The sequence below is a fragment of the Antechinus flavipes genome, chromosome 1, assembly GCF_016432865.1.
Source record: "Antechinus flavipes isolate AdamAnt ecotype Samford, QLD, Australia chromosome 1, AdamAnt_v2, whole genome shotgun sequence".
NCBI lineage: Eukaryota > Metazoa > Chordata > Mammalia > Dasyuromorphia > Dasyuridae > Antechinus > Antechinus flavipes.
The window spans coordinates 343131183-343419540 of NC_067398.1; the positions used below are offsets into that span (position 1 = coordinate 343131183).

Here is a 288358-nt window from a genome sequence, read left to right on the forward strand (position 1 = left end):
TCTCTGGGGAAGGAGTTGGGGAGGAAGGAGAGGAAAAAACATTTACAATACAAGGTTTTGCAAGGGTGAATATTGAAAACTATGCGTGTGTTTGAAAATAAAAAGCTTTATTAAAATGTTTTAAAAACTATTTTCACTTTTAAAAAAATAGAGTGCTGGGCCTCAGGAGTCAGGAGTTAGGAGCCAGGAAGACCTGAGTTCAAATTTGACCTGAGACACCTACCAGCTCTGTCAATAGACTTAATCTTTGTTTACTTTAATCCACTGAAGAAGGAAATGGCAAATGACTCCAGTAATTTTGACAAGAAAATCCTTTGGACATTATAGTCCTTAAGAATAATAACAACAAAGTGTTAGAGAAAGCAGGACAGCCTCTGTTCTGAAGGATTAGGAAGGTTTCAGTTCCAAGTCGGACAAAGAAGTCCCCTAGTCTTTAGAGTATAGTTACAAAAACTATTTTAATACTTTTTCTTTAATGTCATTTCTACTGATAAAATCCTATCAGTTGAACCATTTGATAATGACAAGGGCTTTGACAGCCAGAACTTTCTTTTCTAGCCCTTTAGCAGCTGTGGCTGTAACCCCCGCAGGGGCATTTACCAGCCTGCATTTCCACTGCTTCCCAGGAAGATGATTGTGGATCCTATTTTCAAGGCATTTGAATTAGGAGTCCTGGCCTGTCTTTAAAAGCTAGTATTTCGGCGGCATGTTACCCCTTCCCTCCTCTTCCCCAGAGTAATAGCTGCTCTGTGTGTGACACTTGGTTGGCCAGAGAAGATTGCTGGCCCCTTCTCCATAACCATGAGGGCAGTTAATCTGACATCTACTTCAATTATCTGGTTATCTTTATGCCAAAAAGGCATAACATTAAATAATTTCTTGACTTGCTTTAATGACAATTACATCCTTCAAAAGGCAGAGAAAACAAGAGGAAATTCTATCCTAGATTTGAGATTGGGCTAAAGAGATTGATGTGAACATACAGGGAATCGCCAATTAAGTTCACTTTTAGAAAAGGGAAACAAGATCAGATAACAAAAGACCAAGATACAAATGCATGACTGGGCTGTATGAAAATGTCAGTTATGGTAAAGCTCAGAATGGTCCAGGAGCAGTTGGGATGGGAAGGGTGGGAGCTGGCCACCGAGAGAAAACACATTTTTATTTCTGTAATGCCTGCCTTGATAGGGGGACCTTTCCTGGGCATTCCCATTTCCCACTAGGACCAGAGCACCCCAAAGAGCAGTAAAGGATGGGAAGAAGTTCATTTTTCAATTCTAGGACCAACATGGAATTAGAGCTCAGAATGAACAATTCCAATCTAAGAGTTAGTGGGACCCTGAGGCATGACTGGAGAGATGCCACAGAGATTGAATGAGCCTGGCATTGTGCCAGGGGGAGATACTTTTGCTGGAGACCCTTGAACTCCTCTCTCTTACTTCCCTGATCATGCCTGAGTCAGAGTTTGCCTAAGAATTACTCTGCTGCCCTTTGGACAGGAAAGCTCCCCCTGAGCCACAGGTGGGCTGTTGTACCTACGGTAAGAGTTCAGGAACTCTTGGTACAAAAGCCATAATGGTTGTTGGTGAAATGCTCTCATCCTCTTAGTTTCCCCCCTCCCCCTAACCCCACTCTTGACATAGACTTTGGAGCATAGAAAGTGACTCAAAACTACTAATTGGGCTGACAGTTTTGGAGTTGTCCAGAAGATGGCAGACATTCTTATCCCAGCAGCTCTTTGAAGAGTCTCAATACAGTATTTTGTTTGGTTTCTATTTCTTCTTCTTCTTTTTAATTAAAGCTTTTTATTTTCAAAACATATGCATGGATGATTTTTAACATTAACTCTTTTTTTTATTATAGCTTTTTATTTACAAGTTCTATGCATGGGTAATTTTACAGCATTGACAACTGCCAAATATTTTGCTCCAATTTTTCCCCTCCTTTCCCCCACTCCCTCCTCTAGATGGCAGGTTTACCAATACATGTTTAACATTAACTCTTGCAAAATCTTGTGTTCCAATTTTTCTCCCCTTTTCCCCACCCCCTCCCCTAGATGTCATGCAATCCAATAAATATATGTTAAACATGGTAAAACTATATATTAAATCCAATATATGAATACATATTTATATAATTATCTTGATGCACAAGAAAAATCAAATCAAAAAGGAAAAAAAATTAGAAAATAAAATGCAAGCAAACAACAAAAACAGTGAAAATGCTATGTTGTGGTCCATACTCAGTTCCCACAGTTCTCTCTCTGGATGTAGATGGCTCTCTTCATCACAAGACCATTGGAATTGGTTTGAATCATTTCAGTGTTGAAAAGAGCCACGTCCAACAGAGCTGATCATCACATAATTTTGCTATTGCTATATACAATGATCTCCTGGTTCTGCTCATGTCTCTCCAGACTTTTCTGAAATAATCCTGCTGGTCATTTCTTACAGAACAATGATATTCCATAACATTCATATACCATAATTTATTCAGCCATTCTCCAATGGATGGGTATCCACTCTATTTCCAGTTTCTGGCCACTACAAAAAGGACTGCTACATTTTTGCATATGTGGATCCCTCTCTCTTCTTTAAGATCTCTTTGAGATATAAGTCCAGTAAAACACTGCTGGCTCAGGGTAGGCAGTTTGATAACCCTTTGGGCATAGTTCCAAATTGCTCTCCAGAATGGTTGGATTAATTCACAAGTCCACCAACACTGGTTTCTATTTCTTGCAATACACCTAAACTCTTTTGTGAATTTTCTTTTGAGTCACTTGAAATTAAGAAAAAAGAGAATTTAAAGGAAAATGATACAAGAACTATATTTTTAGATTTTTTTTTTTGGTGCTTTTAAGAGTTTTTTTTTTTTTAATTGTTTCTGTTAAATGTTGGCTATGAGCAAAAATTATGATACATTTTTGAAATATATATTTAATCCCTAGACCAAGTTAAGTGTGTACTGGGACAAAGCAGAGGGACAAGTATTTCTGCATCAACCAAAAGAAAAGTTCCTCACATGTTAGGACAATTTATTCCATTAAGGCACACAAAACTACACCCAAACCACCAAACCTTAACCTGTGTCACATGGTGAGGTTCTCTCTACCCTATGTAGCATCACATTTAAAACCAAAACACCATCAATGCCCTTCTGTTTCACTACCATGGAAAGTTTTATTTGGGATAGAAAAGCCATAACAAAAGCTATCATTAGAGAGTTAAATTCAAAATTGGTAAGAAAGCTTTGGTTGTTCTTAACGAATTTACATTATCTGGTTTTGATAAAACCGATACTGAAAAACGGGATTGCCCAGTTTATCTCTGAAAAAGACTATTATCTCTGAAAGACCATTAGGATATGCTTCAGATATATTTGAAAAAAAAAAAAAAAGGCATCAAGTCCCCTGGAATCTCCTTTTCACTTAGTTAAACACCAGCAATCCTTTTATCCTCCAGTTACAATCCTGTAATTCACCAACCGAATTGTCATTCTCTGGAGTCTTTCTAATTCACCAGTGTCTTTAGGAATAGCTTCAAGCTACATTCCTAATGCTATTGAACCTGAGCCTTAGGGGTAATGTGAATTCCTTACTCTTCTTTCCCAGTTCCAGGAGATTGCTTAATGATCTGCAGCCAGTAGTTTTACTGGGTTGCTTTGTCAGTTTCCTAGTTTCAGAGCTGTAATCTTAGAACTTTAATCCAATCTTCTCATTTTGCAGGAAACAGGTTTAGATTATGTGATTATCTAAAGTCAGATAGATTATAATGAGTTGAGCAAGGATTCCAATTCAAGACCCCTGATTTAAAAGAAAAAAAGGTTATAGGAATGATACTGCAAAATTGGAAAAAGGCAATTCCATTCCCTACAAAATTCTAGTACATATTTTTAAGATAGCAAAACGAATCTCTCTGTTGATAGACAGTCTGAGGTAACTTTTTTTCAAATATTTATGATTTAATTGGCAAAGCTAGTATTTGCATATCAAACCAGATCATTTAATTCCTCATATGTCAGAGACAAGGAATGACTTAAAATAGAAAAGAGGGGAAAATATTACAGAAAGTTGTTTTAAATGTAATTCTGAGGTAACATTTATTAGAATCTTTTGAAATAGCCCAGGCAATAAAATTCAAGATAGCCGCAATGAGGAAGATTTAGAATTTACTTGGTACCGAGCTCCGGATGGAATTCTGATCGAATTCCGTACCTTACAGAACTAAAGACAGCCTTATAAGCATTTCTGTCCGGCTTGTTACATTTTAACAAGAGAACCCCACCTGAGCAGATTTTTTTTTTGTTTGTTTGTTTGTTTGTTTTTTTATTTTAATTTTATTTTATTTAATAATAATTTTGTATTGACAGAATCAATGCCAGGGTAATTTTTTACAACATTATCCCTTGCACTCGCTTATGTTTCGTTTTTTCCCCTCCCTCCCTCCACCCCCCCCCCCAAGATGGCAAGCAGTCCTATATATGTTAAATATGTTGCAGTATATCCTAGATACAATACATATTTGCAGAACCGAACAGTTCTCCTGTTGCACAGGGAGAATTGGATTCAGAAGGTAAAAATAATTCGGGAAGAAAATCAAAAATGCAAATGGTTCACATTCGTTTCCCATTGTTCCTTCTTTGGGTGTAGCTGTTTCTGTCCATCATTTATCCATTGAAACTCAGTTAGGTCTGAGCAGATGTTTTAACATAGATAGTTTCAGCTACCATCTTCCCCCACCCTTAAGAGCATTGTTGAAATGCAAAAGAAGTCCCCCAATCTAGCTGAGCAAACTTTCTTCTGCTGGCCCGAGGAGGAAAGGAGGGGAAAGGAGGGCTATTTGTCCATTTCACTTTAAAAAAACATAATAATGTGAAAAGACAATTTGTGGTTAATATTCCTAAATACTCACTACTTAGTTTCTTCCTGGACTATGGTCATTAAAAATTGAGAATTCCTTTCTGTAATCAGTATCTTTGAATATAAAATCAGACATATCTTAGGGTGTTTAATGGGGCCAATTACCATTTTCTTTCTTCCTTTCTCTTTTCTCTTCCCAGTTTTTATCTCAGCCTCTCTCTTTTCTACTAGTCTTAAATGGGTACACTAATAAAGCTCCTCCCCTTGCCCAAATCCTTAGCCTAATCTCAATGAATTCCACAGTAAATGGTCAACAAAACAAAACAAAACAAAAACAAACCTTTTATTAATATCTGTGCTGGGACTGGAAGGAAAAGAAACAGGTTATTAAGGTTTTGACAAAAAAAAGTTATTTAAGCAGAATATTCAATAAAGCTTTATTTTTTTAGTATTACATAATTTGCATGTAAGTAATAGACTCTCTTTCCTTCACTTTAGTTTAAATTTATTTAATTAGCTCCTTTTGTAGGGCAGGGCCGGACAGCCTTCACTGAAACTAGAAACTCCCTATAACAATACATTATACAGTATCTGGCATGACTATTAAAAAAAAAATGTAGAAGCCTAAAGTCACACTAGAAAACTTTAAGGATGTTTGTCTCCAGACTGCTCATCACTTCATTGTTCCAGTTTTTAAATGTTGAGCCAAATGCCCAAAAAACCAAAAAAAACAAAGCCATGCCCAATCTCATTATTATTATTATTTTTTGAGCAATTATCACATCACACCCTTTGGCTAAAGACAAAAACAAAAAACCCTCAGTCTATTTAGAAACATTTATTGTGAACAATGAAGGGCTGAGATTTATCCTGCATTCTGATCCACATGATTGGGATTCTAGTGTCAGTCAGACAGTTGTGAAAATCCCCTTTTGGCTGGCACAGGTTCGTGGTGAAAGAATTCATGAACCTGAAGAGTTTTAGGTGGCAAAAATGGAAATTTACTGTTGGATGAGAAGTCAGCTTTCTAAGAGACTGACTTTTGTTTAGGGCAAAGTCCTATTAGGGAAATGGAGGTTGGCACTGAGAAGAGAATGTCTTCTCAGCGGGTAGGATCCTGACCCGCAGCTATACCAAAGGACAAGGCATAGTCCTGCTTTGGACATTCTGCAAATAAGTGAATTTAGAAATATCCTTTAATAGGAAATCTTGAGGCTCTAGTTTCAGTTTGAAAAGAATGCCAAAGTCCCCAGGCCTAGATCTCCAACTGAATGGAAATCACTTTTTGAAAGTTTCAGGAATTTGGAATTTCCTGAAAAGGGTCTGCATCCCCAAAAGGACCAATGGGGTGATTTGCCTTAGAAAAGGCCAGCCTGAGAAACAGACTCCATGGAGCCTGGGAGACCCTGATCTCTCAGATCAAAAGGGGACACAATTTCAAAGGGATAATTTTACTGATTAAAGGGTACACAATTTCATATCCTCCTCGAACATACCCTGGATGGAGGACTTGTGTTCCAGGTGGGACAATGATCTTGATTGTCATTTTGCTGAGGATCAAGGTCTGTGATCTCCTCCTGCATCCTATATCTGAGTACATGGTATTGCCACCAAACAGACACACTTCATGATTATGAGGTGAAGGCAGTGATGGGTCCCCAGAATTACTTCTCCCTCAGAATCAACTCTAAGTCTAGCTGATGACTATGAAGCAATAAAAACTACATATTTATCTAAGGAATGTGGAGCAATTAAAACCTCTTATCTATTGCTACTTGTTTCCTATACAACCCTATCCTTACTCTTTCTGTAAAAGTTCTTGATTATTTCCCTCCCTAAATTATGATCTTCCTTATCTATCTTTTATCACTTAAAGCTCTCACTTGTTTCCTTCGCTAAATAACAATCTTCCTTATATTTCTTTTATCATTTACAACCTAGTACGCAGTTAGCCCGCTAATCACACCCCAAATTTCCTCATATAAATCCTTCCCAAACGATTTCTAATTTGCTACCCTTCCTTTAGAGACTAGTCCATCAGCTATGGTGTAAAGAAACACTTTTGAGACTTTAAGAGAATCTCTTTGAATTCTTTCAAACTGTGAACCATGGAAGTGGCGCCAGGGATGCCGCAGGATTCCTTAGCTAAGAAAGATGGTTAGAACAGAGCATCTGACCCTCTCGTGGCCAGTAGTAACTTGACCTAAGGACTCCGCTTTTCCAGAGCAGGCCGAGATGCGTTAAGAGGATTATAAATACAGTCTCATTTGATCTTCCCGGCTGCAAAAAACTAAAGCAAACAGTGACCTGGAGGCAGGATTTGAACTCGGGTCTTTCCGACTCTAAATCCAGCGCCACTCAGGGTCTGAGAGGCACTGCAGGCTGAGGGCAGGGGGAGAAGTGGTTGGAGGGAAGAGGCCAGGGGGGAGGTGAGGTCAGCCCCCGTCCCGCGCACCCAAAGCGGTTCCGAGAGAGAAGGCTCGGGCCCAAACAGCCATTCCCTCTCTACCGCTTCCCTGGAACGTCCAAGTTCATCCTCCCAACTCCGCCCCTTCCCCTCTGGCCCTGCCCCGTACCTCGCCCCGCCCCCGTAGTGCTCTTCCTTTTTTTTTTTCTCCCACCCGGCCCGGCTCGTTGTTATGACGACACGGTCGTAAATCCGCCATCTTCCTGCGGCGCGTTGCGACATGGAGGGCGCAATGGCCGTGCGGGTGGCGGCAGCTCATACGGCAGGAGCCGGGGCCGGGGCCGGGCGGGAGCGGAGTGAGCCAGGAGGCGCAGCGGCGGCAGCGACCTCAGCTCCCGGCGGCTTCCTGGGCCTTACGACGCCATTCAGCGAAGAAGGTAAAGAGAGGAATCCGAGGCTGGTCGGCCAGGAGACTGCGGTCCCTGACTAACCCCTGACCTCGGACTGACGTGACCTCATGGGTGCCCCTCCCCCTCGTTGCCCCTCCCCCCCAGGGCACCCCGCCTTCCCCCCCATCTCGCGCCTCTCTCTAGGCTGGGCCGGAGCCAAGGCTCTCTAGCCTTCTTGCTTCCTGCCCAGCAATGCAACCCCTTCCCCCACTGACCTCAGCTGGGTCTGGGGAGGGGGATTGTGCCGGGAGGCGGGGCCGCCTCCACTCCTGGGCCCTGGGTCCTGCCTCTGGGTCTCTTTCCCTGCTCTTCCTGAGCCGATATTGTTAACCAGACCTGGAGCGAAATGGGGCGAGGGTTTGCAGGAAGGAGCTCCGGGTCTGCAGTCCTGAGGGTGAGGCCCGGAGCTGCCGCGGGCTTGCTGTGTAATGGAAGTTTCTCTAGGCCTCCGTTTTCTATCAATAATAATATTTATTTATATAACACTTACCGTGTGCCAAGTACTCTTTACTATCTCATTTGAACTTGCCAATAACCCTGAGAAGTAGGGACTATTTTAGAAAGGAGGAAACTCCAGCCGAGGTGCAGTGACTTGACTAATCACACACAGCTGGTAGCTCCGGCCAGATTGAATCTTCCTGACTGCAGAAGCAGGGGATTGACTAGATGGTTTCTAAAGTCTTTTTCAGCTCTGGATTTTCTGCAAATCTGAAATGGGACAACCCACGGAGTAAGGAGTCCTGTTGTCTCACGGGGTATTTCGCAGTTTTCCCGGTTCTCCCCATTTTATTGTTCTAGAAAGCAGCTAGCTCTGTGACTGATTGTGCCTGCTGCAATTTCTTCGACTGCCAAATGGGATTGTGAGAATTAAATGAGAGAATAACTAAATCGCTTAGCGCAGTGCTGCCCATAGTAATCATTATAGAAATACTAGTTCTTGTTATTATAGAACTACCGCCTTGGTCCTCTGAAATCAGGGACGGAGGAGAGAGGGAGAATGAACCTTTTTTCTGGAACCAGGGAATGAGGCGGCTGTGGAGGAGAGGGAAGAAGAGAGATTGGTACTGAGAATTACCTTCACTAGGTCTTAGTCTCTCCCACTAGGAAATGGGCACTCTGGAAGTGCAATGTAGTCTGCGTGAAGCCATCTGGTTGTGGAAGCTGGGAGAGCCTCCAATTGTTTGTGATGCAAGGAGCTAATTTCCTGTGGTTTTTCTGATGTAGTTCTGCGTTATATGTACACATTAAACCTAACTAGAGGGCTGGACAGGAGTCCTTCCGCCGTGACTGAGTTCCTGCCTTTGAGAAGTTGTGAGTCAGGAAGAGACATCTACTTCAGAGCCCTTAGGCATAACCTCTAGTATTATTGTATGTCTGTGACCTAGTCTGGTTACAGTCTAAGATCTACCCTTTGATCCAGATTGCACTTTTCAACTGAGTTCTCTACCTTGCCTTGCTTCTGTAGAACATTGATTGTTTAAATCTGTTGTCATCTTTTCAAGTTTGCTGATTATTGAGTGAATTCTCAGAATTGTTGATTTACATTTTATTAATGATTTGGAGCAATTTAATAGTTTTCAGGAGTCTTGAGAATTATATTCTTTTACTGCTGAGAAATAGCTCATTATGTATAATCAAATCCTAATCAAAGATACTTGTAAAGAACAAAAATTTTGTCCCCAGTTGATTCATAAGAGATGAATTTCAACAATTCAGACTGTGGAAATGATTTTTATTTCTTCTATTCCATTTACTTCATATTTGCTTTCGACTTCTGACCTCATTGTTTATCTGAAACTACTCTGAAAGATTGCTAATGATCTTTTAATTGTGAAATCCTACTCCTAATTTTCATCATCTTCAGCTTTCAATAACACTTGACAATGTTGACTGCCACCTTTTTTTCTCTGAGTTTCCATGATGCTGTTCTGTCCTGATTCGTTTATCTTTTTGACCCTCTTAGTCTCTCTTGTTGGATCATCATTATCTTCCATGCCCTGCTCCCTAACTGTGGGCAAGTTCTCCCAAATTGTCTTGAGCCATCATCTTTTGTCTACACCTACTCTCTTGGTAATCTCATTTACTACCATGCATTCACTTGTAATTTCTCTATCAAAGACTAACAGATCTATATATTCAACTTATCTCTCATGACTGAGTTCTGGTCTGGTAGAAAACATCTGGTACCAGATGTTTTCAACTGCCTGTCTCATAGAGATCTCAAATTCAGTTATGTCCAAAATAAGAATTCAGTATCTCCCCCCCCCCAAAAAAAAAAAAAAATCCATCACTCTTTTAGTCTTCCCACCATTGGCGCCACCATTTTTCAGTCATTGAGGTTTACAAGTTTGCTGTCAATTTCAACTTTTCCTTCTCTCTCTTATCCCATATCTAATGCCTTTCTAAGGTTGTCTCCTTTGACAACATTTGCTCAACCCTTACTGCAGTTCACTTGCCTCATGCCTGACTAGTATAACCACCTTCCCTTTATACTTCTGGTATTCTTTCTCTCACCTGATCTTGTACACAGCTGCTAAAATGCCTTTCTCAAGTACAGATATCTTGAGAACTCTCAGTGCCCCTCTGCTTTCTCCAGGATAAAGTATCAGTTCTTTAGCTTTGCATTTTAATCAAATGTCACAATTTGATGTATTGATATAGCAGCCAACCTTTCCAGGGTTATGGGACATTATTCTACTTCTTGCATTCTGCAGTCTAGCCAAGTCTACTTGCTTTTTCCTTTAACTCGGCAATCCTCCTGCCTCCCTGATAGTCTGTCCTCTGGGTCCTCCTCCTATTCTTTAAAACCCTTAGCCTTCTTTACACTGAAGCTCATAAGCCATTTTCCACAGAGGGCCTTCTCCACTTTTTGGCTATCTGGACCAAGCCTGTGGACCTCTTCTCAGAATAATGTTTTATAAATGCATAGGTAATTCAGTGGATAGAGTGCTGGGCCTGGAGGTAGAAAGTTCAAATCTGGTCTCAGATGCTTTTTAGCTGTGAGACTTTGGGCAAGTCATTTAATCCTGCTTACCTCAGTTTCCTTATCTATAAAATGAGCTGGAGAATTCAATGAATGGCAAACTACTTCAGGAACTCTGCCACAAAAAGCCCCAAATAGAGTCATGAAGAATCAGACACAACTGAAAAACCACTGAATAAAATAAAATACATAAAATTAGAAAGGAAAACCATTATATTACTACAAAAAAAAAATTTTTTTTAACTCTTGTCTTCCTGGAAGGTCATTCTTGTCCCTTTCAGTATTTAGTGAACTTTTTTTTCCTCTCAAATGTTCTTTTTGATGATTAGCTGAACCTTGGCTCCTTTCTCTGCTTGTGTCCCTCCTCCAAGTAGAAGTATTCTCCTAGACAGGGATGCAAGGATTGTTTTACCTTGTGCCTTTGTGTCCTCATTTCCCATACACACATACTCACTTTCACATTCTTAATAAGTGCTTATTGGATTAGATTGGAGATGATGGACCCTTTCAGAATAATCAAAAGTAGGAGTGGATGACACAAGATCAGAAAGTGATGAATGTCAGGATTCTTTTCCTTCTTTAGTCAGTTAATCTGGAAAATGGAAGAATTATTGCTGAATTCTCCTAATCCTTTGCAAAGGACCTTGACTTGTTTAACTGAAAGCAAATTTTATAAAATCTTTGATCTTGGGCTTTTGTGCTCTCACTGTGTTTCCAAGTTTGGTCTAGGGCTGTTGCTGACTCTGCTAGGCAGCCCAGAACTTTATGCAGTTCCAGGTAGCCTGCATCTTTTGAGGACAGAATATTTATTTACATTTCAGCAAATAGGAGTAGGATAAGGAAGCTGGAAAAAGAACTTGAGCCTTGCTTGCTTTTCTTGGTCCTGTCATAGGCAGATGGATCTGACCTGTACCAAGTTTGTTTTTAGTTCTTACTTGCTTACCTTGTCCTAGTCCTTTGCAGGGACTAGGTTTCTAAGGGTAGACCTATGGCAGATTTTAGGTACTGGTTCTGCCAATAACAAGAACTCTATTAAGGGTTTCTTGGTAACTTGGAGAGATTTGAGAAGTTTGTCCTCCACATGTGCAAAAGTTTGTGGCAGTCCTTTTTGTAGTGGCTAGAAACTGGAAACTGAATGGATTCTCATTAATTGGAGAATGGCTGAATAAAATATGGCATATGAATGTTATGGAATATTACATTTCTGTAAGAAATGACCAACAGGATGATTTAAGAGAGGTCTGGGGAGACTTACATGAACTGGTGCTAAGTGAAATGAGCAAAACCAGGAGATCATTATACACAGCAATAACAAGACTATACGAAGATCAACTCTGATAGATAATGGCTTTCTTCAATAATCAGATGATTCAAACCAGTTCCAATTGTCCAGTAATGAAGAGTCATCTATACCCAGAGAGAGAACTATGGGAAATGAGTGTGGACCACAACACAGCATTCTCACTCTTTCTGTTATTGTTTCCTTGCATTTTTGTTTTCCTTCTCAGGTTTTTTCTTTCTTTCTAGTTCTGGTTTTTCTTGTGCAACAAGATAACTGTATAACCATGTATACCTATATTGGATTTAACATATATTAAAAAAAAAGAAGAAAAAGAAGAAGTTTGTCCTGCTTCTTATTCTGAAAAGTGAGGATGGTGCCCAGAGCCCAGGACATCCTGGAGACCTTTCCCCTCTTTAGATAGTTGTGCGTGTCTACTTTGGCAGGGCAGATATTTGGATGAGGCACAGGTGTAAATCTTTAAAACTCGATTTCTTGATATTTGAGCTGCCTTTTATTTCATACAGCTTGAGGAGTCTTCAAATATTGAATTAGTTATTTTCAAGATATAGCATGCTTGAGATGTTTGCAAGGCCTCCAGTCTCCTCCAAGTGAGTTTTGATTAACTAGCTCTGCTCCTCAATATCCTTCCAAAATGTGTGGCTACAAAGTGAACATGATAATGCAGAAGAGAGCACAGGGGAGCTGTCACTTCATTTGCTTTTTGCTTTAAACATCTTTTAATATTGCTTAAGATTGGCTTAGCTATTGTGACAGCCTTATTGCAATATTGATTCATATTGATTTTGCAGTCCATGAAAACTCCCAGATTTTCACTTTATGGTGGCATTTTCACTTAAATTTGCTTACCCACAGCTTTCACTTTCTTTGTACAGTCTTTTTTTTTTTTTTTTTTTTTTAAATACAAGTGTAGCATTCTCCTCATTAAATTTCAGGTTCATTATTTTAGCCTGGTAAAATCTTTTAAATTCCAGTTTTGTCCTCTAACGTATTAGCTAATCCCTGCAGCTTTATGTAGGCCATAACTCTAGATGGGGTAATATTAGTTTTCCTGACAAGCCAGGGCCAGTATGAGCCCGCAGTGTTTGAATTGCCCTCAGGAACAATGCCCAGAAATGGATTCTATTAGCCTAAATCAGAAAGTGGAAAGAGCACCAACTGATATTGAAGGAAAGAAACTTTCTAGGATGACCAGCTTCCAGATAATCTTTTTTTGAATGTCCTTTGTGAAAAGGATCTGGGGCCTTGATCGCCATCATTTTAAGAAACTGAGGCTATTTAACATAGAGAAGAAAAGAGTAGGGGGAAGAGGGAGAATGATTTATAATTGTTGCCTTCAACTATCTGAAAGGTTGTTAAGCAGAAATTATTTTAACTCCTAAGAATAGTTAGGACTAGCAAGTGAAAGTTATAAGAAGACAGTTTAGTTTAACATAGGAAGATGCTGAAAACTTATTTTCGATCAGAACTCTTATCACCTAACTGAATTAATTGATTTCCCTCCTCTCCTTTTCCAGTCTATGCTCTACACAACTGCCAAAGTGCTATTCCTAAAATATATCTGTGAGCATATCACTTCCCTACTCAATAAACAAATTAGCATCAGTAGTTCCCTATTGCTGGATTTTAAAGCCTTTTATAACCTGGTTTTTAACTACTTTCTTAGCCTTATTATACCTTCTTACTCTCTGTGGACTAGCCAGAATGGCCTTTCATTTCTCATACAGGGCACTCCGTGTCTAATCTCATTATTTTGACATTTACCATACCCAGGTCGGGAATGCCTTTCTCTCTCAACCCTTAGAATCTGTTGTTTCTTTCAAAACTCAATTCTTTCAAGAAAGAAACCTTTTTTGATCGCCAGCGACTAGTTCTTCCTTCTCAAGTTATCTTGGATATAATTACAAATTTGTATGTTATCTTCCCCAATAAAATATCAGCTTTTTTAGGCAAGCAATTGTTTTATTTTTGTGTCTATACCCTAGCACTAGTGATGCTTGGCACATAAAATAGTAGGTTTTTAATAAATGTTCATTGGTTAATTTTTAAAATAGAAGGAAGTATCTGAGAAGTGATTATGATCTTGAAGTGTTCAAGCAGTGGCTGGATAGTTACATATCATAGATGTTGTAGCCAAAATTCTTTCTTAAGTGGAGGTTGACTTAGATCACCTACTGGCCTTTTCAGTTCAGAGATAATAGGAACTGCCATGTTCATTTATTCAGTGCTACCATTTACATTTCAGATGAAGATGATGTACATAAGTGTGGCCGTTGCCAGTCTGAGTTCACCACTCTGGAAGACTTTGTGCAACACAAAATACAGAAGGCATGTCAGCGCACACCCCAGGAAGCTACAACAGCAACAGCAGCAGCCCTGCTTGGCCAGGAGGTGAGGACATTTCCCTGGTGGGATCTCTAGGGGCTATACCCTACCTTGGGGAGCTTAAAGGGCTAACAATAACATACTTCCCTGTAACTCTGTCTCTCTTCCATGGAGGTAGGCTGCAAAGGCTCTTTACTTGCCCTTCCTCCTTAGGTACTTGCCCTTCTTGCATCCAAGTCTGCCTGCTTGGAACTTGTGAAATGGACACAATTTGGTGTTTGGGAATGGGGAGTCAGTCTATAGCTAGAGAGATGGAAAGATTCGTCCTCTTCTGGCAGTTCTCTCCCTGAATAATGCTTCTCTCAGTTTTCTTTTTAAAGGAAAGTAATTATTATTTAAAAAAAAAAAAAAAGAAAGAAAGAGTTATCAGAATCTTTCTTTGAGTCTTGTATTTCCTGACTTTTCTCCTCCATGCAATCCTTCTTGTATTACAGCAGGTGGTCCCATCTGGGGAGGAGTCCATTACAGTGGCTCACATTGTTGTGGAGACATCTTCGCTCTCAGAGGATGTCAGCAATGCTCCGGACATCATTGGTAAGTGGGGCTCTGGACCATCGGGATGTTGCTGTCTCCAGGATGAGTGAGAATGCACTTTGGCGATGGGAAGAGCTCTGTATTTGGAGTGAGAGGACCCATGTTGGAGTTCTGCTTTTCCTATGTACTCTCTCTATACCTCTAAACCTAATAAGCAAGGCAATGAATTTCTCTGGGTCTCAGGTTCTTCAGATGAAAAAGTGGGGTTGGAGTGATGTTTCTGGGAGCTTTACCAGCTCTAATTCCTAATATCCCATAGTCTTATATCTATCTATATCCTGGAGCTGTGTATTCTAGGAGTAGCATAAAACTCTTTACCTTGAAAATCTCACTTGCTAGCTGATGCCCGAAATTCCTTTAACAAGGAACAGGACCTTTCATTCCAAAGAGAGAGCTTAACATGGAAATTGAAGTTTCCCTAGAGCAGGGTTTCTTAATCTTTTTTCTGAGAAATTTTCATTCAACCACTGTCTTGAATCAGAGCTGAAGTATTTCTGGCCACATTTGTGCATGTACAAAATGCCCGTCTTGTGGGTTCAGAACGAAGCTGCAACTTCACTGCATTTGAATTAATTTTTGGTTGCTGCTTGAAGAAATCTTTTAGCATTGCCACATTTTTCACAACCTCCCCATTCAGTTATGTCACTGATATGGGGTCATGACTCACAATTTAAGGAGCTTTGTTCTGGAAGATAGAATTTAGTCATTATTGGTAAATCAACAAGCATTTTTTAAAGAGCAATCCAGGTGCTAGGTGCTGCACTAGGCAATCAATATCTGATTTTGAGGTGCTTATGTTCTCCTGGGGAAACAGATGTACATATATGGACATTTGCAAAACATATACCAAGTAGATACAAGATTTTTTTTGGAGGGAGGAAGAAGTACCAGCATCTTTGGAGTTTAGAAAAGATTTCATGTAGAAGTTGGTACTGGAGCTGGGTATAAGAGGAAGCAGGAATCTTAAGAGATTCAAGTAAGGAAGGAATGCCTTCCAGCCAGGACAATTCACACAGAAGATGAATTGTCTTATATGAAAGACAGCAGAGTCATACTGGTGTATTCATTCAGTAATATACTTTTTTTATATACCTACTTTAAGATGTTATGCTAGAAGCTGTTTCAGTGTGTCTAGGACAGGTATCAGAACCTTTTCTGAAAGTAGATTTCAAAAGAGAATACTAAAGATAGAGGCCTAGAGGAGGGGCAGGGTATGGAGTGGGGAGATTGTGAATTTGGGACTGGACTATGGAGTACCAAAAACAATGTGTACACTGTTGGTGAAAGTCCCCTTTGAACTTCCACAGTTTGGTAGTCACTTGACTTGCATCCTAAGCATATCTAAGGCAACTGCCACATATTTTCTCTCCCACTCATCTACCCATTTCTTTTCTTATCTACCCCACTCCGAGTCCATTTTTTTCCCCTCTTATTTTCCTTTTTTCCTTATTGGCCAGTGCCTTAGCTAGTATCCTAGTAACTCTGGGATCTCTTTTACGTAGAGTTTGCTTAAGATCCTAATCTGAGTAGAAAGAGGATAGAAGTTCATCAGCTACCCAGATTGACATACATGAGGAAGATCTGGGCACAGCATGGTCTAGTGGAATGGTAGAATTCTATGTGCTCTTAAACAGTTTGCCTCTTATCTTTATCTCAGCCTCAATTTCTTTTTTTTTTTTTTAAATTTTATTTTATTTAATAATAACTTTATATTGACAGAATCCATGCCAGGGTAATTTTTTACAACATTATCCCTTGCACTCACTTCTGTTTTGATTTTTCCCCTCCCTCCCTCCACCCCCTCCCCTAGATGGCAAGCAGTCCTATATATGTTAGATATGTTGCAGTATATCCTAGATACAATATATGTTTGCAGAACCGAACAGTTCTCCTGTTGCACAGGGAGAATTGGATTCAGAAGGTAAAAATAACTTGGGAAGAAAATCAAAAATGCAAATAGTTCATATTTGTTTCCCAGTGTTCTTTCTTTGGGTGTAGCTGTTTCTGTCCATCATTTATCCATTGAAACTCAGTTAGATGTCTTTGTCAAAGAAATCCACTTCCATCAGAATACATCCTCATACAATATCGTTGTCGAAGTGTTTAATGATCTCCTGGTTCTGTTCATTTCACTTAGCATCAGTTCATGTAGGTCTCTCCAAGCCTCTCTGTATTCATCCTGCTGGTCATTCCTTACAGAACAATAATATTCCATAACATTCATATACCATAATTTACTCAGCCATTCTCCAATTGATGGGCATCCATTCATTTTCCAGTTTCTAGCCACTACAAACAAGTCAGCCTCAATTTCTTTTCTTTCTTCTTCTTCTTTTTTTTTTTTTGGAGCCATTAGAGGTTATGGAGTAGGAGAAGAGTGTGGTCAGATGCACTTTAGGAAGATTTTTTTTTAATAATAGCTTTTTTTTTTTTTTAAAGGTTTGTCATACTTCTTCTTCTTCTTCTTTTTTTTTTAAATAACTTGTTATTTACAAGACAAATGCATGGGTAATTTTTCAGCATTGACCCTTGCAAAATCTTCTATTCCAACTTTTCCTCTCCTTCTCCCCACCCCCTCCCCTGAATGGCAGGTAGACCAATACATGTTAAATATGTTAAAGTATAGGTTAAATACAATATATGTATACATATTTATACACAGTTATCTTGCTGCACAAGAAAAATCGGATTTAGAAATAAGGTAAAAATAATTTGAGGAGGAAAACAAAAATGCAGGTGTTTAAAACCAGGAGTGTAAATGCTATGTTGTGGTCCATACTCATTTCCCATATTTTTCAAAATACCTGCAAAGATAGTTTTCAACATTCATCCCTACAAAGTCTTGTGTTTCATGTTTTTCTCCCTCCTCACCACCTCTCCCCTCTTTTAGAGAGTAAGTAATCCAATATAGGTTAAACATGTGCAATTCTTCTAAACATATTTCCACACTTATCATTCAACCTCAGTTTGTTTCTCTGAAAATTGAAGATAATAATCCTGTCAAATCCTACCCACCTCATAGGGATATCATTATGAGTAAATGAATTAATGTCAAAATGTTTTGAAAGTTAAAGGAATTGCACAAATATAAGATAATTACTACAGTTCAAAGACAGAGAAGGTACTATAGATACATGGAGTGACATGGAGAACTGAATCAAGGAATTGGTTACTGCAAGGGAATTAGTTGGAAGTTAGGATTATTCTTTTTTTGTATAAGAAGTCTTCTCAGAGGAGGCTGGTGCTCAATGCATCTTTGAAGGGTAGAAATATAAATGGCTTCTTGAATATGAAGAGAAAGATCCTCCTTTGGATGAGATTCTGAGCATACACAGATTTAGGGCAGAAAATGGTGGGAAGAGTTATCTGCCAAAAGCTAAAGTCAATCAGCACATTACAGGTCTCTGAGGGATTGTGATATAAAATGGAAGGCTTTAAAAAAAGCTGGTTATTTATCAGCCTTTTAATATAACCAGAATGAAGGGGGAGGGGAAGAGGAGAAGACCTGACTGGGGAAAAGAAAGTGATGGGGCAAATCAGGAGGGGAGGCAGATATATCCAGAAACAGTAGCAGTATACCTTAAGATTAAAAAGTGAATCTCTTTGACACCTTCTCCACAGTGTTAAGAGTGCCTGTCTTTTACTTTCCTTTAAATTCTTGGAATATTCATACAGTTAAAGAATTTTCATCCATAGGCAGCAGCACCCCACTATGTAACTCCACAAGGTTAATAATTGGGCTTTTATTTGAGATTCCTGTTTCAGGGAAGGTATTATTTGGAAAACCAGTTCTTTTTGGCCCACAGTCAGACGCCCACTCTGTTCTTGAAAGTCTGCTTTGATCCTGCTACTTATGTGGATCACAATGGTGCCAGCCATGTAATTAGGTACACAAGGCACAGGCTCCCAGCTGTAGCCTTCTCTAGCTCCTTGGCTACCTGGCCCCCATTCCTCATCCTGTTTTTTTTTCTAGTTTCCCATTGTGTTACCCATAGTTTTTCCTGAATCTTTCCCCTTTTCCCTCTCCTAATTTTCCCTTCCCCCTCTAGATATCCTAAAATACATCAGTGCCCTCCCTGCCCCTGCCCCTCCTTCCAGCTTCCTGGGCTGGCCTGACAGGCTTGGCTGGTTAAATCTCACCACTAATGAGTCCAGGGCTGTGACCCAGTTAACATCACATGAGAAAACATATTCCCTGCTCATCAGTTGTCTCAGAAATAGGTGCATTTGATGTACAATATATTTCTTAATAATGATAATAATGGGATTATATTTCTTAATGAGAGGCAGCGTAGCATATTGGCTAAATAGCTGATTTAAAAATCTGGAAGGCATAGGTTGTAACTATTGATATATACTGACTTTGTGACCCTGTATTTTCTTAGTTCTCAGGCATATCTCTTAAGGCAGGGATTCTTCTTTTTTTGTGTATCCTGGACCCTTTTCATAGCCTAAGAACCTCAATAAAATGTTTTTAAGTATATAAAATATATATAGGATTACAAATGAAACCAATCACAGTCAAATATAGTCAACAAAATATTAAAAGCAACAATTTCAACTATCTCTACTTTGAGACTTTTAAGATGTAGAGAAGGGGCCAGTCCACAGTAGAAGCAGTCCCCTGCTCTGACAAGCTGGGCACGGGACTGATCAAAAAATTTTATTCCTCACATTAATAAATATTTCTCTAAGACTGTCTAGAAACTCTGTAAGATCCTGGAATAGGAATATAAGAATTATTTTCCCTAATTTATGAATAAGGAAACTGAGGTATAAAAGGTAAAAATGACTTTGCCCAAGATCAGATGTCTGGTAAATGTTAGAAGTGGAATTTGAACCCATTCCTTTGGCTCAAAATTTGGCATTCTTTCCACTATATCTTAATGCCTACCTAACATCTTTACAGTAGTGAAGTGTAAGAGGTAATTTGGAAGCATGTTGTGAATAGCTAAAGAGTTTAACTTTCATTCGTTTTCTCCTTCTGCACAGTTTTTATTTAAAGAAAGAGAAACAGGAAAAATTGATCACCACAGTAGTAAGATGTGTGCCAGTGAGACAAGCTAATGGAAAGGTCAGGAAAGTAATCATTATATCCACAGAATGAGATCACCAGCCACCTCTCTTGGAGCAGAGTGAACAGACATCTTTGTTTAGTTCTCAGTGTTTGAGACAAAGATTACATGGGCTTTGTATTTTGGGTTCTGTTCTGGGCTTAGCAATTACTGCTGCTGCTAAAAGGTCATAGTAGTGGGGAAGAAAGATGACATACATGTGGTTTTCTAGGCTCTGGGAATCTCTTCTCACTGGTTCCTTTATCCAGGGATTTGCACTATAAAGTCTGATTCCAGAGCAGGAAAAATTAACTATGTGTTAGTTTGCTGATTGTCTCTAAGATCCAATCTCGTATATTTCACAGACATTGTTTTATGAGATTAATTTTTGCTCAGATTTTTTGACAGGGTGTGAAGCTTCAACTTTCTTTCCAGTCTGACTAGCTGAATCCTACCAACTCCAAGTTCTCTTATGGCCCAGTCCTGGGCAGTTTCCTTTATGGCCCCTCCTGGATGAAGAATGATAGCACTGTCCCTGATATTTTAAAATTCCAGAACCAGAATCAGAACTTGCTTCTTCAAGAAAAGGCAGTGGATCGAGATAGGCCAAATTACTTCTAGCTGTGTCTGTGCTATAGGTTTGTGTGTCCTGTCCTGAGAAAAATTGGGCCATTTCAGGGCCAGAGGAGGCTTTGTTATTTTAGTTGTCCTGGAGCTCAGCTTTGCTATAATTTGAGGAATTTTTGACAGCAGTTTCAGAAGGACAAAGCTTGTGGCTCCTATTAAGTCCAAGATTGAGTAGTCCTATCCTTTAAACTGACTTTTGGAAAGATGGTCCAGTTCTTTCCTTAGATCTCTATTGACTGCAAATCCTTGGACTGAATGACAGTTCTTGTGTTCCTCCATAAAGATCCAGGAAACATCCAAGGCCATGTGAAATTGAGCCGGCACCAAGTCCCCTAACAATTTCCCACTTTCCTGCTGTCAGGCATTTTCTTTGGCAAGAATTAAATGTGATGGCAAGATTTTCCTTCCCCAGGCAATGGTCATATCAAAGAAGTTATTGTTGCAGCAACAGACCACGTCTTTGAAAACCCCAGTGGGCCTGGGGACAGTGAGGTTGTAGAAGGTCCTGTTAGTCCTGATGACACTGAGCAAGATGTTTCCACTGAACTACTGAAGGTGAAACTGCTTGTCAACAAGGAAGGACGCTATGTGTGTGAGCTGTGTCACAAGACTTTTAAAACGGTGAGCTGGGCTGGCCTGGGACAGAGTCCCTTCATGATATTTGACAGTGGAGCTTTTCTTGTACATTGAGTAGAGGCCAGCCAGAATGGGCTATAGCTGTTCTGAAACAATGTTCCTTGAAAATGGCCATATTTGCTGCTCACTTTCTTGACTCCAGTCATCCCCTTTTTTTGCCTTCAAGCATTTTTATCCTCATTTCTCAGTGACTTGTGTTGTTTTTTTGTTTTGTTTGGGGGATGGGCAGTATTCCATTTTACAGACAATCATCCTTCCTCCTTTCTAGGCCAGCATCCTCAAAGCCCACATGATCACACACAGCAGCAAGAAGGACTATGAGTGTAAGTTATGTGGAACTTCCTTTAGGACCAAGGGTTCTCTCATCCGGCATCACCGGCGGCACACAGGTAAGATGAGAACTGGATTTGTAGTTGCTTGGGTTCCGAACCCTTTGAACAGCATTAGTGGTTCCACTTTCTGTATAGAAATGATTGGGGCAGAGTTGGGATCCCAGCCTTGTTCTAGTCCAGGATAGTGTTGACTGAAGCTCTGAACAGCCACATTCTAGGTGAGAAGAGCTGCCTCTGTGACTGAATGAATAGTTCTTGGGTGACTGTTAACTGGGAAAGAAATTTTTTTCCCCTAGGGTTTGTTTTCTGTTAATCATCTTCTCTATAACTATTGGCTCGGTTCTCTCACCAGATGAGCGTCCTTACAAGTGCAAGAACTGTGGAAAGAGCTTTAGAGAGTCTGGAGCTCTCACCCGACACCTGAAATCCTTAACTCCCTGTACAGAAAAAATCCGATTTAACATGAACAAAGAAATAGTTGTCAGCAAAGAAGACATTCCCCCAGGTTTGTAAATTCTCTAAATGAGCCCAGGACATAGTAAGTAGCTGTCCTCCTACCTAGAAATTTACTGGCCTGCCAGACACAGAAGAACTAATTATGGGTGATTTCATGTTCAGGGGCATCATAACAGGTGACCTCTCAGGTTAGAAAGAAACCTGCATTGGTCATATGGGATTACAGAATGATGGATCTGTTATTGTCTGTGACCTTGTCATCTTTGGGTTGTTCCTGGAAATAGGAAGGAGCGCAGAAGCCCCTACCTTGCATTTTGTCAACTCAGTCAATCTTGGGTCGTTTCTTCTTGAATATACCATGGGGAATGATAGTGTTAGGCAGGATAGAGAAGGCAGAAAGGAAGCACTGACCACAAGAAATCTGAGGTAAAGGGAAGAAGATTCTACCCCTTTAGATACTATTTTCTTTCCCTGTGGGCACCCAGTGGGAGGGTCAATGATTTTCTTATGGTTTTGGTTTTTTCCCTTTTGCTTTAAGGAGCCAATGATTCAAACAACGAAACAATCACAGCCATCACAAGTGAATCCATTGAGACAACCCCACCAGTAATTCACCTTGTCACTGATGATAAGGGAACTGTCATCCATGAGGTCCACGTCCAGATGCAGGAGCTTCCTGTGGACATGAAAACCTTAGCTCAGGAAGTAGGTGAAGCTCATGAGTAGATTGGAAAGGGCTTTGTGCTAAATTGGGCTTGATTAGGTTTCTATCTGAATAAAAAGTATTAGATTTTCCTTCACTGAAGGAGTGAGAATGGTGTCTTCTGCCATTTCACCAGAAGGAAGATGAACAACCTTATCTTGGATATGTTCCTTGGCACTAACCCTTTATGGACAGGGAAAATCCCACTTGTATTTCTCTGTATTTGGGATAAGTTGAATGCAGTATCTTTATGAACTGGACACATTTACTAACTATTGAGTTCTGGTGGGGGACAGCTAGTTCTCTTCTTTTCTGTTCTTGATTCTCCCCAAGAGTTGTGGGATTATGAAGAGTCCTAGTACCAAGAAAAGTTCTGGCCCTTGTTTTAAAGCCTAGACTTTGTAGACCCAATCCTTAGAAGAGTCCCATATTTTCTTAATGCTTGTAGAGGGTAGGTGAGCCCTTGATAATCTCAGGGCTACCATGTGAGGGGAGGAGAAAAGAGGAAGGATAGGCCTCTTCATTGGCGTGAACAGGACTGAGCTCCTTGTGGACCACAATGGATGCTTTTGGAGCTGGTAGAAAACATCATATGTCCTATTGAGGGCCAGAGTCAGCTTCTCTTCTTCTTGTCCCCCAGGACTCTTCTCAGGGTAAAATTGACCTCTGTGGGCTTTTCTAGATCAGTACTCACATGATCCCTCTAACAGTAGCCAGAATGTGGATAATCTTTTTTTTTTTTTTAATGATTTTTCTTTGCAGAGTTTAATATTAGGTACTGAATAGCATTTCTTGATATTCCTTGTTCTCTGTAGACTTCAATCCCTGAAAAGGTACCATCTGAAGGGGAGGTGAGCAGTGAGAATTTGCTGAGACAAGCCATGCAAAATTCGGGTCTCGTGATTGAGAGAGTTGCAGTAGAAGAGGGGCCCATGCCAGCTGAGCCTTGTGTTGGCACTGCCCAGGAGCCAGGGCCTGAGGGGGTGAGGACAGGAGAACAGCACTTTGTGGCTGTGGAAGAAGTGCAAACAGTAGGTGCCTATACTGTGCTCCTCTCCAGCTTGGGGATAAACTGGGGAGTGGTGGTGTCTGCCTTCTGGAGGAGATCTTGGGAAAGCCCCATTAGTATGACTGCTCAGAGGGGCTTACATGCCCTTTACTCCATAACTGTGCAGATCGGGGCTCCTTGTTCCAGATTGAATTAAAGAGTCCCCTTTATCCTTTTTCATAACGGAACTATCTGCACAAGCATGGCAGAGTGTGTGTGTGCAGATGTCTAGGGCAGAACACTCCCATCAGTCAGAAGTATTCTAGGAACTGGAAAGGTGGTAGGGGGCCAGGTGGAAAAGGGCTTTAATGCCAGATGGGATTTTGTATTTGAGCCTGGAGGTGATAAGGAGCCATTGGAGTTGGAGTTTATTGACTAGGGATATGAGCAGGAGCAGATGGGGTTTTAAGAGGGATTGCTTGTACAGCAGAGTGGAGAATAAACTGAGTCATGGTTGTGTTCTGTATGTGTACGTGTATGTTGGGGTAAAGTCGCACTGTGTTTCTGTCTGTATTGTGGGGGCTCAGTGGGGGCTCAGTCTTAGGAGATAATTGTCTCTCCCTACAGGCGGACCCGGCATCTCAGAGCGGATACACACAGTACTCCTGTCCTCAGTGCGTAGAGGTCTTCAGGTCAGCCCCGGCACTGGAGGTGCATGCCAAAGTTCACCTTGGTAGGTCTGGTCTCTGATGCTCTTGTCCATCTTTGTGCCTAGGCCTCCCTCATAGCTGAGAAGGCCTTGGGAAAGGGAGGGTGCGAGGTAACAGGAGGGGGAAGGAGAAGGGATGTCAGCTTGTAGAGCAGACTTCCCTGGCAAGGGTCAGGAAGGGAGCTCGGCTGTTGCTCCCAGCCTGACACAAAGTGGCTGTGATCCGAGAGCCCTGTGTCTGTGTGTCAGCCTCATTGCCCATCCCTACTTCTGTCTGTGCTTTGGTACGATGCTGGCTGTGTGTGTGTGTGTGTGTGTGTGTGTGTGTGTGTGTGTGTGTCTGTCTGTGCGTGTGCACTTGGGGATGAATTCAGTGTGGGCCCTGGGGGCTGGTCTCCCTTCGTCTGCAGGACAACAGCTGTTCAGGTGTGAGCAGTGTGGGAAGGAGTTTCCTAAGGCCTATCTGTTGAAGAAGCACCAGGAGGTACATGTCAGAGAGCGGCGCTTCCGGTGTGGCGAGTGTGGGAAACTCTATAAGACCATCGCCCATGTGAAGGGGCACCGCCGTGTGCACTCTGATGAGCGTCCATATGCCTGTCCCAAGTGTGGGAAACGTTATAAGACCAAGGTGGGGTATTTCTCCCTTTCATTAGAAAGGAAATCCAGGTATGGGTGGGAAAGGGTCATGCCCACGGGAGCCAGGAATGGGAAACTGTTGCTGCTGACCCTCTCTGTGTCCTGCCTTGTCACTCGCCGGGGCTTTGGTGTTTGGCCTACCTAAACAGGCTACTCCTCTGTGCCTCCATTGGCCAAGCCACAGCTGACCTTCCTACAAGGAACCTGCCTGCCCCAGGCTCCCTTGGGTGAGCTTTTTTGACCTGGGGCCTCCACCAGCTGGTATAGGAGGTGCAAGAGAAGGTGGGGGGGATTGTACCGACTCCCCTAGGTAGAGTTCGTCATGGTGACCCCGCTTTGTCTCCCAGAATGCCCAGCAGGTGCACTTCCGGATACACCTGGAGGAAAAGCCACACGTGTGTCAGTTCTGCAGCCGGGGCTTTCGGGAGAAGGGCTCTCTAGTACGGCATGTGCGACATCACACTGGGGAGAAGCCTTTCAAGTGCTACAAGTGTGGCCGTGGCTTTGCCGAGCACGGTACTCTCAACCGGCATCTGCGGACCAAAGGTTAGCCTAGTGAACCTGACAAACCCAGCACGGGGAGGTGACTCTCTTAGCTGAGTGGGCTGGCTTCCCGGGTGGGATGGAAACACGCAACTCAGATGCCAGCAGAGCCAAACCTTGATTTGGGGTGGTTGCATGTGCAGTGTCTCCCTGTGTTGTGGGAGTGGGGTGGGGGCTGGCTTTTCCGTTGGGCAGTCCCTGTTCTCACTGGCCATGGGTCTGTCCAGGAGGCTGCTTGCTGGAGGTGGAAGAAGTGGTGGTGTCCAGGGCCAGCCCGTCTGCTCCGACCTTGTCTGAGGATGCCCACACAGTGCTGGTGGAGTTCTCCTCAGTGGTGGCCGACACTCAGGAGTACATCATTGAGGTGCGGGGCAGCCTCACAGAGTCTTGGGGAGGGGGGGAGGTAATGGCCCAGCTGGGCCAGTTTTCTAGGCTGACAGGAGCCCCCTCCCTGTTGTTATTTTCCTTCCCAAGGCCACCACAGAAGACACTGAGACCAGCGAAGCCACGGAAATCATTGAGGGCACCCAGGCCGAGGTGGGGTAGGGGTAGAAGGGGAGGTAGGAGCTGGGGCTTGGGGCCTGGGGTGAAGCCTGCTTGGGGGTGGGCTGGGGCCCCTTAGAGCCCAAGGACAGAGTACAGCAGTCAGGCTGTGTCCTGGTGTGGACCAAGGCCTCCCCCCCATCCTGAACCCTGTAGCTGAGCTGCCTCTCCCTCCCCAGGTGGACAGCCATATCATGAAGGTAGTGCAGCAGATTGTGCACCAGGCGGGCTCTGGTCACCAAATCATTGTCCAGAATGTCACGGTGGATGAAGATGAGGGAATGGCTGCTGGTGCGGCAGCTGCATCTGATACCATCACCATCGCCACCCCCGAAAGCCTCACGGAGCAAGTGGCCATGACCCTGGCCTCAGCCATAGGAGAGGGTGCTGTGTTGACTACCCGGGCAGGAATTGAGGCTGACCAGGCCACAGTCACTATGGTAGCTTCTGAGGACATAGAGATCCTGGAGCATGCTGGGGAATTTGTGATCTCCTCACAAGAGGGTGAATTGGAGGTACAGACAGTCATTGTGTAGGGACTTCCCGGCCTGGAAGGATTGGGGTTGGGCCTGGCCCACCACCAGGAGCAGATATGTGTTCATCAGGGTCATCGTGTGGTCTGGAAGCCAAGGATGGAGCCAGCAAGGATCTGAGCGAGCCCAGAAATTTGTGACAATGCCAAGGTCTTGGAAAGGCTGCCTTGAATTATGCAGATGATGAACAGAGGTGGTCTTTGGGGGGGCCAAGGTGTCTGGAGTGCTAGAAGAGGGGCTGATGTTGGGATCTGGAGCTTCCCCGATGGGCACTTAAGGCCATTAGAGCCTATCAGCTGCCCCCTCGCACTGCCAGGACCCTTCCTGAGCAAGCCAGGGAGGCAAGAAAGCCATATTGTACATTTCAAACCACAGAGCAATTTAAGACAAAAACAGAATTCCAAATGACATATTTGGGACTGTGAATAAAACGATTTTTCTTTTGTTTACAATAAAATATTAAGCCTACAAGAGTGTGTCCTCTGAGATTTCAGCTTCCAGCTGCCTTGCCACAGGCCTCCCCATGCTCCCTGGCTCCCTAGAAGTGCTCAGAGAGCTGCTTTTTAGGGCAGTGAGCCCTCTGAGCATAGTGGCTCTGTGGCTGGAGGTGGGCAGTGGGCAGTGGGTTGGCATTTGTAGGTATGGATGTGTGGCTGGCTGATTGGCAGTGTCTTTCCTATGGGGTAGAGAAGTGGGCAATGCTAGAGCCTGAGCCGGGGCCACACCCTTACCGGCCATTCTGTACTCTGCGGGCTCCATCCCTAGGCTTACATCACCAGCTTTCCTAACTCGGGTCCAGTGACTTATGTGTGTGCCCTGGGCCTTCTAGTACAGACTCCAACCACCAAAGACTGGGACCTTCTAAGAGGGGGGAAAGAGGGAAATAGATCCATCCCATTCTAGTTAGAGAGGGACTTGGACCAAGATGTTTGGTGTTCCACCTCCTTCGGCCTAAAGTCTTGCTCATCCCGCTTTTACTCCTTCCATCTTTTCTAAGCGAATTCTGGCTTGAGCCAATTTCTCCCCACTCGCAGGCTTGCCCGTTTTTGGGGGTGGAAGGGGTAGGATCGGAGCCGGTGGATGCCCAGCACCTCCCTCTCCAGCTCCCGCGGCTTCGCGTCGGAGTCCGTCTCTGTCAGAGGGGGCGGGGCCGCTCCTGGTACCGGCTGAGAAGGACATCCCCAGGAGCAGATGCTCAAATACGGGGGCGCAGCACTGAAGTCTCCTAGTCCGAGTCTGGCCCGGACGGCTGCCGGCCCCGAAGTGATCCCAGAGACACCCCGGATCTCCGTCTGACCTACGTGCCTGAACTAGCAGGCACCCTAGCAACTTGGACTGGCTGAGGGTCTCGTGAAGCCCAGGGCGAACAGGAACCAGAACCAGGAGCTTCGGCGTTCCCTAGACGGATAGTCTGCACCTCCTATGCAGAGCGGCCCTTGTTCCCTATTCGCGTGAGTCCCATTCCCCCGCTCGCTGGATGTCCACGGGAACAGAGGTCAGGAGGGGGCGCGGAGAGAGCCACAGGCTCCTCCCGTCCGTCCCACTCCCCACTCTGAGGCTGGGGAATGGGTGTGGGGAAAGGGGACCGGGACGGAGACATTACACACTTGAGTGGGGGTGCATGTAGATAAATGCGAGGACAAGCGGGTGTACACCCGCGGATGTGTAGGACTGCAAAGGATTGGGTGGGAAAATGTATCGGCCAGAGTGGGGAAGCGCGCTGACGCGCTCGCTCCCCGCACCCCCAGCCGGCTTAGGGCGCGGACCATGCGCTTGCTCCGGGCGCTGCCGGCCGCGCCGCTGCTCCTGCTCTGCCTCCTGACCCGGGCCCCGGCGGCCGCAGCCTCGCGCGCAGCCCCGTTTCGCGTGGGCGCCTTCAACATCCGCAGTTTCGGGGACAACAAAGTGGCGGATCCCGCCTGCAGCAGCTTCATCGCCCAGGTGCCGGAGGGGCGGAACGCAGGCGCAGGAGCGGACGGGTGGGGTAGGTGGGGAGGGGCTTAAAGGCCTGGGGTCCCTGACAGGGTGGCTGGGGGCCGAAACCCCGGGTTGTCCCTCTCGGGTGACCCCTTTGCCTCCTCGAAGATCCTGGCGGAGTATGATGTGACCCTGGTTCAAGAGGTCAGAGATCCGGACCTCAGCGCCGTGTCCGCGCTCCTGGAGGAGATCAACAGGTGCTTTCTGGTGACACGGACACGTAGGGACACGCCCGAAGCGGGGAGGGAAGGGAAAGAAAAGGAGAGGGAGAGAGACAGAGACGGGGAAAAGGAGAGAAGAGTCCTAGCAAGTCCAATCCTCCACGGCCATGAGAGTGCCGGGGAACCCAGCATCGGAGCTTTGTCCCCCGCATCCGTCTCTCAAACGCCGCTGGGCCGTAGCGGGGGTGCGTCTCCCTAACCCCTCCCTCTGCGCTATTCCTGGGTGGGATGAGTCACTGGGTTCGGAATGGTGTTTGGTGCCACGGGGGCGGAGGTCGGGGCCGGGGCTTCGGGTCGAACAAGAAAAGGTTGTCGGACCGCCCAGGGGAAGGGGGACTCCGGGGGCGAGCGCCGGGGCAGTGCGTGATGATCCGGGGCTTGGGGGCTCCTGGGCACCCTCCCTGGGCTCCTACTGGGGCTCGGGCGGGGGGGGCAGCTTTGGATGGGGAGGCTCCCGGAATCTGAGGCCTTGCCTCCCCCCGGGAGTGTGCGACTCCCTACCTCTCCTCTCTCCCCAGTATATCAGAGTACACTTACAGCTATGTGACCAGCGAGCCGCTGGGACGGGACAACTACAAAGAAATGTACCTGTTTGTGTACAGGTTAGAGGGCACGGAGGGATGGAACGGGGCAGGATTGGGCTCCATGGGACAGGGCCTCAGACCCAAGAGAAAGCCAAGGACGGGGCTGGGGCTGGGGATGCAACTGGCGGGCAACTTCAGAGCGGGGACTTGAGGACCAGAAGGCGGACTTCAGCCGGGATGTTCAGTCCGCCGTCAATGGTCATTTATTAAGGTACAGTGCTGGGCTACCAAGGAAGGCAAGACAGGATCTCTGTCTCTGTATCTATAAAGTGTATATATATATGAGGTAACGCCTTAGTGTTAGAAGGCATTAGCATTTAGAGAGAGATTAGGAAAACTTTTTTTTAGAAGATGGAATCAGTAGAGATCTGAAGGAAGCCAGAGAAGGGGGAGATGAGGTCTGAGTATTCCAGGCATAAGTGTCAGCCAAGGAAAATGCCAGGAGTCTGGAAGCGGGATCTAGTTTTAGGAAGAGCCAGGAGGCTGTCATGGGACTTCAGGGCATGTGGTGGGTGTCAAGGGAAGCAAGGTGTAAAAAGCCTGGAGACAGGAGAGACTACCCCATGACTGAGGTTCCCCTGCTCCACTTCCCCTAGGACAGAGAGACTCTCGGTGATGGATAGTTACTGCTACCCAGACCCCCAGGACGTTTTCAGCAGAGAGCCCTTCATTGTCAAGTTTTCATCTCCGAACACAGGTGGGGCAGGTTGACACCCTCTGACTACCTTCTTGCTCTGTTTCGACACTCTGAATTAACTCCTCCCTCTGCACTGCTCCTACAGCCGTGAAGGAATTTGTCCTAGTGCCCCTGCATTCAGCCCCACACAATGCTGTGGCAGAGATTGATGCCCTGTACGATGTCTACTTGCATGTGATTGACAAGTGGGGGACTGATGTAAGACTGATCTCACCTACCTCCCACTCACCCCCAACCTCCTTCCCCATTCTCACCTCCTTACCTAACTCTTCCCCCACTCCTGCCCCTGCATCTTCCTCCTAAGAGCCTGAGAAGAGGGTCAAGGAATCAGGGAGGAGGGGAGGAAGGAAGGAGTTGTGTACCAGTGCCAGGGCTATCCATACACCCTTTTTTATTACTGTTGATCACTCTTTGCAGGACATCCTTTTCCTAGGAGATTTCAATGCAGACTGTAACTACGTCAAACAGCACGACTGGGCCAACATCAGGCTTCGGACTAGTGAAATTTTTAAATGGCTTATACCAGATGGAGCTGACACTACCGTGGGGAATTCTGACTGTGCTTATGACAGGTGAGAGGGGCTGATGCACTGGAGGATGTGGGAGGAAGGGTCCCTCCTCGCCCAAGGGAGAGGAGGGCCAATAGTCACTGTCCCATCCGTGTACAGGATTGTGGTCTGTGGCTCTCGACTGAGAAAGTGCATCGCACCCAACTCGGCGACAGTCAACAACTTTCAGAAGTCCTTTGGCCTGGACCAGACTGCAGTAAGTGCTGGAAAGAAGCCTGTTTTTCTGTTACTACTCACTTTTAAAAGGAGGGGTCCATCCCTTGTCCCTGCGAGTGTTTTCACACAATCACCGAGGTAATTTTGTCAATTGTCTGAGGACTTGGCTATATCTAACCAAATTCCATTAGAATTTATGAAGCCTTAAGTGATCGACCAGACCATCCTCTTGCTTTCATCTCAGCTTCATCTCTGGTCACAGTTTCTCTATTGCCTAACCCTGACTGAAAAACACTCAAGTGCAAGGCTTGATGGTAGTGTGGTGGGGGGGTACACACATGAATTTCCTCCTAACTCCAAACCCTCCTCTGCAGTTCTGCCCTTTTCCTGTGGCTAAGATTTCGTTGGAAACAGTGTTTAGAAAGTAAGTGCATTATATTCAGGGCACGATCCAAGAAGCCTGCTGGGCCATTATATGCTGAAAAATTATTTTTCTTGGCCACAGACTAATCTGCTCCTGGCCAAAACTGAGACCTATGTTATCTAAACCACTGTTTCAGTATTCATTTTGCAAATGCTTACCACAGGGAAGATTAGGCAACGGTATAGATGGATTAATGTAAGTAATTTTCATTAATCAAGATTTGTTTAGAGTATTGAGGGAAAATCAAACCAACTGCTCTCTGAGGTGATGAATCTTCTCTTTCATAAGGAAAATTCTCTCTAGTATTAAAAAAAACCTAATATTATTATTACCTCTTGGCTGGAGGGCTTGCAAAAAGACTAAAGGCTAAAAGCCACAGATTCAAGACAAGTCATTCAACTTTGTTTATTGGTTCCTGGATAACCATACAAGTGCCTGAGTGCATATCAGAATATGACTTCTAGTGCATATCTTTGTAAAGATAAAAAATAAAAAGGCTAGAACAATCTCACTCTCTCTTCTTCCTTTCTTCCAGGCTTTAGCCATTAGTGACCATTTCCCTGTAGAAGTGACACTGAAAACTCACTGACGCTCCTTAAAGTCTGTGTGGGATGCTCTTCTTCAGCCTCTTTTGTCACAACAAACAGCCCCACTGGACAACAATGTGGGAAAATATTCCTGGACTCCTGAGGAGGTAGAGTCAGTGCCAGAGATATTTTTCTTTTTCAAGACTGAAGGTTTTCAGGACCTAACACTTGAAATTGGTTTAATCCCTGGGTGCTGAGCTCCTGAAACAGTTCTAGTGGCCTTGAAGTACATATTCTCAACCTCCAACAACAGGAGCCTGCTCTTCCTGAAGCCCACCAAATGCTTTCTGCTGGAAACTTTCACTCAGGCTAATGAATTGGAATTCAGTCCAAGTCTCAAACACAAAATTTTTCAGGGGTTTTCTATGGATTTTGCTAAATCACAAGAACCATGGACAAAATAATTAAATGAGGATGAGAAAATCCAGATACAGTACAAAGTCAATGATTGATTCTTGGATGCATTAATGAATTTTATCTCCTAGTTTTATGTCCCTTAGGCTTATATTCTGCAATGGCTCCTCAGAGCCTATAGGGCTGGCAGGGGAGACTGCTGCTACCTGCATCTGTTTGCATTTCATTGGTCAGACCAGCAACTAATTCTTCTTCAGTTTACCTGTAGAATATGAAGAATATGAAAAATTTGTCTTCAATGTTTAGTAAAAGCCCACTTTGGAGAAAATTTTCTGATCGTTTTGTCTATTTGAAAAACAGAAAGCTGTCACTTTTAACTGATGTTCTGTCCACAAAATGCTACTTACAGATACTATAAATTTGGCTTCCCACTGAGCCAGGGGAGGCCCAAGATGCTACATCGTCACCATTTGATTACTCCTAGTTCAGTTTTTAAATAACAAATCTTGTATTTTATACTTTGTTATTTTTCACATCCATGATTTCACTTGTTATAAAAGTCATGTGAGTTATGTAGGAGAGGGATCATTCTTTCTATCTGATAAAGAAACTGAGGTCCAGAAGTTAAGGGGCTCACTTCCAAATAATTCTCCCTTGCATTCTTCTAGTCCTTTTCCATTTGTGCTTTGATTTCATTAGATTTTTCTAAAAAAGACCTTTTCTGAAGATTTTCACAATTAAGTTGGTACTATGTCTTGAAGAGGCAATCGGAAAGACTGGGGTCCTCAAGTGATACATAGCCACTGTGTGGACTCAGGTAAGTCATTTCACCCATAACAGCCCCAAGAACTTTTTCTTGCATATCTGGGTGGAGGAAGTATTTATACCACAGGTTTGGCTCTTTCCTTTTAACCCCTCCAAAATTAACTTCCATTCAAAAACCTAATTATATTACTCAAAGAATAAGAATGACAATCTCAATGTTTGGTGATTTAGACAAACTATCTAGTGTCGGGAAGGAATTTTCTGCACAATTAATGACATCAAAGTTTGGATTTGTTCCTGAAATGTCAACCTTTGACACCCCCATGAGTAGGATTTGGAAAGGGCAATGAAGAATACATAAACGGCTCTTCCAGGAGAAGACAGGTTTTGGAAAGTAAAGCTCTTTGAGAATAAATTAACAGAAGCATTTCTAAATCATGCAAGAAATCGGTATTGTGAAGATACCATCATCTCCTCTTCTCTTCCCCATTCCTATTCTCTGCAACACTCATTCCAATGATAAAGGAATAAACAAGAATCCTGAAAAGCTATTTATTTGAAAAGTTCCATTCTGAGTATATATAAGGGAAGTGGTAAGTGGTGAAGTGCTCTTTGCAGCTCACTAATTACTTGTAGAATGCCTCTCATCACTTGGGCAACCAGGTCACCAGCCCTGAGGCTGGAGAGCAAAAAAATCTTCGGACTTTTATTCACAATTCTCTTTGAGCAAAGGTGGTTTTATTTCCAAGTTCAGTAAGGCTACTACTCATGATTCCCAGGTAAAATGCTACTCAAGAACTAAAGGCTTCCTTTCCACATTATCCACCAAGTCTCCTAAGCATCTTCTAGATTTATGTGGAGTGGGCTAGAGACAAAATACACCGATGGGAAGAAAGAAAAGATACCTTGGGGAAGTCAGAATAAGGGGACAAGATCTTCTGAAAAAATTAACAAACTAAGAACAAATAATTACATTTACTTTTATCTTGAAAAATATCTTCTTTTAGAAAACCTACAGCTATCCAAAGAAAGGCTTGTAAGGTCTGTACATGACTTTGTTTCGATGAACCCCACCCCACAACCTGGCTCAGGAGCCTCAACTTTTACCCTTTTCGTTCTTTAAGTGCTTTTAAATACATATGAAGAGATTTCTGGATGCCATCTCTGGAGATGAATCTGACAAAGTTGTTGATATCCGCTTCTCGCTGTTTCAGCAGCAGATCGGCAGTAGGTTTTCTCATCATGGTTTTGGTAAGCTGGCGAGCGTGGTCTAAAGACAGGGTTAACAAGTCATTAATTTCTAGGTCACCAAGAGTCAAACCAATTAAGTCATAACCTGGTTTCATAGAAATGCATTCCCACAAGCATAACCTACCTTATGATGCTTTAATCAACTTTTATTTTGTAATCTCAGTAAGCCCTAGCCTAATGACAACATAAAGTCCTATTCCATACCCCAACACCACTGAATGACCAGCTTAGCTGCTGCTCCCCAATGAACTCCCTACTCCAGGAATGATCCTAACTTCTGCCACTTTTTATTTTCCCAGACTTTCCTGGGAAGTCTAGATTCTCTTTCCCAATCCCTCACACCTCAGTCTGATTCCTCTCTTGTCTATGCTCATTTAGTGGTTCTGATCTTCCCTCTTTCCAATTAGTTATGTCTGTGGAAATTCTCGCATAATATTGTTTTCTTTAAATGCATTTTTCTGGAACAAATCAATAAGGTTAGACTAGGATGCTGGTAGAATGAAATGTGTACATCACTTTGGAAACTCAAAGTTTCAAATGTATAATCCAATACCTTTCTCCTTACAACAGTTTCCTCCTTTATGACAGAGTTTTTAACAAAGGAGGAAAAAAAGAGTAGAGGAACAGATCAGTGGGGCAGCCTCCAGTCCCAGCTCAGAAGGCAAATTCTGGGAAGCTAGGCTGTTTCCTGGAAAAAGCAGGGAATGCTACTCCTGCAAAAGGAAGGGGCTCTGTGCTCAGAGCCAAAACTCAGAGCTGCATAAGAAGCTTGAGACAGCGTCCCCTTTATCCCAGAAGCAGAGCTTGACCATACAAGGAAAAAAAAAAAAGGAAATATCAAAAGAAAATGAGCAAGAAACAGAAATGAACTTTGACCACAGGAAGCTACTATAGTGACAGGAAAGACCAAAATGCCAACACAGATGAGGACAAAATATTCACTGAGGAAATCTCAAAGAGTGATATAAATATGTCTCAAGCCCAAAAAGGATTCTTGGAAGTGCTTATAAAAGACTTTAAAAGACAAAGAAGAGTGGTAGAAGAAAAAAAATGGGAAAAAAAAAGTGAGATAAGCAAGAGAGAATCAACAGCTTGAAAAGGAAGGCAATTTCTTAAAAAATACAATTAACCAACTGCAAAAAAAAAAAAAAAAATTCACTGAAGAAAACACTTTTCAAAGAGCCTGGCTAGCATTCTACAAGAGATCATTAAGGAAAACTGTAGAAACAGAGGAGAAAATACTCATTGAAAGAATCCACCCATCACCTTTGGAAAGAGATCCCACAAGGAAAACCCCAAGGAACATTGTTCCAAAATTCCAATTTCAAGGAAAAATAATACTTCAGCTAGATAAAAACAATTCAAATATCAAGGAACAACACTCAGGATTACCCAGGATCTGGCAGTTTATAATAAAGGATCAAAGGGCCTGGAATACCATATTCTGGAAGACAAAGGACCTGAGATTACAATCAAGAATAACTACAAAGTGAGATACAGCATCATCTTTCAGGAGAGGCAATGGATCTTCAATGAAATAAGAGACTTTCAATCATTTCTATTGAAAAAAAAACAACTAAAAAAAAAATAGTAATCTACAAACACAGGATTCAAAAGAAACATAAAATGGTAAATGGGGAAAAGATATATTGTTTAAAGGTTAAACTGTTTACATCCCTAGATGGGAAAATTATATCTGTAACTCTTAAGAACTTTATCTGTTATTAGGGCGGTTACTGAGAATGTGTTTGTGAATGGATTCTGATGTGGTGACATCAAAAACAAGACATTAAGGGATGGGAAAAGGTCTGGTTGGAAGAAAAAGAAAGGGGACAATTAGTTCACATGAAGAGGTGCAAAAGACATATTACAATTGAGGGAAAGAAGGGGGGTAAATAAGCATTGTCTGAAACTTGACCTCATCAGTTTTGGTTCTAAGAGGGAATAACTTAATCATTCAGTTGGGTATAGAAATTTATCTAACCTTAAAAAGAAGTAGGAGGAGAAAGCCAAAAGAAAAGGAAGGGGTTGGATAGAAGGGCAGAAACAATAAGAGAAAGGGGTTAGAGAAAGGGGGAGGGTGATAGGAGATAATGGGTGGGGTGGGTCAAAAAAGAATACTACTAAGGACAGGGTGGAAAAAAGAAAAGAAAAATATATACAGGGGAGAAAATAGGATGGAGAGAAATACAGAGCTAGTAATCATAACTGTGAATGTGAATGGAAAGAATTCTCCCATAAAAAGGAAGAGAATTAGCAGAGTGGATTAAAAAAAAAAAACCCAAACACCAAAACTAACCCCAAAACAAACCTCCACCACCAACAACAAAAGGCAGGGAAAAAAGTCAAATGTCCCCAGCAGAAATAGTCCCTTAGTGACCAGTCCCCAACAGAAAGGCATCTTCTCACCTGGAATCTTCAGCCACTGAGACATCACACTGAGAGCTGTGCTCTGCATCTTGTCTTCTGGCACTGTCTGATCCACAAGGCCTATTCTGAGGGCTTCTGCAGGAGGGAAGAGCAAGCCCAGCTGAAGGGCCTTCTCGGAAGCTCTGTTCCCAATCGTGTTTACAAGGCTGTCTTTAAACCTAGAATTAACAACACACACGCACGGCCCTCACTTAACTCTGTGTGGAAGGACTGAGCACAGATCAGCATTTAAAAAAAGAGAAGCATCTAGTTCTGACACTGAGATGACAGATTCCCAAAAAAGAAAAGCAAAAGCTTCTTTCTGAAATCATGTTCCAACAAGTGCAGCAGAGATGGGCCCGCCTTATGGCAGGGTCGGCCTTACCAGAAGGGCGCTACGATGCCCAGCAGGGTTTCGTTCAGACCAATGGTGTACTTCGGGTTGTCGGCCATGATTCGGTAGTCACTTGTTAAGGCAAGCAGGCAGCCTCCGGCGGGGCTGGATCCCTAGAAGCAAAGCCAGATGTTGACTCTGGGCAGGCCTGCTATCCCATCCAGCTGTGGCATCTAGATACTCAAAGTGAATGTACAGATCAGATTTAGTCCTGGAAGAATCTGCTGCCATTTGTAAAAGGGGGAAAAGAACACGACATGACTCCGGTTTTGTTCTTAGCCTCCTGACAGTCAAGAGGGTGTGCAAAGTTCTGAGAATGGGTCAGCTGAATCCCCGTTAGGAAGGAAGCATGCCTGGGGCTTTATAAAATGTCACATCTGTTTTAAAGCCATTTGTAACTGGTCTAAATGGTCATACATTAGAGGCAGCCACAATGCAGTAGGAGGAGTCTTAGATTTGAAGGTTAGAGGACATAGACTCAACCCTGAGCTTTGCTATTTAACCTACTGTACTGAGTTTGGGCAATTTTCTTCCTGTCTCTGGGTCTCAGTTTCCTGAACTTTTAAATGAGGGAGATTAGTTACATTTCCTTCTAGATCGAAATTCTGTGATCCCTGAACTCTCAACGGAACCAGCAAGGGGCCAACCAAACTCTTAACTAAGAACATGGCCAAAATAGCAAGAACACAATGTTTCTCTTTAAGACCTAAGATGAATATATAACCTATATCAGATTGCTTGCTGTCTTGGGGAAGGGGCAACTAAGAGAGGAAAGGAGAAAAATTTGGAACACAAATCTTACAAAAATGAATGCTGAAAAGTATCTTTATGTGTATTTGGAAAAATATCATTGAGGAAAAAAAAATAACCCAAGTTGAAGTAGCAAACACAAACTTCTTCCATCTATAGTTTTTATTATTGTTATTGTTCAATTGTTCTAGTCATGTCTGGCTGTGACCCCAATTTAAGAGTTTTTGTTGGAGTGATCTGCCTTTTTCTTCCCAAACTCCTTTAGAGATGAGGAAACTGAGGCAAATAAGGTGAAGTGCCTTGCCCAGGGTTACTAGCCACAGCTAATAAATGCCTGAAGCCAGGTTTTATCTCAGAAAGATGGGCCTTCCTAACTCCAGGCCTAGAAGCCTATCCACTGTGATACCTGTCCTACCCTATCTTAAAGGAAAGCCAGTTTCCTTTGAAATCAGACAAAAAGGCAACTTGCATTGATTGCTGCTATCACCACCATGTTGGACATGTACAGCTTCAGCCACAACTCTTGTACTGCTTTCCAGTACTCAGTATAGTGTGCTGCATTCTTTCCACACATTTCGGTAATATCCAGGCCAGCAGAGAAGATTTTGGGGTAGTTCTGAAATAATAAGAAACAAGAAGTCAATTAACATGCATTTATTAAGCACTTACTATAGGCAAGGCATTCAAAATATGACAAAAATGAAATTCTATCAGCCTATGAGAAGTCAATGGTATATATCAAAAATACATAAAACATACACAAAGTTATGTCAAATAATTTTAATGTTTAATTAATTAATTAATTAATGTGTTTTTTGCTGAGGCAACTGGGGTTAAGTGATTTGCCTAGGATCACACAACTAGGAAATGTTAAGTGTCTGAGGTCACATTTGAACTTGGGTCCTCCTGATTCCAGGGCTGATGCTCTATGCACTGTACCGCCTAGCTGCCCCTAATTTATTTAATATTTTCCCCAATTACATTTAAAACAATTTTTTTTACATTTGTTTTTAAAACTTTTGAGTTCCAGGTTCTTTCCCTTATCATCCCCCAGTTAAGAAACTACATGTGAAGTTATATCAAATAATTTTGGGGAAAAGAGTAACTGGGAAGGAATCTAGGAATTCCAAGGGGTATCAGAAGTGAGGAGGGGGAAAAGCCCTGAGAATAAACTTGGGATGCATCATGGATTGTGTGAAGGAGGCATAAAGTGCAATAATCCACTTTGGATCCAAGGGCTTAAATGCCAGACAAAGGATTTTACATTTGATTTTGGAGATAACAAGAATTTAAAGAGCAAAGGGATGACTTGATCAGACCTGTGCTTTGGGAATAACCAAGGGCAAAAATGTAGAGGAAGGATAGAAAAAGGAGAGACATGATGCAGGGAAAACAATTAAGAGGTTATTTCAGTAATGTAGGAGAGAGATGTTAAAGGCCTGGTGACTGTGTAAATGGAAGGAGAAGCTAGATTGGAGAGGTATAATGGGGTGTAATTAACAATGCTTTATAATAAATGGACTCCTATAGCATGAACAATCAATATTTTCCAAGAACCATTCATTCTTTAAATATCTTATTTTTTTCTTTTAAAGACAACTGTGAGTAAGTGACTTGACCAGGATCACACAGATAATAAGTATCACATTAGAACTTGGATCCTCCTGACTGCAGGGCCAGTGCTCTATCCAATATCTTTTTTTTTTTTTCCCAAATGTACACAGGTGATAACCGGTATTTTTTATATTTCAAGATAAGTAAGTAAATTCTGTCATTTTAAATGTATTTGACCAATTGTAATTCATTTTCACTCAAATGAGTAAAAATAAAGATTTTTTGTTTTGTTTTTGCAAAAGCCTTCATTAGTTTATCATGTCCTTGTTTTTCTAGCTTTTCCAACTTGGAGATTAATTCTTAAGTTGTAAAGGACAGAACAAATAAAGTTAAGAGGTAAACAAATCTATGTGCTTTTATCTTTCCAAAAGTGATTTCAAGTCTCCTAGGCTCGAATGAAACCAGTTACCCCACAGTGCTGTTCAAATGTCCCCAAGTTACTGAAACAAACAAATTTTTATATGTGATTGTTTAACTTCTATCAGTGATCTCCGAGGAATAGCCTAAGAGTGTGGGAGAAATACAAGACTGGATATGGGCAAATGTTTTCCTTTTTATTGATTACTGAGAATAGCTGGGTCCTGGAAGCCATAGACAGGTAAGAATCTTGTTGACATGCCTCAAAATTCGAAAAAGGATTACTGGGTAGATGAACATGAGAGAGGGAAAGTAAAGTACAATTATAAGGAGGCATCACAGAAGCAGGCCAAAATAAACTTCTTTTATGACAGCTATTTGTGTAATAAGTACTTCAATATTTGAAGTATAAACAATCAGTTCAACAATTCCAATCACAAATGTTCTGTACTTTAGAAGATAATCTTTGAGAAATTTGATGGCTAAAAAAAAATCATCCTAAACTTGTGATAAGCCTTTATCATTAGTAATGCTGGTCTTCCGACAAGAAACATGGCTCATTGCTGGGTTTAGGATCTGTTGGAGCTGGTGATTGTTATGGCCCATTCCTAAGTGTGAAGGGACAGGTCGATTCTTCCAGAGCCCCCACAGCTGTGAATCATAACACCCCTGAAGGAACTGCAAATCAGCCTTTACTGACACAGATGTTGCTTGTGGATTGGGAATGAAATAAATCAGAGGGAAGAGGGACAGGAGAGAAGTCAAAGAATGCAACTGCCTCTCAGTTTCCTTATATCATTATCATCTTCTCACATGAAGGGATCTGTTCCACTGGTCAGAATTAGATCCCCAGCAGCCACTAGCAGGTAGCTCCTGTAACAAGTGATCTGGTAGAACTTTCTAGAACTAGGAGGCATGTGTACACCATAAAATCCAGAGCAGAATTTCAATGAAAGTGTCTAATTATAGGGAGATACTGTAGCAAAGTGGATCAAAAAATGTCAGCATGGTGCTTGACAAACTGACTGATAACCTTGTGGGACAAGAGGAAGAGATAAGTTTGTGAATTATCTCAGCTATTTTCCCTCTCTTTCTCCATCCTCTTGGGTGCATTCTCATCTGTTCACTACAAGCTGGAAGTTACAGCTCCCACTACTATAAAATAAATTCTATGATAACAAGATAGTTTGATTTATATGATTGAACAACCATATCCAGAGTATTGCTTTAAAGATTGCTGGTAACCTAGAGGGAGGCTTCTAGAAGTATGTTGAGCAGCTCTACTTGGATCTATCTTGTTTTATGTTTTATATCAAAGGCTTAATAATTTGGTACACTGCACAGGCCTGGAATGCTGCGGATGACTCAGACACAAAGAGTTTTAGAACTGGAAGGGAGCTTGAAGGTCAGTTAGATGGATAAGAGTTTTATCCATCCATTAATTCTACCCCTCCCCTCAGAAAACGGTCCTTCTAACCAGTGCTTAGACTCTTAGAGTTACTTATGTTAAAGCAATACCTGACTACTTGTTAATTCTAAAAGTCTGCCCTAGTTCTGTTACCTGTAACTGGTAATAGGCCCGAGTCAGAGCGGCATCTAATTCTTCTTTAACAAGACAGTTATTTAAGTATTTGAAGTCAACTATCAGATCTTCCTCCCTTTTCTTGCTTCAAATCTTCTCTTTTCAAAGGAGAGATTTTATTTGTTGGTATGTAGCCAAAGCTTCAGGAGTTGCAAATCCTTCCCCATCAAAACTTAATTCATTGATATACTTTTGGTGAATGCATTTTTTAATAATTTAAAAGCAAATACAGTAACAAATGAATTTGAGAATAATAAAGAAAACAAACATATTAATTCTAGGTTAATTACCAGTGAACTGTGAAACAAGTTCTTAAAAGGTTATTATACAAAACTAAGAGGATAGCTGACATGTTACACTGACACAATGATTGGCTGGTACCATGTACCAACCAGTGTTGATAAAACACTGTAAACAAAATGTAACCGAGTGTAGTCACACATTTAAGATTAAAAACAGATTACACAATTAGAGTATAGGCAAGACTTGGCTTTAAAAGTAGTTCTACTGCTCTTTTCACTATTTCTCATGGGAGAGGAGTATGACAATATCACTATTATAAAGACCTATAGTCTTGTGTCTTCTATAGAGACCTAATTAATAAAGTGGACATTTGGCCTTGTAATGTCGTTTACTTATTATGGGTTTTTCTGAAACCTTCTGTGAGTCAGGGAATATCCAAAATCTAACTAATATGTTTTTTACAGAGTAATGCCATAAAAAAATTTGTGGCAGCCTGTATGGATGTTAGAACAAAAGAGAGAGAAGGAATAAGAGTGCTACTCTCAGGCCTATTTGCTAAGGTCACCCAAGTGTCTAGATCTCATGCGCTAACAGAGAACTCTTTTATTGACTTTCTGCATGGGTATTTTTGCAAGATGGTGTCATGACGGATCGGAATATCTGGTCTCTTTAGCAGTCATATTTATCACTGTCAGTGAGACTGGCATGTATTCATCAATCTTGTGAGCTGGGTGGTATGAATTAGGTCTTCCTCATCACGCCCCGTAGGTGACCCTGGGTCTGCAAAGCTTAGATTGAGGCTCCAAGAGTTGCAGAGCAGGCATTCCAAAGAGCATAGTGAGAGAGAGCTTTAAAGTGGGAAATTGGCAGATGAGTTGAAGATATAAGAATAATTGAGCACTCATTGTGTGACAGGGAAAGCCTTTCTCCAAAGGTGTTAGCAAGGTAAGGGCATAATTGGAGAGGAGGATGTTAATCATTGTAGAATGAATTCAGGAAAGTAATCATTGCCCTGAAGGGCTGAGTGTCTTAGCTAGTTATACCAGGGTGGTAGGTACCAGAATTATTTTTCTCTTTAACTTTCTTCCCCCATATTTTTCATAATCAATTGCTTCACAAATAAGAAAACTTGCATTTTTTTTTTTTTTTTGAGACAATTGGGGTTAAGTGACTTGCCCAGGGTCACACAGGTGTTAAGTGTTAAGTGTCTGAGGGCAAATTTGAACTCAGGTCCTCCTGACTTCAGAGCTGGTGCTCTATCCACTGGGCCATCTAGCTGCCCCTTGCATATGTTCTTAAGTATCTTTTTTTACATTTGTCCTTTATTCTGTCCATTTTGCCAATCTTCCCCATTGGATTACTAGTTCATTAAGGACAATAGTTATATATCTTCTACTTCTTTCTACCTTCCTACAATGAATCTAATACACTCACACTCAGCATGGTAGATGAATAAACAGATCTTGTGCTTTACTGATGATTTTGTTAAAATTTTTCTACACATCTTGGCTACAAGTTACCAACTCAGGAAAATTAGTAACTGCCTATTAGTAAAATTAGTAATAGCCAGGCACTGTGCTTAGCCCTGGGATTCCAAGACAGAATTAAGTCTAGAATCTGATCTCACGGAGATTATATTCTACTTAGGGGAAAGTGACATTCACCATCTGTGAAGTCAACAGAAATATTTTCAGGAGCTCTTGAGGCTAAATTTCAAGAATATTTCCCTCTTCTCATTCGCTCTACCACTCTAAAATTTCTGATAAAATGGATCACTCCTCTATTATGACTCTTAGGCAATTAAAATTAGCATGTCTCTAGTATTTCTGGCTGTTCTCGAGTGGTTACCAAGCCTACAGTAAGATGGCAGATTTACTCTTCTCATTATCCTCAGCAGGATTCTTCTAGATTTCATTATTACCATGACAGCAATCTCCTTGTTTTCCTATGTAGAGAATTTTGTTTTTTGACTCTTGGATAAATGATAGATTTGCATGTTACCCATGAGCTTTAAGGAAAGTTAAATCAGTAGTAAATAAATGAAATATAATACATACGGATGTTAAGATGACACCTTTGCAACTTTTATCATTTTCTAGTTTCTCCCAGCTTATTAAAAATTCTGTTAGTAATTCCAGGCTTAAGCTGTTCACTGGAGGATTCTTCATCTTGATTGTAGCAACCCCTAGTTTATAAATGTAAAATAAAAAAGTTACCACTCTGAAAGGAAAAGAGTCAAAAACAAATCTGCCAAAACAATATAAGCATGAGAAACTAAAATACTCTTTACAATATTACAATATAATACAATACAAAGTCCTTATAAGGTCTCATCAAAAACATCACTCAAAAGTCAAAAGACTTTTAGTGAAAAGACTAAATTTTTAGTCTTAAGTATAGACTGGGAAAAAGGTTATTTAGGGGGAAAAAAGCTATTTACTCTTGGATAAATATGGAATCAGTCAATAAGTATTTATTAATTATTGAATTCATATCTTGAAAAATGTTCAATACTTTGGCAATTCAAGTTCCCATCCTGAGTCTATAGTTACTGAAAAATCTACTTTTGCATGAAGCCATTTCATTTTGATCTTTACTGACCATCAAATATGTAGTGACTCAGCAAAAACTTTTCACAGACAGAATAAGCATTATATATTAGATATATGAACTATTTCCTCCTAAAAATTATTATACAGTATAACTGTTAATCAAAAAAAAAAAAAACTCCATCAAAACAAAATAAGGAGTAAAATATTACCTAAAACCTTTAGCATTCAAAAAAGTAGAAGCAACTGAAACAACTATGCAAGACAAACTTTTGTTTTGAATTTCTTTCTAGTTTTCTTATTTTTTAAAATATAGTAGTGACATGTCCAAAGGGCTATAAAACTGTGTATACCCTTTGATTCAGCAGAGCCACTAGTGGGTCTGTATCCCAAAGAAATCATAAAGAGAGAAAAAGACCCATATATGCAAATGTTTGTAGCAGCTCTTTTTGTAGTGGCAAGGAAATTGAATGGATGTCTATTAGTTGGGGAATAGCTGAATAAGTTATGGTTTACGACATGAATGTAATAGAACATTATTTCTTCTATAAGAAATGATGAGCGACAAAAAATTATCAAACCCTTTGATCCAGCAGTGTTTCTACTGAGCTTATACCCCAAAGAGATACTAAAGAAGGGAAAGATACCTGTATGGTCAAGAATGTTTGTGGCAGGTCTCTCTGTAGTGACCAGAAACTGGAAACTGAGTGGATGCCCATCAATTGGAGAATGGCTGAATAAATTATGGTATATGAATATTATGGAATATTATTGTTCTGTAAGAAATGACCAGCAGAATGATTTCAGAAAGGCCTGGAGAGACTTACACAAACTGATGCTGAGTGAAATGAGTAGGGCCAGGAGATCATTATATATTTCAACAACAATACTATATGATGATCAATTCTAATGGATATGGCCCTCTTCAGCAATAAGATGAACCAAATCAGTTCCAATAGAGCAGTAATGAATTGAACCAGCTACTCCCAGTGAAAGAACTCTGGGAAATGACCAAGAACCATTACATAAAATTCCCAATCCCTATATTTTTGTCCGCCTACATTTTTGATTTCCTTTACAGGCTAACATAGACTATTTCAAAGTCCGATTCTTTTTGTACAGCAAAGTAACTGTTTGGACATGTATACTTATATTGTATTTAATTTATACTGGCAGGAGTTTTGCCAAAGCTCTCCCCTCAATTCTGGAGTCCAGAATCTCCACCTTTCTCCTCCTCATCCTGCTGCCAAGTGACTCTGACCTGTCTCACTCCTCCCTCTAATCCTTGTCTGCGATTATCTTAACTTTGAGCCAGCACCCAAAGTGAGAAGAGCCATTTTTTCCAAACATATGCTAATAGTCATTATCTCATAGCAAATAGGTAATTAGCCTTAAGTGCTCAGGTTTCTGATTCAAGTATACCTTTTCATAGTTTCAGCCCTTTACAATCTTTCCTGAAGCAAAGAGAATTCCCTTTGGTACTTATACTCAACTGTTTCACAGCAAAAATAACTATTGATATATCAAGTTTTGCCTCTTGTCATTCTAAGTCACTTAAGTCTTTTTGGCCTCAGTTTCCTCATTTGTAAAATGAGCTGGAGAAAGATATTGCAAACCACTTCAGGATCTTTACCAAAAAACTTCCAAATAATCACAGAGAGTTGGAAACAACTGAACAACCACAAAATTTCTGTCAGTTTTTCTTGATTCTTGTAGATAATATAAAGGCATGAAATTCACAAATAAAGAACTGGAGCAGGAAGAGATCTCAGTCCAATTCATACATATTATAGATAGGAGAAACTGAGGCACCAGGAGTTAAGTGAACTTTGCCTGGGTCACACAGGTAGTAAGTATTATATGGATGTGAACCCTATTTCTCCAACTCAAGAGTAGTACTGTGGACTGGACTGCCAATTTATAATAACTGATTTAAAATTATCTTTTATCCTATTACTTCACTATAATAATATTATTTACATTATAATGTTATAATGGAATAATCATAAAAACTATGGTACTAGAAAAACATAAGTAAATAGAAAAATGGAACAGAATTTCAAAATCTAGAAATAATATAGTGTATGTATACGCACATATATGCATATATCTAAATGCACGTGTGTGTATATATATATATATAGATGTGTCTATGTGTATGTGTATACTTAGTGTTTGCTTCAAAAACCCTGGAAAATAGAATCCTCATTTAATAAAAATTGTAGGAAAAACTGTATAATTTTATGTCAAGTATGAACTTAGGCTCATACTTTATGCCAGTCACAACACTCAATGGATTTAGCAATCTAAACATATATAGATATTTTAAATCATAAAAATCTGAAAGGAAAAAGAATACTGTGATTTACATCAACTACAAAGAGGGGTATTTTTGTTAAATATATTTTTTACTGGGACTGTCTTGGGTTTTCTAGGAAAACAGAACTTTTTTTTTATACTTTCTTAAAGAGGTTCCTATAATTTTTTTTTCATGCTTAACTGCTATATTACTAAGATTTCTAAGATAGCTTGATAGGAATGTGAAAACTGGACATTTCTAGCAGATGGGTTTTTTTTTGTGTGTGTTGAAGCAATTGGGGTTAAATAATTTAACCAGGGTCACACAGCTAAGAAGTGTTAAGTGTTTGAGGCCAAATTTGAACTCAGATCCTACTGATTTTAGGGCTGGTGCTCTATCCACTGAACCACCTAGCTGTCCCTTTTTTTTTTTTTTTTTTTTTTTTAGCTTCCTTCAAATATATTCTTAAAAGTTACCTCATGCTTCTCTTTTTATATATTTTCATATTATGCACTACTGCATTATTTAACTGAAGGATTTCTCTAAGTCTAATGATGTTAAAATAGTCTTTTGGTGTTTCTTCTGATATTATTTATTATATTGACTGCTTTCTTAGAATTAAATCATGCTTACATTCCATTTAGAAATCCTTAGTTATTATCTCTTTTTTTGGGGGGGGGACTGCTACATTCTATTTGTGAATATTTAATATTTTCACAACCAAATTCATTAAAAATGCCTCATCTTAATTTTGAGGTACCCCTGGATTCTTGAAGGCTATGCTAGTGGAAAGTAAGCTCTGTCAGGTCCACTAGAAGCTGGAGAGGCTTCTAATGTTGTCCTAGCAGCAGACTACATCTTCTAGCTAAGATTAGAGGAGTTTATCATCTCTAGGTTGTCCACTAGGGTGAATTCTTTGACCATGGTAATATATGAAACCATAGAAAAATAAAGTATGGAAGTGGCCCCTTTTACTTTTATAATCTAGTGGGGGGGAGGGGGAAAGCCAGAATAGAGAGAGAAGATGCTAAAATAAGTTTTTAAGATTCCTATAAATATTAACTACAGATATTCTAAATGGGGATTTTTGTTAAATGATGATTGAAGTGACAGGAAAATAAAGTATAGAAGTGGCTCTCTTTTATAACCTGGTGAGGAAAAAAGTGGGAATAGAGGTAGAAGGTGCTAAAATAATTTTTTTAAAGGTTTCTAATATTAACTACAGTTATTCTAAATGTGGGGTCTTTAATATTAATAGTGACATATTCTCATAACAAATAAGTAAAAGTCACCATTAAATGAAAGACTTACTACTACTTCTTGGAGAGGTAACAGAAAGATGATTGAATACTTGGTTTCACAATTTGCCCAAAGGCTACAATATGCTATTTTATGTGATATGTATTTAGTTATGTTGGCTTGTAGTGTATTGGGTATAAGCAAAAAAGATTACCATGAAGATAACTGTAGTTCACACACCAATATAAATGTACAATGTGTCCTGAGAAGTAGAATCTCAGATTCTAATCCAGAAAAACAAAGGTGAGAAGGGGAACAGAAAAGGAACAAGTAAAATACCAAGGCAAGCTGTACAAAAGAGGCCATACAATGTTTAAGGTATTAAAGAATCACTTATAAGAGACCATAAGTACCTACTATGCCATATGCAGTTTCCTTTGTATATAATCTTCAGGAACAGCGTACATGTGAATTGAAGACATATGTGGTAGGAGTAATCTCCTAATCTTCTCTTCCCCTCAACTCCCCCTCATCCTCGTTCCCATGGCAGGTTTGGTTAATGTTTTTCTCACAAGGCAGGGAAACATTACTCGAGAATGTCTGCTTGGGAAACTAAGGGCTCAGGCTGCAGTTAATTCCTTATTGCCTGAGTACTAAGCACAAGAACTCCTATATCATCTCTGACTCTTGGCCGGTGGCAAAGATATGTCAAGTATCCTCAGGATGGCTCGCCTTTCCCCAACAATAGCCTTCTGCTGGTATGGCTAACTAAGAAACCTTTTTTTTTGTTGAATGTTGAATGACTCACTAATGCTCAAGCTATTCCAATACTGAAGCTAAATGACTAGGGAACTGGCCTCAGACTCAGCCCCAAAAAGTCCTCAAGAAGAAAACATGAAATGAACTGGCAGTTTTCTGCAAATAGTTCTCAAATCAGACTACATATTCAGAGTCATGGAACTTAATGAAAAGTTGAGAGATTCCACTATTTGCCCGTGTTTATTGTTAGATGGTAAGGAAACATGTGGCTGAGTAAGATGAAATGCAGTGCCTTCAACATTTTCTTCCAGGAGGTTCCTTATACATATTTTAGGATCATAAAAATTTCTGATCAATGCGATCATAGAGATAACTGTCAGATGATGCACAAATGAGTAAGACATATTGAGCAAAGGTGTTTACAATTGTGAAAGAGAATGTCTTGTCCCAAGTTTGCATGGAAGAAAAGTATTTCTATTTTATTTAAGAGATCTATGCAGATTTCTTTGCCTTGAATTTTCATTTCTATAAATGATAGGAACTTCATTTCAGGGTTATTCTAACTTCCCCCCAGATAATTTTTTTGGAGGGGAGGAAAAACTTAGCATAGTGCCTGGCACATAATAAATACTTGTTGAACGATTCTGCATCTCTAGCTTTTTTTCCTTATTTCTGAGACACATAGTGATTCAGCTGATACAACTCTGAGACTTCTCACATTTTGTAAGCAACTGGATTTTCTTAGTTTGAGAAATATGAATTATTTTCAATACTTTAAAATTTTCTCCTTCAATAGTTTATTATTAACTATTAAATAATATTAATTAAGTATTTAATATTAACTATTACATATTTTTTTCATTTGTGCCAACTGTTAAGTTTAAAGAGAAATCTCAGAGTTGTTTTGATTTGCTGATGATCTCTTTTTTTTCACACAATGATTAATTACTTTAAATATCAATACAACTTGTTTATATCCAGTAAGTACTTGCCCATCATGGAATGAATCTTTGTCTTAGACATTTTAAAATTCCATTTACATTGTAGACATTAGACCTTTACTTGAGATGTTTTTCTAATAGACAGCTTCCTTTCCTAACCTAGCTGCATTAATTTTATTCATACAAAATCTTTTCAATTTCATGTTAATTGAAATAATTTTTGTCTTTTGTGATTTTCTCTATTCCCTGATAGCTATAGAATATAGCTATAGAAGCTATATCATTCCCTAATTTCTTATTTTCTTTACATTTTTATATTTTTTAGTACTCATGGTCTCTATCCAATTTGAAATTACTGTGATGGATGGTAAAGATGTTGATCTAAATTTAATTTCTATTAAATTGCTTTCTACTTTTTCCATCAGTTCAGTTTCTAGCAGCTCTATCCCATGTAATTTATGTTTTCAGATGTATTGAACACACGATTATTAAGTTTTTTTTTCAATATAGTTTGTTGCAATAATATGGTTTTCTATTTTTTGCCTAATAGACTATTTTATTTAATTGCTTTACAACATAAGATGAGATATAGTCACTCCAACTTTTTCCCCATTATTTTCCTTAAGCTTAGTTATTATTTTGTCTAACTCCATAAAGTAGCCCATTGATAGTTTGATCAATATAACATTAAATTTGTAAATTAATTAAAATGTAATCTAATCCATTGTTTTAATTAAATTAGTACAGCCCTATCATGATCAGTGAGAATCTTTACAGTTATATTTTATAACTTTAAAGAGTGACTGTAATGTATCTTATCATAAAATAGTACTTAGCTTGGTACATTGACTCCTTGATATTTTTACATTTTGTAGTTGTTTTGAATGGGATTTCCCTTTCTGGCATATTCTCCTAGATTTTGTCATTACTGTAAATATATGTCATTGTTTTGTGGTTTTACCTTGTACTGAAGCTATTTTCCCAATTATTTTGCTACTTCTTAGGGTAGTCAGCAAATAGGATACCTTTGCCTCTTCTTTGCAATTTTTATATCTTTAATTTTATCTTATTGCTATTGGTAACATTTCTATAATTATATCAAATAACAGTGAGGGAAGGAAGGATGTCTGTATTATTTTTATATTTATTGCAAGATATCAGTATTGCGAATAATGCTAGTTTTTAGTCTTAAATATATACTTAACACATTAAAATGGACATTTTAATCCTACACAAATTTTTTAGCCTGAGTGTTATACTGGCAAAAATATTTCCATTATATCAATTGATATGATAACATGGTTTTGCAAATTCTAGCTTTAATAGCATTATGCTAATTGCATTCTTAATGTTGGCTTATCCCTGGTATAATATCCAATTTAATCAAAGTGAATCATTTTTAAAGATGTTTGTGCTAGAATTTTACTTAAAATTTTTACATCAATATTCATTACATAATATCGTTCTAAGGTTCTCTTTGTTTTAGCCTTCTCCACTTAGATATTAGAACTATATGTCACAAAATGTGTTTGGTAGTGTTTTCTTTCTCAATTTATTTTATTTTTTGCTGAGGCAATTAGGGTTAAGCCCAGAGTCACACAGCTAGGAAGTGTTAAGTGTCTGAGATCACATTTGAACTCAGGTCCTCTTGATTTCAGGGCTGGTGCCGTATCCATTGCGCCACCTAGCTGCCACTCTTTCTCAATTTTTAAGAATAATTTGTGTTAGCATAAGTTTTAATTATTTTCTAAATGTTTTCATCTATAAGTTTGTGTAGATCAGATTTTTTTTTCCTGATAGTTCCTTTAAGGTCAGTTCAATTTTATTTTCTGAGAATGGATTCTTTTTGATTTCAATTTTATGTTCTTTTAATATAAGTATTTTATATTTTTGTAGGTTATCCTGCTTGTTTTAAATTCTTAGATTTGCTGCTCTATAAATGTGCATGGTAAACACTGATAATTCTTTTTATATATTCTGTTTATTGTAACTTCACCTTGTTCATTTTAAATTTTGATAATTTAATCTCTCCATTTTTATTTAACCACAGATGCAAAAGGGTTTAAAGGATTCAGTATTGTACTGCCAAAATGTACAACCAATTTCTTTCAACAATTTTTTTTAAACCTTTATGGTAACTGAGTAAGGATAAAAAACAAGGATTTCCAGAGCAAGGAACACATCACTTTTCTCTTGACTCTTTCCCATTATTATCCTAAGTTCCATGCTCATGCCCTAAAAGTTTATGGGTACATTTCCTTTTTACCTGGGAAATGATAAGGATTAATGATAAAAATATATTAACCAAAAAAAGACAACTTTATTTCTCTCTGATTATTGCTTAGAAAGATTTAATTTTCAAATGGCCAGTTTTGGAAGATGTAAATACAGATTGAATACTATCTGCTCAAATGTTCAAAAACTAGATGCTGATTTTATGACAGCTTAAATGTTGCTTGATCATTCATTCATGTTTTGGAACAGGGGAGAATGTGAAAAGAAATGAAGAAGCACAACTATTAACTTTTGTTGTTGTTCTTTTTAAGGTTAAAATCAGTTGTGAAAACAAGAGGGCCTAGAACTTCTTTCTTCTTTTAGAATAACAGAAATTCAGAACCTCCTCAACACATTTTCTGGGAAAAAACATGAAAGGTGAGAATCATGTCCACTCTCTGTCCTTTGACAGATTCTCCCTTCATGCAGCTGAGGAGCATGGAACATGGAAATTTTTTTTTTTTAATTTTTCAACAGTTTGTTTTGTGACCTATGAGGTATGCTAAGGCAACAATATTATCAATGTGTTCTAATCCTTTTCCCTTGCCATCTTTGGAGATCTTAGCCTCTGGAAAGCAAAATTTACTTTATATTTATCTAAGCAATGTGTTACCTTTAGAGAAAAGCATTTTAAGACAAGAGGCCAAATGTGGAAAATTTATGTGAGAAGCAGTCTCCTGGGCATGCAGAAACCTAAGGAAGAGGAAAAAGCCTATGGGAATCTTCTCTGTTTAGGACTACTGGTATTTTTGTGTTGCTTCCCCTTGTGATGTTTCCTGTTTTTGTTTGTTTGTGTGTGTGAGAGAGAGGAAATGTGTGTCTATATAAACCTTTGGCTATGTATAACTCATACATATATGGAATATAAAAGTTTACTGAACACTAGATTAGAGCCTATAGTGAGAAATTTAAGGAAATCAAAGGTTACAGAGGCTGGCATTCGGATTTCCTAAAAGATAGCTACAGAATACTTTAAGAAAGGTTTGATCTCAAACTGTGAATTATAGATAAAGCTCTGAATCAGATTTCTTGCATCAAGTATGAGCTAAGTTCCCTGAAGTTGCAAAAGGACCAAATGCTACAGATTAATGGGGTCTTTACTTGAGACTACTTTGCACAGTAATTACTCAACAAGCATTTATTAAATACTTAATAGGTGCTAAGTGCTGGGGATATAAAAATCCTCTCTGGGGTAAAAGGAGGCCTTGGAGTTAATTCTACCTTACCTCATTCTTACAGTGGTATGCCCTTGGATCCATAAAAGCTTTCCATATGAAGTGGCACATGAAGCTAGGGATTCTAGGAAGTAAAGAAGTAAGAGGAGATCACCTATACAAGGCAAAATGGAATGCCAAATTGGAGAGAGTGCCAGTTTATCTGGAAAGTAGCATGGGAAGAAGAATCTCACAGGAAATAAGCCTGGAAAGGTAAGCTAGAGTCAGTTTGCAAAGACTGATGGCAAAGAGCCTTCAAAGTCAAAATGAAGATTTTGTGTATTTCATCCTAGAGAACCTAGAAAACCTTTGGAAGTTCATTTTTTCTTCTGGGAGGCAATGGGATTAGATGACTTGCCAGGGTCACACAACCAGTAATTGTTTGGGGCTGGATTGAACTCAGGTCCTCCTGACTATAGGAGCAGCACTGAGTCACCTAGCTGCCTCACTCACAGCTTCGTGTTTTGGGAAGATTACCCTGGCCATTACCACTGGATTGGAAGAGGCAAAAACTGAAAGTGCAAAGACCAACTAGGAGGTTGTTATAAGAGTCTGGAGGACTCCTAGGGAGGGCATTAAGAATGAAGATTTGAGAAAAGGCCATTTAGTAGTTAAAAGATTGTTGGTGTCCATACTCTAACTGAGATTTTATGTTAGGCATATACCTCAGGGATGTCAAAGAGAAAAAGGTCCCATACACACCAAATTATTCAGAGCTTCACTTTTTGTGGTAGCAGAAAATTGGAAACAAAGTAGAAGTTAATCAACTGAGGAAGAAATTAGCACATGAAGGTAAAAGATATTATAGCTCGAAGAAATGACGAATATGAAGAATTTGGAGAAATAACTGAGAAGTGTGATGGAGAGAGGGTAGCCATCAGAGCTAGGGAGATCTGTGTTCAAGTCCCACTTCTGGCCCACAATGACTTTGTGGCTCTAAATCCCTTAAACCTTCCAATGCTTTAGGATTGAGATTCTAACTCCATAAGAGGCAATGAAAGTTTCCTTGCAGAGAGTTCTATATACTAACGAAATCACAGATGCAGTCCCTAGTTCCTATAGGAAGACTTATTATCCATACTGGTACCTATAATGAAATGAGCAGAATCAGAAAAATAACCAACACAATTACAATAATCTAAATATAACAAAAAGCCCACAGCTGAACACTGGGTAAGTACAATAACCAAGAGCTGAAAAAAAATGTACTCCTCCTCCTTTCCTAAGAAGCAGACATTTACAAATTAAGGTGATGTTAAAATAAAAGGCTAACAAAAACTTAAAAAAAAAATTCAAAACCTTAGTTTTCTATTTTCTTACAAAGATATTCCTTTAGGTTTAAAATTTAATTTCTGCTGATTTGGACCTGTGAAAAAAATTAGATATATAGCTTTCAACAACTGACTGCTATGCCCAAAATGCCTTATTAAGAAGATAGAAACTGATAGAAACAAGCAGCCCATTTCTTTTAAAAAAAACTTTAAACTCATCCTAAATCTGTTACTATTTTCTTTGAGCTAGAATTTCTTGGCAAAGAAGCCTCTGGCTAAAAAAAGAAAGTAAGTGAAAGGTAAAGAGGTAAAAGGTAAAGAAGTGAAAGATCAAAACAGAAAATTTTATACAACTGGCAATTGCCAACATGCTCAAAGATTGTAAAATATATGAGGTAGCAAAAAATGAATACGAATCATCTAATCCCACCGTTAACAAGATTTAGCTATCTTTAAGAAAAAAAAGAATGAGGTTGTGATTTAAGTCTTTTGGCAGCACTTTAAAAGAAATTCTATAATTTGTTTTTAAAGATTCAACTCTATAGCAGAAACAAACAAATAAACAAAAAAACCCCAAAGTGTAAAACCTGTCTCTTTCTTCTTAGAAAAGATCCTGCCACAAAAAAAGATCAGAGCCAGGAATCTTGGGAATTTAAAAGCTAATGGAATCTAGACAAGGTCTGGTTGTGTAAAAAATGGATTGTCGGATTGTTCTATTTTGTCTATAAAAACAGATCCCATAGGTATACATATGTTGTATTTAATAAATACTTTAACATATTTAACATGTATTGTTCTACCTACCATCTGGGGGAGAGATGGAAAGAAGGAGAGGAAAAATTGGAACAAAAGGTTTTGCAATTGTCAGTGCTGAAAAATTACCCATGCATATATCTTGTTAATAAATTAAAAAAAAAAAAAAAAACAGATCCCAAATACACAAGTGTTTTAAAGCAGAAAAAATGGTATTTTTAGGTCCTAGCATATACCCTGAAAGAATGTTTCTTTAGGTTTTTAAATTAAGACTGCTTATTTTGCCTGTAAGCATGGAGAGAGTTATAGGCTTATATCTAGATTTCTATAGGATTTACAGCAGGTGGTTCTGAGATAATCTAGGCTGGGGTGCTTTACCTTTTCAGTGTCGTGGGCCCTTGTGACATCCTTGGAGAAACCCCTTTGGCAGCCCGGTGAGAGTGACACCTAGGGATGGACCCCTTCTCAAAACGAGGTTTTAAAAAAATACATATAAACACACATGCACAGATTAACAAAGAAAATGAACTATATTGAAATAGTTATCAAAATGGTAAAAAAAAAAAATGAACAATTTTCAGATGAAAAAATTAAAGCCATTTCTAGTCATGTGAAAAAATGCTCTAAATCACAATTGACTAGAGGAATGCAAATTAAAACAACTCTGAGGTACTACTTCACACCTCTCAGATTGGCCAAGTAGACAAGAAAAGATAAGTGTTGGAGGGAATATGGGAAAACTGGAACACTAATACATTGTTGATGGGGTAGTTGTGAAATGATCCAACCATTCTAGAGAGCAATATGCTCAAAAGGCTATAAAACTGTGCACATTTTTTGATCCAGCAGTCAATCTCATTACTGGATCTGTATCGCAAAGTGATAATAAAAAAAAGAAGAACTATACGTGCAAAAATGTTTGTAGCAGCTCTTTTTGTAATGGCAAGGAACTGGAAATTGAGTGGATGTCCATCATTGGAGAATGGCTGAGTAAGTTATGGTATATGAATGTTATGGAGTATTATTGTTTTATAAGAAATAATGAGCAACCTGATTTCAGAAAAACCTGGAGAGACTTACATGAATTGATGCTGAGTGAACTGATGTTATACAAAGTTAAAACAAGATTATGTAATGATCAACTGTAATGGACTTGGCTCTTCTCAGCAATGCAGTGATTCAAGACAATTCCAATAAACTAAGTATAAAAAATGCCAATGACACCCAGAGAAAACTATGGAGACTGATTGTGGATCAAAATAGTATTTTTATCTTTTGTTTGTTTTTTTTCTCATTTTTTCCCTTTTGGTCCGATTTTCTTGTACAACAAATGTGGAAATATGTTTTAAAAGATTGTACATATTTAACCTATTATCATATTACTTGTTGCCTTGGGGAAAGGGAAAGTAAGGGAGAGAGGGAGAAATTTTGGAGCACAAAGTTTTACAAAAATGAATGCTGAAAACTATCTGTATATGTATTTAGAAAAATAAAATACTAGTGAAAAGAAAAAAAATATGGTTATCAAAATATTTCTCCCCTTCTACCTCCCCTCCCCCCAGGCAGCTGGGGTTAAGTGACTTGCCCAGGGTCACATAGCTAGGAAATGTTAAGTGTCTGAGGGCAGATTTGAACTCAGGTCCTCCTGACTTCAGGGCTGGTGCTCTATTCACACTGCATCACCTAGCTGCCCCTATCAAAATATTTTAAAAAACAAGTTCACTGATCAAAGACTAAAAATCCTAACAGTTTCAATCCAAAAAAGTTTCTGTGACTTGCTCAAGCTCACAAAAAAAGAATAGCTGGGTCAAGATTTGAATCCAAGTCTTTTTATTTCAAGCCCAGTGCTCTTCATACAATGTCATACTGTTCCTCTTTTACCTACCAACTAAACAATTATATCTTCTCTAGGGATTCCAAAGTGTTCTGGAGAGAATAGCACTAGCACTGATTTAAGGAGAAAGCTTACTGAAGAGCTCCATAATCATCCCAATGCTAAAGAATATTTTACTAGGAGTTCCCTTGGAGAACTGGTTGTAAAATATTTACTAGTATACCCCTAAGAAAATATCACCAGTGTTATTTATTTTTCATACTTGTTGAGCCAATCAAGCTTTAGAAGATATCCAATAGAATATGTGTGTTTGTGTGTATATATGTATAATTAAAAACATTAAGATGTTTTTGTATGTATAATTCTAGTGGACATTTTTTTTAATGTGTTTTGCTTTACAGATTAGTCCTTTGTTGCCTTCATAAAAAACAAGTCTATCTAAAACTGATCAGTTCCATATGCACTCTAAGCTTTAAGGAATCAAAGGATCAAAACAGATCCTCAGCAGCAAAAGAGCTGAGGAGGCTGGTAAAGTGGCAGGCTTACTTGGGTAAGAATCAATGCATCTGGATTCCAATGCTGACCTTTCTATTTGCTAGTTGTAGAACTTTTAGAGAGGTCACCTAACTACTCTGGGCCTTACTTCCACATATGTAAAATGAGGAAATGGGGCAGAATATCCTTTTGGGTAAGTTCTGTTCCCCTGTCTATGATAAAGTTGCAGTATCTGATTTTATTTCTTACTGATAAAAAGTAAGGCTATCTGCTTAATTAGGAGGCTCAAAATAAATACTGTTTAAGATCCTTGGATTTTGTTTGAAAGCATATATGTGGTCTTAGCCTATATTGCAGAACAATTTAGGATTAAAAAAAAATGTTCAACTTCAAAAATTAGAAATTTTAAAATTATGAACTTAAGTAACTTTACAGGGAAAAAAAGACCTAATGTACGTTCTTAATATATTTATATTCCTCTTCAAAGAAACTCATCAAGAAAACTATACTAACAGATACTAAAAATAGCTAAAATATATTGTGCTTTACAATTCACAAAGTGATCTAAACATTCTATCTCTTCTTTTTTTTTTTTTTTTTTCCAGCAAAAACTATTTTATAAATGGGGAAACTGGGATTCAGGTTGAATGACAGATTGGCTGCCCAAGGTCAAACAAATAGGAGATAAGTCTCTAGTTTCTTAACTTTCACGTACTTTTCACTATACTACACTGAAAAAGCATTAGGATATATTTAAGAATTAGTTTATTTGTTTGCTTTAAAGAAAATATATATTTAATTTCAATACTTCTATAGTTCTTTGATTTAGTGATTAAAGAACTGGGCACTCTCTCCACTGGTGCAGATTGCAACTTATCTTTGCATGATTACTTTTAATGTAGTCACTTTATTTAGACACCTCTGGCTAAAGTAACTAATGATTTTTAATTTGCCAAAACTGACAGCCTTCTCTAAATCCTCATTGATCTTGACATCTCAGCAATTTATCACTTTTTTTCTCTTGGTTCAACTCCTACTGGAATGATTACTCTTCCTGGTACTTACTTCCTCTGCTGTTCTTAACTAATATAAGACCTTCTAACTCTGTGTAAGTCTCTAAAGCTCTAATCTGGTGCTTTTTTCTGTATGCTCCCTTATAGTAAGCTCAATAGTTCCCATCAGTTCCACTGTGATTTCTGGCAGATGACTTTCTGATCTCTATATTATCTAGCCCTAGTTTCTTTACTGAGCTCTAGTCCTAAATCTTCAACTGCCAATTATATAGCTCCAAGTAGGTATTTCTTGGGCTCTCCAACTCAGCATGTCCAAAAGAGAATTCATTAACTTTTACCCCTAAATCCACTCCTTTTCTGAAATTCTCCACTCAAATTAGAATATGAGCTCCTTTGGAGAGGGGAGGGTCTTATAGCCACAATACTGAGGCCAGTGTTTAATATATATTAAGTACGTAAGTACTTTTCCATTCATTTATTCATTTTATAGATAAAAATTAAGGCTCAGGGGCAGTTGGGTGGTACCAGGTAAAGCACCAGCCCTCAAGTCGGAAGGACCTGAGTTCAAATCTGGTCTCAAGTGCTTAACACTTCCTAGCTGGGTGACCCTGGGCAAGTCATTTAACCCCAATTGCCTCAGGGGGGAAAAAAAATTAAGGTTCAGGGAGATGAAAAGATTTGCCTAGTCAGACAATTCATTTTTTGCCTGTGACAAAATTTAAATCCAGGTCTCTCCTATTTCTAATCACAGAACTTTCTCCTCTTCACCTTTCACCTCTCTTTTAGAGAGAGAGAGAGAGAGAGATAGAAAAGCAAACATGCTTCATGTTTATTTCAGATGGCCTCTAAACCAACATTTGTGTTTAGTCAGGAACAGATACAAACAGGGCAAGAGAGAAAAGTGAAATAGCCTGTATTCAGTTGGTGATCATGACATGATGAACTGACATGGAAGTCACTTCTCCCTCAAGGAGCCCACCTTTATACCTAAAAGACTTTCCAAATCCTCCCAAACCACCTTGCATTTAACTATTTTGTATACATATGTATTGATTCACTTTACATTTACATTGTATATGATTTTTTAACATGTTCAGTACTTGTCAACTCCCTCATTAAAATATAAGCTCCTATGAATAGTAATTGTTTCATTCTTTGTGCTTATATGGCCTGGCAAATAGTAGGTGCTCAATAAATACCTGTTGCTTGATTAATATTTTTTTTTGAGGACTAAGAGAGAAAAGAGTGGTTCCATTATGTGTCCCTTCCCATGAAGACTCCAATAAGGCTGCATATGCAGAATGTACTTACTAAAAACTTGCTAATTAGATTCTTTTATCCTCTTTACACTGTAAGTTTCTTAAAACAGGGATGTGATATTACAAAGTATCCAACAAACTAATTTGAGCAAGAAGATTCAAAAATACTATTGAAATATGTAGAGAAGTTTGACCTGATGTTGAACCAAGATGGTGGAGTAGCAAGAAGAAATAAAGCATTCTTCCCCATAAATTTTCCCAAAAGATTTAGAAAATATATCAGACAAAATTCTTATAAAAAAATACAAGAAAAAAAATCACAGAATTGTTTTTCCCGAAAGACAGAAAGAGATCATCACACTGGAGGTCCAGCCAATAATGCACATGGTTGAGTAAAAGTTAGAAGCCAGAAGAAGTCTCAGATCCAACAGAGAAGGACCTAAATTTGTATAGAGCATAGGAATAAGTGTGTCAACTGGCAGCTCTGCTCACCCAATTCTGGGTCAAAAATCCAATTGACTCATAATGGGGCCTAAGTATAGTTCCAGGTTGAGGTGAAGTCATGAACTGTATACTGAGCAAGTAGCAGCTTCTAGCTCAGTCTAAAATCTACAAGGAAAAAGCCAGGACAGGAATCTAGCACTTTTCAGCTGACTGAGTCTAGCATTTGTCTTTTGAAACTTCAAATGCAACAAGCCCACAGATCTGTTGCTCATACTCAAAACTCAGGTCAGGAACTTTTCAGAGCTCAGACAAAGGGGGCAGTGATGAGATTTTGATCATATTGAATATACTGAAAGCTTTCAGGTTCTCAGCCTAAGCTGCCCCTGAGATCTTGGAATAACACAGCAACCAACAGGCCATGAAAGCAGCAATAGGACCGGCCCAGACATTCTGACCAAAGGTGTGCAGGGAATGATCATAATGTAAAAGTCTCTACATGAACTGATGATGCTAAGTTACGTGAGCAGAACCAGCTAACATTGTTCACAGTAATAACAGCACTATGCAATAATGAACTTTGTAGATTTAGCTCTCTTCAGCAATGAAATGATAAAGGACAATTCCAAAAGATCCATGATGGAAAATGCTAACCATATCCAGAAAAAGAACTACTGAGTCTGAATACAGATTAAAGCACACTATTTTCATTTTTTTTCTTTCATTCAGATTCTTCTTTCATGACATAACTAATGTGGGAATAGATTTAAAATGTTTGTACATGTATAACCTATATCTGATTGCTTGCTGTCTTGGGGAAGGCAAGGAGAGATAGAAAAAATGGAACTCAAAATCTTATAAAAGTGAATGTTGAAAACTATCATACGTAATTGGAAAAAATATAACACTATTAAAAATTTTTAAAAATCTGCAAAGACTAAAGAAATAACAAAGTCTAAAGTAAGGAACTAGATTGGAATAATGAGCAAACTATTAGTGTGATAGGGACACTCCAAGACACAAAACCAAGAAGAGAATGACTTCAAAGCATTTATAAGCACATAAATTTCTGCACACTACAATTCTTCAGAGATAAAGTAAGAATTATGGGCAGCTAGGTGGCGCAGTGGATAGAGTACCAGCCCTGAAGTCAGGAGGACCTGAATTCAAATTTGACCTCAGACTTCCAAGCTGTGGGATCCTGGGCAAGTCACTTAAACCCAACTGCCTCAGCAAAAAAAATAAAATAAAATAAAGTAAGAATTAAATAAGAGCATTTAAAGAAAAAATGGAAAAGAAATGAGAATTATGGAATAAAGAATTGGGAAGATTAATTTGGCACAAGAGGATCAAGAACTACCATGAATATTATAATGAAAAAAGATTAATAACTTTATGAAACAACAAGAAATAATAAACAAATTGAAAAAATGTAATCATAGCAAAAAATATTGCAGAGTCGAGACATAAAAAGTTCAGTTTTTTGTTTGTTTTTTTTTGATGTCACAGAATTGAAAACTGAGGGGGTTACCCATCAGGTGGGAAATGACTGAACAAATTGTGGTATATAAATTGAAGAAATATTATTATGCTAAAAGACATGTAAAAGGGGATGGTTTCTGAGAAACTTGGTAAGACTTGTATGAACTAAAACTAAGTAAAAAGAATAGAACCAGAATTATTTATACAAGAACATTTTATACTATTCATACAACGTACAAACAGCTTAGCAACACAGATCAGATTCCAGAAGGAATCATGATCAAATATGCTATCCATTTCCTGAGAAGTGAAGCATTTTGTGGAGAATAAGACTTTTTTGGGAGGAATGGCAACATGGGGATTTGTTTTGCTTAATTAGAGTTGTTTACAGCAATAACTTAATTTTTCTTTCTCAATAAGGTGAGGGGGAAGATTAAAAGGGACAGAATGAAGATTTCGGACAACTCAAAAATTTTCAATAAAAAAGGAAATCTGACATCAATTTGTAGCAGAAAAACTATCTTTGCAAATAAATCTACATTTACATGAAAGACTAAATTTAAAAAATAGTGTAGGGTAAAAAAGAAGTAGAAGATTTTGATGGAGAGGTGGATTTTGTCACAAAGCTTTAATTATTCATAAGTTATCTTGGATAAATTATTTGACCTCTCTGGATCTCATTTTCCTCAATTGCAAAAAACTAAGAGATTGGACTAGATAATCACAAAAGTCCTTTCCAACTTAAATAGTGTAAGAAAATTGGGCCAGAAACTAGTGGACTGTTTGTTAATAAGACATTAATCTTTTCTTTGAATATCATGAACCATGGTGAAAGACATAGTGAAAAAAAAAAATTGCATGACAGAAAAGTAACACCTTTGAAAGGGAAGCCTAAGGGGAAAGTAAAAAAGAAACAAATCCAACTCTGTACAGAGAAGTAATTTAGGAGAACAAAGTTCCTAATGGCATTACCAAGAATTTGATCCATATCCACTATAATTCGATGGTTACTAAATGACCTTCTTGCTGTTGCGGGGTAGTCTATGTAACTCGGCATTTTTTCCAGTCTATGTTGAGCAGCACAGGGAAGAAAGTTTCCTGTAAATATAGAAGCACATTTTCTCTATTACCTTTTCTGCAGGGTTAGCATATCTACTAAGAGAGTTTGGTCTCCACCTGGGGAAGAACAGAATTCTCCTTCCCTGAAAGAACTTGGTGCATTACATCCTTCTTATGAGGTTAAGCCCCGGACTACTGACCTTTGAAGGTGATTGACATTTTTATGACTTATTCAAAGGTCCAGGGCACTCAAAGGAAAAAAAAACAAAAAACTTTTTATTTACAGGACGGACAAAACTCCATTTCCTCTTTTATTATTACGATTGACACTGTCTCCTAAGGTTTTTTGGTAGGGAAGGAGATAACTAGATATATAATCGAGGAGAGCACGGGGCAGGGTGGGGGAGAGTGGGGAACGAACATCTGGCAAGGAGGGGGTCCCATAAGCCTCCCCGGAAACATAAACCAGACCCTGCCAGTCCACTACCTGCCCGTCCCAAGCATTTGCGATCGGTCGAACAGGGTAGGGAGATAGATTTCCAGGTCGGCCCAACAGGACAGGTTGGCCAGCTGTTCTTCCAGCCGAGGTCGGGTCCAGGAGGCTCCCCCGCCGCGCCCCGCCCGAGCCCTCCCCGCCCCACTCCGCACGGCCCCCTGCTGGGAGGTCGGTGGCGGAGGAAATCTGACCTGAGCGAAGGAGCCCCAGGCCCGAGCCGCCGAGGCCCCTCTTTAATGCCGATACTGTCCTCAGCGCCATCTTTGGCCAGACAGGGGGCCTGAGCCCTAGCCCAGGGAAAAGGGTAGGACGAGGGTGGGAGGAGGCGGGGCAAGGCCGGATTCAGGCCCGGACACGCTTCCACCCCGCCTCCGGGCACCCCATAGATGCGGGGCGGGGCTTAACGATCGCGGATACGCCCCATCTCTATCAGCTCTGGCCTCCCCTTCCCAACTACTCGCTACCAGGGACCGGGGCGCCCACTCCTGCCCCCGGGAATCCTCCGAGAGGACCCCTTCCGCTGCTCCCCTTCCCGCAGCCCGTGGGGCGTTCAGCTCCCTCGCAACTCTTCCCGCCAAACCATCCTTCGCGCGCGCTGGCTCCTCGCCAGGCCCCAGGGATGCGGGCAAAGGTCAATCCCCCCACCTCCCTCATCCCCGGGGGAGGAGTAGGGAGGTTCCCTCCAAGTCCCATCCCCACGCGGAGCCTTTTTCCCTAATGCTGATTGATGAGCACGCGCGTCCCCAGTCTGCGCCGGAGCCGCTCTTGGGGGAGGGCGTGCGGGCTCCCGCGGTCAGATGGGCCGACCTCCCGGGCTTCCTGCTGTAAGCCCCGCTTTTCCGCCGGGGCCTGGCGCTGGGCGGACCGCGCCCAACTGCTGTAATCCGGGCTACAGATGATGCAGATGCAACATGGCTGTCGTTAACCCCTGCTAGATTGTAGACTGCCCACTCATAAGAGAGCGTCCTATCTAATCTTTGTAAATCCCTAGGCCCCAGTCTAGGCTCTAGACATATTTATGTTTTGCCTTTTGGCTGTTGATACATTTAACAATGAAGCATTTTTCATGGTGGTACTACCTGGGACTCGGGAGTTGAGAAAACCTGAGTTACCTCCCATCCAGCCTCAGACACTGTCCTTAATTTCTTGGCTTAAATTTTGCGTCTGGCAGACGATTACATTTGTCATGGGAGGATCGCATAAGTTAATATTTAAAATGTTTTTGTAAAACCTAAGTACTTCTTATCCTTATTATTGTCTATGGTGTCCTAACGTTAAATGCACTTTCCCTGAGACCCTAGGAAAGGACATTTAAGTGAGTTGCCTTCTTGATTTCAAAGTCAGCACTGTACTTTATCCTTTGAGTTACCTAGCTGCGTCAATTTTTATTTATTGTTGTTGAGTCTTGTGCCAGTCCTCTGTGATCCAATTTGGGGTTTTCTTGGCAAAGACACTGGAATGGTTTGCTATTTCCTTCAGGTCATTTTATAGATGAAAAAAATGAGGCAAACAATTGTCATACAGAGACCAGATTTGAATTTAGGAAGATGAGTCTTCCTGACTTCAAGCCTAGTCCTATATATATCATTACCATCTATAGCTGCCCCAGTGATTTGCATATATGCATATATATTCACACAAATGTAATCTGTGCACACATTTTTTACATATAAAGGCATATCATACATGATATAAAAATGAACTATGTGTTCAATGTATATAGATATTATAATACAATATAGTATTTATAATATATAAATGTTTTATATGAAATGTATAATATATTAAAATGTATCTTATATATAACATATAACAAAGTTGAACTTCCCATACAAGCATATTTTTAATACATATATACACATGTACACGAATATACATATATCATATATACAAATATTATACATGTTATATATAAATAAATATTATCCCTTCCTAGATCACTGCCTGGTGATGGAAGAACTTGCATAACTAGTTGTGAGAAATAAAATTGGAAGGTTTTGTTTCCACAGCTGAAAAGTTTCAGTCTCACAGCCTTTCTTTCTGTTGGTAGGAAAGAATGTGATATAAGCTTTAGGGTCAGTACATCCTGGCTGAAGAGAATTAAAGAATGTCTTGTCAGCAGAAGTAGGTGCTGGTTGAATGCAAGTGACTTGAGTTTATGCCCAGGGCAAGCTAAATTTTAATTAAGCATGCTTAATAACCCTGATGTATATTAATTTCTTCCTTATGGAGGAGACATCCACCATTTTTTAACATGTGATGATGTGGCAAAGGGAGGGGGGAACATGGAAACAGATCAAAGAGTGTATGTAGAGGGAGTATCATGAAATGTTATATTTAGGAAGGATCTTCCTCTAATGGAAACCCTGAGGAGGAGGAGTTAGAGTTAGGGTTGGATTAAAGAAAATTATGGCTACTTCTGGCTTCTGTAAACTGCATGTGTGCTCTCTTAAATGTATATCACATGCTTCTTGCAAGAAACATAATAAAGCCTACCTCCACTCACTCCAAGTATTTGAATCTGAAGTTTTCACTTCTAATCTGTGAATGGAAGTCTTCCCATGAATGGGAATGAAACTATGATGGGCAGTTTGGAGAAGGAAATGGCAAAACACTCCACTATCTAAATAACATCCCTTATGAATATGAAGTAGAGGTAATTAATAGATTTAAAGAATTTGATCTGGTAGATAGAGTGTCTGAAAAACCATGGTCAGAGATTCACAAAATTATACAAAAGGCAGCCAAAAATTTTTTTCCTAAAGAAAAAAAAAAGCAAGAAAGCAAAATGGCGATCTGATAAGGCTTTACAAATAGCTGAGAAAAGAAAGAAAGGGAAAAGGAAAGGGAAAATGGATATACCCACTTGAATGGACAATTCCAGAGAATAAAAAGGAGAAATAAGATTTTCTGAAATGAGCAATGCAAAGAAAAAGAAGAAAATAGAATGGGAAAGACAGATTTCTTCAAAAATTAAAGATATTGTGACATTTAAAAACATTTTAGAGATAGAATTTCTGGATTTTTAAATTATTTTAGAAATAAGGCCAGCAGATTATTAATCAAAGGAAGGTTATGGCACACAATCATGGCAGAATCTCAAATATATGCTCTTCCAATAAGTAACTGACGTCAACCCATCATTATATTACTCTTGGACAGGGAAAATATCTCTATACCAGATCATTTCTAGCCTTAGGCTATCTTAAAAAAAAGGATCTGTTTTCATTCAAGCTTGAATAGAACTCATTGGATTTCCCTCTTAGTTGTAAGATTAGGTGTTGGACTCAGATCTGAAGAGTTAAAGCAATCTTATCAATAATGTCTTCAAGAAAAGTGGAGGAGACAGAATTTCAGTTGAGCTACTTAAACTCTAAAAGATAACATTACAGTGCTTCAGTCAATATGACTGACAATTTTGCACAGCTTTTCCTCCCTTAAGTCCAATCCATGCACAAGTCAAAACTGCATCCTTTGATGACATTGGTCCTCTTTGAGAACAAAAGCATTCACTATGCCAGAAAATTTGGAATATATAGTCCAGTGGACTGGAAAGATCAATTAATCCTAAAGAAGGGCAATGCTAAAGAAGGTTCAAATTACTGAACAATTGTGCTCATTTCACATATCAACAAAGTTATGCTTAAGATTCCTTAAGCTAGACTTGAGCAGTATGTGAATTGAGAATTTCCAGAAGAGCAAACTGGTTTTCTTTTTCTTTTTTTTTTAATTTTATTTTATTTAATAATAACTTTGTATTGACAGAATCCATGCTAGGATAATTTTTTTACAACATTATCCCTTACACTTGCTTATGTTTCGTTTTTTTTCCCCTCCCTCCCTCCACCCCCCCCCCAAGATGGCAAGCAGTCCTATATATGTTAAATATGTTGCAGTATATCCTAGATACAATACATATTTGCAGAACCGAACAGTTCTCCTGTTGCACAGGGAGAATTGGATTCAGAAGGTAAAAATAACTCGGGAAGAAAATCAAAAATGCAAATAGTTCACATTTATTTCCCAGTGTTCCTTCTTTGGGTGTAGCTGTTTCTGTCCATCATTTATCCATTGAAACTCAGTTAGGTCTCTTTGTCATAGAAATCCACTTCCATCAGAATACATCCTCATACAATATTGTTGTCGAAGTGTATAATGATCTCTTGGTTCTGCTCATCTCACTTAGCATCAGTCCATGTCGGTCTCTCCATTCATCTCTGTATTCATCCGAGCAAACTGGTTTTCAAAGGGGCAAAGGAACTAGAGACCAAATTATCAACATATGATAGATTATGGAGAAAACAAAAGAGTTCTAGAAAAAACAAAACAAAACATCTATTTCTGCCTTGTTGACTACACTAAAGCCTTTGACAGTATGGATCCTAATAAAATGTTGCAAGTCCTCAAAGAGATGGGAGTACCAGATCATCTTATTTCCTGACTAATCTGTTTGCTGGCCCAGAACCAACAGTTAAAACCAAACATGGAACAATACATTATTTTAAGATTGGAAAATATATATGACAAATCTGTATGTTGCCACTTTATTTAAGTTATTTGCAGAGAAGCATGATGAATATGGAAATGTTTAGGAGAATCATTTACAGATGAAAAAATTAAAGCCATTTCTAGTCATATGAAAAAAATGCTCCAAATCACTATTCATTAGAGAAATGCAAATTGAGACAAATCTGAGGTACCACTTCATACTTCTCAGATTGGCTGACAGGAAAAGATGATAAATGTTGGAGGGATGTAGGGAAAACTGGGACACTAATGTATTGTTGGTGGAGTTGTAAAATGATCCAGCCATTCTGGAGAGCAATATGTAACTCTGCCCAAAAAGCTATCAAATTGTGCATACCCTTTGATCCAGCAGTGTCTCTACTGGGTCTACATCACAAAGAGATTACAAAAGAAGGAAAAGAACCCAAATGTGCAAAAATATTTGTAGGGAAATGGAGTGGATGCCTATCATTTGGGGAATGCCTGAATAAGTTATGGTATATGAATGTTATAGAATATTATTGTTCTATAAGAAATGATGAATAAGCTGATTTCAGAAAAGCTTGGGAAGACTTAACATGAACTGATGCTGAGTGAACTGAGCAGAATCAAGAGAACATTTTACACAGTAACAAGATTATATGATGACCAACTGTGATAGACTTGGCTCTTTTCAACAATGTAGTGATTTAAGGCAATTTCAATAGATTTGTGATGGAAAGAAAGTACCATCTGCATCCAGAGAGAATTCTGCAGACTGAATGTGGATCAAAGTACATAGTATTTTCACCTTTGGTGTTGCTTTTTTTCTTTTTTCTTCTTTGTGGTTTTTTTCCCTTTTGATTTTATTTTTTCTTGCACAGCATGATGAATATGGAAATGTTTAGGAGAATCATACATTTTTTTTTACCTAAATTTTTTTTATTTTAATTTTATTTTATTTAATAATAACTTTGAATTGACAGAATCCATGCCAGGGTAATTTTTTACAACATTATCCCTTGCACTCGCTTATGTTTCAATTTTTCCCCTTCCTCCCTCCACCCCCCCCCCCCCCAGATGGCAAGCAGTCCTATATATGTTAAATATGTTGCAGTATATCCTAGATACAATACATATTTGCAGAACTGAACAGTTCTCCTGTTGCACAGGGAGAATTGGATTCAGAAGGTAAAAATAACTTGGGAAAAAAATAAAAAATGCAAATAGTTCACATTCGTTTCCCAGTGTTCCTTCTTTGGGTGTAGCTGTTTCTGTCCATCATTTATCCATTGAAACTCAGTTAGGTCTCTTTGTCATAGAAATCCACTTCCATCAGAATACATCCTCATACAATATCGTTGTTGAAGTGTATAATGATCTCCTGGTTCTGCTCATCTCACTCAGCATCATTCCATGTAGGTCTCTCCAAGCCTCTCTGTATTCATCCTGTTGGTCATTCCTTACAGAGCAATAATATTCTATAACATTCATATACCACAATTTACCCAGCCATTCTCCAATTGATGGGCATCCATTCATTTTCCAGTTTCTAGCCACTACAAACAGGGCTGCTACAAACATTTTGGCACATACAGGTCCCTTTCCCTTTTTTGGTATCTCTTTGGGGTATAAGCCCAATAGAAACACTGCTGGATCAAAGGGTATGCACAGTTTGATAACTTTTTGGGCATAATTCCAGATTGCTCTCCAGAATGGTTGGATTCGTTCACAACTCCACCAACAATGCATCAGTGTCCCCGTTTTCCCGCATCCCCTCCAACATTCATCATTATCTTTCCCTGTCACTCTAGCCAATCTGACAGGTGTGTAGTGATATCTCAGAGTTGTCTTAATTTGCATTTCTCTGATCAATAGTGATTTGGAACACTCTTTCATGTGAGTGGTAATAGTTTCAATTTCATCATCTGAAATTGTCTGCATATCCTTTGACCATTTATCAATTGGAGAATGGCTTGAGAGAATCATACATTTTTAATCTATAACAGATTGCTTGCTCTCTTGGGGAGAAGAGGAAGAAAAATTTGGAATATAAGATTTTGCAAAGGTCAATGTTGAAAATTATCTTTGCATATATTTGGAAAAAAGAACTAAGGATAAACGTATATGCAGAGGACAGCATGCAAAATTTAAGACTGGTTGAATAAAAAAAAAAAACTGGAATAAAAAAAACTGTGGGGAGTGGCAACTGGATGGAATCCAGCCTTTAACCTAAGAATGGCTGGAGCTGAATAGAATTGACCAGAGACTGGTGTGTCAGGGATTAAAGTAGTTTAATTAATTTCAGAGTGAGGAAAACACTTGCGGATGCCTTCCTCCCTCAGTCCCCCTTCTGAGAAGTAGTAACGTGGAGGGATAACGGTAGTAATTTATATAAGTGGGCTGATCCATGACATAAGCTCATTCTTGTCTTGATTAGCACTTTTCATTGCAGGTTCATGTATGGACAATGCAGGTGCTCCTATGTCCTATGGTAATACTCTCCAAGTTCATGATCTCACAGCGGGGTACAGACTCAAGAGGTAGCATGGTAGTACCTGGCTAGGTTCACTTTTACAAGAAACAGGAACAGTTAGCATGTCAAGAGATGTGATGGATTAACTGCTTCTGCCTCTCAAGTCCCTGAAAAACAGGGGGAACTCCCTCAATAAACACCTAGTGCTAGTCAAAGCAATACAATTTGCCAGTGTGAAATCATCTAGAGTGCAAAGGACTGTTATGTTAAGCTGAGTCAAAGGTTATGTACATTTTAGCGACTCAAAAGAGCTTTTGAAAAATGTACCATATAAACACAATTTTTTTTTTTTTGGGCTGAGGCAATTGGAGTTAAGTGACTTGCCCAGGGTCACACAGCTAGGAAATGTCACAAAATTATTTTCTAAGTCTGTCTGCAAAGAGTAACCTTGCTGATACATGTGACAAACTGAATAGAATGAGATGATCAATTTGAAGATAATGTTTTTATTAAGGGGGGAACTGTGGCAGTTAGTGAATTGGTCTTGGAATATACTAGTTAAATAATATAATATATTAAGGCACCAAGGACAAATAAACTCGGCTCCTATAGAGGAAAGGTTCAACACAGCAGGTGGGAGATGATCAGCCTGAGTAATATAATATAGAGTACTGGAATCACCAGAACAGGTTTCAAGCCCCCAAGTCCCCTAATTTAACTATGCAAATTAGAACAAGTCAGGGAAACCTTTCTAAGCCTGTTTCTTAATAAAATGCTGCTGCTTGCATTAGCTACCTCACACAGTGCTTTATAAATTGTTGATTTTTCCTTTTTCCAAGGATCAGATTTAGAGTTAAAGGAATTTAGAAGTTACCCAATTTTATATACCAGGACCCAGAAAAGTGTCGGCCTTGATTCCTCTCACTTCACATATCCAATCTGTTGCTAAGGTGGTTTCTACCTTCATGTCTCTTGTAACTGTCCTTCCTCTCTGCAGCCACCATACTGGTTCAGGCTCTTGTCCTTTAACTTAATTATTTCAAGAACCTTTTTTTGTTGATCTCCCAGCCTCAAGCTTCTCACTCCCATTCACCTCGATTCAGCTGCCAAAGTAATTTTCCTAATACATCTTCTGACCACATCACTCCTAGCGATTAACTCAATAAACTCCCATGGTTCCTCATTCCCGATAGGATAAAGTCTACAATCCTGTTTGGCTAACCCTCGCAGCCCGATTCCTTTCTCTTGTATACTTTTTATACTTCCTTCCCTACTTGGAAGCTGGAGTCTACAATCCAGCTATACTGGCTGATTTACTATTCTTTGTGCCTTTTCAATGTTTTTCCCCACATACTAGAAAAATTCTTCCTTCTTACCTATTGGTTTTCAGCTCCAATTTCACTTTCTGTAGGCCTTTTCCTGTCTTCCTACCACTGATGCTTTCCCATCTACTCTGTATATATCTTACAGTTTACAAGTTATCTTGTCTCATTAGAGTGTGAGCTATCTGAGGTTAGGAGCTGTTTTGCCTTTCTTTGTATTCTTAGTTTTTACATCAGTGTCTGAAGTCAGATCTTCCTGACTCCAGGCCCAGCACAGGTCTCCCTCATTTAAATCCAATTCACTTGCACATCCTGACATCACCTCCTTCTTCTGTGAGCAGTAGAAGCTGTCCCACACTGGGAATCTAATTGGAACTGGCCAGTTAAGCAACCACAGCTCTTTTCTTTTTTTCCTTTCCCTTCCATGTTCATATAAGTCTCATACCTTTATTTACTGGTTATCTGCCCAAAGAAATGTAAATTTTGATTATGGAAACCTCAAAAGATGTCTTAAGAGTTTCTGGCTAGGTTCATAATTTAAACTCAAAATTTATTGGCCTTATTTTATGAGCCCAGTCCATCCATTCATATTTTTTATTCATCTATCCTGAACAAATGATTGAACCAGAGGATTTCTGATTGGAAGAAATATAGCCTCCAATTTCAAATCCAGTGATTTTCCCTGGGGCACCACTCAATTACTGTTTGAGGCCATTTTGGAATAAAGTTGGGTCCATTTAAGGGGAGGCAAAAGCAACACAAAAGCCTGTTTCACTTTGTCAAAAACAAAGAATAAAAATTCTAACCTGGAGCTACAGAGAATTCTGAGCTCTTGCTACAAAAGCTGCTCTGAGATCTTTATTTTTAAAATTTCTGACTGAAAGATGTACCAGCACATCAAGTATACTATGACTATGATCCTTCTGTGGGTTTATTTTAGAATTTTAGAATAGATCCCAACAAAAAAGTGACCCAAGAGGCCTGTAAAGAATCAATGAAACCATCATATTTCAACCCTTGAGGTTTATTCAATACGATTTTCTTCCATTCTACACAACAAAAGTACAAACACAACATTATCTAAAATACTACAAAGATACAAAACTCAACACAGAAATTTTCTAGTATCGACTGTACAATAAAAGCCAAGAATGCAATTTACATTTTGCAAAATTAACCTGCTAGTTTTTCAAGAGGCCACAGCCTCAAAGGGCTGGCTCCTTGATGAGGCAGCACCCAAGGGCTGGCCTATAATCTGTTTACCAATTTTTGAGAGAGGTGGTCACTGGTGTGTGTAAAGAACCACTTACAGCAATGAGTAAGGAGTAAAATGAAAAAATCTATTTTTCCCAGGGTCTTCTGGACTTCAAAATCAGGAGAAAAAAAAATTCAAAGCAGCAGACTGACTGTTGGTCTTGCTTTAGCAGGAGATAAAGTGGAAATCAGCCTGGCCAAAAAGCAAGCATCAAGTCTTCATATTTGTCAAAAATTTACTTAGGGAGAAGGGGGGAAAAACACACACACACACAACACTGCCACTTTGGGGTGGACAGGGCTTGAGCATCTTGATCTTTTCTTTGCTTGATCTGGCTCTGCTGTTTTCCTGATTTTCTCAGAAGTTAACAGCTGAGCTTTCTGTTTGGGCCAGAAAAAAAGTATTTAGATCTGAATCTTCAATATTCCTGTGAGCCAAAATCAGCCTGAGAAATGAATTAAATTTGTTGTCTAGAAGCTTTCAAGGACAGGGAGACATCCAATGCATTAAACCTTTGCTAGTCAGTCCTTGGTTCCCATTTTTTCTCTCCCCTACCCTCAGTACAAATGCTCCAATATTGTTTGTATTGAATCAAATTTAAGTTACAAGTGAGAATAGCTGCCCTGCTTTATCGGGAAGAATTGGAGCTAGAGCGGCTGCGGTGGCGCCGGCGGCCTGGGGAGCGTGATCGTCGGCGGACAGGAGATCTGCGCCTAGGAGATCGGGACCTATTGGAAGGAGAAAACTGCATTAGACCAAACTGAAAAAGAGTGTTCAAGGATGTAAAACTTCTATATGGCTTCTTACATGGGACTTTAACTCTTAGCTCTTAAGATTGAGCCAATGAGGAAAATATTTTTTTCTTTTTTAAGAGTCTCCAGACAATGGGGCATCAAGATGGCATAGTAGATAGAGTATCAGCCCTGGAATGAGGAGGACCCTGGATTCAAATCTGGCTTCAGACATTTAATACTAGCCAAGTAACTCTGGGGAAGTCACTTAACTCCAATTATCTCACTTGGGGGGGAGAGGGAGGGAAGGGGGCAGAAGAGGAGAATCTCTGGAAGAAATTGCATTTTATTCTTTTCCAAGGTACAAAAGAAGTCAACAGGTAAAAAGTGCGCGCGCGTGTGTGTACTAAGGGATCACAATGTTTGTGTTTTACTACATAGGAAGTGTTACTGGGCAAATCAAACAAAAAACTCCAGTTTTTGGCTGTTGACTTCATCACTATCAACACAGTGAAGGCCAGATCTTTCTGAAGATACACAAAGGTTGGCTCTGACTCTACTACTTTTCTCTTATCCTTTATTTACTTCTTCCCTTTTATCTTCGAATAGCTGTCCCTATTAATTTTTGTTTTGTGAGGAACAACCATTCTTTTAAAAACCAAAATCTTGCGCTTAAACCTTTGAATTCTTTCCTAGCAAGTACTGAGTCCCAAAGATAGGACCTGTTAAGCAAGATTCTTAGTACTAAGTACATCCCCTCCTCCCCCCCATAACAAAGAATCTACTTTGTTTCCAATTCTTAGCTATCACAACAAAGCAGCCTAAACCTGCCTTTGTTAGGTCACATTTGTAGTATTACATGCACTTATGGATAACATATTTTTAAGAAATCTATTGCGGATCCTTAGAGCATCCAGAAAAGGACAATCAATTTAGTTAAGAATCTAAAAATCATGTCATGAAGACAGGCTAAAACAATAAAGACCACAGATTCATGAAAATGTTTACCTTCTCCTCATTCGTGGCGGTGATCTACGCCACATTGGGGGTGGTGGCAACATCCTTCTGGGTGGGCTAAATCGTCTGGGTGGGGGCCTGGGCCAGGGGGCCAGTACTGCAGTGGCTGTTATCTCCTGACCATCAATTTGTCCTGTTAAGAAAAGATCCATACTACATCAGACAATGAAACAAAAGACAAGTTACAGAGATCCTTCTCTGCTGTTAGGGCAGCTAGGTAGCTCAATGAATACCACACTAAGCCTGCAGTTAGGAAAAAGTGAGTTTGAATCCAGCTTCAGATGTTTACTAGCTGTGTAACCCTGGGCAAATCATTTGACCTGGTTTACCTCAATTTCCTCATCTTTAAAATGAGCCAAAGACAGGTCACAGAGACTTGGACAGACTGAAATAATTAACCAATCTCTGCCTTTCAATCCTTGTTTTGGATTAAATCCTAGACCAGTGGATCTAGAGGCTTCAGGTGGCAACAACAATCACCACTACCCCAATTTTTGCTTACATCCAGATTAGAGACCTCACTGGATCTCCATCTGCCAGCCCAATGACAATATATAACTAGCATAGGATATATTTAAAGGAATAGCTCAAGAATGACAGAAATATCATAGTAGCTACTATGATATCATCACCTATTTTACTTGAACAAATGGGGCATGGCTTTGAACTACTTTGGATTTTAATTTATAAATACTATCCAACGCTAAAGTACTGTTATGATTTATTGTAGCTAAGGAGAAAATCCACACGTGAGCATCAAGACTGAAATAAAATACAAAGAAACCTCAGTTAAAAATCCTTTCCAGACAAATTCTTAGATCAAGGTGATGATACTCTAACAAAAAAAGAAAATTTTAAATTTTTTTTTCACAATTTAATTAATATAAGACCAGGGCTTAGATTCAGAGGACACAAGAGGCAAAAATTCCTAAACCAGACGCAGAGGATAAAATCAGTAGCTTTCTCCTCTTCCTCTCTCCCTTTTTCAGTTTCCCTGTGGTGGTTCTTCACCACAATAAAGAAGGCATGCTTTTGTATGTCCAGAATGAAGTGTCAAAGAAGACAGTCAGTATGGTTTACTAGAAAGAAAAAGAACCTAGAAGATATTCCTATTCCTTGGACCTTGTTTCAAGTGTAAAATAAAGGAACTGGACTAAATAACTTTCTATATTGCTGGGCTACATAAGGCCTTGGACAAAAAATGCTTCATGCACCTCCCCATCTTGTACGGTAGCCCTGTCTCCTTTCCTATGTACCTTCTTGGTTCTAAAATAAATCCCTATGCCTCCCATATGACTTCTAAAATATTTATATTTTTAGATTAGATTCCTGTCAATAAGATGTATTGTTAGAACATAGCCTCTTAATAATAAAGACATTGCTTTATCCTCTGGGCCTATACTCCAGAAACTGCACTGGATATTAGCATTACCCCACAACTTGACATTCTTATTTCTAGCTGAACAAAATAGTTCATTTTATTTAACAAAAGTAGCCAAGATGTATTTGGCTGTACTCCAAGTTCTGGAAGGAAGTCTTCCTTCTCAGTGTACAAGTCGTTTCATGTGGAAAAATAACCAGACCTGAGTGGACAGTATAATCTTGTTTGGAGGTTAGTGTTTCCCAGGTTTCCTCCAGCCATTTTAGGTGCCTTCCGCAAACCCTGAACAATAAGGATCTGGAAAGGATGAGGAGAGGTGGACAAACAAGGTCACATATGATCCCTGTTTTATGACAAACTGCAATCCATAGGTTAGATAGGAAGGATTACAAAACCAATTTTACCTCGTGTACACAGGTTGACTAAATGATTCTAAGTAAGGGGAATGAAGGGGAGAGTAAAGGCTAAGAGCAATGGACTATGTATACCCAGGTAGGGCAGGTAAAGGGGATGCCAACTGGACCATGTTGAACAGAACACCAGAAAGTATGAAGAGAAATGGAGGGCGCAGACTATTCAGAATACAATATACAAGACTAATTCAAGGGGAGAGCTGGAGGAAGAGCCAAGGGGGGGCAGTTGGATCAACTTGCTCATAAGTAACTTGGGGCTGAATCAGGGCAGCAGACCAGGTATCAGGAAAGATTCAAGTTTAAATCTGACCCCAAATACTAGCTACATGATTGGGCAGAAGCATCACTGAATCTCTGCCTGTCTTAGCTCCCTTTTAAATAAAATATTACCTTGCTCCTAGGACTGTGAGAACAAAATACTATTAGAGGCACTTTAGAAACTTTAAGAGACTAAATTATTGCTAGCTATCAGTAAATACAAGAAAAGGTAAGATGGTAGTGCTGTGAAAGCAGGACCATTAGAGCTTTCTGAAGTGAGAAGTCTGGAGTAAAGAGGTGACAGAGGAGGCAGTTTTATTATGACCTTTGCCAGAGAGGCAAAAATGAGAAGCTAGAAGCAAATTAAAGGCCTATTCTCTAGCCTAAAGACTTACCTCCATCCATGTGCTTCAATGCCTTCTCAGCTTCATCTGGATTTTCAAACTCCACATATGCATAGCCTTTAGATAAATGAGGATGCATTCTTTCTACAGGCATATCAATCATTTTAATTTTCCCATAAGTGGAAAATATTTCCATGATGTGATCCTAGGAGATATCACATAGAAATACAAGGAGATACATACATAAATAACTATTACAAAGGCAGTACAGATGCTTTCTGCAATTCCCATCAAATTCTCATGTGAATGTTTCCTACCTATAGGGTAATCACCTGGCATCTTACCAGGGGTTTGAAAGTGTTATAATTCTTAAAAGCAAAAGTCTAGAACAGATCCCAGTCATACTTTTATAACTGACATGGAGATAACTAAATTCCATCCTTCAAACAAGGGAGTAGGTCCCTGGAAGGAGGAGCAATTTACCAGGTTTAAAATCTCATGACTGTTATGTTGGTGACATGTTGGGTGACATGCCAAAGGGCAGCATGATGGATTGGAAAAGAAGTTCTAGATTCAAATCTCAGTTCTGCCATTTACTCAGGCAAGTGCTTTAACCTCTGATGCTCAGTTTTCTCATTTGTAAAATTACAAGTGTGGATAGAATTTTTTCTTAAAGTCTTAAGTTTTTATTAATTTCTATCACCATAGTTATCCTCCATCTCTCTCCTAGAGAGTCACACTGTATAACAGCTTTTTTTAAAGAGGAAAAAAATAATCACTGTAACTGAATGATACACTGAAAAGTCGGAAGACACGCAGTGTGTAACACTTGTGGATTTACTACTTCCAAGAAGGGGCAAATTGGGGCTGTCCTTTCAAAGTTCTTCATTCAAGTCCCATTTGACTGTTCTAATTTTGTGAGTCATTTTTTATTTTTTAGTGTGGTGATGTTTTTTCTGTTTACATTGTTTTTGTATATATTGTTTTCTTGGCTCTGCTCAGCTCATATCCATCTTTCCATACTTTTCTGTGCTCATCATATTTCTTTTCTTATAGCACAGTAATAATCATTGCATTTACAAACAACAATTTGTTTAGCCAACTCCCTGTTGGGCTTCTACTTTGTTTCCAATTCTTAGCTATCACAAAAAACATTGCTACAAGTATTTGATATATGGGAACTTTCTTATCAAAGGCTTCCTTGACATCTACAATTAGTAATGAAATCTCTAGTCATAAGGGTACCGACATTTTAGTCACTATCTATTGCCATTTTTATCATTTTTACCAATATGCAGGAGGTGAGGTGAAACAAGAGTTATATTGATTTTCATTTCTCTATTAGAGACCAAGAATCTTTAAAAAAAAAAATGTGGTTGTGAATACTGTGCAGTTTTTCTTTTGAAAACTTCATATCCTTTGGTTATTTATCTCTTGGATGGTGGCTATTAGTCTTACATAGTTTTGTTTTTCTATCTTAAGATACCAAATTTTTACGCAAAGAAATTTGATACAGATTTCCTTCCTCACCCGATCCTTTTTTATCCTAGGTTCATTAATATTGTCTGTGTAGAAGCTTTTGTTTCATGTAACCAAATGTATCTATTTTGCCTTTTGTGATTATTATTTCTCTCTTGTTAAGAATGTATCTCTTACCCACAACTGGGAGAGGGATGTTTTCTTTCTCTTCTTATTTTTGACAGTACAGTATGATTTTTAATATTAAGTTTTCATATCTATTTAGAATGTTTCATTAAGGATGGCATTAAAAATAGGGTTTTAACACATTGTCCAATAACTTGTTTTTTAAAAAAGTTAAGGACTTTTGGGGTAGAAGTTATTCACATCTCTTTGGTTCTATGTTTATAGTTCAATGATTACCAAGGGGATTAATCTAAATTTTTCTGACTGTTGTTTATATTTAAGAGAAGCCCAATAAAGGGTCTATTTGTAAACATTCTAAAATAAATTAATTTAATTGAAAAAACCATACTCCAAATAGGACTTTTGGAAGAAGAGGAGAAAGGCTGGAAATGAAAATAAAACAAAAGTCCTACTTAAAAAAGATTATAAGGTCTATTAATAGTTCAAAAAGTTCATTAGTTTGGAAATCCTTAGCTTCTGAATCAAGAATGTCCTGAATCTAAAGAATGAGATTATAAATAAATTGGAAGAGCATAGGATAGTTTACCTCTCAGACCTGTGGAAGAGGGAGGAATTTATGACCAAAGAAGAACTAGAGATCACTACTGACCACAAAATAGAAAATTTTGATTATATCAAATTGAAAAGTTTTTGTACAAACAAAACAAATGCAGACAAGATTAGAAACAATAAACTGGGAAAACACATGTTTACAGTCAAGGTTCTGATAAAGGACTCATTTCCAAAATATATAGAGAATTGACTCTAATTTATAAGAAATCAAACCATTCTCCAATTGATAGTCAAAGGATATGAACAGAGAATTCTCAGATGAAGAAATTGAAACTATTTATAGACATATGAAAATATGTTCCAAATCATTATTAATCAGAGAAATGCAAATTAAGACAACTCTGAGATACCACTACACACCTGTCAGATTGGCTAGAGTTACAGGGAAAGATAATGAGGAATGTTGGAGGGGATGTGGGAAAACAGGGACACTGATACATTATTGGTGGAATTGTGAACACATCCAGCCATTCTGGAGAGTAATTTGGAACTATGCTCAAAAAGTTATCAAACTGCATACCCTCTGATCCAGCAGTGTTTCTACTGGACTTATACCCCAAAGAGATACTAAAGAAGGGAAAGGGACCTATATGTGCCAAAATGTTTGTGGCAGCCCTGTTTGTAGTGGCTAGAAGCTGGAAAATGAAAGGATGCCCATCAATTGGAGAATGGTTGAGTAAATTGTGGTATATGAACGTTATGGAATATTATTGTTCTGTAAGGAATGACCAGCAGGATGAATACAAAGAGGACTGACAAGACTTACATGAACTGATGCTAAGTGAAATGAGCAGAACCAGGAGATCATTATATACCTCAACAATGATACTGTATGAGGATGTATTCTGATGGAAGTGGATCTCTTTGATAAAGAGAGCTAATTTAGTTTCAATTGATCAAGGATGGACAGAAGCAGCTACACCTAAAGAAAGAACACTGGAAAATGAATATAAACTGCTTGCATTTTTGTTTTTCTTCCCAGGTTTATACCTTCTGAATCCAATTCTCCCTGTGCAAAAAGAAACTGTTCAGTTTTGCACACATATATTTTATCTAGGATATACTGTAACCTATTCAACATGTAAAGGACTACTTGCCATCTGGGGGAGGGGAAACATTGTAACAGAAGTGAATGCAAGGGATAATGCTGTAAAAAATTACCCTGGCATGGGTTCTGTCAATAAAAAGTTATTTAAAGAATAAATAAAATAAAATAACCTTGGGCAAAATAATAATAATAATTAAAAAAAGTCTTGAATCACTTAACAATCTATCACATGTGAAACTAATCAATCATGGTTTACTTCACTGAGAGCAACTTCTCCCCCTATTTCTAAATCCAAAAGTTGTCCCGTGACTCACCACTGGAAATATCCAGGAAATACTAACTTTAATATAAACATTGCAGAGGGACAAGAATCCGAAGTGGGTACTTAATAAGATAGGTCAGATGTTTAACTCAACTCATTTTAAAGGTAAGAAAACAGTGTCAGTCACACAAAAGTAGAATTGGGGTCTGAAACCCAGGTTGGTGCATTCTAAATTCAAGGTTTTTTCCTAGAACAGTGTTTTGAAATTGGTATTATATTGCATAATATCTATTACTTTCTTATGTCATATGTAGAATTGGCTAGCACAACTAAAATTAATTAGTTTTTAACTCCTAGGACCAAGCAACTCCCTGAAAGTAGGACACATACAAGTAAATGGTGTCTCAATGACTGCTCCCAAGGCTAAATTTCTTACCTTCGTCACATTTCTAGTAAGCCTTCCAATATGTACTTTGGTGGGTTTGGGTGAAGGACTTCGTCTCTTCCGTTCTTTTTCATCCCTTTTAGGTGGTTTTGATCTGATTCAAAAAATACCAGACATTCCATCAACCTCTCAATTATATCACACAATAATTACAATTTCCCTATATCTTTAAGATGATGCAGAATTTCAAAGCACATGGTGACATGGTTCCACTTTAGTTTACAATTAGTGTTTTATTTTTTTCCTTATTTATTCTTAATATTCTTTTAAAAAACACTTAGTTCCAAATTCTCTTCCTCCAACTCCTCCGCTACCCATCAAGAAGGCAAACAATGTGACAATTATACAATGAAAAATTATGCAAAACATTCCCATGTTAGTTGTCCCATAAACAATCTAAAAACTTCCCCTTCGCTTCATTTCTTATAGTGTACTAGGATACAAATAATGTTTTCAAAAGAAGCCTTTTCCACTAGATAATAACATGCAATTTCTGGTAATCCCAAAGAGACTGCACAATTTTACTGAATGTAAAAAGTCCTTAAAAGACTTTTTTTCTTTATTTAGATCATGGAAGGCAATTACTCTTAGGATTGTTTTGTCTTTTTGTATCCCCAGTGTGTAGCACAGTGCCTGGGTTATAGTGGATACTTAATAAATGAATGATTGATTTTTAAAAATCTGATCACTTTCTAGCCTATCAGGCTGCCAAATAATAGTTAATATTATGTCAAATATTCTGACTCTAGGGTAAAAAAAAAAACATATATATATATATCACCCACACTCAAATTTTAAAAAATAGAAGAAAAAAAATTGGTAACTTTTCTCAGCTTACCAATCACCACATCACCCACCAACTGGCTACAGAGTATAATAGAAGAGACAGGAGAGATTTAGGCTAACACTCACTTGGAACGGGACCGCCTCCTATTGTCATGCCTTCTTCTAGAGGGACTTGGAGATCCAGAGGAACTGCTGGAACTGGAACTTCGGGAGGTGCTAGAACTTCCAGACCGGCTAGATGCAGAAGAAGAGCTGGAACCACTGCTAGAGCCAGTGCTAGTACTAGAGCCAGAGCTGGAGGTGGAACTGGATCGAGACCTGCTGAGTAATGAGGTGGAGAGGAGTAAAAAGGCCACAGGCTGAGTAGAAACGGGAAAAGAATAATTTTCAAACTGCAATTAGAAGATCTTAGGCTCAATGATAATGCTCTTAAAGAGAGAAGTCCACAGTTTATTTTACTACTCTTTAGGGAATAATATTACTTCTAATACCCACAATGTCTCTATTTGTTTGATTGATGAAGAAATTTAAGAAGAAACATTTAAGGTGAGGCCAAACTCCTGAGCAATAACAGGAAATCAACCACATGTTCCAAAGAGAAGAAATCTAAAGGTTAGTACTTAGTCAATGGTATGGAGAATGAGAACTATACTTAATTCTCCCGCCATATATACAAATTGAACAGGTCTAAAAATAGAATTTATATTACAGACTGATTAATAGCAATGTTCATCAAAACAAATAAGCCTGAGAATCACACACCTTGCCACACTAACATGGAAGAGAATTAGCCCTAACTCTACTAACTCCCTACAGTCAAAAAGCCTATCTTTAAAAGTTTTTCCAAGAGACAACAGGCCACCAGAACACTGTTTATCTGTCATATGAAGAGGCTGCCAACTAGAAATCACCCCTGTAATCAGACTATATCTGCATTCAGTTCTCCCCAGCTCATGTAAATAAATAAAATAAACAGAAATCCTTAAAACAAAAAACAAACTCAACACAAAACAAAAAATAATCCCCACCTGGAGGTGCTGCTACCACTGGAGGCACTGCGCCTCTTACGAGCTTTGTCTCTTCCACGGTCCTTTTCACTTGATTCTTTAGTGGCCCCTTTATCTTTAGACCGATCCTTTGACTTGTCATCTGTTCTATCTTTACGTTTGGTGGGAGAGGGAGCCCTAGAGAGGGGGAAAAGTCTGTGAGAATTATGCCACTTCCAACCACAGCCTGAAACAATATGCCACAGCTTAAAAGACAGGGCATCCAAAAGCTTGCAGGGATCCCAGTTAATTACAGGGCAAAACGACCACTTGTTTATGGAAGCTTTCACTAAGAACAAGCAAACAATTCCAACTTTTGCCCTTCCTGAGGGATCCCTAGCAATGGCTATCCCAAAATTAGCACTAGAAAAAGCTGACAGAAGGATTACCGAGTGCTGGACTTTTTATTATTTTCTTTGACTCCTAGCAAGCTCTTCTTTTTCATTCCTGATAAATCCATTCTCCCCTTCTGAGGTGGTTCAAAGCAGTACTGGATAAGTACTCACTTATCTGAGCTCTCACTTCTAACTCCTTGATTCTGAGAACCGATCCCTAATCGAATTTACTCCATAGAGCAGCCTAATAACAAGATAAAAGGATTTAAAAAGAATCAAAGGCAACAAATCTATTTTGCAGTAAAAAAAAAAAAATTCAGCAGTGTGGAGATAGGGTAAAGAGGTGAAAGAAAGACCATGGATTTAACACCACATACATTGAATGTTCTAGCAGAATGCTGCAGAACAAACAGGCTGAGGAAGAAGCTAATCACAGGGATAATTCCATCTCACACAGGCTTTCTCTTGACTCTAAAGGAGTTTTCACCTTACCCTGGTATTTTCTTATCAAAGCAGACTTGGAGGAAGGGGAGTGAGAGGAAAAGGAAGATATCCTTCATAGGTGGCAAGCTCCATTTCACCAAGGGAAGGTGAAAAGCTTCTTTACCTCCCCCTCCCCCCGCGCCTTTGGAATACAATTTAGTCATCACATAGAAGACAAGAGCACAAACCACCAGGGCTCTCTAGATTACAGGAGACCTATTCTTGGTTCGATTCTTGCTAAGTTTATTGCCGTAATTTAAACATAGAAAATCCTGTTATAACAGACTACTACCACTTCAGGGTTAAGAAATATTGATATTAAAGCATTTAATATCAACCTAATGAAAGCTTTAAAGTTTCTGTTTACATTAAAAGCTAATACAATTATCCCTTAAAATATCTATCTTCTTACCTTTCTTCCCTTTAAATATGTGAATGGATACTTTCTGTTTTTAATTTACTATCTGAACATATCCCTTCCCCAGACTCCCAAGGAGCCTTCTCTTTTAACAAAGATTAAAAAATATTATTTTAAGATGCTATGACTTTATTCCATAGAGAACTACCAGATGAGGAAGATGCAGGCTGGCATCTTCTTTGAAATTTCTAATTTTAAAGAGTTGTCTAGAACGCTTGAGAGAGAAATGACTTGCCCAGGATGAGAAAGTCAGCATCTGTCAGTCAAGATACAGAGCTTGAAGGCAGTTCTTCCTGGCTTTGAGGACAGCTCTAGGCCAAGTGCTCTTCACTAAGGAATCTTAAAATTCTTACAATCAGGTATCACATGTTTTATGTGAGATTCAGTAATTGAGCTTATTTACATAAAACTGATACACCTGTTCCAACCTCCACTTCTTAAAATTGGAAGCCCAGATCTGAGTTGGGGCTAGTACATTGACTACACCTGGCACTTGTATATATTGGGTATTCTATCTGGGAAACAAAACACTATTTTAGTCCAGGGCCCATTTTTATACTTGCCATCCCTGGAATGACTGGCAAAAGCAGAAGACTGCACCAAAGTGTAGAGAAGAACCCTTGACCTTTGCAGTCGGAGCCAAGCAGCTCTGGATATATGATTAGAGAGAAAAAGGCAGGAGGATATCTGAATCGAGGATCCCGTTTTAACAATTTAACAGCTGGCAGGACAAACTGTAAGGTGTGAGGACATGACAAGAGTAAACAGGTTTCTTTCCATTCGCATCAAATTAGGAAATGGGCATTTCTCCCTTTGAGAGTCTTTTAAATGCAAATCCGTCCTCAACTTGGACAGTTTCTAGAAGAACCCACACACAAATGCCAGCAATAAAATGCCTCGGACGTCTTTGAGACTGTGGACTCTGAGTAAACTAGACTGACCAGTCTTCTATGCAGATAGTGATCACCCACCTAACAAACAATTAGGTAAATTTTATCTCAACAGGGGCTTATATTCAGGTGCCAAAATGAAAGGATATAGGAGGCTCCTGTTACATAAAAAAAATCTTTCAAACCTAAGCTCTCAGTTACTTCCGTCTTCCCTAAAAGGGCTACCTTACAGTTTGTCCTCTCAAAGTCTAAGCCTTCAGAGACGCTCATTTTTAATTTTTCTTTAAATTTTGAAGCTTAAGCTAGCTCAATTTTCACGTGAAATAATCACAAAAAGCTCTGGGAAAGAGCCAGGTTCGGTGGGGCAAGCTCCCCGCCCCCCCCCCGACATTACCCGTTTGCTCCGGCCCTTCCTTCTCCGGCATTACTGCTGACCTCTCGCTAATGGGCTTGCCCGGTCTCGGGCCTCTCGCCCCCTCCCCGCGTCCCCCACGACCTCCAGCCAGGCCGCCACCCCGCCCCGGCATCCCCGGCTTCCTTCCCTCCAGCTTCGGGCCCCCTCCCTCCGTCCTTTGGCTCCTCCCCCTAGGGCCAGGCCGGGGCCCGCTTTCTTTCTCAAACCACGATCCCGTCGGGTCCATCCGGGACTCCTTCCGCCCGTGAGGCGCTGGTCCATGTCCGCCATCCACCTTCCAGGGGATGGCGGCCGGCCCCAGGCAAGCGCGGGGCGGACAGAGCCCCGGATGGGGCCGGATTCTTCTCCACACTTACATCTTCTTAAGTCCAGCGCCTCCACTGCCCGTTCCTCCTCCCGCACTCTCCGGCGACCAGAAATGACGCTGCGCGTAAGGGCGGGAAGACAGAACGCTGCGCAGGGTATTGACGCAATTGGCTACGTCTTACGTGCTAGTTAAAGGGCCCATTCGGCGAGTCGAGAGCTCGCGATCAGTTCGCTTGCAGGTCGAGCTCGCGTCTGGGCCTTACCTTTCCTTCTTCTGCTCGTTCAGAGCCGATTAAGGTGGGCCTAAGTGTCGCAGCTGATTGTGTACGATTCTTTCTGAGGTCCTCTACGGATTCGAACGATTTTGTCGTTAAGACGGGGCTGCGACGTTTCGCTTTCTCCGAAGCCGCTTCGAGGGCTTCTTCTGACGCCCACACGGAAAGGTGGGACAAGGAAAAGAAGAAAGAGAGAGAGATTCTGGTGGGGAATGAGCCTCACGCGCCCCGACTCCGAGAGGGTTAAGGCCGTATCCTTCCCGGCATCCTCAGCGGGTTCGCTGGCACGCGCACAGGGCTGCGGGGGCGAGGACGGGGACGCGGGCGCGGGCCCGAGCTCGAGCGCGCTCTCCCCGCGGGGAGCCGCTGCGGGGGTAGAGAGGCGGCGCCGACGTCGGCGTCGGCTCTGCTGCCCCCCGAGTCGGGCTCGCGTAAGTGTCGGCGCGGCGGCATCGGCATCGACATCGACTTCAGCTGCGTCCACTTCGGCGTCTGCTTCGACATCGGCGGCGGCCACCAGGAAGAAGAGACCGCTGACCACTGGGCGGAGGGCTCGGCAAAGTGAACCAGTTCCAGCTCAGAGCTACTCCGACTCCGACTCGGACGAATTCGAAGATCCGGACGCCCCGGGAACTTCAAGCGGGAGGCCGCCGCTGAGGCCTCGTGTGAGACCGCCTCTAACTCTCCTGCGCTTCCCAGGTCCGCAGGCGCAGGTCTCGATCGAATTTAGGGTGAGTGACAAGCCCGTGTGCAGAACTCCTCTGGAGGGCGGGAAGGGGCTCTGGAAGAGGCCCCCGAGCTCCCACCCCGCACCCTATTTAATTACGAGAAAGTGCTGCTCCTGGGCGTCAGTGCGACAGTACTTTCTAAAAAGTGAAGACCAGAAAGGGGGGAGGGCGGGGAGGAGGGTGTTTGGAGAACTGGGTCCACGGGAAGGTTTGATCGGCCACTTATTTGTTTACTAGTTCCCACCATTCTTTCCAGTCGCACTAGGTTTGGAGCTGAAAGACATTCTTTCCAGCTTCTCATTTTACAGAGAAACAAAGTGACTGACTGGTGTGGTCACACAGTGGTATAATCTTAGCTGACTAAATTCAAGATCTTCCTGGCCCCTGACGCTAAACCCATCTCTTTTCCCACTGTTTCAAAAGGTGACCAAAAAACATTTATTAAGTGCCTGTTGTATGCCAGTCATATAAGTACAGAGATATAAGCAATATCTTATAAATACACAGAATTTAAAAAAAAGGCAAAAAAAGTAAGTTCTTGCCCTCACGGAGTTTATAGTGTAATGCAATGATGTTGATGTGGCATTCATAAATGAAACATAGGCTCATGATATCTAAATAATCACTGAGCAAAGAATAGAATTTTCAGAAATTCTTAGATAGTCTTTAGTTACATCATGGAATTTTAAGTGGAATTTTACAGTAGTTGAAAGGAAAAGTAGAAGTTTACATTTTACAGAAAAACTTTTAAGTGGCATAACAGGGAAGTAGAGAGGAAGATTTACATATCAAAAATAGCAAGTGGCAAAAATTGGTGAATTTGTAAGTTGATTAATATAAATATAGTAGGAAATCAAAATGTTTGTTATGAGTAAATAAAGCTGAGCCAGAAATTCTTTTATTATTACCAGTTAAATTTTTAGAGGTCTCAGCTAAATTTCACATTAAAAAAAAAAAAAAAGCTTCAGCAGGTAACCATAGAATTGGTTGTTTTAAATAGTGGGGCATAGATCTTGGGCCAGAAAATCTACTGGAAAGGAAATTGCCCAAGAAGTCATGGTTAAGTAGACAAATGAAATATATTACTTTAACTTTTTTGCCCTTTTCTAAAGAGACTGTTCTGGGTAGGCCATGTGTGTTACATTTATCTTTGATGTCAGTCAGTATGGGGCCACATGTAATTGTACCTACTTGTGGCTCCATAAATTAAGTTTTGTATTTCTTCTGCTACTTAACTAGTAGGGATTGTAGGCAATACTATCAGATCTTTTTAAGGAGTCAGATTGCCCTTCCCTCATGATGAAGTGATAGAATATCTGTCTTTGTCTCAGTTTTTATTCCTTCAGATTTTGCTATTTATGAAAAAAGAGGAAAAAAGAGAAATGGAAGACAGGATGGGGACAGTAGTTTCCACTAGATCCTGTGATATTGATAAGGTTCATGAAGTCAAGAATGCAATCTCTGTAATGAATTCAAACCTGTCTTACATTCAAGGAGAATAGCTTTGTTATGATGCCATAAGGAGGATGAAGTTACTAATGAACCCCCAATTAACAAGGGGAAAGGGGGGAACTTCTTTTAGAAGAGTACTCAAAGCTAAGTATGCTAGCTATGCTAGTTGCTTGAGTCAGAAAGTTAATGCACAATAACCTTGGGGGGTTGACATCTATAGCTTGGCCTCTTGGTTGTATTAATGCCTCTTCCTATAGCCCACTTAGACACTAGGTTGCTAGCAGAGACATAGCTTTTTGCTGGGCTTTTATTCACAATCATTATGACAATTTTTTGGGCATTGAGTTCTGACTAGTGATAATAACTGAACTCATAGAGGGGACAATCTGAAGGGGAGTGTCATCCTGATACAACCACATGAGTACTCCTTTGCTGCTGGTGAAGTGCTGAGAGGGGTGAGGAGAGGAAGTGTTTGGGCCTTGTGGTAGCTGCTTATTTTAACTAATCATCTTGCTAATTTAGTGCTGGTTTCAGTTGTTTACACTGCTAAAATAGGGCAAATGCTATTAGCATTTTCTAACAAATAAAGTCTCAATCAAATTCCTGATCTATTGGGCCCAGGGTTGGGCATTGTAATTTTAGTGGCTTCTAGGGTGGCTCAGGAAGTACCTTTTAAAAGCAAATTTATTTTCCACAAACATTTTTGCTAGCTAAGATGCGACCTGTTCACAGATAAACACATCAACTTGTCACCCGAGATTTAAGTACATGTTAGGTGTAAAGCACTGTGCTAAGCTAGGGATACACATTTTTTAAAAAGTAAGACAAGAAACAACCTCTACTCTTGTTACGCTTATGTTCTTTTCCCCCTACAAAATATTTTGTATATTAACATTAAAAAAATATATAAAGTAGTTAGGAGGAGAAACTTTATAAGAAAGTAGTGCTTCAATTGTGTCTTGAAGAGAGAGATTCTATGAGGGCAAAGGCATAGATATGAGAAATGAATTATTGTGTGAGGAACATAAAGAAGGATAGTTGTCTGAGCCTTGGAGTGCCTGCAAGTGAATAATGTAGAACAAGCATGGAAAGAAAAAATGGGACTTCCTTTAAAAGCCAACAGGAGTTAATATTTTATTATAGAGGCAATAGGGAACCAATGTGGTTTGTGCATAGGGAATGTGATGGTTATATTGCCGTTAAGGAACAAATCTTTTGGCAACTGTGTGAAAGACAGATTGTCCAGGGGGAGAACCTTGAGGAAAGGAGAGTAGGAGACTATTTTAACAGCCTAGACAAGAGGTGATTCTTGGAGTGAACAGAACGGGGATGAATAAGAAAGATGATTTGGAGATAGAAGCAAACAGACTGAGCAAATTGATTGTATGGGAGAGACTAGAAACTCAAGACTTAGGCTAGATTATAAATTTGGGAGACTGGAAAAATGATTATGCTTTCCATGGATATGGGGAAGCTCAAAGGTTTTTTTTTTTTTTTGGAGGAAAAATGAGTTCTGTTTTGAACACATTGAGTTTGAGATGTGTCTGGTATATCTAGTTTGGATTGTCTAATGAACAGTGTGGTGTGGGATGAAAGTTTAGGGGAGAGACTACGGCCGGATATATAGATGAGTTAGTTATATGCGTCAGGATCATCAACTCATGGAAGCTGATGGAGTCATGAGAAGAGAATAAGTAGAAAAAGATTCATAGTGGTAAAAGAGCTTAATGAGCCAATGTGGAACCCAGAAGAGAGTAGGGTCATGAAAACCAGGAAGGATAATAGTGGTGTCAGATGCAGCAGGAATGGCAAAAAGGAATGAAGATGTTTAAAAAAAGTCAGTGACAATTTTTGTTGTGATGAGGCCAGAAGCCACATTGCAAAGAATTGAAGAGAGGAAATAGGGAGGTGATGAATATAGATTTTTTTTTTTTAAAGGAGTTTGGCTGAAAAAGAGTTGGGAGAGATAGACCAGAGCTTGAGTGTATGATCAATGAAGATTTTTAAAGGATCTGGCAGACTTGGGCATATTTGAAGGCAGAAGGAAAATAATCAGTAGATACAAAGAGAATACAAAGAGATTAGAGGCAAACATTTTTGAGGAAGCATTCTTCTAGGGATATTGAGAGGGAATGGGATTAAAAGCACATAAAGAGGGAGGTTGTTTTTGAGTAAATCAAATTGGTTTTGTTTGGGAAATTTGGATATGTGGGGCAAAGATGATGGGGGAAAAGTTAACTTAGGCATTTATTGTGTCTTCATTTGGGGAAGGAGACAGAGTGAATCTGAACCAAGATGGGGCTGATAACCAGTTGTGTTTGCTTTGCAGGACCAATTTGAAGATTGGGACCCTCTTAATGAATTCTGCCCTGGAAACTTCCTCTGTGCATCTCCAAAGTCTGTCTGTGTGCATGCATATGTCTCTACACGGGCTGCTCTCTTGCATCACACTGCCTGAAAATCATCAGCCACGGCAAGGGACTCCTCAGGAGTGAGACCCTGGATGTACTTAAGCTCCACCAGGCCAGGGTCATGGGTCGCCTAGATGACTATGCCAAGAAGAGAATTGTGGAGCTTCGGAAAGCAGGGCTGAGTTTTCGCAAAATCAAGAAGGTTCTGGAGCTTGACAATATCCGTGTGACCCCCCAGGCTATTTATCTCTTTTTGAAGCGAAATAATGTGGAGCCCAGTCCCTTGCCTGGCAGCAACCATCCTCTCCCTCCCAGGGACCAAAACAGCCGTCGGCTGGCACTCAGTAGGGCTGGTTGGGAGGATGAACAGCTCTGGGACTTGTTGCAGGAGGGTGAGGTGGAATCAAAAGAGTCCTTGGAAGGCCAGCCAGTTGGCCCCCGGGGAGAGCCTGGAGTGGATCAGAATTGGGATGGCAAAGAGGGCATTAAGATCATCAGCGTGGCATCTCTGTGTCAGGACGGTGGAGCCCATCCCAAAGATTCTTGTTCTGGTGAGGCTCCCCAGACATCTGTTAACAATAACTTTCCCAGACCTTATGGTCCTGTCTTAGTGGTTATGTCCAGTAAGGGCCATCCTGTGCCTAGCAGGAGAGTGTGTCCATTAGACTTCTGATTTTCTGGAAGTGGAGAGCCCTCTCTCTCAGATTAAATTACTCTAAGAACTCTGCTATATATTTTGGGAAAAGTCACTGTGGTATTATCTTCCCCTTCTTCCTCTTCCACCCAGTGTTATGTGTAGGCTGTCTCCCTTACCTAGTATGTAATAGTGGGGTGGGTATGACAAGTCAGGGAAGTTTTTTTTGCCTGACGCTGCTTAGGTTACAAGGCAATAAATGTTCAGGAGAAAACAGTGGCCCTTTGATATTGGGAATCTGCTGAGCAGGCATCCTCTATTCTGCCTGGACCTCTGGCAGAGAGCTGTTCTTGAGTCACTGTCCTCTCTTCCAGGAAGGCATCTAGTGTTACGTAGAACTTTGGTTTGGAGATCAAGACCCAGGCTTGAGGACTGACTCTGCTGAGTTCCCCTTTGGGCAGGTCACTTTCCCTCTTTGATCTTCAATTTTCTTATCTATCCAACCAGTAGAGTGGATTAGGTGATCCTAGGGTACAACTTATGATTCTCAAGCTGCCCTGGGCTCCCTGTAATCTGATTTCTTGGGGTAGGTGGAAGGCAGGGAAAAAACTTGAATGTTGTGGTGTTCTTTCTGTCATTCAACATCAGTGACAAGCAGTATTAATAGGGTTCCCCCCCCCCCCCCCCCAAATCTTAATCTTACTTCCTTCATGGATCACTATGCAGGACAGGAGTTTTTTTTTTTTTTATGTCGTTATTTCCCCAGCTTTGCCGTTGCTCATGGATTTCTAGGCAGTGTTCTAACCATTCTTGACTTACCTTTGAAGAATAGCTCCTGTTTTTTCTGGGGAAATAAACACTCGTTTATTCCTTTACTTAGTCTGCCTGTTAGTTCTGGGAGACTGGATTCCCAAAGTAGAAAGCATGGCATTATATTCTGGAGACTGGGCTCCACTTGCCTCTGTAGCTGCTCTTTTTGCTTTACTTACAGATGATGCTGGTATTGGACTAGGGGCTCCTGGTCCAGGGAGCCAGCCGGCTTCCCCTCATCCATTGAGTCGGGGGCGGAGTTCTGCCCTCATTGTCAAGAAGAAGATTGTGGACAGAGCCATCTTCCTCCACAAGAAAGTAAGGAATAGGTCTAGGGCATCTGAATATTGATTTGATGGGAGGGCAAAAAGGGGGGAAAGTGGCTGTGACTTGTGCCTTAGCTTCATTTGTATAGAGTTGAAATCGTTACGTAACCTTGCACAAATAAACTGGCTTTAATTGCCTTGCCTGTGAAATGGGTAGAGAAGGTGGTAGAGATAGACACTCCCTTTTTCCCCTGCCAGAAGATCATTCTAAGTCTAAATTTATATGAGAAAAGGTAGTAGAGCCTTCAATATAATCCTAAACCTCCAGCTAGCCTCCAAGGCTTACTCCCATCTGGGGAGGCAGGGAAGAGAGGAGTATGTGGAAATCTTCTGCTTTGACAGAGCAGGTATGCGCCCTTTTAGTCAGGGGTTGTATTGTATTCTCCTCTCCCCCCTCAGTCTTTTTTCCATCTCAAAACAAGAAGGGACTCAAGGATGACACTGATTGCTTTCTCCACAGGCCACTATCCAGAGCATGCAGAGGGGCACTAGCTCCTCTTCTCTCCCTCTCCTGGTAGGAGTACAGTCTCCTGGGCCCAGCCCTGGCCTTCCAAATCTTAAGGACTCCAGCCCACATGTGAGTAGATAAAGAAATGGAAGGGATAAAGAGGTAGGTGAAGCAACAAACATGGAAGAATCTTTTTTATTTTTTTTTAACTTTTCAATAGTATTTTATTTTTTCAATTACATGTAAAGATAGTTTTTAACATTCCTTTTTCCAAGATTTGAGTTCCAAAATTTTCTCCCTTTCTCCCCCTTCCCCAAGATATAAAGGTCAATAGGTTATACATGTACAATCATTTTAAACATATTTCATGGATGAATTTCTTGAAAAGTTTGGCAGATGAAAGGGAAAAGATGGGTTGCAGAGTGTAGGGAGAAAAGTTTGATAAAGGACACATGAGCATATTGGGCAAGGGGAAAGTTGCTGTGGAGAAGTTGAAAGAACTGAAGATGTTAGTTTGGAAGTTTACTTAGAACAGGGAATGATGATTGCCCTCAGCTATTGGAGAGCTAACTTGTGAAGGAAAGATTTGGTTTGTGTTGCTTGGTCCAAGAAGACAAAGAATTTGAGAATTGGAAGAGATATCCTTGTAGTCCAACCCATACATGATAGGCCTCTCCAAGATAACATAACCAGCACAGACAGATTCATTCAGCCTCTGCTGGAAAACCTTCAAAGTATGTGAAGTCCACCAATCTGTGAAGCAGTCTATTCCATGTTTGTTACTTAGTCATTTTCATTTGTGTCTGACTGTTTATGGCTTCATTAGGAGTTTGGGACATTTTTGGTAAGCTCTAATTGGTAGAGGCAGTTTTCCCTGAATTTAGAGCTTGATCATTTCTCATTCCTGATTCTGCTAAGGCAGTTAAGATATAAGATGTTATACATAGGCACTTTTCTCCCTCATTTAGTAAAGCTTTTTTGATAAGATTTTTCACACTTGGCAATTTTTCTTACAAGCCTTTAACTGACAAGTATCGTTCATCTTTACATTTTAAATAATGGTCCAGAAGTCCAAATCCCATTCTCAGATTTCACCTCCTAGTGTTAATTTCCCAAATTAATTTTTCTTTGTGCATCCCTTGTATTTAATTGTATAACAGCGAAGAAAACAGAACCAGTGCCCCTGTAATCTTTTAGTTTCTTGCTCAAGACTAATCATAGATTGATTAGACTAATCATCTAACCCAAATTAGACTTTTGGGGTTTCTTCTGTGAAGATCATTTTTTGGTTTTATTATTCACCACAAGTGGAGAGTCATTTATTTTGAGAAGACTCGGGAAAGTTTCTTTTATGTCTTAGATACAGGTCCGAAGACAGACAATAGAAGGCACCTTCACCAACAATGCTATTTTCTGATTCTTACTGGGTGATTTCTCCCCTAATTGCTTCTGGGGCTCTTTTTCATTTTTTTTTTTTGGGGGGGTGGAGGGGGAGACAAGTTTTCTTTTTAAAGCATTTATTTCCTCTCTTTTTAGGGAAAGCCAAAACTTTTTTAATCTTAATTAATTGCCCTTTTTTCTCTATGTAACACTTCCATTCTCCAACATCCAGACAAGGATCGACTCCTCTTTTCCACACAGTTCTTCTCCCCTTATTCCCCTCACGAGCTTCAATTCTGACTAAAGAGTAGAAGCTAGGCAGAAAGTAACTTAATCTAAGGGGGAAAAAAAGACTTCCTAACCAGCTCTAAAAGTGGATGCTACCTAAAGAGTGATTAGATTCCCCTTTCTTAGAGGTCTTAAAATAGAGGTTGGATACTTCCTCGTTGCATAAGTTATGGTGGATATTTGTGTTTTAAATATGGGTTGAACTAGAAAACCTCAGGGGCCACATATCCACATACCCACATTTGGAATTGCTTTCAGTTGCCTTAGGAGTGTGGGAAGGTTGGAGTCCAAGCTCTCTTCATTCCTCTTATCCCGGAGCCTCACACCCAATTTTTCTTTCCACAGGTTCAGGACATGAGCACCCAGACCCGTCTGCCCTGGGCCAGTGCTCAAGGCCTGGCTGAGAAGCTGGATGCAGTGCAGGGGGCTGTTGAGCAGGTTTTGCAGGTCCTCCAAGTGCTGACCAATCAGCAGAGCCGGCTAGAACGGCAACAGGAGCAGCAGCAGCGCTGGCAGCAGCAAGTGCTGGGGACTCTGCAGCAGCTCAAGGGGCCTGCCCGGAGTCAGGGCCCTGGGAGCAGGGAAAGCCAGGATTTTGGGAACCCTGGGATTCTCGAGGGACCTAATTTCCACCAATTTAAGATGGAACTTCTTTGACCCAATACCCTTATATAGGTGTGGCATTCCTTTAGCTTTGAGGAAGAAGGAATTTGTGTCCTGCTACTGTCTCAGCTGAAGACAGCCCTCACTGAAGTGGGGTGTGGGCAGGAAACACTTCCCTCCTTCCCCCAGCCCTTATGTCTTTGTGCACCACACAAGCTATATAGCCCCCACATCCTTTTCCTGTGTCAGCACCTTCCCCAACAAGTTCTGCCTGGCTTCATCAGGGTCTATGGAGGGTGATGGGAGTGGGGGTGGTTTCATTATAAATAAGCCTGGGATTTGGGAGTAGATGACCCTTTATGACTTTTTTTCTTCCCTGGGGCTTAAACTCTTGAGTTTCTTTTATCTTCATATGCTGTTCTAGAGGAGTGAAGGACTCGGGTGTTTCTTCAAGATAGGGGATGGTTCATGTGTTTTTCTGGTGACTACTAAGCACATTCCAAGGCTTAGAGCACAGTGTGGGGCCAGGATTAAGAACATAGTTGGTGGTTGGGGAACAGTAGCTATGTGATACTAAGACCAGCAAGGATCATTGAAAGGAAGAAATGTCAGGCTTTTCCATCAGGCATTGACAGTTTTCATGTGACATAAATATATTCTATCTTGGACAAGTTTAATGGGTAAGTAAGATCTCATTCTAGACTTCTGCCTCCCTGAAGAGATTGTTATTTTTGGTTGGAAGAGGGGCAGACAGCTGGCTTTTATGCACATAAAACAGTCTGCCCAGCAGCCTAGACAGGAATAGGGTCCAGTAAGACTCAGGAAGTGCTTTGCTGTCGTAATGCATTTATCGTCATTATGAAAGTAGAAACTAGGAGACAAAAAGACAGTGTAGTCTCCCCAGGTTTTCAACTCTGGAAACCATATCTATGTCATTAAATAGTTAAGTGAGCACAGTCCGGTTGTGCGTTGTCTTCACTTTGCGTCTGTGTCCTAACTGTACTTGATCACTAATAGGTCTGTGGTGCTCTCTCACTTTTGCAGTCCCACCCAATACTGTGGCTCAGTCCTGTAGGGAAATGTCACCTGGGAACAGACTCATACAAACCAAACTGATAGGGGCCCAATTTGTCAGTCAGTGGAATAGAGGGTGGGGATTCAGCATTTTCTACTCATGACCCCTTTTCACTTGAGAAATTTTTATATGACCCTGATAAGAGTATATAAAATAGATTTATCAAACATTTACTGATAGTCATCATTAAGATGATCCCCACCTTCAACACAAGAACTCAGATAGGATTGCAAACCAGAATTTAAGAAACTGGGCCTAGTGAAAAGTGCTACCTTGAATGTAGGAAGACCTCTGTACAGATCTTACCTATTGACACACACTGGTGATGATCCTGGGCAAGTCAGGGCTCTAAATGATACTCTAGGATTCTGAAGTTGCAGAGAAAGCACTGAACTGCCTTGACAAGCAAGGGTTTTCTCAATCATGAGTCCCTATGTCAATAAATTCACAGTCCCTAAGCCCATGGTGCATCAAGCCAGGAGGAAGACAGAGGGAAGCTAAGAAGAGTCTGTTTGCCATAGGCCATTGGAATGGTGCTTTGAAGCTGACAAACCTCTTTCTCACAGAATAGAGCTGTTACCAGTTAACTAGAGTGCTACATCAGTGTTCTACTCCTGGCTGAACTTCCATCAAAAGGTTTCTTGTAGCGTTTGCTCCTTAGTTTTGCCCACCTGGCCTAGGGCTTATCAGACTGGTTCCTTTATTATTAATTAAAAGGAGTGATAGTTCTTAAAGAAAAAAGTGCAGAAGCAGCAAAGAGGGCACAGTCTCAAGATTATTGATTGAGGTTTGTCTTTTTACTAAATATCCATGAATGAAATTTGTAGTGTTTTTTGTCCCACTTTGAAGCACAGAAAATGATACTTTTTTTTTTTTTTTTAAAACCTAAGAGGGGCTAAAAGCTTGGATTGCGCCCAATTCTACAACGCTGAACTATGTTTTACCCAATCATGATCATGATGGCTAAGAATGGGAGGGGTGCAGGTGGTATTATGTATAAATGTGAAGGTCAGAAAAAGGAAAATGTCTGAGTTTAAGTAGATTAAATCCTCCCCTCTGAAATAGATTAGCTTGTCTATTGGTTATCTTGTTAGAGGTTCCCTCCCTTGATAGATTTTAGAAATTTCTCACCATTCATGGCCTTTTTGATTGGAGAGGGAAAGAATTTGCATTTTACTTCTGCAGTTGAACAGTATAAACAAAGGTACTGGGGTAAAAAGTGCTAAAAGGGGAATGCCATTCCTCTACCAGCTACTGTCATAGAAAAGCCTCAAGATGGGATGAACTTCATGATGTTTATATAGGGCCAATTGCTCTGTTCAGTTAAACCCCAAAGGGATGTTGATGACTTGTAACAGATGAAAGTGATTAAATCTTATAATTGGAGTTGGAAGGAAATTTTAAAGATCCTACTTTCCATCCAGGGCCACAGTTCTCATTGCAATCTTACTGATAGTCAACCAGCCTTTAAATAACTTTGGGGAAGCTTACATTGTGGAATAGGTTTAACCTTACATTAAGCTGAAACTGGTTTCCTTGTATTTTTTACCCATTAGACTTGGTCTACCTTAAGAGTAAAAAGAGTAAGTTTAATCTCTACAAAAGGAACAAGTGGCCACAGCAATCCTTACAATCTTTAGATTCAACATTTTTTTCAACTAGTGCACATTTATAAAATAGGGACTAGACACATGGGATATTGTAGAAACATCCAGGACAAGACAAGTGGGGCACAAAAGAGGCACAACACGATGCTTTTTTTTTTTTTTTTTAATAAATGCACATTTTTAATGTTTTTTTGTGGCTTGTAGGTATTTTTTTTAATAAGTTCAAGGCGCATGTGTTACATTGAAGGCTCAAAGCCTCTGGTAGGCAGTAGCACCTTTGTAGGAAAATAACAATAAAAGTAAACAGGGTTTATCAAGAATGTTCTTTAGGGGACTGCAAATATAATTTTCAAACCATGCCTATGTTCATTTGCTTTTTTCCAAATCCCCCTCTCGACAAACTCTAGTTGGTTATCATCCCACTTTAGTGTTACCACCCAGAACTGAACACTGACCTGAAGATGTGGGCATTATAGCATAAGATTCTGACCACCCCCTGCATCTCCAATCGTATGCTATATTTATAAAGACTGAAATATTTTGTTCACCATGATTAATGTGACACAGGAACAGCATCACACACGTGCACATGAACACACTGTGGGGGCATGCAGGGACTGGTGATGAAAAAACCACGGAAGGGTAAGCACCATCTCCTGCCACAAATGGGCCCCCAACGCAATAAGTGAACGGTAAACTAATTCACCTGGGACATAAAGCAAGAATCAGAGGCCACCATCCTGGAAAAAGTGGTACATGTATGCCCAAATTTGTATTTTATTTAATTGGAATCAGGGTCACAGTTTCAGGTCGTTTTGGAGAACATGAAGCAGTATTCCCTGTTTTCACACCTTACTCCTAGACTCCAATGATGTATCAATTTCTTTAGGCTGGTGGCCACTGATTCCTAGAGAGGCAAATGATCTTGGGGTCTGCCAAATGACCAGTGTGAGGATTAGCACTGTTCTTTCCTTCCCTGAATTCTTTACTCCTTAATACAGTGCTTAAAGGCCTTCTTTGCTGTGGATTTTGGCTTAGTGTGTAGGGCTCAGAGTTGCCCTAAACAACTACATTCAGAAGTAAATTCACCGTGAGCAAGGTCCTATTCTGTCCAGAACATGCTCATCATCTCTGGTTTGAGATCAGTATTTAAAGTCTGTTATGGATACTGAGTTGTCATATCCATAACATAAAAAACCAACTAAACATAAAAGTGCAGGATAAAGAGTGGTGGGAGGTCATCACGTGCTTGTGTAACAGCCCTGTGATAAGTACCCCCGAAAACCAACTTCGTGGTGGGTGCCCCCATTCATCGTTCGTCTTCCGCTGAAGACTGTAAATGGGCAAAGCTCATGAAGACTTGTTCCAGGGAGACTTGGCTGACGGAATAGTCGTCCAATCCGTACTTCTCTTTGGCCTTCTCCAAGATGCCAAACACCTTTGGGAAAACACAGAGTCACTGCTGAAGCCTCCAGCCGGCGAGAGAGGCCAAGGAAGGTCTTACCACATCACCAGCACCACAATGGAAAACCAAGGGCTTTGGGAGAAGGTGGCCCAACTTCTTAAACCCTGGAACTCCAGACACATGGGAATTCTCCCCCACCCAAACACTGTCTTTAGGAGTCCCTAGGAAATAAATGCTTTTGGGTCAAGTAAGTGCTAAGCACATAACTGTACTTTTAATTTAAAAGGAACCTGATCATCTGGGAGAATTCAGGCTAACAAATCTCAATGGGTGTCGCCATGGTAAGTTTCAGAGAGAGAACAAACTAACTGCTCAGGAAAGGAGGAGAACTGAGCTTTACCACCTTTTCAGATTCCCAAAGACCAGGTCATTTGCCAGTGTCTCTTGCTGGGGGCAGCATCACTATAACCTAACACTGGGAAGCCGTTCCATACATACCTTTGCCCAGCTGAGGTCCTTACTGGGCAGATGGTAATGGACCATTCCTTGGTGTTCATCCTTTAGGATGCTTCCTGCCAGGGGAAAAAGACAGTTCCCATGAGGGATACAGTGAGCTAAGGCTTTCTTATCAGGTGTTGTTTTCAACCTATGTTATCAACTTCAGTCAATTCAATTATCCACATGACCAGAGTGCAGTTAATAAAAAAGCAGAGCATTTAAACACCCCCTTTTTTCTCTTTGGCTTTGGAAGACCCTAAGCAATTAAATTTCTGTAACACATTCATTTTTGTTCCCAAGGCTGCTCAGCTGCTGACAGCAGTGAGTTTTAACTCCTTAAGGAGATGAAAGTAGGTGTGCAAAATAAGTTTGACTCCTCAAGAATCAGTTTGCAGATACCTGAAGAAATCACCAGATATAGACTATATCTGGGAAAATCTACATGGCCCGAAACAAAACTAGTAGGAATCTCAGTGCCCTCCCCCTTGCTTTCTGAGAATCCCATGTCTGGCCAGGGGTTCTACAAGGAAGCTTTTGGTTACATTACCTGGGAAAGTCTGGTTGATAAAAATCTTGAACAACTCCAGGGCCTCCATTTTCCCCTCCTGCCTGTCGCTTTTAACCTTGGCTAAGAGGGTATAGCCACTCCCAAACTTGCTCTTGAGATGCTGTGGGCTGCCCAAGCACTTGAACTGTCCATTCACCATCATGGTCAATCGGGTGCACAAAGCATCACATTCTTCCATGCTGGAAAGTCAAGAGATTAAAGGGACAAAGGACTAGAGAATCCTTTCTGAGAGTGACGGTTGTGGTTCCTGGCTCTACAGAGGGCAGGCTTGGTAATACAGGCCTTAGGTGAAGGCTGGGGAATCAGTGGAGGCAGAGAAGACAGCGTAAAATGGAAGAAACGTTGCCCAGATCTCCAAATCTGGTAGAAGTTCCTCCCACCGTTAAGCCATCCCATAGCACACATCCCTACATGTCTTTTCCCCTGCCAGTGGAATCAGTTTCTTATAATTCTTCTTCTTTACCTAACATGAAGAGTTCCATGAACACACAGGAGATCTGTACCAATCCATGTTCCCAGTCCTATCCTCATGCCTCATCCTGGTCCCTGGTGCAGTTTATATTACCAGAACAGAAGGCTGAAAGGAAGCCTTAGAAGACACTTACTTCAAACTCCTCAGTTTGAGAAGAGAGGAACCAAGGACCAGCAAAGTGGACACTAAGTGTTCCACCCTTGGGATTTGAGACCATCTCCTACCTCGACCAGATATTCTTCCTACCACCCCCTTCAGTTCCCCTAGGTCTTTCTCTACATGTATCAAAGTGAAAGCTCCACACCTGTGGGAGGTGATAACAATGGCCTTGCCAGATTCACGGGCTCGAGTCACCGTATCCCAGAGCAGGCGCCGAGCTACAGGGTCCATGCCAGTGGATGGCTCATCCAGGAAGACGACTGAAGGCTCTCCGATTAAGGCAATACCCGTGCTCAGTTTACGCTTGTTGCCACCACTATGTCACAAAAGAAGAGAAGAAATAGTGTAACTGTAAAATACAGCCCAGAACGGAACACCACGCTATAGATATAGTGTGATGGGAAAGAGCATGGAGCATCTAGGGGGAATAGTAAATAGGGAGCCCAAGCCTGAAGTCAAAAAGACCTGCGTTCAAATTTGGCCCCATCAAAGGAAGTGAACAATTTTCAGATGAAGAAATAAAAGTAATTTCTAATCATATGAAAAAATGCTCTAAATCACTATGGATTAGAGAAATGAAAATTAATACAACTCTGAGGTACGACTACACACCTCTCAGATTGGCTAAGGTGATAGGAAAAGATAAGGATGATTGTTGGAGGGGATGTGGGAAAACTGGGACATTAATACATCATTGGTGGAGTTGTGAACTGATCCAACCACTCTGGAAATACCCAATGTCTAGTCCAGAAAACTGGGGAGTGGAGGGACAGGAAATGTAAATTTATCTACCTCCCAGTTAGACTTTTTTTTTTTTTTAAACTATAGCCACCTATAGGATATAAATAACTATCCAAATATGCATTCATTTAAATGACATTTATTTTATTTAATTTTTAAATTTTTTTTTTTTTTTTTTTTTGGCTGAGGCAACTGGGGTTAAGTGACTTGCTCAGAGTCACAGAGCTAGGAAGTGTAAAGTGTCTGAGAACACATTTGAAGTCAGGTCCTCTGACTTCAGGGCTAGTGCTCTATCCACTGCACCATCTAGCTGTCCTATTAAATGACATTTATTAAGACCTTATTGTATATAATTTTCTTCAAGAACTTTATGATATAAGGAAGATATATATATATATATATATATATATATGCCTTATCTTCCTTATGTCATAAAGTCCTTATATAATTTTTGTACTTGTTATATTTTATATTTATATACATACGTATGTGCATGCATATATATATATATATATATATATATATATATATATATATAAAATAAAATATAAAGTAAAATAATTAGATAAAAAGAACACAATATTGGGGGATCAGATGAGGGAGAAATCACTTCAACAATTTTTAAAACTGCTGCTGGATTAAAATATGGAAAAAATACCTAGAAGAAAAGGGGATGTGTAGATGAATATTCAAACTACTAGAAGAGTTTAATATGTGATGACTCCAATAAAATAATGCAACAGAAAACAAACAACAATGAAATAAATGACTCGAGGTAAATTGGATACTAATACAGAGAAAAATAAAATCAGACCCATAATTAACATCCTCTACCATAGTAAATTCCAAAGATGTTAAAGAATTGGACACTTAAAAAATATTTTAAGGAAATGGAATAGCATTTGTATTCCAATTATAGGTGGGAAATAATTTCTTAATTATTTAAATTATAGAATAGAAGAAATTAATAGTAATGAGATGATTATATGACTATATAAAATATGTAATAACTGATGACATAAAAATAAACTAATACACAAAAGAAAAGTAAAATTATGATGATAAGGTAAACATTTTGGAAACAATTTCCCAATTATCTCAAATATAGTTATAAATATTTTTGTCCTATTTTTCAATATTAACTTTTACTATAATTTTATAAAAATCTATTGAAATATACTCTTAGAATTTCAAATTATTCAGACTATCAGTTAAATGGGGGGAAGTAGTATTAACTTTTTTTTCCTACTAAATTTTTAAAATTAATTTTGAACTTAAATACAAAAAGACAAAAAGGGGAACATTTCCATGTCCATAACATAAAAAGAGGATTCAATATAAAACCATGAATTTCCATTTTATAATGCTTTCTTTTTTTAAATTAAAGCTTTTTATTTTCAAAAATAAAATTTTGCATGTACAATTTTTCAACATTGATCTTTGTAAAACCTTGTGTTCCAATTCCCTTACCTCTTCCCCACCTCTTCTCCCAGGTAGCAAGTAATCCAATATATGTTAAATATGGTAAAAATATATGTTAAATCCAATATATGTATATATATTTATATAATTATCTTGCTGCATAAGAAAAATCAGATTAAAAAGGAAAAAATTGTGAAAAAAAACAAAATGCAAGCAAACAACAACAGAAAAGGTGAAAATACCATATTGTGATCCACACTCAGTCCCCCCAGTCCTCTCTTTGGGTGTAGATGGCTCTCTTCATGATTGAACAAGTGGAACTGGCCTGAATCATCTCATTGTTGAAAATATAATCTTGTTGCCATGTACAATGATCTCCTGCTCAATTCTGCTTTGCATCAGTTCGTGTAAGTCTCTCAAGGCCTCTCTGATATCATCCTGCTGATCATTTCTTATAGAACAGTAATATTCCATAGCATTCATATATCTTAACTTATTCAACCATGACCTGATGAGATCCCCTCAGTTTCCAGTTTCTTCCCACTACAAAAAAGGGCTGCTATAAACATGTTTGAACATGTAGGTCCCTTTCCCTCTTTAAAATCTCTTTAGGATAAAAGCCCAAACATTGTTTTCTTAAAAAAAAAAAAAACAACCCACAAACCAAAACTATTTAATAAATACTACATATCACTTTCAAAGGTACCCTGCTGTTTTGTGTTTCCTTCTAAGCTTTCTTTTGTTCTGTGTTTTTTTTTTCTCCCTCCCTTTTCATTCTGCTCTAGAAAAAATTACCATTAGATATAAACCTGTAAATATGTGTGTGTATGTATGTAAATCATACTGTATATATTTCTATTTATTAGTTCTTTCTCTGGATTAATCAGACATGAATCTGATTAATTTTGTGGGTTTATTTTACAAGCTACATTTTTGTAAAATTCATTTATGATTTTAAGTGCTACTCTGTATTTTTTTACATTTATTTACATTTTCTAGGCACACGATCATATAATCTGCAAATAGCAATTTATTTATTCTTCCTCTACCTGTTATTATTTCTTGGATCTCTCTTTATTTCACTGGGATTTAGTGACGGTAATGGGATTGTGAAATAAAGAGCATCTTTTTTTTCATTTCTAGCGTCTTCATTAATAATAGAAATTACTTTTTCTTCAATGCTTTTAAAATATTTATGCAGTACATGAAAATTTTATTACTAAATATCACACCAGGTTTGAATATTTGATACTTAACTACTTTTATCTTGTTACAATATCTTAAAGACCATATAATCCAAACCACATATGAAAAAGAATCCTCTCTACAACGTATTTCACATATCACACAGCCTTCACTTAAAGTCTTCTAATGAGGAAGAAACTATCTCATGAAGCAAATTTCTACATAGCAGGAAATTTTCCCTTGGATCAGTCTAAACTTGCAACTTATTTTTCCTAGTTATTCCATACAGAAAAAAAGTCTCATCTCTTTTCAAAAGGAAAGTCCTTCAAAACTTTATAGACAATTCTTGATGCTCTTCCTTTCCCTCTGCTTCCTCTCCCTGCCTCTATTCCTTTTTTTTTAGGCTAAAGGGCTTTCATTCTAATCTTCATTCTGCATGATACCAATAAATATATATTTCTTTACTATTTTGATTGTTTATTACTGGCCTCCCTAAAATGTGGCGCCCAGAACTGAACACCATGCTATAGATATGGTGTGATGGGAGACAGCATGGAGCAGCTAGGTGGAATAGTAAATAGGGAGCCCAAGCCTGAAGTCAAAAAGACCTGAGTTCAAATTTGGCCCCATCAAAGGAAGTGAACAATTTTCAGATGAAGAAATAAAAGTAATTTCTAATTATATGAAAAAATGCTCTAAATCACTATGGATTAGAGAAATGAAAATTAATACAACTCTGAGTTACGACTACACACCTCTCAGATTGGCTAAGGTGACAGGAAAAGATAATGATAATTGTTGGAAGGGATGTGGGAAAACTGGGACATTAATACATCATTGGTGGAGTTGTGAACTGATCCAACCACTCTGGAAAGCAGTTAGGAACTGTGTCCAAAGAGCTATCAAACTGTGCATACCCTTTGATCCAGCAGTGTTATTACTGGGCTTATATTTCAAAGAGATCTTAAGGGAAGGAATGGGACCTGTATGTGCAAGAATGTTTGTGGCAGCCCTTTTTGTAGTGGCTAGGAACTGGAAAGTGAGTGGATGCTCATCAATTGAAAACTGGCTGAATGAGTTATGGTATATGAATGTTATAGAATACTATTGTTCTGTAAGAAATGACCAGCAGGATGAATACAGAGAGGACTGGAGAGATTTACATGAACTGATGCTGAGGGAAATGAATAGAAGCAGGAAATCATTATACATGGCAACAAGAAGACTGTAGGTGGATTGAAGCATAGTATTTTCACCTTTTTTTTTCCTGTTTGTTTTTTCTTTGTCGTGGTTTTTTCCCTTTTGTTCTGATTTTTTTTTGCACAACATGACAAATATGGAAATATGTTTAAAAGGATTGCACGTGTTTAACCTACATCTGATTGCTTTCTGTCTGGAATACAAAATTTTACAAAAATGAATGTTACAAAAATGAATGTTGGAAACTATCTTTATATGTATTTGGAAAAATAAAATACTAACAGGGGAAAAAACAATTGTGGTCTCAGACTTATTACCTGTGTGACTTTGGGCAAGTCACTTAATCCTGTTTGCCTCAGTTCCCTCATTTGTAAATGGATAAGAAATGGCAAAACACTCCAGTATCTTTGCCAAAAATACTCCAAATGGGATCATGAAGACCCTGATGCAACCAAACAACAAAAGGAGACAGCACAACGGGACTATCACCCATCACCTGCTAGTCCTTAGCCCTAAACAACAGGCCTTTATCATTGCAACCTAAAAAAGCTTTTTTGACTGTTACATCATACTGTTGATTAAAATTGAGCTTTCAGGCCACACCCATGTCTTTTTTAGGTGTTTGTCTCTTCCACATTATTTTTCTTGTGAAGCTGATTTTTGTGAATCCCCCCAAAATCCCAAAAAACCTGAATCCCAGGTTTAGACTATTCATTTATATCTTGTTAAATTTTTTATTAGATTTGGCCCAATGTTCTCTCTACACTGTAGATTTTTTTTAAAGTGTTACAACCAGTGTGAACCACCCCTTTCCGTTTCATTTACAAATTTTATAAATGTGTCATCTTTATCTAAATCATTGATAAAAATGTTAATGCAGAATCAAGACTAGGTCCTTGGGAAACTCCACTAGAGATTTGTTCCATGCTTATAACCATTAATGCCTTCTCTCTGGATCTTTCCATTCAACATTCTCTAATTCCCTCTTCCTAAAGTGGAGGTTGCATGGCATAAGGCTCTCCTCTAACCTTCTTTTCTTCTCTTAACATATTATTTTACTTGGTGATTTCAACAGCTCATATGGATTCAACTATCAATTCTATGAAAATTATTCTCAGACCTCAAAAGAGGGAAGAACACACACACACACACACACACACACACACATACAGAGTTGAGTTCAAAAACACATTTCTCTTTGTGGGGAAATAAGAGGGGAAAGGGAGAATGGAGAAGAGGGAATTTAAAAAGAGAGTAGTTTAAGGGACATACTAATGTCCAATAAGGGAGAGATTAATCCTCAATAAAATTAACCCTAAGAATGTAAAAACATTTCTAGCTCTCTTTAAGGTGGCAGAAAATGGAAACCTGAGGGTGAATCCACCAATTGCTGTGTATAGTTATAGTTACAGTATATACATGTGATTGAATAGTACTGTTAGAAATGATGAAGGGGATGATTTCAGAGAAATATGGAAAGATCTGTGTGTGATGTGGAAGGAAGTGAACAAAACCTGAAGACAATGTATATAATGATAACATTATGCTAAAGAATTAATTCAAAAGAATTAATGTAATAATCAATGAGGATTGCAGAGGACTAATGATAAAAAATGCTACCCTACTTCCTGAGTAAGAAGTGAAGAATTCATAGTGCAGAATGAGACATATTTATATAGGATATGGCCAATATGGAAATTTGTTTTGTTTTTCTCTGTTTTTATAAAAAGGGTTTTGTGTTTCTTTTGTTCTCAATTGGGGGGTCAGTTCATTTGGGAGGGAAACAAAGTGAGTTTTTGTTGAATGAATAAATAAAATATAATAACAACTCCATGTTTTTAGTATACTTTTAGATGCATAAAATAAAATCATATGAAAATAAATATGAAAAATGCTTAAAATAAGTCAAATAGAATAAGAGCCTAGAAAAATATATCACATAGACAAAATAGAATATTTCCAATCTCCATTAAAGACCTATGATAATATATATCAAAGCTTATTTTTAAATAGCACATTAAGAGTTCAAGTGTTTGATATATATCTTATTTGATCTTTACAGCAACCTCTTGGGGCAGATGCTATTATTTTTTCTGTGTGATAGAGGAGAAAACAGACTCAGAGAGGTACTTATAAGAGTAAGATAGTGAGAAAATATGGAACAGGATTTGAACTCAGATGATCTTAAAGATAAGCAGTTACTCATCAAGCTGGATGGTCATGGTATTGTCATGTCTATCATCTGAGGTTCAGCCTGAGTCAAAGGAAGCCCATCACCAGATCCAAACCCGAACAGGGGACTGCTGACCACAGCCACCCAGACTGGCTTCTAAGCTGTGAGCTATGGCTTGTGTCAGAATTTTTCGTACTTGTACTAACATGAGTTCATTAAATGTTGAAAAAAATATGATAAAATGGTAATTCCTACATTTAAAGTAAATATATTAAAATATCCCAAAATAATGCAGGAGGCAATAATGAGCAACTAGGAAACTGGTAAACACAGATGACTGATTATGTCCCTGAAAAGAAGCAGAAAATCATTAAGAACAAAGATAAAATGGAGCTTTAAATCTGTAACAAAACAGAATTAATACAGTCTGATTAATACAGACTTAAATAACAGATCAAGGAAATCATACTCTAAGGATTCCCTGAAGGAAAAGCACAAGAAAAAATCCTATATTTTAATGTAGTGGTGTCTACATAAAGATGCCTGCAGACCACATATTGATTTAGAAAACCACAAATATATGCTATCTATGTTCTACTGTATTTTTATTGGCTTAGTCAAGCATTTTCCGATTACCCTTTTAATCTGGCAGACCTCATTCCAGGAGGTTGTAGCCTCAATGCAGATCCTATATGTGACCCCTCAGCTTTAATGGATTTAAGAAATCATGATGAAGGCTTTCCCTCCATCATTTCAGCTGCTAACCTTCACATATACATACACACATCACCTTTTCTTATTTTTGTCCATATTTTCCCCAGATCCTCTATAAGGGTGGGGAACGTGGGCCTGGGCCATTCAAGGCCAGAGGAATCAGTTGCTAAGGCAACAGCAGGGATGATGAGCTGAAAGCGAAGCACACCAATCTCCCACTGTTCATAAGCTGATTGTAATGTGGGGCCTGTGAATAATGTTATTCCAAATGGCTGCTGGCAGAAAAAACACTCTCCACACTGCTCTACAACAAAGGGAGCTGTGAGGTGCCCTGGCAGACAAGGGCTGGCCGCTGGATGGACAGCCCGACAGCAGGTGCCGGGACCACAGTAGTGGGTCTCCGTGTCTCTCATATACAAGGCTGCCGGAAATAGCCATTCCCTCTCCCGAGGAGGGAGCTGCCCTGTTGCGGTGGAGAAGCCATTTTGTAGCTGGCACCCTGTGGAGGAAGTAAAGGAAGAGGCCTACCTGTAGGTCTTGACAAGTCTGTCTGCGTGGGGTTCCAGCAGCAGTCCTTGGAGCACGTTCTTCACGCAGTTGCTAATATGGCACTCAGGGATGCCCCGCAGCCGGGCATACATGGCTAGAGTCTCTCGTCCAGTCATGTGTTCCAACAGAGCATCAAACTGAGGACAGTAGCCTATTCGCTGCCGCACCTGAAACAATAATGAATCAAGAGGAGAAGGGGCAGGTAGAAAGAGGTGATCCAGTGAGAAATATTCATGTGCTATAGAATCTGTCAAGAATAAGGACTTTCTATCCATGATCCTACCCAGGAGAGTTGTTTGTTCCAAACACTTCCCTTTTCTGGGATTTTCCCTGTTATCTAACACAAATCAATTACAATTAAAATAAATAAAAACAAAATAAAAGAGAATTCACTAGATTCCCTATAGATGGAGCTGATTGGATGCCTCCCTATGAGGATTATCCTAAAGTTTCTTCTATAAGCACAGGGCCAAGATAACCTATTAAACTCTGCTAAATTTTAGATGAGTATGTTCAGAAAAAAACACTGAGAGAAACTTAAAAGTGGAAAGTTACACTGGAGGATTTTGCCTGGCCCAATGAAATCATCAACATCACTAGATGCTTTGGATAGCTGCTCCACATCTCCAAATATGGGTTTATAATTAAACAGATATGGATGAGAAAGGCAGGGAAATATAGTCCTGGGGCATAAAGGCACTCAAACTTGTAAATGGGCTCTGGAACAAGGCAGGTGTCCAGATGCAAAGAAGATTGTCCAAGAACATGAATTAATCATGTCAATAATAGCATTTGGCAATCAATTAGCTTGTGAGATTAGTTTTATATATTTTAGTTTTAAATTCTAATAGTACCTATATTTTGTGTATGTGTACAGCAGACAAATAGAATTTTTCCCTTTTCTCTCTCAAAGATATTTCTGCTAAAAAACTCTGAGACTTAGGAAAATCATATCTGGCTAGATGTTAAAGCATCTATTGTTGGATTAAATGACTTAAATTGTTTTCTTTGTGGGTCTTCATAGCTCTAGTAATGTGCCAGCAAGTACACCAACCTACCATCCTACTAGCATCACCGTCTGGTGATGGACAACAAAGCCAAGAAGGCTGTGGGCAAAAAAATTGAAGGCCTTATATATTCTCCCAAAATGTCAACCCAAATCTTCAGTTCAGACTGTATCTCTGGTGGTTTGCTATTCACATGGACTTTATGTGCTTACTGGTGAAGGAGGAAGCTGGGTAAGAACAAAATATGTCTAGAATTCAAAGGAAAAGAGAAAACTAGTTTTCTCTCCAGGAAGCATTTCTGTGGACATAGTAGGAACACACTTATTGACAACTGAAACATCCATTTTTCCAAAAACAGTAAGTTACCCCATTAGTAAATTAAATCCTGGTCAAGAACTCCCTGTGGGAGGTTAATTGTACATTATTTCAAAGTCCAATTCTTCTTGTACAGCAAAATAACTATGAATATGTATACATATGTTGTATTTAACATATAATTTAACATATTTAACATGTATTGGTCTACCTGCCATCTGGGCCAGGTGGTGGGGGAAAGGAGGGGAAAAGTGGGAACAAAAGATTTGGCAATTGTCAATGCTGAAAAAATTACCCATGCATATATCTTGTAAATAAAAAGCTATATTAAAAAAAAAAAAAAGAACTCCCTGTGGATTGTGCATTAAACGGATAGCAAGTTAGCCTTGAAGTTAGTCATGAAGGTAGCCCTTTTGGCTAACTGGCAAGAGGACAAAGAAACTGAGGATCTTTCTTTTAAGCAAGTATGGAGGGCAAGGAGAAATCTGCAGTGACCTAAAAGGAATGTACTTTTTTTTTTTTTTTTTGCCAATACTAAGTAACATCTCTTTTGATTTCTGCCCTAGAAAAGAAGGTCAAAAGGCTGAAAAAAACAAGTTAGCTTGCCAGGATATCAAGGAAAATGAAGTGTCCTTGAAAGAATGACTTCAAGGAAGAAACAAAGAAGAATAATTCTGTGAAAAAATATGTGAAATAGTTACCTTGTAACAAGAGAATACAAGATAGAAAAATAAGACAGAGAAAAGGGGAGGAAAGAGGTCCATTAAATATCTGGAGCTAAATAATAAATATGGAGAGAGAGCTAGATCTTCTCATAAGAAAGCAGCTTCTTATACTACCTTCACTTGTTTTTTGTGGCTTTTCCCTTTTGTTTGGTTTTCTTTTTTTTCACAACATGATTAATGTGGAAATATGTTTACTAAGACTGCACATATATAATCTATATTGCCTGTCTTCTTGGAAAGGAGGAATGGAAGGAAAGGAGAAAAATTTGCAACTCAAAATCTTACAAAAATGTAAGTTGAAAGTTATCGTTACATATAAGTGTAAAAATATTATTTACATAAAAATTTTTAACTATTAAAAAGTTTGTGAAATTGAAAAAAGAAAGAAATCAGCTTCTTAGATTCTAAGGAGAGATGATTTAGGGCCATAAAAGCCATCAGATGAGAGATCATTAAGGAATAGAGAAAGAAGAGATGAGCAGGGAATACTGGTGGTTCCCTGTGGAGGGCCACACCAAGATAGCTCTCTGTTGACTTGATAAAAAAGAGAGAGATTTGCTCAGTTGACTTATTTGGTGAAAAATGGGACTACCAGAAAGAACATTATGAAATCTTGGGGAAAAAGTTTAGGAAGACAAGTGTTTTTATTATTAATGCCAAATGGAAGTTGGATATTCAGAACAGAGGAAAATTTGGGATCTAAATAACTGGCTAAAATGAAATGGGTTTGGATTTCCAGCTAATGAAAGTATGGGAATTAGGAGCTTTCAGTGAAGGATGGGGTATAAATAATAAGGTTTTCCCTCTCCATGCCTGGAATATATCCTCCTTCTCTCTGCTTCTAAAAATCCTGTTTTCTCCAGAGGTCAGCTGAACCACCATCTTCTACATGAATCCTTTCCTAAACCCCTGGATGCCAGTGCCTTCTCCCAAAACTATCCTACGTCTATTTTGTATCTACTCATCCAGGCATTGCTTCTCCTTCTCTGCCCCTTACCTCTGGCCTACACTACAGTACATCCTGTATCTGTTATACCAGTATCTAGCACAGTGCCCAGAACATTGCAGGTACTTACTAAATGTTTACTGATTCATCAGTTGACTGGAAAAATCCATTTGCTTAAAAGACTGCTGAGAGACAGGGAGTGAGAACATTGTGCACATAACCTATTAATGCCACAGAAAGCAGAAAATGAAATGGGAACAACTTCTTCTGTTTGTTTCTTCTTTTTAATGAAGACACATTCATCTCAGGTCATTATGTTCTTCTGGACAAATCCTACCTTTTTGATGTCACTGATGATGCTGTAGCCATCAACAAAAGCATCTCCAAAGGTAATAGTATCCTCGCCAGTCAGCATTTTGAAGGTAGTAGTTTTCCCAGCTCCATTGAAACCCAGAAGTCCAAAGCACTCCCCTTTCTGGACTGTGAGAGAGATCCTGTCCACAGCTAGGAAGGGCACCCTCTGGCTGTACACCTAAGATGTACCCAACAGAGAACCCACAGATTGAGATACTGTGAAAATTGGGGCTGCAGACCCTTAAGAAATAAACATAAGCTCCACTTCCTAGGAATGCAATACAAGTGTTGTTTCGCCCTATCTTCCAGGTTACTGTTCCACATATCTATATTTATTTATCTATCTAGATATATACATACATATATCTATATATATAGATATAGACATCACTATCTCTCTCTCTCCATCTATGTATATATATACATACATATACACAAACACACATAAAAAAACATATACACATTTTAGAGACCAGGAGCTCCAAGTTAATGACACATCTAATATGCTGTAGATGGGAAGAACTAGGATAACAATGACCAAAATCTGGCCTTACCTTTGTGAGTTCCTTAATAACCAGTGGGGTATTTAGCAACAACTCTGGTAGGGATTCCAACACTTTCTTTTTCTCATCTTCTACATCTTGATCTTTTGGAATTACTGATGATTGGAGATGTATCTGTGCCTGGGTTCCAGAGACAAGGATTAAAGATAAAAATACCCTGAAGATGTCTGGCTCAACTGGATTGGAAGGAGGTTAGAAAAGCAAGGTCTGAGGGCAATAGAAATGTGTTAGGTCTTCAGAAACCTTGGAAAAAATACAATATTCTCTAGAGAAGACATACAAAATCTCAGTGAACTCAATACTGAATCTCCCAGCATCCACTATCTCTGAAAACAGGTAAGCAAAACACAATAAAAGTAATTGGGATTACTTTTTTTTCACTTTTCATTTTATATATTTTTACTGCCTTTATGATGTAGTACAGAGGAACAGGGCTCAGTCATTTCCATCCACTTAGCCATTTTACCAAACTCCAAAACCAAACATTATTATACTACTGATAATGTCAACTATTCATCAAAAGAGTGAATATGGGATCTCAAATGAATGAGTGAGCTTACTGTTCAAATGGAGGAGGCAGATTCCTTTACTTCCTTTTCTGACAACAGATTCATTTGTCTGTCTGTTGTACATTGTATTGTATTGTATATTGTGTCTATTTTTCTGAAATAGCACTTTGATGAGATTTAAAAATAAAATCTTGTTTCCCATTTCTTGGATCCTGTAGATAGCCTAAAGATTTCAAATAGGACCATTATGGAAAATGAAGTTTGAAATCATGTCCCTGATCAGTCCTTATTTTCAGATTGGCAGAAGTTATACAGTGTTCATGGATATAGGGACAAACTTAAGATAGGTTAGCTAAATCTGATTCAAATGTATTTTTTTCCTTCAAGAAAGATGGCTAGATTCATCTCCTTTATCCAGTCTAGAGCTGAGGAGAAATGAAATCTCATAAAGTTATTTTACTTACCCAGTTCTGTGTTCTGAAGATGCTACTGACCAAAGTTCTCAGTCTCCAGAGGAGATTAGTTTCAATGAGGAAAAGAAGAATGAGGAAAACAAAGCCTGAAACAGCCATAGAAGTCATGTATTTTCCAATCCCAGGAGCTTTCCATGCAAAGAAATTCTCTTGGTAATTAATATCTGGAAATGGTAAAAGGACATGTGTTTACTTTAAAACGCTGAGGTTTATGCTTCTCTCTTCCCTTTTATTTACTGTGGAAAGACTTCCCTGTCACTCCCTTCAGATTATTCCCAAAAGGACCCAGCTATCTTTTGAGAGGTCCATGAAGGTCACATCATTCTTCCCATAATTTGGGTAATTCAGCTTCCTATTAACCTCTGATTTCCTACCCTGTAGCAAACTCAGTGTGGTCATGCTATAAAAGATTTGGGGAAGAGGTAAATGTTTAGAGAAAGGCCTCAACCTACCTGAACTGCAGCCAATGTTAACTAGGTTCCTGGGAAGGGAAGAAGCCCTGTGTTTCCTTTCCCTCTTCTCCACCATTACACTACTGGTTTCATTCATATCAAACTGCCTTCTGCTCTGTTGCTTCCAGGTATCCTAAAGTTATAAGTCTGAATTACAGATTTTCCGCTGTGTGTATACGGAGCCTAAAAACTTTATTAACGGGTCACTGTTTAGGAATACTCCAGAGGTGGGTCTCCAAGTCTCTTGGGGACATGACTTTTGGGTGTGGATCTAGAATGCAGTTAGCTCAATGCCCTAACATTGTCAAGTCATCTCCAGCAACAAGGATTTATTAACATTTTTATTCTCTTCCTTTATTTCTATTCCTCTAGGATGTTCTCTGCTTTACCTCTGATCTATGGCTTGGGAACATGTCACAGAAAAAGGAGAAACTTTAGAAAGATTATCTAGACCAAAACTCTCATATTACAAATAAGGAAATTGAGGTCCAGAGAGGGATAATGATTTGTCAATGGTGACATAGTGAGCGGCAAAAAGAATTTTCCGACTCCAAATCTAGTGCTCTATCCACAATAGTATATTGCTTTTCTTACTCAATGGCTTGCAAAGCTTATTGGAAAACAATACATTCTCCTGAATCAGCACAGTTCATGTGCCATGGACTACTTTGGATTTTTCCCCTGGGACACTTCTCAAAACCTCCAAGTACTTTACAGAGATTCTTCCATGTTTGAGAAATAACTTCTGTGTCTCCTGAGGATGCTCCAGCCTTTTTTCTTTCAAGGAAGATTATACTACCTCCAGTTTATCCTCTGTCTGCTTTAAGTAGGAAAGGTGGCAAGAAAAGGACTGTTAAACCAGGGCCTAAGGAAATTCAAGATACTCACTAAATTTCTTGCAGTTATGAGCTGCAATCTCAGAGGATGTGCAGTATCTCTTGGTCTCAAAGTTTTCAAAAAAGTTGCTGATGGACATTCCAAGACTATGACTGGGTAATACCAAGAAAACCATATCCAAGGTTTTAGAAAGTTGCAACAATTTTAGTCCTGTAATGGAAATGTAATAGATTAGTTTACTGTGTAGCAAACTGATTATTCCCTAGGGTAGCCAAACTAAGCTAGTGAGATAACCTGAAGCTACATATATTATCTGCACAATAATAATCCTTTCATTACTTTGGGAATTTTCTCAAAATGGACAAGTGTTATCAAACTCCTCAACTTTGTATCTTTCACTCATATTATCAGTGCACCTTACATCAGGCCTGGATGTCAGAAATTATCTCTGGCCTAAAAGCACTGGGTACATTCCCAGGTTCCCTTGAACATTCCTCCTCAAACTAGAGAAAACAGATTGTCAAGGAGGAAATTGCAACAATTCCTCCAAATACTCATCCAAAATGGTTTCCAGTTATGTGAAGAAAGAGTAATGAGGTAGCTCCACCCAAGCAGCCTATTTTCCTAACTCAATGTCAGCATGCTGATTTAGTTCCAGCACTAGACTGAAAGATTTATGAAAAGTAGACACTTTCACTGATATTTCAGAGATTGCTTGCTTAATGATCATCCTCATTCAGGAGGCCACTTCTCAGATGCTCATTATCTGAAGCAGGATAATGTGTCTGCTGGGGGATGATGGTGACAAATTCAATGTCCCCCACCTGGCATGCGCAAGATGCTGATGATGAGGAAGGTGGCAAGGCCCGAGAGGATGTTGAATATGCTAAGTCTGGTGTAGGCAGCTGCAGCTCCAGAGAAAAAGAAACTCATCAGGTACATGAGGGGGATGATGGACCAGCCATAGAGCATTAAGATCATCAAAGCATCTGCAAGGTGGTTATCCTGGGTGAAAACTTCCACATCGAAGGCTCTGAACACCACCTAGGCCACAGAGATATGTGAAAGGGAAATGGGGAAAAAGGGAACACAAGCAACAAGAGAGTAACTTATAACATCAGAAGAAAAAACAATGAAATGCAATTTCAAGTACTTTTTAAAATAGATACAGAACTCTTAATCTCCCATTAAAAATGGGCATATCAGGTGTTTCTAAAGGAGTCTGAGGAAGACAGGTCTAAAGGTGACCTTTATCCTGATTATCCTAGTGAGAGGAGATTCCCTCTCTTCTTTCTGGAAAGAATCAGAGGAAAGATGCTCTAACTTGTGAAGATTTCTCCTACTAACAGCCTAATGGGTTCCCAATAGGGGGATTGAGGTCTAGAAAAGATTCCTCTTTCTGCAGAGCCCAGGAAAGTGAGGCAAGAAGTTTCTAACATCACTTCCTCAGCAATCAAGTTCCTTGGACAGATTAGTTCCTGGGTACCAATGGCCAAAGGAGAAGAATTAAGAAGAACTGGAAAAAGACTGAGTAACCTTGGAACTCTGGTTAACACAACATCCAGTAGTGATATCAGAGGACTAATGGTGACACAAGTTTGCTACCCCATAGAAGAAAGGTGGTGACAATAGGTGCAGACACTCAACATGGTCAGTTTTACTTGAATATGGTTAGCTTAACTATCCTTATTCCTTACAAGGAAAAGTTCTATTTGGGGGGATGGTCATTGGAAAGTAACAGCCATATTAAAAAAAGAAAAGAGCATCAAATAAAACACTTAAAAGAAATTAAAAACAAAAATAAATCACTTATAATGTGTGGGAAATAGGGTTTCAACTGACACCTTATTCAACACTCACCAGGAGCAGGGAACAGGAGACAAGGAAGGTAAGGAGATCCCATAGCAGGGCAGAAAGCCAAAAATGAATGACATAGACTCCACTGACAAACTGAATGTGCTTTGCCTTCATATCTCTTTCAATGACTGCCAGGATTGAGAACGTACTGGCCAAGAAAGCCATGCTGAAGAGCAAATTAAGAGCTAGGTGAAATCCAGTATGGCTCCTGCAGGAGACAGAATGGATTAGAGGAGAGCTTTCAGTGCTTCTAGTTAGAAGAAAAGAGGATTTTTACTAATAGCTACATTCCAGAACGTGACCTACTAACAAAAAATTACAACCAGCCAAGCAGGGGAAACTGCCCATGGAACCAAAGCCTCGGATCTGGGTAAAATCCAGGTTCACATACTTACTCATCGGCTTGTTCTGATGTGGCCTGTCCAGCACCTCTGGGCTGAGGGTAGTTGGAGACAGTAATGGAGGCACTGGGGCCAGAAAGCAGCTTGAACAGAATATTGTCCACAACAGCCAGGGCAGTGGCAGGAGAATGGTAGGCTTGGTTGTTGAACAGAGCAGTGATAACTGTCTGGTCTCCGACATCTCTGAAGGAAGCTGCCACAAGGCATCGTTCATTAAATCCTTCACCTTCTACTGAGGCTCTAAAAATCAGGAACTCTTCTAAATCACCTTGTGTGGGGAAGCAACAATTAAACTCAATTAAATAGATATTTATCAAGTACCTATTAAATGCAAAACCTTGTATTAAGTATTCAAAGATATGTGAGAATTTCTGCTCTCAAAGAGCTTACAAGTTACAAATAGATGTATATGTGTGTGTGGAGAGAGAGAGATGTACTCAAATGACTATAATACACAGAATATAGAATATACAAAGGTATCAAATGCTATTAAAGTTCTGAGGAAAGATACTTTTTGATGAGAGGAACTGGGGAAAGCTTCATGAAGGAGAAGGTATATGGACCATGTTTTGAAATATCAGTAGATTTGCAGTGGGTAACAGGGAAGAATGGCTAGGATGGGAGGTTATTCCAAGTCTAAGGAATAACACAAGCAAAAGCAGAAAGCTGAGAAATCATGGAACACGTTTGTGGAACACTAAGTTCCACAACTACAGGAGGATGGAGTACCAAAAAAGGGTAAATATGTGAAATAAGCCTGCTATTATTGGTTGGTTTTATAGTTTTGAGGTTATTGAATGCCAGACTCTGGCAATGAAACTTTATTTGATAGCTAATAGGATGTAATGGCTCAATGGATAGAATGGCTAGCCTGGAGCCAGGAAGACTCACCTTCCTGAGTTTAAATCTGACCTTAGACACTTACTAGCTGTGTGGTCCTGGGCAAGTCACTCAATCTATTTGGCTCAGTTTTCTCCTCTGTAAAATGAACTGTTAAAAAAAAAAAAACTATTCCAGTATCTTTGTCAAGAAAAGCCCAAATGGAGTCACAAAGAGTGTGAAATAACTCAACCACCAAAATAGGATGTCACTGACATTCTGAGCAACACTGACATGATCACACATGTACATGAGGATGGTTAATTCAGACATCAATGTGAAGGACAGATTGAAAGGGTTATGAGACTGTAAATGAAGAGACTAGTTAGAAGGCTACTGTGTAGTTATGGAAACAAGGCATTAAAAGCCTAATCAGAGATAATGGTAACATGAGAGAGGGAAGAAGAGAGCAGATGGGAGAGACCCTTTGAAAGGATAATAACAGAATGTGGCAGCTTGCGTACTACCGTTTGGGAAAGACATTATTAAATTGGAGAAACATCTAGATCAGGGCAACCACTATGATCAAGAGCTGAGTTCATGGAAAAACATACCTAATTTCTTAAGTGGATTTAAGAACTCTTATCTAAAGAAATGCTTATTGAATTTAATTGAATGATGTCAACATGGAGGGAAGTAATTAGTAGCATTGTATAAGGCTCTTGCATTATTCTATTCAATACTTTGATCAATAATGATAAAAACATAGAATGTATGCCTATTAAAATTTGAAGTTATGTCAAAACTACTTTTTAAAAATTATTCTTAATTTTTACTCATTAATAAATTATTCTTTATACACATTACAAAAATGTAATTTATGGAATGTCTTGAGAATTAGATGCGATATTAGGATCATGGCCAGTATGATGTCACAAGTATTTAAAGTTATTTGTCCTTGTTAGCACATCATAGAAAGAATTTCATATGTTTCTCACTGGCCTAAGAATTCAATTCTTACACTAAAACTATGAGGTATAGGTGGTGGATGATAGAATCAGGATCCAAAATCATCTTGATAGACTGGAACTCAAGAGATTTAATAGGAATTTAAAAGGCTTATGTTTTAAACTTAAGATTCTCAATCTTTTCCTGATGAGAAGTCTTTGACTTTCTCATATTTTTACAATCATCAAAAGGGATATGTGCATGTATGGGTACATATCATACACTGTAAATATAAATTCTTGATGGAGCCATGACACTATGTCTGAACAGGTAAGGCCCAGAGATCCTGATGGATCAGTTGGGGATACCTAATCCAAGCTCTATACTAGAGAAGCCAAAACAAGCAGTTGGGTACCTTGAAAAGGATGCTGAATTGCAACCTTTCAAAATGTAAAATAGTTATTGTCACTCAATGCTTCAAGTAATGCCTCAAAGTCATGCCAAGGCATCTCATCCACTTTCACCAGTTAAAGACTAAAAAAAGAGGGCATAATTTAGCTTTTAGCATTCTTTTTTATGGTTCTTTTTGATATTTTTCCTCATTTATTTTTCTACAGGAAACTTATGATTTCACATGACTCCATTAAGTAGTCTATGGGCATTCTGATCGACACTATGCTAAAGCTGTAGTTTGAGAAGCAATGACTTTTAAAAAAAATTTATTTGCTCAACTCATCCTTGAACAGGGAACAAACCTTCTCTTGTTCAGCAGCTCCTGTTACAATCAGTTTGGAGATTTTTCCTGTTATTTGCATATCTTGTTAGATCAGTGTCTAAATATTTGATGCTTCTTCTGGCTCAGCAAAAGATAATCTGTATTCTTTAGGAGCTTCAAAACTACACCTCTGCTATTTCATCCTGAAATTTTCCTTAGGGCCTGGGACCTTCTCATTCTGGAATATCCAATCACCTCTGCAACCTTCTTCAACCTGGATTTTCCCACTGCAAGTTCTTCCTAGAGTCTCCACTCAGTGGAGAGGCCCAAACCAGTCTTCAAACCCCTCTTGGCTTTGTCCCTGACTAAAAGTCTGTTTCCTGGATATATATGCTTGTTTCATCTGGGTAATTCCAGAGATAAAATGGTCTTTCTCCTGCCTTCAATCCTTTCTTTTGTTATTTAAGGGGCATTTTTCTTTTTATCACTTTTCCTTGTTTTCTACTGGAGGTGAATATTTAACCCCCTCTTTAGAAATTAGGAAACCGAAGCTAGAAGCTGAATGACACAAGTAGATAATGGTAGACTCAGGATCTTAACAATGATGACAAATTCAGCATTCTCTTTACTATATCATGAAACCTTTTGAAACAATCTTTAATTTTCCTCTTTTTATACTAAATATTTTCTGGTATTAAATTATTCTAGCTATAAATTCTGCTTTGTTGTGATAAATTAAATTATATATTAAATTAAAAAATCATATGTGTCATTTATAAATATTTATAAATATTGTATTTAAGTATTTTTGTATTGTTTTATTATTTATTTTGGCTGATTATTTTTCTCCCAATCATCTTTGTGTTTGGCATGAATATCAAAGCTATTCTTACTTCACAGAAGGATATAGATAGGTAGCTCTTAAAAGGATTGTCCATTTTCTCTTTCTGAGATCTGATCTATTTTGGTTATCCACTTGTTTTATTTTATTAATTCACTTAATTTTATTCTTTCACATTTTGAAAAATAAGTATCAATTTCTTTTAGATTCTCAAATTTATTAGCAAAGAGCCATCTATTAGCAAAGAGCCATCCTTTTAGCTTTCAAATGATTGTTAACACCACCTTTCCAAACAGCATATGAAAACAATGTTTATAGTTCCAGTAATGTACATCCTTGCACAAAGGGTACAAGATGTGATGCAAGGTTTGGGGCATGCAGTCAGGAGATCTGTCTTAAACCCTGACATTTTATAGCTATGTAACCACAGAGAAGTCTGAATTTCCACTTCCTCATCTATAAAATAAGGATAGTATTAATTGCATGAACTATCTCACAGGGTTGTTGTGAGACAACTGCTTCACAACTCTTAAACACTGCAAAACATGAGTCAGCATTATCTGACTGAATTATGCTGAAGAAGCATAGAAGAAGCTGAAGAATTATTTGAACTTTCCTGGAATTGATCAATATGAAGGCTGTTCATGTTCCCCTGTTAATTCTAAGTGACTTCTCTTGTGTGATGACACCACACTATAACTTTATTTCTTGGCCCCTGGTAGACAGGTCTCCTCATGCCAGCAGCACTTACCTAACACCTCCCGAGGAACCTGTTTCTCAGCCTGCAGCATATCTTTAAAGCGTTCCGAAAGCTGCTGGTCCAGCTTGGAGGTGCCATAGATGGAAAAGGGCACCACTGTCTGACCGTACTGACCCAGGGTTAGCCGCAAGATGGGGTCATCCCGAATCGCTGAAGAGTAGTTGAGGGCCATGAGGGCTAAGGTGATGCAAGTCAGGGGCACCAGGATCTGCGCCACCAGGATCTTCCAGTTGCGCCAGCTGTACAAGACCTTCTTTGTGAACATGGCGTAGAACTGTTGGCAGTGAAGGTAGAACTACAAGAAAGAAATGACAGATTCGGAGTTACAATGGCTAACAAGACCAAGCAGGTCAATCCAGGCCAGATTCTTTGAAACTTAAGATTAATGGCATCTTAGAAGTAGGAAGAAAATCCAGTGTACAGAGGAGAATCTCTGACATGTCTCATCAGGGCGACCTGCTCACGTTTGCCAAGAGTATTTATCTACCAGAGAAGAGAGGTCACTAGTAGGGATCTGATAACAGAATAAGGAGAATACTGCCTTATATCCATGGAACACATTAATGTCCTCAAAATGTTGGCAAACTGAGCATCACCCCTGCTCTGTGAGGTAAGCAGAGCAGCTCTTACTACCAAAGATGAAGGAATTGGGGATCAGAGAGATTACATGATGTTGCTCAAAGTGAGCAAGCTGAGGTGGCTAGAATTAGAAATCTGAGTTCAGTTCCCCTTCCAGGATTTTCCTATCATACCCTATGGTAGGATGAGAATGGTTGCTGCCCTTGGATATGTAAACAGCACTTACAAACTGGAAGAACACTTTCCATCTCAGGCAGCACTGCAGAGAAGTCAACATTTCAGATCTATTGATTTATTAATGGCCGCCAATACTAATATTTCCTTGGATCCAAACAGTTCAAATCTAGTTGAGTCACTTACATCCATCCTGAATTTGCTGGCCTTGCAGTCTCAAGTAAGAATGCTCACCCTGGTGTTGAATTTGATGGCGGTACAATCTTCCTTGATTAAGGCCCCAATGCTGTCGGTAAGATCCATTATTCCACTGAGGTTGTTGTCCATGGCCCAGTCACTCGCCCGTCTCTCATGCTGGTACTGCAAGGCAGGAAGCTGTATGGCTTGGATATCCATGCTTGAATCTACAAGTTTACCAACTCTGAACCAAAGAAGTATAAGACATTTTTATTATGGTTGCTGATAACAGTTGGTGTGTATGAATTAAATCAAATGAAATGTGAAACTGAAAAGGATAATTCAGCTTTCCTGAACAAAGGGAATAAAAAAAAAGGAGAAATTTCTCAAACTCTTAGTGTGGCCTTCTTTTTATGATTCCCTAAACTATGTATTGAGTAATACATTTATTAAGTACCTACTATAGTCCAGGCAGTGTTCTAAGTGCTGAGGATAAAAAGAAAAGCAAAAGAAAATCTGTTTCTTTGAGGAGCTTATAGGATAAGGTGATATAAATAACTATGTACAAAGAAGCTATATACAAAATAAATTGTAAATAATCAATAGAGGGAAAAGCACCAGAATTAAGGGAGAAGGGAAGATTAAAACTGGGACTTGAAGAAGCCAGTAAATGAAGAGGGAGAGTTTCACCTGTAAAATGCTCAGAATTAGGAGATGGGGTGTCATGTTCAAGGAATGGCAAAAAGGCTGTTGTCTTTGGATCAAAGAAGATATAGGAGTGGAGAGAAACGGAGGGGAGGAAAGGTATAAAGTATGGGAAGAACTGAAAGTTGGAGGGAGCAATTGGGTTATGAAGGATTCTGAAAACTAGAGTAGCTTTTATGTTTGATCACTGGAGTTTACTGAGCATTGGTTGGACCTGATCTTTAGAAAAATTACTTTAGTGATTGGGCAGAAGGTGGATTGAAATGGGAGAGACTTGTGGCAAGCAGACTAATCGACAAGCTATTGTAATAGTCCTTGCTTAAAGAGATGAGAGTCTTCATCAAAATGGCAGCAGTATCCAGAGGAGAGAACAGGGTGTATTTGAGAGATGTCACATAAATAAAATTAAAAACAGTCAGCTCTACTTTATTTTCTTTCTGGGTGTGTGTAACATGAATTTGTTAATTTTAACCACATGGCTATTGTCAATGTGTATAATGTTCTTTTTGATTCTACTTTCTTTACTCTGCATTTTCTCTTATACATATTCTTGTATTTCTTTGAATTCTTCATACCTAACTTTTCTTATTGTATAATTATATTCCATTACATTTATATACTATAATTTGTTCAATAACTCCTCATCTAAGGCAACTAGGTGGTCCAGTGGAAAGAGCACTGGTCCTGAGCTCAGATTTAATTTTACACTTTATTAGCTGTGTGTTTCTGGGCAGATCATTTAACCTGTCTCAGTTGTCTCAACTGTAAAATGGAGATAATGATAGCACCTATCTCTCAAGGTTATTTTAAGAATAAAATGAGATAATACTTATAAAATGCTTAAATCTGTACAAATTGCCTACTGTATATTTAAAATTAGATGTTTCCTTGCTATCTCAAACTTAACAAATCCAAATCAGTATGAAATATTTATCTCTACCCTTAAATTTCTTCCTTCTCTGAATTTTTTTGTTTGTTTGTTTCTATCAGGGCTTCACTATCCTTCTAGTTTGCCAAGTTCAAAACCTTAGTATCATTCTTAATTCACTCATTTATCTCACATACCTAAGCCATTGCCAAATTTTTTTGTTCCTATCTCCATCACATCCCTCACATATGTACCTTCCTCTGATCATCCTGGTTCTGGCCCTTATTACATGTCATCTAACTATTGCAAAAATCTCCTATTTGGTCTCTTTGACTTAAGTCTCTTTCTACTTTAATCCATTCCCAGTTTCTAAATTGATTTTCCTAAAGTGAAAAATTCTTATTATCCTCCTCAAAAAAATCCTATTTTCTATAGGATCATATATAAACTTCACTGTTTAGCATTTAAAGCTCTTCACAGTATGGCCCCTTTCTACTAATTTAGTCTTCTTACACAGAATGTGATATGAGCTGATCCTTAAAAGCAAATGGAGGGATTCCAAGAGACATGGTGCACAGAAATGGATCAGATCACTTAGTCCTGTTGTTTGGCTTCAACAAGATCTTCTAAAGGAAACCTGGTTAATAAAAATACATTTATTCCATCCAAAGTTTTCAGTCCTCTTTTCATTCATTAATGCAGAAAACTCAGGTTTGCAGCAGCCACAGGGATTTATTTAACCAATTTGGTTTCAATTAACACCAAAGGGTCAATCTAATATTTATATAGCATTTAACAGTTTTTAGAAGAGAAGGGCAAAGGAGTTATTCTTAATTCCACTTCACACAAATTCGAAGAGTGACTATAATTACTAAGCAATTAAACTGATAATAGAACCTGGTTCTCCTGCTTCCTGGAGTTCAGTGTATTTTGTATTATATCATGTTCCAGAGAGATGTCTGCAATCAGACATCAGAGAATCTTCCAGTTATGTTATCAAAATACTTAGTATTTAGATAATAATTATTGTAGAACTGAATGCCAGTTATTAAATTATTAGTTCTGCCAAGTATTTATCTAGAAAAATACTAGACCGATGACATTCTTTGTGAATTTTCTTCTGGCAAATTTTTCTAAATTAAAGGCTTAGCCAAGTTACCACATCATAATAATAGTCACATTAGTCTCTAGAATAAATCTAGGGGAAATTATACATATTTTAGTCCTAAGAATCAGTATTGGTACTGGACTCTCTAATTAATTTGTAATGGGCTGAGGCTTGAGTTGATGCATTGAGGTCCCAAGCACATGAGGCTAAATAGTAATTGGACAATACTCTATTAATATATGAGCTTGGAGAAAGAATGGACCCCCGCCCACTCTTTGTGCAAGTCCTGATGTGTTGTATAGGAAATGACAATTTTGGTGGGTGGAGGCAGGGGAGTGGAAAAGGAAGGGGAAGGAGAGACTGCTTGCATTGCCATTGCTACGGTTTGCTCAGCTCAGATCTCTCTCTGTTAGCTGGCTTCCTGTTGCAACTGCCCAAATTGCTATCGCAATCTTTCTTGCCTTTATTTGCTATTGCAATCCTTATTCATCTCTTCACTTCAATAAATATTGAAGATTTTCCCCTTAACCTGAATTCCTGACTCCAGCTGATTTTAAACACGCGGTCATTACATTAATTTTTCTATCTCTGTTCTAGAAAGAGACATTTTAGAACAAATTGAAAAGCAATAATTTTTCCTTCAATATTTTAACCAACAATACTTCTAAACTTCAAATGATCCCCACAACAAAGTTCAGAGTTATATACACACCTAAGGAAGACTTCTTCCATGGTGGTGACAGAAGCTCCATAGCTAGCAATGCCTAATTCTTTTTGTTTCAGTTCCAGCTCGGTAAAGAGAGTTTCAAACCTAGAAAGAGGAAGGAGATGGAATGAAAATGATCAGTTTGGTATTCTTTAAAAAATCCATTGAAAAGAATAGATTTTGTTTGTGAAATAGATAAAAAATACGAGCATATAAATAAAACAAACCCAGGGCTATAAACTTTTTTCATTATGTAACAATTGTTATCCACATACAAAAAGTGTATTAGTTTTAACATAGCAATATCTATATCACTTTTTTTCATTTTTCAACTTCTCTGGGTGTGAATTTGTTAATTTTAGCCACATGGTTATTATCAACGTATATAATGTTCTTTTCAGTTTTACTTTCTTTGTACTGCATCATCCCTTATATGTATTCTTGTATTTCTTTAAATTCTTCATACCTAACTTTTCTTATTGTATAGTTATAGTCCATTATTTATATACCACAATTTGTTCAGTAATTCCTCATCTAAGGCAACTAGGTGGTCCAGTGGAAAAAGCACTGAACTCAATTTTAATTTTGCATTTTTACTAGCTGTATGTCCCTGGGCAGATCATTTAACCCATCTCAGTTTTTCTCAACTGTAAAATGGAGATAATAGCACCTATCTCTCAGGGTTATTTTGAGAATAAAATGAGATAATATTTGTAAAATCCTTAAAATAGTAACTGGCACATAGAAGGTAGCTATATTAATGCTAGTTATTATTTCATATTATATATTATTTTATTTTGTCATTTTTATTATTATACCTAGTTACTAAGAATTTTTTTTGCAACAAACCTTATTTTTTTACTTGTCAATAATCTCCTTAGAATATAGTACCAGCAATTGGACTAGGCCAAAGTTTGTACTTTTTTCTGATTCTTTTTATTCCTTATAATTCCAGATTTCTCTCCAAAAATTTGGACCCAGTCTCACAATTCTATCAGCTATGTTGACAGTATACCTATTTTATTATAGCTTAGCCTTGCCAGCACTAAATACTGTTGAGTACCTTTGCCATTTTGATAGGGGTGGGATCTCAGAAGTGTTTTGATGTGAATTTCTCTAATTATTAGAGATTTTGAATTTTTTGATAAGATTGTTGATAGTTTGTTTTTTTTTTTCCTGAGGATTATCTCTTTATATACTTTGACAGCCTATCAAATGAAAAACAGCCTTTATTCTGATAGACTTGAATCAGTTTCTTGTATATTTTAGAAGTTATAGTTTTATCTGATATATTTGATAAAAAGGTCTTTTAAGAATATAATCAAATCTATTTTATCTTTTAAAATTTTTTCCACATCATCCAAAGCTTAAGAATCCTTTCTCCACATTTATAAGCATATAATTATCCCATCTGTTCTAATTTTTTTGGGTCCCTTAAAAAATTTGTATTGTTGGCAGTGATGTCCTGGTAAAAGTTTAACAACTTTTAAAAAAGTTTTAATATGGAAAAAAATCTGCATTTTAAACATTTTTCTCATCTTTCTTAAGTCTATAATGGCAATATGTGAAGAAATGCAAAAAACAGAATCAAAAACTCCATATGCATGTTGACAAGAACCATGTGGTTAAAATCAACAAAACAGTAAATTAGGCCTTGATTTGTAATATTTGTAAATGTAATAATCAATATACATTTCCAAAATGCATATGCTCACACTGATAATTTAACAATCAGATTTTGAGTGCTGGTTTTCATGTAGACCTCAATATATCAGGGCTGAGTCATTTAAAATGGTGAGAAGTTTTCTTCTGGTTCCAATTTTATCAAACCACTGTAGTTTTCCGTGTAATTTGTGTTGAATAATAGAATGCCTTCCCTAATGTTTTGTGGCTCTGTGTCAATCAAAAAATATGAGCTACTTATATGTGGTTTGGACTTGTTAGTATTTAACCCATTCCAAGATCAATTTAAAATTTTTGTAAAAATCAGTATCAAATAGTTTTGACTGTTTTTGGTTTTGGTTTGGGAATACACATCTAGTCCCCTTTCCTCTTTTTGCATAAATTCCCTTGATTTTCTTTACCTTTTTTTCCTTTTATATAAATTGTCATTTTGCTTAATTCTGAAAAGTATGCCACCAAATTAATGAGCAGTATTAGTATTAAATCTATTGAGTAATTTGAGAAGCATTTTAATATTTACTATATTAACATGGACGACTTCTCTAGTTGTTTAATTTTTTATTCCTATAAAAAGCTACGTATGTAGGAGACTAAATTCTCCTTCATAGAATAGAAACCAGTAGTCATGTTGTTGTTATGGAAACAGGGAAGAGGCTGTGATAAGGTAGAAGAGGTACATATGCAGCTGTAATCAATTTACCAGCAAACCATATTCCATGCAATGCATTTACTGCAGCAATGGCTAGCAATTGAGGAACACTACACATAAATGTTGCCCTGAGCTGAATTATTGTCAACATAAATATGGATGACTCTTCCATGTTTGTTACATTCTTAAATTACATCATCTTTAATTTCTGTATCCCAGCCAAGTTCATCTTCCATTTGAAGGTTAAACACACTGGAAAGCTGGAAACACTGTGTTGTTTATTGTTGACTTGCCTAAGTGTGTAGTTCTTAATGGGTTAATCTCAAGAGAAAGAATTTATTTTTTAAAAATAAATTTTTATTGCTATCCTTTATTTTTACATTGCCTAAATTTCCTTTATAACTCCCTAGAGGGCTGCCATGTATAACAAATAATTTAAAATTAATTTTTAATTAGCAAATTTCCTATCACTTTTTTAAAAACTGGTAAACTATAGATATGCTGATGGTTTTTGTGGGTTAATTTTATACCTTGCTATTTTGCTGATATGTTTTTGCTTGGTTACTTAGAAAATACAAGAAAATCACATTATCTACAAGTAGTGATATCTTAACTTCCTTTTTAATCCTTGAGTATTCCTTTAGTTTCTTTTTCTTATCTTACCGAGATACCATTTTTAGGACTATGTTATAAATGCTAAAGTGATATCGTTTACAAAATTTCTCCATTACATATAATGCTTACTGTTGAGTTAAAATAAATTCATTCTATTATGTTAAAGAAAAATTCTTGTTTTTATTTTTGGTATCTTAAACATAAAATGAGCATGATATTTTATCAAAGGTTTTTCTACATTTATTGATAAATTCTTTTTACTGTCAATGATTATGTGAATTATTTTTCTAATATTAAACTATCAATTTGTTCCTAATATAATTGCTATTTGATCATAATGAATCCATTTTGGAGGGAAAATTTTGCTGTCTTCTCATTCACAAAGTAAAGGCAAACTTGGGAAGGCACACAAAGTCTTGTAACTTTGACTTTGACAGAGAGGCTTCAGGTGTGGTCCTGGCAATAACTATGTCTATTTTCCAAGGATCAGCTTTTGAAAAGCAGGAAGCTCATAGTCAGTAGGATAAAGGTCCATGTAGGAATTTTTTGCCCACTGTACTAGTGACAAGAAGAAAATGCACAATTGTCAGATCATCTTTAACTATTACCTGTATTCAAAATGTGAGGTTGTTAGAAGCTGAGTCTATGTATTATTAGAAGAAATTAATTATATCAATCATTTAAAAATAAAATTCTAAGACCCAAAGAGAAGTTGGTGTTAAATGGAAGGACAGTCAACATTTTTTTTTTTTTAAAGAATGGCTTGAGCTACATGCCATAAATTTAGTTTGATATAATGGTATTGTTATCACCTTTGATATAATTTTTTATTTTTTTTTTTTTACTTGATCCTTCTGGCCAATTATATTTTCCTTTCCATTTAGGCCCATTTATTACAGTGACTAATAAACTAAGAAACTAATAAATAAATACAGTGAGAATGCACACTAAATACTTGTTGAATTTAGGTTGGTTATTCAAGTTTATTGATGTCTCTTTAGCCACTGATGATAAAGAGATCATAATGAGATCCAGGTCTTTCTCTATCCATATTAAATTAGGTTCTATCAAAACCTCCTTCACTTAGTTATTATCCAATCTGATTTACTTTATGTTAGGGCTAACCACTCTGTGGGCCGTCCCTAAGGATGACTTGCTATTTCTCTTTTTTTTGTAATATCTCCATAATGCCTAGACCAGAAATATTTCATATATGGAAGGTTTTTTTCCCCCTTGCTATTTGTTCATTTTCTTGTCATTTTTCTTACTTAAAGGCAATTCTCTTTTGATGCTCTTTAGTTGTTCTCCTTTAATCTTCCCATTTTTAAAATTTAATTTTTAGCTATTCATGGGGTAGATGGGGAGTTGGCAACCTTTTACTACATCAATTTTCCAGAATTTAATTTATGTTCAGCTATTGTCTTTGACATTTGATATCTTTACCTTTTTATAAGACTGAACATCCAAAGTTTCTATGGCATGATGCTTAAACAGTCACTATAAACCCAAAGGTACTAATGAACAAATCACTAATAATCAAATCCCCTTTGGGGATTTCAGATGTGGAGTAGATATGAAAATTTGGGGAAAAATTAACATGGTTTTGTGTAATCAGGAAGGAAATCAAATTCATTTTTAAAATTACTCATCTGTAGCTGCCCTTTAAAAGATCTAAGCTTTTTTTTCTGAGATGGTCAGTAAAATGCTGTTTACTTAATAAAAGATGGAGAAGTCCTCTGCTTCAAAGCCTGATGTCACCCACTGAGTTTTGAGATTGCAACAATGTCCTAATTCATCATATATTGATATGGGGGACAACTAAGCTTCTAAACAGTGAGCCAAATACTCCTTTGGGGGAACTTGATGGTATTTGTGTATCAGTGATGTACCCATTACTCTTTCACAATTTCTCCAAGGGTATCTGTGCACCCTTGGTTTAGTAAGGGTGCTTTTCATGGTGTGAATTTCCTGACTGCTCATACTATGCATGTGATGGCAATGTAAGTAACTTAGAAAAGTGTTTGTCTATCAGAACTCATTTACTAAGCCTGAGGAATACAGAGAAAACTGCAGACACTAAGCAAATGCAAGACCTCAATCAGTCTAGAACTCTTCGATGCATACCGGTGTGCACTCTCTTTGGGGAGGATAAACGATAATTCAGCTCCAACATTGCTCTCCAAAATGGCATTTGGTATGTGACGGTAAACCAGATGAGAAATGTCGCTGGTATTACAATGAAGCTCCTTCACTATGATCATATGATACCCTGCACCTGAAAAAAGGCATTTAAAAAGACTGGATGAAACCAAACAGGTTTTTATAGTTCTGTTCCCTAGGTTGCACCTGGCCTTAAGTTGCTTTGATCAGGTTAGCTTGATGGAAGATAAGAGAGGGAACCTCCTGCAGTTTGATTGCATGCATAAAGAGCTAATCTTAGAAGATTAATTATTACTACTGAGGACCTTGTTTCCTATTGTTCATAAAAGGGTTTGGGAATATGAGTTTGAGGGTGATTGTCTTAATGACGAAATATAAAAAAATAATTTAGGAAGAAGGCTGCCAAAATTCCACAGCTATAATTACATCAATGTCTTGAATGTGAAGAGTTGAGAATAAAATATTTATAGGGGGAAAAAATCTATTCTCTGGACATTTACACACTCTCTGAGACAGAATTCTATCAGACACTGCCTTATCTTCATAAATATTCTACCTCAGTCTAGGATCTAGGATCTAAGAGTGGGAATTTCAGTGCAAGAAAGCCTTTCATCATAAGATTTCAGGCACTATGTCTGAAGTGAAACTACAAAGTATTTTACTCATTATGCTGGGGATTTGATAACTCAGCAATGAAGAAAAGGAGTAGAGACACCCAGTTTTCTTCCCTTGTGCTTCTCACCATATTTATGCTTGAGGAAAAGTGAAGAGCCACAGCATTGCAGGTCCCCTTTGGCCATAATAGCAATTCGGTCTCCCAACAGGTCAGCCTCGTCCATAAAGTGAGTAGTTAGTACAATGGTGCGGTCACTTTTCTGCTGCTGAAGAAGATCCCAGGTGGCTCTCCGTGAAATTGGGTCCATGCCCGAAGTTGGTTCATCTAGCATCACGACCTATAGACCCAAAAGGGACAGTTACAAGTCCGGTCAAATGATACTTTGCCATTTACCAAATCAGGGGTTCTGTGTATTCTTCTATTGGTGACAATGTTCTTGCCACCATGATTGTCCACTCAAGGGAGTACAGTGAGTTTTACTTAGACACAGCAGCTGGTATATGAGATAGATTATCTATTAGGCATTTGCTTTTCTGGCTGAGATGAGAGACAGTGGGGAAATGTAAGTTGTCTAAAGACAGACAATAAGCCCAGGATTATACAAGAATTAGAAATCCCCTCACTACTATGACCACCTTAGACCAATGAAAGACCTGATTGCCCACTGAGCATATCTTAGTAGAGCCTGCTTAGGAGGAATGGTGCATACCAGTTCATTTAGTTCTGCATCGGTTAATGTTTTTGCCAGACTGCAGAAGGGATGTGATTCCACCCAACAACATACCTTCGAACCTCCTATGAGTGCAATGCCCACAGAAACCTTGCGTTTCATTCCTCCACTCAGTGACTTTGAAAGTGAGTGGCGTTTATTCTCAAGATCAAGAATGTTCAAGATATGATTGACTTCCTCTGGACATTTTTGCTCAGATAATCCTTTCATCTATGAGACCAAATGAAGAAGAGAACTTTATTTTTTAAAAAATTTATTTATTTTTAATACACATTGCTTTATGAAGTATTTTAGGAGAGAAAAATCAGAGTAAAAAGGAAAAACCCATGGGAGAGAGAAAAAATTCAGTCTCTTTAGTCCTTTTTTTGGATGCAAATGGAATTTTCTGTCCAAAGTCTATTGGGATTATTTGGATCACTGAACCACTGAGAAGGACCAAGTCTTTCATAATTAATCATTGCACATTCTTGCTGTTATTATGTAGGAGAGAACTTTAGACTGGGGCTTTCTGAGAGGAGCAGGATCTAGCATGAGGTGACAGAATTGAAAATCAGGAGCTGTGGGGACATATCCTGCTATCATGTGAAGATGCTCACCTATATTCTCCCATTTCTTTCCTCCTCATCCCATTTCTCTACCTCCTCCCCCGTCTCCATGGTTCTTTTAAACCTATTTTGTGACTCTGTGAAGGTAGGAGTACTGACTACTTCAAGCATGTGAACAAGTGAAAAAATGTTCATTTTTGGCTCACCTGAGCATAGAAGTAAAGGTGCTCAGCCACTGTCATGTAGTCAAAGAGAACATCATGCTGGGGGCATAAGCCTAGACTCTTCCGGATCTGAACTATGTCACGTGAAATCTCATAACCATTGATATATGCCCGTCCACTTGTAGGGGGAAAAAGACCTAGGAGAAGCAGAAGATAATCCGGCATGGCTTTGATGATAAGAGAGCTAAATTCACTACTCCTCAGCAATCAGAGATTAATGTGAGTGAAGAAGCTGATCCTTCTGATGTTCCTTGTTTGACATGGCACTCCTTGCCTAACCCCAGTAATTGCCACTGGCTGTCTTTCAAGTCTAGAATATGCTCTCTCCCAATCTTCATCTCTGGTTTCCTTGATACCTTTTAAGTTCCAGCTAAAATCCACCTTTTTCAAGAGACTATTTTTTAAAATACTAGTGCCTTCCCTCCAAGATTATCTCTAGTTCATCTAGCCTATATTACTTGAAGTAGTTACTTGAATTTTATTTATCTATCTTAGACTGTGAGCTTCTTGAGGGTAAGATCTTTTTAGTTTTTTGTCTATTTGTTTGTTTTGCTTTTCCTGATATAAAGAACTTGCTTGGCACCATGGCAGGTATTTAATAAATGCTTGTTAACTTAACTTGACTTGAACCCTATCCTTCTAGCTTATTCACAACGATTAACTGAAGTCCCTTTCCCAGAAGGTATTAGAGCCTGGGAGAAATATAACAGAAATTAGAGCAACAATCCCCAATTTTTATGGAGACAGAACACAAAATTGGTCAATAATTTTTTTTAAAATAACAAGTATATTTTTTCTTATTAATTGTGTTCAATATTAAATAAAAGTAGAATAAAAACAAAAATGGAAGGATTAATCAGGTAACACCAGAAGAGAAGTTTTGAGTTAGTTTTGAAGGATATGAGAAACACAATGTAATATAAAACTCTACCATAATGAGAACTATGGCTTAAGCAATTAATCTCATTAATATTAGTTGCACTTTATAAATTGGGTATATGAAGTATGAGGAGTAACAATCACAGAGGTTTGGTAGAATGAACTTCCTAGTCATGGAGAAGGGACTTTAAGCAAAGTGATTTAGCTACAGCAAGGGCCTTGGAAGAGAGGTATCTCTATCATTATCTTAGACAGGTTATATCTGAATATTATTTTGGAATCATAGTTCCAGCAAACAAAAATTGTTAATTCATCAAACAAGACTTTAGGGAAAAAAACCAACCCTTCAAATAAGATGAACTAATTAATCATTATAACATAGAGATAAGGGTTTTTTTTCCTTTATCCTATTTCTGTCTTAATCTTTCTGATCCATCCTCTTCCACAGCTGACAAAATTATTTTCTTAAAATGTAAGTCTGACTCTGTCATTCCTCAACTCCACTCCAATGGTTCTCCTTTTCTGTCTATTTAAGTTATAGACTCATATGAGTATAGTTTATATCTCACTATCACTCACAATGGTAACAATTTCATGATCAAGAACTTTGAAATTCCACTCTCTGACCACAACTCTCTCTATACTTACACTAAATTCAAGCTTCACAATTATAATTCCATGAAACATTCTTATCTCTCAGTTCATATTCCTGTATGTGGTCTTACTTAATTCCATATCAAGCTTTGACCCCCAAGGTCAGCTGCTTTATTAGTTCACTAGCCATTACTCTAGAATCCCCTGTTCCCTTTCTCTTCTGCCATACCTGTCCAACAGAGCTTCACCTTTGGATAATCCTTACCATGCTAATTTTCCTGCTTCTGCTCCAGAGCTGATTGTCACTACTTAAAAAACCCACAGAATCAAGCTGATTTCATCACTCCGAATTCATGGCACAAAATCAGGAGGAAATCACATTACTTTTCAACAATCCTTGTATTCTATTCTTATTGATTTCCTGTATATCTCCAAAGTATTGGTAATATTTTCTTATTTCTTCCTTCTCTCAACTGGCCTCTTAACAACTCCATTACCTCCTGCAGATAACAAAAAAACAGGCTAACTAAAATCATCTCCTTAATTTGATTTCTCACTGTCATCTGCTGTTTTTTTCCTTATTCCTTCTTGTTATAAAAGAAGACATTTCCTTACTTTTTTTCTAAGGTAAAACATGTTGAATGCTTTTATAAAACAATCACCTTTTATTCTGAACTTAATAAAATGGGCATTTCTAAATAGAAAAAAACAGGATTACAAATGAAAATGAGAATCTGTAATATACAGTTTGCCTAAGTACATGATAAATTCAACATAGAATTTTCTTCTTTTTTATTAAAGCTTTTAATTTTCAAAACATATGCATGGATAATTTTTTAACACTGACCCTTGAAAAATCTTGTGTTACAATTTCCTGCCTCTTCCCCCCCACTCTCTCCCTAAATGGCAAGTAATCCAAAATATCAACATATAATTTTCAAAGCTATCCTGCTTATCTGTAATTCTTTCTGTTCTCTTTTATGCATTCAAAATGTTTCAATAATCATCTTTTCTTTCTTCAGTGATGGGTTATCACGTTCCTAAATTCCCTTCTTCCTACTACCAAATTAAAACAAAAACAAAACACTTGTAGCAAATAGGAAGAAAAGAGCAAAACAAATCTCCACATTGTCTGTATCTATTTTGAGTCTATCACCTCTTTATCAGGATGTGTGTGATATGCTCTATCACTGGTCCTCTGGGAATTGTGGTTGGTCATATCATTGATCAGAGTTCTCAAGTTTGTATCAGTTTATACAAGTCTTCCAAGTTTCTTTGAAACCTTCCCTTTAATTTCTTAAAGTGTAATAATAATCCATTACATTCATATACTATATGTGGTTCTAGTTCTTTCTTGTTTCTAGTTCTTTATACAAAAAAGAGCTATAATATTATAAATGTTTTGAGCCCTTTTTTTCTTTCCCTGATCACACTGTGGTGAAGACTTAGTAGAGGTTTTTGAACTCTTGATATTTTTCCTTTTTTCCCTACTTTCTCCAAGACTCAGCTCTAGCAGTCAATTCCTCTCATCAATCTTCAGTATCTCTCTTTCTATCTCTCTCCACCAACTGCTCTATTCTCTATAATCCTTAAAGTCTTCTACCTAATTTTTCTAGACAATCCAACTTCTCTGATCCATTTCTCTCCTCCCACTCACTGAAAACTTCTTGAAAAGGTTATCTACAATCAGTGCTTTCTACTTCCTTACTTCATACTCCTTCAAATGCCTGATACTTGGTTTCTTCCATCCACCACTCTATTGAAAGAGTAGTCTCAAAGATCACCTGTGGTCTAATTGGCAAACAATAGTCTTTTCTCTTTAATCGTAACATAGATGATCATGAAGAGATATTTCACTAAACAAGATAATAGAGAAGAAGACTTAGGACAGAGCCTTGAGGTACAACCATATTTAGGAGGCAAAAGAAAGATGATGATCCTTCAAAGGATGCTGATGGAGAGAGAGAAAAAGGGGGAGAAAGAGATAGAGAGGGACAAAACAGGAGAGATAGAGACATTTACTCCTACAGAAAGATACGGAGACACAAGACAGAGAGAGACAGAGGCACAGAGAAAAAGAAAGAGATAAAAAGAGAGAACAAGAGCAAGAATGAGAGAATAAAAAGACAGTAGAGGATCATAATCAAACAGAATTTCAGGAAGGGACCTTGGGGACTATGTAGTTCAATGCACTCCTGAATAAGAATCTCTTAATAGCACTGTAGGCAAGCGGTCATCCAGCTTTAAAATAAAAAGACTTTAAACATTTTTGGCCAAGGACAGCTAGAGGAGTACCTCTGGACCAGGGATTTTTTTAAAATTTATCTTGTGTTATGGATCTCTTTGGTAGTCTGATGAAACCCATGGATCCCTTCTCAAAATGTTTTTAAATGCATAAAATAAGAAAGATAGGACTAAAAAAGTAAATCAAGTATACTGAAATACAATTATCAAAAAATTTTTAAAAACCAAACAATTTAGAGTAAAATTTAAGAACTTTTGCATTGAAGATAGTCTAGTAGGGGCTATACTATATTTGGTGTAATGGACAGAACATCAGGTCTAGAGTTAGAAAGACTTGAATTCCAGATATCCAAGTGGCACAAATACTAGCTGTGTGGCCCTGGGGCAAACTTTCTGTTTGTCTCAGTTTCCTTAACTATAAAACAAGGGCAAATAATAGTACCTATTTCTCACATTTACTTGGGCTATGGCAGAAAGAAACACATTGTACATTCTCTGAAAGTCACTACAGGATTCTCTCTGAGTTCTGTACTTTCTAAAAGTTATATAAAGCCTCTCTCTCTCTCTCTCTCTCTCTCTCTCTCTCTCTCTCTCTCTCTCTCTCTCTCTCTATATATATATACATATATATATATATATAAGTTCTCCTTCCTTGGCTTATTATATATATATATATATATATATATATATATATATATATATATATATATATATATTTGGGATGTACATTGCAGATGGACAATGAATTGGACCTTGAATTGAATGGGAGATGGATTACATTTAGAAAACTTTATATTACTAATCAGGGCCTTGGTTCAAAAACTCATCTTTGAAACATAATTGTTTTTCCAGCAGTTGGAAGCCAAGGAAGGAGAACATATTCATATTGAGTGAGTAGTAGAAGTCATCAGCTAGATTGTAGCAAATGAGGTGCTATAAGGAGTAGTGAAGATTTTTTTTTTTTAAGAGATGGGAGCAATCTTAGGGTAGGAACTGGCAGACAGGGAGAAATTGAAGATGACAGAAGAAAGGCATAATTAATGGGTCAAGCTTCTAGAATAGACAGGAGAAGACAGGATCAAGAACACAAGAAGAAGGGTTAGTTTTAGCAAAGAGAAATAGTCCCATCTCTTTCTCCAAAATCAAATCAAAGAAAGAAAAGATGGCAAGCCAACACAACAGCATTTATTAAATATTTGCCATGTGCCAGGAGCCAGGTACTGGGAGCATAAATATAAGCGAACAACAACCACAACACTTGCTCATTGAATCCTTAAATTCTAATGGGAAAAAACAACACGTCAAGATAAGATGAAAAGATGAGTTGAAAGAAAGGGGAGCTACAGGTTAACTTATCTTCAGAGTGAGGCAACAGAGGAACGAAAAGGAGATGATGTTGATGGCATCTAGAATTTCCTAAATAAGCCCTATGATTTCCAGTTTCTAGACCATTGCTCATGTTTATATGTGTATATGAGTGTGAGTATGAGTGTGAAGTGACTGTGAGAGTATGTGAGTGTGTGTGTGTGTGTGTGTATGTGTGTGTGTGTGTGTATGCTGGGAATCTTACTGCTTCCTTAAAGCATCTGTTAAATTCCTACTTATCCTTTAAAATCCAACTCAAATGTTACTTCCTGCAAAAAACTTTCCCTGACTGCTCTTTCCCTTTCTAACTTCAAAAAAGGTTTATATTAACCTTCCTTTATTTCTTTAATATTCAATGGATTGTGATCACATAAATATGGGTACTCCCTCTCCTGATCCAGTTATGTCTTCTTGTCCTTCAAGGTTCTTGTCTATGTTTTTCCATGGCTCATTTATGCAGGATTCACTCAATAAATGCCTTCTTTGAGGGGTTTTTACATTTTTGGTAAACCTATGGAACAAGTACCTAGGCTATTCATTTGTTATCACTTGTTTGAGACTCCTGATAATACATTTTCCTTAATAAAAATCTTACAAAATTTTTTAAACACTGATAATTCCTGGAAATATATTACAGCTTATTTGTCCACAGCTGAGAGCTCTTTATTGCTCTCAAGGTCACCTGGTATGTTAATTCCTCAGAGAACAGGGTGTTCCAGGATTCACAGTCATAAACAATTGCTGGAAAAACAATTATGTTTCAAAGATGAGTTTTTGAACCAAGGCCCTGATTAGTAATATAAAGTTTTCTAAATGTAATCCATCTCCCATTCAATTCAAGGTCCAATTCATTGTCCATCTGCAATGTACATCCCAAATAAATAGACCATCTCAATAAACCAACTATAAAGGTGCACATTATAGTCTGAATGGTAGATTTTTTTCCCATGAATTTAGTGGGTTTTTTTTTTTTTTGAACAATTTGTTAGACTGACCATGCTTAAAAATCATGGAACTCAATGTGGAGGCTTGTAATATCATGGGATTGGATATAAATAGTACAACATCATCTACAAACTGGAGCAATTATAGGCTGTCATCATTAACAGGTAATCCCTCATTCACTGTAGACCTTGCACAAGACAGCCTTTTTAAATTTAATTTTTTTTTCCTGAGGCAATTGGGGTTAAGTGACTTGCCCAGGGTCACACAACTAGGATGTATTAAGTGTCTAAGACCAGAGTTGAACTCAGGTCATCCTGACTTCAGGGCTGGCACTGTATCCACCACACCACCTAGCTGCCCCAAGACATCCTTTTCTGATAGTGGCAGATACCTGGGTAAGTGTGCATTGTCTGGTGCACTGCCTCACCTAACATTGATAAACAGAAACTTGTGAAGAGTTATAACTGTGGTGGCATTTGTTGTAGAATCTTGTATGATTTTAACATGTGCTCAAGAGCTTCCGTTTTGGAACAAAGTTTTTAAAACAGTAATTTTTTTTTTTTTTACCTATTGTATCAAATGTTAGCTTGCTATCAACAAAACAGAGTCTGGATTTCATCATCCCATTGTCAATTTTGTGACCAACAAGATATGATCTACTAGGGAGAAACATCCAGTAAAACCTGCTTGTTGCTTCTCATTTTTTTTTTTTTTATCAAATATTCCTTTGATCCACATATAAATCATTTCCATAAAATTTTTTAAAGATGAGAGAGTAGGCATATGGGTCAGAGTTAGAGATGATTTTCTTGATTTTTTGAAAGCACTGATTTTTAAATTATTTTGTTTTATTCTCCTGCCTGAGATATCTTGTGAATCAATCTCTCAATGCTGCAAAGATTGTGTTGCTATCGACATAGATTTCCTTGTTGTATAACTGGCCTGATACTGTTGCTTTTTCTGACACTATCTTCCTAAGTGCATTTTAAATGTTACGCTTCCAATTTTGATAGTTTCTCTGTTACTTATGATAATGATAGATAATTACAGAAACATCAAAAATTTGCTACATTAAAATATATTTGTTTTCTTGACATTTTCATCTGTGAACAAACTTAGAAATATGTAGTTCATTTTGGTTTCATGCCAGATTTTCTTTAGACTTGTTTTTGCTTCTATTTTTTTCTGCTATTTTATAAGATGATATTGCTTATAATCTACCATCCTTTATAGTGTTTTATACATTTGCATTCAAAATTGATAATGCCCTTGGCTACCATCTCCATTTTGTAAGGAGATCAAATATTTGTTGCGTGAAGTGATTTCTAGGCTCTTTTGGTCTCTTCCTTAGGGCTCAACTTTTCTAGGAAATGTTGATCATCAAAGTCTTTAATCTTTGTCTTTCTACTTATACAGCTGAAGTTGAAACTCTTGTAACTGTTCAAGTGTCTCTCATCTTTAACTTTCAAATCTGATGTTGAATTTGAACTGATTTTGATGACTTTCAAATCAGTAATGGTCTGACTCTATAAATATTTACATATAATAATAATATATATATATATATATAAATTTGTACTTATTTTTGTACCTTATCTCCTTATTTTATAATAAGCTTCATGAGAATAGGGATCTTTTCTCACTTAAATTTGGTATCTCTTCCAGTGTCTAACCTTGGTGTTCTGCATATAGTTATGTGTTTAATAAATGTTTGTTAAATGAATAACAATGAAAAATACTGAAAAAGAAACAACTCAATCTAGGCAGGAAAGGAAAGGCCTGGTGCTAACAAACATCTTTAGATTCAAGAAACATGAAGGGTTGTCCAGAATTATCCCCCTTGCCCCTCAGCTGGGCTGATCCTGACCTGTGAGGATGGACAAGGTAGTGGTCTTCCCTGCTCCATTATGTCCTAGGAGAACAGTGATCTGCCCCTCGTACATATTCAGAGTCAGGTCTCTTATTGCTTCTTTTCTCTTATTCCTCACCATAAACATCTGTGGAAAAGGTAAAGAAAGTAAATTTACATAAAACTCAAGGACTTGTGAAGGGGTTTATAGTAAGTTAAACATTAACCAATAGCTACTAGTTGTAAATTCAATACTTTTTTCTCCTTTGTTAGTATCTATCTCATTTAAAAATTAATCTCTGAACTGTAATAAAATTCTGGTCCAATAACCAACCTCAGAGAGTAAGAAGAGATGTTAAACTAGATAAGTGTCTAGGGGAGTGTGACATGTTTGTTTCCATTACCCTAATCTGTTCAACATTTTTATCTATGCCTTTGATGAAGATAGAGATGGAATACTTATGAGAATCTGAAGCTGACATAAAAGCTTGGAGGGAAATTATATCAGATAATAAAGCTAAGATCTAAAGATAACTTGATAGATTGGACCATGATGAAACTTAAAAGGGACAAAGAGACCTACACAGGATAAAAAAAATCAACTGCACATGTACAGGACAGGTGCAAATTGCTATACCACTAATAATTTCTTCTCAGGAGCAGTGAGGAGAGGGACAAAAGTTGAGTCATTTATCTAAAAGCAAACCAAAACCCCAGGCTAATCTAGAGTTAAAAGTCTTTGATCTCTTCAAAGGTATTTCTTTAAGTGGCAGTCTCCTTCTATCCTAAGCAAAAGTCTAATGTGCATCACTGAATGCATTAACTGAAGTCTGTTATTCAAAATGACAGAAATGACAGTCCAACTCTATTCTTTTCTGGACAAACAACAGCTAGAGTACTGAGTCCAGTTTTGACTGCCATATTTTAGGAAGATCAGTGAAAAATTGGAGTATTTCCAGAAGTGGCCAAGACATTAAAAGGATTCAAAACTATACTTCAAAAGGACTGGTTGAAGAACTTTCAATGTTTAATTTAGAGAAGAGAAAACTTAGGAAGTGATTTGATTATGGTGTTCAAATATTTGAAGGGCTTCCATGTGGACAAAGGATTAGATTTATTGTGCATGATCCAATAAAATGGAACTCAATCCATTAAGTGGAAGTTATTGAGAAGCAGAGTTTTTAGCTTGATAAGAAGAAAAACTTTACTATTTTAGAATTGTCTAGAAATGGACTATGTTGCCTCAAGAGAGAGATATCTTTCACTAATGGGCTAAAGAGAAGGTTGGATTACACTTTTTTGAGATATTATAGAAGATATTCATACTCCAAGTTGAGCTAGATAACCTGTAGGATCCCTTTTAATGTTGAATGACTAGTAATAACAAACCAGAAGAGAAGGTTGAAAAAGACAGATATTTTTACTTCCTAATATAAAAAAGTATGAAAGTTTCATAGGAAACTAATTTGGAAGTGTTTTATATACAAGAAATTATATGCCCTAGTTCTTCGAATGCAAAGCCCATGTTTGTAAGGAAGGAGAAAAAATGAGGATGAAGAATCAAAGGACTCTGACAGATAAAACAGAACCAGTGCTAATTCTGTTTGACAAATATTCCTCTCTTTCAAGGCTATGAATCTCTAGAACCATGCTGCAACCTTTCCCAGAGGGAATTAAGGTCAAATATTCAAGTGCACAATTCTCACCAATCCATTGTACTTGTAGGTTTTAGCATCAAATGGGACAAAGAAATGAAAGCTTTTGAAAAGACAGAAATCAATCCTCGCATAGAAACTGACATAGCTACTCCCAGGACAGAGTCTCAAGTTCAATTTTACTTCTCAAAGACAAAATTCTACATAATTCATCATTACAGTCTCCATAAAACTTATTACATTTCTGGAAAACTGAAAGAAATGTGTTGGTAATTGGGTGAAGAAATAATGATTTCTTGGAAGACAAACTCCTTCAACTATATACTGATAAAAAATTTTGGTCTTAACAATTACAGAGTACCTTGGACAGATGCTTGATCTTTATTCCAGCTACTAAATCTTCAGGTTCTGCCTCAATGTACTCAGTTTTTAGAACTTTTTCAGGATCATCCTCTTCCTCCTCTTTTCCCATCATTGATCTTTGATTCCCACACCAATAGGAAGGCTAAGGAAGAAATCAAACCTAGATCTTCAAGATGGTCAATTAGTGACAATGATGTCAAATTTTATTGAGATCAGAAAAAATTCAATCAATGTAACAATATGAACTTTGAAGCAAAATAATCTTGAATTTGGCAATCTATTTAAGAAAATCAAACTTTACTCGACAGTGTTATTATTGATCAAGCAACAGGGAACAATATAAAGCAACTCTAGAATAAAGTCAATGCCAAAATCATCAAATAAGGAGAATTTCTATTAAATTCTATGGTAGCCAGATTTCTTTCTCTAGACTGTCCCTTAGTAAATAATAAAGCAGAAGGGAAAGAGATAGCTATTTCCAATTCTTCTATGGTCATGATTGTGGCCTAAGTAAGCAGTGGAAGAAATAAGTTGGTTAGGAGTAGTTTCTATCTTCAAAAGGTCAAATAGTAACATCAGAACTCACCATCAGGAAAAAATACCAGGGCTGGGGCATACCATATTCTCCTGGAAAGACAGCTTCCACATACCAGGTCACCAAACCATAGAAGGCAGAATCAAACAGCAGCATTATCAGCACATGTCCAAAAGTGAAGTTATCATCAACATTAACGGATTTCATGAGGTATTTCCATTGAATTCCCATTCCTGAAGCACAAAAGGGAAGACGATTATAATTACAGATAGAATACAACTGGATCAGAGTTGTCCTGAAGCTTCTTGATGTCAAAAAAGTAGTCATAAGACTGAAAAAATATGTAAGCCTATTATCTACCATGTTACTATGAATCATTTACTTCGTGAAGCATGCAGTAATTTTTTTCTTGTTTTAGTTTCTATTTTCAATTCAATTTTATTTTATAGTATTGTATTGCCAATCTTGAATTCTCCCTCATTTATTTCCCCTACCCCACCCATTAAAAAAGCAAAAAGAACAAAAAACAAAAAAACCCAAACCCTAGTTTATAATTATGAAAAGCCAACCAAAACAAATGCCCAATTTAGCCATGTCAAAAAATAGCACCTTTCATCACGAGTCCTCTGGAATTGTGATTGATAAGAGTTCTTGACTTTTAGAGTTAAATGTAGTTGTAATATCATTGTTTTTGTACAAATTGGTCTAGTTCTGTTTACTCAACTCTGCATTGTTCATGTAAGTCCTCTCAGGTTTTTCTGAAACCATCTCCTGCATCATTTCTTATAGCACAGAAATATTTTGTCACATTTATATATTATAACTTGTTTAGCTATTCTCCAACTGATGAGTAGTCCCTCAGTTTGTAATTCTTTGCCATCATGAAAAGAACGGCCATAAATTTTTTTGTGAAGATATTCTTTTTCTTTGCTCAGAATGACTAGCTCAAGTTTACAGACCCACCAATAGTGTATGCATTAATGTGACTTTTTTTTTTCAACAGCTCTTCCAGCAATATTAACCTATTTTTTTTTTTTTTTTGCCAATCTGAGGGATGTGAGGTGGTACCTCAAGAGTTCTTTTAATTTAAATTTCTCTAATTATAGTGATTTAGAGAATTTTTTCACATGGCTACTGATAACTTGGATTTATATTCTACCACTAAAGTTACTTTAGTCTTTAATATGAGTTTGCTTTGGAATTATCAGGATCCAACCTAAGCTCATTAATTGACAATATTATCTTTATATTCATTTTATAGTATGTGTGTATATGTGGTCTCTTTTTGGATATGGTATTAAAGATCAATGCTTGGTCAAAAAGTATTTCAGTGAATTCTTCAGGAGCTCTTTTCTACTTTCCCTGTCTACATTTACTCTACTTCATTACATTATGAAATTGCTATCTGGGCATTCTTTTTTTTTATTTTTTAATTTTTTAAATTTTTATTTAATAATTACTTTATATTGACACTCGTTTCTGTTCCGATTTTTTTTCCCTCCCTCCCTCCACCCCCTCCCCTAGATGGCAAGCAGTCCTTTATATGTTGGATATGTTGCAGTATATCCTAGATACAATATATGTTTGCAGAACCGAACAGTTCTCTTGTTGCATAGGGAGAATTGGATTCAGAAGGTATAAATAACCCGGGAAGAAAAACAAAAATGCAGATAGTTCACATTCGTTTCCCAGTGTTCTTTCTTTGGGTGTAGCTGCTTTTGTCCGTCATTTATCAATTGAAACTCAGGTCTCTTTGTCAAAGAAATCCACTTCCATCAAAATATGTCCTCATACAATATCGTTGTCGAAGTGTATAATGATCTCCTGGTTCTGCTCATTTCACTTAGCATCAGTTCATGTAAGTCTCGCCAGTCCTCTCTGTATTCATCCTGCTGGTCATTTCTTACAGAACAATAATATTTATTTGGGCATTCTTAATAATGAACCCAATAGAAATTTTTATGGTATATTAGAATCAATCTTTGGATATAAAGTGCTCAGCTATCTATGGTGAATGAATACTTAGAGGACTACAATTGTGCTTTTTTAAAAAAAGTCAGGACAAAATTTGAAAAAAACTAGATTAATTCTTATTTACAATTGATTTGCATGAAAATGACATGAATTTTAGTGTCATTGTATCATTATAAATACAATGGTCTATGAAACTGAGAGGCAGGGACACGAGTGTCCAATATATAACTATGAGCAACCAAATGCTGCAATGGTTCTCAAAGGGTATGCAATAGACACCATATTTCAAACTGCATGCTATTAATTACATAAAATTGACACTTGAAATCATGGGTACATGCATGAATCTCCCAAGTGTCATAAAATATGCTATGCATTATTTCTAACAGCAAAGAATCATAATGTGAAGTGAGCAAAAAAAAATTACCCTGTTATTGATTCCAGAAAAAAAGATGAAAAAGGAAGAGAAAGCATCACCAAAGAGTCCTTTGTTCCTCTGATCTACAGTGGACAATATCCACAAGGATAACTTTTGGAAACTACAATTAGGAACTGTTCAACTGTAGTCCTCAACGTATATAATTCATCAACAAAAGATCCTTTAATCTTTGATTCCAGGTGACAAATTGTCCAAATGTACACTGTCCTAATATACATAGTACATATATTTATTTAAGACAAAGTTAATCAGGAGTAGAACATTTCAGATGAGAGAAACACCACTGGAAAGAGATCTTCGCAATTCAAAGGTTAAAGACCAAATGACTTCCTGGTTTGTCTGAAGTTCAGTTCTGGAATTGCTATGTGGACTGATTAAGAATGAAGGTAAATGTCAGATTGGCTAGAGTGACAGGGAAAGATAACGTGGAATGTTGGAGGGGATGTGGGAAAACAGGGACACTGATACATTGTTGGTGGAATTGTGAACACATCCAGCCATTCTGGAGAGCAATTTGGAACTATGCTCAAAAAGTTATCAAACTGTGCATACCCTTTGATCCAGCAGTGTTTCTACTGGGCTTATACCCCAAAGAGATACTAAAGAAGGGAAAGGGACCTGTATGTGCCAAAATGTTTGTGGCAGCCCTGTTTGTAGTGGCTAGAAGCTGGAAAATGAAAGGATGCCCATCAATTGAAGAATGGTTGAGTAAATTGTGGTATATGAATGTTATGGAATATTATTGTTCTGTAAGGAATGACCAGCAGGATGAATACAGAGAGGACTGGTGAGACTTACATGAACTGATGCTAAGTGAAATGAGCAGAACCAGGAGATCATTATATATCTCAACAACGATACTGTTTGAGGATGTATTCTGATGGAAGTGGATCTCTTCGATAAAGAGAGCTAATTCAGTTTCAATTGATCAAGGATGGACAGAAGCAGCTACACCCAAAGAAAGAACACTGGGAAATGAATATAAACTGCTTGCATTTTTGTTTTTCTTCCCAGGTTATTTCTACCTTCTGAATCCAATTCTCCCTGTGCAACAAGAGAACTGTTCGGTTCTGCACACATATATTGTATCTAGGATATACTGTAACCTATTCAACATGTAAAGGACTGCTTGCCATCTGGGGAGGGGGTGGAGGGAGGGAGGGGAAAAATCAGAACAGAAGTGAGTGCAAGGGATAATGCTGTAAAAAATTACCCTGGTATGGGTTCTATCAATAAAAAGTTATTTTAAAAAACAGAATGAAGGTAAAGTCTGTTCATAAGTTTTATCTTTGCCTTTTGAGAGAATGTGGTAGAAGCAATGGATTATAATTTATGTTTTGATTCTCTGTTGGTATGTGCCTGTGAATCTTTTGTGCTTTGGGCATTTTCTCTATGATAGAGTAATTGAGTGACTATTGTATACCTGATATCTACACTTTGTGCAATTAATGTCTTCCTTGAGGGGACTTTATTAATCCTTTTGGGAGAGAATCTGGATACAAAACATGCCTAGGCTTTAAGAGATTTATTATTATTATTGTTATTGGCTCTTTTATATACATTTAATATAATTGCCCTAAAAACTGAATATCATATTGCCATCCCTTTATTCAAATACAATTAGACTTATCTCTGAGTCAAGGCAAGCTAATGCTCAAACTTCAGAGTAAACCTATTTTGCTAATTATTTAATATAGTGCCTGGCACAGAGTAAATGCTTACTAAGTCTGTTGATCAAAAGAAGATCAGCCTCTTTCTATCTGGTTCAGGTCAATAAAGAAAGCACTAAGTGCTATCAACACAAATTGTTTCTTAATTCCAGGGTAAAAACTATATTTCAAAAAGTATTTCATTGACTCCAGCAGAAGATAAATTTTTTTGTTATATCTTTTTCAATTGGATTCAGCAAACATTTATTAAGTACCTAACCTATGCATAATACTATTTAAAGTGCTGGAAAAGAGACAAAATTTATATTAAATCACATCCTTGTCATGAAAACCTTTAATGATTTGGTTTCACTTAACTAGGCAAGACAGTTGGCCAAGTTATTTATGGAAGTGAAGGATTAACACAAAACTAAGGATTGCTAAACTCCCACTCTTTTTATAACTAAAAATCTGCCAGTGTGGGTTTCTTTTTAAGCAATGGGAAAAAAAAGTCAAACTATTATGAAAAATGTTTAAACCAAGTTTAAGTTGGTCTCACTTTAAGGAAGATTGTTTCCTGAATAGTTTGTGTGGCAAGTGAACACAGCTATATTAATGCATTTCCTCTTCCCAAAGCTTAATTTTGTTGTTCATCAGTCTCCTCTTCTAACTTACAGTTAGGCTTGGAAATTAAATGGAATTGGTAAGAGTTCTTTAAGATACTGTTTCTTGGGTTGGGCTAGATTAACTTTTTTCTTCTTTTCATCCACTTCTCATTTTTATATGGCCATTTTGTTGTCTTTAGACTATCCTTCTCAAGTTACTATATATACTTTCTGTATGCCTATAAACATATTCAGGTTTCCCTCCATTTCTTTCTTTCTTTCTTTTTTTCCCTGAGGCATTTGGGGTTAAATGACTTGCCCCGGGTCACACAGCTAGGAAGTGTTAAATGTCTGAGACCTTATTTGAACTCAGGTCCTCCTGACTTCAGGGCTGGTGCTCTATCCACTGCACCACCTAGATGCCCTCTAAAAGAGTATTTTCTAGTTATTAAATCCAATAACTTCTTTGCTTGAATTCTGCTTGAATTTTCTGCAGATTAACCTAAATACTGTTGACCAATTCTTATTGGATACTACTTCCCTTGACTTCAAAGAAAGCACCTTTTTTGGCTTCTTTTTCCTAATCTAAAACTTCATTGATCATCTTTCCCTCCAAACTGGTTGGTCCCTCTTAAGTCCTCTGTCATTATTAAGAGTAACACCATTATTCTAGTCATCCAGACTGTCAACTCAAGTATCACCCTCTATTCCTGATTCTTTCTCATCCCCACTCCCCCACATCCTATCCAATCATTTGTCAAGTCTTGTAAATTATATCTTTGTACCACGTTTCACGTATATCCCCTTTACTCTGACACTGCAACCACCCTAGTACAAGACCTCATTACTTCATACCTGGATTACTATAATGGCCTGCTGGTTAGTCTCAGAGCTTCAAGTTTTTTTTTTTTTTTTTGTCTTTTGCATCCATTTTGCATTCATTTGAGTTTCTGAAATGCATATATGGCTATGCTTTAATCTAACACCACTTTCTCCCCAGATCGCATGGTTTCCTAATGCCTCCAGGATGAAACATTCTGTTTGGCTTTAAAGCCCTTCATAACTTGGCCCCTTTCTATCTTTCCAGTCCTTGCACGGTACTCTTCCTCCACTTACTCTGCAATCCAGAAACACCAGACACCCAATTTCAGTTGTTTTCACTGGATGCACGCCATGACTGATGTTCTCTCCTGCCTCCTAACTTCCTTCAAGTCTCAGCTTAAGTCCCATTGTCTGCAAGAAGGCTTTCCTCGTCCAAGACTGGCACAGAGAAGATGCTTAATAAATACTAACTGAATGAATGATCCTTTTCAAGTCTTCTTTGCTGGCATCTTGTCTGTGTGCTTGTTCCCCAAAGCTCATCTTAGGCTCTCTTTCTCCCCTCCTCCTACAATTTCTTTCTTGACAAATGAATTAACTTCCATGGCTATGATCTCTATGAAAATAACTTTCAAATCTGTTTTCTAGCCCTAATTTCTTGTGAACTTTGGCTTCACAAATTCAAATACTTATACAGGATGTCTCTACCTAAATGTCCACTGTGTGATAAGAAAATTTCTTGCTCAACTTTATTACTGATATTTATTTAAAAGTCTGTTTTGTAACAGGCCTGTTTGTAAAATCAAGCTATTGCCTGGTATTATATGGTTAGTTCCTGATCTATGTGCAAAATTCCAGCTTGAGATAATTAGTTATAGCTCTGGTATTTATCTTGTTTAATCTGATATAGATCTTCCCCTTCTTTGCCTTTGCCCCTTCTGTTCTTTGGTTTGCAAATCATCATCTCTCTTCATTTTCTCTTTGAAATTCCACTGTACCCATCCTACTATGTAACCATATAACATAGGCTAAACCTGTTGCTCAGGGCTTACTGATTTTTGTATATAGTGATGTCTACACTCTGAGTGTAATAAACTGCTTCCCCTACATCTCTATTTCATTGATTACTCTGATTGGTAATAGTAGCTATAAGTCAGGTTATTTTTGTCACAACTAGAATTTCAAATATGACATATCCCAAAATGAGTTTATCATTTTGCTCTTTAAACTTGCTTCTCCTCCTCTGATGTCATTATTTTTTAATATGGTAGAATTTTCTCCACCAAGTCCAAAATCTTTAACTCTTCCATTTTCTTCACTTTTCATAACCATATAGTTACTAAGCACTGCCAATTCTACTTCTGCAGCTTCTCTCACATCTGTTTTCCCATTTCCATTGCCATCAAGCCAAAATAACAGCATAGTGATTTGGTTGCTTGGCATGGGAATGAAGGTGGTGGGCAATTTTCTACTCTAGTTTTAGTCTGGTCTTGCTCCCAAGGGTGATTTGCATATTATCTCAAGAATAAAAGAAGTTAAATGAAAATTTTTTACCGAAGTTCTACCTTAATCCTTTTCACTTTTTATGAAATGCTTATAGATTTCTCCAAGGATATTTATATGGGTTAAAAATACTTTTTTGACTATAACTCAAGTTAAAATTTTTTACTTAAGCATTTTACTAGTAGGTTGGATGGGTGGCTCTAGAAGGGACCTGAAATCATAAAAGAAAAATACTACTTGGAACTCTGATGGTTTAAAAGATCTGACAAAGCCCTTTATGGAAAAGATGACACACAACATGTAAAGGCCAGAAGATGGCCACAGAGAGCATTCAACAGAGCTACCAGTTTTCAGCCCAATGACATCACCCACGACAATTTCCAAGGGATTTTTAAAGGAAGTAAGCCACAGTATTGGAGGCAGAAGTGTTCCAGAAAAGTGGCTGCTTTAGAAATATAAATTGTCCAGGCTATCCCCCTCCTTACAAGTTTACCAGTCACTCATATAATTTCTTTTGTCATATGCTTATTTAAAGGTATTTTACTTTGAATTAACTAGTTTGCTAGATTAAGAAATGTTCCCCTATGCCAAGCAAATTAGAAGAAATAGTCTACTTGTTGGTTCTGTGGAGAAGGGAGGAATTTATGGCCAAAGAAGAACTAGAAAACACTATGAAATACAAAATGGATAATTTTAATAACATGAAATTAAACAGTTTTTGTACAAACAAAGCCAGTACAGCCAAGACCTGAAGGGAAGCAGAAATCTGGGAAAAATTTTTTATAGCCAGTGTTTCTGATAAAGGCCTCATTTCTCAAATATAGAGAGAACTGACTCAAATTTATAACAATACAAGTCATTCCTCAACTGATAAATGGTTGAAGAATATGAATAGACAATTTTAGATGAAGAAATTAAAGTCATTTCTAGTCATATGAAAAAATGCTCTTAATCACTATTAATTAGAAAAATGCAAATTAAAATAACTGAGGTATCATCTCAGACTTCACAGATTGACTAAAATGACAGGAAAAGATAATGATAAAAGTTGCAGGGAATATGGGAAAACTGAAACACTAATGCATTACGGGTGGATTTGTGAAATAATCCATTCATTCTGGAGAGAAATTGGAATTATTCTCAAAGGACATAGAAACTATGCATGCCCTTTGATCCAACAGAGTCTCTGGGTCTATATCCCAATGAAATAATAAAAAAGGGAAAAAGACCTATAGATGCAAAAATGCTTATAGCAGCTCTTTTTGTAGCATCAAGGAATTGAAAATTGAGTGGATGCCCATCAGCTGGGGAATGGCTAAGTTATGGTATATGATGATAATGGAATATTATTGTTCTATAAGAAATGATAAGTAAACTGATTTCAGAAAAGTCTGGAAAGACCTACATGAACTAAAGCTGAGTGAAGTGAGCAGAGTCAAGGAAAACACTGTACACAATAACAAGATTATGAGATGATGAACTTGGCTCTTCTCAACAATGTGGTGATTCAAGGCAATTCCAATCACTTGGGATAGAAAATGCTAATTGTATCCAAAGACAGAACTGCAGAGGCTGAATGTAATTTGAAGCATGATATTTTTACTTTTTTGTTTGTATTCTTTCTTGTAGTTTTTTCCCCTTTTTGGTCTGATTTTTCTTGCACAACATCACAAAATTGAAAATATGTTTAAAAGGATTGTATATATAGAACCTTGTTGTCTTGGGATGAAGAGAGGTAAGGGAGAAAAATTTACAACACAAAGTCTTATAAAAATGAATATTGAAAACTATCTTTATATATATTTTGAAAAATAAAATACTATTGGAAAAAAAAGAAACATATCATTAGACAATTATAGGCTGTGACTTTGGTGGATGCTGGCCTCCAATGGGTCTTGAACCTGGGGTAGCTGTCAGACAGGTCCCATGTGATGCCTTTGTATTGTACTTTTACTATCTACCTAGATAGTTATCTGCTTGCCTTGCTCTAATATATACTTTATACTGTTATTTGAATAATCTTCCTTATGCACAGTCACATTTCTCATTGCCCAACCAGAAACTTTCAAAAGTTCTCTAATTTCTACCAAGAAAAGTTCAACTACCCTTGACAGCTTTCAAAACTACTGCACAATACAAAGAAACTAGAGTGTTATCTTCCTCCTCCCCATTTCCTCTGCTCCCAATAGGTTCTGTTTTTTCCCCCTACTTCCATGCATTTATTCGTTAGTTTCAGTTATTGTAATGGCACTTGTTGCCTGATGTATTACTAAATTATTCTTTTAAGCTCAAATCAAATGCTACTTCCTCTGAAAAGATAGTTGGTCTATATCTAACCCTCTTCTCTATATTTACATACTCAGTACCACTGCTTTCCATTGCAGAATATTAGATAGAACTTAAAAATAATAGCTCATAAATGACTGAATAAAGTAATTCTACAATGTTATAAGTAACATAAATAATGCAAAGAAATTTGTAAAGTTTTATAAATGGTGCAATTTGTCAAAAACAGAGCCAGAAAACAATCTACACTTATTTAAAATGAAAAAAAAGTGAGACCTGGAGAGACTTAAATGAACTGATGCTAAATGAAATGAGCAGAACCAGGAAATCATTATACACTTGAACAACAATACTGTATAATGATCAATTCTGATGGATGTGGCTCTCTTTCAACAATGAGATGATTCAAACCAGTTCCATTTGTTCAGTGATGAAGAGAACCAGCTACATCCAGCGAAAGAACACTGGGAAATGAGTGTAGACCACAACATAGCATTTGCACTCCTTCTGGAATTGTCTGCTTACATTACATATTTCTTCTCAGGTTATTTTCACCTTATTTCTAAATCCGATTTTTCTTGTGCAGCAAGAAAACTGTATAAATATGTATACATATATTGTAGTTAACATATAGTTTAACATGTTTACCATGTATTGGACTACCAGCCATCTAGAGGAGGGGGTGGGGGAAAGGAGGGGAAAAGTTGGAACAGAGGTTTTGCAAGGATCAATGCTGAAAATTACCCATGCATATGTCTTGTAAATAAAAAGCTATAATAATAAAAAAAATAAAAAAAGAAACAATCAGCAGGATGATTTCAGAGAAGCCTGGAGAGACTTACATGAACTGATGCTAGGTGAAAAGAGCAGAACTAAGAGAACCTTTTACACAGTAACAAGATTATGTGGTGATCAACTGTGATGGACTTAGCTTTTTTCAAAAACAAGGTGATTCAAGACAATTTCAATACATTTGTCATGGAAAGAGCCATCCACATTCAGGGAGAGAACTATGGAGACTGCATAGTATTTTTACCTTTTGTTGTTACTATTTGCTTGTGTTTTTTTTTTTTTTTTACTCTTTTGATCTAATTTTTCTTGGGCAACATGAAGAATATGGAAATATGTTTAGAAGAATTGCACATGTTTAACTTACATTGGATTACTTGCTGTCTAGAGTATAGGGGAGAGGGAGAAGAAGGGAGAAAAAATTGGAATACAAGATTTTGCACAGGTGAATGTTTAAAACTACCTTTGTATGTATTTGGAAAAATAAAAAGCTGTTAATATTTTTATTTTCCTCAGTTACATATAAAACCATTTTTTACATTTGTTTTGAAACTTTAAGCTCCCTTCCTCTCCATCCTCCCCCCACACTGAGAAGGCCCATGTGAAGTTGTGCAAAACATTTACATAAAAAGTCATGTTGTAAAAGAAAACACAGATCTCTACCCTTCCCCAAAATAATTCTCTCTTTTTAAAAAAAATATTTTATTTTATTTTATAATAACTTTATATCCATGCCAGGGTAATTTTTTTTAAACATTATCCCTTGCATTTGCTTCTGTTCCGATTTTTCCCCTCCCTCCCTCCACCCTCTCCCCTAGATGGCAAGCAGTCCTATATATATTAGATATGTTGCAGCATATCCTAGATACAACATATGTTTGCAGAACCGAACAGTTCTCTTGTTGCACAGGGAGAATTGGATTCAGAAGGTAAAAATAACCCGGGAAGAAAAACAAAAATGCAAATAGTTTACATTCGTTTCCCAGTGTTCTTTCTTTGGGTGTAGCTGCTTCTGTCCATCATTTATCAATTGAAACTGAGTTAGATCTCTTTGTCAAAGAAATCCACTTCCATCAGAATACATCCTCATACAATATTGTTGTCGAAGTGTATAATGATCTCCTGGTTCTGCTCATTTCACTTAGCATCAGTTCATGTAAGTCTCTCCAGTCCTCTCTGTATTCATCCTGCTGGTCATTTCTTACAGAACAATAATATTCCATAACATTCATATACCACAATTTACCCAGCTATTCTCCAATTGATGGGCATCCATTTAATTTCCAGTTTCTAGCCTCTACAAACAGGGCTGCCACAAACATTTTGGCACATACAGGTCCCTTTCCCCCCAAAATAATTCTCAAGAAAAAAATAATAAAAAGAAAAGTATGCTTCAGTCTGTATTGAGACACAATCAATTCTCTTTCTATGGGTATGGATAGCATTTTAATCATAAGTCCTTCAGAGTAGTCTTGGTTCACTGAGAATAGTAAAGTCATTCATACCTGATCATCCCACAATATTAATATTACTTTGTCCATAGTATATTTTACTTCAGAGGCAAGATGTGAACCTAGAACCTATGACTCTAGAGTTCTTTCTATTGTGCCCACTTTTTGCAGGGGGCTCTCCCTTGAAGGATATTTGTTGGACAACAGTGTAAAGCAGGAGGTTTTGAGGACCACTCAAATGGCACTCCTAAGGGGAATTTTTACATATTGCAGTTGTGAAGGGTCACTCACACTTTATTAAATATGTTTATCCTAAGTAGCAACAAATAAAAATTAGTTGAATGAATTTAATTCATGTTGGAAACTTCATACTATCACTGTCTGCCATTGGTCTAAATGGTACCTAAAGAAGCAAAGGCAGCAATTACAAAAGAAAATACTCACCTTTTGCTTCAAACTTGCCGATGAGCTGTGCCCCCAATGCCATCGCAACATTTGAGAAGAGACAGGAAGATAACTTCTGGTTGAGGGTCATCCAGTTATATCGAGGACCAATGAAGAAGTAAGGAATATATGTAAAGAAATAGAGGAAACCTCCTATGGCAGCTGCCAAATTGGCTACAAATGGGGAAAAAAAGAGAAAGAGATTAAGCAATGTTACAAGAACAGAAATACAAATACTTCAAAATAACAAGAGCTCTGTACATCTATCAAGGTTTTTAGAAAGAATCCAATCTTTCACTTAATAAGTAAAGTGAACCTTTTTTGGAAGTTAATTTTCTATAATGCAACAATCAAGGAAATTTATAACAATAAAAAAGATGCAAAACACTTCTGTTTAAGAAAGTTGTTTCATGATCTCTTGTTGATTAAATTAAACACATATTACTTATATAAAAGAAGATCATACTGGCAAATTTCCATCTTACCTTGGACAATACTTAGAAATCTTATTATTCACTTCTCATAGTCCCTTTATAGCATATTCCCCATAGGAAATCTTTCCTCTCCAGACCTTAATTATTTTCCTCCTCTCCTCTCTTGCCTAAGCCTCACTACATGTAACATCCTATTTCACAAAAAAAGATTAAGACCACCTTCTATGAGCTCTCTAGTATTCTATAAGTTTTGCATCTATAGAAATATTTCCTTCCTTCTTTCTATTCTGAAGTAGGGAATATATATAAAGAGACTACGCCAATATGATCCTTCCTTCTGCTGTCAAATTTCTTGAATGAGTGCTCTAGACTGATGTCTTCATTTCTTGACTACAAACTTTTAAACAAATTGCTTACAAATGAACTTCTATGCCCTCAACTTTATTCAAGTAGCTTAATAACTTTATTCAAATAACTTAAAGGCAACTTAAAGACAAATTAAATTTATTCTACTTGTCACCAAATGGTAGAAAACAGGAAAATAAGTGAAAAACTAAAAGAAATAAATGTAGGCTTTTTAAGGAAATATTTCCTAATAATTAGAGCTATCTCAAAATGAAAAGGGCTATCTTAGAATGGCAATGTCAATATTTTTTAGGTGGAGAGCTTTATTTAAATGTACAGAAACAATTCTTCTAGATAGATCTAGCTTGGTGGCAATATCCCAAGATCTTATCCTGGGTAGGTTAGGATAGGGTTTTTTCCCTGCCCTAAAAATATTGAAACCATTCTCCAGATTTAATTGGCTAAATGGAGGAAGACTCAGGCTGCTGTTACAACTTCCTGACTCTTTTGTACTCTAGGCAGCCAAGACAGGTTTGGAGCTCTTCCTTCAGGTTTAGGACAAAAGACCAGCTGTATGACCAACAGAATCACAGAAAAACTGTATTCAACTGAATCAAGTGTATCTTCAATGAATATATACTTTAAGAAAAAGGATTAGGAAGTTTTTAAGAATGAAATTCTGAAGACAGAAAGAAAAACTATTCTGATGAGGAGGAAAAAAAAGTTATCTTAAGGGATCTATGGGGATGTTAAACTCACCAACCAAATTTTTAAAAGTCATGTACTAAAGTAGAATGGATTAGGTACACAATATTCAGAAGCAAACATAGTAATATTGTGTTTGAAAAACTTAAAGAATTAAACTATTAAGCTAAATTTGTTACTCTGTCATTATTTGACAGAAACAGATCTCTCACTATACCACCTATCAAATTGGAAAAGATAACAAAAAAGAAAAATAATAATTGTTGGAATGGCCATGGGAAGACATATCCTGATGCACTATTGGTAAAGTCTGGGCTAGCCATTCTGAAAAGCAATCTGGAAGTGTGCCCCCAGTCATTAAACTCTGCAACCTCACTTGTCTCAGAAATGCTCATGTACAAAAATATTCACAGTACGTTGTTTTTTTTTTTTTTTTTGGTTTTAGCAAAGAAGTGGAAACAAGGTTGGGGGTGTGTGCCCATTACTTGAACAATGGACGAACAAATTAGGTATATGAATATAATGAAATATTATTGTACCACAAAAAATGATAAGAGGGATAGTTTCAAAGAAAGCTGGCAAAATCTGTATTGAACAGATGTAGAATGAACTGAAAACATACATATAAAATACTATAAAAGATAAAATAATATCATTTATTTTACTTGAAATTAAAGATTTCATTAAAAACTGAATACTCAATATGCATAAAAGCAATTCAGTTTTCATAGTGATTTTATATGCTTTAATTTCAGTACATAAGATGTTAACACTTTTTCATTTACTCCTCTCAGTCCTGCTCTCAGGACTCTCAGAAGAATTTTTAAAAAGATTATTTTGATGATATGAAGTTGCAAATTTTTTCGACATACAAAATCAACATAGCTTATATAAAGAAGGAAACTGCCAATTGAAAAAAAATTTCTAATAATCTGATGTCCAATATGTAAAGGGAATTATCATAAATATATGAGATCAAGTGTTAATCCCCAAAATATCAATGGTCAAAATATATGAACAACTCACAAAAGAATAGCAAACTATTAATAGCAAAGTGAACAACTTCTCTGTATCCCTCATGATAAGAGAAATGTAAATCCAAACAATTCAGAGGTTTCACCTCACACCCATAAAACTGGTAAAAATGGAAACAGATAGAAATAGTCAATTCTGGAGCAGTTGTAATATGATAGGCTGTGAATTGGTTCAACTACTCTGGAAAGCAATTTGAAGTTATAAAAAAGAAGATTAAAATGCTTATACTCTTTGATTCAGAGATCCTTATGTAAATACCCCAAGCAGGTCGAAGAAAGAAAGGTTCCATATACAGTAGCATTTTTGTTGTAATGAATTGGAAACAAAATAGGTACCCATCAACTGAGGAATGGTGACATAAACTATTGTACTTAAATGCAATGGAATATTACTGTGTCATAAGAAACAACAGTACATATGAAGAATTCAGAGAAACTTGGGAAGACAAATTACTAATGCAAGATGAAGTGCATAGAAACCAGGAAAACAATGCACAATGACTTCAAAAATGTAAACAGAAAGAATAAAAAAACAATGCTGAATATTGTGTAATGTCATAACAGCCAAGCTTAGTCTTTACAAGAAGAATTGAGAAAATGTACCTCCTTCTTTTCACAAGAGGACCATGGATATGGAAAGTTCCATGTGATATTTAATTCAGGTGATGGTAGTTTTGCTAGATTGTTTTTTTCTTTTGCTTTCTTAACTTTTATTACAAAGGAAGACTCACTGTGTAGTGGAAATGGGAAGGATTATATCTGACAGAAGAATATATAAAAACAAGAGATCCATTTTTAAAAAAAGAAAAATTGCATCAACTTGACCTCATTTTCTTTCACTGTGTTATCAGATTAACAAACTAAGAAAGCATTGTGGATAATGCTTTTTCTAAATTTTAACTTAAGCATTTGACAAATTCCCATGGAAAATATAGAAAGATGTTGGCTAGATGACTGCATAAATAAAATATATTTGGAACTGGATGAATAGCCCAACACAATGAAATTCATTAATGGTTTGATGTTGACATGGAAACAAGGCTCCAGTGGACTGCCCCCCAGAGATTATGTGCTTGATTCCATGCTGCTTCAAAGGTTTATAAATTAATCAGATAAAGGCATAAATGGACTGGTGAATAACAAGGATCCATAAAGATCCTAACAAGCTAGATTGTTGAACTAGATCTAAAAAGATGAATTTTAAATAAATGACAGATATATAACTGGTCTTAAACATGAATTTGAAAAAAAAAAAAACACCACATAATCTAACCCAGTATAAAATATAGCTTGAAAATAGTTTGACTGAAAATCTGAGGAGGATTAGTGCAAGCTTCAATGTGTCAGAAACATGCTATGGTAGCCAAGAATAGGCTGCATTATGAATAATGAAGTGATGGTCACACTGAATTATGTTTTGGTTAATTAATAAATTAACAAGCATTTATGAAGCACCTAGTATGTGCCAGGCATTAAATTGGGGATAGAAATAAAAAAGGAATGAAACAAACCCACTCCCAAGGAGTTTACATTCTATCACATGCTGAATACCAACTTTTGGAAAGGACACTGATAAGCTGGAGACTAGGCCAAGAACGGCAATTACAATGGAAACCATTTGAATTTACACTCTAAGAGTTGGTTCAAAGAGCTATGGATGCTTAGTCTGAAGAGGAGAAGCCACAAGGGGATGTGAGAGATTTCAGCTGTCTGAAGACCTGTAATGTACAAAAGGAATTAACCCCAAAGGGTAAAATTAGGAATAATGGGTAGAAGTTGAAGAGAAACAAATTTAAACTTCTTTTAAGGAAAAAAAAAGCTAATCACTGGGCTCTACTTCATTGGAGGTCTTCAAGAAAAGTTTAAATCACTGCTTGTTGGGCATGTTGTAGAAATGATTTTTCTTCAGTTGTGGGGTAATGAACTCCCAACTCTACAATTCCATGATCCTATAAATAAATTAACTTCAAGTTCCTTTTTGGCTTTCAATCTATAATCCTATGATCAAGAGAATACGATTATTTTTCTCCAACTTTTGAAATAAGTTATCATATTCATAACCACATACAAATGAAATTTTGCTCTGGAAGAACTGAATGATCCTTGACCATCTCAGCTTTTTGTATATGAATACTTCAAGTCATAGGGATTCTGTAGAGAAGGAGGCCCTCACAAACTCATTTCCACTATATCTATGGGAAATACAACTTTGATGGATTAGGGTCACCAAACTCATTTTACCTTTATTGAAGAAGGTGCTGACCATAAAACTGAAGGAGATGGAAGAAATGGCAAAACACGTCAAAAAGACAAACACCAAAGATGGGTCGCTGTTGGTGATCACAGCAATGTCCTCTTCTAGCTACAAAACATTCATTATGCCTATTTAGTCATTGAAGCAGCAGTATACCAATTTTATATAATCAAAATTCTCTATTTTCCCTTTTATGATCCCTTCTATATCTTGTTTAGTTAATTCTCTCCCTAACCACAGGTGTAAAGGAACCCATCCCTTTATTCTCCTGAAATTTTTTAGTGTTATGAATTTTTATATTTAGACCATGTATTTATTTGTAGCTTGATGTGTTATAGAGTATACATTGATGGTTGTTGGTATGTACCTAATTCCTACCAAATTGCTGTCCAGTTTTCCTAAAAGTTTTTGTCAAATAAGGAGTTCCTGGGCTTATCCTAAGATATAGCTTAATTCAATACTACACTATTGTGTCTAATTGTTTGGAGGTCTTTTCTCTTTTTTAAGCAGGACTAAATAGTTTTGATGATCTCTGCTTGATAGTATAGTTTGAGATCAGGTATTAATAGCTTCTCATTCATTCCTACTTTCTTTCTACCATTACATTACCTTTTTCCCTTCAGAAGAATTTTGTTATTTCTTTGTCTCATTCTATGAAGCAGAATTTGGTAGTCTGATTGGCAAGACATCAAATCTAGAAATTAATTTAGGTATATCACCAATTTTATCTATGGTCCAACCATGAACAATTAATATCTTTCCAAGTTTCTAAGTTTTTCTTTATTCCTTTATAGAGTATTTTATAGTTATAGTTATCATGTTGGTAGTTTAGGTTCCAAATATTTTCTGTATTTTGCAGTCATTCTGAATGTAAATTTTTTTCTATTACCTCCTACTGGGTTTTGGTAGCATTACGTAAAAATATTGATGATTTTATGAGTTTTATTTTATATTCTATTACTTTAATGAAACTACTCATTGTCTTAAAGAACTTTTTTGGTTCTGTTACTAAAATTCCAGTCACATGTACAAATAATGAAAAAAGGGGATGGGATAGAAAGCATAACATATCATTTAACATTACAGTACCATTATTGCAACTAATTTCTACTTCAATAATTGTTTCCTGAGAGACATAGCAAATAATAAGAATAAATGTTTTTCAACACCTACTATATCCTAGGCACTGTGTCAGGTGCTGAAGATACAATACAATAGTGAGGAAGTTTCTTAAGAAACTTCACCTCAAAAAGCTTAAAGTCTATAAGGGAGAGAAACATTCACAGATAAATACAAGATACATAAAATATATAATGATTGCAGTGGGAAGAGGGAAGGAATAAACCATTGTTAAAATTAAGAAAGGTCTCTTGAAGTAAGTGGTATTGGAGTTAAGTCTTGAAAGGAACTGGTGGTTCCAAGAGGCAGGTGTGAGTACAGAGGGTACTTTAGGCAGAGATAAGGTACAGAAGAGGGGAAATGTCCTTAGGAGAAGAATAAGTAGTATTATTTGGGGGGGAGCATAGCATGCATGAGGGAGAATCATGAACAATCAGATCAGAAAGACAGGCTGGTACTAGCTGGGAGGGCTTTTAATGCCAAATCTTTTATTTTATCTCAAAGGCAATAAGGAACCACTAAAACTTCTTGGACAGAGGTCAGATCACACGGTAGGATCTGAACGTAACGGATATCAATTTGGCAGCTGTGTGTGGAAGGTGGATTAGAAAGGATACAGACTACATGAGGTAAGATTAAGAGGCTATTGCTTGAGAATAATGGTTCAGGAGAATTCTCATGATATCTTATAAGGAGAAGCTAGCTACTAGTTATTAAAAAAAATCTCCTTAAAAAGGAAAAGAAAAATAAGACCAAAAGGTTTGAACATATCACAGGAAAATTTTATAAACAGGAATTTATCAAAACTCTATTATATATTTTTAAAAGGTTATTGTAATAATCCAGCTAAAAAATGATGAGGGTATGTACTGGGATAGTTCTATATGAGCAGAGATAAGGGACAGATGCAAAAGATGTTGAGAAGGTAGAATGAAAAAAAGACTTGTCAACTAATTTGATATTAGGGATGCGTGAGTGTGAAGAGTCAAGGAGAACTTTTAGAATACAACCCTGAGTGGAAGAATTATATATGTTGCCCCATGACTTATATTTTCAATCAACTATTCCCTTCATAACCACTGGGTCCAAATGAAATTTTCCTTCCCGATAAGCAGATTCAAAAAAATTGGAAAAAAACAAATACTTGCCTTGACACAGAAAAGCACAGTCATAAAAAAGACAGTGAAAAGAAGGAGCAGGAAGAATGTGAGGAACCAAGCACTCCAGTGAAGCCAGTTGCTGAGTCCCATGATGCGCATGTACTCCTGTGAAGGATGACAAAGAAACCAATCATCACACTTTGCTATTTGGTTAATATGGAAAATGATTCCCTTAATCCTGGGAAGATTAAGATGAAGGTCTCTATGAGGCTTCTTTCTACCTTTTGTTTTAACTGGGCAATTAGAGTTAAGTGACTTGCTCAGGATCATATAGTTGGTAAGTGTCAAGTGTCTAAGGCTGGATTTGAATCCAGGTTTTCCTGATTTGAGAGCCTGTGCTCTAACTATTGTAAATATTAGCTGCCCCGGTGCTTCTTTATATTTAAAATCTAGAATGGGGGGGAGGAAGAGTCAATTTTATTTTAATGTTTTTATGTAGTTATGTCTGCAATTAGGAGAGAAAAAGAAAAATTAAGCCCATTAATGACCTATATGACTTTTAAGAATACAGGTAGGTTCACCTCTTTTTAAAATTTTAATTAATTTTTTTATTAAAGCTTTTTATTTTCAAAACCTATGTATAGATAATTTTCAACATTCATCTTTGCAAAACCTTGTGTTCCAAAAATTTTTTCCTCCCTCTCTCCACCCCCTTCCCTAGTTGGCAAGTAATTCAATACATGTTAAACATGTGCAATTCTTCTATAAATATTTCCACAATTATCACACTGCACAAGAAAAATCAGATCAAAAAATGAGAAAGAAAAAAAATGTAAGTAAACAACAAAAAAGTGAAAATATTATGTTGTGAACCACACTCAGTTCTCACAATTCTCCTTCTGCGTGCAGATGGTTCTTTTTATCACAAGATCATTGGAATTAGCCTGAATCATCTCAGTACTGAAAAGACCCAGTCCATCAGAATTGATCATCACATAATCTTGTGGTTGCTGTGTATAATGTCCTCTTGGTTCTACTCACTTCATTTAGCTAAATCATCCTACTAATCATTTCTTATAGAACAATAATATTCCATATAACATTCATATGGTAGGTTCACCTCTTAAAGTAATTCACTTTTTTAAAATAGGAAAAAACACCCTCCAAAATCAAGGACATTATATAATGATTTAGTACCTTTTGCTCCTTAAAGATTTTAACATCTGCCATTTTACTTTGCTCTGTAAAACAGGGAATGGATCACATCAATTTAATAGGAAACAGAGGCACAGAGAAGAGTGTGTGTGTGTAAAAACTAGTGCTTCTTGAGGAAACAGTTGATGTACCGAAAAATTCTGAAAATTTTTCTAGCAGGCCATGCTATGAAACGAGAATTTCCCCAAATGAGCATATTCTTGTCATTTCAAGCATAGAAAGGGAATGTCTGGGGTTTCCACCATTTCTCAAACCACAGAGCAGTAAAGAAACAGGAAGTAGATTTATGGAATCCAAAGAGTCAGAAGGTAGCTTAGGGGTCATATAATTTAACCTTCTACTCAGTGTAGGAAGCCTCTCTACTATATCACAAGCAAGTAGTTAGACAGCAACCACATTATCTTAAAGAGCATCTCAGTTTGTTTCTGGACAACTTTTAAATAGGTTTAATTCAATTCAATATTAAGTATCTTCTATTACATAGTAAATATAAATGGCACTTACTGTACCAGCAAATAAAGAAGTGCCTCACAAATGTTTAAAGTCTAATGTCAGGAGTGAACTCAGATACACTAAAATTATTATTATGCTATATGCTATATGTATTGAATTATAAATTATAAAATTATTATATGTTATTTTATGCTATAATTATAATTATAAAATGCTATATGCATTGAAAAGGCATAAAGTGCCAAAACAGATTCTTAGGAAATTCTGCCTTTCTAATACTAAACCCATTGCTCCTAATTCTTGCCTTTTGAAGCTACATAAAACAAATCTGATATCTATTTCATATAACTAACTTTCAAATAATTTAAATATTGGATGCCCTATCCAGCATGGCATCTTGAAATCTTCTTTTTTCCAAGCCTAAACATCTGCAATTTCTTCTGAATTTTTTTAATTAAAATTTTTAATTACAAAAACCTTTTTTTTCTCTCTCCCTTTTTTCTCTTCTCATACCAATGTAAAAAACCTAGCAACCTTGTAACAAATTTGCAGGGTCAAGCAAAACAAATTCCCACACAACCATATCTGAAAAACATGTCTCATTCTGCTCTATGAAATCATTACCTCCCTATCGGGAAGTGGGTATCATTCTTTATCTTTAGTACTTTGGGATCATGGCTAATCATTGCAATAATCAGAGTCCTTATACCTTTTTTATATTTTGAACACATATTTGGGGAATGGCTTTTGATCTAAAATATTTTTGTTAGTTGGCTATATATCTTGGATTCCAATACCTATATATCTTGGATACCAAATTTTAAATCTGAGAAATTTAATACAAAGATTTTTTTTGTACTAGTTACTAGATTACAATAAGTTTACATCTTTTTTCTTTTTTTATAATAGCTTTTTATTTTTCAAAACACATGCAAAGATAGTTTTCAGCATTCACCCTTGCAAAACTTTGTGTTCCATATTTTTTTCCTCACTCCTCTAGATAGAAAGTAATCCAATATAGGTTAAACATATGCAATTCTTTTATCATGCTGCAAAAGAAAAATCAGATCAGAAAGGAAAAAAAATAAGAGAAAAAAACAAGCAAATAATAACAACAACAAAAAAGAAGAAAATATTATGTTGTGATTCACATTCAGTCCCCATAGTCCTTTCTCTGGATCTGGATAGCTCTATCACAAGTCAATGGGAATTGGCCTGAATCATCTCATTGTTAAAAAGAGCCATGTATCCTTAACTCTTTCAAAGTTATTTAACTTTACAATGTTTTTTACTGTATAAGTTATTTTTCTGGTTTTGCTCACTTCACTTTTCACCAGTTCATACAAATCTTCCCAGCTTTCTCTAAAACTGTCCCTTTCATCTTTCCTTATAGTTCTAAAGTATCCTATACATCCACATACCATTATTTGTTTAGACATTCTCCAACTGTTGGGTTTCTAGTTCCCCTTGATTTCTAGTTCTTTGTCACCACAAAAAAAGATGCTATAAATATTTTTGTATACTTTTGCTCTAATCCATCAGTGATTACTTTGATAGTGTAACATGGCAGTTTGCAACCCTTTATCACCTTGGTCTGCCCTCTGTGGATGTACTTCTCATTTATTAATATCCCTATCAAAAATGGTACTTAAAAGTTACCATGATATTTCATATGCAATTTGACAAAGAAAATATCTTTAATTGATTAATCATCAAACAATCATTTTTTTCCAAGTCCATACTATTTACAAGACACTGAATTATTCATTGGTCTTAAAAGAAGCAGCAAGACACATCTACACAAGTATATAAAAATATACAAAGCAGACATAACAAGATGAGTTTAGGTGCATGGAGGGTACTGATGTAGATTAAGTCTGGGAAGAGAGGATGGGGCCAAGTTGCAAAGACTTTTAAATGCCAAACAGAGGAGTTTATAGAATAATCAGAAGTTACTAATATTTATCAAATAGAGGAATGACAAGGTTAGAACTGTGCTTTAGAGGGGAAAACATCTCTTCAAAGGAGAACTATCGCCTTTTACTATATATTTTTTATGTTAATGTAACCACTATAATTTTTATTAATGCAAAATAAAATCACATTAGCTTTTGAGCCTGTCGTATCATAGTTCCTTATATTGAATTTCTGGAAGATTTATATAGTAATGGAAATAGGGACTAAACCTATGATTTCATTGGTATAGAAAACTCCCCAGGTTGGAAATTCCTACTACCAATGCAGTCTTACAGGGTTATCTAGAACCCAGAGGTTAATAATTTGCTCAGGATCACACAGTAAGTATATTTATCAGATACTTATCAGAGATATCTGATACAATTGGTAATGCAGTAGATAGAGCTCTGGGCCTGGAGGAAGGGAGACCTGAGTTCAAATTTTGTTTCAGTTACTAACTGTGTGATCCTGGGCTGTAACTTAACCTCTGGCCTTCTCAGTTTCCTTAATAGTAAAACAGGGATGATAATAACAACTATTTTATAGGATTGTTGGAAAGATCAAATGAGATAATAATTGTAAAGCACTTAGCACAGTGCTGGCATAGTAGGTACTTAATAAATGTTTTTTCCCTTCCCTTCACCTTCCCTCTGATACAAAGATTTCTTTGCTATGTACTTCCATTCTGATCCATTTTTTGGTTCTTGTTTATACAAAAGCTTTTCAATTTCATTTCATCAAATTATCTCCTTTGCCTTTTGTTATTGACTCTATTACTCTCTTGTTTGATTAAATTTTTCTACACCTGTGAAAGGTAGTATCTGTACCTACCTTATTTTAAGATATGACCTTTAATATTCAGGTTATGTATCCATTTTAAGCTTATTGTGCTACATGCTTTAAGCTCTTGGTCCCAAACTAATTACTTTCAAATTGCTTTTCAGTTTTTTCAGCACTTTTTGTCAGGTAGAGAGTTCTTCCATGGGCAATTTATATTCTTGGGTTTACTAAACACTGAGTTACAGAAATAATTTCTGATTCATATTGATTTAGTATGGCATAAGAAGATTTCAAAAGAACTGCAAATTACTACATATGGAAACATGTTCCAAATGATTAATACAGAAATGTAAATTAAAATGACTCAGATGGGCAGCTAGGTGGTACAGTGGCTACAGCAGGGGCCCTATTGTCAGGAGAACCTGAGTTTAAATCCAGCCTCATATACTTAACATTTAATGAGCTGTGTGACCCTGAACAAATCACTTAATTCCGATTTATTGGCTAGAAAACCCAAAAATGACCTCAAGGTCATGCCCAACAAATTGGGAGATAAAAAATTGAGCTAGGAAAATTAATATTCAAAGGGTTGACAAACTAACAGACTCTTGATAATGTTATGAGTTGTTTTTAACTGTTCTAGATTTCAGTTTCATAATTATGCAAGAAAAATAACTAATCTCTTCACATTCTTTGGCCCAGTGGTCTCAAAAGTGAGCATAAAAACCCCAAGAAGGTAAAAGATAGGAACAGAGATGGTGGAATTGTGAATACATCCAGCCATTCTGGAGAACAATTTGGAACTATGCTCAAAAAGTTATCAAATTGTGCAAACCCTTTGATCCAGCAGTGTTACTACTGGACTTATATCCCAAAGAGATTTTAAAGAGGGGAAAGGGTCCTGTATGTGCAAGAATGTTTGTGGCAGCCCTTTTTGTAGTGGCCAGAAACTGGAAACTGAATGGATGCCTGTCAATTGGAGAATGGCTGAATAAACTGTGGCATATGAATATTATGAAATATTATTATTCGGTAAGAAATGACCAACAGGATGATTTCAGAAAGGCCTGGAGAGACTTACATGAACTGATGCTGAGTGAAATAAGCAGGACCAGGAGATCATTATATACTTCAACAACAATACTATATGATGATCAATTCTGATGGACGTGGCCATCTCCAGCAATGAGATGGACCAAATCAGTTCCAATGGAGCAGAAATTAATTGAACCAGCTACACCCAGTGAAAGAACTCTGGGCGATGACTAAGAACTATTACATAGAATTCCCAATCCCTCTATTTTTGCACACCTGCATTTTTTATTTCCTTCACAGGCTAATTGTACACTATTTCAGAGTCCGATTCTTTTTGTACAGCAAAATAACTGTTTGGACATTAAAAAAAAAAGATAGGAACAGAGATCTAGTACATGCTAAAATATTTCTGAATATTTCAATGGTAGTACAAGTCTGGAAGGGCAGGAACTATTTTTCTTTCTGCTTGTATTTACATTCCTGGCACTCAGCACTATGCCTGGGACATAGTAAATGCTTTATACATGACTTCTGACTTGACTTAGCTACCCATCAGCTAGGGAACAGTTGAATAACCTATGATATATTGAATGCAATGGAATATTACTGTGCAGAAATTGCAAATAAAAATTCAGAGAAACCTGAGAGAAATGTATGAAATGATACAGAGTAAAATAAGCAAAACCAAAGTCTGAACTATAAACACAATGACTATGACAAAATAAAAGGGGAGATAAGCAAAATAACCCAGAACAATAATCCTATAATGATTAAAGCTATCACTTCCTCTTAGCAGAGAGTTGGGGGACTGACAAGTAGTAGAAAAGATAATTTACTCTGTCATACAGTGTCACCATATTGGAAGTTTTGGGTAGGCTGTTTTTCTTTGTTAAAAGGTGAGCCAAAAACAAAACAAAAACAAGAACAAAAAATAAATAAAAGGTGAGTGCCTCATATGGCACTATTTCTAGGTCCTTCACTACCCTGTTTATTTTTTAATGAATTTCTGTTTATGCCCTTCCTGGAAAATGGTACATAGAACTGAACAAAAGTTCTTAATATGTGATGTAACCAGGGTAGAAAGAGTATATATAGCAGGATTCTCACCTCTCCTGTTATGGAACTGTTTCTCTTATTGCTGCCCAAGTCAGATCAGCTTTATTAGCTTTATTAGCTGTTATTGATTGATAATGAGCTTGTAAGCCATTAAAACACCAACATTTTTTTTGACGAGATAGGCCGTCAAGGCCATCTGTCCCCTATACTATCCTTAAGTTGATTTTTTGAACTCAAGTATTAGAACTTTATATTTATTCTTATTATTGTGGACAACTTCATGGAAGAATAAAAATTATATATTTAGAGTTGGAAGGGGCATTAGGTGTTCCATGAGAAGATTGGGTTGAGTCTAAAGGAACAGTGGGATCAAATTCAAATAGAAATGATTTTCAGGGGCTACATGTTGACTTGTAAAACAACAAATTAACATCATCTGTTTTGTATTTTTATTTATTGTGTTAAGCATTTCCCATTGACATGTGAATCTGGTTGGCTGCACTGAGTTGTGTCTAGTGGCCAGAAATTTTACACGTTTGTCATAAATAAAAGATAAAAGCATACAAGAGAACATTTTACATAGTAACATTATGTAATGGTCAATTGTGATGAACTTGTCTCTTTTCAACAATGAGATGATTCAAGGCAATTACAATAGACTTAGGATAAAAAGTACCATCTGCATGTAGAGAAAGCTATTTATATTGAATGTGAATCAAAACACAGTATTTTCACCTTTTTTTGTTATTTTTGTTGGTTTGCTTTTCTTCTTTCTCATGATTTTTCTCCTTTTGATCTCATTTTTTTTGCATAGTATGACAAATATGGAAACATGTTTAGAAGAATTGCACATATTTAACTTATATCGAATTGCTTGCTGTCTTGGGAAGAAAGATGGTGGGGGAGAAAAATTTAGAACACAAGATTTTGCAAAAATGAATGTTATCTTTGCATGTATTTGGAAAAATGAAGTAGTATTTTAAAAAGGGATAAAGGTATAAAGAAGGATGAGAGCAAGGAATGGAAAACAGTCTATTTTAAGAACAGTAAAATGAGATGACTTAGATAGGCAGGTTAGGGGATCTTGAATGAGTGTCAGCATCAGGAATTTAAATTCTCTTCATTAGGCAGTGGAGAGCCACTCAAGGTTTTTTAAATAGAGGAGAAATGCAATAATGGTTGTATATTAGGAAGATTCCTTGGGCAGTAGTTTGGAAGATGGAGTGAAAAGGGAATCAATTGGAGACAAACCAATTAGAAGTTTGTTATAATGGTCTAATCAAGAAGAGATGGAGGCCTAAATTAAGGTCATTGAAATAAAAATAGCTAACATTTATACAACACTTTAAAGTCTGAAAACCATTTTACAAATATTATCTCAATTGATCCTCACAATAGCCTTGGAAGATAGTTAAGTACAAATGAGTTTTTTGGGGGGAGTATTTGGTTATTTTTGTTATGGTTTTTAAGTGACTTGCCCAGCATCACATATCTAGCAAGTATCTCAGGCAGGATTTGAACTCGTATTCTTGACATTAAATCCAGCACTCCATCCTTGTACCACATAGCAGCCTCTGATATAGAAATGAAGAAGAAGGGCCAGATACTAGAAAAATTGTGGAAGGTAACTGAATGGACATATGAGAATCAAAGATAACACTAAGATTTAAGCCTGGGTGATAGTGATGTTACTAATACAGATGAAAATGTTATCCTTCTCTTATTCATTTGTAAATACTGTCCAAGTACACATATTTACTAAGTAATTCAATGAAAAGTCTAAAGTGTCAAACATGTAGCCTGTGAGCTTCCAACCCAGATTAAAATATAAGTAGGAAATATTTAACCAAAAAATGCAATAGAACACAGTTAAAATTAATATGTAGTTTTCTAAGTCAATATGCAGCATTAGGGATCCTCAGGTCCAGTTCAGTGGTCTGGTTTTCATTTGGGTTTGACACTAATGGTCTGGGCAAGCCATTGTTTCATCTATTTTGTGCTTCTCCTGTGGATGGTCAGACCAGTTTCTTTTGTGATCATAAGTCTTATTAAAATTGATCTTTTTAATTTTGGTCCTTTGGTTCAACATGGTGAGTTATTTAAAATTTGTGTGATATATTAGCTTTTCCTCAAAGTTTTGCATTCTATGCATATTTGATAAGCAGGATTTCAGTATCCTTCACTCAAGTTAAACAAGACAAAGCGCATGCCATCTTGATGGCAAGAGAGTCAAGTTTATAGCCCTACAAAATGCCATTAAAAACTTCCTTCTGTTTAACAAACCAATCCATTCATTATTATTCTTTGGGAAGCTACTGTAGTTTGTCTTTTGTTCTTGAAGACAATCATGACACAAGGAAGGTGTTGCCATGATATGCACTTGAATTGGATTTCAGTGAGAGAGGATAACCTGCCTTACCTCTCCCTCCAGAGCCCTCTGGGTCCTCTGGCCAGATATAGGTCAGGAGAATTGGAGATAGCCCTGGATGCAGTGGGAGACTTTAGCCTTTTTGGATTAAGATCTTTAACAGTTTGACTGAGGCAACCAATCATTCAGTGATTAGGACTAGGTAAGAAAGAAATGAGGCAAAGAATGGCCTTTTTTGCCTAGTCTAAAATAATAAAAAAGAGTCAATTAGGAAGGGGAAGATCCTCAGGGTTTCTGGCTAAAACCTTGAGGCAATTCTGAGGCAATCAGGCCAAAACAAAGACATGAATCAACATAATTTTTTTTCCATCTAATTCTTCTTTCATTTCCCTCTAATAATGTCATGAAATTAAGGTATTTGAAATCAAGGTCTACAGCAAGGTCTTGCTCTGCCTAATTATACAATTGTAGATACTTCATATATAGTGCTCACAGTCATATTCCTTGCCAGAAATGTCAAGGGAGTAAACCAAAGGATATGCAGCCAGAAGATGCAACCCTTTAGAGACTTGATCATGCTGGATCCACTTTAAAGAGTTAGCAGAATCAAACTGCTCAACCTATCCGCTTTGGTCATTTGAATTAATGAACTCACGACATTCCACATTCTGAACTTTCTCAAATGTAGTATTAAACGTCTCACGTAACTTTCCTCATTCAATTTTCTAAAACTTTTCACTCAAATCATTTAAAATACTCCTATGGTTTGTGCCCATTTGATATTTTCAAAATAATGGGTCACTAATTTGAAGATAATTCCAAAAAAATAAAAGAATCCCCAAAGTCTTTTTGATCAATAGCATTATTATTAAAGTATAATTAGATTAAGATTAAACTCCTTACGAGGCTATTTTGAGCAGAAAAACATTCCTTTGAATGCATAAAATTCTAGTCTGTTAGTTAGAAAATCAATCACATTATTTTAGAATTATATCTCATCAACTACCTAATACTACCTTAAAATATTAATATCAATACCTATATCAATCAACCTATTGCAGCTAGAAGGCACAAGGGATACAGAGATCAGACGACTCATCTTCCTGAATTAAAATCTGGCCTCAGACACTTACTAAAGGCCTGAATCTAGGCAAATAATTTAATCCTTTTTGTCTCAGTTTCCTTATTTGTAAAATAAGCTAGAGAAGAAAATAGTAAGCCACGTCAATATCTTTGACAAGAAAATCCCAAATGGGGGTCACAAAGAGCTGGATCTGATGAAGCAACAAAATGAAACCACCCATCTCTATATAATAAAAATCACCTTACTGTTTAATTATATTCTAATATTTTTGTTCTTCTGTTGGTATTGCATGTATTCACAATATAATCTCTAACTGTTGATACCTGAACAGCAGAGACAATATCCACCAATGCATAACATTTTGCATCATGCTACATCTAAGTATAAATATTTTATACATGTTTTCTGGCTTTTAATTTTGAAGGCTATGATTTGGGGTAAATCAACAACATAACATAATATTTTATGATATGATATGATATGACATGATATAACATAACATAACATAATATAATATAATATAAATAATAATCTCTGGCTGCTGTGGAAGCTCTGCCTGAATAAGGCAGCTGGCGAGCTTCATCATGACTCTAGTAGCTCTGAAGTAACAGTTTCATGACAACATTTATTTACAGAAGTTATCTAGTTCAACTTGTTACATAGTTAAAAAATCCAAACAAAAAAGTGTTTACCTTCAGTTTTCTCTCCTTTTCTTGTACAATAGCACGGGTGATGGTGAGTGTGGAATAAGTAAAGCTCAGCATGAGCAGCAAGGGAAGCTGATATTGGATGGCTACCAGAAAGGAATCTGAAATGAATGGTGGATATGGGAACCTCTTGGCAATAATGGTGACCTTCTCAAACAGTCTGGTTGTGGCAGCGCTTGCATGGTATTGCATAATGGCTTTATCCACAGCATGCTGAACAGCCAGGAATCCTTCTTGGATGTACCCTAAACAAGAAAGGAAAGGACACCAAGCTCTGTGAGTAGAAGAGCAGGGGTACCAAGTAGCTAGCGCTGAGAGCGCTGCCCACCACGCAAACAGAAGTATGAAGGACATCCCCACAATTCTCATACTGAGGGATGGAGGGAAAGGGTCACTTCTCTGGCCCTTCTACTGCTGGAAACCATTCCTGCCTCAGTGATCCTACAAAGCAAATATACACACAAAGAGTGGGACGGGAACAAGCAGTAATATTTTCATCTCTACTTTTCTCCTTTATGTGAATACAGTTTGACATGGACAGCACAGATATGACAGAACACATATATAGAATATATCCATAGATATATATCTATAGATATATAAATATAGGACAGGCAAGATTATACCATAAAAAATGAATGTGATGGTTCCCTTAAACTCAACAAGCATTGATTAAAAGCTTTCCATGTGCAGGGTGCTATAAGAGATAATGGGGATGCAAAGACCAATGAAAAACATTCCCTGCCCCCAAGGAATAAGCATACTACGGGGGTAATATGATTGCTTCATTTAAATAAATGTGTTCTAATTCGAGGCGGGACAGAGCACTAATACCTAAGGGATCCTAACAACTAGAAAACCTTTCCTGTAGAAGGGGGCACATAAAAGGGCTCTAAGTGCCAGAGTGAGGAAGAATAGTGGTCAGCCTGTGCATAAAGGTGGAATGCTAAGCTTGGGGAATGGCAGGCAGACTGGAACACGGAGTGCATAAGGAGGGATAATGTGAAACAAGTCTGGAAAGCTTGCTACAAAGGGCTTTTAAACGTCATGGCGAAAAGGTGATATTGTAGAATAGGGAGCCATGGAAGCTTCTTAAACAAGGTAAGATTTCTGCTTCTGGCAAATGTTTGCAAAGTGTACTGGAGACTGGAAAATGTACTGGAGTGAGTTTAGAAATAGCAAGACTAGTGAGGAGGCTAGTGAAATAACACAGTAAGAGATGAGATAAGAGCTGACCTAAGGTAGTGGCTGAATGAGGGGAGAGAAGGAACAGGACTGCAAGATGTTGTAGAAATAGACCAGAAAATATGTAGCAATCTAATGGATAGGAGCTGGGGAGGTGAGCAAGTTAAGGAAAGTGGGCAAATCAAAATAAAATCCCTGAAATTCAAGATGAAGTAGACACCTAGAATATTTATTATCTTATAACACTGTATCTTTTTACATGAACCTACATGAGTACAAGTCTTCCCTGCTAAGACAGAACTTCTCTTGGTTAGTTCCTAGTTTAATTTCTCCTATACTTTTAGTGAATGTGATATATCCTCATTCTAGATTGTGAGCTCTACAAAGGCAGGAATTAAATCTTATCTGAATTTTGTATTTCTCTCATATACCGTATTACTTCCCCCCCAACTGGTTTCTTAATGCTATTGAATTGAATTGAGTTAAGACAGATGAAAAAACTGCTATTTTAAAAACAAACAAAAACTATGCACATAGAATTCTCCTCACCGGGTTCTCCTCCATCAGGGAATGAAGGTTCCCTGGGTCCTGGATTTGGGAAAAGTGGAAAGAGAGAAGTCGTGTGCCATCCTTCAATCTCTTTTGGAAAAAAGATAGTCATCCCAGCCCACATATCATTCTTTCTAAAGTAACTGAAGCGCAGGTGGTACTTAACCTACAAATGGCAAATAAGAAACAAAATGTATTCCATGGCAACAAACATTTTTTCATCTAAAACCTGAAAATAGATATTTCTTTTTTAGGCAAAAAGACATTTTTGAGAAACTAGATATGAGTAAGCTCATATACAAGATGAGCCCACATACAGTAAATGTTCAAGTGAGTATTGACTGAGTCAGAGAATGACAGCAATCTTGTCCTGAACCAAGTAGCAAATCCCCATATTAAGCTACCTAAACCAGTCTCTCCATTGATCAGCAACACAAATGATCCCTTCTAGAAGCAGTGAATCACTGAGGAATCATGAATCATAAGTTAAATGGAATAAATGGAGGGTCCCAGCTCCAGAATACAGGTATTACAAGGCTTTTGATGACCAGCTACACAAAAATGTCCTCATTACCTCCTAAAAAATACTGCATTTGCTGAGAAATCACACTTAATTTCATCCTGAACTGCCAGCTAGCTATTCTGCTCATGAATGGAAACATGCCATCCTGTGCCAGTACAGAGGCCTAGGAACCAAGATACCTTTTGGCAAATTTACAGAGCTAGAAAGGACCCTAGCCTCACAGCATTAGACAAGAAGTGTATTAAATCATTCTGTACTGCCAATTGTTTCTTCAGAAGAACTTCACGAAAATCAAGGATGTTAGATACAAAGAGCTTTGGAAGTAAGACAAAGATCTATCTGATTGAACTAAATGAAGGCAGAAAAATGGATAATGATTTGGAGGCTCTTTGGTTGAAAGCTATTTTAAAATCACGGAAGCAACTACAACCGTAACAATAATGTTAATAAATAAATACTTCCTTACCTCAAGTGGCAGGGGTTCCTTATAATGATTGAAGTTGTGCTCAAACACAATACCAGCCAATACATTATATGAATGATTATTAAACTTAATGTAATCTTCAAAATCCTTTTCTGAGGGAAGGCCACGAACTGTAGAGAAAACAAAGCCCAATGGTAAGTATTCTGCAAAAGATATTAATGTTTAATTATCCAAAGATTGGCCCATTTCATCCATAGCCAAGGGTGGCCAAACTTGTAAACTTCTCTCTGTTTTTATAAAAAGCCCTCCCTTGGGACACAAGTCCCCTTCTCTCCTCAAGGGAAGATGAAATATACTAGTAGCTGGGAAAGCAACCAAATTTACTATATTGTAAACTGAGACTTTTACTATTCCTTGCACAGACAAATATAGTATCTTGTACATCATAGGGTGCTAGATGTCTGTTGAATTAAACAGAATCAGGACTTGAATGCATTACACTAAATCAAGAATTGTAAAGGACTTTCCAGGTCATCTTGTGCAATCCATATCTGAAGCATGAATCATCTCTACAACATCGTTGTCAAGTGCTAATACACCTTCTGCTAGAAGATGTTCAGGAATAGATAATTCATTTCTTCTGAAGATAGTCCATTTTATTTCTGAACAGCCTGAATTATTAGGAATTTTCTTTTCATTTTTAACTGAAATTTGCCTCTCTGTAACTTCCACTCAAAAATTGAGGTTCTGCCTTCTAGGGCTGAGCAAAACAAGGTTATCCCTTCTTGCACATGGAATGGAATTTCAGCTCACATTCTAATGTAAAAGATCACTGTTAGATCAAAGATTTCCTTCAAATAAAGAAATAAAATGAACATATCAGGCCCTGTGAACTATAGCTACAATTTCCTTTTGTGCATAGTAGTAGTCTTACAGAATTGGAATAGATATTAGGAGCCATCTAATTTGCCCTCCACCCCAATTATGAATCTTATTTATAATATTCTTACTAAATATTTACCTAATCTCTGCCCGAAAGCCTCTAGTAGGAGGAATATGTATTGGTTCTTACACTGTATTCTATTAGTGAAGAACACAGTTCCTAAATATCACCAGTGGTCACTCTTTAAGCATGTCAGTTCTCTTCTCCCGCCTTCCTTACGCTTTCCCCTCACTTAAAAAATATAGTATAAGTAGATTATATTACTGAAATTATTTCCCAAAGAGAGTGAAAGCATTTCCTGTTTTTGAAATGCCATACCAAATGCCTATGAGTAAGACTGTCCTAAAAGCAAGGATTTGAAAGCACTGGTGAGGGTTAAGACCATTCAAAGATTCCTAATTCACTCAATTCTAGGGCAATGCCTCAGAAGGCCCATTCTAGGGAAGTCCTTTGAACAAACTACAAAGAGAACGTTGGTTTTGCCAAAAAAGATGTTCTTATTGTCACCTTATTGTCTTATTATTGTTACTTCTACTATTAAAAATCCTAGCATGTATTTATTGATCATTTTCTATGTGCAAATAATAATTGCTTGATTATCTGAGGAGCTTTATATTCTTCAGAAGACTTTTATGAACCTTATCTCATTTGTTTTTTCTGTGAGATTGAAAAGTAAGTTATGAACTATTACCTTCATTTAGCAGATTAGGAAATTGAAGTAAAATAAATGACTGACCCAAGACTATACAAGTTAGAGGCATAGCTACTATATTATGATTTTTTTTAGTCCTAATTTTCTAAAACACATCAATCTATAGAGATCATCACCAAAAGGGACAAATATAGAGAGCTAAACCTGAAGAGCTCTCTGATAAGACCATCTAATAATAAATTTACAAACTCTTATCTCCCCACACCATCTAACCTTTCATATCGATGACCAAAGTCTTTTTCACCATCTCTGTGATAGTCTTCACAGCTTCATTGTTGGAAGGAACATAAACTAGCTCCCATTTATCTTCTGGGGGAGGGAAGTTGAAAAACAAGGGCAGGTCACTGATGGGCTGGCCAGGGTATATGGTAGCATTGGGGATGTTTTCTGAGCGAATATTCTGGCGAAGCCAAATTAGTATCCCAGAAAATAGTAAGGGCAGGAGAATTTCCAAGACTGTTACTACAATCTTCCGTTTCTAAAAGAGAAATGAAATTCTGTATTAATCCAAAATAGAAAACATATACAAAGCACCCTCTTCAGAATAACTTCCTCTTCTTGCCCCATGGCTGCCAGAAATACAGTCTGAACTGTCTAAAGAGATATAGTCAAAACTGAATGAAAGGAACCTAGAATAATTTTTCCCCTTTGTGCTATGTCCTGCATCCCATTTCTTACCACATGTACACAATTTACCTTTAAGGTGTAATTCTTCCAGAGAAGAAGTGTAAACTGCCTGAATACAGCCATTCTTCTGTCCAAATGGGAAGCTCAACTCTATTCAAGATCAGAAAGAAAGAGAAACAGGGTTCAGAATAAACATTTTAATAGCAAATCTTTTGATGGATATGCTGAAAGGGAAAAATAACAGGGAAGAGAAAATCAGTTTAATATAAATTACCCCTTCTCCCTGCATGGCTCCTCTTTTGCTCAAATCTTCACAAAAACAACAATATATATACACAGGGAAAAATGCTCAAGACCACAAATTTTCTTGTGTGGCTTAAGAGAACCTTTGGAGTATAATGTTCCTCCTGTGTCACCAGTACACAAATCTGTCAGGGTAAGTGATTATTATTTTTTCTAAGAAAAATGTGCCTGAATGAAAAGAGAACCACTGTCTCACAGATTTCTCTATGTGGTTTTTTTGGTAATGAGAGAGAAGAGTTCACATCTGATTTGGTATAAGAAATCCCTAATGTGGAAACTCCCTTCCCAAATGCAGATTTTCTAAATATAGTCTCTCTCTGTCTATCTATCTACAACTGAAAGATTGAATGATTTGCCCCCAAGTCACAGAGCTAGTATGTGTTGCAGACAGGATGAACCCATGTTTTCTTAACTTCTTGATCTACTTTAGCATTTAATCAAATAGCATACTTGATATATAGAATTTCTCAACATTACATTAAGTAGAGAACAAATCTGTTTTAAATAATCAATAAACAAATGTTTATTAAGGACCTACTACATGTAGATTGGGCAGTCAGGTGGCAAGATGAATAGCAGGTCTGCCCTGAAATCAGAAAGACCAGAGTTTAAATGTGGCCTGAGAGACTTATTAGCTGTGTGACTTTGGGTAAGTCACTTATCTATTTGCCTGAGTTTCATCTGCAAATTGAGATGGGCAAAGAAATGTCAAACCACTCCAGTATCACTGCAGAGAAAACCCCAAATAGGTCACAAGGAGTCAAGCATGAATGAAAATGACTGAATAACAATGTAACATGCAGGGTATGTAAATACATATACAAAAGTGGGACACAGTTCCTAGTCCTCAAACAGGTAGGAAAAATATTCAAGTTTTTGGAATTTTATCAGTCTTTCTTCTTCTTCTTCTTCTTCTTCTTCTTCTTCTTTTCTTCTTCTTCTTCTTCTTCTTCTTCTTCTTTTCTTCTTCTTCTTCTTCTTCTTCTTCTTCTCCTTCTTCTCCTTCTTCTCCTTCTCCTTCTCCTCCTTCTCCTTCTCCTCCTTCTCCTTCTCCTTCTCCTTCTCCTCCTCCTCCTTCCTCCTCCTCCTCCTCCTCCTCCTCCTCCTCCTCCTCCTCCTCCTCCTCCTCCTCCTCCTCCTCCTCCTCTCCTCCTCCTCCTCCTCCTTCTTCTTCTTCTTCTTCTTCTTCTTCTTCTTCTTCTTCTTCTATATAGGATCAGTAAAGTAATTGTGACTCTTTTAAATCTGATTTAAATCTGATTTGTGTGTAAGGAGTTGGGACACAGGTGGAGGAGAAGATCTCTGAGTCAAGACTGCCTACCATATTATAAAGCTTTTCCTTGTTTTTTTTTAAAGATAAAGATGGATGGTCAGATGCTCCAAATCTTGATATCTAATTTCACATCTATTTTTTATATTTATTTGTTTGATTATTTTGAGGCATTTGAAGTTAAATTACATGCCCCAGAGTAACAGAAAGTGTCTAAGACTGTTTTTGAATTAGGGTCCTTCTGACTCTAGGACTAGAACTTAGCTATTTTAACTCCCTCCAAATCTATTTTAAAGGCAAGTATTCATTGTTTATTTTATATCTAAGCCTTTTTTTCTACTCAAGCAGCTAATATCTTACTACAGGCCCTCATTACCTTTCAATTAGACCTTTGAAATGACTCCTAATTGATCTCCCTTCCTTAAAGCTTCTCACTCTAAACCACACTGTAGCCAATGGGATTTTCCTTAAGTGCAAGTCTAACATGACTATTCTAACTCAATAAACTTCAGTGATGTCCTAATGCTTCTAGAGGAAAATGTAAAATTCCTGTCAGACTTTTAAAGCCCTTCATAATCTAGCTTTATCCTATCTTTCAAGCCTCATTATATTTACATCAACCCCTTTCCCACACATACAGTCCAATCAAACTGGTCTTCTCTGTTCCTCAATATGACTAACTATACCATATCTTGTCTTTGCACTGAGCATTCCCCAAGGCATGGAATGAATCTCTTCACTTGGAACTCACAAAATCTCTCTTCCATCATGAAGCAATTAAAGTACCACTTTCTCCATGAAGTCTTTCTTGATTCTCCCAAAATAATGGAATCCTCCTTCACAACTACTTTGCATTTCTTTCTTTACAAGGGCATCAAGATCACACAGCCAATAAATGTCTGAGGTCACATTTGAACTCTAATCCTCCTGACTTCTGAGCAGGTGCTCTATTCATTGCACTACCTAGCTGTCCCACTTTGTATTTCTTTTGCAATTATTCCATATGTACATTTTGCCTCCCTAGTAGAATGCAGGTTCTTTGAGAATAACTATTGTTTTATTTTCCATATCTGGATCCTTCATCTATAAAATTAGGGAAGGGTGGGCCAGATGAACTTTAAGAGCCCTTGTGGCCATCTGTGTGGCAAATAACCAATCAGGAGCAACAACAGAGATTGGCCATTTTAGTCCATTGATTTCTGACTAGATAAAGAAACTATTAGCAAAGTCTAAATAAGACCTTGCATGTATAACTTGGCTAATTTAGTCTTTTTTCCTTGCCCCTTCAAAAAAGAAAGATGCTAAGGCAATTTCAAAATTAAAAACTGGAAACACCAATTTGTTTTCACTGAGCCTAAAGTCATCAGTTAGAGTACACTGTGTTAGGTCGGAATACCTGTTGGAAAACATATGACATTACAGCAGAAAAAGGAAGGGAGGGAACTTAAGTTCTATGTGCTTAGGGTATAGAGTCAGATGATGAGTAGGCTTTTGAAAATTTCTATGTGGGGAAGAGAGAGAGACTGAGGTTCCTCTGTTCATTTCCTGTCAAGATTTCACAACTCTGGAATTTTTAAATATGAACTGAAGTATATGATGTCTCAAACTTTCAATAAAGAAGGCACTATAAATGAACCCAGACAATCATGGTAGTTGCAAATCAAAGTCAATTTCATTCTTTTGGCTAGGTATATAGGGATTAAATGCAAACACAATGAAAAGTTTATAATAGAATTCAATTCAATTTAACAAAGATTTATGAACATTTGAGGCACTGAGCTAGGTAATGAAAACATAAAGATAAAATCTGAGTTGTGTCATTAGGTAGTTATTTATTATTACTAAGGCATGTAACTCATCAGAAGATCATAATTAGTAAGTCCTCCTGCAATATACTTCAGAATATTTCAAAATGTCTTTTTTCTTAAAAAAAGACATAGCTATTGATTTTCTATAGGAAAATAAATGATATTCTAATAATCAATACACAAAAAAGTGTCATGCTAGTTCTTTTCTCTAGTATGTTCCTTAAGTTTATGCTTCTTAAAATATCTTTTACTCAAAACAGATCATTGCTAATGGCAGTAGAAAAACCAACCACAATGAATTATGTGCATAATAACTTAAACTATGGCTTCTTATGAATTATGTTATGAAAAAGTATAAGTTTAAAGGAAACTATAATAATATGTGCAAAATGGTAAATATGTAGCTTCTAATTATTTCTAAATTACACACAATGCACAAAATTAAAGAAAGGTCTATTTATTACCATTAGTATTGTAATTAACTAACATCATAATTAAGACTAGGATAAAGGGATAGAGACTGGGATTGTGATTTCATTAGAATAGAAAACACCCAAGGTGAGGGACTTCCTCCACTCGTGCAAATTGGCACCTCTTCTGCAATTTACGGTTTTAGAAGCTTCAAGTTATTTCCCCAATGTCATCTAATCAATACATGTCAAATGTGGGACTTGAATCCAGTTCTTCCTGCTTTGAAGGCAGTTCTTTATCCATGATACTAGCCTAGTGATTAGTAAGTGTTTTCTCAATTCTAAAGAACCACATAGTACAGAAGATAGCAAAATAAGTGTTTTTAATATAGATTAAGAAAAAAAAAAGCTAGAATCAAAAGGGTAAGCACAGTGTGTGCAGTTAGGGGCAAGAGACTTCATGTGGGAACTAGGTGAGTTGAAGTGGGCTTCTAACTCTGATAAATTTAAACTATTATCTCCACAGGCAGTGAGTTAAACAGAACACCCAGGAGGCAGCTAAATGATGCAATGGATAGAGTGTTGGAACCAAAGTCAGGAAGTCTTGAGTTCATATCCAATTTCAGACACTGACTACTTGTGTGATCCTGGGAAAGTCATTTAATCTGTTTGTCTCAGTTTCCTTATCTATAAAATGGGGATAATAAAAGCATCTACTACTAACTATTGTTGTAAGAATCAAATGAGATATTTGTAAAACACTTAGCATATAGTAGGTATTATATAAATGTCAGCTACCATAATTAATAGGAAAAACAGCAGAACTACTTATTCTATTTTCCTTGTCTCAAATTAAATAATTTTTTGTAGGGGGAGAAAGGCAAAATAATTGAGGATCAAAGAAAAGCCTCCTCCAATGGCTCCAATGATCTTAGGATCATAAGATTTAGAATTAAAAAGAACCTTGGTTGTTATCTGTTTTAACTCCTCTCACCTCCCACAACATACACATTTAAAAGATGGGAAAACTGAGGTTCATGACAATTCATTGATTTGTCCAAAATTATTCATGTAGTAATCAGCAAAATTAAAAATGGAATTCAGCGTCAGTTCAGATTCCAAATTTACTGTTTCTGTCCCTATATTATACAAAATCTCTCTTAAGAAAACAGCAGTAGATTTCTCTGCAGTTAAGAGAGATACTCCTGTGTGGAGTTACTGCCATCTGCAAACTATCTATCTATCTATCTATCTATCTATCTATCTATCTATCTATCTATCTATCTATCTAACTAAATATATATATATGTGTGTGTGTGTGTGTGTGTGTGTGTGTGTGTATCTATATTTAAAATCTTTAGGCTCAAGAAAAGAACAAAGACATTCTTACTTAAGTAAGATAGAGAAGCCACTGACCTGGGGTCCTAGGGAGAAGCTCATGGTATTCTTCTTCCTCCAGGGAACAGGAAAAGAATGGAAGGGACACAGGTATCTTGGGGTGGAGTTAACAATCCTCTTGAGTCTGCCTAGGAACTCCCTAACTAGGCAGCCCTGAAATTTGGCAACACTGACCACTCTAAGAGGTAACAGGAAAAACATTTGATGATTTGACATCATTTCCAGGCACCTCTTGAGCACACCTAGATAAAATTTGGAAAATGCTAAAAAAAAAAATCTCAGAAATAGCTCTTCCACAACTCAGAACAGGGCCAAAAGTATAAATACACTTTTACTTTAAGCAAAACAGATCTGACATATGCAAATTTGTATACAAAGAGATCAGTTAGCTATGCATGGCAAAACCTTAAAATATTATATAAATGTGAAACATTAGGCAGTGATTCTTTTTTCCTCAGATAATTTAAATATAACTCAGATATCACCACCAAAATGATTTACACACTATTTGCAAACATATATATATATACATAAAGTTTAAAGTGTACTTATATTTCATATAGACATTTATATTTATTTCATTTTATATATAAACATAAAAAGCTAATGTTCAATAAGGATCCCCATTTGTAATTTGTTAGATGCAAAACAAACAGAACTTCAGCTTTGGGGGGACTCCCTTGAGAAGGATTTTAACTGCTAGGAGTGTTAAAGTACTTTGCTCAATGGAGTTTAAAATTTCCTATAATATAGATGTGCTTCCTTGATAGTACTTAAGCTTAATATTGCCAAAAAATTACATTTCCTTTTCTGAGAACCCAGATGTTCTTTTTAAAAAATTCTCTCTAATTTGTCTATAGTAATAAGTATCTTTATTTAGTAGAAAGAACACTGGGTTTGGAGTCAGGGCACCTGGGTTCAAGACCTGGCCTTGCTGTATGACCCTACCCTGAATCTCCTTTTCCCTCTTCTGTAATATGAAAAGGGTGCTGTCTGAATATCTAGCTAGTCCTGCATCCCATTTAACTCAGAAGGTTTGCCACATTTGTCAAGAGCTTCAGCCTTTAGTCATGAAGAAATCAGTTATTATTAAGGATTTAGAAAGTCAAGCAGAGACTTAAAAAATCCCCCCAAATTTTAGATAGTTAATTTCTGGATTTGGAAACCTAGGGAATGAGATATTATACGACTTTTGGAGTAGCAAGAGCAGTTGTTACAAGGAAAAGCACAAAATTACATCCACAAAACAAGAAGATCAATCATTTGTAGCACAGACTACTGTTACTTTACAGATTAAATACAGGGAGCCACCACTCTTGGCTCACAGAGATTATTACTTAGTAATTGCAGTAAAATATGAGATCAAAATATTCTTTATTTAGAGTCCAATTTTCTACAAGATTATAAACAAGATACTGGTAATTGTGATTTATTTTTAATTTTTAAAAAAATCACCACTTCTTTTCTGCTTCATGTCCACATCTCAATCTCAGACCACTCAAATAATTTTTCACTATGCAAAATTAAATCACTGCATTTCAACATAAGTGTGTATTATAAATTTAAGTTTTCAAAATTAGACAAACACACCTCAAGGATACTACAAAACTTAAGAGCAGCTTGGATGTTTAATCAGTATGTCAGCAACTAGACTGTACTCTTATAAATTGGATGCCAACAAAGCTTTCTTTGTTCACCTTGTGTGAAACTGTGGGGAAGCCTGTGTGGTTCCCAAATCAGGGACTTACTTAAGGCAGGAAGTTAAAAAGAAACTGCATTCTTCAATATCAGCTAAATGGATAAACTACTAAATTCAGCAGATGGAAGAATTTTTTTTGTCTTGCTTTAAATAGCATTTTATTTTCCCAAAAAAACTAAAGATAGTTTTCAACATTCACTTGTGCAAATCCTTGTGTTCTAAATTTCTTCCCACCCAAAAAACCCCCCAGCAAACAATCCAATATAGATTAAACAGGCAGAAGGAATTAAAAGGATTATTGACTGTCTGATGTGAAAAGCAAGAATTCCAATGGAAGGCACATAATCTCCTGTCATAATTATGAAACTCCTCCTGGTTTATTAGTCACTGCTACCACACGTGGCCTTTAATAACCTGTTCCAAGATCACAGGCTGTGTCTTTCTATGCTTCGCAGGGTAATAAAGGTAATGAAAAGCCAAGAAAACAAAGCTAGTATTTATCACTTAAACCCTACTCTCAGGAATACAAGATAATCTAAACCATAGTTATAGACAGTTCTAGGTCCTAGGATTATATTAATACTGGATAAACTGAAACAGTGAATTAAAAAACAAATCTGCCTCTGAACTAGAGAAGTCTAGAATCAATCAATTAATCCATAAGCATATATTAGATGTCCACTTCATTGTTAGATGCTGGGAATATAAATACAAAGAACAAAACAATCCCTGATTGGAAGGAGTTTATATTCTAATGGAGAAAACAACAAATACATATATAAACACATACAGAGTATATAGAGAATACATACGATACCAGGTAGACTGGAAGGGAAAAACTAGTAGTTGCAGGATATTTCATGTAGAAGATGGTATGTGAACTATGTCTTGAAAGGGGGATTCTATGTTAAAAGGATTACTGTGAGGACAAAAGTGAGGGAATATAACCATATTGGTATGACTATAGGCACACCTGAATAGAGCATACACACTAAAACATAAGTCATATATACTAATCAAGTTTCATATAACCTCAATTTAAGAAGAAATAATGGTCTATATTTGAATATACAGAGACTCAAAAAATTTTTATATTAAAGAGTTGGGATTGAAATTCAATAAAAAACAAATGGAATTAAAAAGAACTTTAAAACAACTCTATTTTTAGTTGAAAAATGCAATAAACAATAAAAGGTGTAATTTAAGATGAATTTTGACACAGCTCTCATATTTTCAAAAAAAAATCCCCCCAAATCTAATTCCTGTGTATCAGTTTCTTTGGTAAATTGTGGATAATAATCTTTGTACCAACTAGGTTACAGGGCTATTGTGAGGTAAGTATTTTGGTCCTTAATGTCCTAAATGAGATTATTTGCAGCTCCCAGGTCCTCCTTCCTCACTTCTCACAGCACCATCCCTGAAAGTTATCTCAAGTTCAAGACACATTGTGGATTAAATGTCCACTCAAAACCAAATAGTTCATGAGCTCCAACCAGTGTATCTTTTACCACTCAACCAGAAGGCATATTAGTTCAAAGCAAAAGACATCCTCTGCTTCTGACTCTCCAACCACCATTCCCCCACAGCCTTCTACTTTGAAAGCTCCTTCTAACCTGGAGTTCCATCTGGAATCTTAAGGTTACACAATTTTCAAGATGGTGGACAAAGAAGTCTTGGAGAAAGAAATGACACACTACGCCAGTATCTTTGCCAAGAATAACCCAAAAGGGGTCAGAGTCAGATACAACTTAAAACACACTTGCCCAGGCCAGCCATGCTCTCTCCTTTACTTCTTTCCCAGTACCCCTCCAAGTCTTCTTCCCCTTCTTGTTCCCTCTCCACTCAGGTGACCAGCTATTTTTCTTTTCCATATCTTCCTTCACTCAGATGTAAGCTCTCTGAGGGCAGGAACTGATTTTCTTTTTTTTTTTTTGCTTGTTTATAATCCTACCATTTAGAACTGAGCTTGGCATATGGCAAGTGCTTATTGACTTAAGATAGCATAGAAAATAAGTGAAAAAAAGTCCTATCCTACCCCAGCTAAAGACAAGAGTATATTCTCCCATACAAGCCATGCAAGAAGGAGCCCTTAGTTTGTGGTGCTTAGAAATCATACTCTTAAGCTACCTTTCATCTTATTTTCCTCCATTCTCTTCTGTTTTTTTGTTTAGTGAAATGCATTTCTATACTTTGCTGTGTGATCATACTCTTAAGCTATCTTTCATCTTATTTTCCCCCATTCTCTTTTGTTTTCTTGTTTAGTGAAATGTATTTCTGTGTCCTGCTATGTTTACGTTCTGTCCTCTGACCAGTTCAGAGAGTGAGGTTCAAGTATGAGTAGCTCTCCTTATTTTATCCTTGTTTGTATAGAGACTACCTGCACATCTGATTATGTAACATAATTTTCTCTAGGCTTTCTATCTCTTTTCTACCACTAGTATATTCTTCTACTCTCTTTCCACTCTTCTTTTAAGATCATCAAAACAATGGAACAACTCCCCAAGTACAATGTCTAATGGATTCCCATTATAATCCCTGATGATGATAGGATTCTGAGGGGACTTTTGAATCATCTCCTTATATATAATAAACACTGTGCCCCCATTAAAGTCTCTTAAAATTGTTCATGTTTATCTTTTTATGTTTCTCTTGAGTCCTGTATTTGAGTTTTAGAGATTCCATGCATTTTGGATCATTTTTCATCAGGAATATTTGGAAATTTTCAAAAGATCCATTTTCCCTCTTGTAGGAGGTTATATTCTATTCAATTTTTCTTGGTTATTCTTGGCTTCAAGCTGTTTTGCCTTTTAGAATACCATTTTCCAAATTTTCCATTCTTTTTTATTAGTGGCTGCTAAATTGTGAATGATATTGATTGTGATTCTGGCTGCTTGCAGTATTTTTTTTTTTTTTTTTGGTTGTTGTTCTTTAATTTGGAAACTTTGATTTTGAATAAAACGCTCCCAGAAAGTTTTTATTTTATGGTTTCTTCAAGAACTAACCAAACCAGAAAATGCTTTCCATTTCTACTTTCTTTTTCTAATAAGAAATGCAGGCAGTTTTATAAAATGATTTCTTGAAACCCATTATCTTTTTAGACCTTTTTTTTTTGGTCATGAAGTTCAGTAGTTTAACAATTCTTAAATTCTCTTTCCTTGATCTTTTTTCTAAGTCTTTCCTAACTTTAATATTTCTTGCCATCTCATCAAGTCCTTGGTTTCTATTTAGTGCATTCTAATTTTCAGAGTTTATTGCATGAACTGTTTTGTGCCTCTTATGCAAAGCTATTAATTCCCTTTCCAATTTTTTCTTCCACAGTTTTTTCTCCCTCTAGCACTCTCTTTCATATATAAAAGCATTTTACACTCCCTTTAAAAACTTTTTATTTTATTTCTTTCAGGAATTCTAGCTGGAGTGTCAAAATTGTACTTTTCTTTGAGGTCTGTAAATGTTATGGGGTTTGTGTCTTGAGCATCGTTATCATCACAATAATTGTTAATGGTAAGATGCTTTGCTGTTTGCTCATTCTTCCAATCTAGTACCTAACTAGTTGGTTTTTGTTTTGGGGCCAGCCTCTATGTACTTCTAGAGGCAATGTTTGGGATGGTACTGCTGCTACCTTCTTGGGTTGAGTGCTAATTTTATCAAGCATTGAGGGCTGGGTTCTTAGGGAGACTGGAGGCTATTTCAGGGCTCCCAAAGTGTTATAATCCAGTCTGATTACTTCTTCTTGGTCTAAGCTATGCAAGATCTTGACTTGGGTCTGAGTTTGGGCACACTCCTGTGGACGTGGTAGACAGCTACCAGACTCAGTCACTATCAGATACTTGGAAGGCCCTGCTGGTTTAGAAAACAGAAATGGAAGCTTCTCTTTGGTCTAGGATTCCTGTCCCAATTATTTCTCTGCAGGTTTCAGACTGGACTAAAAATTGGAACTGGGATCTAAGACATATAACAGATGCTTGGTCTTGAATTTGCTTTTAGCTCAGTGTATAGCCTAAGATCCATATATCATCCTAGAGTGACACTAGAGCTAATAATACCTGCATCCTGTACAAATTTAGGCCCCTCTGTGTTGGATTCAGAATTTCTTCTTTCCCTCATGTAGAGCCTGTCTGAGGCTCTATATGGTCATTCTTTGCAAGACTTCATCTCCTTATGTTGATCTGGGCTTTAAAAACAAGCATCTTAGGAGTTTTTTCCTTACAAGTCCCAATCATGATTTGACATTATTTTCTAGATTTTTTATATAGGTGTTTCTGTGTATGCAAGAGAGAAGGGGGGGGGGACGGGGAGAAGGAGAGAAAATGAAAATGAGTGAGTTCAGCTGTACTTTTTATTACTCTACCATCTTGGATCCCACCTCTAAAGTTAAGGAACATGTATGGTTGAAGAACATGCATAGAGGCATACACAAGTAACTGGGAAACAGACCTAGTCCCTAAAGCAGCATACCTGCTAGTGTTCTAGCACTTGCTGATGTTCTTTTATGACGACATTGGCTGTAAATTGATCTCTCCACTGAAAAGGTATTCATTGCTAAACTGTTTTCTGATGGTCTTTCTCTACTATGCTGACCCTTCCCTTATGGAGGGAGGTCTTTTCACCAAATCTCTCTGCTACTGTTATTTTCAGTCCATACATTCTTGTAACTCCTATAAAACTCATGATTCCTTTGGATCTTTGGGTCTTTTCAAATCAAAAGAAGGGCACTACTTGGCAAAAATGCAAAGGAAGTACACTGAGAAGTCTTTTCAATCCCATAATTTTCATAGTAAAACCCCCTCCCCACCCAAATCACTGTATTTACGTCCTATAAATTTGTATTATCATATGAAAGGGAAAGTTTACTAATAGAGAAACATAAAAAAGTTGAATACAAAATTATAGTATGGTCAATTCCCACAAAATTCTAGAATTACAATTCCTTAGTAATCCTGTAGTGAAGTGCAGTATAGCATGGTAGTCAGCTGCTCACAGAGTAAGGAAGACATATTCCCTGTGACACACACATTGGTTGTGTGACCATGAGCCCTGGGCCAAACACTCAGTGCAGGACTCTAAGCTGCTGCATAGAGGAAGTTTCCTTATCCAGGAATCCCTAATATCAAATTAAACCATAAATTCAGCACTCATCCTTAACTGTGCTGTGGCAAGTTGCTGAAACCTCAAAAACAGTGTCTGTTACTCTCCTCTGCAGTGCTTTAAAAAATGACCATTCCAACAACTCTCAGATCTTAGTTTTGGGTGATCTTGCACCAGCTGTTCACAGACTTTTTTGCAGTTATCTTCTGGCTCTTAGTAGGAGACTCATTACTGAACTAGAGAACTCTTGACATTCTTAGAAGTGAGTCTATAAAAGAATCCTCCCCTGGTCTCTCTCTGGAGTTTTAACTCTTGGCAGAAGAGCTCATAACAACAGTACATCAGACCAGGAATAATCCCTTATGTTAGCTCAATCAAAAAGACTCCAGTGTCTCATTTGAAGAGTAACTCACTCTATCCTAGGGAGTTTGATTTTCCCCTATATCTCCATGATGATCACCAATACATAGCCCATGTTTATGGAGGGGAACTATCAATTCGAGAAGCCCTTCTTATTTCTGTCTTCCACTCTCATTTCAGAGGAAACATTTCCCATTGATTTGCAGGCTAACAATTATTCCCAAATTTGCTCTCTCTAAGCATTTGAGTAAAATTAATCAAATCACTGAAAGCAATGATTAGTAATAGTTATAAGTCTACCAATTCTGCATATCCTAGGCTTATCTATAATCCACCTAAGTTAAAAGGGAAAGTTAGAAGACCAGATCGAAGGTCTTAGCCTCAGAAGAATATCAAGAAATGCTTTTTTTTGCTACGATCAAGAATACTTATTCATAAAAATGGAAAGAAAAGTGTGAAGGTTATTTCTGGGACTTCTGGAATGTTTCTGCATTCATTCCTGATTCCCAATGTTATTTTCCATAGTATTCCCTGCCAAAATTTCAATGTTTTCTTTGATATGTTCTTTAATATGATTTGTATATACAGTAGTAGATACTTTCTTGGTCATTCAAAAGTTTTTGTCACATTGAAAAGAATTGCTCATTATCCCTTAGCTTGCCTTATTTAAGTGCCTTCCTTCATTTGTCTCTGGTTAACACCTATATCCATTAATGTGATGTTGCCATTGTTAATTTTTAAAGCTCTATTTGTGAAAATACAAGCTTTAATTTAAAAAAATTATCTTATTTATGTCATTTTTATTTCCAGTTTCTTTAGCCATTTGACTTCTGAGATCCCTAGTTAGCATAGTCTTTTCAGATTTTACAGTGATTCTGCAAGGATAAAGTATAGAGCCAAAAAAAGTTTCTTACATGATTTAGAAAAAAAGAGACCCTATCAGGAAAAAAAACACACATATGTTTATTTTGAAATATCTCTGGAAAAAAATACACACAAAGGTTTCAACAACCTTTGATATTGATATTAAGGGTAATTTAAGTTACTAGAATTAGATTTTACTAGTACTAAAAGTTTGAAGGATTCCCCTTATAGTTTTTAGTGTAAATAACACAAATAAAAGATTAAAAAATTACATCACTCTAAAATAAAATACATTTATTGTTTAATTTGAAAACTATTTCAACACTGATTTTAATTTTAATATAAAAATAAGCCATTAACACATCTCAATTTTTATTTCTAAAATATAAGAACTTATAAAGTTGTAAAAGAAAAAAATGGATTAACATAAAATTATACAATGAATACAAACTGAATGAAAGTAACAAATAGAATCCAAGAATAAAAAGCTAACAATTATTAAATGAATGAAAAAAAAACATAGAAAAAATAATGTATCTTCCTCCAAAATATATTTAAGGGAGCTATAATTTTATCAGGATGAGTAGTCCCTTCACTGACCAGACTGTAATCACTCCTTGCCCTTGAATCTTGTGAGATTTTCATGTTTTCCACAAATTCTTCATAGATTTTCTAAATAACAAAAGAATAATAATTTCATGGATTAATTACAAAAGCTAAAAAATAAAGAAGAAATAAGAAAGAAAAATACGTAAAATTATTTTGATAGCTCACTAGATGGGCTCATTTAACTTAATAACATTTGGCTCAACTTATGTGTTATCAAATGGTGGTAGCTTATGTGGTATCAAATGGTGTATAAAATTTCATAAAATCATCATTTATTTGCATGTAGGTGCTATTTATATTTTTCATGAAAATTTCAAGTAGGGATAAACCTTTTTTCCTACTTATATTTTGGAATAAAATTTCTTCCCCAAAACCTGACCCTAGAAGAGGGGCTAGGTTAGAGAATCTTAGAGAATCACAGATTTACAGCTAGACAGGGAATGAGAAGCATTCTAGTACAATCCCTTCAATTTGCCAATAAGGACTGGAACACTAAGAAGTGACACTGTTCTTAAGTAACAGAGATGGGACTTGAATCGAGATCTTTTGACTCCAAACTCGGCACTTTTTCTGCCATACTATATTGACAATGAATTTAGTAGTTAAAGTTAACTCCAGAGGGAGAAGTTTCAGTCAAGTGATCAAACCAGAGTTCAAAACCAGATGATAAGAAATTGAGAAATGAGTGACAAGTAAAGACGTAAAGCAGAGGCAACAAGCATAGGAAAACAGATATGGCACCACATTGATGACATAGGGTCAAGTCAAGGTTCAGGTTAAATGCAAGGTCCTCTGCTAAGAGTTATTCTTATTAAGAGCTAATTTGATGGTTGTTATCTAAGTCATGTCCACTAACCATAGGTGTCACCGAGGCAATGTCCTGGGTCAGTCTGAATGCTTTGCATCATCTTAATTGATGATCTCAACATGGATTCAGTTATTATCTCTATGCAAATGATTCCTACATATATATATATATATATATCCAGCCTTAACTTTCCTAAATTTTAGTCTCAACTCTCCAGTTGCCTCTTAGACATCTCACACTGTCTTGAAGCCATCTCAAACTCAATATATTCAAAACAGAACTTTCCCCCCCCCTCAAATTGTCCTCCCATTCAAACTTCCCTGTTATTGTCCAAGGCACTACTACTTTCTGTCACTTAAGTTCACAAACTTGTTATGATCAATTTCTCATTTTCATTCACCTCACATATGCAATCTATTCAAATACTGTTTCTATTCTCAAAAGATTTCTTATATACCACTTCTCTCCATTCAAAAAGCCTCATTCTTATTATTTCTTACTTTTCCCCCAATTAGCTATCTCCCTTCTAACTTTATATATTTTCATATATATGTACACAAAAGAAGACTGCATATGACAGTTAATTTCTATTCCATACTGGTTTTTTGAATATTAAGTAATAAATTTCACTTGTTATTTCCAAAACCATTCTGTCTGTGCATTTAGTTTTAATTTAAAAATATTTTTTCACTTAAAAATCAATTTTCTCTCCCCTCCCACCTGTCCTCCAATCTATGAGAAAAAACAACAAAACAAAATAAAGCCCTTGCAACTAATATGCATAGTCAAGCAAAACTAATTCTTTCACTAGTCATATCCCCAAAATATGTCTCACAATTTACATACACCCTCAGTATGTTTCATCATGGGATCTTTGGATGTGTTGGTAATTACACTTATCAGAGTTTTGATGTCTTTAAAAGTTTTTTTTTTTCCTTCACAATGTTGTTGGTATTGTACAAATTGTTCTTCTGGAATTGTCTGCTTTTTTCACTGCATTAGTTCACACAAGTTTTTCCAGGTATCTCTATTTCCTCACCATTTTTACCTAATTTTATTAACTATTCTTATTCTTCTTTTTGGTTATTTTCCTATTGAATTTTATGTACCTTTTCACCAAACTCTGTGTTTTTTCCAAAAATTTTTGATTCCTTATAGCACAACAGTACTATTACATTCATATAACATAACTTGGTCAGTCATCACCAACTGATGGGAATTCCCTCAATTTCCAGCCCTCTGTCAATAGAAAAAGAGCTGCTATTAATATTTTTGTACCTTTGGTTCCTATTCCTCTTTCTTTGACCTCTTTAGGGTATATATATAGTAATGACATTACTAACTCAGGGAGTATGTGCACTGTTCAGAAACTTCTGGCGCTCATTTATGAACTGCTTTCCAGAAAGGCTGGACCAACTCAGAGGTTCACTAACAATGAATTATTATACCTGTTTTCACACAATATTGTGTGAAATAGAACTATATATATAAAACTATATATAATTTGTATTTCTCTTATCATTATTAATGAGATGGACACTTTTTCATGTAGCTATTTATAGCTTGGATTTTTTTCCTTTAAAAACTGTCTGTTTAAATCATTTGATCATTGACTAATTAGAGAAATGGATCTTTTTTTTTTTTCTTTCCCTCTGAGGCAATTGGGGTTAAATGCCTTGCCCAAGATCACACAGCTAGGAAGTATTAAGTGTTTGAAGTCAAATTTGAACTCAGATCCTCCTGACTTCAGGGCTGGTGCTCAATCCACTGCACCACCTAGCTGACTCTATGATGGATCTTATTCTTACAAATCTGAATCATTACCTTAAAGATCTTGGAAACTTTCATCAAGAAAACTAGCTGCAAAGATTTTTTTAATCCTAGTTATCTGCTTCTCTCCTAATTTTAGCTTCATTAGTTTTGTTTGCTTAAAATCTTTTTAATATAATCAAAACTGTCCAATTTATCTTTTGTGATCTTCTCTATCACTAACACTCTTCCTTTTTGACAATTGTAGATGTGAAAAGTAATTTTTTTCCTTGTTCCCCTAATTTGTTTATGATGTTACTTCTTAATATTTAAGTAATATATTCATTTGAAGCTCATCTTGATAGGGTAGGAGATGATAATTTGTGGCTAATTTCTGCCAGACTGCTTCCCAGTTTTCCCAACAGTTTTTATTGACTAGTCAGTTCTTATGTCAGAGGTGGGGTTGTTATGTCTGTCAAACATTAGGCATGTGTGCACATGCCATGCATCCCTAATCTATTCCACTATTTTAAAATTAGTACCAAATCATTTTGATAATTAATTCTTTGTAAGAAATCTGAAATCTGGTACTGCTAGGCTCCCTTTATTCCCACATTTTCCTCCATTTTTTCTTGGGATCTTTAAACTTTTTGTTCTTCTAGATGAATTCTGGTATTTTTTTCAGGTCTATAATGTAACTATTGAATGGTTTGGTATGGCATTAAACAAATAAATTGGGTAGTATTATCATTTTTACTGTATCAAATCAGCCTATCTATGAGCAATTGCATTTTGTAATTGTATTCATCTAGTTCCTCTGAATGTATTGGTAGGTGGACTTCCAAGTATTTGATATATTCTGTAGTTCTTTTAAATAGAAATTTTCTATCTTTTCCTGATAGGTTTTCATGATAACAGAAATACAAATGATTTATATGGTTTTATTTTATATTGTACAACCATCCTGAAGTTATTTGTACATTTCTTAAAATGTACTTTGAAAAATCACTCACTATTTATAACAGCTCTCCTTTCTGGCAATTAAAAACTGAAAAAATTAAACAAATCTATACAGTGGCTATATACAAAACTATATGCCTCTTTCTGCAACTTAACTCTATTCTCTCTGCCAGGAAGTGAATAATATGCTTCATCACAGATTCTCTGGAGATCAGTTTTGATTAGAGTTCCCTTTCTGGTTTTTCAAAACTATTTTTCTTTATAATGTTTTGGTCATTATATAAATTGTTCTCCCAGTTCTACCTTTTACTTCTCATCATTTTCTACTTCCTAGGATTTTCTGAAAGTCTTTTTGATAATGGCATAACAATATTTTGTCACATAAACTACCATTTGGTTACCTATTCCCCAATTGATGGACAGCCCCTTAAGAGTCCAATTATTTGCTCCCCCATACTTTTTTTAGATCTCCCCTCTTCAAGTTTAAGAAGTTCTTTTGGCCTGGTATACTACCTCTTCACTAATTTCTATCTTTTTGATTATTCCTATCTCTATTGGCTTATTTTCTTGAGTGATATATTTCTTCACCAAGCTGTGTGTGTGCATGTGTGTGTGTGTGTGTGTGTGTGTGTGTGTGTGTTCAACCTCTCTTTTGGTTCAGATAAGAAAGAGATTCATCAGATATTGGTTCTCATCACTCCTTTCAAACACACACATTATTAGTTTCAGGTTTATTACTTAATCTTCTAACCTATATTTCACACTTTACATAAGTAGACTCTTCCACAGGTGTGAAAAGGAAGAGAAAAATAAAGGCAGGAAGGAAAAGCATGAACAGGAGAAGGAACAGACCTATCTGGGACTAGCCACACTAAAGTCTGACCAGAACTGAAAGGAGAGTTGAAACTTGGGGGCTAAAGATTGACATACAGTACCCAAGTATGGAGGACAGAAGATAGTCATGGGGTGCACATGTGGGAAAGTGGTAAGAGTAGAACAAAGGTCTCCTCTCTCTGGACTAGAGGTCGCAAAACAAGCCTACTATCTGGGCAATCTTTACACATACCTGAAGTTGGTTTTTTTTTTTTTTTTTTTTTTTGAGAGGGAAGGGGTGGAGTCACATACCAAGGGAAAGAATCAAAGAGCACAGTAGTGTACAGTAAAAGATTTTTTTTTGGAGTGCAAATTTCTTTCAGAATTCTTTATATAAAGTCAAAATTGTCAATGTGAATTTACATAAAGTGAGAACTGTATTCCCTTTTTTCTTCTAGAGCTATTATTTCTTGCTTCATTTCTCAATATTCATGTTGTTCTTGTAGAAGATACTTTTTCTTTTTGAGTCTCTGCAGTTTTTAGTATTACTCTCTCCTTCTCACTGGATTTTAAAGTGTCTGCATCACAAATAATATTTATAGTGATTGGTATCTTTATGTTTAGTATCTATTATTGTTTGATTAATCCCTGAAGAGATATAAAATTTGAGATTAGAAGAAAGCTCCTAAGGGCTAAATTTGAGAGTCATCCACACAGAGATGACAAATAAAGCCACAGGAGTATGAGAACTTTTAGGGAGAAGTCCCAGGATTGAAGATGCTAAAGATGCAATACTGAAGAGGAAAAATGGGTACAGACCATTGATTCCAACTTGGCAGTTGGAGTAAGGAGAGAAATCTAGCAGAGACTTAGAGGGAAACAAGAGCATCAAGATAATGCTTCATCTTCAAGATGACTAAGCTCTGTGCATATCTGAAAGTAGAGAAAGGTCATACCAGGAACCTACATATGAAGAAAATTATTATCTGTAGCACAGAAATCTTACCTGACAGAAATAACATAATTAAATAACAAAAATATAAAAAGCCAATCATATCAGTCTGATAAAAGTTTTTCATTTGGCATATATTGTTCTTCCAGGGATTTTTCCCTTTAAAAAGATGAACAGATTGCTTATAGCTACCAATCTGACCGAAAATTTGGAAAAATAGGACAAGTTCTCATTTAGGTAATAATTCCATTTATACTATTCAGATTCCTTATTCCATTTATACTATTTCAGATATCCTATTTCCAAGTCTTAAATGCTCTATGTACCAGGCAGTACCAATATTACTATATCAGAAGGAACATTTTTAATTATGAGAAGTCTCTGATTCCTAGTTTGGTGCTTTCTTCAACAACTCTGTGAAATTTAACTGGTAGGCTAGAGATGAGATACTGAAGAAAATAAATTCACCATTTTTAAAGCCCAGAGACAACATAAACAATTTATTTCCAAATCTTCCTAAATATTTCTTTTCAATTATTTTTCTCCATCTTCATAAGAGGACAATCTGTGAATCTGACAATCACTCCTGCATTTTTTCTAGTCTAAACATATGTCCCCTTTATTATAAGCATGGTTGTATTAGAGACAAGCAACAATCCAAAAACAGTTGTTTAATAACTAAAGTGGTATGGGAAGAGGAAGGATGTATACAGACTTTCCAGGGTCAATTCCCAAAAAGCCTCTGATCCCAAAATTTTTTATTCCTTATAAAAATGAAGAAACTGACTGAAAAGTCTTCAGCACTGCTACTACCTTCAATTTATCAATAAACATTGATTAAACACATGCTATATGCCAAGCACTAGGGATACAAGGAAAGGCAAAAAATACTATGCAAAGAACTAAGACTAATCTTCAAATCCTTCAAAGTAAAAGGAAACAATTTATAAAGCCTCATTAATATAATGGCCCTGTTGTGAATATTGCTCTATACAAGCTAGTGCTGAAGCTTTAACTCAAATTAGTAAGCAAGATATTAAGCTCAACAGGATTTTACCCTATCTCAATTGATCAATATTTTTTTTAAAAAGACTCTTATTAGATGAAGGACCTGCAAAAAGCTTGATGGCATATGATTAAGAGCATTGTTATCATTACTATGTGCTTAGTTACATCCACAATCCTTTAAAACAGAGCTCTTTAAATTGAAATTTCAATATCTAATTATTTTGTTTAAATTTCTATAAACAAAATAGGTGGCTCCCTTCTTCCCCTTCCCTCCCCAAAGCCTTTCATAAAGTCTACAGTTTTGTCAAAGAACCTCTAGTTACTATACATTGACATCTCTTTTCTGGGAATTTCAATTCTGGGATTAAGAAATTTTGATTGTAAATAATATATTTTCTGGACAGACAGTGCTACTTCTGATAATCAATAATGAAAAAATAAATGCTATATCTCAAGTGATTGGTGTGCTGTAAAATTTAGTGTGGAAATACACCTTCACCATTTCCCATAATACTATACAATACTGTTTGAAAATGATGTCCTTAACATTCGAAAGCCTGGCATTTTACTCAAAAGACCAAGCTAGTTTAAAGGGAAGCAGTGTATTTTTTAAAATTCATAATAAATAAAAGAAAATAGAGAATAAGATGAAAATTCCTATTTCAAAATAGAATTTTAATATATTTGGATCAACTGATGTTCCTAGTTCTAGTAAACAGATAACACAATCAGATACTTGTAACTTTTTTCAGAGTAAGGAAAGCATGAAGTACGAGACTAGCGGAATTACAAAAGTTAGAAAGTATATTAGAATTGCAAAAGAAAATACCTACAAGGAAAAGGAAGTTAGAATTTCTTAAAATACTTGACATTTCAGTACAAAGAGTCCTCAAAAACAATTATGGCCAGAATCCAAAAAAAGTTCTTGAAATCAGAGTCCCCTAAGTCAAAGGTCCAAACTTAATTACTCAGCTCTAGTCAAACACTTAGGTATTTCACTACCACTTTTGAGGCCACCTTACCCTCTGCTTTTTGAAAAGAGCCCACTCCAAGAACCCTTTAAAGAGGACTCATTTCATTCTGTTTAGGAGTAGGAAGAATAGGAGAAAGAATTTTGTACTGAAAAATCCATTTGCTTACTGTTAAAATATTGATCATTACAATAAATCCACTTCAGGAAAAGTTCACTGTTTACTTTTTTTTTTTTTTTTAAGTAAGCAGTTAAACTGCCAATAGTTAGCACATACCATTTACTACTCACTTCTAAGAGCTATTGGTGTAGGGTATAGTATTTCTCCAAATAATACTTTTGCTTTAAATAACAGGTAGTGTTCACAAGATTGGCCAGGTCAGTTCACAAACATCTATGCTGCTTCAATGCCATTCTTGCAATAGTATTTTTAAAGAGTAGATCAAAATTCTAAAATTCTAGTCTTGTCGCTATTTACTTTATGACTTAGAAAAGTTTTTAATTTCTCTGTGCTTTGGCTTCTCAAATTCTTAAGTGAATTTCATACATTTTATTTATTTCATACATTATTATTTATAGAATTTGTACCACTGTATATTTTGAAGAAATGTTTTAATGATCTAGAGAGCTGTATAATTTCGAGCAAATCATTTAAACCTTCTGAAATGGGGAGAATAGTATACGGCTCATGTAATTTAGTTGTATTAACAACCAAATTATATAAAGATTCTGAAATCATTAAATGATATGTAAATAGAAACTATTATGGCAACCAAGAGAACAATGAAAGACTCGAGAGCAATATAGTTAGATTCTCAATTTGGCAGAGGCTGTGAAAAGAATATTTTGTTCTATCAATGACTTTTATTGGAAATAAAATTTTGATTTAACCTAGTCATCAAAGCTATCTATGAAGGACTAAATTGAAATTGATGTTGAACTCATAGATGGAATTCAGTTAAAAAAAAGAAAGAACAATCTCACCTGTAAGGAATGGCTTACCAAATCAAGAAAGGAAGTAACTATGGTACTGCTCAATGCAGGTATATCTATGGTGACCAAAAATGCCTTTATCCATTTCAGTTGGACAATACACAGAGACATGTTTTTTGAGTGAAGAACTCATAATCTTTCTTAGTTGGATGAAGCAAAGTAAACTTCAGTTTATGACTTTTGTAGAGGAGGTCTTCAAACACTGGTGGACTGAATATTTTACTAGATGATGTAAGAATAGTAGGCAATTTAAACGTACTTCTCTCAGAGTACTCAGTAGAGGAAGAAGAGAATCTTTAGAATATGCTCCTTATTCTCTTTTTTTTTTTTAACATCTGACAATAAGAAACTATACCTAAAAATACCAATGAGATAAATCATATGATAGTTAATTTACTAGAGAAAAATATATTTGCACTATGGAATACAAAAACTATTTTGTACTACAAAAGGATTACAAAGTGATTTCTAAAGGTTTGCTTCCTAAAGATTTTGTCACAGATACAGGTTCCAGACCTCAAGAGACCCCTTATAGAAAGAAATCATGGAATAAAAACACCTTCCTTTCTTTTAGAAATTAGGAAATCTTAAGAAAGGAGAAACAAGGAGACCTGGAAATGAGGGTGCCTGAGTGCTCAGCGTTGGCTCTAACACCAGCTGAGAATGCATTAATTGCATCCCCAGACAATTGATACCCTAAAAAAAGATGAACACTTTCTTTTACTTAAGGATGAGCACATCTGTAATGGCACCAGAGTTGCCCTTCCTGGCATCTCTGTTCTATCCCCAAATTCCTCCTTAAGATTATTAGAAAGGAATAAACTTAGTTGAAAGATAGGTTGATGGCACAAGGCTCCAATGAATTCAATGTAGGAGTAGCAGTTTCCCTGCCAACCCATATTTTCTCCAAATGTTTAAAAAAGACAGTAAAATAGTAAATTAACAACAACAACAAAACCAGATACAGATTAAAAGAGTGGATATTATAAATGGCAAAAGAGATATAAGCAGTAATGCACTTTGCTCTGTGCCATTCCCTTCAATACTATTTATTAAAATCTATCCAGCCTTCAAAATGGAACAAGAGGTTGAGAAAGTATTTTTTATTCATTGTGAACTTAAACACAAAAAATAAAAAGAACATTTCCGATTATACAGCACAACATAATAGGAGAATTCAATATAAAACCATGAAGTAAATACTACCTATTGTTTTCAGTTATTTTCAGTTACTCTGCTTTTCTGTACTTTCTTCTGTTTTATTTTCTGCTGTGTATTTTTCTCTCAGATTATTTTTAAAAAATAAAATTTATTAATATTTTTTGCTTTTACATAAATTAAATCTCCCTCTGTATCCTTCTTCTCCCTTCTCCAAAAATCATTCCTTAAAACAAAGAAATTTTTAAAAGAAGAAAAATAATCAGCAAAACTGATCAACACCACAAAAAATCTTGACAATACATGCAATGTTCCACACTTACCAACTGAGAAATATTAATCAAAAAAAATCAGAGCAGTTAGACCTTTTTCTGATTGTGAGCTTGACAAACATCAAGAAATGTGAACATTTCTCATACAAATAGAAATAAAAAGGAATTGAAATGAAAGCATGAATCTCCATTATATTCAGCCTACTTTTTTTTCTATTTTAAATATAACATGGTAGTAATAATTCTGCTCATTTGTGTCCCTGAAATGTTTCTTCTGTGTATTTTTATATGACTTAATTGATGCTTTTTCTTTTCTTTTCTAGTTTCACTTATTATCTAACCTTCCTCCCAATAAAATTCCCTCTTTGTTACAACAGGTAGAGTCACATAAAACAAATTCATACTTTGGCTATGTCTGTAAAGATATGTGATTTATAATCGTAATTGTTAGAATTCTTACAAAGTGCTAAGTCAATGGAATTTATAGAGACAATGGTTGTTTAGCAGGGTGCTTAACAGTTCTCTAGATGTACTTAGTACTTACTATAGTTCCACAAGATTCACACCTTTAAGAGAGCATATATAAGCTAGGAGCCTCAACCAGGATTGACTCTGGGACATTCACAAGCCAGGATTCAGTTGAGGAGATTCATAAGCCAGAAACAGCAGTCGGGCAGAACGAAGGAAGACAGAGAAGTGGTGGCAGGCTGTACTGTGGAGAACACTGAAACCTACATCTGGAAGGCCTCCAGAAAACTAACCAAGCCCCAAGTGAAGGAGATAAGATTTTGGAAAAGACAATAAAGGATTTGGACTTTTAACTCCTGGTTGCATTTGAGGTGATTATTACTTTGAACTGAAAGGAAGGCTGCCTCCAGAAGCCCCTCAAGAAACCTGCTCCAGAGAACATTTTATTTTAGAGAAGAACATTACAATTTGGTGCCCGACGTGGGCCAACTCTCTCCAAGAGTTGGGAAACATGATTCAAGCTTCTAAAGTCATGATCTGTTATGGTCTTTTAAAAAGTGATCACATTAATATGACCATTGTGTAAATTGTTCTCCTAGGTCTACTCATTTCAGTTTGCATGGGTTACTACAAATCTTCTAAAGTTTTTCTGAACTGATCATGCCCATTACTTCATATGGAACAATACTATTCCATTACTATAGCAGCAGTTTTTCTCAATGCAAAGAAGTGGAAGCCAAGAGAAGGCCCATCAACTGGATAATGGCTGAACAAATTACTCAATCTTATTATAAAGGACCATAAGAAATGAAAAAGTTGAGGGAGTCAGAGAATCCTTGCAGGAGTTATAAGTACTAAAGTATAGTGAAGAAAGCAGAACCAGGAAAAATGTGTACAAAGAGAAAACTATGGAAGAAAACAACTTTTAAAGATTAAACAATTCTGATATACAAAGTAAATACAAGGTATTTGCTGCATTAGCAGTGAAGTGAAGGGGATCAGGAAAGTAGGAGTTGATGTATGACTTAAGTTCTGAAGGAAGAGAGACATTTTAAGAGGCACAGGTAAGAAAGGAATGTATTCCAGGCAAAGAGGATGGACTACAAAACTACAGAAATAACAAATGATAGAATATCATGTATGAAGAATACCAGAGACCACTTTGGTTGAATTGTGGGATATGATATTAATATAGGATAAACTTAGGAAGATCAACTGGAGTTATTTGATCCTAGAGTAATAAGAAGTCACAAAAATTTAATTATTTCAATGAACAGATATTATATACAAATCATTACATATGTCTAAAAGATAAAACCAAAATGAAAAATAGACTATGCCATCAAGGAGTTTACACTCATCTAGAATAGAATGAAAAGCTACTCAAGTACTTTAAAAATGAAAGAAATACAAATTAAGATGACCTCAAAATATCTTATACCTAACTAGAATGTCAAAAATAGGGGAAAAAATGAGTGGTGGGAGGGATCTGAGATGCTGCAAACATTTTGAAACATTATAATAAACCAAAAAACCTTTTGATCCAGTGATTCCAATGTTATGACTCATATATATATATGTATGTATATATATATTTATAAAGAAAAAAGACTTATTGGCATAAAAGTGTTCATAGTTGTTTTACATGTAAATAGCAAAGACCTAAAACATTTATGTTTAGTAACTTGTCAAATAAGTGATATTTTACTAAAATGGAATATTAGAGTGCCACAAGATAATAAATATGAAAGAATATACGGACAGATATTAGAAGATCTATATGAAAATATTTGAAGCAAAACCAGTATAATCAGAACTATATACATATTGCTTATTGTTACAATTGGGGAGAAAAGCCCAAAGAAATGGAACTTGAGAAAGTTTCAAAAAAGGACAAAGATTAAACCCATTAATTGTGATTTCTCTACTCCTTTCTGGATACTCTTTTTTATAAACTCTTTTTTTCCGTGCACCTCAGTTGTGACAAATATTAAAGTTTCTTCCTTTCTATAATTTCATATATTTTTTACACTCCTTTATCTTCCCTGTCTTTAATCCTCAGAAAAGAAACAATCCATCCTTTTCTTGTCAATTTAATACTCTTAATGCCCTTTGAAGACATCAAAGTTTTTTTAAAGGGCTACTTTTTTCCCCCTCTTTTTCATTTTTTGGAATGTTAGCTCTTTATCATCATACAGTCTTTATCATTTTAGTTTTCTAGTTTTTTCTTGACCTTTGTATTTGTATTTCAGAGTTCTTTTTCAGCTTTGGTCTTTTCACTGTTTAAAAGTTCTTTATTCCATTACAAATCCATTTCCTTCCTTCACCTTAGTTAATCTTGGTGATAAGCCTACTTTTTAAGGTTTTGGGGTGCTGTATTTCAAGATTTTCTTTTACAATGGAAACCTCCAGGTCTTGTATAAACCTGACTGTGTTTCCTCAGTTCTTAAAATTCTTTTTTGCTTCTTGGAATATTTTTTTCTCTTCTGGGTTGTTGTTAGTACACTCTTAGGATATTTTGTTTCAGGTTTTTTTTCAAGGAGTAGATTCCTTCCATTTCCACCATTTTTCTAGCTACTAACAGATTTTGGCTGTTCTTATATTTCTTGAAAACATAATTTACAAGCTTTTAAAAAACATGGCTTTCCAAGAGTTTGAAGATTCATAAATAATCTCTCCCTCTCATGTTTTCTAAGGCTCAGGTGTTTTTCTTTTAATATAAGACATCTTACATATTCTATTTTTTCAATCTTTTAATTTTGTTCTAATATTTCTTGTCTTAGGAGTCTTTGGTTTCAGGGAATTCATTACTTGATGGAGATCTACCACTTCTAGTTAAAGTATTTATTCTCCTTCATTAATCCCCTTTAACTCCATCCAAGTATTTTATTCAGAACTTTTGTTTTTATGTTTCATTTCTTGTACATATTTATGTAGACTTTGTGGAAAATGCATTTTTCCCACCTTTGAGTGTCTTCCTACAATTGTTACAGTTAACCTTTGTATTTTTTTTTCCTTTCTCTGGATCTATATCTCTTTTGTAGTGGTCAGTGTCTTCTGTTCACTTACTTCTACAGAGTTACCTCCCATAGCAATATGCTGTGCCTCTGAGTAGGGTACTTGGTGTTGCCTGATCATTCTAGATTACTATGATTCCCATGCTACCTCCGGTGTGTTCCTGTGCTAAAAGTACTAGCAGGTATCAGCTCTCCTTGTCTTTCTGGATTTTCAGGGTCCTCTTTAACTATTCAGAATGGGGTGCTAAGGAGCTCAGAGATCCTGGTCCTGGGATATTCAATCTTAATGCATCTCTTCCAGGATATATGCTGTGAGATTCCAACCATCCCAGAGCTTCTGATCTTGCAGCCTCTCAATAGAGAGTCTGTTTTGTAGACTACAGATATAGCTGGCTTAATTCTGGTTAGCCTGTTTTCTTTGCCCGTGATGACAATAGCTTTTAGTCAAGCCTTCTTTCCCATTTCTCATGGACGTCTGCCTTTTTGTTCACTTCGAGATGAAGTCATTTACTGTAATTTCTCATGAGATTTCTTGGTCGTTAATCAGTCTGGTGTTATTTTTGATTTTTTGCTAGAGTAGGTGTGTGGGAATTGGGCTGCCTGCCTCCCTACAGAAAGCTCTTGGCTGCAAGTCAATGCTTATATTTTACTCTCGATTTTACATCTTTATTTGATTATTTTTATCTTGACATTTCAGTTATAATGAAAAAAAAAATCAAGTCATTTAGGAGTTTGAACTAGATGATCGCTAAAGTCCTTGGCAGTTTTAACATTTTATGACTATGCAGCAATGACTTCATCAGCATGAATCAGTCAACAACATTATTAAACTCTGTGCCAGGCTCTATGCTTAGCATGAGGAATACAAAGAAAAGCAAAAGAAACTCCCAAGAAGGAAATTTCTTCCCCGGAATAAACTCTATGTGACTTAAAAACAATTACAACCCTTAGGTATGGCTTAGTAGAGAAGTCCTAGGGTATTGCTTATGGCACAAACATTAAATGACTTGCCCAGGATCACAAAACTAGTAATTACCAGAGGAAGGACTTGAACCTATTATAAACAGGAACAGGAAGGGAAGGGAAAGAAATAAGTATTATATAGCAAATACCATGTTCCAGGCACTGTGTTAAGTGCTTTTTGCAAAAATTATCTTATTTGATTCTCATGATAAATCAGAAGATAGATGTTATTCTTATCTCCATTTTACAGTTGAAGAAACTGAGGCAAACAACAGCTTAACTGTTACAAGTTAAACAGTGACTTGTCCAGGATCACAGGCTACTGTTTGAGGTTGAATTTGAACTCATGTCTTCCAGACTCCAAACCCATCAACTACTAGATTCATTGGGTCACCAGCTGCCCCTAAACAAATTCTATTCTATAGATAGTATATGTCCTACTTTAGTGCCCAACTTAAAGCCTTCTTGTTTCCTCAGTAAGAAATATTCTTTCTCTAACTCCTCCTTTTATTTATTTATTTAACCATTCAAATGATAGTTATTATAACACAGTATCTGATAACAGTATTTGTGTATATGTATCAACCTTTCCATGAGTACAAAAGCTCCTTGTAGGCAAAGAATATGTAGGTAATTTTTTTAAAATTTGATTTTAACTTAATTTTACTCTCAATTACATATAAACAAAAAATATTAACATGTTTTTAAAAAAATGTTGAATTCCATATGCTCTCCATCCTTTCCTTTTTCCCCCTCCTTGAGATGGCAATTTGATATATTTTATTTATGTGTAATCATGCAAAACAAATTTTCATATTAGCTATGTTTCAAAAGAAAACACAGACCAATAAAATAAAATAAAATAAAAAAGGATGCTTCAATTTGCATTCAGACTCCTTTAGGTTTTTCTCTGGAGGTAGATATCATTTTTCCTCATAAGAATTGTCTCAGATCATTATATATGAGAATAGCTAAATCATTCAAATTGACCATTGTACAATGTTGTCATTACTATTTACAATGTTCTCCTGGTTCTGCTCACTTCACTTAGCATCAGTTCATATAAATCTTTCCAGATTTTTCTGAAAGCAGCCTGTTCATTTCTTGTAACACAATAGCATTCCAAAAGAATCATGTACTAAAACTTGTTCAGCTACTCTCCAAATGATGGGCATCTCTTCAATTTCCAATTCTTTGCCCCACAAAAAGAGGTGTTATAAACATTTTTGTACACATAGGTTCTTTTCCTTTTGCTTTGATCTCTTTGGATATAGATCTAATGATATTACTAGGTCAAAGGGCATGCAGTTTTATAGCTATTTGGACATAGTTAGAAATTGTTCTCCAGAATGGCGGATCACTTCACAACTCCACCAACAATGCATTGATGTCTCTAATTTTTCATATCATGTGGAATTTTCACAGGTCATTTTTTGCCTTATTTTCTGTATATTTTATTGTCACTATTCATATATAAGTATATTGTCATCTCATTAAGATGCAAGCTTTTTGAAATAAAGTACTATTTCATATTTTTGACTTTGTATCCTCAATCTAGCACAGTGGCTGGTACAGAGTAGAAGGCATAAAAATGCTTTTTAAATTGATTTACTGTTTTTGACAAAGCAAGCACAAATTTACTGTAGGCAGCATGGTAACAGTGGAAAGAGCAATTGTTTTAGAATCAGAGAACCAGGGTTGGTATACCATCTATGGCAGAGATGTTGGCAAATCAGCTTCTAGACTCAATGTTTTCATTTGCAAAAATGAGGGGTCTGAACTTGATGCACCAGAATGTCCTTTTTAGCTTTAAACCTAGGCTCTGTGAAATGTGTTCCATGCTTGCTCTTGCTTTTCTAGTCTTTATTCACCCTCCATAGACAGACTATGGATTTTACTCTCCTTTCTAGTTGTTTAATTCCTTTTCCCTTCCCCATAGTCTATAGAAATTCTGAAATTTAAAGCTAAGACATAAACCAGAATTTCAAGAATTCACCCTGCCAAAGCACTGTTTTATAACAGTTGGATTATTCAAGGATTTACAGTAAGATTTCAGTTAATACTTTTTTTTTTCAACAAGATACCAATATTCTCAGGTTTAGATGACATTTTTACTGGCCTACCATCACTTTGAACTCAAAATATAAAAATTAAATTCATTTTCCTCCCAAAATTAGCTTCTCCCTCCAATCTAGGGAACATGTCTTATTAGCACAGTGACCTGCACATGATGTACACTCAAACACTGTGATAAATAAAATGACTCTTCTCTGAATTAAGACTTCAGGGACCTTAACTTGGCAGAAGAGCTAATTGTACCGCAGGGACAAGCTATGAGGCAGAAAAGAAAGCCCAACCCAGAAATCTTACCAATGATTTCTCATTTGGGACCAAATCCACAAATCTCAGTATGCCTTAAATGTTTTGTAAAGCCAATAACTGTTTTAAATTAGAAGTTGAACTATTTTCATATTCAAAAACCATATTTTTCTTCTCAAGATAGTGATATGGCACTTCAGACATGTCAGCAAATCATACTTTTTCCATTTGATATTGTAAGATAAGTAAATTAAAGAAGCAAGGCTTCTTCATATAAAAGCTTCTTTTTGTACACATTCTAACCATTTGATATTTTTTCTTAAATTTCCCCAAGTACAATCTTTCGAATCACAAATATCCAATTCAACTAAAATACTTCTTTTAGTTCTTTCATGTGACACTACTTTGAGGTAGCTAATGTTGATCAGGTCCCTGTTCTCAAATCAACTCAATAACATTTGCTAATTACCTACTATGCTGTCAGACACTATCCCTGGTACTGGATATACAAAGACAAAAAATTTAACAGCTCCTACTCTAAGGAAATTATTCTCTCTTGAGAGCCGAGTTTGATGAAATCATTTAATGAACATTTTGCAGCATCAACAATATCTTGAATTAAATATAAATAAATTGTTCCCCCCAAAATTAAAAACCATACAAAACAATTTTCCAAATAACTAAAAAAAGAAGTGCAAATCAAATGAGCTCTGAGGTTTTGCCTCATACCCACGTATTGCCAGAGATGACAAAAGCTACAAATAGTGCTAAGGTGTTGTGGGTAAACGAGTAACTACTGCAGTGTTGGTGGAGCTGTAAATTAGTCTGACCATTCTGAAATTTGGAATTAAGTTTAAAAAAAAAAGAATTGAATGTCCATATCTTTTCACTCAGAGATCCCTCTACTAGGCCTATGATCCAAGGAGGTTAATAATAAAAAGGAAATCCTATATATATGTAAACATACATACATATATATATATACACATATATAAACATATATTTATAGCATTCCATTTTGTAATAGAAAAGAACTGAAAACAAAATGGTGCCCATTAGATAAGGAATAGCTAAATGTGGTATATGAATATAGTGGAAAATTACCATGTTGTCAGAAATGAATATGATGAACATAGTACAGAGAAATAAAGAAAAGCTCATATAAAGTATACAGAACCAAATTCTGTTGAATCTGGAACTCAATGACTATAACAACACAAACAGGAAAAAACAATAATAATAAATCAAATTAAATTGAATGCTAAAAATATTATGATGATCAGATCAGCCACAAAGAAAAGATATAAGAAAGCACTTCCTTAAATGTAGAGAAGGGATCTAGGTGGGAACACTACAGATGTGAATACTCTTATCCAACTGCAGCATATATTTACTAATCACCTAAAAGAGTTAGGGATATGCTAGGAACTAGCAGATCAAAATTTAGATAAGGTGTATCCTTAATAGAACCTAGAGTCTATATGACCATATGTCACAAATAACTATAATACAATACAATATACGAGAGGCAAAATATGAAGTGCTAAGTGAAAAGGACACCAAAGACTTTAAAGATTACAGATCTAGAGCTGGAAGCAATCTCAAAAATCTTCTAGTTCAATCTTTCTTCCGCCACCCCCCACCCTTTTTTTTTTTTTTTTTTTTAACAATGGAATAACAGAGACCCAGAAAGATTAAGTGATTTTTTTAATGTTACACAGGTAATAAAGGTTAAAGATTAATTTAGAATCCAGGCTTTTTGACTCCAGAGCCAGTGCTATTTTAACTGCACCACCAGAATGAGTAGGAAAACTATAGTAAAAATGTAAATGGGATGGTATTCCAAGCTTATGGAAATAAGCACAAAGCACAGAAGCAAAAAAGTAGAAAGTGTGCATAACAAGGAAGTAGTTTGTTTTTTTAGATGTATTGGGGGGGGGGATTATGAGATCTAGCTGGAAAAGTACTTGTAAATTATAAAGCATTAAGTAAATATGAGATGATAACATTATATTGTGGATAACTTTAAATACCAGGTTAAGGAATCTGAACTTTTTTCAGCAGGCAGTAAGAAACCATTTGACTTGCTCTGAGCAGACAAATCTAATGAAACTATGTATAAAGATTTGTTCAACTATAGTGTATAGGATACAGTGAAGACAGAAGAGAACAGAATTTATAACACCTGCTAGAAGAGTACTGCAATAGCCCAGACAGATGACTGTCTTGTTTGATGAGGCTTTCAAAATAGAAAGGAAGGGACCAATGCAAGCAGCAATAGAGGGCTGGTAGATTCAACAGAATTTGGTAATGGTTTCTTCCCACTCACTTGTTTCTCATATCTAATCAAATTTAACATCAAGGTTTTGAACAAGAGGGAATGAGTCAAATCAGAAAAACAAGAAATAGATTTTTCAGAAAAGGAAATTATCCTGTTTTCGCATCTATTGAGTTTGGGGAGCTGGCATGATAGGTGAGAAGATTTAAATCTATTGTATAGATCTGAGATCATTTCTATAAAGATAATGACTGAATTGAGTGAATGTGTTTGGGGAGAGAGAGAAACAGAGAGAGAGACAGAGAGACAGACAAAGTGTAGATGAGAAGGGAAGAGTCGAGCACAAAACCTTGGGATACTTTAACCTGCCATGAAAATGATAACGTGCAAGGGAAGGTGACATTAAAAAATGATTACAGAGAAGCAGGAAGAAAGCCAAGAGAGACTATATTCAGAAAGAGGGAGGTGGTCCAAAATGTCAAATGCTGAAGAACCAAAGAGAATCAGATAAAACAGTCACTAGATCTGGTGATTCACCTTTGACAGAGCAATTTCTGTATCATAATGGGGGTGGGAAGGTAGAAGCCAAATTGCAAGGAGTTGAGATTAAAATACCAAATGCTCCAACTAACTCGAAAGGGGTCCGGAACTCGATTAGGCCCTCATGCCATTTTACATCTTAATCTTAGGACTGAGGATATCATATAGTCTTCATTTGGAAGCCAATTTCCTAACCTGCCCAGCCGGCATTTCACATAAATTCCAAATTCAAGAAAGAAGTTTTTCAGTGCAAAGCTAGCTTGAGATGTAGAGTTGGGGTAATAAGACCGCAGCTATTCTAAAGGGACAGATAGCCATGGGGTGCGGCTGGTGGGGGCGGGGTGAGGGTGGGGTGTAGCGGCAGGACCTAAAGAGGGAATCAGCTAGGGAAGGAGGAGGAGGGGGCGGCGGCAGCTTCTGCCGGCCCACAGGGGGCAAGGCTGGAAGTGGGGAAGGAGACAGAAGGAAGCAAAAGACAGAAGGCGGTGCCAGTGGAGCTGTCCGGGAGTACGGCTGCTGCTGGGGATGAGGGTGCTGGATGGCCGGGAGTTCTGGCTGCAGGGACGGATGGGCGGATGGAGGAATGCAGGGATGCAGAAGGGAGGGACCAGAGAAGGGAAGTAGCTAGGGATCCCTAGGGAGTGGGGGGCAGCTATGGGGAGCGGTGATCAGCAGCACTCACCAGGCCCCTCCGCACTCCGCTCTGCTTGCAGCCTCGGAAGGCTTGCCCCTCTTCCCCGAGACTCAATCTCCCAGCACCTGTCGAAGGGCAGCGACCCGGACTCCTTACAGCCGCGGAGCCGACATAGCGAGGGAGGGGGAGCGGGGGCCGGGAGAGCCGCCCGCAAAAGCCGCCGCAGCGCTCAGCCAGCCAGCGCCGGCTCCTCGGCGCGTCACGTGACTGGCGCACGGGGCGCGCGGGTGCGCACGTGACCGGCCCCACCGCCTCGCCAGATTCGACGCCCTTGACCCCTCCCGGGCTGTCGGCTGTCAGTTGCTGGAGGCCCGCAGGTGGGCCAGCGGGCACCTGCGGTGGTTTTCCAAGTCCGCAATTCCGCCACTGTGGAGATGCTTGGCCTGTGGTGGACTTCAGTCCCTGGAGTGCCGCGATTGCTGCTCCCTTTAGTTTTTCTTTAACTCGTAGCCCAAGTTTGTTTGGCGGTGCTAACTCACTGTTGGCGAGGGTCGAACTCGTGGGTTCGTCCTTAAAAGCACCCTCAGCTCCCGGGCTGTTTCATAGAAGGTGGGCAGCAGCCTCGGACTTTGGGCACAACCCTGTTACCTTCAGCTTTCTTGTTCATATTGAAATCGAAGCACAGTACTCTCCAACCTGTTGCAAATGTTTAATAACAACTTCAAAATTTTAAAGTTTACCTGGCGTTAACATTGTTTCTATTTCTTTCTTAAGTGTAGACAATCTACAGACAATAAGTCGAGCCCTCATTTACATGTAGCTTTTGCCCCAGCCACTTCCTACTTTCATTTCCTGTCCTTGGCTCCAAGAGTTATCAGTTTCAGGATTTTAGCTAAAATCCAGTTCTACTGGCATGTGTGTAATTGTGATAATGTCTCCCCTTGCCTCCCCCCATCTCTCCCACTCTGATAATGGGATACTTTGGTGTAGTCTATAATAGAGACTCTATAAGATTTAGAATTGCTTTTGATTTAGAAATGTTATTTCTTAAAGAAGCAGAGGAAAACGTCAACAGGAGTTAATGAAAAATGGATTTTGAATGAAAATATTGTAGATCTTGGGATTACAAATTCTTTCATGAATGTTGGTGAAGATCATCTTAGATGTAAACTGACTACATTACTTCCTTTTGAGCCCTCATTCCTATTCAGATTTTCACCCTAGGTCTTCTATTTTCTAGTCTTTTGTGCCTTTTGAAAATTTCTTTAAGTTCTTTTTTTCTTATTTAATATTCCTCCTCCAATAAATATCTTTCCCCCTCAAATTTTGAGTTCCAAATTGTCTCCCACTACTCCCACTGAGAAAGTAAACAATTTGACATATTATACATGTGTAGGCATGAAAAACACATTTCCACATAAGTCATTTTGTGAAAGAAAACAGACAAAAAAACCCTGAGGAAAAACAAAGTAAAAAAAAAAATGTATCTTTGCCTTCAGATTCTACCAGTTCTTTCTCTGTAGATGGATAGCACCTTTCATCTTAAATACTACAGAATTGTTTTAGATCAATGTATTACTGAGATTAGCTATGTCATTCACCATAGATCATCATACAATATTGTATAAGTAAAGTGTTTTTCTGGTTCTGCTCTTTTCACTTTGCATCAGTTTATGTAAGTTTTTTCATGTTTTTCAGAGAGCATCCTGCTCATAATTTCTTAAAGCTCAATAGTATTCCATTATAATCATATACAAATTGTTCAGCCATTCCCCAGTTGATGTACAATTCCAATTTCCAATTCTTTGCCATCCAATTTCCAAATTCCTCAATTTCCAATTCTTTGCCATCATTAAAAGAACTGCTGTAAATATTTTTGTACACATAAATTTTTTCCCTTTTTGTTTTCTATCTCTTTGGGATACAGACCTAATAGTAGTATTGTTTAGTCAAAGGGTATGCATGTGTGTATGTGTGTGTGTGTGTGTGTGTGTGTGTGTGTGTGTTTTAATAATGGCGTTTTATTTTTCAAAATAAATGCAAAGATAGTTTTCAACATTGATCCCTGCAAAACTCTATGTTCTAAATTCTTCACCCTCCCTTGCCACTTCCCCGCTTCTCTGCACAGCAATCCAACAGAGATTAAACACGTGTAATTCTTCTAAACATATTTCCACATTTAATATACTGCCCATGAAAAATCAGGTCAAAAGGGAAAAATGAGAAAGAAAAAACAAGCAAATAAACAACAAAAAAGATGAAAATATTATGTTGTAATCTACATTCAGGTGAAAATTCTATGCTGTGATCCACATTCAGTCTTCATAGTCTTCCCTCTGGATGCAGATAGTTCTTTCCATCACAAGTTTATTGGAATTGCCTTGAATCACCTCATTGTTGGAAAGAACAAGTCCATCACAATTGATCATCGTTTAATCTTATTGTTACTGTGTACAATGTTCTGTTGGTTCTAGTCACTTCACTCAGCATCAGTTCATGTAAATCTTTCCAGGATTTTCTGAAATCAGCCTGCTCATCATTTCATATAGAACAATAACATTCTATTACATTCATATATCATAATTTATTCAGCCATTCTCCAGTTGATGGGCATCCACTCAGTTTCCAATTTCTTCTATGCATGGTTTTATAGCCCATTGGGTTTAATTCCAAATTGCTTCATAGAATAGTTGAATCAGTATACAACTTCATCAATAATATGTTAATGTTTTAATTTTCTCATATGCCCACCAATATTTGTTATATTCTTTTTCTGTCACATTAGCTTGTTGTGACCAGATTAGCTCTCTGGAGGATCTCTGGACCATCTTTGGTCTTAGTGGAGGAGTGAAGTGAAATAATAGCTCAGAGTTGTTTTAATTTTTGTTTCATCAATAGAGATTTAGAGCATTTTTTATATGTCTATAGATAGCTTTGAGTACTTTGTCTGAAAATTGTCTGTTCATATCCTTTGACCATTTTCCAATTCTAATTTTAATTTATGGCTCTTATTTCTTTAAATTTGACTTAATTTTCTATATGTTTGAGTAATGAAGTTTTTTATCAGAGAAGCTGCCTTAATTTTTTTTTTTTTCACAATGGGATGAACTCTCCCATAAAACAGTGGCAGATAGCAGACTGGATTAAAAGCCAGAATATGTTGTTTACAAGAAACATATTTAAAGCACAGTGATACATACAGAGTGAAGGTAAAGGACTGGAGTAGAATATATTATGCTTCAGGTGAAGAAAAAAAAAAAGCAGGAATAGCAATCCTGATCTCAGATCAAGTAAAAGCAAAGATCCATCTAATTAAAAGATATAAGGAAAGAAACTATATCTTACTAAAGGGTACTATAGATAATGAAGCAATATCAGTACTAAACATATGCACCAAGTGGCATAGCATAGAAATTCCTAGAAGAGAAGTTAAGAGATGGAAGAAGGAATAATCGGCAAAACTATATTAGTGGGGGGTCTCAACCTTGCTGCCTTAAAACTAGATAAATTAAACCACAAAATAAATAAGAAAGACGTTAAGGAAATAAACAAAATGTTAGAACAGTTAGGTATGATAGATCTTTGGAGAAAATTGAATGGAGACAGAAAGGAGTTTACTTTTGTTCTCAGTGGTTCATAGAACTTATATAAAAATTGACCATGTGTTAGGGCACAAAAATTTCAAAACCAAATGCACAAAGGCAGAAATAGTAAATGCATTATTTTCAGATCATGATGCAATAAAAATCACAAGGTCAGGAGAAAATAGATCAAAAAATAATTGGAAACTAAATAATCTCATCCTAAAGAATGAATGGGTGAAACAGCAAATCATAGACACAATTAATAATTTCGTCCAAGAGAATGACAATAATGAAACAACATACCAAAATTTATGGGATGCAGCCAAAGCAGTAATAAGGGGAAATTTTATGTCTCTAGATGCTTACTTGCATAAAATAGAGAAAGAGAAAAATCAATGAATTGGACTTGCAACTAAAAAAAAGCTAGAAAAGGAACAAATTAAAAATCCCCAATCAAATACCAAACTTGAAATTCTAAAAATAAAAGGAGAGATTAATAAAATTAAAAATAAAATAATTATTGAATTAATAAATAAAACTAAAAGTTGGTTTTATGAAAAAACCAACAAAATAGATAAACCTTTAGTTAATTTGATTAGAAAAAGGAAAGAGGAAAATCAAATAGTTAGTCTCAAAGATGAAAAGGGAGAACTTTCCACCAATAAAGAGGAAATTAGAGCAATAACTAGGATTTACTTTGCCCAATTTTATGCCAATAAATTTGATAACCTAAGTGAAATGGAGGATTACTTACAAAAATATAGATTGCCCAGATTAACAAAAGAGGAAATAAATTACTTAAATAGTCCCATTTTAGAAAAAAGAAATAGAACAAGCTATTAATCAACTCCCTAAGAAAAAATCCCCAGATGAATTTACATGTGAATTCTACCAAACAGTTAAAGAACAATTAATTCCAATACTATATAAACTATTTGAAAAAATAGGGAACGAAGGACTCCTACCAAATTCCTTTCACGACAGACTGATACTGATACCTAAACCAGGTAGGACGAAAACAGAACGAAAATTATAGACCAATCTCCCTAATGAATATTGATACAAAAATCTTAAATAAAATATTAGCAAAGAATTTACAGAAAACCATCCCCAGGAAAATACACCATGACCAAGTAGGATTTATACCAGGAATGTAGGGCTGGTTCAATATCAGGAAAACTAGTAACATAATTGACTATATCAATAACCAAATTAACAAAAAATATATGATTATCTCAATAGATGCAGAAAATAGCTGCATTATTATTAAAAACACTAGAGAGTATAGGAATAAGTGGACTTTTCTATAAAATAGTAACATCTATTTAAACATCAGCAAGCATCATATGTAATGGGGATAAACTGGAACCATTTCCAATAAGATCAGGGGTGAAACAAGATTGCCCACTATCACCATTACTATTCAATATTATATTAGAAATGCTAGCTTTGGCAATAAGAGAAGAAAAAGAGATTAAACAAATTGGAGTAAGTAATGAGGAAACCAAATTATCACTCTTTGCAGATAATATGATGGTATACTTAGAGAGTCCTAGAGAACCAACTAAAAAGCTAATAGAAATAATGCACAACTTTAACAAAGTTGCAGAATACAAAATAAATTCACATAAATCATCAGCATTTTTATACATCACTAACAAAATCCAACAGCAAGAGATACAAAGAGAAATTCCATTTAAAATAACTGTCGATAGTATAAAATATTTGGGAATCTATCTGCCAGGGGAAAGTAAGGAACTATATGAGCAAAACTACAAAACACTTTTCACACAAATTAAGTCAGATCTAGACAATTGGAAAAATATCAAGTGCTCTTAGATAGATCGAGCAAATAAAATAAAGCTGGCAATACTACTTAAATTAATCTATTTATTTAGTGCTATACCAATCAAACTCCCAAGAAACTATTTTACTGACCTAGAAAAAAATAACAACAAAATTCATCTGGAAGAATAAAAGGTCAACAATTTCAAGGGAATTAATAAAAAAAACCAAATGAAGGTGCCCTAGCTGTACCAGATCTAAAACTATATTATAAAGCAGTGTTCATCAAAACCATTTGGTACTGGCTAAGAAATAGAGTAATCAATCAGTGGAATAGGTTAGGTTCACAGGACAAAATAGTTGATGACTATAGTAATCTAGTGTTTGACAAACCCAAAGACCCCAGCTTTTGGGATAAGAATTTACTATATGACAAAAACTGCTGGGAAAATTGGAAACTAGTATGGCAGAAAGTAGGCACTGACCCACACCTACCACCGTATACCAAGATAAGGTCAAAATGGATTCATGATATAGACATAAAGAATGATATTATAAACAAATTAGAAGAACATAGAAGTTTACCTCTCAGATCTGTGGAAAGGGAAGGAATTTGTGACCAAAGAATAACCAAAGAAGAACCAGAGATCATTATTAATCATAGAATAGATAATGTTGATTATATTAAATTAAAATTTTTTTGTACAAGCAAAATTAATGCAGACAAAATTAGAAGGGAAGCAATAAACTAGGAAAACATTTTTTACATTCAAAGGTTCTGATAAAGACCTTATTTCTAAAATAGTTAGAGAATTAACTCAAATTTATAAGAATTCAAGCAATTCTCCAATTGATAAATAGTCAAAGGATATGAACAATTTTCAGAGGAAGAAATTGAAACTATTTTTAGTCATATGAAAAGATGCTCCAAATCACTATTAATCAGAGAAATGCAAGTTAAGACAACTCAGTGATACCACTACACACTTGTCAGATTGGCCAAGATGACAGGAAAAGATAATGAATGTTGGAGGGGATGTGAGAAAACTGGGACACTGATACATTGTTGATGGAACTATGAATGGATCCAACCATCCTGGAGAGCAATTTGGATCTATGCTAAAAAAGTTATCAAACTATGCATATCCTTTGACCCAGCAGTATTTCTACTGGGCTTATGTCCCAAAGAGATCTTAAAGGGAACAAAACCCACATATGCAAAAATGTTTGTGGCAGCCCTTTTTGTAGTGGCTAGAAGCTGGAAACTGAAAGGATGCCCATCAGTTGGAGAATGGCTGAATAAATTGTGGCATATGAATGTTATGGAATATTATTGTTCTGTAAGAAACGACCAGCAGGATGATTTCAGAGAGGCTTGGAGAGACATACTTGAACTGATGCTAAGTGAAATGAGCAGAATCAGGAGATAATTATACATGGTAACAACAAGACTATATGATGATCAATTCTGATAGACATAGCTCTCTTCAACAATGAGATGATTCAAACCAGTTCCACTTGTTCAGTGATAAAGAGAACCATATATACCCAGAAGGAGGATTGTAGAAATTGAGTGTGCACCACAACATAGCATTTTCACTCTTTCTGTTGATGTTTGCTTGCATTTTATTTCCTTTCTCAGGTTTTTTTTTTTTTTTCCTTCTTGATCCAATTTTTCTTGTGCAACAAGATAACTATATAAATATGCATACATATATTGTATTTAACATATATTTTAACATATTTAACATGTATTGCACTACTTGCTATTTAGGGGAGGGGGTGAGGGGAAGGAGGGAAAAATTTGGAACAGAAAGTTTTGTAAGGGTCAATGTTGAAAAATTATCCATGCATATGTTTTGTAAATAAAAAGTTTTAATAAAATTAGAAAAAGAAAAAATATATTTTTTTTCACAAAAATGTTTATCAATTATTTATTTTCCTGTTTATCCTACTCTCTTTCTCTCCTCTTACCCTGTCCATTCTCAAAAATGTTTTGCTTCTGACTTTTATTTATCCCAAACTTATTTTTAAAAAAATCAGTTCTCTCCATCTCTTATTATCTTCCCTTCTTATTTTCCTAGATGGTAAGATATATTGCTATACCCAGCTGATTGTGTATATTATTCCACCTTTGAGCCAATTCCACTGTGAATATGGTTCTCCTCCCAATTCTCCTCATTTTCCCTTCCACTCTAATATTTCTTTCAGGCTTCTTTTATGTCAGTCAATTTATCTCACTCCACCTCTCCATTTTTCCTCTTCCTCTAATGCATTCTTCTTTCTCAACTCTCAATTTTATTTTTTTAGATAATCCTACCATTATATTCAATTGACACCTCTGCTTTCTGTCTATTTATACTTCTTCTAACTGCCCTAATAATGGGAAAGTTTTTAGGAGCTACAAATATAATTTTTTCCATATACAAATAGTAACAATTTAAACTTATTGAATCCATTGTGATTTCTCTTTCCTATTTACATTTTTATGCTTCTTTTGCATTTTATATTTCAAAGCCACATTTTATATTCAGCTATGATCTTTTCATCAAGAATGCTTGAAAGTACTCTATTTCATTGAATATCCATTGATAGGATGATTGTATTCCTCGAAGATTGTACTCAGTTTTGCTGGGTAGATGATTCTTGGTGTAATCTTAGCTCTTTTACCCTCTGGAATATCATATTACAAGTTCTCTGATTTTTTATGTACAAGTTGCTAAAACTTTTGTTTCCTGTGACTACACAGTATTTGAATTGGATTTTTTGGTTTCTTTCTTTCTTTCTTTCTTTCTTTTTTTAAACTACTTACAGTGCTTTTTCCTTGATCTGGGAGGTCTGAAATTTGGCTATAATATTCCTGGGAATTTTCATTTTGGGATCTTGTTCAGGAGGTGATTGGTGGATTAAAAAAAAAAAGTCCTCTGGTTCTAGAATATCAGGGCAGTTTTCTTTGACAATTTCTTAAAAAATGATGTCTAAGGGGTTTTTTTGGACATGGTTTTCAAGAATTTCGATAATTTAAACATTAATTTTCCTTGATCTATTTCCCAGATAAGTTGTTTTTTTCAAAGAAATAATTCACATTTTCTTCCATTTTTTTCATACTTTTGGTTTTGTTTTATTGTTTCTTTATTTCTCATAAAATCTTTAGATTCCACTTGCCCAATTCTTTTAAGGAATTATTTTTTTTCTGTTAACTTCTGTACCTCCTTTTCCATTTGACCAATTCTATTTTTTAGCTAGATTTTCTCTTCAGAAAAATTCTGTGTGTGTGTGTGTGTGTGTGTGTGTGTGTGTGTGTATACACACATGTTTTTTCCATTTGGCCAGTTTTGCTTTTCAGGACATTCTTCTCTTCAATGGATTTTTGCCTCTTTTACCATTTGGCTTGTTCTGTTTTTTAAAGTGTTATTTTCTTCAGTATTTTTTTTTTTTGTGCCCCATCTTGTTTTTTATGATTTGCTTGCATTAATCTTATTTCTCTTCCCAATTTTTCCTTTACATCTCTTACCTGATTTTTAAAATCCTTTTTGAGCTTTTCCATGGCCTAAGGCCAATTTATATTTTTCTTTGAAGCTTTGGATGCAGGAATTTTGATTTTGTTGTCTTTTTCTGAATATGTGTAACTTTCTGTGGTCAGAATTTTTTTCTATTGTTTGCTTATTTTCTAGCCTATTTCTTGACTCTTAACTCCATGCAAAAATGGGACTCTGCTTTATAAGTGGAGAGAGCATTGTCTCAAGCTTTTGTGCAACTATTTTCAGAGGTAATTCTGAGAGCCTGTAATTTTTTGGTATGGTCTAGAGAGAGGTGTATTTACTCCTCATTTGTATTGAGCACTGATTTGTGAATGACCACAAACATTCTTTTCAATCCTGAAACTATGACCAGAGTCCTTACTTCGCTGCAGCCAAAAGCTTTGCTGTGCTAGTGCTCTTGTTGTGCCACAGTTCTCTTTTATTGTCCTGACTTAGTTTCCCTAATTATCCTAAGTCCTGCTTTGGTTTCCCTACTTCAAAACCTTCCCTCCCTCTTTATCAGAATACTTGAGAAGGATAAAAGATTTTATGTTTTAAAATATCAGAATGCTTCTCTCTATCCCAAGCTATTAGACAGATACTGTCTTATCAAGATGCCTCTCCCCATGTCCCGAGTGTCTCCCCCTGATTATGTCATCTCATCTCCAGTAGCTCACCCTATCCCGTCAGAGTCCCATTCCCCCTCTCAGCACCCTGACCCCGCCCCTGTCTCGGTCTACCCCCTGCGTCTGAGGCACGTGTATATATGTCTTTAAGAACTCACATTGTTGGCTGGATTCTTGGAGATAGTCTCATTCAGCCCTAGGACCAAACCATGGATCCATTTGGTCCCAATAAATCTCTTCATTTAATAAATTATTAAATACTCTCTAATCTCTATCTTGCTCAGTTTCTCCAACATTACACTCCACCTCAAAGTGGGACTGCAGCCCAGATCCAAGTATAGGCAACGCAACAGAGTCCTGCACTTGGGACCAGAAAATGGAATGCTGTAAATCTCCTTATGACTTGTCTGATTCCTTTATTGTCTGTGGGCTGAGAGGTCTAAAAACCAACCCTGATGTCACTGATTCAGTCTCTTCAAGGCTTGCTACTGGTTTGCTGGGACTTCTTTTGTGCTAGCAAAGCCTATGCTGGACTGAGCTCCTCTCTCACTCAACAGAGCTTTCCTGCTAACCTTCTAAGTTGTCTTAAGCTGGAGAAGGGTTTCAGTCCATCTTTTTTGTGGGTCCTGTCACTCTAGAATTTATTTAGAATCATTACTTAGATACTGAAAAAGTCTGGAGAAGAGCTCAGGTGAATCCCTACCTTTACTCTGTCATCTTGGCTTTGATCCTTCTGAATTGTTAACATATTAACTACAACACTAGAAGATGATGAAATAAAAGTTGACAAGGGAACCTATATCTTCTCAATGTTATTCCTATTAACACTAATAAGTATATCAGAAGAAAGCAAAACTATAATGGGATAGCCTCAAAAGGACAACCTTCCCTCCAAAAAAAACCAAACCATTTAGATAAATGAAGCTAACCAAAGAAGTGCTTCAACAATTTTTAAATTTATAAGAAGCTGAGACTTCTTATGTATGTATATACCACATATATAATATATACTTTAAGAATATATAAGCATATACTGAAATATCACTGGTTCCAGATGAAATGTTAGAATTTTCTCAAGATACAATTAATTGGATAATAAATACAGTAATATTTATTAAGAAATAAATTGACAAATGATCACCAGATGAAATAATAAGGAACTAAGAGCAATGAAGAAATTCTAGGATAAGAATCTTATAAGCACTCCTTGTTCCAGCTAAACTTGGCTACTCACTCTCCCTTGAATTTTATATTCCATTTTCCATTTTCAGCAGGCTTCCTTTGGCAGGCTATCTCAAATGCTTGTAATACCTTTCCTCTTCAGCATTACCTGGACTATCTCCAGCTAGTTCCTCCTCTTCATCTGCCCTCTTTTCATTCTGCTACTCCCTTCCTGGCAACCCTATACATTTTCTCTTCCTCCCATTAGAATATAATTTTCTTGAAGATCTTGCTTGTTTACATTTGTATTACTAGCCTATAGCACAGTCCCCATGAATTATAAATTCTCACTTATTCTGTCTCTCTACATCTCTCAGAATTTCTAACTTCCTTCAAAGTTCAAATCAGTTCTGCCTCCCTTGGGAAAGTATTCATGATCTCTACCTCCTTCTTCCACCCCCCCTCTCCCCCCCTCCCCCCCCCCCCCCCCCCCCCCGCCCCCTACTTCTTTGTTAATGTCTTTTTCTTCCTCAAATTAACATATCTTTCTATCTGTGTACAAGTTGTATTCCCTTAAACAAGATGCCAGCCCTTTACTGTAGATGTTGTTTTATGTTGATGATTGTATTCCTAGTTTCTTGTGAAGAAATAGGTTTTAATGAATGTTTGTCGACTTAGGTGAAACTTTTAAGCTTTGAAATTATCTGTGGAAAATGTAAACAAAACAATAGAGTAAAAAATAATAATTTTACTGAAAGATATTGTAGTGAGAGGATTAGAGGTAGTAAAGTAGAAAGAATGCTCTACTTGGAGTCAGAAGATATGGATTTGAAGTTTAGTAACTTATTGATATGACCAGGGAAAATAGCTGGAAGGGAACTCAGAAATCATCTTGTTGGATTTCCTCACATTACAGAGTAAGTGACTGAAGTTCAAGGAGGTTAAAGGGATTTTCACAGAGTTATGCAGTTAGCAAACATCTGGAATGATATTTGAATGTAGGTTTCTGATTTTATGCACACTATTCTTTCCCCTGCAACACACTGGCTCTATTTAACTCCTCTAGTCTAGGGCTTTTAAAATTTTTTCCACTCACAACTCCTTTTGCCCAAGAAATTTTTACTGGACGCTGGGTATATAAGTATACACAAACAGGTATATATATATAATAAACTATTAAATACTCTCTAATCTCTATCTTGCTCAGTTTCTCTGGTACTACAGATAGTCCCTGCCCTAAAGGAGTTTACAGTCTAATAGGCTAAGATAACAAAAGAAGGCTGAAAAACTGAAGGACTAAGGACATAATATTAATTTGATATTGAATAGTTGCTGAGAAATAAAGAATTGGCTGGGCTTCTGGGCCCTCTTAAAAGTACCCATATGGGATTGTGCAATTGAATGAAAGGGTTGCAAAATTGTAATTTATTATCAGTAAATGTTTAATTTGTATACCTGTTTGTATATACTTATATACCCAGCGTCCAGTAAAAATTTCTTGGGCAAAAGGAGTTGTGAGTGGAAAAAATTTTAAAAGCCCTAGACTAGAGGAGTTAAATAGAGCCAGTGTGTTGCAGGGGAAAGAATAGTGTGCTTAAAATCAACCCCATTGGATCCAGCACAAGGATATGGAGTTAAATGAGGTCTAGTAGTGGGGCAAGAGTCCCTTGTAAAGGGATTTACAGACCTGAAAACCTAGATTGATAAAAGAGGTTTATTATGGGGTTTAGAAGTAAGATTAAAGTATAGTTAAGGAAACAGGTAAAGACAGAGATAAGAAGGGCACTGGACACACAGTTCCAGTGGACAGAAAGTCCTGACATGGCAGGTGTAAGTCTGCCATGTTTGGGACCTCTGCAAAGAGGGGGTCCCAGCTTGGCCCCTTTTATAATGGGAGATTTAGCTAGAGGGGCCTATGGGTATAGTACCAAGTTGGCTCAAATCCAGATCTTCTATTGGAATTCAAAGGGACCAGAATTTGTGAATCAAAAGGTAATTACATTAACTAGGAGAGGTTGGGAATCAGAAAGAAAGGAATCTTAAAGTGACCACATCCATATCAGGGTGAGCCAGGGGAAATGGGATCACATAATCAGGGGGAGGCACTTCTGATTTGGGGAGAGGTATCTTGATAAGACAGTATCGGACATTCTGGCAGCTTGGGATGGGGAGAGGCATTTTGGTATTCTAAAACATAAGATTTTTTTATCCTTATCAAATATTTTGATAAAAAGGGAAGGGAAGTTTTGCAGGACTGAGAAGCAGGGAAACCGAGGCAGGACTGAGTCAGGATGATTAGGGAAATCGAGTCAGGATAATAAAAGAGAACTGTGGCATAACATATCTTTCTTGTTCTTATTTGTATCCCCGGCATTTAGTATTGTGCTTGGCATAATGAATATTGTCTTGTATTGATGAAGCAGGATATGTAAGCATTATGATTGTAAGTAAAGTCAAATTAAAGGGACTTGAAATTCTAGTTCAATGAACTAGGCCTCTGATCTTAGTATTACCTGTTTATCAGTATTAATTTGCCTATGTGCCAATACTGCCACATGTTACAAAGTCCAAGGAAATACTAACAATCTTTGGAATATGACTAGTTACATTTAGACCTGTTTTAATAGTTTACTCTTGCTTAAAATCTCTGGAATCCTTGAAGCTATATATTGCTGATTTTTCATGATTGTGTGCTATATTTGTTAGCTAAATACTTTGTTCCTGAGTTTGTAATCATAAGACAAGCTTTATTCTCTGAGATAATTACTTAGAATTCTTTGGCAGCTCCTTTGATAGATATTTAAATCTCAAAATGAAACTCTGAAAATCCTTAAAAGAGAACTGTCTCAGTGAGGTACCCCACCCCAAGGACAAACAGTTCATCTTTGTTATCTGGGTAGGGTCAGCTCAGTCCTGAAACTCATTGAATTTAATTCAAATTCTAGCCCTAGCTGAAACCCAGCAAGGAGCCAACTTGGGACTCCACCCACAGATCCCCTTTAGCTAAATCTCTCATTATAAAAGAGCCAAACTAAAACCTTCTCTTTGCAGAGGTTCCAAACATGCCAGCTCCATGCTTGCCATCCCAAGGGGCCTCTGTCCACTGGAATACTCTTTTCCAATGCTATCCTCTCTTTATCCTCACCTATTTCCCTAACCAGACTTTAACCTTACTTCCGATCCCCATAATAAACCTCTTTTATCAATCTAGGTTTTCAGGTCTGTAAAATCCTTTACAGAGAGCTTCTGCGCCGCCAGAAAGGAGTCCCCCAAACTTTCTACCCTTGTGCCAAAACCTACCCTGAATCCCGAACCTGCCACTAGACCTCATTTAATTCCCTGACCACTAGAAACCCTAATTTCGTTTGGCTTCCCCAAATCTAAACCTCATTAAAACTTTCTCTTAAAAATTAGGAATTTTGGCTTTTAGTGTAGATCCTTCTAATACAATTCTGGAAGTAATTATTTGATAAATTAATATGTAATTTATTCTCTCATGTTATTGGGACAGTTTGTTTGATTGAAAGGAGTAAAAACAAAGAAACAAACATAGTTTTATAGCGCCCCCAGAAAAAAGTCATTTATTGAGAATAAAAATGGTCAAAATATCTTGTTTCCCACATCTAATTTACATTTTACTGACATGAGAACTTTAAGATAAAAAGATGGGATGTGTTGTCCCAGAACTAGTTGGTTACAGGTAAAGTTAGGCAAAGAAGAGCTTTAAATACTAAATAGAGGATTTTATATTTGCTCCTGGAGGTATTATAAAGTTGCTGAAGTTTATCCAGTAGGGGGTGATATAGAAAGATTTGAACTTTAGGAAAATCACATTGTGGGTTGAAACAGATTAGAGTAGAGAATTGAGGCAGGCGACCCATCTGCAATAGTTCAAGTATCAGTTGAAGAGGGCCTCTACGAGGGTGATGGCAATACCAGAGGAGAAAAGGGAACACTTAAGACTTGTTTCAAGGATGAAATAGTCAGATCTTGGCAAGAGATTGGATATGGGGAAAGACAGCAAAAAAATCCAGAATAACACCAAATTGTAAGCTTTGGAGATCAAGAGGATAATAATGCCCTTGACTGAAAGAGAATTTTGGAAGGCAAGAGAATTTAGTTTTATTTCTTCATCGCCTTTTCTAATTCTTTCAATTTTTTTTCTTCTCTTATTGCTTAAGTTAACATTTCTTATACTATATTTAATAATAATGGTAATAATGACATCTTATTTCGTCCCTGATTTTATGTATATCCCCATTATATATAACACTTGCTGATAATTTTAGATAGATACTGCTTATTTTTTAAAGAAAACTCCATTTATTCCTATATTCTCTAGTGTTCTAAATAGGAATGAGTGCTGCAATTTGTCAAAGGCTTTTTAAAAATCTATTTATTGAGATAATCATATGGTGTCTGTTAGTTTTGTTATCTATATATCCATTATGCTTATAGTTTTCCTAATATCAAATTATCTTGGTAATAAATTGCTGTAATCTCTTTGCTAACTTTATTTGAGAATTTTGCAGTAATATTCTTTAGGGAGATCAGTCTGCAATTTTTTTCTTACTTTTGGCTATTCCTGGTTTAGGTATTAGCACCATATTTGTGTCATTAAAAAAAATTTGGTACAACTCCTTCTTCACCCTTTTTTCCAAACAGTTTTTATGCTAGTAGAATTAATTGTTCTTCAAGTATTTGTTAGAATTCACTTATAAACCTGTCTGGCCCTGAAGATTTTTTTCTTATGAAGTTCACTGGTCACTTGTTCAACTTCTTTTTCTAAAATGGGGTTATTAACAAGGTGATTCAGGCCAGTTTCAAAGATCTTATGATGGAAAGAGCCCTCTGCACCCAGTGAAAGAACTGTGGGACTATAGTGTGGATCATGACATAGTATTTTCACTCCTTTTTTGTTGCTGTTTGCTTGCATTTTGTTTTCTTGCTCATTTTTTTCCTTTTTGATCTGATTTTTGTTGTGCAGCATGGTAATTGTGGAAATATGTATAGAAGAATTGTCCATGTTTAACATATTTTGGAGTACTTGCCATCTAGGGGAGGGGGTGGAGGGGAAGGAGAGAGAAAAAAAAATTAGAACACAAGGTTTTGCTAGGGTGAATGTTGAAAACTATGCATGTGTTTTGAAAATAAAAAGCTTTATTAAAATAAAATGGTATTATTTAAGCATTTTATTTCCTCTTCTGTTAGTCTGAGCAATTAATGTTTTTGTAAATATTCCTCCATTTCAATTAGATTGTCAGATTTATTGGCATAGAGTTGAGCAAAATTAAAACAGTAGTTATTGTTTTAATTTTCTCTTCATTGATCATGAATTCCTTTTATCTTTTTTGATATTGGTAATTTGGTTTTCTATTTTTTAAATTGAATTAACTAAAGGTTTATTTGTTATATTGCTTTTTCTAGCTTTTTAAGCTGCATGCCCAATTCATGGCTCCCTTCTTTCTCTATTTTATTCATGTAAGCATTTAGAGATATTAAGTTTCCTCCAAAAATTGCTTTGGCTGTATCTCATAAGTTTTGATATGTTGTCTCATTGTCATTATCTTGGATGAAATTATTAATTGTTTCTATGATTTGTTGTTTGGCCCACATGTTCTTTAGAATTAGATTGTTTAAATTCTGATTAGTTTTTAATCTATTTTCCCATGTTCTTTAGTGTGTGTAATTTTTGTTGCATTGTGATCTGAAAAGGATTCATTTAATATTTCTGCCTTTCTGCATTTCACTGTGAAGTTTTTATGCCCTAAATCAGAATCAATTTTTGTGTAGGTGACATGTATTGCTGAGGAAAAGATATTCAATTTTATCCAAAAGTCTTTCATTTCTCACTTTTCTAAAATTCTATTCACTTCCTTAACTTCTTATTTATTTTATGGTTAGTTTTAACTAGTTCTGAGAGAGGAAGGTTGAGGTCCTCCACTAGTATAGTTTTGCTGTTTATATTTCTTGCTATTACTAACTTAACTTTTCCTCTAGGAATTTGAATGCTATACCACCAGTTGCATAAATATTTAGTATTGATATTATTTCATTGTTTATGATACCTTTTAACAAGATACAGTTTGCTTCCTTATCTCTTTTAATTAGACCCATTTTTGCTTTAGCTTTGTCTGAGATCAGAATTGCTCCCCTGCCTTTTTTTTTAAACTTCAGCTGAAGCATAATATATTTTATTCTAGCCTTTTACATTTCTTCTGTGTGTAAATTTCTACTTCAAATGTGATTTTGTAAACAAGGTATTGTAGGATTCTATTTTTTAATCCACTCTGTTATATGCTTCTATTTTATGGGAAGAGTCCATCCTATTCACATTCATAGTTATGATTACTGTGTATTTCCCTGTATCCTATTTTCTTCCCTATTTATACTTTTTTCTCATTTTACCCTATCCCTCCTCACTAATATTTAGCTTCTGACCACTACCTCTCTCATTTTGCTCTTCCTTCTCTTACTCTTCCCTTTTCTTCCCTTTTCTCTTAATACTTCTTCTTTCTCTTCTATCTAACCCCTCCCTTTTCTTTCCCCTTTGTCCTCCTACTTCTCTATAGGGTAAGATAAATTTCTATATCCAACTTAGTGTGTATGTTATTCACTCTTTGAGTCAAATATGATGAGGTTTCAAGTTCAAAAAAAAAAGTTCATTTCCCTCCCTACACTTCCTCTACTGTAATAGGTCTTTTGTGTATCTTCTTGTGATGTAATTTACCACATTTTGCTTCCCCTTTCTTCTCTCAGTACAATTCTTTTTCCATTCCTTAATTTATTTTTTATATTATCAAGTCAACTTATACCCACATCCTCTATTTATTTATATACCTTTTATTGCGCTTATAAAGATACTGTTCTCGAGAGTTACAAGTATCATCTTCCCATGTAGGAATGCAAACAATTTAACCTTTGAATAATATTTTTTTCTTTCCTGTTTACCTTTTTATGCTTCTCTTGTAACTAATATTTGAAGATCAAATCTTCTGTTTACTTTTGGTCTTTTGATCAGAAATGATTGAAAGCTCCCTATTTTGTTGAATATACATTTCCCTCCTAAAAGATTATACTAATTTTTTTTTTCTGGGCAGTTGATTTTTGATTGTAATCCAAGCTCATTTGTGTTCTAGAATATCATATTTCAGGATCTCTGATCCTTTAACATAGAAGTTGCTAAGTCTACTGTAATTCTGACTGTGAGTCATCAATATTTGAATTTCTTCTTTCTGGATGCTTGTGATATTTTCTTCTTGACATGATAATTCTGGAATTTGGCTACAATATTCCTTAATTTTCATTTTGGGATCTCTTTCAACAGGTGATTGGTGGATTCCATCAAGGACCATTTTGCCCTCTAGTTTTAGGATATCAGGGCAGTTTTCCTTCTTGATTTCTTGAAAGGCCCTTTTTTTTGATTATGGCTTTCAGGTAGCCCAATCATTCTTAAATTATCTCCTCTGGATCTATTTTATAGGTCAATTGTTTTTCCAAGTAATTTTACATTTTCTTTTATTTTTTCATTCTCATTGATTCATTAGCTTCTATTTGTCCAATTCTACTTTTTATGGAAAGATTTCCTTCAGTTAGCTTTTGTACCTACTTCTCCATTTGGCTAATTCTTCTTTTAAAGGAATTGTTTCCTCCAAATGATTTTTTCCCCCCATTTGGCCAATTGTATTTTTAAGGAATTGTTTTCTTCAATCAATTTTTGTTCTTTTCCCAGATTGTTTATTCTCTCTTGCATACTTCTCATTTCTTTTCCCAATTTCTTTTACTTCTCTTTTTTGACTTTAAAATCCTTTTTGAATTCTTTCAAGAAGGCATTTTGGTCTTGAGGCCAGTTTATATCCTACTTCGAGCTTTCATATGTTAAAGATAAGCTCTGCTCCTGGGGTATAGGAGGCCCTGTCTCAAGTTTCCCATGTTATGGATCATGGTTGGAGTCACTGACTTTGAGCCCTGGGGCCTTCCTTGGGTGCTTGGTGGCTTGCTAACTGCTTGGGGTAGCTGTCCTAGTCATTCTTGTTGTTTGGTTTCCAGGGCTGATAATATGTCTTCTGTGCTGGATGTAGATTTGTTGATCTAGGACAAAGAGGCTTTGGTTGCTGATGTGTGCTGTGGCTAAGAGCCTCCTGCCATCTTACCTAGATACTATTTGCATCTGTGCTGCGTTGTGCTCCCTTTTTACCCAAGTGAGACTGACTTTTCATGAAATCCCTCCAAACTATCTTAAGCTGGAAAATTATTTCCCTCCATCTTTTTGTAGGTTCTTTCACTCCAAAATCTGTTCAGAGGCTTGATTTAATGTTGTTTTCAAGAAAATTGGGGAGAGCTCGGGGAACTTCGTGGCTTCTCTCTCCCATCTTGGTTCTAACCCTCTCACCCAATCCAGCTTTTTTACTGACTTCTTTCACCCTCACGAGGAGGCTTCTTAAATCTTCACTTTGTTCCATCAGAATGATATCATTTGCATATCTGAGCTTGTTATTTCTCCCAGCAACCTTAATTCTGGCTTTTGATTCATCTGGTATTTCACATGCTTCACTCTGAATATAAGTTAAATAAATAAGGTGACAATATACAGTTTTGCCATACTCGTTTCCCCAATTTAAAACCAATCAATTGTTCTGTGTTCTATCCTAACTGTTGCTTCTTGATCTGCATACAGGTTCCTTAGGAGACAAGTAAGATTATCTGTTACTTCTATCTCCATGAGAACTTGCCACATTTTGTTGTGAACCACACAAAAACTTTAGAGTAGTTAATGAAGCAGAAGTATTTGTTTTTCTGGAACTTCTTTGCTTGACAATTTGGTCTCTAGTTCCTATTCCTCTGAAGACTAGCCTGCACTTCTGGTAATTAAATGCACATATTGCTTAAGCTTAGCTTGCAGAACGTTAAGCATTACCTTGTTGTCATGTGCAATGAGTGCAATTGTTCAGTCATTTAAACATTCCTTGACATTATCCTTCTTTAGGATTGGGATGTAAACTGATCTTTTTTAATCCAGTGGCTACTGTTTTGTTTTTCAGATTAGCTGGAATATTGAGTGCAGTACTTTAACAGTAGCATCTTTTAGGATTTAAAATAACTTATCTGGAATCCCATCACTTCCATTAGCCTTATTGTTAGCAATGCTTCCTAAGGCCTGCTTGATTTTATTCTCTAAGGTGTGTAACTCTAGATTAATAACCATACCATCCTGAATATTGGCGGGTAAGCTCTTCTTTTGGTTCTTGTACTTCTCCTTAAGCTCTTCTACTTCTCTTAAGTCCCTGTCAATTTTGTCTTTTATCATGACCATTTGGCATTGATATCTATAATTTTTTTGAAGAGATCTTTTGTCTCTCCCATTCTATGGTTTTCTTCTATTTCTTGGTATTGTTCACTTAAGAAAAACTAATTATATCTCCTTGTTATTCTTTAGAATTTGCATTCAGTGGGTTATATCTTTCCTTTTTTTCCCCCCTTTTGTTTTCCTTCTTTCCTCACCAATTTGTAAAGCCTCATCAGACAGTCATTTTGCCTTTTTGCTTCCCTCTACCCCTTTGAAGTGTTTTTGCTTTCTGTACAATATTGTGGATCTCTGCCCATAATTTTTTTGGCATTCTCTCAACCAAGTCTAATCCCTTAAGTCTATTCATCCCTTTCACTTCATATTCACAAGGGACCTAATTTAGATTATGCTTATATGGTCTGATGGTTTTCCCTGTTTTTTTAAATTTAGGTATGAATTTTTCAATAAGAAACTCATGATTGGAGTCATAGCTCCACTCCTTGTTTTTCTTAAATAGTATTTTGTTTTTCCAAATATATGCAAAGGTAATTTTCAACATTCACCTTTGCAAAATTTTGTGTTCCAAATTTTTCTCCCTCCCCAAGACAGCAAGTAATCTGATATAAATTAAACATGTGCAGTTCTTCTAAACATATTTTCATATTCATCATACTGTGTGAGAAAAATTAGATTAAAAGGGAAAAAAACAAGAAAGAAAAAAAAACAATAAACAAACAACCAACAACAATGCTTTGATGAACATTCAGTTTCCATAGTTCTCTCTCTAGATGCAGATGGCTATTCCATCACAAGACTATTGGAATTGCCTTTCATTGTTGAAAAAAGCTAAGTCCACAGTAGATCATCACATCATCTTGTTTTTATTGTTGACAATGTTCTCTTAGTTCTGCTCACTTCACTCAGCATCAGTTCATATAAGTCTTTCCAGGCTTTTCTGAAGTCACCTTGCTCCTCATTTCTTATGGAACAATAATGTTCCATTGCATTTATCTACCATAACATATTAAGCCATTCCCCAGTTGATGGGCATCCATTTGGTTTCCAGTCCTTGTCCAAGCCTTGTTTTAATTGACTGTATAGGGTTTCTTCATCTTTTACTGCAAAGTATAAAATTAATCTGATCTTGAAATTGACCATCCACTGATGTTCATGTGTAGAGTCACCTTTTAAGTAGTTGAAAAAAGTGTTTGGTTGACCTATTAATTACCTTAACAAAATTCTATTAGTTTTAGCTCTGCTTCATTAGAGACTCCAAGGCAAAACTTGCCTGTTATTCCAATAATCTTTTGATTTCTTCCTGATGGGATTCTGATTGTTGTCCCCAGTACACCTCAGCCCAGACCTGCCCTTAGTCTGGAGCCTTATTGAAATTATTAATCATAGATCTCACTAAAATAATGAGCAGAACAGCATATTCTGTAACCACATCACCAAGTTACCACATGACGGTTATCACAAAACATAACACAGAAATCAGCCAATAAGAAAATAGCACCAACAGGATGTAGAACAGGATACTGGATTGTAAACCTCAACAAATCGTTCCCTTAACATGGCGCCACATAGTTCCCCTTCTTTGCTGTCCTTGGGTGAACCTATGCTAGTTATGATTTTATATATATATATATATATATATGTATATATGATGTGTTCTTCATGGAACTGATCAACTTTGGTCTCAGACATCAGTGTTGGAGCATAGAATTGTATTACTGTGATGCTTTGTATTCTAACAGGTATCATTCTATCATTTTTAGAGTATGTCTCAGGACTGCTTTTTTCATCCTTTTATTGAGTCTGAAGATCATTCCTTTCAAGGATCTTGCCCACATAGTATATGTAAAGTTCACCTTAATTAAATTCAACCATTCCCATCCATTTAAGTTCACATTTAAGTCAATGCTTAAACTTTCTATCTCCTGTTTGACCACATCCAGATTACCTTGTTTCATAAATCTTATATTCCAGATTTCTATGTAGTATGGATCTTTACAGCATTGGAATTTTTTTCCCCTCTCCCCACTTAATAGAATTTTATTTTTTCCAGTTATATGTAAAGATAATTTTTAACATTTACTTTTACAAAATTTTGATTTCCACTTTTTCCTCCTTCTTTTCCTCTCATCTTTATAAGCAAGCAATCTGATGCAGGTTATACTTGCACAATTATATTAAACATATTTCCACATTAGTCATGTTGCAAAAGAAGAATTAGAACAAAAGAGAAAAACAAGAAGGAAGAAAGCAACAAAAAAGTAAAAATATTATGCTTTGATCTTCATCAAGACTCCATAGTTCTTTCTCCAGAGTTTTTGGAATTGTCTTGGATCATTATATTGCTGAGAAGAACCAAGTGTATCAGAGTTGATCATTGCACAAGTACAGTCTTCTCTTGTTTTGCTTACTTCATCCAGCATCAGTTCATATTTGTCTTTCCAGGCTTTTCTGAAATCTACCTGCTCATCATTTTTTTTTTTTTTTGGTTAATTTCAATAGTATTTTATTCTTCCAACTACATGCAAAAACAGCTCTCAACATTCATTTTTGTAAGACCTCAAGTTCAATTTTTCTTCTCCCCCAAGCAATCTGACAGACATGTACAATCATTTAAAACAGATTTCAACATTTGATATATTGTGAAAGAAAAAATCATAACAAAAAGGAAGAACCACAATTAAAAAAAAGAACAACACAAAAAGGTATAAATAGCATGCCTTGATCAAGTATTATCTCTGGATTTGGGTGGCATTTTCTATTCCAAGTCTATTGGATTGTCTTGGATCACTGTACTGTTGAGAAGGACTAAGTCTTTCATAGTTGATCATCATATAGTCTTGCTGTTACTGTGTACAATGTTTTTCCAAGTTTTTCTGAAATCCATGCTCATCATTTCTTCTCTTTCTTTTTGTGTTTGAGGCTATTGGGTTAAATGAATTGCTTAGGATCACACAAGTAGGAAGTGGGAAGTAGTTAGTGTCTGCTGCTGGATTTGAACTGAGATTCTCCTGATTTCAGGATTGATGTGCTAACCACTAAACCATCTAGCTGCCTCCTCATTATTTCTTAAAATTTTTACAATAGTATTTCATTACATCCTTATCCCACAGTTTGTTTAGTCACTCCCCAATTGATGGGCAGATCCAATTCTTTGGCAGGCTAGTTTAATTAAGATACAAGATATGTGGAGGGGAGTAATACATAACTCATTTGGAAAGATAAGTAAGAGCCATATTCTGAGGAGTTTGTATTCTAGTTCCTTTTGATCAAGGAAAGCCATTGTTAAATTTGCCATTTTAAAATTTTGCCTGAGTATTTTAGGAATTGATTTATTGTTGTGTGCTCATCTATTCTTTAAAATTTTTTTTTTATTATTAATAGCTTTTTATTTACAAGCTATATGCATGGGTAATTTTTCAGCATTGACAATTGCCAAACCTTTTGTTCCAATTTTTCCCCTTCTTCCCCCGACCCTCTCCCCTAGATGGCAGAATGACCAATACATGTTAAATATATTAAAGTATCAATTAAATACAAAATAAGTATACATGTCCAAACAGTTATTTTGCTGTACAAAAAGAATTGGACTCTGAAATAGTGTACAATTAGCCTGTGAAGGAAATCAAAAATGCAGGTGGACAAAAATATAGGGATTAGGAATTCTATGTAATGGTTCTTAGTCATCTCCCAGAGTTCTTTAGATGGTTCAGTTCATTACTGTTCCATGGAACTGATTTGGTTCATCTCATTGCTGAAGATGGCCAGGTCCATCAGAATTGATCATCATATAGTATTGTTGAAGTATATAATGACTTCCTGGTCCTGCTCATTTCACTCAGCATCAGTTCATGTAAGTCTCTCCTGGCCTTTCTGAAATCAGCTGCTCATCTATTCTTAAGAAAATGATGGCTATAATGTTTGTAATGCAGATTAAACTTAAAAGTATGTCAGAAAGGAGGTTGTTAAAACATTTACTAGCACAACTCTGATTATATCCTTGAAGTAAACTGAAAGAAATGGCAAAGACATTGTGGCAAGAATAGAGGAATGATGTGGAGGATGATTTGGAGAGCAGATAGATACTTGGCTGGTTAGGTGGTAAGAAGTTATAAGATAATAGCTATGAGAGAGGAAGACAGAGGATAGAATAGAGAAATATTATGGAGGTAGTATTGACCAAGACTTGCCAATAGATTGGATATGGACAGTCAGGTAGAAAGAAAGAATAAAGGAAAACAAAATTGTACAACTTGGTGACATCTTGTTGAGAATTCAAATGAGGGTAACTATCAATTGTATTTGGGAAATTGTTGTCCCTACTGAAGCCATCAGGAAAGTCTCTAATTAAGAGGTCAACTTTGCTATTGATGAAGACCTCAGAATTCTTTACTGCCCAGGACTGAAATAACTTTGGGTGTAGCATTTATTACACATGTGCAAGCACAATCACTTAAGAAGTGATTCAATGAAGAAGAAATTAAAGCAATAATTAGGAGCTATTTTGCCCAACTGTATGCCAATAAATCTGATAATTTAAGTGAAATGGATGAATGCTTACAAAAATATAGATTGCCCAGGTTGACAGAGGAGGAAATAAATTAATTAAATAGTTCCATTTTAGAGAAAAAATTGACCAAGCTATTAATGAACTCCCTAAGAAAAAATTTCCAAGGCTAGGTGGATTTAGAAGTGAATTCTACCAAACATTTAAAGAATAATTAATTCCAATACTGTACAAACTATTTGGAAAAATAGGGAAAGAAGGAGTTCTATCAAATTTCTTTTATGGCACAGATATGGTGCTTACCTAAACTAGGTAGGTTCAAAACACAGAAAGAAAATTATAGACCAATTTCCCTAATACATATTAATGCAAAAATCTTAAATAAAATATTAGCAAAGAGCTCATAGCACGTTATTACTAGGATAATATACTATGACCAAGTAGGATTTATACCAGGACTGCAGAGCTGATTCAATATTGAGAAAACTAATAGCATAATTAACTAAACTAACTAATAAATAATTAAACTAACAGAAATCCTATGACAATCTCAGTAGATGCAGAAAAAGCATTTGACAAAATCCAACACTCTTTCATATTAAAAACACTAGAGAGCATAGGAATAAATGGAGTTTTCCTTAAAATGCTCAGTAATATCTATCTAAAACCATCAGGCAGCATCACATGTAATAGGAATAAACTAGAAGCATTCCTAGTAAGATCAAGGGTGAAACAAGATTGCTTACTATCACTATTACTTTTCAATATTGTATTAGAAATGTTAGCTTTTGCAATAAGAGAAGAAAAATAAATTAAAGGAATTAGAGTAGGTAATGAGGAAGCCAAATTATCATTCTTTGCAGATGATATGATGGTATACTTAGAGAATCCTAGTATCAATTAAAAAACTACTAGAAACAGTTCACAACTTTAGCAAAGTTGCAGGATACAAAATAAGTCCACATAAACCACTGACTTTTCTATTCGTTACCAACAAAGTTCAACAGCAAGAGATGCAGAGAGAAAACAACTGTTGATAATATAAAATATTTGGGAGTCTACCTGCCAACACAACATCAGGAACTATATAAACATAATTATAAAACACTTTCCACACAAATAAAGTTAGATCTAAACAACTGGGAAGAATATCAAATTCTCATGGGTATGGCCAAGCTAACATAAAAATGACAATTCTACCTTGTTGGGGTTTCGGCTCCAACTCCCGAGTGAAACAGGCCTCCTGTGACCAGCACTGCCTGTCCACTTGAATAGTGAAGACTGTGAGGAATGAGGGGCGAGAGCCAGGGTGGTGTAAGACTCCGACTTATTACAAAGACTGCAGGTGCTTTTATCTCTCCTCAGTGCCTGCTTCTAGTTCCTATATCATAACATAAACACATTCTAACCTACAGCAGATACATGATTCTCTACAGGAAGCTGCACATAGATACAGAGTGAGCATTCTTTTCCTAATAGGGTATGGTCATTGTACTCCCCTCCAAGGTCCGGCACGCCTCCCCTGGGGACTGCCACGTTGCTTCTTCCGGTGGGACCCCTTCCTCCCCATGCCATCTTGTTCACCTTGCAAGGCTACCCTCAGTTTACCTGAGCCGTGCCCTGTGCGATGTCCAAGGCTGGCAGGAGGTTGGCAAGTCTTCTTATACTACCTAAATTAATCTACTTATTCAGTGTCATATCAATCAAATTGCTTAGAAATTACTTTATAGAACTAGAAAAAATAATAACAAAATTCATCTGAAAGAACAAAAGGTCAAGAATTTCAAGGGAATTAATGAAAAAAAATGTAAATGCAAATGACCTAGCTCTACCAGACTTAACATTATATTTATAAAACAGTGGTCATCAAAACCATTTAGTATTGGCTAAGAAATAGAGTAGTTGATCAGTAGAATGGGTTAGGTTCACAAGACACAATAGTTAATGACTATAGTAATCTAGTGTTTGATAAATCCAAAGACTCCAGTTTCTGGGATAAGAACTCACTATTTGACAAAAACTGCTGGGAAAATGGAAATTTGTATGGAAATACAATTGGAATTGTATGGCAGATTGGAAAATAGTATGGCAGAAACTAGGCATTGACCAAAACCTAACACTCTATATCAGGATAAGGTCGAAATGGATTCATGATTTAGACATAAAGGGCGATACCACAAGCAAATCAGGAGATCAAGGGATAGATAGTCTACCTCTCAGATCTATGGAGAAGAAAGGAATTTATGGCCAAAGAAGAACTCACATACATTATTGAATGCAAAATGAATAATTTTGATTATGTTAAATTAAAAATATTTTATACAAACAAAACCAATGCAGTCAAGATTAGAAAGGGAAGCAGAAAACTGAGGAAATTTTTTTTTTTTACCTTAACAGTTCTGATAAAGGCCTCATTTCTAAAATATATAAAGAATTGATTCAAATTTATAAGAATAAAAGCCATTCTTCAATTGATAAATGATCAAAAGCTATGAACAGACAATTTTCAGATGAAGAAATTAAAGCATTTCTATATATAAATTATATATTATTGATTAGAAAAATGCAAATTAAGATAAATTTGGAAAACATTTAGATCCAGAAAATAATTATAATTATAATATAATAATAATTTTGATTATATTAAATTAAAAAGGTTTTATACAAATAAAACCAATGCAGTCAAGATTAGAAAGGGAAGCAGAAAACTGGGGAAAAATTTTTTTTTTACCTTTAACGGTTCTAATAAAGGCTTCATTTCTAAAATATATAAAGAATTGATTCAAATTTATAAGAATAAAAGCCATTCTTCAATTGATAAATGATCGAAGGCTATGAACAGACAATTTTCAGATGAAGAAATTAAAGCATTTCTACATATAAATTATATATTATAAATATATATTATTGATTAGAAAAATGCAAATTAAGACAAATTTGGAAAACAAAGTTTTGCAAGGGTGAATGTTGAAAACTATCTTTGCATGTATTTTGAAAATAAAAAAAAACTATTAAAAAAAAAGTAGAGGTGGATGGGGTAAGAGGAGTCCTTTGAGTCCTTTGTGTTTGCAGTGCCTTTTTGCTGAGGTGGAGGTGCTGCCTGAATTTGGAGGCAGCTGGCACTTGACCGTCCTGGCCCTTCTGTATGCTGGTTTGGGCATCTCTTCCTCTATTATGGGGCTTTGGTTTTGAGGATCTCATCGAGATTTAGCAGACTTGGCAGATCCCTCCAGCTGATACCCAGACTAGCATTTGGTATTAATATAACCTCAGTTCTTGAAAACTATGTCTTTGGAACAAACCTGGAAAGTCAAGTCATGTGATCATAAATTTAGATCTGGAAGGGACCTTAGATGTCATATATTCAAACCCTGATGTTTTAATTAAGAAAAGACAGAGAGTAAGAGAAGTTAAAGGACTTGCCCAGACTCTAAAAGATATTGGTAAAGATAGATCCGAACTCCAGTCCCTTTTTAGACACTGTGCTAAATGCTTAAGATATAAATACAGGCATGCAAGATAGTCCTTACCCATAAGGGGCTTATATTCTAATGGGGGAAAGTAGCACAAAGCAGGAGATGCAGCTAGTTGGCTTAACAGATGGAGTGCTGACCCAGAGTTGGGAGAACCTGAGCTCAAATCCAGATTCAAACACTGTTTGTGTGATCCTGGGCAAGTCAAACAACCCTCTTTGTCTCACTTTTCATTTATATAATGAGCTAGAGAAGGAAATGGCAAACCACTCCAATCTCTTTGCCAAGAAAACTTCAGATGGGGTCAAGATGACTCAGATATGATTGAACAATACATAAAAGGGGAATGTAACATGGTATGTGGATAGCCAGGAAGTGGGATGGAGACCTGGCTCTAGATGAAGCAAAAGCTTTATCAATTAGAGAGAAAGCTTGATCTATAGCTGTTGTAAGCTGAGGATGAAATTCATATAATATGTTATAACATAAAATATGTTATTATTCATAAAACTTGTGAATAACAACAGTGAAAGAGGGCTGAATGTGAGGATGCTCACTTCTTCCTATCGTATTATAATGGACAAAGTCAAAACATGGAAGAACTGTGACTGTCAATTTTAAAAAAGAAAAAAAGTCAGGCAAGAGAGTAAATACCTCCTCACCAATGTACTTCAGAAAAAGCACCAAAAGAGTGTTTATAGCATCCAGATCTAGATTGGCAGACCCTATAGAAATAACATGGATTTCTACAAATAAACAGGAGAGAAAGGGGTGCTAATACTACCAGTGCTGAGGCTTGTGGTTTGAACAGCTTCTTAAATAAAAAGGAAGCACCTTTTTATTTTCCCAGGAATGCATTATATCTTTTTAACAATAATTTATTCCTAGAGAGTAAAGAAAATGAAGTCATGGAAGTGTCATAGGAAGAAGAGAGAAAGAAATAAACATTTATCTAGCACCTACTATGTATGTGCCAGACATTGTGCTAAGCATTGTTTTCAAATATTGATTCTTGTAATAATCTATGGCTATTAGCTTTTTTTTTTTTCTGAGGCCATACAACCAGTTTGCACCTAGGGTCAGATTTGAATTGTGGTCTTCCTGACTGTAGACCTGGTGTTCTAATCTACTGTGTGAGCTACCTTAGAATAGGATGGACTTTCTCCAAGCCTTTGTCTCACTTACCTCCATCAAAATCTTTTGAGGCTTATTGGGAAATTTAGCTGCTACATATATGCTGTCACTGAATTGTGCAAGAAAAAGAACAGTGTAGTGTGTAACTTTAAGAAGGCCACAAAACCTCTCCCACTCTAATATGGGGACAGCTTCTCTATCTATTTTATGGGATTTTTGTGAGGATAACAATATAATACACTTGAAAGTGTTTTGTCAAATGGAAAGCACTATACAAATGTAAGGGAATATCATCATTATAATTACTGTTATTATTAAACAATTCCCTGTAAAGAACCTGAAGCTGATGACAGCTATGTTTTTGTGAGGAAAAAAGTTAGTTTGGTAAAAGATCAAACAGAATTTCAAGCAAATGATAAGACTAAATTGGTTTGACTTCTCAGTCAGGCCAAATGATTTTATAAGGAAAATAACAATTAAAAAGGTTTATTCAGTGACCTTTTTGACTACATATTAAAACTCAGAACTGGGGCAGCTAGGTGGTACAGTGGATAGAGCAGCAGCCCTTTAGTCAGGAGGACTTGAGTTCAAATGTTTCCTCAGACACTCAACACTTCCCAGCTGTGTGACCCTGGGCAAGTCTCAGCTTTGCCTCAGCAAAAAAAAAAAAAAAAAAAAAAAAAGCTAAGGACTTCAGAGAAATATAGTATGCTGGCTTTGAGGTCAGGGCTCTGAATTTGAATGTTGGCTCTACTACCTATAGTCTGAATGACTTCAGATGAAGTTTACTTCATCTGGACTTTACTTGTCAAATAAAGGGGTCCAAATAGATGGCTTCTGAAGTCTCTTTCAGCTGTAGGTCTGTAATCCTGCGGTTAGCATCTTTGGATCTCTATTTAAAATCAGATACTATGTGATTTCATCTTATTTGGGAAATCATTTGAAAGGTCTCTATAGTAAAGTTTCTTAAACTGTGAATTGCAACCCCATATGGGATTAAGTAACTGAATATGGGGGCATTGTGAAAAATTTGACAACAATAAAAGGTATCAATTATTCCCCCAAGATTTAATTATGCAAAAATAAATAAGCACATCCACCACATTAGTATGCAAATTTCTTTTGTCTTTAATAAGTGGGAAAATTATATGTGTACCAAAAATCATTTTAAAATAAATTTCTATTATAATTCATTATCAATAATTGTTTTATTTGTATACCTATTTTATATACCTATATACTTGGGGTCATGTAAAAATTTCTCAGGCAAGAAAAGGTCTCAAGTAGAAAAAGTTTAAGAAGTCCTGCTCTACATCAGCTACCCCTTCTCAATTTTTACTTTTGACTTATTCATGAATGATATCTTTTTGTTGGGGAGGGTCCAGGAGGAAGGAGGTAATAGAAAAAAATTTCCTACAGCTGCCTATGATAAAGAGTAACCTTTCTAGGGAATATTAATATTTTTAAAGACCCAATACTTTAATACTGTGAAATTAATGGCACAAGTGAAAATGAATTGATATGGTGAAATGGCAGGAGTTTGTCAAGCTGTTAGAAGAGAGATTTTCAATCAGGGAGATTCTTCTGAATCCTCAAATATCTTCAAAAGTCCTCAAATGGTTACACAGGCAACAACTTTTATCTCAGAAAGGTCCTGCTACAGTTTCTGTTTGTCTTTCTCTGAATCTCTGTCTCTATTTGTCTTTCTCTCTTTGTCTCTCACACACAGTTACATATGCACACACACGTTATGTGATGGAGTCTTGTTTTTGTACTCTTGTTACAACAGAATATCGGAATGGCCTCCAGGGATGGCAGAAGAAAGGGAATCAATTGTGGTTCCCTGATTTTCCTGGGCAACTGGCTCTGGTTGGACCCAGCCTGATATTCTTGGTCATCTTTACTGGGAGTGTGGTTGCGGTGGTGATTATGGCTTCAGCTGCAGCCTTATTTGGTTGTTGCTTCGTGGCTCTCTTTGTTAGATGATGTGGAATAGAATAAAAAAGAGACAATGGAATTGAGTCAGTTTAACAGGCAATCTCATCTTTCTGGTTCTTTTGTGTTTTCTTCTAGAGGAACAAAAAGGAAAGACATAAACCTTTCCATTAGGGAGATTACAATCTAGAAGGGAAGATAAGAAAGGGGCATAAATGACCTGTTCATGCATCAGTTCCCAAATGTTCTCCAAAAAACAAATCATTAACTCGGGGTCATTTGTTTAAGAGATAGCATGAAAGGGCCATCTTTTGGTGAAAAAGATAACTGCAAGATTTCTAACCTTTTTAGCTTTAAAAACATGACTGTGTTGGGCAGCAGTCACATACTGGATTGTATGTACTGGATGTGCCTAAATGTCTTGGAAAAATGGCCATTTTTCTTCTGCTGTTTTTAGGTTTGTATTTTAAAGTAGAAGTTAGCTTGTAATTTTTAAAAATTAAGTTTATTCATGTTTAGTTTCTTTAGCTGGATGAATAAAAATAAAATATTTTATAGTTGAAAACTGATCATTAAAAAAAAATTAAATTCTAGGTGTGCTCAGTGAAATGTGATATGTGTACATATGTCCACATAGGGTTTTTTGGGCAGCTTTTTCTTCCTCTTAGACATAATTTTTGTAGGAACTAATTGCCTTTATTCCTTCTCCTCAATTAGTCTAAGTACATTTCACCATAGTCTCATTCCCTTTCTTCTTTCTTGTTTGGGAGATGTCTAAGGAATTTTATTTTACTGCCTGGAGGGTTATTTTCTTTTCTTAAATTGTCTGTTGGGTTTTTACAAGTTAAAAAGTCTTTAGGAGATTTTTTTTTTTTCATTTCAAGATATATGACTTTAGTCTTTTTCTTAGAAAAGTTCTAGTCTTCCTTCATCAGAATATTAAATGTTGCTGCGTATGTATGTCATTTTGTAACCATTCATCACACTACAAATGTAAGGAGTTAGTATAGTTAATATGTTAGAAGATCTAACTAGGTTCTTTTCTGGATGTAAATTTAGGGAAATTTTTAGGAGTCAAGATCATTTAGATGCCATTGAAACTGAGATTTCTGGTTTTTTGTTTGTTCATTAGGTGGGGAAATGACAGAATGCTGGCTAATTATATAACTACTCATAGGTTATTGGCAACTCCATCACTAGGAATTTCAGCACCCAGGGCAAGCTTCATACGAGTCACCCAGGGCAAGCAGGATACAACACACCCTTGAACCAACTTTTTTTTTTTTCTCAATAATATTTTATTTTTCCAAATACATATAAATATAGTTTTCAACATTCATTTTTGTAAGATTTTTTCTCCCTTCTTCTCTTTCCCCAGACAGCAAGCAATCTAATATAGATTATACATGTACAATCCTTTAAAAAATATTTCTATATTTGTCATCCTGTGCAAGAAAAATCAGATCAAAAGAAAAAAAAGTGAGGAAAAGTAAAAGCAAAAAATAAAAAATAAGAAGTTAAAATACAGTGCTTTTACATTTAATCTCCATAGTTCTCTTTCTGGATGTGGATGACATTTTCCATCCCAAGTTTATTGGAATTGTCTTGGATCACTGCATTGCTGAGAAGAGTTAAGTCTATCATAGCTGAACAGCACATAATTTTGCTGTTATTGTGTGCAATGTTCTCCTGCTGAACCAATTCTTTAAGACAAATTAAATCAGGGAGAGAGAAATTTGGGAACAGAATGTCTTCTTAGGATAAAAACCCTGATTATTGCCAAGTGGAGAGAAGACAGTGACCCTGGGACACAAGCTACTATTGGTGGAAAATCTATGCTGATGGGAGGATTACCAATAGGAATATTTACAAAGGACCTCACCTAGTTGCAGCTTGTGGGTGGAAAAGAAAAAGAATAAATTTTTATATCATGCCATAATGCCATGTGCTAGGCATTTTTCAGATATTATTTCATTTTGATTTTCTACTTCATTTACCAAGAGGTAGATGCTATTTCCCCCATTTTATATTTGAGGAAACTGAGATTTAAATGACTTGCCTCAGGTCACATAGTAAGTATCTAATGCCAGATTTGAACTCAGGTCTCCCTGACTTCTCCACCTAGCTGGCAATTTATAGGGGACTTTGGGAGAAGGGAGATTAAATATCCCATTTGATAGCTTTTTGGTTTAACAAGGTATTAAATTTAGGTGTTGCTATATTAAGTGTTAGTGTCCTGTGACAAAGACCAGTTACATCACCTTAATTAAGAATCTGATTATGTTCCAGGTTTGGGGGGAAGTAGGTAGTTGATAGAGGATTTGGAGGAGCAAAGAACAAAGGGATACAGGAAGAGAAAAGGGCAAAAGGTCTTTGGAGACTTGGAATCTAATTCCTCATTCCTAATGAGTGCAAGACTATCTTTGAGCCTCCCTCCTTAGTATCCCTCAAAATCTTTTCCCTTATCTTTTTATTTTCTCTGCTTAAAACTGAGAATCATAGAAGGCAGAACACAAGGTTAGGATCAACACTTTATTCCTTAGGTTCTAGGCATTAGACTTATATTACATAGCCAGAATGAGTTTGTGGGTGGAAATGGGGACTGTGATTTCAACCTCAGTGGAGAGAAGAGGAAATAACATTTTTCCCCACTCCTTCTCTCTCCAATATATGCCTATTATAAATTATTGACAACATATTGAAGTCAAGGTTTTAAAAATTGAAGCATCTCTAAGTGAAATGAGCAGAACCAGGAGATCATTATACACTTCGACAACGATACTATATGAGGACATATTTTGATGGAAGTGGATTTCTTTGACAAAGAGACCTAACTAAGTTTCAATTGATAAATGACGGACAAAAGCAGCTACACCCAAAGAACGAACACTGGGAAACGAATGTGAACTATCTGCATTTTTGTTTTTCTTCCCGGGTTATTTATACCTTCTGAATCCAATTCTCCCTATGCAACAAGAGAACTGTTCGGTTCTGCAAACATATATTGTATCTAGGATATACTGCAACATATCCAACATATAAAGGACGGCTTGCCATCTAGGGGAGGGGGTGGAGGGAGGGAGGGGAAAAAAAATCGGAAAAGAAACGAGTGCAAGGGATAATGTTGTCAATATAAAGTAATCATTAAATAAAAATTAAAAAAAAAATAAAAAAAATTGAAGCATCTGCATTGTCTAATGCTCGTTTCCTTATATTCTATCCACTGATTGACCATCTTACCTTCCACATCCTTTCAAATGGTCCAATGGTGTAACAGAGAAGATGGTTTTCATCTCTGATTTACCTAAAAGTAGATTCCTTTATTCTAGAGTAGAAGCTATGTAATTGTAACACCTTAAATGGATTAGTGAAATTCTTCTAGGCTACCATCTTTCTTTTTTTTTATGCTGCCCTTCATAGCATATGATGGGATGGGAACATCTATTAGCATTTCATAATGCCATAATAGTTATGGCACCTACAAAAGGAGGGCATGGTTCTCTCTTTCTACCAATGTCCCTGACTAATTGAACTATCAATCAATATAGAACCAGCCTACTATGGTCTTAATTAGTTGTTATAAGGTCCCATATAACTGGGGACATTAATATGGGAAGAGTGTGGACCGACATTTTTGGTGTATGGACCCAGTAGCTTATTTAGCTGACCTAACTAGGATGTGGTGTAAGGAAGCACAAAGAGTTTTGAGTTCTTGGGTATAGGTTCGAGTCCTATTGTCCTAGGTTGGTTGGTCTTACAGAGGTGATAGCTCAGGAAAGCAGCAAGATCTTAAGTGTATCTTCCTTCACATGTACTTAAATAGTGCTTCTTATTTATGTACTCCTTTCTCTCTCTCTCTCTCTCTCTCTCTCTCTCTCTCTCTCTCTCTCTCTCTCTCTCTCATTTATAAATGTCTTTAAAAGATTGCCAAATACTTTATGTAAATTATTTTATCTGAGTCCTATGGAAATCTTGGAATGGAGATCCAACTAAAGCTGTGAGAAGTTATACAGTTAGTAGAGAGGAAATAGGATTAAATTCCAGGTCCTTCTGATTTCAAGCCTAGTAATCTTGAACACAAGGGAAGTTTGCAGGGCAGGATCTGAAGATGCAAAGTGTGTATTTGCCCCTCTGGCAACGCCAACTCCTCCATGACAGCAGAGACAATGCAGTCCAGAGACCAATACTTTAGATTTTGAAAGTTAAGGAAAGGGATGGGAGAGGGGAAGACTTATATAAATCGGTCTAGTTGCCCTATTGCTGTATATGAGTATATTTATACCAACCTGTTGAGAGGCTAGAGTAACCTAGAAAACTCTTGAATTTTTTGGCTTGAATTTCTAGCATGCTGCTCACTCTCTGTCCATGTTTCCTCCTCTTTTCTTTGATTCTTTTCTGAAATCTTCTGAATCTGGAGACCCTTCCCACACTATATTTACTTATTTGTATGAATATTTTTTCTCAAAAGAATGTCAGTTCCTTGAAGAAAGGGAAGTGGGGATTCCTATTTGAATCTCCAATATATAACACAATACCTGGCACTTCTTATTGGAATTATCTTGGTCACTCCACTGCTAAGAAGAGCTAAGTCTATTACAGTTGATCATCACATAATCTTGCTGTTACTGTGTGTATTGTTTTCCTATTGTTCTTGACAAATTAAATCAGGGAGAGATAGAAACCCTGCAAACTAAGTGGAAGAAAGACAGTGACCCTGGAACACAATTCAGTATAGCTGGAGAATCTATGCTGATGGAAAGGTTATACTAGGGATGGTTGCAAGGATCTCACCGGATTGCAGTTTATGGGTGGAAGGGGAAATGAATAAACATTTGTAGAGTGCTATACTATGTGCTAGGTATTCTACAAATATTATCTCATTTCATCTTCACAATAACCCTAAGAGGGTAGAGTGAATGAAGAGGAAACTGTCTAGCTGTGACCAGATGTCTAGAAATGAGGTGGTGTTCCTTCTAACATGGTACTCCCTAGACACTTAAAGAAATGAGATAGAATCTGTTGACTGAGAAAAATGGCCCATTCCCTTGGGACATCTTTGCACAGGAGATACTGCTTTTTTGCACTTTGGATAAATACTGAAGGTTGAGGTTTAAAGTTTTGATTTATTCTTTATTTTAGCTTTTTTTTTTTTTTTTTTTGCTAATTCATCGTATTAACAAATCAAATAGCATTAATAGAGAATTATAGAATCCTGTGAGCTTTTTTTGGGGGGGGCAAGGGAAAGGCATAGTAGCTGACAGAATAGTCTAAGGAAGTAAGACCCAATGAGTTAAGGAGATATTTCTATTTTTAGTCATTTTGACAATATCTTCTAGATTTCTTTTGAACTGGGAGGCAACTTGATCAAAGCCTGGTCAAGAGTGTTATGCCACAGTCTCTTTTGAACTGTTCTGCCTCAGTTTCTCTGTACTAGTTTCCTTTATTTCAGTTTTCTTAACTGTTCCCCTTAGTTGTAAAATCCCACTCTGGCCCATTAAAACTGAGGACCATCTGCTCTAAGGTTATAAATTATCAATGTAAGACTCAAGATAAGGGGAGATTAGACTTCCTGGCTCCTTTTGTTCTCAGGAATTTGTGACGCTATCCCTCTAAAATATTCCAAGAGATAAGACTATACTGGATACCTCACTGACATCTTTACTTCTGTTTATTCAGACATCCTGACTCTGGCTTTTAGTAAGAATTTATGGCCTCCTTCCATCCTGACAGAACTAAATGGCTCTGTGAAGAAGTTTTCCCGCTTCTTTCCCCTTTTCTTTGTTTGTAAAAGATATTTAAGGAGTTGGGATTCTCCCATTCATCACTGGATATTTTGAGACGAGAGTCCTGTCCAGTCAATTATGCTCTCCAATTAATAAAATATTAAAAACTCTCTAATCTTTTCTCCTGCCTTAGTTTCTCCGGCATTACAAAGAGCACTAGAGCAGTGAAGAATAGGAATAATATTTACAGGTAGCTAGAGTATCATCTGGAGACCAAACAGTATGTTGCACCCTGCTAAGTAGGCTAAGTAATCTTTTAAAATAAAAAAAAATAGCTTTTTATTTTCAAAATATCTGCAAAGATAATTTTCAACATTCACCCTTGCAAAACTTTGTGGTCCAAATTTTTCCTCTCTCTCTTATATTAAACATGTGTAATTCTTCTATACATGTTTCCATAATTATCATGTTGCACAAGAAAAATCGGATCAAAAAGGGAAAAAAATGAGAAACAAAAAACAAGCAAACAACAACAAGAAAAAAGTGAAAATATACATATTTAGTCCCCACAGTCCTCTTTCTGGATTTGGGTAATCTTGAGCTCAAGAAGTAATTATATAATAATCTTACAATCTCTCCAATAGTAGAAAGCAAAGGAGAAACTAGGGGTAGTTGCAGATAGTGTAAAATGTATTTTTTAAAAGAATAACTTAAAATTATATTTACAAAGTATATTCATTACCTCAGTTCTTTGACTCTGTATAGAAAATGCTATCCCTATTTTATATGTTAAGAAACTAAGGCTCAGAAGTTGTCACTTGTTTGCAGATACATAGCTTGTGTCAGAATCAGGATTCATTGCCTATAAAACAGAAAGCACCAAATAAACTCTTGTTTATTGGCTGACTCAAACCTAGACCTTTTGATTCCAAATTCAGTATACTTTCTATCACACAAAGAGAATTTACACATTATCTTAAACAATCATTGCATATATTGATTAAGAAAAGTTAATTGACTTCTGTGAAATCATTTTTTTCTTACAGAGCCAAGATGAGGTTTTAGGTCATGTGATTCAGTACTATTTTCTTTCTACTACAAGATGGTGTCTGAAACTGTGCTGATCAGGTCTCAGGACATTGAAAAAATTTTCAGCGTTAGGTGAGGAAGTTGAACTAGAGGATAATGAGTTTACAATGATGCATGAAATGAGAAACAATATATATATTTTTAACAATATTTTTTCTATGGCAGAAGAAGAAATTTATTTCTTTTTTTGCATCTTCTTAGCAACATTGAATATAAAGGGTTTGGTAGGAAAAAAGTGATGTCATTAATTTGGGAGACTTTTTGGAGGGAATGTATTTGTGATTTAATTAGTACAGGAAATTCCTTGTAAGAAAATTGTGACAAAGTCAATATGTGTCAGAATCAGGACTCAAGTTTTCCTGTGAAGCTAGTGTTCTACCCTCTATAAAAACTGTCTCTCATTATTTTTTTCAGGGGAAAAAGCAAGAAAATGATGTGAATTAACTATCTCTAGTTTTTTTTAAAGAGATATTTCAATTTGAGAAGTATATCCAATTCTTCACTTCCATACTTCATAGAGATTTTAAAGGTTAAATGTATGCAAAAGGACTGTTAAAACTCACACTATTGCTTTATAAATTATACCTCTTTTAATCAGCAAAATGGATCTTTCAGAAACTAGTGGTAAACTCTTTTGAACTGAATATAAGATAGGCACAGAGATGTTGGCATTATCCAGAAACACTTAGGCATAATACCTATACACATATACACAGAGCCTTTCCAGAGAAAATATTGTGAGTTTTCTAGGCAACTGCATATAGGATATATTTATGGTAGTGTGCCATCAAATACTGTTGATGAATACATTGAATGGTAGAATTATTAGGTGAGCTATTTTGTTTGACTTATCATAAAAATGAAAGGGATTGAATTATTGTTCCAAGAGCAGTTCACTCTGAATCAAATATTTTCAGAATCAGAAGTAATCTCATAAATTGACTAGTCCAGTCCCTACCTGAACATACATTGCTTTTATAATATTCTCACAAGTAGTTACCTAATCTTTCTAATCACTGGAAGTTGATTGGGATTTTACTTCTTGAGTCAGCCTTTTATATTTGGGGAGAGTTCTAATATTTAGGGTTTCCATTTTGTTTCTATTTTCTAATACAATCTACCTCTCTGAAATTTCTACCCATTGCTCCTAGTTTTAAGTCCCATTAAAACAAATATAAACCTTATTCATAGCAATATCTTACCTTTTGGGAGGATGTTATGATTCATACCCCATCTCAAGCACCACAAGTTTCTCCAGAGCTAAACATCCCCAATCCATCAATAAAATATTATATGGCACATTCTCCTGTCATTTCAAAATTCTGATTGTCCTCTACTGCATTCATAGTAGTTTCTCCATTTTCTAATTCAGAGTTGAACAAAATCATGCAGATCAGTTCTGACCATAAAGAAACATAGTAGACTTATTAGGACTTCAATGCAAAATGTTCTTTTTAGCACTGAGATAAGCATTCACCAAGGACTCCCTTATCACATCTATAAATACAAAATGTAGACAAAATAAATATTATTTTCATTTGATTGTTAAGACTTTAACCAAGAACAACCAAAAACAGAGATTTACCTTGACAGAGTAGGACAATATTTTTAGTCTCATCAAGACAAAAACCATAAAGCAAATGAAATGAAGTTGAGCCATCTATTGGAAACAATCAGGAACTACAGCGACCAAGGGAGAAGGACTCCAGAGTCCATCAGAGAAGAGAATAAGGAAGAAGTGAAATGAAGTGAACAGAACCAGGACATCAGAACCAGGACATCATTGTACACAGTAACAAGATTATGTGATGATCAACTGTGATAAACTTCATTCTTTTCAACAATGAGATTATTCAAGGCAATTCTAATATAATTGGGATGGAAAATGCCATCTGTAGCCAGAGAGAGAACAATGGAGAATGAATATGGAACAAAGAGTAGTATTTTCAGTCTTTTTTTTTTCTTTTTCATGATTTTTTTTCTCATCTGCTCTGATTTTTCTTGCACATATGGAAATATGTTAAAAGGATTGCACATATTTAACCTATATCGGCTTTCTTGCTGTCTTGGGGAGGGGGAGGTAAGGGAAGAAGGGAGAAAAATTTGAGACACAAAGATTTGCAGAAATGAATGTTAAAAACTATCTTTACATGTATTTGGAAAAATAAAATACTATTGGGGAGAGGACATTAAGGTCTGGACTGGTACTATTTGAGAATTGTAGAGAATTAGAAGCGTTCATATAAATTACTAAGAATTTTACTTGACCTTATGGGAGATGGTTGCTGCTTTGAGACTTTTAATATGTTTTTCTCTGCTTTTTAATACAACTTCTTGTAATACTGTGTGTTCATAAGTGGGAAGTTGGTCCCATTATACTGGATAATATCTACTGTAGATTTTCTTTCCTGGATTTCTTGTATGGAAAAAGAAAATCTTCTCCCTGTGTCTTATTATATAAATCAAGTATTGGCATGGAAAGAACTGCCTCTGATGGGCAGACTGGTTCAGACCTTAATGTGTAATCAGAGAGGGCTGAGTAGAAGATGTGATTTGATAGCTTTTATATATTCTCAAGAATAATAGGAAGGGGAAATATTTCTTATTTACTATTGACCTATGAAATGTTGCAGGCCAGGGTAGAATTGCTTCTACAAGCAGAAAAAACAAACTCTAAAAGGCAACTGGAGTATAAACAAGACAGGACCTAACATTTCCCAAGGAAAGATTTTAAAGATTTGCAAAATCTCTAAACAAACAGCTGTTAGGTTTGATTATTTTATTTTATTTTTTTTTTTGCTGTTACATTCTCAGAACCAAAGACTTTCAGATTCTTGTTTCTTTCTTTCTTTTTTTTTTTTAACCTCCTTGCTAGATCATAGGCAATGGAATTTAATCTACATTTTGAATATCTTTGCTTCTACTTATTTAGGAGGAGGAATTTTCACCAGAAGAAAGTCTACTGGGGTCTTTCAGGTCATCTATGTCATGATACTGCAAGAGAGCACTTGGGCTGGGAGTCAGAGGGAGAACACTCCCACAAGATCTTCTTTAAGTCAAAGCTTTATTTTGCTAAAGGTGTTAGGCCAAATAGCATGGATAACTAATGGGCAATTGTTAGGAATTAGGAATGCTCAAATTACTAAAAACAGAATCTTTTTCAGCTAGTAGCTTAGCTACAGGGCATGTTCAAAACTGAGTTAACCCCCCCCCCCCCCCAGCAACTTAGTTGCCTGGGTTTAAGAAACGGTTTGCTGGGCAAGTGTTCTTTTTGTAGTCCTATCAAGTTTAAACATAATTATGTTAGTGATTTTAGAAAATAATTACTTTAGTAATTTGCATAAATTATTTTAGGGCCCAGGATTAGGGTCCATGTCCTCTACAATGTGACATAAGAGTTGTATTCATGCTTCCATTGTCATAGAATAGAAATGCCCAGCATTCTGAGACTGATTTCTTATTTAGTCAGCTAGGTAATATTATTAAACTCCCATGAACCCCTCCTAGAACTCTTATACAGAAGGTAGGTAGGAATGACCTGTTTCTCCTCTGATTCCTGAAGCATTTGGGTTGTTTTTTTTGGAGCAGAAATGGTATTGGATTAGGAGTTAGGAGTTGGGGTTTTAGATTTAGCTCTGTTCCTTAGTGACTGTGGTCTTAGGTCACTGATTCTAAGTTTTAGTCTGTTCATTTGTGACATGGAGATAATAAATTGTATTACATTGATGAAGTTCTGTGTAACTAGATGAGGTTGGCTGAGAAAGCCTGAAGTACTGATAAGATTACTTTCTGTGGCAAGTATGGAAGGGCACTGATGGATTTCAGTTTAACCTTACAGTCCCACCCCTTTAGAGGTCTTTGGAAACCCCATCTTACTGTATCAGATCAGAAAGCCAAGTTATGATGTCAAGCCCCCAGGTTAAATTTCCCTGATAAATATGTCCCTGTGCCATCTTTGTTGAATCTCTTTTGGGGTAGCCTACCATTGGCTTTCTGCTCCATGGTGTCTTTCTTCCTATTTCCCTTTCCCCATGCCTCCTTACTCTATCCCTCCACCTTCCTCTTGGTGTTTTTCTTTCCATCCCTCCTCTTCCAAGCCTCATAGTGTCTTTCCCCTTGCTATAGCTAACTAACTATAGCTAACTAACTAACTGCTATAGCCTGCCAGTTAGTGACGTATTCCCACCTTATGGTGTATTCCCTTTTTCCTATTCAATCGTGAACTTGTTTTTTACTTTGTTAATTGTTAAAACCCCTTTCCTTGCTAACTACATGGACTCCCAAATCTATTTCATATTTACAACTTCTGGTATCTATTTTACCTCTTCATTTTGTCTGTAACCTCTTTTCATAAATAAATATTCCTTTTGGCAAAAAGAAAGGTCATTGTGAATTATTCACATGTAAATTGCTACTGAACTCCAACATTTGGTGTACCTACACCAATTTCATCATTTCATGTCAAACAGCGACATTTAGTGCCAATTACTATCTGGAATTTCATCATTTGGTGCTTATATCAATATCATCATTTGATGTTCTGAAGTTCAATCTCATCAATATTGTAAATGGAATTACATTTTAAATTGTAATTATGTTGTTCTTTGTATAGAGTCCTTTCTACTGGGGGACTAATGAGCTTTTTCACTGGGGAATCATGGAGACTAGGTCTTCTGACATGGTTTGGTTGGGCTATTTAGAAAAATAGTCTGGAACTGGAACATAGCTCATGAGTATATAGCAATAATTCAAAACAGTACTTTCTCTGTCCCAATCTTTTCTCCCACCCTGCAACTTGTGGTGTATATGAGTAAAGGATTGTATAAAGGGCTAAAATACAGGAGACTAACTCAAGTTCTTTGAGCTAATTCATGGCTCACCTGATGTTTCTTCACATAGATATCCTTGTGCGTAAGGGATCACTTAAATTTTGGTATGTATATATAACACATGGGAAAATGACTATATTTTACAAGAAAATTGCCAGCCCTATCTAGCCATCATTTACAATTTAGGAATATATATAGAAAAACTAAAACTGCATATGATAGTCATTAGGCACAGAACTCTGACAGTTGGTCAGAACTGGGTCTGAAAATTACAGAATCGGCCTTTTGTGAAAAAAAAAATTCACAGGACACACTTTAAAGTTTACTCTATATGTGTTAAGTCTAGACAATTTACAAAACAATAAATCAAGCCCTGATTTGTTAGTATTTACAGAATTCTGAGGTGTGAATGTTCATACTGAAAATTTTACAATTGACTTTCAAGACATTTCAGGCTAGCTTCAGCACACCACTTGAGAAAGACAATTTATAGTTCAAAAATTCTTTGTTACTCAAGGGATCTAAAAGGAAGATTCATAATCTCATAGATGGGAGGCTTTCCTAGTTCAAAGGGTAAAAGTAAAGCGGTAGGGGAATAACTTGATCTGGTATTGCCATTATTTTCATGGCTATAACTTTAATCATGCCAGCAATATGCAGCGACATGGAATTAATTTTATTCTTGGGTAAAGTTAAGCTTCATGCCCTGTAGGTGCAGTTAGCATTTCCTTTTGCATTATGGAATACTAATATGTGAGCAAAACACTTTTAACTTGATCAAAGTGAATGTAGAGGCCAAATTTTCCTCAAAGATTCCAACTCCACACTCAATTCACTACTAGTGATTCAGAGAGGGAGGGTAGTTGTTTAGCATGAAGAACACAAGGTTTTGATACTGTTTTGCAGTTATAACATAATACATGACCTTATCACAACAAAACACCTCATGTATTTCCTGAGCTCATAAAGCATAATGCAAACACATTTAACTTCTCTTTCATTACTGCTGCTGGTATTTTTCTAAACTTAGATCACATACAACATTCCGTTCACAATGCATGCCAGAGACCATGTCCTTGAAGACTGCCAGAGACCATGTCCTTGGACGCAGAAAACAAAGAGCTAAGAAGATTAGCAAACACCCTAAATTCCTAAAGATTAGATAATGTGTGTCCCAAGAAATCGGTCATCTCCGCCCAAGATCTAGATAACAGTATACTCTAGGATTTCCGCCACACCTATGGTCCGACATTCTTCTCATTGTAACCCCCCACTCTGAAATCCTATTTAATTAAACTCTCTTCATTCATTAAACAGAGACATTCACCATCTTAAATCTTGAGTTGCCTCTCTGTCTCTCCAATTCCATTCCCAAGCACGTGGTGCTTTACAGACTGGTTGTCTTACAGAGCCTTTGCTCCCCCTCGGCCCCGGCTCCACTCGATGACCCACTGTTGATGTCCTGCCGGACAGGACAAATGCATTTCAGAGTAAAAATTGGTTTTGAAAATTAATTGTCACAAAAATATTTTAATGCAATTTAGAGTTTTCATACAGAAATAATAAGGTTCACTCAAAACCAGAAAAATACTGAGTAAGAAGAGCAGTTAGGTAGCACAGGGGATAGAGAACTGGGCCTGAAGATAGAAAGACTCATCTTCCTGAGTTCAAATTTGGCCTCAGATATTCACTAGCTGTGTGACCTTGGGCAAATCACTTAACCCTGCTTGCCTCAGTTTTTTCATCTGTAAACTGAGCTGGAAAAGGAAATAGTAAACCATTCCATTGTATTTTCCAAGAAACCAAGTTGTTTATGAAGAGTTGTATATTAACGAATAATAACAGGCAGCAAAGTAGCTCAATACTGTTGGGATTTTAATGATTCCATTATTTTTGTTATTAGTACAAACATCCAGCCACCCAGTTATAATATTAATCTCTGGAGATAAAAATCTTTTGGATGGGATCTATGGATTTGAAGTTGAAGATCCTAATACTCATATTCTAGGCTTTCTCAGAAAACTTTTAGGGAGCCTTCCTCTATGAAGGACTGGGATAGAGATTGTAATCTTTTAACACACAATATTAATATCTTATACTAACTGAAAAAGTTATTATGCATGAAAGTATAAAAGTGATCTGCTGCCCCATTATTTTTCCCCTATTTTCAAAAATTATGTAGCTAGTAAATGAGGGAAATAAGAGCCTTCTGAATATGATGATCAGCCTACAATATGTAGGACAAAGAGAATAATTTTTAAAAACAACAACCAAGAATCCATTAATCAGTTATTATCCAAAGATGCACAAATTCTACTCAACTCTCTTCCTTGTCATATGTTTCATTTAACAATGTATGTGAGTAAATAAGGGGGTGGTTGCTAAGTAGTCACAGAAGCATCAAGTTCCTGACTGACTCCTTTTCACTCTCTCTTATTCTTTGATAACATAGAGCAGTGGTTCTCAGAGTGTAGTCCAGCGAATCCTATAGATGCTCTAAAAGCTTTTTAGAGAATCTACAAATTCAAAATTGGTTTTCATTTTTAATACAGAAAATATTTATAAACATAACCCACATAAACAAAAACTTTTTGGGTAGATCCTCAATAATTTTTAATAGAATAAAGGATACTGAGAACAAAAGTTTGAGAACCACTAACCTAGAGAGGCAGCATTATTCAATTCTCATTCCCATACAAATTTCAGGCAAGAGTTTGATTTCCAGGGGAAGAAGGCAAAGAAAGAACTTGGAAGGTAGGCAAGATAGCTTAGAGCTGGCCAGGAAGTTTCTATAGTGTTATTCACATATTGAGATAGCAGATTGCAGTTTGTAACTATATAATGAGAATATGTTTTAAAATCTTAATAAAACAGTAGGAATAAATTTGTCAATTTAGCATAATTGACTTCATTTGAAGTCTCAATAGATTATCTTTCATTGATAAGGTAAGCATTTGAGTGGGATGATGTTATAATAAACAACATATGTGTGTTCATAAATAATCGATAAGTATATATGGATCCTTTGATAGAACAGACCACCATTAGAAATATAAATGACTTTGTCAGTAGTTTATTAATAGACTACCAATCAAATTATGAGATAAACAAAGTAGGAACTTCTATAGCTAAAATTATAAGAAACTCATCACAAATCCTTGACTTCAGCTGGATCCTAGGTCAAGGCTAGAATGGATTTTTGTATTTTTTCCACTTGAAACTTAAACAGCCACTGTTCACTTGAAGGCAGCACTGATTCAAGACTGCTAGCTTTTCAATTTAAAATTACAATTTTAGCAACTCAAACATATTCAACATTTCCCCCCAAAGCCATATGTACAGTTTATATTTTTACACACTTAGAAAAGCTTTAAACAACAACATACAAACCCCCTTCTTCCATATATATCTTTCAGAAGGAAAAGATTAACTTCATAGATTCTAGTTCTGGCAACAAATCAATAGGAACATATTTTTTTGCTTCACAAACCAATAAAAAGTGAATAACAAAACACATATTTCAAAATTATCAAAATCAAAAGCGATTACTAAACTGATCATAACAAACACATAGGTTTTTCTCTCAAATTAATTCATATGGAAAATAATTCTCTTTCTCTTCTATACCAGATTTTGAGATTTCCCCATTTACTTCTGCACTGTAATCTGATTAGCAGGTTTTCTCACCTCTTCTCTTTCCTCAAAGAAAAGCCTTCCTTCATTTTAAATGGACTAAAGAAAAATTGTTTGCTTTGAAATTTCAACTTGTTTTAATTACTCTTAGGGGTGTCTCAATGTGTGGTCAAGATTCTAAATGTTTATACAGCAAGAGAAAAGGAACATTATGAGTAGGGAGCAGGATGTTTATGTATTACACTTTCCTGAATACAGAAAAGGGGGACAACATGGGGTCACAGCAGAAAGGAAATAAATTTGTCATTAATGAAGCAAGGAATTAAAATTAGGATATGTATTTCTTTGATTCAGGACAAGTAGAGGATAGTTTTATTTAAAAAAAAATCAAAGCATTTATGCTAAGATAGATTTCATTGTAGGAGTACCTTTTCATCCTCACTCTAATGAATGTCATTACAGGAGGGTCAAATACCTTATCATACCAGTCAAAAGTATAAATGAAATATGAATAACTCTTTAATCAATCTGAGAGGCTAGGATTCTAGCCATGTAATGAAAGGCAGATGATACCACATAGGAAGCATCTTGTGACTGATTGAGAATAGAGCACATCTTTTGAGCCACATATAAAAACAGCAAGCTATTCCAGAGTGAGCCAGCATAGTAGAGGAATAATTTCAGTTTAAAGGATTCTAATTTGATGTTTGGAACCCAATCCCTGAGTGGGTATTAGTCTTGAGAAAAAAGGAGATAGATTTGGTTCTATTTTCTCTTTCTTTTTTTCCTTCCTCCTTTATTTTCCCTCTCATTGATCATCTAATCTTGTCACTTGGAGAGACTAAACCCACAACAATGTATCCAGTGGGACTAGATAGATCAGTTCAGTAGAAGACAATATAACATGGCAGGATGGATAGTCACCTAGGAAAGGCAGCTTCAGGGAATGATGGAGATAAGTGCAGTCTATGGACTTCAAAAAGGCACCAACCACAGGAGCCCATCAGAGACTTACACCTAAGGAAAACTTCATAAGAATGATGTGAAGAAATGAAAGGACTTTCAGTATGCAGGAGTAATTCCTTTGTCAGATGTGTTCTCTACACATGTGACTTAACCATTTTATATTTTCAATTTGTGCCCAATCTCCCCACAGAATAATGTTTTTGTAATGACTATTCTTGTTATGCTATCTCAGTAAAACTCCTCAGTCACCTGCTCATTTCCCTCCAGCTGCACTGCTTGTTTCAACTGTACCATTTTTATGCTTCAATATTGGGTACCCTCCCCTTTCTATACTCCTTTCAACTTCCTTTTTTGTGCATTTTCTTCTCCCATTAGATTGTAATCTGCTTGAGGGCAGGGACTGTCTTTTTCTTATTTATATCCCCAGCACTTGACAAAGTATGTGGCATAGTAGGTAAACTTAATAAATGTTTATTGTATCGTAGCAAATCCTTTTGGTTAAAATCTGATTAGGTCTGAATGATTATTAGTGGGAAGCACATTGGTTGAAGCTCATGAACAATGAAATCTAGCTCCTCAGGATAACTACTTCTATAATCTGAGAAGTTGAAGTAGTAGCTCAGCTCTCTATCATTAGGAGTATAGGTTTAGATTAACCCCAAAGATGTGTTACTTTGAGAGTTTTCAATTCATATGTGTGTATGTACACACACACATATACACACATGCATGCATATATACATAATACATACATCTTTCAATATCATACATGTATTATAATTACATTTATTTGTTAACTACTCTTAGTTTTTGTTAGCTACATGCACATAATATGAATATTTTACATATCATGTTGACTTACTAATGTTATTAGAACTTTGATTTTATTTGATATGATATTTATGTGGGGTAGCTAGATGTTGGGGCCTGGAGTCAAGAAAGCTTGAGTTCAAATCCTGACTCGAATAGTTAATAGTTATGTAACCCTAGGTAAGTCACCTAACTCTGCTTTAGAGAAGGAAATGGCAAATCATATCTTTGCTAAGAAAACACCAAAAGGGGTCACAAAGAATTGGACATGACTGAAACAACAGAGCAACAAAATAATAGCATGCATATTTATATTATACAGATATACATTTACTAATATCATATTTGTGTAATATATCCTGAATATAATTTAGACAGTCACTGAAGCAGGTCTGCCAAATGATGCTCTATATTGCTCTATATTTATTATGGGTACTGTTGATATAGAAAATTTGTGAATGGTACCCTAAGGGATAAAGAGGAAAGAAGGGCTATCACTTTACCTGAAAAAAATTCTACAAAGTAGAGAAGAAAGTGCTGGCTTGAGGATTATATAATTTTGCCTTTAGGTTGAAAGTGAGCTAACTATTGTTAATAGCAGGGCCTCAAACTTTTTCCACTCAAGACCCCTTTTCAACCAAGACATTTTTATAAAACCCTGGGTATATAGGTACATGAAATAGGTATACAAATCAAATATTTACTGATAATAAATCATTATTTTGTGATCCTCACATTCAATTACTTGATCCCATATGGGATCTTGACCCAGAGTTAAGAACCTTTAGTTAACTTCCTTCAGGAGAAAAAAGGGGGAGAGGAGGAACATAGAGACAGGTGAAAACTGGGTGAGATTTAGTTCCATCTGAAGTGTCAAACAGCACCTGTGAAATCCAGACCTGAACAAGATTAAGTTGAAATTGGAAAATTTATAACAAAATAAATAAAAATATAATTGAAAATGGATAATGTTAACTTGTGGTTTTCTAATCTAATATTCATCCTGCAGGGATCTTTATGTATGGTTTAATGACCTTTGTTTCTATTTGAATTTGCCTCATTCTTCTGCAGTATAACCTACCATCATTACATGTTAGTGATAATACCTACATCATATGTCTCTCTTGAAGAATTGTTGTGAAGGAAATAATTCTGCAGACAAAACGCTAGTTCCAAATGTGATTATTCCCACACCTCTTATTTATTTCCCTTAATGGTACAGGTTCAAGTCTGAGAACATTATGTTTGTCTATAACTTTGGTTCCCTACCTGTGCCAAACTGAGTGACTTACATATATAACAGGTACTCAAAAAATAACTGAATGAATAAATATAAAATTATGTATGCATTGTCCCCAGTAAAGTTCCCATTCTCTAAGAGGGAAAAGATTGAAAATATGAGACAATCAAGGAAAAGAGCAAGGCCAAAGGAGGATTGAATGGGTTGGGAGAAAAGCAGAATACATAGTTAAATAGAGGACCCTGCACTGGGACTCAAGAGATGTGGATTCTAGTCCCAGCTGTCACAAACTACTATGAGTACAAATGGCTTCAGTTTCCTTGTGTGTAAAATGAACATATTGGACTAACCACTACTGAAATTAATTCTCTCTAGCCCTAACATTTTATAAAAAGAAGAGTAAGTAGGGGGGGAGGGCAAGAATATCAAAGTCAGATGTACAAGATCCTTAGAGAATAAGGTAAGTCTTTTTCTACTTCTCCTGTGATCACAAGGTAAGCAGAAGGATGTTATTACTCTAATAAAAATAATATTAACTGCAGCTTCCCCCCCAATATTTTTACCCTATATAGAGGGTTAGAAGTGGAGGATAAATTGGTATCCCACATTTCTCATTATATTAGGTTTGTGATGAAAGCAAACTACCTCTTTTCCTTCCCCTCATTCCCCAATACCATTTGGTTTAATTTAGCATTCTTAAAACAATGGCTCACAGGAGCAATGAACAGATTTTCAAAAGTGGATAATTTACCTATCTGCAATATTCATTCTAAGAATTATCAAGAAAAAAATAAAAGAAATAGTCAGCATTTTGTTTTAACCCCTTGCTAAGTGGGGATTTTATTAGGGGTCTGTTCCTTTTTTTGAATTGACATGCTTTTCTTGAGATTTCTTTCCCATGCAGATATTTGAAGACAGTTCTCATAACCTCACTAAAGCTTCTTTTATGTGACTTGAACATATACATTTCTTTAACTGAACCTTGAATGGTATAGTTTTCAGTCTTTACCACCCAAGTCATAACAACAAGGCAGATACTATCAGAACCAGCCACTGAATTCAATGATCTCTTTCATTTCAGGATAGTCATATACCAGTTTCTGGAAAATTGAATAGAGAGCTATTTTCAGGAACATCTGAGTTTAAGTACCCTTCCTCAACTCCACAGATTGTCTGTAGGATTCCCCTCTCCCATTCCAGAAGGTCATTTCACTTCTCAGTGAGTAACTTGTACCCAGTTACTCTCCAAGATAATTTAAGGGGCAGAGCAGATAGATGATTATCTACATTGGTAGAGGAATTTCCTTTCTGGAAAGTTTCCTGCAGAGATGAAATAATAGGTTGGGCGAATTATATTGAAATAGCTGCCAGACAGGAGGTTGCATCTGCTCAATGTCTTGTTTCAACTTATTAATCAACGGAAGGATTCTGGAAGCAGTAAAAATGAAGACTATTTGACTCTGGTATAATTTGACTAGAACTTAGGCAAGACAAGATTTGGAATTAAATGGTCCGCAGCAGTTTTTCCTAAAATTTGGGATGTAGACTGGTGTTCTGAGATTGTTTAGTAAGTGGATGGTCTCTAATTCCTTAAATAACTATTGCTTTACATGGACTTTTACATATGTGCAATACCATTATTGCAAGGCTAGGTAAAAATAAATAGGATGTGTTTAAAGTGGCTTGAAGTTGAAAGGGAACACAAGATAGCACAATATTTAACAATTTTATCATTACAATTATCTTCAATACTAGTCTGAGAGAAGCAATCTATTTTTTCAGGGAAAGAGGCTGGCCTTTGGATATCCTGTTTGGGTTTGAATCCTGGCCTTTACTTACTTGCTAGACAAGCCCAGTCAAACTACTTGAACATAACTTGGTCTTAGAGTTCACATCTTTAAGGGTCCTATTAGCAGCACTTCTCTGATATGGCATTTATGTAATTTTTTGTTCAGATTTGTACAGATTTGTAAATCTGAACAGTTAAGAGAAGTCTATTAATTAGTATCAATAAACTCTCTGCTCTGTCCTCTAGTTGTATAGGGAAAGAGCTGTGCTTCATCTTGGGGGCCATTTTTTTGTTTTTTAAATCAGAAATGAATTTTTTAAAAAATGAGCTAAAATTTTCCTTTGGGAAACCCATTTTCTTGGGTATTATGGGAAGCGTAATTTCTAGAGAAGGCTCTCTAGACTGAGCTTAAAGACTGGGAATTCTCTTTTGAGATTGTAGCCTCAGTTGCAACTCAAGGTATTTAAAAGACAAGGCTCGAATATCTCTGAGATGTGGGGAGGAGAGCCCAAAGCTGCAGCGTTTTCTCGGGCTTTAGCGGGAATTGGGGAGTGCTCACCTGCAGTTTAGCCTTTCACCGTGTGTCGGAGCTCCAAGCATACTATTCCTAGGTTGGTGTTTGATGCGGCTCTTCCCATTAGCTACTGCATTCTTCTCCCTCCTGTCTTCTCTACCCTCCCAGCTACGCTCCAACCCTCAACCCTTCCCCGCCTCCCCTTCCCCCGGATTCCCAGCCAGAATTCCTTCAGATGGAACTTTTCGCTTTTTTTTTATTTTCATAAAATAAAAGCACATTTGCCTTTCCTCTTCAGGTCCAATTTCGCTAAGAGATGTTGCTGCCCCGCCAGGAAATAATTTAGCTACCTCTTTATTTAGAAACACATACAAACCACCTCTTCCACCAAACAACAAAACTGATGTCATTTACTATATATTTTTTTGTCTTTAAAGAGGGCCTTCACGGCTGAGAAGCAGGTGTCTCTGGAGATCTTAGTAAGAATCAGATTGGGGCTCCCTATTGGATCCTAAAGCAGAATGGAGGTTCTGGCCCCTCGATACTCTCCCAATTCCCACAAGCTTTATAATAGGAGCCGGTCTTACTTCTCAGATTACAGAAGTCTGGGTCTTCAGAATCTATCAGAAGGAGTGTCTATCCAACAAGAAGACGGTGAGAGGAATTTCTGGAGATGTCTCAACCCGGGCTAGACCTTTTAAGGACCTGAATAATCCAGGTTAGCTCTTTATCGTCGTGAATTCCCAGTTTTACAAAAAGAGACAGTGAAATTTTTCCGGTCAGTCTGAAAGCGATGTTCCTCTACTACAGGAGAAATCATTGAGTTCTTACTCTCCTCTCAGGGTGCCTGCTCTTTCTGGGAAGAAAGGACAATAGACTGCAGCCCCCAGCTCAGCAGGGCAGCCCTTTATGTAGTTCCTTCCGGGAGCAGGGGTAGCCTTGGAACCAAGAAGCAAAAGTGAAAGCCTTAAGGCTTACATGGGTCTATAGATTTCACCTCTTCATCCCCACTCTGGCCAATTCCCGTTCTCCGGAAAGTTTTTGTTTTCTTCTCTAGAGACTAGATTCTTATCCCCTCTGCTCACAATCTAATCTCAATAAGAATGGACTTGTCTAAGGTCTGAAATGATCCTGTCTCAAACAAAGTGAGCAAGAAGGCATAGAGCACCACGGTTTACCGCTTAGTTTAACTTTAGGTCTCTTTCAGCGGTTGTTACTGCTGCTGCTGCTGCTGCTGTTGCTTTACCTTGGTGCAAGCCTAACTCCTCAGTATCTCTCTCGTTATCCCCTGCGGGCTCCTCAGAGCCACTTTACCAGTTTGGTTCACTTGGCAGCCTACACCCAAAGCCTACTTTTACTGGTACTCTCCAATTTGTTCTACACCCGTTCTTTCTCTGTGTCTCTATCTTTAGGGTTCTGTTTTTGTCTCTTTCAACCTCCCTCCCTCCTCAGAGGAAATCATCTACTCTTATTTACACAACGGACCCTCCCCCCTCCCTTCTCCTTCAGTAGCGTTGCTCCCCTGAGCTAGTAGGTAGTAGGTCATAGCGACCTCCGCTGTAGACGACGACTCCGGGTGGGCAGTAGAGGATATCAGGCTCTACTGAAGCAGGCAGCGGGGCCAAGGTCTGCAGGGCCTGCTCCTCTGGCTCAGGTTTAGTAGTGGCGGTGAAGGGGCGCATGCTAGTGAGGGAAGGCGAGGCGATGCGCCAGAGCAAGTTTTTAAGAGCCTTGCGAAACTCCCGGCGCATGAGACAGTAGAGGATAGGGTTGAGGCAACTGTTAGAATGGGCCAGGCACACGCTCACTGGGAACACATACACCTGGCTTAGGAAGTACTCGTGACTAAAATGCAAGACATTCAACTTGATTAGGATACCCCAAGTAGTCAGAGCCTGGTTGGGCAGCCAACACAAGAAGAACGACAGGACGACTATAGTTACAGACTTGGTGACCTTAGAACGCCTTCTGGCGCTGGCTCCAGCCGCGCTGCTGGATCCTTTTCCAGAAGTACTAGCCATGCCAGGTGCAACGCCCGCGCCTCCACCTCCCGCGACGGGACGTTCGGAGATGTAGCGCACCAGCAGCAGGTAGCAGAGGCTGATTACTCCCAGCGGCAGCACGAAGCCCAGCAGCACCTTCTGTGTGTGGTACAAACCCAGCCAGAACTGAGAATCCCCGACCCGCGGCTTGTCCGGGAAGCGTACTAAGCAGAGTTCCTCATCCATCACCGTGCCAGTGGTGGAGAAAATGGCATGGGGCAAAGAGGCCAGTACTGCTAAGACCCAGATCAATACGCAAAGCCCCTTGGCTGAAAAGCAACAGTCACCGTCGCTGCCCAATAGGAGGATTCTTCTCCAGCCACCGCCCCGACCCCGTCCTCGGGGCCGGTAGTTTTTGAGAGCAGAGGCCACCGAGTGGTAGCGAGCCACGCTCATGGCCGTGAGGAAGAAGACACTAGCATACATATTCATGGCTGTCACCGTGGAGATGATCTTGCACATGGCCTTGCCGAAGGGCCAGGTGAAGTCCAGTGCGTTCTCCACTGCCCAGAAGGGCAGGGTGAGCACGAATTGTAAATCGGTCAAGGCCAAGCTGGTGACAAAGAGGTTTATGGAGGACTTACGCCAGCCCTGCTTGCTTTTCATCAGGTACAAGACCAGTAGGTTGCCCACGAGCCCCAAGGCACACACCACTGAATATATCACACTGAGGAGGATCCGCACGACCGCTCCAGCTGTCCCGTCAGTGCCAGTATTCCCACGGATGCCCGAGCTCGGGAACTGCCCTATCATGCCGTCTGGTCTCTCCAACTCCAGGCCCTGAAGCTGGTCCCTCATCATTAGCGTAGCGTTGCCACTTGCGTTTCCCAGTTCCAGCAGGTCCGGGAACAGACCCAGAAGAGCAGATCCCCAAGAGACAGCCTCCTTCATGTTGACAGTGGTGTCTATCCAGTTCGGGCCATGACCTAAAGACCAGGACTGGAGCAAGTCCTAAGTAATCCTTGAGCTGTCTTCGGGGCTACCCTCCCAACCGGAACTTTCTCAGAGCAGCAGCCACTAAGTATCACAAAGTGATTGGTCAAGCGACAAGACTGGTCCCTGAGGGCTTCTCAATATAGACTTGCCCGCAACTGCTGAGCCCTGAGTCAAGGAGCGGAAAAAATAAAGAACTCTGACGCTGGAGCTGGGAGATAGCTGCGGAGAGGTGTGGGTCTGGATGGCTGCTTGGCGAGGAACTTTCAAACTGAGATGTCCATCTGTCCTCTTCCCTTCCCATTCGAAGATCAGCTGTCGCGAAAGGGTTAAGAGATTTCAGATTGCCGCTCGCGTGCTCTTGTAATTTCCAGTTTGTTTACTCTCAAGACAAAACAAAATAAAACATAAAACAAAGACCTCATACAACCTTTTTCTTGCTTATTTCTCTACTCGCCCAAGTTTTCCCGTGGATTGTTCTCCAAAGAAGAGAATTCGGCGCGGAAAGATCACTTCTCTCAATCACTCTCTCGCCCTACTGTACTTAATTGCCAGTAAGTTGTAAGCAGCTCTCTCCGGAGTTATATTTGCACCCACTGCAGCCTCAGCTACAGGCTCAGAAGAGCATGCGCACTCACCATGAGCCCAGGAGGGGGAGCTTTCCGAGGTTCTGAATCAGAAGCTTCCACACCCAAAGTACTTGCGGGTAAATTGGGGGATAAAAGGGAGTTATAGTTCCAGCTCTTTAATCCTTGATTTTCTTTGTTAAAGGAATTAAATTTTGACTTTTGATCTTTTCGGCTTTCTAGTTGGTTTCATCAAAATGGTATTTTCCTTTCTTTTCAACCCAACTTCTCCATACTTCACCCTGGAAATCATTGCAAATCTAATTTTTTTTTTTCTCCACTAAAGCAATAAGAATGCTTTTCCCGCGTGGCAATCTAGTTTCGAACCCAAATCCTAATGGCTATGTTAAGCTCTTATCTTCAGTATAACAATTGTCTGAGGTTTAGAAATTAACTTTATCTCTTTTTCATTACATGGTCATTTCACCTGACAAACTACAATTATTTGGTTATTGCAAGATGTAAAGAAGAACTCTGAACACATCTCTTCATAGAGTTCAACATTAGATGCTTTTCAGAGGTACATTTCTACTACATCGTTCCTGGATTTTGAAAGATGAAACTTTGCAATTAGTCCAAAGGGAGTTTGTATACGTGGAGCTTTCCAATTATTCCATTATTGCCTTTTCTAAGGCCCCTGTCATTGAAGGTTTTCCAACCAGAACAAATTTTTATGGATATTCTAGTCCCTCTCCTCTCCTCCTTTTTTTTTTTTTTTGCCATGACCGTGGAGGACAAAACTTTGGAATCAATGGGGAAAAATTCAAACTGCTTCATTAGCAAGAACATCTCCAGGAGGGGAGACAGGTATTAAAGGAATTTTTACAAAATTATTCCTTCCCTTATACTTTCTTTCCTTCTTTCCTTTCTTTCTTTCTTCCCCTCCTTTGCAAAGTAAAATATCATCCTCATTTCTATTTAAAATTGCTATTTAAATCACTATATTTCTCTTAAGCAAGTAAGATGCTTTATTATTATTGAAAATTGTCTCAAACATGTATTGACTAATAACCCACATTTATATAATATTTATAATTTACAAAACACTTTACATGCATTATTTTATCTGATTACCATAATAGCCCAATGAGACAGATAGTGCAAATGTAAGTGGCCCTTGTTAGAGATGAGGGCACTGAAACTTAGTAAAGAGAAGCACACTTACAGTGGAAAGAATTCTGACTTTGAAATCAGAACACTTGGGTACAAATCTAATTTCTCTTACTACTAACTAGTGTGATCTTAAGTAAGCCATATAACCTTATTGGTAAAATGACAAAGTTGGACAGGATGGCCTCTCATCTCATTCTAGAGCTAAAAATCTATTCAAGGTCACAGAGATAGAAGCTCACCCAAACTCAGGTCCTCTGAGGGTTCACATTTCATGCTCTTTCACTGATGCCTTTACAATTCATAGTTTAGTGTAAATTGCACCTTTTTGTCAACACTACTCCCACTCCATCCTTATACCCAGATCTACCATATCCACTGGAAATAAGCAATAAGAAAATTATTTTCACACATTGCTTTCCCTCCCTTACTCTTGATGTTAATGTAGTGATTACACATTTCAGACTTCATTTAGCTTTCATGAAGTGAATAGGGATGAGGTAGAAAGCATTATTTTTGAACATAAAAAATTGGGTGAATGCTAAAAAACAATTAAAAAAACAAGAAACTTTATACTTGGCACATGAAACATAAAGTAGGGAAAAATAGGATTGCAAAACAAAAAACTTGAAAAATTTTGTTGTAAACTGAGTGAATTTACCAGTTGGAGAATACATTGACCACTAGAGGGCTCTAATGTTTCAGGGGAAAAAAGTGATAATTCTAAATTTGACAAGAGCATGATTGAATTCCAACCAGTAGAATTGGCCCTAGGAAAATAAACACCATTTTTCACTTTAAAAATTAACTCTTACCTGATTTTTTGAGTCAGGAGTCCTAAGGGATCCTCTGGTTAATGATTCTTTATTTGCCTAGAAAATGGAACTTGCAAAGGTTTGGAAACAGGGTTTTCCTGGAAAAAAATCCCTTACCCCCCTCATTTTAAACTTCAGGTTTATTAAGCTTTCAGCTAAACTTTACGCCCTATTTTTTTCTTCCTTTCAGTTTCATTTGTCCCTAAATCTTTGGTCCATACTTGATTATTCCATTGTTTTGATAGAATGAGGAAACTGCATTTTTTCCTTCTCTTTCTGTTTCATAAACACCCTAATCAGCTTAATAGTCATTCTATGACAAATATACAATCACTAACTGCTTTCTTTTATTTCTCATCAAGAATGCTTTGTTAATAAACTAAGCAGAAAGGGACCAGAAAATGTACACACAAATAGAGTTTATATTATTCATGTAATTTGCGAACAATGGATTTTTAACTTCACATAGTTCCATCACGGGAGCTCTCAAAAATCTAAGAAGACTTTTAGACTTATATTGTCTGTGATGGGGGTGGGATGAAGGGAGAAAATAAATGCTATGTATCTTAAGAATGGAGGAGAGATGAGAATATTCATAAGATTGTATAATTAGAAGAAATCTTAGAGTTAATTTAATTCACTTTTTATATTTTACAGCTGAAAAATGTTAGTCTCATAGAAAGAGCAGAAGATTTGCCCAAAGTCTTATATCTATATAATTTTTCAGCCTAATATGTGTTAGGGGACATTTCTAGTGATGAAGGAGATAAATAGTTGAAGACAGAAGTCAGATTCTTTTTTTTTTTTTTTTGTCATCAATTGAAAATATTTGTTAAGTACCAATTATGTTCCAGGCTCTTTACTAAATGTTCAAGGTACAAGAACAAAGAATGAGACATTGTCTACTTATAATGTACTTACATTCTAATATTATTGCTTGCTTCCACTCTGACTAGCCAGCCTTCTTTTCTAGTCATATCACATAATATCATTCTTCTAGAGAATCTCTAACATCCATTCTTTTTTTTAAATGTTATTTATTTATAACTAAATGGTTTTTAAAGCCCTTCAAAAGCTGATCCCAGTCCTTCTTTTTCAGTTCTACTCTCAAACTGACCAAACTGGTGTTTTTTTTCATCACACATGATACACCATTTCCCTAATTCTTTACTTTCTTTTTTCTTTCTTTAAAAATTTTTAATAATAGTTTTTATTTTCAAAATACATGCAAAGCTAGTTTTCAACATTCACCTTTGCAAACCTTGCACTCCAAATTTTTCTTCCTCTCTTCCCCCCAACCCTCTCCCCCAGATAGCAAGTAATCCAGGATAAATATGTGAAATTCCAGAACTCAGATTCTTAGGCTACTATCTATAAAACTGTGTACTTAAACCAAATTATAGCTAGTTAGGCTAGTTAGAGCACTGAATTAACAAAGTTGAGGGTAGGGTCTGATCCCTATGTGGGTCAACTGCCTTTCCTCTATTTGGTAGCTACATATTATTGCCAAGTTGAGTCATCACCTTAGCAACTATCTCCTGAATAAAGATTCCTTGCATTAAGAAGGGCAGGGCAAGTAAGTGTGCATTGATCCATGCAAAGCCCTTCACCAATAGTGAAAACCCACCTTGGTTAGTAAGGTACCTGAAAGTAGCACATCATTTCACTTACTTGCTCTCACTTCATGATCTGATTTAAGCACCTTGGGGCATGAGTGCAATTCAAGATTTTGACAAGAAAGTGTAAGCCTTATCATAATCTATCCTTCTACAGAATAGCTAATAAAGTTAAGCAGCTGCTGCAAAATTTTTCTTAGGTGACTGAATGAACACATTTCTTCAAAGAGTGGGAGACAATTGGGATTTTGCATTGTCTTGCTGGGAGGACATTTGGGACAAAGGTCTGGCAGGAGAAAGTTATTTTCCTCCTTCCCATCCCTTTCCCTCCTTCAAAAGGCAAGCATTTTGATCTCGATTATACATAAAAAGTCATACAAAACATATTTCCATATTAGCCATGGTGCAAAAGAGAATACTAGTAAAAGAATAATAAAAAAGAAAGAAAAATTTCAAAAAGTATTTTCAATCTGTATTCAGAGTTCATTAATTCTCTTTCTGGATGTAGATTGCATTTTTAAAAGTTTTTTGGAATTGTCTTGGAGAATTGTCTTGATCAAAGTTTAAGAGTTTCATAGTTGATAATCCTAGTAATGCTGTTACTATTAATAAGGTTCCCCTGGTTATGCTCCCTTCACTTTAAATCAGTTCATATAAGTTTTCCCAGGTTTTTCCAAAACCATCATGCTCATATTTCTTAGAGCATCATAGTATTCAATCCCAATAATATATCACAATTTGTTCAGCTATTCTCTATTGATCTGTAGCTATAGCTATCAGCTATTGATAGGCATCCACTTCTTTGCCATGATAAAAAGAGTTTCCATAAACATTTTTGTACAAATGGATCTTTCCCTTTCTCCTTTTATTTCTTTGGAATTTGGATCTAATAGTGGTATTGCTGGGTAAAAAAGGCATAGTTCCAAATGGTTCTCCAGAACGGTTGGATTAGTTTACAGCTAAACCACTAGTATATCAGTTTCCCATTTTTTCCCCATGCCTTCTCCAACATTTTTAATTTTCCTTTTCTGTCATGTTAGTTTGATAGATATAAGGTGGTATTTCAGAGTTGTTTTTATTTTCATTTTTTCAACAGTGATTTAGAATATTTTTTCATGTGATATGATAGCTTTAATTTCTTTTTCTGAAAACTGCCTGTTCATATCTTTTGATTATCAGTTGGAGAATGGCTCTCTCTGTTTTTGTCTCTATGTCTGTCTGTTTTTCTTTCTCTTTCTCATTAATTTGCCTCACTTCTACATATAAATGTGTGGTCTACACATACATTTATGAGAAATTAAGGCTTTGTCACAAAGAAGTGCTGTTAACAGTTTCCCCCCCAAGTTTCCTGTTTTTCTTCTAATTTTGGCTGCATTGTTTTTGATTGTGTAAAACCCTTTAAATTTCATGCAAGCAGAATTACTTTTTACCTCTTGTGAGAAAATAATATTTTCACTATTTGTAGAATATCATTATATATTATATTATATTATATACAATTATAGAATAATTGTAAAATGTATTTGTAAGCCTGAAAATAATATGGAAATGATTCATTATTTCTCAAAGTTTTTCTTGCTTGTTCAATAGCTTAAACTCATGACCCAGGGTAAGCATAAATCTGTTAGGTTTCCTTGGAATAAAAGGACTATCTTCTGAATGAAGTATCAGTGTGAATGAAGGATTTGCCTTTGGGTAGCAAGCCATTCTACCAACATAGAAACATGAACTAATATAAAAATAACAGATTCCATTTCTGAATACAATATCCCATTTGCCCCTAGAATTATTCTTAGCCTGTCTTTCATCCACTAAGCAACTGAGTCCACATTACTGAGTTCTAGGAAAAGGCTACTCCTAAGTGCCTCTCTGAGAAGATAACACTTTGGAAGATTTGTGATTTGACAATTTCTGCCTTTAATTTCTGAATCTGTTCTCTGAAATTGAACTTTAGACCATTCACTGAAATTATTGCTATTATTTGTGTGTGGAAGAGAGAATGGAGAGAGAAGAAATCTTTCAAAAATTATTTTTCATTGTGACAAGTGAATATCTTAAATAATTTACTCTGAAAGGTGATTTCTTTTTTCTTTAATCAAGACCCAGGGAATTCCAAAATAAAACACAAGTTAATGCAAAGGATTTAACAAAATTGGTCAGTAATATATAATCAGATTTTAAGATTTAAATACCTCCTTCAATATCTGACCATTGTCTGACAAACAAGCTGAGAACATCCAAAAACAAATTCATCAGAAAATGCTAAAGAGCTGAAAAAGAGCATGATGTTCTTTCTGGTTTTTTTTTTTTTTTTTGCATTCCTTTAGAGACAGAATTGGTGCCAATGCCTGATTTGTCACATTGGGTGTTAGACAAACTTTAGTTTGAGACAACTAGATAATTCTGTACTATCTCACTTAACCATATGTATACCACTGATACCTTCTCCCATTCAATTTACATAAAACTAAAAGAAACAACTAAATAGGGACAATTATTAATGTTGAAAAGGGATTCCTCCAAACACTTAAAATAATGAAGTCTGAATAGTACATGACTAATTGTAATTTCAGAGAACTGAAGATGGAGTAATTACTTACTTTTTGGCAGAAAAGGTAAAAGATTAAAAGTGCAGACTGACATATCTAATTTCAGACATGGCCACTGCCCTGATTTGTATTTCTTAGTGTATGTGCATTTGTTATAAGAGAGGACTTCATTTGGGAAGAGATGAGTGAATAAATAATGACAAAAAAAAAAAAAGAAAAAAAAAGCATTGAGTAAAGCATTTAAAATGCACAAGAAAAAAAAGTACAGAACAAAATACGTATCAATTTTCTTACTATGTTGTTAAATTTAAAATATGTTTAATAAACTGTACTTAACAAAACTTCATAGTCTCTTATACAATCTTTCTTGTTCTTTGTATAATCACAGTTCAATAGTTCCTCCCAAATAGATTATGGAGACTGTTGCTATATGCAATATTTTTAAGTGGAGGTAAAATCTTAGGGAATTAAAATTTAGCTATTGTCTTTGAGGAGCAATGAGAAGACTGAGAGTCTAATTGTTATTCCGGAGAAGTACCTGTCATTGTTAGAGAGAGTCTGAATGAAATACAAAGGACTAAGAGAACTTTAAGAAGGCAAATATAACTCATCTTATAAGGAAGCATTATGAAGAGACTTTTTCTCATAGAAGACGCATTTAAAATAATTACTCACATGCTTGTTTGCTTTTTACACTACTGGTAAATTACATATCTAGTATTTAAGCCTAGGATAGTAAGAGAAGGAAGAGGAGGAGTGGGAAGACAGGAGGGAATAGATATATATAGAGAGACAGACACAGAGAGAGAGACTGAGGCAAAGGGACACACACAGAGACAGAGACAGAGACAGAAGGAGAGACAGAATCAGACAGAGACAGAGATACAGAGACAGAAAGACAGAGATTAGCAAAAGTTTATTGTCAAAAAAATTAATAGATCATATTCCAGCCTCTTACTTTATCTCTGTCTGAGTATATTTCCAGGGTATGCCTTTATAAATAATTTATTGTGAGTTTCTACTTTCTAATCCATTCTACTAACCTTTTCCATTTAATGAATGAGTTCATCATCCCATTCAAATTCATGATTATGATTGTATGCTTCTCATCATCCTGTCCTCTCATAGTTTTTTTTTTTTTTCTCTTCCTTACTCGTCTTTAGCACAGAGATAGCAGTGCTGAGAAAACACAGTGCTAATAGTCTATATTTGATGCAATCTTTTTTTTTTTTTTTGCTTTCTTTCTCTCTCTCTCTAGCAGTCTCACCACACTTTCATCTTCATACAGTTCAGCCCACTACTTCTCAATTCTTATTCCCTTCTTCTCTAACCTTCCTTTGTACTTTCTGGAACATTTGAACTACCATTGACACATTTTCCTTCTTCCTAGGATTTCCTTTCCTTTCCCCATCCCATCCCCAATCCCTGCCATTTTTTTTTTTTTGTTGTTGTTGTTATTCTTGAGTTCACAAAAACTTTATTCACTTTGGAGAATTCTTCATCTCTGGCAAGGTTAATATCTAGGACAAGCTCCACATTTCTTCCCCAAACATGGGACTAGCCCAATGGAGGAAACAATCATATTCTTAGTTTCTTGCTGCCACCCCTATCTCAACTGCTAACATTCTAGAATGTCCTTTCCTTTGGAGTTTGCTTTACTTGTCTATATCCTCCAGTTGATAGCTTGTTTCTATAATCTCCTGTATTGAAGTTAAGTTTCTCTTTTTCTCAAGATTTCAGGAATTAGTTTAGTCTTCTCTTCCAAATTAACACCTGGATATAATACTTGGAGACCTCAATATGTATTGCAATATTTCCTCAAATTCTCTGGTCTCTAAACTACCTCAAGTTCCATGCCCTACACTTTCATTCCTCCTTAACTATCCATGGCAAATTTAATGTCACCACCCAAGTGGCTAAGGCTGAGTGAAGATGTAAGAAATGGGATTTAAGATCTCTTTCATTTATAAATGTTATCTTCATGATATATAACTTTGAAATTTCTCTTTCTTATTATACTCTCTTATCCTTCAATCTGTTTTCTCTGTCTCACTTTTCATAGCCTATTTTTCACTGTGCCTACAACTTTCAGTCCTACTATCATTCCCTCTTCTCATAGTACTTCTCTGATGTAATTTTCTTTCTTCACAGGTTTAAACTTATGGCAAAGCAGTTCAGTTCTACACTTTTCTCTAACATGAACCCTTTGCCCCTCATATAATTTATTTTTTAAAATTATTTTTTTCAAACCAGCCCTAAAGTCAGGAGGACCTGAGTTCAAATTTGACCTCAGACACTTAACACTTCCTAGCTATGTGACTGGGCAAGTCAATTAACCTCAATTACCTAAAAAAAAAAAAAATTCTACTAAGAAATGTTTACTTTTTATTCCTTCTATCTCTCCAAGAATTTAAAAAAGAAAGAAAAAGAAAACTCTTGTAACAACAATTATAGCTAACATTTTATAGTGCCTATTATGTGCTAGAGTTGGCCCAATGGAGAGTGTTTCAGGTCTAACGTTAAGAAGTCTCATCTTCCTGAATTCAAATCTGGCCTCAGATAATTCCTAGCTGTGTTACCCTGGACAAGTCACTTAATCATATTTGCCTTGGTTTCTCATTTGTAAAATGAGCTGGAGAAGGAAACAGTAAACTACTTTATTTTTGCTAAGAAATATCCAGATAGGATTATGAAAACAGCTACGATGGAAACAACTGAATAACAACAAATGTTTGGACATGGCCAAGATCATACAGATAATAAGTATTTCATGAAGTTAGATTTGAACTCAGGTCTTTCTGACTCTAAACCTAGCATTCTATTCACTAAAAAACAAAATAAAACAAACCAAAGAAATTCCCATGTACTCCATTTCCAGAAATAGATATCTTTTCTGCATCTTGAGTCCATAACTCCTGTGTTAAGAGATGGGTAGATGCTTAGAAAATAATAGGTTTTAAAATCATAGGTTTCTATGGGAAATGAGTGTGGACCACAACCTAGCATTTCCACTCATTCTGTTATTGTTTGCTTACATTTTTGTTTTCCTTCTTAGGGTTTTTTTTTTTTAACCTTCTTTCTACATCTGATCTTTCTTGAGCAGCAAGATAACTATATAAATATGTATACATATATTGTATTTAACATATGCTTTAACATATCTAACATGTATGGGACTACCTGCCATCTAGGGGAGGGAATGGGGGGAAGGAGGGGAAAAGTTGGAACAGAATGTTTTGCAAGGATCAATGTTGAAAAACTACCCATGCATAGGTTTTATAAATAAAAAGCTATAATAAAAAATCATAGATTTTATTGCATTGTTCAGATTTCCTAAGTCTTTCAAAATTGTTTTTTTAATATTTTAAAAATTTTAATTATTTTTAAATAATCTTGTTATTATATAATTATTCTCCTAGTTCTGCTCATTTACTCTATCTTAGTTCATGTAAATTTTCCATGTTTGCCTGAAACTTTCCTTTTTATCATTTCTATTGCCTTCACATACTATAATTTGTTTAGTTATTTTCTAATTGTTCTTTGTCACCACAAGAAAAATCATTGTAATTATTTTTGCAAACATGTATATTTTGTATATACATCATTTACCTCTTTCTTTGATCTCTTTGGATTTTAGGTCTAGTAGTGATATGACTGAATAAAATGATATACTCTATTAAATTAATTTTGGGATCTAGTTCCAATTTATTTTCTTAAATGGTTGGATCAATTCATAGCTCCAGCAACAGTGGAGCCCTTTTTAACACTGGCCATTTTCTTTTAATATCTATTTTTCCTATCATAGCATTGAGGTAAAACTTCAAAATTGCTTTAATTTATTTTTCTCTAATCGTTAATAATTTGGAGCATTTTGTTTTCATATGGTTATTGACAGCCTGGAGTTTTTCTCTTGGAAAACATCACTTCTTATCGAGTATAACAATTGGGAAATCTCTTTAGTCATAAAAATTTTGTTTGTTTGTTTGTTTTTTTTTGTTTTTGCTGAGGCAATTGGGGTTAAGTGACTTGCCCAGGGTCACACAGCTAGAAAGTCTTAAGTGTCTGAGGTCAGATTTGAACTCAGGTCCTCCTGACTTCAGGGCTGGTCCTCTATCCACTGCGCCACCTAGCTGCCCCCAGTCATAAAAATTTTGAATCAATTCCGTATGTATGTTGGAAATGAGACTCTCTTTAGAGAAATTGGTCACAAAGATTTATTTTCCATTTGACTTTGCCTTCTAATCTTAGTTGCAGTGTTTTAATTTTATTCAGAAGCATGAACATAAATAATGTGCCATAAGGAGGAGCCTTATAAACTTAAAGAGCCCCAATACTTTAATAAGTAATTTCTTGACTTACTTGTCAAAGAGAGAGAGATAGTGTTCAAAGGCAACACTGGTTTATCAATCAATTGATCAACAAGAATTTATAAAGTTCTTATTTTGTGCCAGATATTATGCCAGGTGAGAATAGAAATGCAGATGTGAGGCAGACCCTGCTTTCAATGAACTTGTATCCTATTTGGCAGAAACAACATATTCACTAGTAAGTAAAATTGGTATTCTATACAAAATAATTACACAATTATGGGAGTCTCCAATAAGTGGAAGAACAAGGAAACTCCTTTTTATTTGATCTGAATTGAAAAAGAAATGTGCCTCCAGTGTTCTGTGAGGCTTCCTTTTCCCTTCCCACTCACTTTGGTTAAGATATGAATGAATATAGACAAGAGTTACATATGATGGGCTGGCCCAGATGGGTTGTGACCTACATTATTGAAGTTGATGTCTAAGTCAATAAATTCACAGGATCTCTTAAATATTTGAGTATCAGTGGCATATTTGATTATTACTACAGATTGGCAAGTGTGTCATAATGACATATTCCATGTTTTTTCAACTGTGGACAAACCTAGTTAGATTCAGATAACTTCATCATCTGAGGTTGACTACCAGGTAATTACATTTTACTTCAGCATGGAAAATCATGAAAATTCTCTACTAAGGCATGGAGGGTAGGGTGTGATTAGAGCCAGTGGAAGGAGTCATCACTCCAATGAAATTAAAGGCTATAAATTGATGGAAGTTTGAATAATCATTGAATGAGATACACATGAGATGCCTTCTAGCTTGTATATTCTTTGAATCTGTAACAAAGGCACCATACAACTGACTTGATATTGTTTTGTTGTAGGATTGACTGGTTACCATGGAATGAAAACACAACAATAGTATAAATAATCTATGGGGATAATTTGCGCTCCTGCACTCAATGCTATTGGACTTTTTGAAGGAGATTTTTAAAAAAGGCACTGTGTAAGTTCATGCTATTGTGATCAATTTAAAAAATATATGGAGTCATGCCATTGATGGTCATAGTCTTAATGAGAGCTGAGGATGCTAGTCAGCAATATGTAAAAGTGGAGGTTCCCTTGTCCCTAGAAATTTTTTTGATAAAAGGATAGAGGGTAAGAAAATCAGAATTAATTAATTCATGAATTTATCTGTTCATTTACTTATTAATTTATATATGTATACTTCTAATTTGTATTATGTTTTTATTTGTTTATTCATCATATGTCTATATAACTATATACATTCATTCATTCATTTATTGTGACTGAACAACATGGCTCTGGAACATTTGCTTTTTGATGTGCCATGAAGAAGCAATGTATATAGTAGAAAGCCTGCCGGTTTTGGAGTCAGGGATTCTGGGTTGGAATGTTTTGTTGTTGTTCAGTCATTTTTAATCATATTCAACTCTTTATTTTGTTTTGGACTTTCTTGGCAAAGATACTAGAACAGTTTGCCATTTCCTTCTCCAGATAATTTTATATATGAAGAAACTGAGGCAAATAGGGGTAAGTGACTTGCCCAGGATCAGTTAGCAAGTGACTTTTCCTGAATCCAGACCCAGTTATTCACTATATCATCTGGCTGCCATCCTACCTCTATCATTTAGGACCTGTGTGACCTTGAACTTTTTGGGTCTCAATTTTATCATCTACTAAGATGAGGGAATTAGATGAAATGACCTCTGAAGTCTTTTACTGCTAGCATAGTCCTGGCAATGAGAAGGATATCAAAAGCCAGTCTGTACAATGCCCTCATTTATAGTTGACAAAATGGCAGCCCATAAAAGTGAAGTGACTTGACTAAGATCATACAGAAGTAGCATCAGAGGCAGAATTTGAAGACATGTTTCCTGGGAATTTTTCTGTTTCTCTTTATTAATCCACAAGGAAAAAATCTTGCTCTTTGGATCATGAAGCAAACAAGCTACTTGAGATCTTAGGCATAGAATACAACTAAGAATAAGGAAGTAATGACTCCATGTCATGAGATCAGTGGCAGATATGTCCTTGCCTTCCACATAGTGCTTGAGAAATATTTATTGATTGAATCATCAACAGTTTCTGAATTTTTTTGTCCTTCTACTCTCTCTGGTTGTGCCAGAGTTCATGGGACTTTGGTAGGCATTGGTTATCAGTACCCTGTTGATAATGTTGCTTAGGTATCATTTATTCTGCCATTTGTACTCAAATTGTTTTTCCAGTGTGTGTTTTCATCATAGAAAAGTTAAGTCTCAAAAGAAAATACAAGGGGAATGATATTATATCATCTCATTGTCATATTAATTCATTATCTCATTTAACAAATATTTCTTAAGCTTTATTATGAGTCAGGTATATTCTAGAATCTGGGGATACAAAATAAAAAGTGAAACAGTTCTTGCTGTCAACCTGGTAGTGGTGATGTAGTGATGGGGTTTATGCAGGGGAGAGGTGGTGATGAAGGAGAAGTTTTGTGATTCCATCCTCTTCCAAGTTAACCTAAGAAGATGCCAAGTCATTTTGTATTTGGATCCAGATCTTATTTTTACTTACAGATTATCTGGTTGAGTCAAAGAGTCAAGTGGAAAAAGGAAGAGCAAGGAAATAATTATATATGATGGTAAATTTAGGTTTACTTCAAATTGTGGTAGGGGGAGGCTCAGATTGGGCGGAAGGGATATATAAAGCGGCAGAAAGGAATTTACCTAATTAGGAAGTAAGTGAGAATCATGAAATTCATGAAATTGAGGATGCATAAATAATTACCATTAGCTGAATGTACTGGGCTCCCACCTAAGATTAGAAATGTTTCATGAAAGTTAGCAGTCATAAGACCTCTCTCAGAGAGGTCAAGACCAAGGTATTCTCTGAAAGTTCTGAATTGCAGAAACCTGACCTGATAAGTTCTACTAAAGAGCATCAAAGAATTAGTTCAAAGAGGGTCTGATAGATTTCCTACTGAGTAGTAGGGGATATGTTTATTTGGGGGAAAATATGCTTTCACACTTTGCTTAAGAACTTTCTACAAAGTTAGTCATATTCCTACTGGACAGGAGGCTCAAATCTTTCGGAATTCTCTTTGAAGTCCCTTCTGAGAAGAAGAGAGGTTGCCCAATCATAAATAACAAAGTCAAGTTCACCATCTAGCAGCAAAAATGACCCCCAAAAAGTTACTGCATTTTTATAGAGCCAACTGATTCCATATTGGGGATATCACAAAATAAAACAAAACATTACAGACATTAATGATTTCTGTTAGGCACTGGAGGAGATCTAAAGTTTACAAAAGAACTCTCAGGCACCAACCTACAAGGGGATAATGCTACAAAGTATTGTGAAAGAAGCACTGGATTAGAAGCATGAGAACCTGGGTTCCAATCAAAGCTCTGTTATTTATTTGTTCTGTGATTTGGATAAATTGCTTTCCTTCACGGCTCAGGTTCCTCATCTCTAAAATGAAGAGATTGGATTTTGAGTTGCATTCTAGGTCTAATGGTGTAACCCTATGATGTAAAGATACCAACAAATATTGCATAGCTTTACATCATAAATGCAGCAGAAAGGTACAAATTAAAATTCAATATGAAGTCTAGTGGAAACTTAAGAGTGGAAAGGAAAGACTCAGGGAAGGGTTCCTGGAAGACTTGGCATTTGTGAAGAAAATTATAGGCTAGGCAGTAGTTCCACATATAAAAATAGGGAAGGGAGTATTTAAAAAAAAATCTTTAAAATAGATGTTATTGATGATCTTCTTTCATTTCATCATAGTTGTCCTCAGTATCCCTTTTATTTTTTCTCCCAAAGAACAATCCCATATGAAAATAGTATTTTTTTTAAACAAAAAAGAAAAATAGAAGAGAAAAAGCACAACTCTATCCCTCATGTATAAATTATACATGAATTACAATTATAAATATGTTTTAGGGTTTTTATTTGTAGCACAGGGATCTGTCTGTTAGTGATCTTACAGGGTATAATTATAGTTTTATTAATAACAATCATTATCACCTACAGTCATTCTTATGCTCCTATCCCTCAAAAAGATCATATATGTATGTTCTTTAAATAATCAAATAAATTAAATAGATATATATTGACATTTTATAAATAAATTTATAAAACTATATTTTAGAAACCTAACAAATCAAATTAAATAATTTTGATGTTTTAAATGTTTGGTTTCAAAGTACCTTCAGAACTGAGGAAGTCAAGATAAACTCATAAGATCACAGATTTAGAGTCAAGAGAAACCATGAAGTTCAGGTTCAACTCCTTCCTTTCCAAAAGGAGAAAGTTAAATCTAAAAGATAGGAAGGGCTCTCATCTGTGTGACCCTGGATAAGTTACTTAATTCTAATTGCCTTCCTCCTTCCTCTCCCCCCCCCAAAAAAAAAAGAAAAGAAAAGATATGAAAATAAGTACCCAAGATTATGCAGAGAGTAAATAACATAGTTGGGGCTAGAGCTCAGGTCCTCTTAGTTGAACTCCAGGGGTCTTTCTGTTGCATGATACATACATTGATTAAATGTGTCAAACTGGCTAACTATGTGACAAATCATGGAAGTAGACTTGATTTTAAACGTATGTCACATCTTGATCTTGAACTGAGGACTGATTTAGGTATTGGTGGTGTGGGGAGAAGGGAAGCCAAGTGGTCCTGTAGAAAGAGTGCTGGTCTTGGAGACAGGAGTATCTGAGTTCAACTTTGACCTCAGATACTTAACACTTATTAGCAGTGTGACTCTGGGCAAGACACTTAACCCCATTACCTCAAAAAACAGAAAAGGAAGGAAGAAAGACAGGAAGGAAGAGCAAGAAGGCATTGATGGGGGCTGATATAGAAAGCCCATTTTTTACATTTCTAAACTTGTCAAACTAGACAACCCTCCTTATTTTCCAAATCAATTTTAGCTTACCATCTATAATATATTTGTAGATGCCCAGCTTTTCACAACTTTTCTGGGCTGTTTCAAATGTTTTTCTGTACTTTTGTGTATAGGTATGTATGTTTCCTATATTTTAACATAAGAGCTAGTAAGGAACCTTTCCTGCAAGTGCAGATTGGTAATATAAAATCTTAAACTCTTCAAGAGCTCAGGGAACTGAAGGATTAAACAGGTCAAATAGCCCATTTAGTCCCAAGAAGGACCTTCCCCAGGTCTTCCTGGTTCAGAGTTGAGCTCTCTATTAATTATGCTGCACTGCCTCTCATAATTGGTATCACTCTCTTATTAACAAAACAATAAAAATAATCATTGTATTAATAATAGAGGAGAAGTTAGAAACCTTTAATAACTTCAGGTCAACTGGAAACTGATGCATTGAACATGTTTATTGGGGTTTGTTGGAGGGAAGTAAATGTAGAAAAACTACAGAAAAAATAGAATACTTTAACTCAATTCATCAAGTACTTAGTGAATATTTACTATATGCTTAGGGAGGGGCTACGAAATTTCCTTTCTTTCTGTGTGTATATAGAGGAAATCACCTGACAATAAGCTCTTGACATTTCTATCAACAACCAGGAGAGGATATGCTAATAAATTAGCAGGGTGAAATAGAACAAATATTAAAGAATTGTTGAGTTATGAAATGATAGTGTGAGATCATTATCTAAGAATACTTCTACCAATAATATGCTCTGGTTTCATTGAAAAGAGGCAATTTCACCTTCATGAATTCAGTCTTTGGACTTGGTCAGTTTAAAAAGAATTTCATTGAGATGAAAACAATTTTGCATCTGCCATGAATGTAGTCTCCTATTTTGCCACGTCAAATTGGACAGCTAGCTTTTCCCTGAACATCAAATTCTATCTCCTGTTTCCATGCCTTTGCACACAATGTGGTCTCCTCCTCAACTCTGCCTCTTTGGATCCTTAGCTTCCTTCAAAGTTCACTTGCCAATGAAGCTTTTTTGTTTCCCTCCTAGTTCTCTTGTTCTTGTCTTTTAAAAATAACTTTGTATTATTTTGTATATATTTATGCACATTTTTTGTTTCCCTAGTAGATTGTAAGCTTTTTGAAGGCAGGGACTATTTCATTTTTTTCTTTTCATGACCAAGACTAGTACCATACTTTAGTGATGGGCACTTAATAAATGCTTGTTTAGTTGAAATCTATTAATTAGGAACCAGGGGTGAAAGTTGTAGAGAGCTACATTTCAGCTCAGTGTTAGGGAAAAATTTCTGGCAATGGAGGTGGCAAAGTTCTGGTACTTCCTTGGAAGATAGTGAGTTCCACCTCTATGGAAGGCTTCTCCAAAAGCTGGATGAACATATGTTAGGATACTAGGAAGAGAATCCTTGATTCAGTAGGATTGGAACCATATGGCTTCTGAAGTCCTTTCCAATCTGGAGATTGTATGATATTACAAGATATTATTTAATGCCAAATTAGTTGTTCACATAATAAGTATTTATGGAGTCAGAGAAAGAAAAGAGCTTACTTTGAGATTAGTTAAGAAAAACTTCACAGGCACGTAGTACTGAAGGTGATTAGAAGAATGAAGAGGATTGGGTCAGGGAGAAAGGGGTGAAGGAGAAGAGGCCACTTTTCTTTCTACTTGATTTACTCTCCTTTTCTTTCCAAGGTATTAATCTTCAAGCAAACTTGAAATGATTCTGTTCATAACTATTTATTGGTGTTGGTTATTTATTAGATCATTTCACAAGCTACTGACTTTAACTTTTAGAAGTCTCCAGAGCCTGGAGCTGCTGTGCAGAGCCATAGCAACCAAATACATTCTGGGAGGGCTGGATAATCCCTGTTACCTACAATTCTCTCCCCGGCAGAGTGAATCCTAAACACTGTCCTGTGCCTTTTGCTTTAGGGAGGATCACAATCTGTATCAGGCAAGTTGGGCAAAGAAGCTTTTTTTTTTTTTTTTTTTTTTTAAACAATAGGCCTTAAAACACAAGATACACAATCAATTTATAACCTTCCCAACTCAAAAATAAAGCCAGGTGCAATGTCCCTTTTCTTTTCTACTCACTCCTTCCCACTATGCAATAATTTCCTCCTTCATTCTAATCTCATGTTTTGCCACCGTTTTCTCATTATTATTTATTTTTAATCTGATTTTACCTCTACAAGTGTTAGGGATGATAAAGTAGTAGGCATCTATCATTTTTTAAGTAACTTTTTATTGATAGAACGCATGCCAGGGTAATTTTTTTACAGCATTATCCCTTGCATTCACTTCTGTTCCGATTTTTCCCCTCCCTCCCTCTATCCCCTCACCCAGATGGCAAGCAGTCCTTTACATGTTGAATAGGTTACAGTATATCCTAGATACAATATATGTGTGCAGAACCGAACAGTTTTCTTGTTGCACAGGGAGAATTGAATTCAGAAGGTATAAATAACCTGGGAAGAAAAACAAAAATGTAAGCAGTTTATATTCATTTCCCAGTGTTCTTTCTTTGGGTGTAGCTGCTTCTGGCCATCTTTGATCAACTGAAACTGAATTAGCTCTCTTAGGCATCTATCATTGACTTGAACTTCATTTTCAATTCATCATCTCCTTTCCATTCCTGCTTTCCCTTTTCTTTTTTCTTTGTCTCTCTTTAGCTCGTGGCTCTCCATCTTTGGCTATCTTCCTCTATGTTTCTGTCACTGTTTCTCTTTTTCCCTGAGATAAAATCTCTCTTTTTAATCTCATTTGGGAAAGTCTTACATTTCTGGCTTTACTATTTGTTTGCAGTAGTGTCCAATTTCTTATTCCTGGAAAGTCCATCTTTCTAAGAGGTTTGCTGCTGGCTTATTCCAATTCACCAGTAAAAGAAAAGAAAGTCTCTTGAAGGGGCATAAATCATGGCATGGCAGTCTACCTTCCTCTCCCTTCTCTCAGCATCACATATATTTGATTTGTTTCTTGATTTGGAGTTGGTTCTTGTTCTCTATCTCATCTTGCCAATATCGCTGACTCTTGTAGCTGTCCTTCTAACCTGTTTATCCATTCTATTTTCAACATGCCTTGTTAGCTATTCTTGATCATTCTATTCCATTCAATGCAGTAAAATTAAATTATATACCTCTTCTGACCAGATGGTCTTTCTGCTTTGGTCTACCCTTCAACTACTCATAACTAGTTCTTAGTCCTGGCATCCCAACTCTTTTTCTGGCATTATGGTGATAAAATATCTGGGTACATATAAGTTCATTTTAATTGAAAACATTTATTATCATGTATATGTAAGATATACATTTATAGACACATATGTGTATGTGTATATATATATATATAATATATCTATATCTATATGTCAAATAGTGGCTTTCTTTAGTGCTGGATAGGGATAGTGATGCTTCAGAATTTAAAATATAATAGTATGTGAATTTTTTTTATATTTATAATTTTTATCTAATAGTATTTTATTTTTAAAAATAGTATTATTTTTATTTTTAACTAATAGTATCTTTGTATACTATAAGATAATTTTCAGTATTCACCTCTGCAAAACCTAGTGTTCCAAATTTTTCTCCCTTTCTCCCTTTAAGACACCCTTTAAGGTATAGGTTAAACTTGTGTAATTCTTCTAAACATATCTCCACATTCATTATGCTGTGCAAGAAAATTCAGATCAAAAGGGAAAAAACACAAGAAAGAAAAACAGACAACAATAACAAAAAAGGTAAAAAATATTGTGCTTTGATCCATATTCAGTTTCCATAGTTCTCTTTCTAGATGCAGATGACATTTTCTATCACAAGTCTTTTGGAATTGCCTTGAATCATCTCATTGTTGAAAACAGCCAAGTCTATCAGTTAACAATATTTTTAAAAAATTTGATAAATATAGAAAAGTAAAACCATGATACAAGTAATTTATTAACCACTATGCAATAAAATTCATTAAATAAAGTACTATTGAGAAAAGCATTAAAAATTATCTGATGACTAAATCTCCTAAAAGATTTAGTGAATAAAAGGATAAAACATTAAATAATAGATAATTCCTTTCATTATGTTAAAAATAATAACAATGAGATAAAATGCCAAATTTTAAGGATGCAACCAAAACAGTCTTTACAGAAATTTTTAAAAATCTCTTTTGTGAACAAAAAAGAGAATGGATCAGCAGTTTTTCCAGCTATATGGTACAGTGGATGGAGTGTTAGACTTTGGGTCAGGAAAACCTGAGTTCAAATGCTAAGATACCTACAGCTATATGATCTTACCCTCAATTTTCTTAACTGTAAAATGGGGATAATAGTACCTAACTACTATAATTGTTATTAGGATCAAATGAGATAACATAGGAATAGCTTGCAAACTTCAAAATGTTTTATAAATGCTTGCTTTTAAATTATTTTTCTTTAAAATGATAAATTATATGAATATATTTATGCATGTGTTATACACATATAATTATATATACAAAGGTTAACATATGTAACAGGCATAGAATCTGTCCCAATAAAATTGAGGTGAAACAAGTATGTCCCTTGACACCACTTATATTTCACATAATATTAAAAATGTTGGTTGTAATGATGAGAAAAATATCACAGAAAGTAAAATGAGAGAATTAGAGATAAAATTATCATCTTTTTGCAGATAATTGGATGTATACTTAAAGAACTAAAATTAATTAAAATTTTTTAACCAGCAAAATTGCAGAATATAAAATAAATTTCACACAAATCATCAGCATTTCTAAATAATACTGATAAAACCCAGCAAAAAGAGATTGAAAGAGAAATTCCATTTAAAATAATTATAGAGAAAGAGCACTCATGTCATTGGAAAAAGACAAATTGCTCATGGGTGGGATAAATAAATATAATAAAAATGATAATTCAACCTAAATTAATTTACTTATTCAATACTATATCAATTAAAGTACTAAAGGATTACTTTATAGAACTAGAAAAATAATACAAGTCATATAGAAATGAAACAGGTCAAGAATCTTAGAAGACATAATTGTTAAAAGTGTAAATGAAGGCAGAGCAGTATTGTATCTCAATCTGTACTACAAAGCAATTTTTCTGTCTCTGTGTCTTTAAAATAATCCTTTTTATTTTCAAAATATATGCAAAGATGGTTTTCAACATTCACCAAATTTTTCTCCTCCCTTCCCTTTCATCCCCTCCCTATGACAGCAAATAATTCAATATATGTTAAATATGAAAAGGCAATAATTCTCAAAACAATTTGTTCCTCATTAAAAAAGAGAGAGAAAGAGAGATCACTCATTGGAACAGATTGTGTATGTGGTCTATGGAACAAAAAGGACATAATTGTCCAAAACCTTCAGAGTAAATCCTCAGTTACTAGAGTCACATTTTAATGAGAATTTCTAGGAAAATTGGAAAGGAGTATGGGCAAAATTAGAATTAGAGCATATTTTAGTATAGAATTTGAGATGTTGCTCTAACTGGGATATGTGACTTAAGATATAAAAATCCACATCATAAACAAATTAGAGAAACATTTTAAAAAATCCATTAGATTTTTGGCCAGAAGAAAGGCTCATAACCAAAGCAGGCATAGAGAGAAACACAAAAAAGAAGATGAATAATCTTGATTACACAAAATTAAAAACATGTTGCATGGGCATCCAAGAAACCTAAAGATTAAAAGGGAAACAGTTGGGGGGAAATGCCACATGCATCTCTGAAAAAATATATAAGAATAAGAGCCATTTTCCAATTGATAAATGGCCAAAGGATATGAATAGTCAGTTCTCAAAAGAAGAAACTTAGGCTGTGATGACCACGTATTTAAAATCAGTCAGAGTCAGGAATTCAGGTTAAGGGAAAAATCTTCAATCTTTATTCTCAGTAGAGAGAATTCTCAGTAGAGGTGAAGAAGGATTGCAATAGCAATATGGGCAGCTGCGACAGGAAGCCAGCTAGCAGAGGGGGATTGAAGATGAAGGGCTGTCGTGATAGCAATGCAAGCAGCTGTGTCAAGATGCCAGCCAGCAGTCTCTCCTTCCACTTCCCTTTCTACTCCCTTGCCTCCACTCACCAAAAACGTCATTTCCTATACAACTCATCAGGACTTGCACAAAGAGTGGGCGGGGGCCATTCTTTCTCCAAGCATATATATTAATAGAGTATGGTCCAATTACTATTTAGCCTCATGTGCTTGGGACCTCAGTGCATCAACTCAAGCCTCAGCCTATTACATCTCCCGCTTTCTTTTGTTTTAGAACACAGGTGGTCATGCCATCCTTGACTTCTCAGGAAAGGAGGTGAAAGCACCGAAAAGGAGGTGATCACGACCCCCCTGACTTCTCAGGAAGGGAGGTGAAAGCACTAAAAAAGAGATAATCACGCCCTCCCTGATATCTCAGGAAGGGAGATGAAAAGCACCAAAGGGAAGTATGAGTTGCTAGTGGGTTTCTGGGCTGAAGGGTCTTATTTTGCACAAACCCATCAGCTTGGGAGGTATTACACAAGCACATAGCAATAATGCAGAGGCTATTAGTGATGACTCTCCCCACAGTCAGTGCAGGCTTGATGTGGTGTAACAAACATGAATTGTACACAC

At 36.7% G+C, this 288358-nt stretch overlaps 8 protein-coding genes and 1 long non-coding RNA gene across 13 annotated transcripts; 4 read left to right on the forward strand and 5 right to left on the reverse strand.

Moving 5' to 3' along the window:
• The first annotated feature begins 7478 nt into the window (after positions 1-7478).
• Positions 7479-27139, forward strand: E4F1 (E4F transcription factor 1). Its single transcript, XM_051969527.1, has 14 exons — positions 7479-7702; positions 14243-14388; positions 14817-14916; positions 21010-21218; positions 21502-21622; positions 21918-22070; positions 22560-22726; positions 23540-23755; positions 24340-24445; positions 24832-25049; positions 25405-25603; positions 25828-25964; positions 26075-26137; positions 26323-27139. The coding sequence occupies exons 1-14, from the start codon at positions 7546-7548 to the stop codon at positions 26677-26679; spliced, it is 2349 nt and encodes a 782-aa protein (XP_051825487.1). The 5' UTR covers positions 7479-7545; the 3' UTR covers positions 26680-27139.
• A 72-nt stretch (positions 27140-27211) lies between these two features.
• Positions 27212-32573, forward strand: DNASE1L2 (deoxyribonuclease 1 like 2). Its single transcript, XM_051969530.1, has 9 exons — positions 27212-28127; positions 28425-28617; positions 28762-28850; positions 29393-29476; positions 30055-30155; positions 30241-30353; positions 30573-30727; positions 30824-30920; positions 31840-32573. The coding sequence occupies exons 1-9, from the start codon at positions 28099-28101 to the stop codon at positions 31891-31893; spliced, it is 915 nt and encodes a 304-aa protein (XP_051825490.1). The 5' UTR covers positions 27212-28098; the 3' UTR covers positions 31894-32573.
• Positions 32574-33548: 975 nt separating this feature from the next.
• Positions 33549-63353, reverse strand: ECI1 (enoyl-CoA delta isomerase 1). 2 transcript variants are annotated; one of them, XM_051969528.1, is made up of 7 exons: positions 63180-63353; positions 62406-62531; positions 43668-43795; positions 38284-38430; positions 37056-37177; positions 36671-36849; positions 33549-34280 (listed from the first exon to the last, which is right to left on the reverse strand). In XM_051969528.1, the coding sequence occupies exons 1-7, from the start codon at positions 63247-63249 to the stop codon at positions 34114-34116; spliced, it is 939 nt and encodes a 312-aa protein (XP_051825488.1). In that variant the 5' UTR covers positions 63250-63353; the 3' UTR covers positions 33549-34113. The 2 variants fall into 2 exon arrangements, with proteins under 2 accessions (XP_051825488.1, XP_051825489.1); XM_051969529.1 differs by lacking the exon at positions 63180-63353 and adding an exon at positions 62980-63093.
• An 8921-nt stretch (positions 63354-72274) lies between these two features.
• On the reverse strand, positions 72275-85460 carry RNPS1 (RNA binding protein with serine rich domain 1). Of its 3 annotated transcripts, none has more exons than XM_051969542.1 (8): positions 85372-85460; positions 82864-83053; positions 82457-82612; positions 81555-81746; positions 80634-80736; positions 76722-76875; positions 74266-74407; positions 72275-73254 (listed from the first exon to the last, which is right to left on the reverse strand). In XM_051969542.1, the coding sequence occupies exons 2-8, from the start codon at positions 82932-82934 to the stop codon at positions 73155-73157; spliced, it is 918 nt and encodes a 305-aa protein (XP_051825502.1). In that variant the 5' UTR covers positions 82935-83053; positions 85372-85460; the 3' UTR covers positions 72275-73154. The 3 variants fall into 3 exon arrangements, with proteins under 3 accessions (XP_051825502.1, XP_051825500.1, XP_051825501.1); XM_051969540.1 differs by having other exon boundaries at positions 81555-81749; XM_051969541.1 differs by lacking the exon at positions 85372-85460 and adding an exon at positions 84995-85013 and having other exon boundaries at positions 81555-81749.
• An 81-nt stretch (positions 85461-85541) lies between these two features.
• On the forward strand, positions 85542-90234 carry LOC127543443 (uncharacterized). Its single transcript, XM_051969543.1, has 2 exons — positions 85542-86327; positions 90106-90234. Exons 1-2 carry the CDS (start codon positions 85809-85811, stop codon positions 90232-90234), a joined length of 648 nt encoding a protein of 215 aa, XP_051825503.1. The 5' UTR covers positions 85542-85808.
• Positions 90215-95632, forward strand: LOC127543440 (uncharacterized). The gene is made up of 4 exons (XM_051969539.1): positions 90215-90738; positions 91813-91949; positions 92418-92534; positions 94419-95632. Exons 1-4 carry the CDS (start codon positions 90309-90311, stop codon positions 94728-94730), a joined length of 996 nt encoding a protein of 331 aa, XP_051825499.1. The 5' UTR covers positions 90215-90308; the 3' UTR covers positions 94731-95632.
• Positions 95633-97375: 1743 nt separating this feature from the next.
• Positions 97376-212182, reverse strand: ABCA3 (ATP binding cassette subfamily A member 3). Of its 2 annotated transcripts, none has more exons than XM_051969532.1 (31): positions 211258-212182; positions 177571-177651; positions 177088-177352; positions 175262-175389; positions 174273-174438; positions 172524-172783; positions 161933-162049; positions 159653-159773; positions 154894-155067; positions 142986-143167; positions 142398-142541; positions 140400-140529; positions 132488-132642; positions 131791-131946; positions 131133-131343; positions 130355-130505; positions 125290-125388; positions 121954-122140; positions 120958-121261; positions 116878-117151; positions 116486-116690; positions 115450-115669; positions 114677-114835; positions 113328-113500; positions 112346-112474; positions 111775-111969; positions 108424-108611; positions 100606-100776; positions 99809-100008; positions 99262-99335; positions 97376-98796 (listed from the first exon to the last, which is right to left on the reverse strand). In XM_051969532.1, exons 2-31 carry the CDS (start codon positions 177622-177624, stop codon positions 98668-98670), a joined length of 5121 nt encoding a protein of 1706 aa, XP_051825492.1. In that variant the 5' UTR covers positions 177625-177651; positions 211258-212182; the 3' UTR covers positions 97376-98667. The 2 variants fall into 2 exon arrangements, with proteins under 2 accessions (XP_051825492.1, XP_051825493.1); XM_051969533.1 differs by lacking the exon at positions 211258-212182 and adding an exon at positions 182709-182841.
• A 29220-nt stretch (positions 212183-241402) lies between these two features.
• On the reverse strand, positions 241403-250457 carry LOC127543447 (uncharacterized). The gene is made up of 3 exons (XR_007949233.1): positions 250251-250457; positions 248702-248821; positions 241403-242274 (listed from the first exon to the last, which is right to left on the reverse strand). It is a non-coding gene; the product is annotated as an uncharacterized LOC127543447 (long non-coding RNA).
• Positions 250458-263067: 12610 nt separating this feature from the next.
• Positions 263068-266538, reverse strand: LOC127543439 (relaxin-3 receptor 1-like). The gene has a single exon (XM_051969538.1). The coding sequence runs from the start codon at positions 265760-265762 to the stop codon at positions 264335-264337; it is 1428 nt and encodes a 475-aa protein (XP_051825498.1). The 5' UTR covers positions 265763-266538; the 3' UTR covers positions 263068-264334.
• Between the last annotated feature and the right edge of the window lie 21820 nt (positions 266539-288358).

Excerpts from the sequence above, each read along its gene's own strand:
- E4F1 (XM_051969527.1), top strand. The coding sequence starts at position 7,546 with ATGGAGGGCGCAATGGCCGTGCGGGTGGCGGCAGCTCATACGGCAGGA. Across the intron at positions 24,446-24,831 it reads GCATGCCAAAGTTCACCTTG|GACAACAGCTGTTCAGGTGT; the intron begins GTAGGTCTGGTC and ends CTTCGTCTGCAG. Across the intron at positions 25,965-26,074 it reads CTCAGGAGTACATCATTGAG|GCCACCACAGAAGACACTGA; the intron begins GTGCGGGGCAGC and ends TTCCTTCCCAAG.
- DNASE1L2 (XM_051969530.1), top strand. The coding sequence starts at position 28,099 with ATGCAGAGCGGCCCTTGTTCCCTATTCGC. Across the intron at positions 28,618-28,761 it reads GCAGCAGCTTCATCGCCCAG|ATCCTGGCGGAGTATGATGT; the intron begins GTGCCGGAGGGG and ends GCCTCCTCGAAG. Across the intron at positions 28,851-29,392 it reads CTCCTGGAGGAGATCAACAG|TATATCAGAGTACACTTACA; the intron begins GTGCTTTCTGGT and ends CTCTCTCCCCAG.
- ECI1 (XM_051969528.1), bottom strand. The coding sequence starts at position 63,249 with ATGGCGCTGAGGACAGTATCGGCATTAAAGAGGGGCCTCGGCGGCTCG. Across the intron at positions 37,178-38,283 it reads TGGTGATAGCAGCAATCAAT|GGATCCAGCCCCGCCGGAGG; the intron begins GCAAGTTGCCTT and ends CTTTGCTTCTAG. Across the intron at positions 34,281-36,670 it reads TCAGTGGCTGAAGATTCCAG|ACCACGCTCGCCAGCTTACC; the intron begins GTGAGAAGATGC and ends CCCTGTCTTTAG.
- RNPS1 (XM_051969540.1), bottom strand. The coding sequence starts at position 82,934 with ATGGATTTATCAGGAATGAAAAAGAAGAGCTTGCTAGGAGTCAAAGAA. Across the intron at positions 81,750-82,456 it reads AGTGGTAGCAGCACCTCCAG|CAGGTCTCGATCCAGTTCCA; the intron begins GTGGGGATTATT and ends CTCATTACTCAG. Across the intron at positions 80,737-81,554 it reads AGGAGGCGGTCCCGTTCCAA|ATCAAAACCACCTAAAAGGG; the intron begins GTGAGTGTTAGC and ends TTTTTGAATCAG.
- LOC127543443 (XM_051969543.1), top strand. The coding sequence starts at position 85,809 with ATGAGCCTCACGCGCCCCGACTCCGAGAGGGTTAAGGCCGTATCCTTC. Across the intron at positions 86,328-90,105 it reads AGGTCTCGATCGAATTTAGG|GACCAATTTGAAGATTGGGA; the intron begins GTGAGTGACAAG and ends TTTGCTTTGCAG.
- LOC127543440 (XM_051969539.1), top strand. The coding sequence starts at position 90,309 with ATGGGTCGCCTAGATGACTATGCCAAGAAGAGAATTGTGGAGCTTCGG. Across the intron at positions 90,739-91,812 it reads TCCCAAAGATTCTTGTTCTG|ATGATGCTGGTATTGGACTA; the intron begins GTGAGGCTCCCC and ends CTTTACTTACAG. Across the intron at positions 92,535-94,418 it reads TTAAGGACTCCAGCCCACAT|GTTCAGGACATGAGCACCCA; the intron begins GTGAGTAGATAA and ends TTCTTTCCACAG.
- ABCA3 (XM_051969532.1), bottom strand. The coding sequence starts at position 177,624 with ATGGCTGTATTCAGGCAGTTTACACTTCTTCTCTGGAAGAATTACACC. Across the intron at positions 142,542-142,985 it reads CCTGGTATTTTTTCCTGATG|CCTTCCTATTGGTGTGGGAA; the intron begins GTGAGTTCTGAT and ends TTTCTTCCTTAG. Across the intron at positions 114,836-115,449 it reads CAGCATCTTGCGCATGCCAG|GACTAAAATTGTTGCAACTT; the intron begins GTGGGGGACATT and ends TTTCCATTACAG.
- LOC127543439 (XM_051969538.1), bottom strand. The coding sequence starts at position 265,762 with ATGAAGGAGGCTGTCTCTTGGGGATCTGCTCTTCTGGGTCTGTTCCCG.